This window comes from Dreissena polymorpha, chromosome 4 (assembly GCF_020536995.1).
Source record: "Dreissena polymorpha isolate Duluth1 chromosome 4, UMN_Dpol_1.0, whole genome shotgun sequence".
Classification (NCBI taxonomy): Eukaryota; Metazoa; Mollusca; class Bivalvia; order Myida; family Dreissenidae; genus Dreissena; species Dreissena polymorpha.
Window position 1 is genome coordinate 28,951,342 of NC_068358.1, and position 238,085 is coordinate 29,189,426.

General features: G+C 35.6%; 6 protein-coding genes and 1 long non-coding RNA gene across 37 annotated transcripts; 2 read left to right on the forward strand and 5 right to left on the reverse strand.

Moving 5' to 3' along the window:
- Positions 1-1,380: 1,380 nt before the first annotated feature.
- Positions 1,381-29,483, reverse strand: LOC127876976 (uncharacterized). The gene is made up of 3 exons (XR_008048177.1): positions 29,344-29,483; positions 7,533-7,716; positions 1,381-3,210 (listed from the first exon to the last, which is right to left on the reverse strand). It is a non-coding gene; the product is annotated as an uncharacterized LOC127876976 (long non-coding RNA).
- A 29-nt stretch (positions 29,484-29,512) lies between these two features.
- On the forward strand, positions 29,513-50,687 carry LOC127876975 (acylglycerol kinase, mitochondrial-like). Its single transcript, XM_052422532.1, has 13 exons — positions 29,513-29,689; positions 32,939-32,978; positions 35,222-35,301; positions 35,665-35,740; positions 40,605-40,703; positions 41,659-41,691; positions 42,216-42,310; positions 43,092-43,241; positions 44,037-44,269; positions 47,476-47,591; positions 47,958-48,025; positions 49,750-49,846; positions 50,549-50,687. Exons 1-13 carry the CDS (start codon positions 29,580-29,582, stop codon positions 50,663-50,665), a joined length of 1,314 nt encoding a protein of 437 aa, XP_052278492.1. The 5' UTR covers positions 29,513-29,579; the 3' UTR covers positions 50,666-50,687.
- Positions 50,688-53,871: 3,184 nt separating this feature from the next.
- Positions 53,872-86,247, reverse strand: LOC127880317 (myosin-1-like). 8 transcript variants are annotated; one of them, XM_052427691.1, is made up of 28 exons: positions 86,134-86,227; positions 82,145-82,215; positions 81,841-81,898; positions 80,119-80,201; positions 79,619-79,695; positions 79,266-79,366; positions 76,632-76,812; positions 75,721-75,831; positions 74,764-74,799; positions 69,085-69,248; positions 67,957-68,080; positions 67,511-67,628; positions 67,112-67,217; positions 66,549-66,783; positions 65,952-66,133; positions 65,380-65,676; positions 62,460-65,063; positions 61,653-61,826; positions 61,150-61,398; positions 60,704-60,808; positions 60,052-60,277; positions 59,586-59,750; positions 59,226-59,388; positions 58,794-58,933; positions 58,099-58,373; positions 57,588-57,812; positions 57,010-57,117; positions 53,872-54,626 (listed from the first exon to the last, which is right to left on the reverse strand). In XM_052427691.1, exons 3-28 carry the CDS (start codon positions 81,874-81,876, stop codon positions 54,573-54,575), a joined length of 6,339 nt encoding a protein of 2,112 aa, XP_052283651.1. In that variant the 5' UTR covers positions 81,877-81,898; positions 82,145-82,215; positions 86,134-86,227; the 3' UTR covers positions 53,872-54,572. The 8 variants fall into 8 exon arrangements, with proteins under 8 accessions (XP_052283651.1, XP_052283654.1, XP_052283652.1 ...); XM_052427694.1 differs by lacking the exon at positions 82,145-82,215 and having other exon boundaries at positions 75,721-75,789; positions 86,134-86,247; XM_052427692.1 differs by lacking the exon at positions 82,145-82,215 and having other exon boundaries at positions 58,794-58,930; positions 86,134-86,247.
- A 4,532-nt stretch (positions 86,248-90,779) lies between these two features.
- On the forward strand, positions 90,780-125,163 carry LOC127880320 (protein FRG1-like). 7 transcript variants are annotated; one of them, XR_008049511.1, is made up of 9 exons: positions 90,780-90,894; positions 103,761-103,849; positions 112,813-112,935; positions 113,719-113,885; positions 114,682-114,786; positions 115,872-115,963; positions 117,052-117,162; positions 119,564-122,167; positions 122,660-125,163. XR_008049511.1 is itself a non-coding variant. In XM_052427699.1 (8 exons), the coding sequence occupies exons 1-8, from the start codon at positions 90,821-90,823 to the stop codon at positions 119,598-119,600; spliced, it is 798 nt and encodes a 265-aa protein (XP_052283659.1). In that variant the 5' UTR covers positions 90,780-90,820; the 3' UTR covers positions 119,601-125,163. The 7 variants fall into 7 exon arrangements, 3 of the variants coding, with proteins under 3 accessions (XP_052283659.1, XP_052283661.1, XP_052283660.1); XR_008049512.1 differs by having other exon boundaries at positions 119,564-121,853; XR_008049513.1 differs by having other exon boundaries at positions 119,564-121,704.
- A 1,235-nt stretch (positions 125,164-126,398) lies between these two features.
- On the reverse strand, positions 126,399-151,022 carry LOC127878314 (heat shock 70 kDa protein 12A-like). The gene is made up of 9 exons (XM_052424836.1): positions 150,948-151,022; positions 150,042-150,659; positions 132,913-133,063; positions 132,244-132,268; positions 131,678-131,816; positions 129,820-129,967; positions 128,752-128,886; positions 128,451-128,659; positions 126,399-128,069 (listed from the first exon to the last, which is right to left on the reverse strand). The coding sequence occupies exons 1-9, from the start codon at positions 151,020-151,022 to the stop codon at positions 127,356-127,358; spliced, it is 2,214 nt and encodes a 737-aa protein (XP_052280796.1). The 3' UTR covers positions 126,399-127,355.
- Positions 148,380-155,427, reverse strand: LOC127880321 (heat shock 70 kDa protein 12A-like). 2 transcript variants are annotated; one of them, XM_052427703.1, is made up of 9 exons: positions 155,327-155,427; positions 153,905-154,055; positions 153,176-153,322; positions 152,833-152,912; positions 152,582-152,720; positions 152,192-152,339; positions 151,250-151,384; positions 150,948-151,138; positions 148,380-150,659 (listed from the first exon to the last, which is right to left on the reverse strand). In XM_052427703.1, exons 3-8 carry the CDS (start codon positions 153,191-153,193, stop codon positions 151,041-151,043), a joined length of 618 nt encoding a protein of 205 aa, XP_052283663.1. In that variant the 5' UTR covers positions 153,194-153,322; positions 153,905-154,055; positions 155,327-155,427; the 3' UTR covers positions 148,380-150,659; positions 150,948-151,040. The 2 variants fall into 2 exon arrangements, with proteins under 2 accessions (XP_052283663.1, XP_052283662.1); XM_052427702.1 differs by lacking the exon at positions 155,327-155,427 and adding an exon at positions 154,705-154,836.
- Positions 155,428-159,437: 4,010 nt separating this feature from the next.
- LOC127880323 (uncharacterized) lies at positions 159,438-224,088 on the reverse strand. 17 transcript variants are annotated; one of them, XM_052427717.1, is made up of 6 exons: positions 179,769-180,037; positions 176,440-176,537; positions 175,581-175,663; positions 171,762-171,938; positions 171,035-171,115; positions 170,421-170,731 (listed from the first exon to the last, which is right to left on the reverse strand). In XM_052427717.1, exons 4-6 carry the CDS (start codon positions 171,891-171,893, stop codon positions 170,453-170,455), a joined length of 492 nt encoding a protein of 163 aa, XP_052283677.1. In that variant the 5' UTR covers positions 171,894-171,938; positions 175,581-175,663; positions 176,440-176,537; positions 179,769-180,037; the 3' UTR covers positions 170,421-170,452. The 17 variants fall into 17 exon arrangements, 15 of the variants coding, with proteins under 15 accessions (XP_052283664.1, XP_052283677.1, XP_052283674.1 ...); XM_052427714.1 differs by having other exon boundaries at positions 179,764-180,037; XM_052427704.1 differs by lacking the exons at positions 170,421-170,731; positions 171,035-171,115; positions 171,762-171,938; ... (1 more) ...; positions 176,440-176,537; positions 179,769-180,037 and adding exons at positions 169,363-170,412; positions 187,540-187,859; positions 188,173-188,253; positions 192,125-192,301; positions 220,077-220,379.
- Between the last annotated feature and the right edge of the window lie 13,997 nt (positions 224,089-238,085).

A 238,085-nucleotide genomic window follows, 5' to 3' on the forward strand; every position in this document is an offset into this window, starting at 1 on the left:
GACCTTCGACCTTGAAGGATGACCTTGACCTTTCATCACTCAAAATGTGTAGCTCCATGAGATACACATGCATGCCAAACATCAAGTTGCTATCTGAAGCGACATAGAAGTTATGAGCATTTTCGAAATCTAAATACGAAACCTAAATGCAAAGTGTGACGGAAAGACAGACAGACTGACGGATGGTCCGATCACTATATGCCCTCCTTCGGGGGCATAAAAATGCCTAGCCCCCTGATGCCATGTTTTTCAACCAACCGGAACTATTTTTAAACTCATCTAAGATACCATTAGGATGAATCTTCTGATCAAGTTCATGAAGATCGGACAATAAATGTGGCCTCTAGTGTTTTATACCAAGGTTTTACTAAAGCTATATATAGCCATTTAATGAAAAATGCCCTGCCTCCTGGTGGCCATGTTTTTCAAGCAACCGAAACCATTTTCGAACATGTCCAAGATATCAATGGGACAAATCTTACAAAGTTTCATGATGATAGGACAATAAATGTGGCCTCTAGAGTGTTAACAAGGTTTTACTACAGCTATATAAGGAAAAATGCCCCGCCCCCTTTGCTGCCATGTTTTTCAACCAACCAGAACCATTTTCGTACCCATCCAAGATATCATTGGGACAAATCTTCTGACCAAGTTTCATGAACATCAGATAATAAATGTGGCATCTAGAGTGTTAACAAGGTTTTACTAAAGCCATAAATAGCAATATAAGGAAAAATGCCCCGCCCCTTGGTGGTCATGTTTTTAAAGCAACCAGAACCATTTTCGAACTCATTCAAGATATGATTGAGATCAATCTTCTGACCAAGTTTCATGATGATCGGACAATAAAATTTATTGTGGCCTCTAGAGTGTTAACAAGGTTTAAGTATAGCCATACAAGGAAAAATGGCCTGCCCTCTGGTGGCCATGTTCTTCAACCAACAAGCATCATTTTCGAACTCATCCAAGATATTATTGGGGTGAATCTTATGACCAAGTTTCATGAAGATCAGACAATAAATGTGGGGTCTAGAGTGTTAACAAGGTTTTACTATAGCCATATTGGGAAAAATGCCCGGCCCTTGGCAGCCATGTTTTTCAAGCAAATGTAACCATTTTCGAACGCATTCAAAATATAATTGAGACCAATCTTCTGACCAAATTTCATGAAGATTGGACAATAAATGTAGTCTCTACAGTGTTAACAAGGCAAATGTTGACGCTGCATGACGCACAACACACAAAAGGCGATCACAAGAGCTCACCATGAGCACACTGTGCTCAGGTGAGCTAAAAATAGGCATTTGCTTTTGTAATTTTCAAATGTGTTTGTGTTAAATTTGTAGATCCACCATTCTTCAAAATCAACGAAAATTAACGTCAAACACTAATGAGTTTATAGTAATATTATAATAATTGATGCTACAGTAATAATAATATACAAACAGAGGTTTGATTTGCCACCTTGAAGACTACTTACAACCTGAAGTGTTTTGTCCAGTGAACCATTTCTGGAGTAGCTAAATACTATGTAGTAAGACAGGTTTGCTATTAACACTCAACATAAAAAACTTTGCTATTTCAATTTTTATTTTATTAAAAGCACTTAAAAAACTTTTACAAATCATTAACATGATCCTAATACAAAACTAAAACATTCTCAATGTCAACAGATAGTCACAATATTTGCATAGGACTTGAAATAAATACTTAGTTATAAATGCAAAACAATTCGTCGACCAAACATGTTTACTGAAAACATATTCACATTTACACTGCATTTTCTGCTTCTTTACTGACATAAGTAATCTCAATACCAATACAATGTCGACACAGTACCATAAATTATTAAGAACTAAATTTCAAATATCAAACAACGATGCATCCAAATATATTTTTACAAGCATCCTGCACATCACCAAGTTGCATCATTCAATTTCATAATATTTTGATAATAATTGTATATAATAAGACATGTGCCCATAGGGCACATATGCCCCCAATCCATTTTTTGTTTAAAAACTAAACTAATGTAACAAACAAGTTGTTTAATTGCAAAAATTTACTCTCACCTGTAAGTGTGACTTTGTGGTGGGGAAATAGGTTGAAATAGGTTACTTGCAGTCTCCTGATGGTGGTCAGTTGTGGTAAGTTATTTTAACATTGCATAATAAATTACAAAGTTGAAGACTGTACAAGCTGATAATTTTGAACTTTGACATCTACCAGTGCACTTGACCTTTGAAACAGGAAGACGAGAGTTACAAGCAACACATCATCATATGTTTGTTTAGATTTGTGCTGAGTTATTTTAAAATCCATCAATAGATAGACAAGTTATGGCTGAGACAGGACTTTTACAGCAGTCTTATGGCAAAATTTTACTTTTGACCTTAGAGTATGACAATGAACTTTGAGGAAGGGAGACAAGTGCTACACGCTACATGTATGTTTGTTTGCATTTATGCTCAGTTATTTCAAATCCATAAATATACAGCCAAGTTAAGACTGAGACCACAATTTTCAAGCAGTTTCATGTCTAAATTTTATTCTTGACCTTTGATTGTCATTTTGACCTTTGAGGTAGGGAGGAGGTTGTTTACACGACATGTCCTACTATAATGCTTAACATGTGTGCCAAGTAATTTTAAAATCCATGCATAAATAGCTAAGTTATTGAATAGACAGGAATTTTCAAGCTCTTTTATTGCCAAATTTGACTGTTGACATCTACCGGTAAATGTGGCCTTCACCTTTGAGATAGGGAGACAGATGTTACATGTGACACATCATATTATGATGGTTTACATTTGTGCCAAATTATTTCACATTCATCAATATATGGCGAAGGTAAGGTGGAGACAGATATGTTTGGAGGGACATCCAGACACTGACAGATGGAAAGTGCGACAGCTATATGCCACCTTCTTCAAATAGGTGGCATGAAAACACTCTCATGAGTAAACATTTTATATCTCAGAAGTCACAAAAACTGGCAGTGAATATACTAACATGTACTATAAGACAGAATTTCATAAATCTCTGTAACACAATTTTTAAACAGGTGTTCATTGGTTTCCTTTCATATGTTTTTCCTTTAAAATTCTCTTTCTCTCTTCAAGTTCTGCAACTCTTTCAGGATCAGGGTAGTGCCCAAATGTAAAGTCGTCAAGAATACTGAACTTCCACTGTTCTGTTGCAGCAAAATATCTGAAATTGTCAAGCATTAATTTGCTTATCATGAGAATGTCCGCTCACTAGATAGCTTAAGTGAAGCATTAAAGGGAAATATTAGAATAAAGCTGGCAGATAACATATCAAGTCAATAGCTACGTTTCACATCCCCTTTTCAGAGATTATAATTGCGCAATTATTTATTGTTGAATCCAAAACAAGGCTTATGACATGAAGCTGGTGCTTTATATCGGCTTCTTAGCACTTATTGTACGTTTACTGTCCCAAAATACTTACTAATTTTACTTCTTACCAGACAAACATATCATCAAGTTCTACAAAAAGCATACTGATATTTTATAATGGTACCTCTTGATTGGTAGTTTCCTGCTTACATGAGTTAAATGTATTCTAGATATTGTTTTTTCCAAGCCAATGAGAAAGTCAATCCATAACCTAACTTTGTCTGATGAAGATAAGATCAGAATCTTGTACTAGAGGCCTGGTGACAACATGTCAAGACAATCATGCATGTAAATATTTATAAACTAGGCCCAGGCGTTCTTGAGTTATCATCCGGAAACCACCTGGCGGACGGACCGACCGACAGATCGACCGACAGACCAACATGTGCAAAGCAATATACCCCCTCTTCTTCGAAGGGGGGCATAAAAACTGCACCATGCACATGTTTGAACCTTGACTTTAATATGACCTTACCCCTTGTCCAAGGCTGACTCACCTTCTACAAAGGGTGATCATTTGTGGTTAATCATTTAAAAAATGCATGATGATGTTACAGTGTTACCAAGCTGTTTAATTGACAAGTTCAACCTCTAAGTGTGACCTCTAAGTAAGACAAGCTCCTTAATAACCAAATTTGAACTTTGACCTCTAAGCTTGACCTTGACATTTGAGCTTAGGCAGGGCTTTTTTCTTTATTTGAGGAAAGGGTCTAGCCTTCCATTTTGGGGAAAAAATTATAGACAAAATTGAAAAGGCCTTAGGGGGAAGAAATTTCCCAAAGTAAGGTTGAAATTTGGGGAAAATTGCAACATAGGGGAAGATTACTTTCACTTGAGGAAAGGGGCCTAAATAAGGCCCTTACTAAGGAAGGAAAAAAAGCCCTGTTAGGAGAAGCATATAACATACAAAACATCTGTGTGTGATGGTGAAGACGTGTTGAAATTTATTTTTAAATTGCACATTTAATTACACAGTTACAGCCTACACAAACTCAGCCATGCTAATACTCTAGACACCATAATATACACTTGGCCACTGTGACTGCTACATCAAGCTTTCCTTACACCAACTTGACAACAAACATATAAACACTTTGTAACGAAAGGCTTATAATTTGGTACTTAATATCTTTAGATAACACATTGCAATTACTAAAGCTGTAACGATTAACCCATCATTCAATTCGATTTCGATACCAAATGGTCCGATTCGATTATTTTCGATTCGATTCAAATTAAACTATTTGCTGCTTATTTTGAAAACTATTTCATGTTTGGTTTGTCCAGAGCATGAATTAATATGTTTGGTATGTGTTATTAACTTATTATGTTGTACATTTAAAGTGTTTAATTTTTTTGATAACATTTCAAAACGTAACATTGTTTTATAAGTAACAAATTTATTGAACAAAACTTCCTGTTAAGGTATTCTTAAATAACATAAAATTCACAATGTATCACATGTATTTAACAGAAAAACAAAAACAAAAAACATGTAAGTATATAAACAACTTCCAGTTGACTTTTTAACAGAATGCACACAGTTTAGTAAACAAACAATATGGGTAACTAACGTCAACAAAACACGTCTTGCAAGTTGCCTTTGCATCAGAACCTTCGCAAAACCCGAAATGTTCCCATACTTTTGATTTTAATTTTGACGGTGTGTCTTTCGGCGTGGTTGAAGAAGCCATTTACCGGCCGATGTAATGCTCAGCATGTTATTCATTCATTCATTGGATCCCATATTGGCTATTGACCAATCACAAGACGTATTACAAATGACAAGAACGTTTAGACGACGGATTTGGAAAATAAGGTTTAAAATGCGGATCAATCGGCATTGCAGTGAATCAAATCGAAATTGGCCGTATTGGTATTGAAATCGAATCAATGGCGCTGAACCGATTTTTTGATGTATCGAACCGAATCGTTACAGCTCTAGCAATTACGTAAGCCATATGGTGTTGTGCAAATGAACTCACTTAGTAATACACTAGTCAGTTTATAGACAGCCAAGACATCGACTTAAGGCAAAAAAAAAAAATAGTCTTGGTTCAGGGAACATGGCCAGAAAAATGTAGGAGGGTAGGTAGGTTTTTTCTTTTTTTTTTTTTTTTTTTTTTTTTTTACCAGTCGACTGATTTCAGGGTGAAAAAGGGTCAGTTAATGCACCCATGATTGTTTAAACACTGACCAAATGATTAATATTGCACATGTGGTATTTAGTCGTTGTATATTATTCAATATTCCTAGCTCTTTATGCACTTCTTCAGGGCTAGCGCTGGCCCAAAATTTCATTTAGCCAACCATTTTTTCTTTGTCTGTCTGTGATAGTGTGACCTTCATATTCAAAAGTGAACAAGCCATCTTTATCAGTCTCTGGTGTTTGGGGTGTGACCTTCAGAATTTTTTTCATCATGAGACCTGACCTAGTCTCCGACAGGTGCTCAAGAGTCTGAATAGTGGCTGTCTAAAGGAGGGTAACCTCAGAATAGCACAAGTCTTTCTTCTGGTACATTTTTTGATAAAATGGCAATGGGTTTGAGCGCATCGCACAGGAAGTGAGCAGTGTACATAAATTTGAATGTTGCTATTGGTTTGTACAGGCTAAGGGCGTCACAGTACATTGATTTTGATGCATTATCAAAGCGAAGCCAATTGTTGTCAAGTTTCCATGACTCTTTGAATGTTCTAGTGTTTTGTGTTTTTTTCCATGACTCTTTGAATGTTCTAGTGTTTTGTGTTTTAATTATTTTTTTTTGTTATGACTCTTTTTCGTCCAACAACGCTTTAAGGTTAAAGACGCCATGTTAGCGACCTTAGAGACAAAGTGGTTACTTCCATTTTTATAGTAGTGTAGATGAATGACTCTTCCTATGTGTTAAAAATTAGAAATGTTAATTAAAATTAAACCGCGCGTGTTTTTCACATTTTTATTTGATTAAAATACGCTGCTGTCAGTTAGCATAGTGTGCGAGTAAAACAAACAAATTAATTAATTATCATCTTTTCATTTCGATCGGAAATTGGCAGAAAGTTGTAACATCATCGACATAGAACTAATTATTTAATAATCACTTTTAAATTCAGATCAATAGACAGCTTGGAAATAATTAAAATATTGTCACGCTTCTTTTCATTTTTAATCTTTAATAATACGACATTTGCGACCGGCCGCTATTTTGTTTGCAGACGACAATATTAACTGTGTATTCAAAGTGCACAGTGTCTGCGCATGAATGACCGAATATTACTCCATAGCTCCACCCATTTTTACATTTCATTTAACAACGTCATTTCATGTGTAAGCGAGCTCAATGTTGATTGGCCAGCTAGCATGCGCACTTCAATAACAATAAGGTCAAGCGATGTCTCGTATACACGTGCAGACCGGTTATTGTTCACTGTTCAAATTGCGAACACTTTCATTGAAACAAAGAGAAAAATATAGAAAACCAATCCAGGTTTAATTGGTGGCTGTTTTCAATGAAATTTTACGAGATTTTAGCATTTTCGCCATCAGATTTTTTTCCATGGACCAAAAAAATCGTTAGGGTCGGGGGCAAAAAATAGGGTCGGTCGGGTTCCCTGAACCAAGACTATTTTTTTTTTTGGCCTAATCAAATACTATTTCTAGAAAGCACATTTATTAGTATAATTTAAAATTGATCTTGATTGATTATAAAATAAATGTAAAATTGTAAGAGGGTTTGTATTGAAGTTGTATTGATATAATATTGATAGATTGCTGGTAAGTATCAAGAGATGTTTCACTACTTAGTGTGATAATAAACACTAGGTTTTGGATGTTGTTATAAACTTTTAAGTTTAATTAAATTTTGTTACTGGCAGTAAGTACATTTCTGTGAAGTATTTTGAAAATGATATAATGACTTTAAACATGCATATGAAAGACATATAATTGATTTTTTTTCAATTACTAATTAATATGATTGACACCCTGATTACGATTACCATTTCTTTTCTTAACATAAGAAATTTACTTAGTGTTTCCACATTTCAGCAATAAAATGACCAAGTAAAAATCTAGACATCTTTAAGTAATTTCTAAAATCACTGCTTTTGTTTTCATGTTTCTTGATGACTTACATGCCAATAGCAAAGACGGATGCGGTGAATGTCATGCAGCCCGCCACTATCCGGTATTTCCAGTTCCAGAGCTTGGTGCCTCTCAGAAAGCTCTCGCCCTCCTTACGCTCCTTACCCCTCCTGGCGGTCAATGGACGTCTATCCATGGACATCTCTAACTATGAGGCTGAGGACATCGTCTCATCTGAAAGAAGATTTATAACAATAACAGATTTGAGTTGCGCTGGGAAAACGGGGCATAATGCCTGTATCTAAAGTGTTGTCCCAGTTTAGCCTGTGCAGTCTGCACAGGCTAATCTGGGATGACACTGTTGTCTTTCATGATTTTCTTTAAGAAGAGACTTTATGAAGCCCAGTTTTCCCAGAATTAGGTTGATATATTCTACAGAGGGAACTATTAAAAAGTGACATAATTCTTTCAAAATTAGTCACAGCTGAATTTCTTTTCAATTCTCAATCATCTACTGTAAAACACTATGGTTATTCAGCTGTGATAATTTGAGTGTAATCAACCCAGTAGTTTAAGTTGAGTTGAGTCAACAAAATTGTTGGGACTATTTTATACAGTTTAAAACAAAAAAAATAAAGCCGGTATTTCATGAAAAATAAAGTCTGCACATTACGGTTTTTAACCTATGAACATTTGAGCAAAATCTGCCAACAGTAAAAGAGGAGTTTTAAATACAATCTTTTGTGAACATAAATTGTATTCCATTGTGAAAAAAATGTCGAAAAACAATAATTCAGCCAAAACAGAAGAAAGCACAAATGCGTTTCTTCACAATCTTTGACACATTAAGGCGATACTGCTTGAAAGTTTGAGCAAAATATTTCTAGCAGTTACAGAGAAGTTGAGTACACACAATTTTGAAGCCTACATCTATTTTAGTGGAAAACACAAAAGGGCCATAATTGTTTCAAATAGGTCACTTTAAAAATTCCGTTCTTTACAATTATAAAGGTCATTCAGTTGTGAAAGTTGACCAAGCCATTAAAGAAGAGTTAAAACACAAGCTTTTGAATACAAGATTGGATTGGAGATCAACAGATGGGTGGACAAGTGCAATTTAAAATGCCTCACACTCTGTGAGTGAATAAAGAATGTTGCAAAGTTGATTAATAAGACAGAGCCCATCCAAGTCTAAATAGAAATTTTTATTGAAATCTTGCATTTTACATAGCACTTTCATAGAAGTAAGACTATCGTTAGTACTCTTACTGTTCCATAATCAGCAGTAATATTTAATCATAATGATGCAAATATCTTAGCATATGTATGTGTTAACATCTTAAGTTTCCCTTATACACCCCAGGAAACCCGATACCTTGCGGGTCGTGTAATACCATAGGGGACAGTGCTGTGCATTTTGGCATGAACTTACATAGGGTAAGTAAATTGGAAAAATTACATTTTTCGAAGTCCAATTTGAAACAACTGTGTATTAACATTGATAACAAAAGGTAGTGGCCTACATGTAGAAAAGATCCTGACAAATTTTCTTAAAAAATGAGCGACATGATGCTCCCTGAAGTAGAAGATCGTGCAAAATGGGCCATGTTCAGGCATTTAGGGGAGAAAAAACTGCTTTTATTTGCAAGCCACTACAATAATTAAAGAATTTATACAAACTTTCACATGTCTGCCATAACCTCTCAGCAGGGTTTCTCAAAAAAAACTATTTATTGTGGAGAAATTTGTGTTTTTAATGAACATGTTGGGAAAACATTGATACCATTTGGGGAAGACCAGGAAACCATATGTGGGCAGTGACTTTATAATTCTTTTTCGTGACAAAAAACCTAATTTTCAGCCATTTTTATTCAATATCTTTGCTTTGTAGAGGTCTATAGTAAGTGTATGTGGGCACATATGCATACAAATGTACTTTTAATGCTTTTAATACATTCAATGATATTATTTGGCTTTCATCCAACATCATTTCAGAAACTTGAATCCTTTTTCTTATATATAATGTGGTTATTTAATGTCCACTTTAGATATGTAAAGCTTGTTTGCCAGTTTGTGCTAAAATTACATTGTCTCACAATGCTAGTGTTGCCCCCCCCCCCCCCCCCCCACATTATTATACTGCCACAAAGTCTGTTTAGGGGGTGGGGGGGCTATATAGGAATCGGTTTGTCCCGACCGTCCCTGTCCCAGTATGTTACGTCCGTCCCAATTTTTTGTCCGTTTGTCCGCCCGATTTATTTTCATGAAATAAATTTTGAACAAATGAACATACAACATTCAAACTTCATATGTTAATGCGACCTTATTAGCTTTATATATATAATTAATTTTACAATTTCATATCATAAAACTTATCAAAAAACAAAACATTCAGGAATCATAAATATTACAGAGTTAGTGACATGCCTATGATAAAAACTTTGTGGTTACCATGGTAACTGTTTTAAAATTAATAAATACATGCAGTTATTCTAAGCAGTTATTGTGGAATGAAATATTAATTATTAAAAATGCATACTGTAATAAAGTGAGTATAGGTAAAATTTCTTCAACATTCAAACATATTATATCAACATGAGAGCTATTGTTACTCTAAAATCTATCATTGTCATTGCACAAAATCAAAGACTGCTTGTGATTGTAAATTTGTTACAGCAACTAGCTGTTATATGAGCTTTTATTAGTCCCATTTTGGTTGGCAATTTGAATTATAACATCTGCAAGAGGGATAGACAGGAATAGTTGCTTTTGCACAGTGTTCCATTTCATCCTCTTAATATATCACATGCATTTAGCAAACATGCTTAGTGTTTTCTGGTGGTGTGGTATTAATAACTTATCAAACTTCTTCTCAAGAAGGTCATCTATCTATCTATCTATCTATCTATCTATCTATCTATCTATCTATCTATCTATCTATCTATCTATATCTATCTATCTATCTATCTATCTATCTATCTATCTATCTATCTATCTATCTATCTATCTATCTATCTATCTATCTATCTATCTATCTATCTATCCTACTATCTATCTATCTATCTATCTATCTATCTATCTATCTATCTATCTATCTATCTATCTATCTATCTATCTATCTATCTATCTATCTATCTATCTATCTATCTATCTATCTATCTATCTATCTATCTATCTATCTATCTATCTATCTATCTATCTATCTATCTATCTATCTATCTATCTATCTATCTATCTATCTATCTATCTATCTATCTATCTATCTATCTATCTATCTATCTATCTATCTATCTATCTATCTATCTATCTATCTATCTATCTATCTATCTATCTATCTATCTATCTATCTATCTATCTATCTATCTATCTATCTATCTATCTATCTATCTATCTATCTATCTATCTATCTATCTATCTATCTATCTATCTATCTATCTATCTATCTATCTATCTATCTATCTATCTATCTATCTATCTATCTATCTATCTATCTATCTATCTATCTATCTATCTATCTATCTATCTATCTATCTATCTATCTATCTATACTGTCTAACTCCCCTTGCGGTTATTATTGACAATATGGTGGACGAACCAGTTATCGAACACATAGGTAATTACGTTAAAATTGAAACACTTAAAATAACAAAAACATTATGTTTTAACAAATGACTAAAAGTTTAATCATTTAATAACTTATCTGTAAAGTTTTCCAGCTGCAAATATCCTTCAAGAATTCATAACCATAATTAAACTTGCCTGTGAACAACGTAAGTGTTATTCTTTTAATCAAATGTACTTTTTGTGGTTTAATGTTTAAAATCGGTATCAACGTCTGTGTGTTGAAGTCTTGTTTGCGGCTATAAACAAGCAATGGCCAAATTCGTTAACAGGGGAGTAACAAGTCAGCTCATTGAAATTAAAAGGTCAAAATCAACTATTTGTTTGAAAGACAATTCTTTCCAAGGCCAGTCTGTGTCGATTTTTATGTTTCTTAAATACGCTTAACAGTAAAATCACAGAAAACTTACGGCAATGTAAACACAAATTAAGCGCAAGTTTAGCGACTTCATTTCAAATGAGTTTTTCTCATTATGACTAGGGCTGCAACAATATACCGGTATATCGGTATATATCGCAATACGCAATCCGCATATTGTATTGCGATATGATTTTCATCATACCGGTACGAAAATTTTACAAAAATTCATTCACATTTCGTCCAGAAAAGCCATCCGAAATAATGATAAAAAGGTAAACAAAACAAAGCAGTGTAAATTATTTTTTACGTAAAAAAAGCATTCTAAAAAGTGTATTATACGGAGTAGCGTTGTTACATGGGAGCATTCATTCGATGCTTTTGAACAGATTATCGTTGAATTAATTGCGCACAGCTGTAAATGTTTCGTTCGATTCTGATTTGAGCATTATTTGTAATCCGAATTTCGGAAACACGCTTCCAAATTTGAATGCTAACGCGACAATAAAAAATTATAGCGTCAAATAAAAAGTGCTTTATCCTTTGTCTCAATAAAAAGCGCGCGAAAATTATACAGACATGTAGAACGTCGCATGGAAAGTATGGGTGTATTTTGTGTTGTATAAAAACGGGAACATCATGCAGCTGAATTACGCGTGTTCAGTGGGAAAAACGCCCCGGTTGGACGTTATTTCATCACATCTTTAAATAGTAACAATTGCAAAAATGTATTTGATACTTAAGAAAATTTGCAAATGTTTGTGTTTCTTATTATTCTTGAGCACATTTATAGTAAATATTTACCAGAATTTGCTTTAAAATTGGAATTTATGGGATTATTGGGTAATTGGCAAGTTATAATTTTGGTACAAGTTAGCAATATATTGCGATATATTGCAATACGGGTTTTTGAACTGACAATATATTGCAATACGGTTTTTGGCGTATTGTTGCAGCACTAATTATGACACTTGTCAAATTAGCACCAAGAGTCTCAGAACACGCCACATAAATAGTATACATACAAACCCCATATACTCTTATTAAGACATCATTTGTATGTACCTAATCAATTAATGTATGCGACAAAGCATTCAAGTCTTTCTTTATATTTTCCAAATAGTGTTGGTAAAAAGAAATAAAACTCGAGAATGTTGAAAAGTCACTATTGATAATATATAAGGCATTAAAATTACAAGTGAATGCATATGTGCCCACATACACTCACTATATGCCTCTACAAAGCAAAGAAATTGCAACATAATGGCTGAAAAAGAATTATAAAGTCACTGCCCACATATGGTTTCCTGGTCTTCCCCAGATGGTATCAATGTTTTCCCAACATGGTCATTAAAAACGCAAATTTCTCCACAATAAATAGTTTTCTGGAGAAACCCTGCTGAGAGGTTATGGCAGACATGTGAAAGCTCACTTATAAATCCTTCAATTATTGTAGTGGCTTGCAAATTAAAGCAGTTTTTTCTCCCCTAAATACCTGAACATGGCCTGTTTTGCACGATCTTCTACTTCAGGGAGCCACATTTCGCTCATCTTTTGAAGAAAATTTGTCAGGATTTTTTTTACATGAAGGCCACAACCTTTGTTATCAATGTTAATACACAGTTGTTTCAAATTGGACTTTGAAAAATTTAATTTTTCCAATTTACTTACCCTATGTAAGTTCATGCCAAAATGCACAGCACTGTCCCCTATGGTATTACACGACCCGCAAGGTATCTGGTTTCCTGGGGTGTTATATCTTATTAATCAGTATTTTGTTTATGTTATTTATGTTGCCAGTGGCTGGGTGCAGGGATAGGACCCACAGCAACCAAAACACTATCATGGCACTCCGAGCTAACTAGCCTACCGTAGGTTTCCACGTATAGCGCGCACCCGTGTATAGCGCGCAGGCTGTTTTTTAAATGCAAAAATGGAGAAAAAAAATATTTAAAGACAATAAAACCACCTAATCGGACTGAAAATGGCCGCCATTTTACTATTGCACAATCCAATAATCAGGGGCATTGGAAAGCTTAATTAAGCATTCAAAATAGGAAGCGTCATTATGATTAGGAGAATGGGTTGCATAGCACTATACTTTTTTTTACAATTTTGTAATTTACTAGCAAAAGATTAACAGTCCACGTGCATTTCGTGAAAACGTGAGAAAATAAGAATAGTGTACATTGTGTGATTTTTCCTCGGGGAAAGCATGGGCATTACCGGTAAATTTAAATGTGGCATGGGAGACGGGGATACAGTTGTTGAGGTACACCACTGTTCAACATTCAATATTTATACACACAAAATGCATTTGCATATCTTCACGTTCTCAAGTGTCAATTAGTGTCTCAAATGTCAATTAGCGTCTTAACAAGTCGTGGCACATATTACTCAATAACATCTGCCAATTACGAAGTGAAAAATGCCCCCCTTTCACACCTACCGTACATGCAAAAAAGACCTCGTTCGCACCTACCCTTGCCTGCTCTCCGGAATGTCGACAACAATCCCCATCGGAATTCATCAATTAAGAAGTGTAAACACAAACAAAGAAATGTCCGCAAGTTTATTCAAACATATTTATTTTTTACCAAAACTTCTTCTACCGCATTCATATCTACCAGTTGTTTCGACAATGGCCCCTCAGTCTGTACGATTATAGGGTGGTAGTTTTCTGGAAAAAAACATGGCGGCTATTTTGATTATTTACGTTTACACAACATATTTTTTACCAATCTAGCAGCCAGGATGGTGTTGTATCAATGTATAGCGCGCACCAGCTTTTTAATTTGAATTTTGGAGGTAAAACACTGCGCGCTATACGTGGAAACCTACGGTAAATCATATAAAATAATCATCATAATATCACTGATAACGTTTTATGATTTGAATATTTCCAGTCCACGAGTATGATTATTTTAAGTTAATGCAAGGTTTGAATCCTTAATCTTTCAATGAAAATTTAAAACATTTGATCTGAAATTGTGACATTTAACATTCACCTAAAAGAATATGCTTTGTACAATGTACATAATGATAACGCATCCTATTCTTTAGTTAATCATAGAAATAAACATTGAAAACTATAATAAATTCTCTAGGCATTAACAACAACATAATGGAAATATGAATTATTGCATTTAATTGTGACATTGACCTTTAACTGAGGAGCAAAAAGAGTGGTCTGTTATAATGGAATTTATTGCCAGAAGAAATATAAACATCATCTGAGGTGTTAACAAGTTACAGATAATAAAAACAAATAAACTTAGTCTAATTTGACCTTCAATTGTGACGAAGGAGCATGTCAGTTGTAAGCAACACATCTTCAAGTTATATGGAATTCAAATGCCAAAAAATATATTAATATCATGCCAAAAATATAAAAGTTGGCATGTGATGAAACTTATTTGCAGAAACAAAAATTAATGACCTTTCCCTTGAAAGTCTGAATTTGTCTTGAATTGTGACCTTGACCTTTTACAAAGTTTTACTAAAAACCTCACGTTGATGTTATAATTACTGAGAAGAAATAGTAATTCATGATCTTTAACCTTGTAATAAGACCTTTGTAATTCAACAAGGAGCTTGCACTTTGAACTGGAAACATTGTCCAGTAATGATTAATAATACGGGCAAAAGCCCGCGTAGCAGGCATTGACCGTTCATACATATGGAAATTTAGACATAAAAATTTACATAGGGATGCATCTCAAAAAAATTTGCCACATGACATATATTTTCACATAGCTATTTATGACCTTGAACAAATCAAAAACACTTTGACATACGCTAAATCACATGTAAATACATACCTCAGGAAAAAGTATATAAATGACATCATAATTGTGTAGCGAATCGCAATAAATATTCTTGCATTATCTGTTTTGCTCCGCTACATATAAACTGTTCCAGAATTAAGTCATTACTCAATTATCTCCCCTGAATACTCATCTCATTTCAATAACGACACCCTACTGTTAACTGAACAGAATTTGTGACGCATTTTCCATTCTCTCTCAAAAAGCAGTTTTACGTGTGGTCGTGAGCAATATTCAGGTAAGTTGTAGTTGTTATCCATCAGAAACACATTTATTCACAAAATTTAACAAAATTCCAATTTAACTTTTTCGTCTTTTTTTAAACATATTTACACCTCGTCTGCTCGCAATTTGCCGATATCCCGAAAGATTACATATTACTATATAAAGTTTAGGCCAAAAACCAAAAAATCTAATACCGTTGGATTTTCGTACCAAAATCTTTCGTAACAAATCTTCCAGATTCAAAATAAACATAAAATAACATTTATACATTTTAAGATATTTGTTGGTTTTCCGTTTTTAAAAGCTGTTTGCCAAGGCAAGAGCTGGGCATCACACAAGCCATTCTATCAAGCAAAACTGACAGTTTTGGTTTCCAGAAATCAACAAAGGAGTGATTCCTGAACTATAAAAGTTTCCAAGCTATACACACAGTTATTTATTGATTCTGTTGGTTTACTTGGATGGAACATGTGTGAACTTTTATACAACTTTGAAAAGTCTATAATAATAAACAAGAGGGCCTGAAAGGCCCAAAGTCGCTCACCTGAGATAACAAGATATTATTGGGACAAATCTTCTGACCAAGTTGCATGAAGATTGGAAAATAAATGTGGCCTCTACAGTGTTAACAAGGTTTTACTATAGCCATATCAGGAAAAATGCCCCGCCCCCTGGCGGCCACTTTTTTCAACCAACTGGCATCATTTTCAAACTCGTCCAAGATATTATTGAGATGAATCTTCTGACCAAGTTTCATGAAGATTGGACAATAAATGTGGCCTCTAGAGTGTTAACAAGATTTTACTATAGCCATATAAGAAAAAATGCCCGCCCCTTGGCAGCCATGTTTTTCAAGCAAAGGTTACCATTTTTTAACTCATCGAAGATATCATTGGGACAAATCTTCTGAGCATATTTCATGAAGATCGGAAAATAAATGTAGCCTCTAGAGTGTTAACAAGGTTTTACAATAGCCATATAAGGAAAAATGCCCCGCTCCCTGGCGGCCATGTTTTTCAACCAACTGGCATAATTTTCGAACTCGTCCAAGATATTATTGGGATGAATCTTCTGACCAAGTTTCATGAAGATCGGATAATAAATGTGGCCTCTAAAGAGTTAACAAGATTTTACTATAGCCATATAAGGAAAAATGCCCCGCCCATTGGCAGCCATGTTTTTCAAGCAAACATTTCCATTTTCAAATTCATCCAAGATATTATTGAGACCAATCTTCTGACCAAATTTCATGAAGATTGGACAATAAATGTGGCCTCTAGAGTGTTAACAAGGTTTTACTATAGCCATATAAGAAAAAATGCCCCGCCCCCTGGTGGCCATGTTTTTCAACCAACTGGCATCATTTTCACACTCGTCCAAGATAATATTGGGATGAATCTTCTGACCAAGTTTCATGAAGATCGGAAAATAAATGTAGCCTCTAGAGTGTTAACAAGGTTTTACAATAGCATATAAGGAAAAATGCCCCGCTCCCTGGCGGCCATGTTTTTCAACAAACCGGCATAATTTGCGAACTCGTCCAAGATATTATTGGGATGAATCTTCTGACCAAGTTTCATGAAGATCGGATAATAAATGTGGCCTCTAGAGAGTTAACAAGATTTTACTATAGCCATATAAGGAAAAATGCCCCGCCCATTGGCAGCCATGTTTTTCAAGCAAACATTTCCATTTTCAAATTCATCCAAGATATTATTGAGACCAATCTACTGACCAAATTTCATGAAGATTGGACAATAAATGTGGGCTCTAGAGTGTTAACAAGGTTTTACTATAGCCATATAAGGAAAAATGCCCCGCCCCCTGGTGGCCATGTTTTTCAACCAACTGGCATCATTTTCAAACTCGTCCAAGATATTATTGGGATGAATCTTCTGACCAAGTTTCATGAAGATCGGACAATAAATGTGGCCTCTAGCGAGTTAACAAGATTTTACTATAGCCATATTAGGAAAAATGCCCCGCCCATTGGCAGCCATGTTTTTCAAGCAAATGTTACTATTTTCGAACTCATCGAAGATATCATTGTGACCAATATTCTGACCAAATTCCATAAAGATTGGACAATAAATGTGGCCTCTTGAGTGTTAACAAGGTTTTACAATAGCCATATAAGGAAAAATGCCCCGCCCCCTGGGGGCCATGTTTTTCGACCAACCGACATCATTTTCGAAGTCATCTAAGATATTTTTGGGATGAATCTTCTGACCAAGTTTCATGAAGATCGGACAATAAATGTGGCCTCTAGAGAGTTAACAAGATTTTACAATAGCCATATATAGCCATATAAGGAAAATGCCCCGAACCTTGGCAGTCATGTTTTTCAAGCAAATTTTACCATTTTCGAACTTATCCAAGATATCATTGAGACCAATCTTCTGACCAAATTTCATGAAGATTGGACAATAAATGTGGCCTCTAGAGAGTTAACAAGGCAAATGTTGACGCTGCACAACGCACGACGGACAAAAAGCGATCACAAAAGCTCACCATGAGCACATTGTGCTCAGGTGAGCTAAAAAAAACTGTCTATCTATAAACAAAAATCAGCTATGGTATTATAAGATCAGATGTGCAAACATTGTCAAAGGGTTGTTAAATTAACAATCTGAAGTCAAGTATGCTGAAGAAATATGAAGGTTCCCATGCAAATTTAGTCTGTATATTGACAAGTGTCTGCCAATAAATGTCAAACTTGTAATACAAAATTTACCACAAGTATGTAAAAGCACCTGTTTTGATCATTTTAAGTAAGATAGTGTAATTCTAAACATTAGCAAATAGCTTGTTTAGTAAATGCATAATGCTATTAATATGATTCCTTTCAATTGTGTAATTAATAAATTGGTTATTTCTTGTTGTTCCATGATTAATGTTTTATGCGCTACATGTAGTACAAAACTAGCATTGTTAATTTTGTAAAAGGTAATAAAATGTTACTTCATTTATTCCAAAGTTTTTCAAAAGATAACATCACTTTGTACTTTCATATTCTTGTAAGTTGAAGACAGCGTTTTAGTATTACTTATTGTGTAACTATTATTTTATGTGCAAATAAATGATGTGAAGTGTTTTGTATCTCCACACAATACCACAATATAGCCACATACCTTTTTATATATGTACTGAAAATATATATACTAACATCATTTACATGCTTCTGCTTGCAGCTTAGCCAACAAAAACAATGACTTACATATAAATAAGCTCATATGATTACTGATAATCTATGTTTTATTGTATGTGTTATTTGAATGTTTAAATAAAAAATAGGGATGATATTACAATATACTTTTTTAAATTCAAATTGTAACTATACAGCTACAAACTAAGTGTATGCAGTTTAGACTGTGATTTATGAATTTCTACAAAATGGCTAGTTTTTTAGCTGCGACAAAATTTTAATAACCATTCGACAATAGTTTGCGAAAGAAAATTAGAAGCCTGCAAGATACAATATCATACTTGTATTTATGAAATATTTTAATTGCAAAACAAGTATGCTGGCATTCTGTTCCACATAATTATACATTGATACCGTAATTACTCTATGTTTTCGGACACTCTAAGTTTTCGGACACCCTCTTTTTTAGCGAAAATAATTATTTTTCGTGACTCTTTATTTTCGGACACACGACTTTTCGTCTGTTATTTATGTCTCTAAGTTTTCGGACAGTATATTTTACAGGGCTATTTTACCAAATTTCGAACCTGTTTTCGATATCTTATGACACTTCGATCATGGGGTTTTACAACCAGATTAACATCATAAAACATTGCGGGTGCAGGCCTGAGGGCAATGGACCATTACATTTGCGTTATTGGGTAAATTACCTTGTAAACCGGTATTAAACAATGGTTTCGCCCGATAGCATAAGCGTTATGACAATTACCAGGGGTAGTGCCAATTAACGGTTCAATTATCTACCGCAATGGTACTACCCCTTCTCAGTTAAATAACTGTGACAAATACTAAATGTTTCAAATTGTGATGCACCCTATTACAAGTTTTACGAACAATGGAAGGTGTTACACAACAACTATCGGAAATGAACAAACAAAGAATTCATAGTTTGCTTTTTTTATTGCGTTAATTACAGGTTCATACAAGCGTGTATCGGTACATCACATGCTCAATTTTGAACTCGTTGGTCAAAGTATCACCTTGAAGTAACTTTCTGTCAAATAAATTAAGCATTTACAATTATTTAAAATGCAGTGCAAACATGTATAACTGTAATTTATACTATACGGCATGGCATTTTACAAGCGCGTGCTATTACCGGTAGTCGTTGATACAATTGACGCTATTTTCGAACACTTCCATTTTCGACTCTAAGTTTTCGGACACCTGTATTTTGTCAATATTTTTCGTATCTAAGTTTTCCGACACGAAAAAAAATTATTATTTTTTAAGTGTCCGAAAACATAGAGAAATTACGGTAATATAAAAAATCCTGTCAATCAAAATTGATATGACACATCACATTATTTTGATTATGTTAAATCAGTGTATGCTAAAATCAACTGCTTTAGCAAGCTTAAGTTGACTTTAGACATTTAATAAAACAAACTGTTTCCTGAGTAGGACCTGTACTTAGTGTGTTTAGGGTGATCTAAAGAACACTCACACTTAAAGTAACAATCACGCTCAAAAATATCGAATATTTCGTTAAATAAAGCTAACCCATAAAAAATTCAATGTTCCTTTTAGCAAAATGCAAAATTTCAACGTTAGATGTTGTCTGGTAGAATTGATTGAACGAGATACAAAATGCTGGTTTTTATTTTTTTGTGGCCACAAATAATTCCATTTATATCTCCCGTGAAATATCCGAACATTTACGGGCGAACACGAGATTGGATACGGTAAGCCTCAGAAGCATGACGTAGCTCTCATGAATAATCATTCTGTGAAATCAAAATGAATTCTGGGTAACTGGAACTTAGCGAATGCGAAAATGGCTTGTATAAATTATGCAAATGAACGCAACCCGAATGAATCCGATCCTGACTCAAAAGCAAAAGTAGATTACATCGTGGAACGATATTTAGATATTTAGATGCTTAAAACTTGCCGAATGCTTGTAATATAACATTTTAACATCAATGTTACTTGTTTATAGGGTCTTCCTATTGTAATTAACCATCGTATGGTACTACTTGTTGTCGAATGTTTTTATATAGCATAATACAGTAGCCGTATGTATTGGTGAGCGTGAAAGTGACTTTAAGGGATCAATACAAAGACCTCCCAGTGACTAAGCAGACACCATATCCACTATACCGCAGCCACCGAACCAGCTTTATATTCCTCATCCTGCGGCTAGAAAACAAATAAAATTATAAGATACTAGATCTTAAAGCTAGAAACATGTAACTCGTTTGGAGATTGATTTTTATTATGCACTACTGTATTATTGAAACAATTATACTATTTTGAACACAATAATGTCCATATATTTATTAAAATTACATGGCTATCAAAAAATCTTCTGCCCGTAAATTAGGTGGCACCTATAATCATAATATTTTTAACACAATAAATAAAACCATGTTTTTTAATAAATGTAGTAAAAGTAAGGTTACTTCCAACAGCCTTGCTGTTGGGCTAGCTCTTAAGCGACGTGGTTAAAGCAGGGCTTTTTTCCTAACTTTATGAAGCGGCCCTGGCCCCTCACTTTGTGAAAAAATGAGTCGCAAACTTGTCAAAATTGTGAAAAATTGAGTTGCAAACTTTTCAAAATTGTGAAAAATTGAGTCGCGAACTTCTTGAAATTGTGAAAAAACGAGTCGCGAACTTCTTTAAATTGTGAAATTCAAAGTTCAATGCATAAGTATAGTAAAAGCATGTTAAACCCTTGAATATTATCAAAATTTCCTTAAATAATGCAATAAAGGCATATTTTCCTTCTATGAATACTGTATTTGATACAATAACAACACATATACATATATCCGATTTGCAAAACATTCATGTACCAAATGCAACTAAAATACCTGGTCCCAACACTTCTTTACCACAGGAATAAAAAATTTTAACATAGAACATTTCAAGGGCACATAACTCAGACAGGTTCTGGACTTTACAGCTTTAGAACTCTGTTCTTTTTACTCTTCAAAATGTCAATAATTCTCTCAATATCTGAAGAGGAAAATTCCTTCTTCATGATAATTTTCATGTTCTGTGAGCCTGACCCTCGCCAGTGCAGGATGATCTCCCTGGGAAGTTGTGATTTGATCTGAAACATTAGGTATTCATTGAACAACAGTACTTTTGTAAGAAATGTAAACAAGTTATTTTATTTTTCACATAGACTACATACAAATTTTGAATCATGAATATGCGACATGAATATGCATTTAAATTTAAAATATATATATATGAAGGGACCACATTATTACTTTAACCAAGATTTACAATCATAAACAGATACGAATAAGTAGTCTCGGTCATCAATACTAGGGGACGTTTTGACTAGGGACCGTTTTGACTAGCTTCCATCAATACATAAGCCGCGGCAGATGCTTTCACTTTTATCAAATAACTTTCCTTATAATGTTATCAATGTGCATGTTTCAAAACTTACCCTTCTGTAGAAAGCTTTTGTTTCTTCACTGTCATCCTAATTTCAATAAATCGGGATAATTTTGCGTTTTTTTTTTAATTTTCTTCGTGTAGTAACGAGCGATCCGCGTCGCCATTTTTTTTTATAGTGGCGTTGCTAGGCAGAGTTTTTACTATTTACGCCGGTTTCACAACACTTTAAAATCGATTAAAACAAGCAAACATCGGTAAAGCTAGTCGACAATTACTCGCGAATTCGGAATTAAAAACGAGGTTATGAAACTTATATTTCTGTTCCGAAATGGCTGTTTTTTAACAGTTTTGAGCACGAAAAGTCCGTTTTTCACGATTTAAAACGGCCGTTTTTGTATATATTCACGGCCATGTCAGGTTTGTGAACTGGCCATGTCAAAATTGTGAAATGTCCGTTCACGGCCAATCGCAAAGAAGGAAAAAAAGCCCTGGGTTAAAGTGTCTGACTACCACTCTGGAGGTTGTGGGTTCAATCCCCGGTCTGAGCTCACATTAATGGCGACGAGGATGAGATAAAGTACTGTGAATGTGGCAGGGTTTTCCCCAGGCAATTTAAGCGCCCCTTGCTGGGGCGCTTGAATCCCGAAATCAGAGTCCCTGGGGCGCTTGAAATTTTCCTATCAGTGTATTTCTACAGTTAAAGAAAATGGAGAATGTCAAGAAAATCAAGGGTTCTTTATCGGTGTATCAATATTCCGTTTTAAAGAGCACTTGGTACCTACTTTTGCATGTAATCGCCATAAACACCACATGGGGTCATAGATAATCCCCTGATAGGAGACAGCATGGCGCGCGTATCGATTATTCTAGCCACATTACACAGTCATTTATGCTGGCACGGATGCATCACAGGAAACTCTCAGGTTACTTTCCAGTCGTCAAACTGTGATGTTCATCGTCCAATCAGTTACGCAAATGCTTATGAGGGCGGGGTTAACTATTGACAATTATTTTTGATTGATGTCGGGCACGAAGTAAGACTTTATCGCAGCTTGATTAGCAAGGAGTTGTACCATTCACGTAATATAAAACCAGTAACTAGAACAGTACATTAAAGACGGTTTCGGGCATCATCATCACACCTTTTTACTGTAAACAAGTGTTACTCATGACACATAATTAAAACGAGAAATTACTTGCAAGTGGTAAGCAATAACTTACTTGTAGCGAGTAAGTTTTGCAAATAACTCCTGGTATCAATTATGTGATAACAATTTTATTCCAGTACATGTTTATTTCATCATGTCCATTTATAGAACTGATTAACCTTGTTTTTCTGACATTTATTAGACACGTAATGCGCTTTAACAAATAATCGTTGAATTAATTACGCACAACTGTAAATGTTTTGTTCGATTTTTTCAAATGAGCATTATCAATTTGTAATCCGAAACACGCTTCTGAATTTTAATGCTAACGCGACATTAACAAATTGTAGTGTCAAATAAACAGTGTATTATCCTTTGTCCCAATAAAAAGCGCGCGAAAAATATGCAGACATGTAGAACGTTGCATGGAAAGTGTGGATGTATTTTGTGCTGTATAAAAACATGAACATCATGTCAGGCGATTTACGCGTGTTCTGGGGGAAAAAAACGCCCTGATTAGACGATATTTCATCACATCTTTAAATAGTAACACATGCCAAAATTTATTTGATACTTAAGAAAATATGGCGATTTTTTTTTTAATTCTTGAGCTATTTTATCGTAAATATTTACCAGAATTTGCTTTAAAACTGGAATATACGGGATTATCGGGTAATGAGTAGCGACTGGAAAAGAAGTAAGTATGCAGTAATAGATAGAAGGTATGGTTGATACGGATATATTAAGGAATTGACCAGTCGCCAAATTATCGATCGCTCCGCCCACATAGTCACGTGGTCTAGTGATTAGAAAACTCCGACAAGCAGATCGCAATTATAGCGCATTACGTGAGTGAAATACTATACTTGTAATGATGTATCATGCTCTTTTTATTAAAGCCACACACTAAACTAAACTGCTTTGTACAACTTTAATACAATCATAAATGCTTTAGAGAGAAATGGCGTAATCAAAATAAATGAGTTAACTATCAGAAACGTTTCTTATACGTATTATAGGAAGTTGATGAAAAATCAGTGGTAAAAATGAGCATTTATTTCATATTGATTTTGAACTTGTATTAAAACCATCTGGCAGCGAATCCGGTTGCTATTCATATATAATTTTGAAAATAGTTTTATTAAGTGCAAATGACACATCCATATCATGATGGGTTTTTTGTTTATTAAAAATGTTAAGATCTTTGTTTTATTGTGTTATTTTTAAAAAGACACCGATTTTTTAAATTTAGATTTAAATTAAATTTTGATTGTAACCATAATATAATACAGGCCTAATTTCGTGGTTTCATTAACAGATCTAATATGCATTTTATTTCATTTATGTTTAATGGGAACCTGCTACATTTCACTATCGAAAAATGAAATTTTGGTATTACGGTGCTGTTCATGAACATTCGAATTGAATACATTTAGCATATTATGCATTTGTTTATTTATAGCAAGATGGCTCTTATATGTTAATTGCAATTTTCACATTTCTACCCATATCAATATATGTTGTATTAGAAATGTTGTTGTGGTTGTTGTATTATAATTTATAAGCCTTACATTTTACACTTGAAGTCGCTTTAAGCTAGCTAAGCCGTGTTGAAATCACCTTTTTGTTGTTTTAACTTTAGTTAAAACAATATTTAAGTTAACAATTTATAATGATTTCCATTGTTTATGATCCACAGAAAATAGATATATAATTGGAAATCATATAAGTAATTAAATATTTCTTTTCTTGTGTACAGTACCTAACAATGCCTTAATGTTCATTCATTCTGAGATCCACGCAACATACTGTCATTTATTAATCATCGACAATTACGCTGAGATTAATAAGCACGTGTGGCAATTATTATGTTGCCCAAATTGCTTAATAATATTGTGCATCAAACGGTATAACACGTTTTATAGAACACACAACTGGTGTGGTTACACTATTTATTGTGTTTGTTTTCTCATTACTCGTTCATATGTTCAAGAAATAAAGATAAAATAATAACCTTTTATAAAGTATGTATAGCACCTACAATTTTGAATAATGATCGAACAGTAATGATCATGCATTTGATATAAAATATGTATAAACTCTTAAAAATTACGTCCATTCCATATGTACGATACGCTTTGTTTGTCGGACAAAATGGCGGCCAGATAAGCGTTGCTGAGGGGTGTGTGAAAAATTGATATCTGATTGGCTGATCGAAGAATGTGGGCAGAGCGATCGATACTTTGGCGACTGATTGGCTGATCAAAGAATGTGGGCAGAGCGATCGATACTTTGGCGACTGGTCAATTGATCGAGACGGGATTATGCGTATCTATGCGGGAAAGGGTAAAATATAAATAAAGGGTAAAATATACATAGTCACTTAAAATTTATTTGATACAATAGAAAAACGGCAAGGTTTGTGTTAAAGAATTAATTGAGAGCTTTTATCGTCAGTATTTACCAGAAAGTGATTGATAAAATCGGAATAAACGGGATTATCGGGTAATAAATAGAAACTTGAAAAGTAGTAAGTATACAGTAATAGAGTCGGGTTGAAACGGATGTATTGGGGACTCGTTTGAGTCGGGATTTTACTATCTATGCGGAAAAGATTTAAAACAATTAAACAATATATTATATATTTTTAAATGACTGGGGAATTTTCTTGAAGAGTAATAGCGCACCAAATGACGTCTTTTGACGCTGTTTTTATTTAAGGTTATAACGCACCACAGAACATCAATTGACACGTTAAATTTTAAACAAGAGCACCGCCTTGCGGGTGCAGACCGCTCATCTATTTTCTTTTTTAAAGGTGAAGGGACTCTCATTTTCAATCACAAAGGAGGGAGGGGTGGAGTGAAGAGCGGTGCATTGTGTGGGGGTGTGGACATTTATTACATTTTCTTCCAAAAATGCGAAGAAAAGGAAAAAAAAAATCAGGGGGGGGGGGGGGGGGGGGGGGGGGGGGGGGGTGGAGGGATTCTTGGGTGCGATGGTTGGACGGTATTTCAAACATAAAATAATAAAAATAAATATTTGTGTTTTTTAACCGTTTCATAAAAAGAAATTGGGGGGGGGGGTGAGGTGGGGGGGTATAGTGTGAGGGTGTGGTGGTAATTTGTGAGATGATCTTAAAAAAAAAAAAAAAAAAAAAAAAAATTAGGGGGGGGGGGGGGGGGATTCGGGTGGGGGGAGGGGGGGGTGGGGGGGGGGGATTCTTGGGTGCGATGGTTGGACGGTATTTCAAACATAAAATAATCAAAATAAATAGTTTTGTTTTTTAACCGTTTAAAAAAAAAATTGGGGAGGGGGTGGGGGGGGGGGTATAGTGTGAGGGTGTGGTGGTCATTTGTGAGATGATCTTAAAAAAAAAAAAAAAAAAAATAGGGGTGGGGGGGTGTGGGGGGGGGGGCACGGGCGATGGTTTGGGTGGAGTCTATTGTGGTATGTCAGGTAAGAGTAGTTTTGTCAAAGTATCAATCAAATATAATCATAAATAAAGAAGTTATGGCAATTTTAGAGAAATTTAATAATTTGACCTTGAGAGTCAAGGTCATTCAAAGGTCAAGGTAAAATTCAACTTGCCAGGTACAGTAACCTCATGATAGCATGAAAGTATTTGAAGTTTGAAAGCAATAGCCTTGATACTTAAGAAGTAAAGTGGATCGAAACACAAAATTTAACCATATATTCAAAGTTACTAAGTCAAAAAAGGGCCATAATTCCGTAAAAATGACATCCAGAGTTATGCAACTTGTCCTTTTACTGTACCCTTATGATAGTTTGCGAGTGTTCCAAGTATGAAAGCAATATCTATGATACTTTAGGGGTATAGTGGACCAAAACACAAAACTTAACCAAACTTTCAATTTTCTAAGTATAAAGGGCCCATAATTCCGTCCAAATGCCAGTCAGAGTTACATAACTTTGCCTGCACAGTCCCCTTACGGTAGTTAGTAAGTGTTGCAAGTATGAAAGCAATAGCTTTGATACTTAAGGAATAAAATGGACCTTAACACAAAACTTAACCAAAATTTTCAATTTTCTAAGTATAAAAAGGGCACATAATTCTGTCAAAATGCACGCCAGAGTTATCTAACTTTGCCTGCCCAGTCCCCTCATGATAGTAAGTAAGTGTACCAAGTTTGAATGCAATAGCATTGATACTTTCTGAAAAAAGTGGACCTAAACGCAAAACTTAACCAAAATTTTCAATTTTCTAAGTATAAAAAGGGCACATAATTCAGTCAAAATGCACGCCAGAGTTATCTAACTTTGCCTGCCCAGTCCCCTCATGATAGTAAGTAAGTGTACCAAGTTTGAATGCAATAGCATTGATACTTTCTGAGAAAAGTGGACCTAAACGCAAAACTTAACCGGACGCCGACGCCGACGCCAAGGTGATGACAATAGCTCATAATTTTTTTTTAAAAATTAGATGAGCTAAAAAATCAACGTTGGGAGGGGACACCCCTCCCGAACCACCCCTATCAACCCCGGGGCGCCTGACAAAAATCCTGTGGAAAGCACTGTGCGGGAGTCGGTCTGAGCTGTTTATTGGTTTCTGGTAGGGCCATGCGGATGCAAGACATGCTGTAGCGGGCGTGTCTGGGCCTTGAAACATTAAAAGGGGGAGGAGTGTAGTAAAAGTAAGGTCACTTCCAAAAGCCTTGCTGTTGGGCTAGCTCTTAAGCGACGTGGTTAAAGTGTCTGACTACCACTCTGGAGGTCGTGGGTTCAATCCTCGGTCTGAGCTCAGTATTTCCACAATATAAATATATGGAGATTATTGAATAATGTCCATATATTTATTTAAAATACATGGTTATCCAAAAAAAACTTTTGCCCGTAAATTAGGTACAGTCGATTGGTGTATAGCGAATTTTAAAGAGTAGCGGATAGGTTAAACTTTTTTTGAAAATACATTCATTTATGTTAAGATTTATAGTTTTCTATTAATTGAATACAAAAAGCCTATCATTGTTAAGTTGATTCATGTTTTTGTTGATGTGTGTCAATGTTTACAATGAACTGTTTCTATTTTCGAAAGCAAAACAAGGTCACGTTATGTACGCACCGTTTTTGTGACGACAGGAAAAGTGCAGACGATTGGTTTCTTGAATTTTGCAGATTTTGTTTGGTAAACATAATGTTCATTGATGTAATATTTTAGTATTATGTGTCCTTTACAAAAGTAAGAATGCTCAGAAACCAATTTGATGCGTACCATATAAAATAAGCATGAAAGCTGCAACTCGGGATTTAGTGAATAACGGACATGTGATGACCCATATTCAGGAATGTGGGGATTGTCTCAAAATAAATATAAACTCAATTGAAGTTGTCCATGTGGTAAGCGTGTGGCTATAATATTAATAAGTAAAAACATCATTTTTAATGAAAAACAATCAAATTATAACAAAAAAATTGATTTCTCTGAAAACATATTTTCCGTTATCAAATCTATATATAGATTCAACTCAAAATGACCCAAATATAGGGTGCTTTGCTTTGAACAGCGATTACTTCATCAATTGTGCAGCGATTTCCATGAATTTGGTCTTATTAAACGCAAAAATGAATTTCCTTTCTGGAAATGTACATATATATCAATTATTTTTTTACAAATGCCGTGTCAAATTTCAAGAAATAACACGATACACATGTAATCCGATAAAGACCTAAGCGATCCGGTAATGGCTGAATCAGTGTTCCATGAAATTCGCGATGTAAACAAATAATATTTTTCAGAAATTTAAAACCGCTGGCATGTTTCAATAGGAAAGACGTGTTAATTACCGAATGCATGATGTATTAATTGAAATTAGACTCCGAGTGCTTAGCTATCCGCTATACACCAATCGACTGTAGCACCTTTAATCATATTAATCTAAAGATATATTAAAATGCAACACGAGATGTAAAAGTTAAAGAGCGAACATGGGTCTGTATGCCTGAAATGAACTTATGAAGAGAAATCTGGATCTGCGGTCTACGGATGCCCACATTCATGGACAGTGCGACTACTATCAGTGATTCTTCTATGAAAAACAACATATGTTTATGCCGACATGTAATCGGCAATATTCTTTACCAGACTATTCATTTAGTTACCATTAATTAATAAATCGTTGTCAACCGTTGTTTTCTTAATTTCACTGCAGCCGACCTTCTATGAATTATTATGTTAAAATGTTTCTGATTGGCCATATGACATTTGATATACCAATCGTAGAGCCTGTCCTTTTTAACGCTTATTTAACATCCCGGTCACATTGTTGTAATAATGAGACAAGACGGGAACCAGAATACAAAATGTCAGCGCCCATAAAGAGCATATTGTAATAAACATGAAATTTATACTTAATTTTGCAAAGACAATTAGAAATAATTGGAAGAAATCAGTTGTTATTACCGGAATCTGTGTTTATGGAGTGAAATTTGCATATGAGGCATACGAGTAAGTTAATTTCTTCAGAAATTGTTAATATCAATCAGAAATTTATTTCGGATACTATTATTATTCGGATGCCGTCAACACTTTTAAAATAGTCATTGTAGTATATTCGGTTATTTTAGGGGAGTGTAACCTTGATTGTATTACCCGGATGTGTTGTGAATAAATGATATAAAATTGATGAACAATAATGCTAGTTAAAGTGTTGGTTTCAGCTCAGGGATTTATGGATGTTTATTCCAAGATATTTAGCTGAATCAACTTCCTCTAGTGTGTGACCATGGATATTATATGGTCTTGTGATTACTTTCCGTTTCTTAGTTATATGGATAACTTGGCATTTCTGGGGGTGGAATTCCATGAGCCAATCTTTTTCCTATCTTTGTAGGCCATCTAGGTCTTTTTGAAGGGCTGAGACGTCCTCTTCAGATTTGATGTACCGGTATAGTATGCAGTCATGCAGTTGTCAGCAAAAAGTCTAGCAGATGAGTTGTGAGATACATTCAGGAAGATCATTAATATAGAGCAGAGAGAGCAGAGGACCGAGTACACTCCCCTGAGGGACTCCGGAGTTCCCTGGCGATTGAGTTGATTTACTCCCGTTCAGGATCACTTGCTGTATGCGCATCTCTAGGAAGCTTCGGATCCGACTGTGGATATTGTATCGAACTCCATAATATGCTATAATTTTGTGAAGTAGACGATGGTGCGCACTTTATCAAAGGCTTTAGAGAAGTCCAGTAGTATGACATCTGTCTGGCTGTTACAGTCAATTGATTTGGCTAGGTCCTGAATAGTGATGATCAATTGGGTTTCACAGGATCTCCTTTTGCGAAAACCATGCTGTGTATCCGTGAGAATAGAGTTTTGGTCAAGATGTTTGAGAATTGAGCTACTTATTATATGTTCTAGGGTCTTACAAGTGATTGATGTTAGGGATACTGGGCGATAGTTCTCTGGTTTGCTTTGACCCCCTTTTTTGAATATAGGAACCACATTTACAGTCAAATGGTATAAGCCCTTGGTCCAGGGAGGCCTGAAATAATGTTGTGTATATGGGAGCCGGTTCAGTGGCTACTTCCTTCAACAGCCTTGCAGGTAATTGGTCAGGGGCCAGCTGCTTTGTGTGGTTCTATATTGGCCAATAGTCCTTGTACGCCTTCTTGTGTGACTGTTATTCGGTCTACCGGTGGATGGGGGCTAGGACCCATAGAGGGGATGGTTGTTGTGTCCTGGTCTTTAGTGAAGACAGAAGAGAACTAGTTGTTCATTATGTTGGCCTTAGTTGCGCTATCTGCGTGTAGGATGCCAGTCTTGTCTTTTAAGGTTGATACTCCACTGTTGTCTGTTCTTTTGCTCGTAATGAACCCCCAGAAACGTTTTGGATTTGAAGTCGAGTCTGGACTGATTATGTTCATCATATAGTCATTGTGGGTAGTTTTACCAGCGTTTTTCGAGGCTGTTTTGAGCTGTTCATATCTTCTTATGTCCTTAGGTTTATTAGATTTTCTTGCTTTTGCAAATGCTCTCTTTTTCCTGCGACTTAGTTGCTTCACCTCTCTATTGATCCATGACTGGCTAAATCTTTGACTGGTCATTTTTGAAGGAACACAGGTGTCCAGGAGGTTAATTTATTTATTTTTAATGTAATCCCACATTTCATCAACATTACTATGAACAGTAAATTTCTGCAGGAATTGTTGTTGAAAGTCCATGCAGCTAGATTTCATAGAGGTCATTATCGGCCCTTTTCCACAGGTGGATGCGGCGGCGAACTGGTTTGATTCTTTTGGCAGAAGCACTCGACACAATAAGCACTATGTCGTGGTCTCCAATTCCTGGGATAGTTGTGCAGATTGTGATCACTGTCTCTGACAGTAGAGCTCTTGTTTAGTAATATTATCAGGGCTTAACACTAAGGCACATCCGAACGACATTCACTGCCTGTACCTAGGCTAGCCAATGTCCCAAAAACATGCCCGACCGGTCTTGTGTATTTTGGGCGGGATTATGTGTTCTATATCAATAAACTGTGTTTTAAATAAGCTTTTCAAAGATGCAGAAATCTTAATACAGTATGATCAGATGACAATTAAATCCCAGAGTGAAGTTGGAGACAACAAACGGATCGTATCTCGAAAGATATTTGGAACCCCATGATTGCAATCAAAAAGAGGCAGACAATTAAGAAAATCCCCGGCGGTTTTCCTGGTAAAACACGTCAGTACCTATTTTTAAAAAGAAGTCCGCTAGATACGGTTTTTGATTGGTTTCCTCGAAGTGACGTGTTTTCTCGATAAAAATACGTTTTAAACTAAAAGCCGCGATCGCCCAGGATCGTCCGGGATCAATGAAGGTATAAAACTCGACATTAACACAAAGTTACTATAAAATTATTAGTTATTTACCAATTTTAAATAATTTTAATTTGTTTGATTGATAAGAAGTGTTTTGACAGTTTTTTTAACGCAATTCAATTAGCAAAACTAATATTAATGGTTGATTCCGGCTTTAAGTAGAGAGTTAACCCTGTACAATTGTTACGACTACCGTAACACGTTATTTTGCGACACCTAAGATTCACTTACCATTTGTCGTCAGACGGCAACCGCGGCAATCTATGTGAAACAGGTTTTAACATTCATGTGGTTGTTTAAGTTTGGCTTTACGGGTGGGGATGGGGGTTCCTCGGATAAGAAAAGAAAAGGGAAGGAGGAAAGTAATAGAAAGTATGAGGGAAAAAAAAACAACAAGGAAATTTCTCCCGAAATGGCGTGAAGATTACAAATAGATGTCTTAAGTAGATGAATATTGAATTTATTAGCATTAGTAAGGCAAGCTAATAAGAATGATTGAATCATAATTGCGCATCTCCACGCACAAGAAAATACAAGTTGAATGATAAATATAAAGGTTTTGACAATATTTGGGTCAGGACACATGAAAGATTGGTCAGGGCTAGTAGGTTCTGCATTTACTAGCCCGAAAGGGCAAGTTGAGAAAAAAGTTAGTGTTAAGCCCTGCTGCTTGAAGCCTTGCTCAAACCATCGAACACACGCACAATCTGAGCTTACTAGCAAGCTAGTTCTTACACCCACACACACACTACATGCCTTTGTTTTTCGTGCTTAAGTTGTTAATTTTGTTAAAGCATTGAATGGACATAAAGGGAAGGATACTGAGAAAAACACTAGACACAGCAGAAGACCAAAATTCCAAATATATAAATGTGTAAATGTACTTTTTTTTCAGAGAAGATCTCCTAAGAAGAGAATATTGTGCCAAAGCAAAGGTTAGTTTTTATATACATCCATTGTTTAAGTAAGAAATTATTTAAAATATATTTTGGTTATGAGTCAATAAAAAATTATTTGATATGTAGTAGTTATAGCAAGTGGTGGGTACCATGAGTGTTTAATTGTCAAACATCATAATGCAGCAATATTTTTTTGCCTCACATCAATTGGGAAAACATTAGCATCGTTAAATATTTAAATTGGGAATTGTGAGTCTTTTTAAATGGTGGTATGTAATGGCACAAAACCATCCAGATATTCATTTTCATGCCTTTTTTGGCTGAAATGTTTTGTTTCAGTGCTGCTTTTATTTGTTCACTCGAGTATCAGATAATGCTTTTTGGAACAAATTAGATGAAATTTACGCAGCTTTCCTTCCTTTTGGGATTTCAGGGCTCGACCCTTACAGTGGTCCGTTGACCCGGGGTCAGTAAAAAATAGGGAGGACCAGTAAAACTAGAAATTTGGTTGATCCGTCGGACCAGTTAAAACTCCTGGCCAGTTTATTGTGAAATACTGGTGGAATGCCGTTTTCATCAATAAAACATCTTTTTATGTTCATAATAAACCGATAATTTCATCACTATTTTATGGGCTGACTCTAGACTAGGATAAAAATAGCAACATATTGGAAATTCCAATTTTTCTAGATGCCCGGTTGACAAAAACCTGTTGTGGGATAAAAAAAATCAATTTACGTTCCGCAAATGTCTCCGGACTTCCCCGTGATTGATACACAAATTAACATAAAATTCAAAGTGTTCGAATCGAAAAATTAACAAAATTGTATTTATTATTTTGACAAAGCAGCAATACTCAGCATTTTTTCGATCTTAGTACCATCATAATATACTTTGTTTACCGTGCGAATTTACACTGGAGGGCGCCTAATAATGTTTTGATATTGCTGGAGAGTAAACGTGCGTATTTTCAAGATTACAAGATTTCGCGATGTTGAATTTCATTCCGAGGGTGGTTGAACCTCCGCATTAAAACCCTACAACTAATGAAGAGAAGCTTGAAGTACAGCGAAATAAGAAAAGGATAAGAGATAGTTTAGAAGATAGTATAGTTTTCTTTTAATAAATGTACAATAGATTGCGGATAGTCCGGAAAGTAAGCTGAAATTTAGGTAAAATAACATAGAAATTGTCAGACCACTTGAAATCTTGGAGGATCAGTAATTTCTGTAAGCTGGTGGTTCTTTGGGTCAGTAGGTAGAAAAAGTAAGTGTCAAGTCCTGGATTTATTTTTACAGCCATTGCGAATTTTGCAATTTTTGCTTGATTGCAAAAGTGTCTTTTTACAGGTTCTTCATAAAAAAGCAACAAAAATTGTCTTTAATGACAAAAAGTTGGTTGTTCATTTGAATTGTAAATACCAAAACAAAAATGTAAACCTTGTTTGTTTCTTATGAAGATTCTAACATACTTTGATTCACATCTGTGCAGTCAAAATGTCTTGAAAAAATTAAATATTTGTTAATGTATTTCGAGTTCTCTATGAGTTGTCTTAGAACACTAATTTTATTATTTGTCATTTGGGAGATCAGTGATAAACATGTCAGAATAAGGTAAAAGATCTTGCAAATCTTCCCAAAATTGCAAACTGTACTGCAATTAAAAATACTAAGATCAAACATTTACAGTTTAAGTATTGAGTGATTGAGAACAAATGTACATTATATGAGTTACATGTATGTAGGTTAATTGTAACACAGCTGTGACTGGTTGTCTGATTGTATTGCAGTGGTGACTTGTTGTCTGATTGTACAGCAGCTGTGAATAGTTGTCTGATTGTATTGCAGATGTGACTGGTTGTCTGAATTTAATGCAGATGTGACTGGTTGTCTGATTGTATTGCAGATGTGACTGGTTGTCTGAATTTAATGCAGATGTGACTGGTTTTCTGATTGTATTGCAGATGTGACTGTTTTTTTTGTATTGCAGATGTGACATGTTGTCTGATTGTTTTTCAGCTGTGACTTGTTGTCTGATTGTTTTTCAGCTGTGACTTGTTGTCTAATTGTATTGTGGCTGTGACTAGTTATCTGATTGTGACACAGCTGTGAGTTGTTGTTTGAATGTACAGCAGCTATGACTTGTTAACTGATTGTATTGCAGCTGTGACTTGTTGTATGAATTTGTATTACAGCTGTGACTAGTTATATCAGGTATGGTGGTGAACTATGTTGAAAAATTGTTATCCAGCTGTGACTGGTTGTCTGCTTGTTTTACAGGAGTATGGGGACCAGTCAGCGGTGTTTGGAGAGAAGAATAGAAGGATCACAGTGTTCTTGAACCCTGCAGCACGTGGAGGGTATGTACACAGAACATGATAGGATTGACATCTATATGACCAGGGATTTTTCCTTCTTTAGCAAGGGACCCTACTCCCTAAGAGAATTTCTTTCTTTTGATGCAATTTTCCCCAAATTTTAAGCTTATTTTGGGAAATTTCTTCGCCATTTTCAGTTTTCTCAATAATTTTTGACGCAAAATGGAAGGCCATGCCCTTTCAAGAAATCAAGAAAAAAAGCCTGATAAATGTTATAACTATGCATGTGTATGTAATAATGTCTAAGCATTTCAGAATTCTATAAGATTGTGTTGTCATATATTTGTATGAGTTTAGTTCAAGTGCATTTTAACATGTATTTGTTGTGGTGTTCTTTTTTTTAAGACGAGGTACAAAGTTGTTTGAGAAGAATGCAGCTCCACTTCTGTACCTTGCTGGGATTGAGGTCAATATAGTCAAGGTGAGTCAGACACTGTACATTGATATGAGGCAATTTGTTATATTCTTGTGTGTCTCCAGAAGCGTATTTAGGTGAGGGGCTAGGGGGCTAAAGCCCCCCCAGCTGTCTGGCTAGATACGATTTTTGAAAAAAATGAGCCCCTTACAGTTTCAATCCACTTGTGTATTTCCTGTCATATGCCCCTAATATAGCCATAAACAGCTGTCGATTTGTGCGATTAGCCCCCAGGCATGTGTACAGACAATCTAACCTTCGCCAGATAAACTGCACGCTTCATTGACTGTGATAAACTGCGCTATTTGATTGGCTGAAGGAGATACATTCAACTAATGAAATTCATCAATACATTTAGCTATAGGTAAATGTTTACAAACTGGCTGCCGCATGGGACTTGTGAAAATCAATATATCAATTTGTAGCAATTAAGGTAGTGCACCCCTAATGATTTCCCGCGATTTCTTCGAATGTTGAAGAGCCTAATATTAGGTGCCGTAGCCTAAAGGTTACGGCGATAGACTAGAAATCTTTTGGGATATTCCCGCACAGGTTCGAATCCTGCTGACGACGTTTACTTTTTTGCGACGCGTTTTATTTCTTTTCTAACGAAATTTGATTTAATATGGCATATAAACTATGTTTATTGTTAAATATGTTGCAATTTTTATGCACATTCTTCAATTTTTAAAATTAAAACAACGTTATGGCTAAATTGGGTGATTTACTGCTGAAGATACGAACCATGCATGTTGCATTTTTATTTAAAAAAGTAAACGGTAAATCTGTCTATTTCTCGGTATTTTTGCTGTATAAAGTGTATCTATAAAAACTAAGTTCAAAATATTACTTAAATGATTCTATTTTGAATTTTATGACACTTTGTTTTTAACCAACCCAATTTCTACATGCCTGAAACCACTTACATTTCATGGCGCTCTTCCATAGATAAATAAATGTCTGTAAAAGAAAACTTTTTTCATCTTGTTTAAACTTTAAACACCTTTACTGCATCTGTACACACCAACTGCATGCCTATATTTCGAAATCTGGATGAATTTTGGAACTTTCATATACCCCAGGGGTGCACATAAACTGGACAAAAGCCGAGTGTGGGGGTGGTTTTGAAAAAATCAGTATATTTTTTTTTTAAAAGCATGGAAAGACTACCTTAATAATTGCATGTAGTTCAGTGAAATGATGATGATTAAGAAAATAATAGATTATATTATATTTGGATAGGTGCCCCTTACGGGTACGCTACCTTAAAGAGTTTAGACGAACGCAAAGGATAATCATCATTAATTTTTTGGTAAGTTTCTTTGATGAATTTAATTGGTATTAGCTCTTGAGAGTGATAATCCTTTTGAGTAACAAGTTATTGCCAGTGAAATTCAACAGCGCACTTAATGAATGGCAATTCATTTGTTGTTGTTGTTAGCCGGATTTTTTTCGAAAAAATCTCGGCTTATAGATTGATGTTGTCGGGCGGGCGGGGGGGGCGGGCGGGCGGGCGGGGTGGCGGCGTGCTCGAAAATGTTAAAGTTCTTATTTCATGGTATAACTTTGGTATGCTTGGACCTAGAGTCTTCAAACTTGACATGAAGGTTGGCCAGGATTAACAGATGACCACTGGTCATTTCAAGGTCATTCATTTGAAGGTCAAGGTCACTGTGACCTTCAATATAAAAAATGTTAAAGTTGTTATAACTTTGGTATGCTTGGACCTAGAGTCTTGAAACTTGACATGAAGGTTGGCCATAACTAGTTAGTAACCACTGGTCATTTCAAGGTCATTCATTTGAAGGTCAAGGTCACTGTGACCTTGAATGTAAAAATGTTAAAGTTCTTATTTCATGGTATAACTTTGGTATGCTTGGACCTAGAGTCTTCAAACTTGACATGAAGGTTGGCCAGGATTAACAGATGACCACTGGTCATTTCAAGGTCATTCATTTGAAGGTGAAGGTCACTGTGACCTTCAATATAAAAATGTTAAAGTTGTTATAACTTTGGTATGCTTGGACCTAGAGTCTTGAAACTTGACATGAAGGTTGGCCAGAACTAGTAAGTAACCACTGGACATTTCAAGGTCATTCATTTGAAGGTCAAGGTCACTGTGACCTTGAATGTAAAAATGTTAAAGTTCTTATTTCATGTTATAACTTTGGTATGCTTGTACCTAGAGTCTTCAAACTTGAAATAAAGATTGGCCAGTACTAGAAGATGACCACTGGTCATTTCAATGTCATTCATTTGAAGGTCAAGGTCACTGTGACCTTAAATGTTAAAATGTTAAAATTGTTATAACTTTGGTATGCTTGGACATAGAGTCTTCAAACTTGACATGAAGGTTTGCAAGCACACTTAGATGACCACTGGTCATTTCAAGGTCATTCATTCTAAGGTCAAGGTCACTGTGACCTTGAATGTAAAAATGTTAAAGTTCTTATAACTTTGGTAGGTAAAAATGTTAAAGTTCTTATTCCATGTTATAACTTTGGTATGCTTGTACCTAGAGTCTTCAAACTTGACATAAAGGTTGGCCAGTACTAGAAGATCACCACTGCTCATTTCAATGTCATTCATTTGAAGGTCAAGGTCACTGTGACCTTCAATGTTAAAATGTTACAGTTGTTATAACTTTGGTATGCTTGGACCTAGAATCTCAAACTTGACGTAAAGGTTTGCAAGCACACTTAGATGACCACTGGTCATTTCAAGGTCATTCATTTCAATGTCATTCATTTGAAGGTCAAGGTCACTGTGAACTTAAATGTTAAAATGTTAAAATTGTTGTAACTTTGGTATGCTTGGACCTAGAATCTCAAACTTGACGTAAAGGTTTGCAAGCACACTTAGATGACCACTGGTCATTTCAAGGTCATTCATTTGAAGGTCGAGGTCACTGTGACCTTGGATGTAAATATGTTAAAGTTGTTAATACTTTGGTATGCTTAGACCTAGAGTCTTCAAACTTGATATGAAGGTTGGCCAGAACTAGTAGATGACCACTGGTCATTTTAAGGTCAAGGTCACCGTGACCTTGAATGTAAAAATGTTAAAATTCTTATTTCATGGTATAACTTTCTTATGCTTGGACTTACAGTCTTCAAACTGGACATGAAGGTTGGCCAGCACTAGTAGATGACAATTGGTCATTTTAAGGTCATTGAAGGTCAAGGTCACTGTGACCTTGAATGTTAAAAATTAAAAGTTGTTTTAACTTTCGTATGCTTGGACATGGACTTTGCCATGACTAACAGATGACCACTGGTCAAGAGAACAACTGGTCATTTTAAAGTCTTTCAATTGACAGTGACCTTGAAAAGTACTTACATTTCATTTTGACCTTTGAACAATATTTCAGTAATTTAAGTATTGCATTGACAAAAACACGAAAGGTACTTTCCTGTCATTTAAATCAAAAATCCGGCTTCAATGCGGTCATCTCCGACCGCGGAACTCTTGTTTTACAAATTGGGCTAACTGCTTTGATGTTCAGCCATAGTTTTTGAAATTAAAAAGGACTCAAAAATGAAGAATTACTTTGCTTGTATGAAACTTAATCATTTATATAGGAGGTCCACCCATCTAACATTGTTAACAAATTCTGGATAAAGACTTTAGTGGTTTGAGAGACATTTGATTTACCATGTGTGTCTGTCTGTGTGTCTGGCACACTTGATGTCTGAATTCAATTTCTTGTTTGTTTTACATGCACTTTTATCATGCAAAATGCTGATTAGATAGCAGGAAATTGCATCACTTCAAGATGCGATTTCAAAAAAAATTCGACGACATCAGGGGACACTCCTCCCGCACCCTCCCCGTTTGAGCCCCCCCTCAGAAACATTTCTGGATACGCCTCTGGTCTCTCCGTGTGTACATTAAAAAATTTGGTGGACTCTTCTTTAACTGCATGGCATATTTTTGTCAAAAATGCCTTTTAGTATTTACTCATTGAATAAAGAAGAATTTGTTTTCAACCAATTTGGGCACAATTATAGCTCTTTGTCATTTATCCTCTAAATTCCATATATGCAAATAAATATGTGAGGTTTAAGTTAGTAAAAGTTGTCCAAACATTAGTGATAGATGCATTATTGTCACATTGTGATACTGTTGTTTTTAATGCTATTCAACTGGGTATGCTACCAACCAAATTGGAAATATGTTAGAAAATACTTGTTTTATTTATGAATACACAATTTTACATTGGTTTTATTTCACTGTGTGTGTTGTCAAATGTTTAATGGTGCTGCTGTGTTTTGCTGGTGATTGCTAGTTTTCATAATGTGTGGTTTTAGACAGAATATGAATGTCACATGATGTGTGTTTCTAGACGGAATATGGAGGTCACATGATGTGTGTTTTTAGACAGAATATGAAGGTCACATAATGTGTGTTTTTAGATAGAATATGAAGGTCACATAATGTGTGTTTTTAGACAGAATATGAAGGTCACATAATCTGTGTTTTCAGACAAAATATGAAGGTCACATAATGTTTGTTTTTAGACAGAATATGAAGGTCACATAATGTTTGTGTTTAGACAGAATATGAAGGTCACATAATGTGTATTTCCAGACAGAATATGAAGGTCTCATAATGTTTGTTTTTAGACAGAATATGAAGGTCACATAATGTGTGTTTCCAGGCAGAATATGAAGGTCACATAATGTTTGTTTTAAGACTGATTATGAAGGTCATATAATGTGTGTGTCCAGACAGAATATGAAGGTCACATAATGTGTGTGTCCAGACAGAATATGAAGGTCACATAATGTGTGTTTCCAGACAGAATATGAAGGTCACATAATGTGTGTTTCCAGAGAGAATATGAAGGTCACATAATGTGTGTTTTCAGACAGAATATGAAGGTCAGGTGAAGGAGTTCTTCCAGTTTCTAGAGACTCAGCATGTGGATGGCATCGTTGTGGCGGGAGGGAATGGCACACTGATTGAGGTACGTGTGTAACATTATGAAGGTATGTGTTGTTACATGATTAAGTTATGTGTTGTTACAAGATGGAAGTACATGTTGTAACATGAATGAGGTAAGTTTTGTAACATGATTGAGGTATATGTTGTAATGTTGTAACATACTGATTGAGTTATGTGTTGTAAAATAATTGAGGTACATGGTGTAACAGCATTAAAGTAAGTATTGTAATATGATTGAGTTAGGTGTTGTAACATGATTGAGGTAGGTGTTGTTACATGATTGAGATATGTTTTGTAACATGCTTGAGATACATGTTGTAACATGATTGATGTACTTGTTGTAACACGCTTGAGGTATATGTTGTAGCAAGATTGTGATGTGTGTTGTAACACAATTGAGGTACATGTTGTAACATAATTGAGGTATGTTTTGTAACATTATTGAGGCATGTGTTGTGACATGAATAAGGTATGTGTTGTAGTATGCTTGAGGTATGTGCTGTAGTATGATTAAGTTACATTTTGTAACAATTGATTGAGGTACATTTTGTAACAGGATTTAGGTACATGTTGTATAATGATTGAGGTATGTGCTGTTACACATTTTCCAATGAAAAATTGACGACAAAATTGATTAGTTCAGTTTAAACATATAATTATTTTAGCTGGATTGAATCCAAAGCCTAAGGCTCATTGATATGCTTGGAAGTCATCAGCATGAGTACAACTGGTACTTGTGTCTTCGGATAAGATCATTAGAACGTTGCTGAAGTGTGTATTGAACCAGGAACCTCCCAAGTGCTACCGGTTAGCAGACACAATATGAATTATGCTGCCTTTACCCATAAATTGCTTACTGGTATTTTACAATCTGTGAAGATAATTACAATAAAACATATTTATTTTTTAATTGTAATTTTAGCCTTAAAAAGGTAAAATATCACAATTTCAAATCATGATTCATTTCTGTTTTACAGACTGTGACAGGAATGCTGAGGAAAGGGGACAAGGTTTGCTTATATATCTGATAATTGCTTGGTTAGTTTGAATTTTCAATTATTATCATTTCATATATTTTATTAAACTGGAAATAAAATAAAACATACCATGTTTTTTAGGTTTAGAAGATCAGAAAACAATCTGAATGCCTTTAATAGGCTGTTTTGAGATTGATTTCATTAAGTCATATTTTTCAGTAAGGTACAAATGCCCCAGTTTTATGTCATTTGTTAATAATTAGTAATTAGTACATATAAGCTTGTCTGGGAAAACTTGGCTTAATATATGTGCTTTTATGGAAAAAAATATGAATATATTTGTTTAAATTAAGTTTTTTCTAAACATAAATCCTGTTTAGGCGGAAAGTGTAGTCCCTGATTAGTTGTGGGGATTGTATAGGCCAATCTTTGACCACACTTTACACAGGAATTAAGCTCAGTTTTTTTTCCAGAACGAGGCTTATATGGTTAATTCTCTGCTAGTTAAGGTAAAACTGAAAATATAAGTTAATACATTTCTATATTGTGTTTGACAGACTTTTCTCCAGAAAGTGCCAGTGGGAGTGATACCTGTGGGTGAAAGCAACAAATTTGCCAGCTATTTCTACGGCAGTGACAAGACGGAAGTCAGGTCTGGAAAAGACCGTTGTTGCTTGTTTTGAATGAGCCTCGCTCTGGTAAATTAATGTGCGTTAAGTGTTGCCCAAGATATGCCTGCGCAGTTTACACAGGCTAATCAGAGACAGCACTTTCCGCCTAAACTGGATTGTTGCTAAGAAGAAACTTTTTTACAACAAAAAATACCATAAAAACGGAAAGAGTTGCCCTTGAATATCCTGTGTGGAGTGCACAGGCTTATCTGGTATGACACTCTAAGCACATGCATTAAGCCTAGTTTTCCCAGACTGGGGCTGAAATCTTAAAGTGAAAAAGTATTTATTTGGGACAAAGTGATTCATGAAGGATAGCAATAGGAAGTCTAAGTTTTACAAATGTTCTGTGCACTAAACTGCATCCTCAAATATGTGTGTGATAGTGCTGTCCTGATCATTGAGACTAAAACCAATGTAATAATGTTCACATAGGTGCAAAGTTATATTTTTAATGTGCTCAAACAGGAAAAAAAAAGGTTATTTCCATGAGCCTTGTTCTATGAACTCTTGGCTTAGTTCATATGCGTTGTCGTCCTGGATTAGCCTGTGCAGTCTTCACAGGCTAATTAGGGACAATATTTCCACCTACATCGGATTTTTGTTTAGAAGGGACTTCCTTTAAATAAAAAATTCCATGAAAGTGGAAAGTGTTGTTCCTGATTAGCATGTGCAAACTGCACAGGCTTATCTGGGATGACACTTAACACACATGCTTTAAGTCCAGTTTTCTAGAGCCATGCTCTTATTGTTGTTGCTCAGACGGATGCTGGATGCGGCGATGGCGGTGGTGGAGGGGCGGACAGAGAGGCAGGACGTGTTGAAGATAGAGGGAGATGAGGGCAAGACCATCTTTGCACTCTGTGGACTTCAGGCCGGCGCGTATCGGGACGCCAGGGAACGAACTCCAAAGTGAGATCACACCTTGCTCTTTGTAACCATGACAAATGCTATATTTTGTTGTTGTTTGCCATTTGTTTTTCTTCCAACCTTAAGTACATGATTTTATTATAATTATTCACAATTTTGTGTCCTGATGTGTAATCTAATGACAAGCCTTGCTCAGCCATATTACAAGCCAGTAAGTATATGGGTGGTAAACTTGCAACATGTACCTGTTCAACAATTTTCATATAGCTGCAAAAAACACTGACATTGTATGACACGGGCATATTCCTTGAAATGCATTCTTTATCAACCATGCCATATATGCATTGGTTTTCATCTATGAATTACAACATTAGACTGATATTGGTAATACTGGACGTAAACGCATGTGAGTAAACAGTCATCTCAGATTAGACTGTGCACAGGCTAATCAGGTGCAATGCTTTCCACTTGTTCAGAAAACTCTTCTCAACAAAAATCCAGTTTCAATGGAATGTGTTGTCCCTGATAAGCCTGTGCAAACTTCACTGGCTATTGTGGGACAACACTTTAAGGTCGCCGTGGTGTAATAGATATGGTGACCGCCTAGCGACCGGGAGGTCACAGGTTCGATCCCCGCTATGGGAGCGTTCTTTCGATCTCCCATATAGACACCAAGTACTGGTTCTAGGCCCAGGAAACGGACTCGAGAGCATTTCAAATAAGTAGGAATAACTTTCTATGCAATCGAGCTAAAATAAATAGGTTTAAACTAACACTTTACGCACATGAATTAGGCACAGTTTTCCCAGAATGAAACTGATATTGTTTAATTTCTAGGTACTGGTATTTTGGCCCTTTGAAGCATCGGTTTACGTACCTGCAATCAGCGCTCCGTGGATGGCCCCCGACCATGACTGGCGAGCTTGAGTACACGGAGGCTCGAGACTCGGACATCGCAGTTAAGAGACAGCGGCAACCTGATCCTGTACCAAACCCGGAGAGCAAGGGCCTGCTGTTGTCGGTTCTGTCACTGTTTTCAAGATTGGTCAGGTCCCGGGTGACACGACCAGGTAGGCACTGTCCGTGTTAGGGACTGCCAATGTTAGGGACTGTCAATGTTAGGGACTGTCAATGTTAGGTACTGTCAATGTTAGGGACTGCTGATGTTAGGGACTGCCGATGTTAGGGACTGCCTATGTTAGGGACTGCCTATGTTAGGAACTGCCAATGTTAGGGACTGTCAATGTTAGGGACTTCCAATGTTAGGGACTGCCAGTGTTAGGGACTGCCAATATTAGGAACAGCCAATGTTAGCGACTGCCAATATTATGGACTGCCAATGTTAGGGACTGTCAATGTTAGGGACTGTCAATGTTAGGCACTGTCAATGTTTGGGACTGCAAATGTTAGGAACTGTAAATGTAAGGGACTCTCAATGTTAGTGACTCTCAATGTTAGAGACTCTCAATGTTATGCACTGTAAATGTTAGGCACTGTCAATGTTAGGGGCTGTCATTGATAGGGACTGTCAATGTTAGGCACTGTCAATGTTAGGCACTGTCAATGTAATGAATGCCAATGTTAGGGACTGTCAAGGACTGCCAATGAAAGGGATTAATGTAAGGGACTGTCAATGTTAGGGACTGCCAATGTTAGGAAATGTAAATGTTAGTGACTGCCAATGTTAGGCACTGTCAATGTTAGGGACTTCCAATGTTAGGGACTGTCAATGTTAGGGACTGCCAATGTTAGGGACTGTCAATGTTAGGCACTGTCAATGTAAGGGACTGCCAATGTTAGGAACTGTCAATGTTAGGGACTGCCAATGTTAGGGACTGCATATGTTAGGGACTGTCAATGTTAGGCACTGTCAATGTTAGGGACTGTCAATGAAAGGGACTGCCAATGTAAGGGATGGTCAATGTTAGGGACTGCCGATGTTAGGGACTGCCAATGTTAGGGACTGCCAATGTTAGGGACTGTCAATGTTAGGGACTGTCAATGTTAGGGACTGCCAATGTAAGGGACTGCCAATGTTAGGAACTGTCAATGTTAGGGACTGCCAATGTTAGGGACTGCATATGTTAGGGACTGTCAATGTTAGGCACTGTCAATGTTAGGGACTGTCAATGATAGGGACTGCCAATGTAAGGGATGGTCAATGTTAGGGACTGCCGATGTTAGGGACTGTCAATGTTAGGGACTGCCTATGTTAGGGACTGTCAATGTTAGGAACTGCAGATGTTAGGGACTGTCAATGATAGGGACTTTCAATGTTAGGGACTGTCAATGTTAGGGACTGTCTATCTTAGGGACTGTAAATGATAGGGACTGTCAATGTTAGGGACTGTCAATGTTAGGGACTGTCAATGTTACTTTGTTAGGGACAACGAATGTTTGGGACTGCAAATGTTAGGGACTGCCAATTTTATGGACTGCCGATGTTAGGGACTGCCAATGTTAGGCACTGTCAATGTTAGGGACTGCCAATGTTAGGGACTGTCAATGTTAGGCACTGTCAATGATAGGGACTGCCAATGTTAGGGACTGTCAATGTTAGGGACTGCTGATGTTCAGGACTGCAGATGTTAGGGACTGTCAATGTTAGGGACTGTCAATGTTAGGGACTGTCAATGTTAGGGACTGCCTATGTAAGGGACTGTAAATGATAGGGACTGTCAATGTTAGGGACTGTCTATGTACTTTGTTAGGGACAACAAATGTTTGGGACTGCAAATGTAAGGGAGTGTGAATGTTAGGGACTGCCAATTTTATGGACTGCCGATGTTAGGGACTGCCAAAGTTAGGGACTGTCCATGTAAGTGACTGTCAATGTTAGGAACTGTCAATGTTAGGGACTGTCAATGTAAGGGACTGCCAATGTAAGGGACTGCAAATGTAAGGGACTGCCAATGTAATTGACTGCATACCGGTATCTTAGGGACTGCCTATGTTAGGACTGCCAATGTTAGGGAATGACAATGTAAGGGACTGTCAATGTTAGGGACTGTTCATGTAAGAGACTGCAAATGTTAGGGACTGTCAATGTAAGTGACTGTCAATGTTAGGAACTGTCAATGTTAGGGACTGTCAATGTTAGGGACTGCTAATGTAAGGGACTGCAAATGTAAGGGACTGCCAATGTAATTGACTGCATACCGGTATCTTAGGGACTGCCTATGTTAGGACTGCCAATGTTAGGGAATGACAATGTAAGGGACTGTCAATGTTAGGGACTGTTCATGTAAGAGACTGCAAATGTTAAGGACTGCCAATGTTAGGGTCTGTCAATATTAGTAACTGTCAATGTTGGGGACTGCCAATGTTTGGGACTGCCAATGTAAGGGACTGCAAATGTTAGGGATTGCAAATGTTAGGGACTGCCAATGTAAGGGACTTGCAATTTTAGGGACTGCCAATGTTAGGAACTGCCAATGTAAGGGACTGCCAATGTTTGGGACTGCCAATGTTAGGGACTGTTAATGTTAGGCACTGCCAATGTTAGGGACTGTCAATGTAAGGGACTGCCAATGTTAGGGACTGCCAATGTAAGGGACTGCCAATGTTAGGGACTATCAATGTTAGGTACTGCCAATGTTGGGGACTGTCAATGTAAGGGACTGCCAATGTTAGGGACTGCCAATGTAAGGGACTTGCAAATTTTAGGGACTGCCAATGTTAGGAACTGCCAATTTAAGGGACTGCCAATGTTAGGGACTGCCAATGAAAGGGACTGCCAATGTTAGGGACTGACAATGTTAAGGAATGTCAATTTTAGGGACTGTCATTGATAGGGACTGCCAATGTTGGGGACTGTCAATGTTAGGGACTGCAAATGTAAGGGCCTGCAAATGTAAGGGACTTCCAATGTTATGGACTTCCAATGTAAGGAACTGCAAATGTTAGGAACTGCAAAAGATATTAACTGCAAATGTTAGGGACTGCGGATGTTAGGGACTGCCAATGTTAGGGACTCCAAATGTTAGGAACTGCAAATGTAAGGGACTCCAAATGTTAGGGACTGCAAATATTAGGAACTGCAAATGTAAGGGTCTGCCAATGTTTGCCTGGCTCTCATGGTCTTTTATCAATGTGAATGATTCTAAAATTGTCTCATGCATGCATGCTTTGTTACGCTTGCAGTGTTTTAACTTCAAGTAACTTGCAGTAGGATAAATGATAAGCAGTTGATTAACAGACTTCCATGACATGACTGAAAAAACTGGTGAGAAAGGACAAATAAACAAAAATAATGGTGTCTATGTTTTGTTGCTAGGGTTACAAGAGAAGGAAGAGGAGGAGGATGTAGAGTATCTGAATACAAGGACAGTAAACACCGACCTCAACACAGTGGAGTTCACGGTCTCCTCCATGTTTGATAAGGACAAACAGGTCAGTGATGGTGTGGGTGGTTGCTCTCAAGTAGAGCTGCATATTGTTGTCAATAAATCTCAGTGAGTGAGCATTAAACTGTAAATTAGTTGTTTAAAAACTAGGCTCCTTTAATAATTTTTAGCGTTAAATACTATTCTTAAGATGTTACTTATACTATGGGCTCATCAAAAAGGTAACTGCAAACATGAACCTTTTATAGTTCCTTTACTTTCATACTTTGAAATGAGGAGTGGGGGTTCGGTCCTGTCAAATCAGAACAGATTTACTGTCGCTAGTGATTGTGTTAAGGTATCAGATAACAGATAATGGATGCATGCTTTCTGATTTGGTGGAAAATTTATCAGTGATATCTGATTGTTGTAGAGTCTTGGAGGGGTGACACTAGGCCTGGGTCCATCAGATCTCAGCAAGGCAGACTTCATCAAACAGGGGTGAGATATACCGAAATACAGTAATAATAATCAAATAATCCATTACATATTTATAGTGTTAAACAACTTAAATTACAAACATTAAAGTAACAATAATTGTAAGATAATGTCAATTACTGTCCATAAGCTTGACAGTCATTTCACCTGGCTCATTTTGTAGCATCACCCTGTACATTTTTTGAGTGTAGCTTAGTTCTCTATTTTTGTTTTTTTTAATGTTATTAAGCAACCAAGAAATTGTAGGTTATAAGCATAGGTTCTGAATTAAATCTATTAAAAGGGCCTTTTTTAATTGTTCCTTGTTCTTGAAAAACTGGTCTGAATGCATTGCGTAAAGTGTTATCCTGGATTAACTTTTGCGGTCTGCCCAGGCTATTCAGGGACAAAACTTTCCGCTTTTATGGATTTTATAATTAAAGAAAGTCTCTTCTAACCAAAAAATCCAGTTGAGGCAAAAAATGTCATCCCTGATTAGCCTAAGCAGACTGCACATGCTAATATGACATGACATTAAGGCACATCCTAATATGACATGACATTTAGGCACATGCTAATATAACATGACATTAAGGCACATGCTAATATGGCATGACATTTAGGCACTTGCTAATATGACATGACATTTAGGCACATGCTAATATGACATGACATTAAGGCACATCCTAATATGACATGACATTTAGGCACATGCTAATATGAAATGACATTAAGGCACATCCTAATATGACATGACATTTAGGCACATGCTAATACGACATGACATAAAGGCACATGCTAATATGACATGACATTAATGCGCATGCTCATATGACATGACATTAGGGCACATGCTTATATGACATGACATTTAGGCACATGCTAATATGACATGACATTAAGGCACATACTAATATTACCTGACATTTAGGCACATGCTAATATGACATGACATTTAGGCACATGCTAATATGACATTACATTAAGGCACATGCTAATATGACATGACATTAAGGCACATGCTAATATGACATTACATTAAGGCACATGCTAATATGACGTGACATTAAGGCACATGCTAATATGACGTGACATTAAGGCACTAATATGACGTGACATTTAGGCACATGCTAATATGACATGACATTAAGGCACATGCTAATATGACATGACATTAAGGCACATGCTTATATGACATGACATTAAGGCACATGCTAATATGACATGACATTAAGGCACATGCTAATATGACATGACATTAAGGCACATGCTAATATGACATGACATTTAGGCACATGCTAATATGACATGACATTAAGGCACATGCCAATATGACATGACATTTAGGCACATGCTAATATGACATGACATTAAGGCACATGCTAATATGACATGACATTAAGGCACATGCTAATATGACATGACATTTAGGCACATGCTAATATGACATGACATTAAGGCAAATGCATAAAGCCCAGTTTTCTGGGAATGAGGCTAAATTAACCCTTTGCATGCTGGGAAATTTGTCGTCTGCTAAAATGTCTTCTGCTGAATTTGTAAAATAAGCATTTTCTTCATTTTTTTTCCAAAGAATACTATCAGAATAGCAAACAGTTTGGATCCTGATGAGACGCCACATTCTGTGGCGTCTCATCTGGATCCAAACTGTTTGCAAAGGCCTTTAAAATTCGGTTCCTGCACTGAAAGGGTTAACAAAAACAATAAGTAAATGTCTGTATGATTTCCAGTTGGAGTCGTCTGGGTCTACCTACCTGGCAGGTTGACATACCCGGCAATGACCATGTGCTTTGCAGGATTGTGAAAGTGAGGCCTGTAGTTCCAGAGGTCAGTACATGAACACTTCCAAGTGCTTTATTGTAAATTTATGGGGGTTTTGTGCAACTGTATCGCTTTATTTGAGTTTTTATGCTCCCAATATTGAAATCTCACTGTTTGTCCAAAAGCCATCCATTAATGCTTCCAGCATAGGTTCAAATTTACTATGAAAAACATTTTTGTAAATAAAAAAATTGGCAATACCATTGATACCTAAGGCAGTCATTCAGTTTACATTTTACTAAACATGATTTGTTATGAAGCCAATATCACACCAAAAGAGATCCAGTCAATCTGTGAAGTTTTAGTGTTAGTCTTAGTCTGGAACATAATTATTTAGAGAAATAGTATAGAAAGGACGTTCATTTATAGGCAAACTAAGAATGGCAATGAAGTTGATGTTTCAATTACACAGCCTAATACAAGCATCATCATATTTTTTAGTTAGTACTGTGCACGTCTTTAAAGTTGAATCAGTTTAAATGCCCGACTATTTATTATGACAATTCCATAGAAGTGACCACAGTTTGACTTATGTTTTGTTGTGGAAATTCTTTTTGCATTTTGCAAATGATGTTGAATAGGGTTTCTACCTTGCTGTTTTTTTAGTGTCACAACAATGTAAGCCTTGTTCTGGGAAAACTGGGCTTAATGCATTTCCCCGAAATTATCCTGTATAGTCTGCACCTGTTTGGACTTGTCTGTTTGCAGGGCAAGCAACTCTGGTATACAATAGACGGGGAGCAGTTTGAGGCCATGCCAGTGCAGATCTCACTTCTGAAGAACAAACTGAAGGTCTTCTCACGGCCACAGTCAAATACTAGATGATAATAAACACTTACATACAGTGCCACCTTGTTGTTCTTCTGTTCCACAAATTTTCAAATGATGTTATATTTGTGATGTTAGTAGTTACGCTTAATAAATGCTACATGTAATACTAGGACATAAAATGTCAGGTACGGCACTTGAACATCCATTTTCATGTATAAGTACTGAAATTGTGTACACTATTTTCATTAATATCTTGGAAAGTTTTGTTTAAATGATGTACCAACACGTGTAGATGATTGTTATAGAAGCATAATTGAGTTTATACAAATTTTACCCCTTTGTCATTTATACTTGCCTATTTATTTACATATTCTGCAAAATAATTTTTGACTTCTCATATTTGACTCCTTTGTAAAGTTTCCTCACTGAAGTTAAATGAAGGTGATAATAAAGGCAGGTTGCTGTGACCAATTTTAGCACAATCTTGCACATTTACAAAATGTATATACATTTATTCATTTCAAAATTAAATTGGCTGAAAATTGAAAAGACATGCCATTTGTCTGTTAGTAAAATCACACAGCAGTAAAAAGAAGGAACACAAAGTTTAATGAAATATAAATTATACAGAAGAAAAAATAACATAACAAAGGGTTATGGTTCTGCCAAAATCTTGCAGCAAAAATTCTGTCCTTTACGATCATCTACACATTTAAGATAATGCAGCTGTGAACGTTTGACAAAATCCATCCAGTACAGGGGAGTAAGACAGTATAGATAGATCGATTAAGAGGAGTTATGTAAAACAAAACATTGGGATTATTCTGTCTTGGGAAAAACAACAAAGGGACATAATTAATCTAAAAGTGGTCACAAACAGAATGCATTCTTTTACAATATCTACACATTAATCATTCAGCTGTCAACAAGTGGGCAAAATTATTTTAGCAAACAGGGTTGCAAACGCATTTTTCCAGGGACTGTACATTCCACAGTGGAAAAGAATACAAATGGCCATAATTCAGTAAAAACTTGTCACACCAAAATTTACTGTCTTATAATTACAACTTCTGTCACATTCATATGAATGCTGCAATCTGATTGAATAATTTGTTCACGTGACCGGATTTTCATTTCCGATGAACCCAATTCATATGCAAATTTAAACATTAATATTCATGGCGCTACTTTCTGGTCATGCACAAGTTGCCAAAATGACGTCATGTTTTGCTCGAAACCTAATGGCGTTGTTTTTTATTGGTCAATAGCTAAATGACGTTATATTTTGCGCAAACTTCAACGATATAGAATCTACCCGTTTGACGAAGATGAAACCGAAACTGAAAATAGATTATTACGCTAGATTAAAAAGGACTTTTATGACCCTTGCCACTATAGAATTTCAGCTTTAAGATTATTTTGTGATGTAATTAAAAGAATTGAACAGCATTTTTCTGCATTTCATCTGTGTATTAACTGTCGGGGAAAATTACGTTGGCGTTTATGCATAAATTAGGTGTATTTTTCCCCCGACAGTTCATACACCGATGGAATGCAGAAAAAATGCTATTCAATTCTTAATACAATCTTGTAAGCATAAGATTATTCAGCTGTGAAAGTTTCTGTGAATTATGGCGAGTATTTAGAGGAGTCCAGTACATAAACACTTTGGGCTTGTATATCTTCTAGTAGAAAAACAGACAATGGGCCATAGTTCTGCCCAAACTGAATGTAGCTGAAACTCTCTCCTTTACATCATCTACATTTAAGTTTATTCTGCTGTGAAGTTTTAGCAAGATCCACCCAGCCTTAAATCAGTTGATAACACAAGCTTTATAGTGGCCGAAACAGACAAAGTTGGAAGTGCAAAGCTTAATGCTTCATTCCTTGTGAACAATCTGTTATTAATCCTTTGAAAAGTGGATGGGGTATTAAACAAATGACCTTCATTCATCCATCTGTCAGTCTGTAACACTTAAGTTTGTTCCATATTTCCTATATTCTTTGACAGATTTTCATGAATTTCCATAATGAAAGGGCATTTTTGAGGATGTACATGAGACAATAATCAGTCACATCAGCTTAGTGTTAAGGTAATACTTAAGGTTAAAGGTTTGAACCTCTATTTTGGTGTCCGTTCCATATCTCACATACCCTTTGGTTTTCATGTCACTTTGCTAAAATGTAATGGTCATTGAGATTATGTGCCCATTGAAGGAGTATAAGATTTGACTACAATATGTAGATCATTGAGGAGATGTGCAGACAACATTTGTCATTCTTGCTGGCTCAAGGTCCTCCATTTTGTGTCTGCTCCATGTATCAAAGCCTTTGAAGGGTTTTCCTAAACCTAGAACCTAAAACTCATTGAGATGATGTGTAGAAGACACGTCAGTCACAATGACTCAATTTCAAGGTAACACTTGCAGGTAAACAGAAAAGTACTCCTTGTTTTCTTATCTTCATATCTCATGGACCCATTGAAGGGTTTTCATGAAAATTGAAGTGCATTCAGAAGATGCCCATAATTCATTAGTCAATCACGCCGGCTTAAAATCAAGGTCACCATTTCAAGGTCAAAAGAATCTTGGCCATGGATAGAGCTGTCTTTTTGGAATGCCTTGTTTTATCATTCAGGACTACTAACAATTACCAATACTGTTTTACTAGGGTTTTTAGCTTAAATAGTATGCCCTGAAAAATTTTAACAAACGCATACCAAGATTGGATGACAATATTAGGGAGTGTCAAATTAAACCTGATGGACTGAGTTAGAGCAACAATAGTTACACATACATTTAGGACAATTACAGAGACACCAATCCAGACTTCTTGGAACCATTTGGGTGACTTGAATGGAATGTGAATAGGATAATTGCCCAATTAGCATGTTCATAAGGTCTGGTTCTCTGATGATGACTGACAAACATTTGAGCCACGCTCTGTGAAAAAAAGGGGGTTAAATGCATGTGGGTGAAGTGTTGTCCCAGATGAGCCGGCGCAGTCTGCATAGGCTAATCAGGGGAGACACTTTCCGCCTAAACTGGATTTTTGCTTAGAAGAGACTTTCTTAAAACGAGAAAAAACTCATAAAACAGGAAGGTGTCGTCCCAGATTAATCGCACATTAACACACATTTATTAAACCCCCTTTTCACCTTTGATAAGGAGTATACAAATAAAGAAAGTATAACAAGAAAAACACTTATATGAACTAACTAAAGTATATTAAAACGACGATCAAATACAACTAACCAAATATACTCTACTATCAAGTTTTATTTACAGCCATATGATGACAAATCTATTCACAACCAATGTCTGATTAAATAGCATGACAATATTATGTAAGCAAAGAGCAAGTCTTCTAAAAAATCTAATAAACAAAAATCATTCCATGAAAAATGATATATGAAAATCAGTTTCATCAATGAATGTACAATATGATTCACTGTTTTTGATGATTTCATAGCATGATTGAGATCAACATTTTGGAAACCTACACACAACAAAACGGAAATTTGACAGATTTAAATTTGCCCACAGAAGAGGTGACAAAAGAAGGAGAAAGGAAGCAAGAAATACACTGATAGTTTTACACAAATAGCACCACACAACAAAACATAAAATAAATTAAATCTGCACATGTAACAGCAGACAAAATGTCAATGCCCTTTTTAAACTTGGATACTAGATAAGCGTATAAAAAATGTGTACTGGAATTAAAAACAATCTTTACATACATACCTAAAACCTGACATAAAAATTCTCTTTATACCACTTTACTATATTATAAACACTTTTCACAATCTATCCCGGTGAGTATTAAATCAGACACCCCTATTTTCAGCAACTCAGTTGTTAACAAGTAAACACACGAGCACATTTCCATGTCACAGGTGGGGCTGACCCTTACAGAGACCCCTGTATGCTGATAGTTTTTGATCCCTACACAGGGACCCCTAAACCCCTGTCTGCTGATAGTTCCTAATCCCTAGAGGCTTCCTTGTTGCATCCTGAAACACAGAAAATACAGATGTATTAACAAAGGACAATAGCAAGTTGCTACATAAATGTGGGCTGTGCTCTGTGAACAGGGGGTTTAATGCATGTGCGTAAAGTGTCGTCCCAGATTAGCCTGTGCGGACTACATAAGCAAATCTGGGACGACTTTTGTGCACATGCATTAAACCTTTTTCACAGAACACGGCCCACATTAAAATACATAAACATATACTGCTCCTTGATCATCCATAAGCACTTGACATATTTTTATATTAAATTTGTAATTCTTAATAATTTATTTAAATACACATAATTTCTTATGTATGATATTTTGTTAAGCCATTTTAAGCAACATCATATTTTTAGTTCCTCTTAGTAACACTTCGGCAATCTTACAGTTAGAAGCAACAATTAACAATTAGTTATTTTATAACAGATAAGTTCAGCATAACCACTCCATCTAATATAATATGCAAACATAATATATGCTGTGTGCAACAGTGCTTGCAAACAAATGATCGGCTGAAAATCGTGGAGAAAAAACTTATTAATGAACAGCAAAAAGAACAAGTGCCGTGCGGTCAGATGGTGCAGCAGTGATCATGTGACAGGTGAGTGCAGTTCAGTCTGTCACGTACCGTGCTATTTATGACTGGTGCGTCTATGGAACTATAGGGAGACAATAGTAAACACACATGGGGCAGTATTAACAGACACTGATGGGCTACACAGCACTAATACTGACAGCACTATAATTAAACTGATTGATCTCAAGTTGTAAGAGAACAAGAGTACATAACATTAAATAAATATTAGACAGAATTAAAATTGATCATCATCATCAGCCTTTGTTATTGTTAACTTTCTCTTTGGAGTTTTCTTGATTTTTGAAATCAAAGATCCTAAAATCTTTCTAGGCGTATTGCCTGCTGGGGCTTTGGTACTGGGTGGAGGTCTAGATAGGATCTCATTCTCTTTGTCGTTGTATCTGAACTGGTTGGGCGTCTGACCGAGTCTGTTATCAGAGAACGAAGGCAGCAGTCGTTGTCTCTTGGGTGGTGTGGGTCCGTATTCATCTCCATTGCCTTCCAACGCCCGCACATTGGGAGTGGACACGGGCTGGCGAGGTTGCTGTCTGGGGGTGAATGATCGTCTCAGGAAGTCTGGAGAGTTATTGATGTGTCTGACATGAGAGCTGGATAAGTTGGACAGCGCATCAGACTTGTCCAACACATCCGGAGCATTTGCAAACAGCCCGACGCCAGCTGGGGTGCTGGGGACACTTGGTCTGAAGAAGTTTGGAGGGGAGATGTCTTCATAGATGTGATTGTCAATATCCTGCTGTTCTGCTATGGACTGGGCTTGATCTGTCCACTGATAGGTCAGTTTACGTTTGCTGCTGTGGGACTGGGGTGTCTTGGCCTGGTCGTCATGAGAACCTGGGTATCTGAGGTCCGCGTCAGACTGGGCTTGTCGACTTATGGTTTCATTCACCGAGTATGGCTTAAGCACTGTTGCGCTGGAAGTTTTATTGATCACATTTACTTCAGGGTTTGTCATAGAAGTCAGTTTAATTGTTGGCAATCTGAAACTAGGGGGTTTAGCATGAGATCTGTCACTGACTTTTGGGGTAGGAGGACGCATTTCTAGATTCTTAGTCTGGGCTTTGTATTTCTGTTTTGATTGTTTAATGGAAGTTGCACGCTTCAACTGATTGTTTTCACTGTCACTAAACTGAGTCTCGGACCCTTGCACCCTGGAACTACTTGAAAACGTTTTATTGAGAAAGGGTGTAGAAGTTGCAGGAGGCATTTCAAAGGTTGACTGCACCAGGTATGGCTGGTCCCCTATGTCCTCATACAGGTTGCCAAGGGAGGGCCTGGTCTCATTACTAAGGAAAGGGTTGCTAAGGAAGGGCCTGGCCTGTGTAAGGTCTGTGAGACTGGCAGATCTCTCCACGGACCCACGACTGTTGGTGACAGGGGCTGGAACATCAGCCTCATCAGGAATACTCCTCATAGAAGGGACAGGTAGAGGTGGGCGCATGTCAAAGTGTTGAGGTCGAAGGTCAGTCTCAGACATTGCCTTGCTGGTCATGTTCTTAGGTACATTATAATGATTCAAACCAGTCTCGCTGGGACACTTGGACAGCCTTGTCCTGGTCTGTGAAGGAGCATTGTGCTGGAAAGTAGCAATCATTGTCTTCACCAGGCTCCTGTTAGCACTGCCCATAGTAGACATGTCCGCTGCACTCACGCTGGTATTGGGCGTCATCTTCAACAACGATGAACCCAAGTTCTGCCTGGGTGTGGCTAAAGTACTTTGTGACTGCCTAGCTATGCCACTGCTGGTAGGGGTGATAATGGACTCAAAGCGACTGACTATACTACCCACCTTGCCGGCTGCCTGGGGCTGTTTCTGTATGAAGCCCTGCTGCCTGGTCAGACGTGAAGTGGAGCGGTTCATCGAGAGCGGACTAAAGCCAATATCGTAGGCCAGACCCTGCAAGGACATAAAGCCAACATCGTAGGCAAGACTCCTCCAACACATCAGAGGGGTAACCACTCACCAACACCCATCACAAGACAATACGACTATCAAGGATGCAATATTTGAGGAATATACTTTTCCACACCCTAATAACAGCATACAAGACTTAATAATAAATAAACTTATCCATAATATTTAGTATTATCTTTATATATTGTTCAATTTTTAAACGAAGAAATTAATTGGCTTGAATTAGGGGGAATCACACCTCTAGTATACACAGCAATCTTAGTAAACAAATGGTTGCCTGCGTGCAGCTGAATTTTTTTTAAAGCATAAAATTAAAAACAAGCAAAAAAGTCAGTACTTTATTTATTTACACTTATCTACATATTCACAAAAACAAAGATTTCCTAATTCCATGAACCAAATAAAAAGCTGAAAACCGACTTCCCAAACGAGGTTGCAATGTGCTGCAGTACCTTTTTGCCTGAACTGCCATTCTCAATATTAGAGTTGCGGTGAGGAGTTGAATTTTTGGGAGTTCGTTTGGGCGATCGTCTGCTGCGTAGCGACATCGGGGTGCGAGGAGACTTGGCAGTCTTGGAGTTACGCCTGTTGCCAGGTGAACGAGAGCCTTTAGAATTGCGGCGAGTATTACCCGGGGTTGGAGGGCCTGGCTTCTGATACACACATCCTGTCTTGGCCTTCAAAAAATAAGTATGTTTGAATTTATAGTTTATTTTGTCATATATAATCATAATGATTAAATGGCATTATGAAAAATGTTTAGTTTTCTTAAAAAAGGTCATAACACTTCAAAATTACAGTTTTGTTTGAACTTTAGAACAATTTGATTTCCAAGCCAACTTGCAATGTGTGCACATTTCCTATACATTAAGAAAAAGTTTTGGTAAAATTAATATTGTATTTTTTGAACATCTTTAAAAATAAAAACCAGAAATCTCCTACCCTCCAGTATGACTGACTCACCTGTTTATTCTTGCTATCAGAAGAGTCGCTGCCTGAGTCTGTATCAAAGACCTGCTTGCGTTTCTTCCCGCTGGCCGTAAGCTGCCCAGTCCCAATGTGGCTCTCCCGGAGAGCGTCCTCCCGGAACCGGTTGGGGTTGTAGCGCTGGGTCTCCACGGGGTAGGAGGTCTTCAGGTGGGAGGGGCACATGGTATTGCGCCGGGACAGCTCCCCAATACGACCCCATTCAAGTTCCATGGGCTCATCCTCACAGTTGTACAGGCCACCCGTACCCCCTGCAGCAGAACAGTACATATTACTATACACAATACATATGACATATCACACTTATAATACAGATATTCTATCATTTGAGCTGGGTTTTATGAAAAGTGGGCTCAATGCATGTGGGTTTAATATCGTCCCAGATCAGCCTGTTTCATCAGAAAGACACTTCCTGCCTCAACTAAATTTTTGCTAAGAAGAGATTTGTTTAAAAAAGAAAATACCATTTAAATGGAAAGTTTCGTCACTGATAAGCCGCTGCTATATTAAAAGAGTTAATGACAGAATAAATGCTGTTATTAAAAAGGTAATAACAAGCAATAATATTTAGATTCTAACAAAAAGGTTGAGGATTCAAAAAAAAAATCCCACTAATAGTGACTATAACAACAAGATTTTAACGCATACACACAGAATGAGTGTCCACATACTTGGTACGTTTGATGCATTGGAGCGGCAGGAGTCATGGCTGGATATGCTCCTGTTGAGCGTTGCCGTGGATTCCCGGGACCGCAGTCTGTATGCCAGGGATGTGGCAGACCCGATACTCACTGTGTCCACGTCATCACTACTGAAATCATACACAGAGTAAATTGAATGAAACATTATAGAATTGGAAATAATTAGAATTTAAATAATTTAATTTCCTATGATACAATTGATGTTAAAGGTTTAACAGGAATGCAAATGATTTATCTAAACTCATAATGTCCATGCATATCTTTGAACTGCAATCACCTCCAGCTAAAAGGGAATAAATGCACATCTTGCATTTATCTTAATTTGCTATTTCATCAAACATTTGTTGTAAGTTAAAATGATATTTAAAAAAAACAGTATCCTACATAAATTTGGCTTCTAACCTGGCAACAGTGGATGCACTGACAGACTTGGATATCCTCTTGTTCGCTCGGCTCAGTCTAGTGCGAGGTGTGAGGGTCTGCTCTGAAATGCTCTCCAGGGAGCTGGGGCGTTTCTTCTCTATCACGGTCGACTCACCACCAGGGAATGAGCAGGGGTGGTTCTCTGAAATAGCAGAGATATGTGCATCAGCAACACAACAAGACGGGTGGTACAGAGAAAATATGGAGAAAAATAAATAAATTAGACATTGTGCCGTGGTAATTTGGTGCCGTAAGCACATTGTCCTAAACACATTCAAATTTCTACTGCAAATACGATTGCAAACTTCCAACACTGTGCTCCAATGGTCAGCCACTCACCCATGAAGCTGGCGTCAGCAGCGTTCTCCTTGTCAGCTATCATCTCCTCAAAGTGTGAGGGGTCCCCAAAGTAGAGAGCAGATCCCTTCTCCAGCTGCTGCTTGTACTCCCTCAGCTTCCTCTCGGCCAGGTCCAGCTGGGTCTCCAGTTGACGAGTCTTCACAGCTGCAAGCAAAACGCGGGTTAATACATCTGTGTAAAGTGTCGTCCAATATTAAAATTTGCAGTCTGCACAGACCAATCAGGGACAACACTTTCGGCCAAGACTGGAGTTTTGTTTAAAGAAATTTCCTTTTAATGAAAAATTCCATAAAAACCTCAGCAAACATTAATGAAAACATGCTAATAATGAGAAATTGTGCTTCCAAACAAAAGCTATATTTTATGGAAAACTTAAATAGCACTATGAATTGTGCTATAATAAGACTTTTAGGTTTATATCCACAAAACTGTAACAATTTCTTACCCAGTTTGTTGTTCTTGGCCTTTTCAACGTTGAGTTCGTCTTGTAGAGGCACCATCTTGTTAGCCAACTGGTCGGCGTACCTCTCTTCAAGGACTCGAGCATTCTCTAGCTGTGTTTGGAGATCCACAATGGTTTTTTTCTTCTGGTTGTAGTGAATGTTGTACTGGTCGTTGATTCCCTGAAGTCTCTCTCGTTCCTTGACCTCATTGGATAGCTTCTCCTTAGCCTAGGTGTGAATATATTGGGTACAAAGATTGTTATATTTTGTGGCATACTTACATTACATGCATAAAAGCAACGCATATTGACTATAAGCCATAGCAAGTGGCTACAAAATATTGCAATACACTTGTTTTCTAATGCCTTGAGATGATAGCTTGCAAAAAAAGATACTTTAGCAGATTTTACATTAATTTGAGCCTTGCTTTGAAATAACAGGGTTTAATGCATATGCAGTCTGTACAGGCTAATTAGGGATGGCAATTTCAGCTTAAACTAGATTGTTGCTTTGAAGAGACTTCCCCTAAAAGACAAATACCCAAAAAGAGGAATGTTTCATTTTGATAAGCCTGTTTAAATGGATTAAGCCCAGTTTTCCCCGATTGCTGCTCAGTTTGTCACAAGATGCATATGAATCTTGACCAATTCTGACCTGTTCCAGCTCGAGACTCATGATCTCACAGGCAGTCCTCTCCTGTCTCACTTCCTGCTCATACTTCTGACTGATCATGCTTAACTCTTTCTGCATCGCCTCCAGCTACAAAAAACAACAACTATCATATAAACTGCTGATACGGTAGGTATTACAACAACAATCATATTCACTGCAGATATCGTTTATATCATTTAGGTACACGCATTAGCTCATGCTTGGTATAGAGAGAATCCAAGTAATATTAATGCAAGTAAGTTATCAAGTTTCATTTTTCTATATAAACCTGCAGATTAACTTTTGGAAAGGAAAGTGTGCGTTTTTCAGGATAAATAACTTTATGATCATAAATCACTGGGCCATTGATAACACCCAGCTGCACTTAATCTAAAATCACAATGCTATTCAAAGAGACGCAGTGAAATGTCCCCTTCCTAGTGCCATACCTGTGAAGCCCCTCGGGAGTTCACCTCAGTCAGCCTCCTGCACTCATCGCTAGTCAACACAAGCTGCCCATTGAGTTTGTTCATCTGTTCCCTCGTGACTGACCCGTCATCTGCCAGCTGCCTTGAGGCCTCCTGGGCCGCGTGCAGTTTGCGTTCAAGCTCCTGGCATCTCGTCTCCAGACGAGCCTTCTCTCCAGTCAGTGACTCCACAGCACCCTCTAGCTCTGTCTCAGACTTCTGCACAGCATCCTGTTAACAGCACAATAAAGTAACACCAGCACAGACAATACAACAAATTTACTAAAAAACATGAATGGATTCATACAAGAGTTACAGGACTTTAAAATGAGGATCTATTGATTGGGAAATCATCAGAATCAGGGTTTCTTGAGAGGAGGGCAATAAAATTAATAATATCTGATCCTACAATAGAGTTTGTTACTGTTATTTCTATAAATCAACTCATAAAAAGATGACAAATTACATGACGTTTCTGTACTCACATAACATTTCTGAGTTGCCTGCAGCTGTCTCTCCAGCTCCATTTTCTCCACATTCCACATGCGTGCCTCGGTCTCAGACTGCTCTCTCAGCTGACTGGCCCGCGCAGTCAACTCACTGGACAGCTCTCCAAGCTGCAACTCTAGCTGACGCTTCTCCTCCTCAACCGCAGCCAACTGTAACAAAAATTTGAATACAATGTACAAAATACACTTGAGCGTAAAGTATCATCCCAGATTAACCAGTGCAGTCCGCACAAACTTAATAGGGACAACACTTTCTGCTTTAATTTTATATTTTGTTTTAAGGAAGTATCTTCTTAGTGAAAATCCGTTTAGGTGGAAAGTGTTTTCCCTGTGTGGTACAGGCTAATCTGGGGCGACACTTTACACACATAAATTAAGCCCTGTTTTCGCACGGCCAACTTACTTAAAACTTTTCTATAAAAGATGTTTGCAGCCATATTAAAACATTTTTCCCCAATTAAACATGTTTAATGGAATGGTCAGGGTCTACAAATGAGATTCAGACAAATTCATATTGCAATGTCTACTTAGTGAAAATCCAGTTTAGGTGGAAAGTGTCTTCCTTGATTTTTTGCCTGTGTGGTACAGGTAAATCTGGGGCGACACTTTACACACATTAATTAAGCCCTGTTTTCGCACAGCGAGTCTTACTTAAAAAATTTCTTGCAAAGATGTTTGCAGCCATATTAAAGCATTTTTCCCTACTAAACATGTTTAAAGGAATGGTTTGGGTCTACAAATGAGATTCAGACAAATTCATATTGCAATGTAAACAGTTCTTACCTGTTGCTGATTACTGGACAGTTCGGCAGTGAGTATGTCATTTCTCTCCCTGGTGTACTCCACTTGACGCTCCAGTTCTGACCTGTCAGCCCTCACCTGACCCACATCATCCCTTGCTGCACACACTGCCTTCTCCAGCTCAGATATCCGCTCCTCCCTCTCCACTTGCAGACAGTTGGACTCTGAGATCATACCCTCCAGTTCTGACACCTTGATCCTCATGGCAGCCAGCTCTCCTTTCAACACATTCACATTCTCTCTCTCACCATTCAGTTCTTGTTCTATAGCCATTCTGACACTCTCCAGTTCCCTTATTTTGTCTTCCAGATCATGAACTTTCTTTCTGGTCTCTTTCTCGTTGGTTTCTATCATTGTCTCATACTGGCACTTTAACTGGGAGATCCTGGACTTAAGGTCCCTGTTTTCCCCACTGAGTTTTTCTTCCATCTCACACATCATCTGCCGGTAATTCACATTCTGATCATCGAGTTTCACCTGAAGGTTAGCAATACCAGTGTTTTTGTCTCCCAACATCTTTTCCAACTCTTGCACCTTTGCATTTAGCACCTCGTCCTTGTTTGCCATAGCAATATCTTTTTCATTGGAGAGTTTTAACAGTTTGTCTTCGTATTTGGACTCCAGGTCTTCCAACTGACTCTGCAGTTCTGATTTCTGATCCTGAGTGCCTTTAGTGTATTCTTCTTCAAGTTCCTCACACTGAGACCTCCAGTAACTCTCTGTTTCAACCAGTTTGTCTTTCAGTTCAGCTAACTGAGACTCTTTTTCAGTGACAGATGCCTGTAAAACCTCTAGATTGGATTTAAAATTATTCTCACTTGTTCCTTTTTCTTCAGTAACCTTAGTAATATGTTGTTGTAAAACATTCACTTCAGATTCTTTTTTACTGAGCTGTGCACTTAGAGTTTTAATTTGTACTTCGTAATCCGTCTTTTCTGAAATCTGTGTTGACAAGTTACTATTTAAAATTTCCTTCAATCTGTTTATTTCTGACTCATATTCAGACCTACAAGCCACATGTGCTTGACATTCAGCTTTCAATAGTTCAATCTGAGACACAAGATTATTCTTTTCACACAATCTTTCAGCACTAGTTGTTTCAAGGCTTTTTTTCAACAATTCTATTTCTGCTTTATTTTCCTCGATGACTTTCTCTAGATTTTCCTTCACTATGCTAGACTCCATTTTAACTGACTCAAACTCTTGTTTCAGTGCTTCCATTTTACGACTGTATCCGTCAGCCTCCCTAGCCCTGACTTCCTGATTCTCTTCCATTTGCAGTTTGATTTTCGTTAATTCCACTTCCTTGTCTGAGATGATCTTATGAAGATCTCCCTTTACCTGGTTCCCTTCTGACAGCAGATTCTTGATGGCCATGTTGTCTGCTTCTAGACAGGTCAGGGTAGACTTCAGTGTCTTCTCTACACCTTTCAAGTACTCAAGCTGAGTGGCCATGGTAGTGGCCATTGCTTCTTTCTCTATCAATGCAAATTCTAGTTCTGTAATCTGTCCTTTTTGCTTTTCTACTTGGGTCTTATAATCACTTTCCTTAGATTCAAATGACTTCAAACTTTCATCAGAAAGATTTTTTACTTTCATTAACTCACTTTTCAGCTGCTCTATCAATTTTGTCTGAATCTTCACTTCTTGTGCATGAGTGTCTCTGATAGATGCTAGACTTTCTTTGAATGACTCTTCATTGTTGGCCATTTTCTCTGTCAATACTGCAATTTCCTTAACATTTTCAAAGATTTCTGCATCAAGACTGTCTTTCTCTTTACTGAACTGCTTCATCATGTTTTCTATCTGAGATTCAAGATTACTTCTAATAGCTGCATCACTATTAAAACGTTCATTGTATAGCTTCACCTGATTTTCAAACTCCATGATATTTCTAGAGGATTCCTCAATCTGACACATCAGCTCACCATTCCTGCTATTCAAGTCTTTCATGTGTTCATGTGATTGCTGCAACTCAGTTTTTTTCTTTTCAAACGACACATTTACCGTTTGCAGCTCTTTCTTCAATGTCTGACACTCCTCAGTGATGTGCTTATTCTTCTGCTTCAGTTCACACACCTCCTCTTGGTGACATTTCTCCAGTTCTGACAGTCTACTCTCCACACTGTCCACTTTTGTCTTTCCACTAGCCCTTACATTCTCCAACTCCAGACCCAGTCTATGTACCTCCCTCTCAGCCGCCTTCTTTTCCTTCGTCATGGACGCCAGAGTACACTTCAGATCCTCCACTGCAGCATCACTTGTTTTTTTATACTCCTCCAACTCATCTTTAGCTTCCTGAAACTTATTCAGTCTCTCTTCAGACTTTTCCTTCACATCTTTCAAGTGAGCCTCGTACTCTGCAACATTCTCGGCATGTTTCTTCTTCGCCTTCTCAGCACTAGCTGCCTGTTTGTCGAGCTCTGACTCAAGGCCCCTGACCCGCTCCGTGAGCTGTGAGCTATCACTGTCCCACTTGAGCCTCAGCGTGGTCAGCTCCTCTCTCAGACATTCCTCCACCTCCTGCGTATCACTCTTGAGAGCCTTCAGGCGGTTCTCACTCACTTCCTTCTCTACTTCAAGCTCCTGCAAAAATAAAAATATATTTTTTTGGGGTAAAATACTATGAATATTGAAGTAATCAGAAATAAAAATACTGTGACAGCATTATTTTTTGTGGGACATTAATTTTTTGGCTTGACCAATCCACGAAATTAAGATCCTAACAAATAATAACATGCAATGTTCTATTTTCTTTAGAATGAATTACACTAGGCATACAGGACATTAATATCCAACATAATCCGCACACACACACAAGTTTGTGTTACAGTGCAGATGTAGCCAATTACTAAACAAATGGGAGTACATTATACTATGATTTTGTAAAAGAGAGACTCACCTTTGCAATCATGTGCAGCTGTGTATTGGCTTGGCTGATCTGTGCCTCCAACTGCTCCACTTTCGACTGCAGTCCCTTGTTAGCCTGCACTAGACTGGCCTCCAACTCCTCCAATCTGGTGCGCTGCTCTGTGAGACTGGTTACCTGACTTGCCAAACTGTGACCCTCCTCCTGACTGGTGGCCAGTCTACTCTCCAGGTTGGCTACAGAGCTCTGTGTGCTGATGAGAGTGGACTGTAGCCTCTCAAGCTGATCAGACAGTGACATCTCTCTCTTCTTTGCCTCCACATACTTCTCCTAAAGAACAAAGAAGAAGCATTTGTGTCTTTGTAAACCCTCAATAAATTAACAAACGTTACCATCAGTTATAAAATTTAAATCTTCATTTCACGTTTTAAGGCAAAACATTTTCGATATGACAAACAGCACAAGCTACACTGGGACAAAACTTTACGTACATTAATAAAGCCCAGTTTTCCAAGACCCTGGCTCAAAAATATCTCCTTGTTATAATGAATAATAGCTTAAAAAGTGTTTACTGTTTACTGATCATGATCTGTTTGCTTTTGTACCTCAAATGTCTGCTTGGTTTGTTGTTCCTGAGCCAGCTGTTTACGGACAATGTCATGCATGTGAGGGTCGACCCACGATGAACGCATCTCCTCATACTGTGCCTGTACCTCCGCCAAGCGTTTCTCTGTCACAATGTTCATAGACTCTCCGTTGAACACCGGAACTAAGCCACTCATGCCTGCTGTAAAAGGAAAGAATAGATTTGAATGTTAACATGTGATACGCAGAGCAGTCTGAACAAACATATACTGAAAAAATATCAAATCCAATGCCTGCTGTCAATGAAAGGAAGATTTGATGTAAATTGTTTGACAAGAACAGCATTCGGAAAAAACATGTACGGAAAACAGATCAAAACCTGTTTGTTTTATGTATTTAATAGTCTGATAGCAGCTTTCAAATCCTAAAATAAGCCATGTTCTGAGAAAATTGGGCTTAATGCTTGTGCATAAAGTGTCCTCACAAATAATCATGTGCAGTCTGTACAGGCTAATAAAGGACAAAACTTTTCACTTTTGTGGTATTTTTTTCCCACTTAAGCCACATGCACTAAACCCAGTTTTCCCATAACACCAATACAACAGAAAGCCCCTCACCATTGTTAGCTGAGAGCAGTTCCTCCAGCTCTTCTTTCTCCCTCTTCAGCTGGTTACAGTTGTTGATGGCCACCTGGCGACTGTTCTCGGTCTCGCTGAGTGTAGCCCGCACTCGCTGGGCCTCCCCCTCCCAATGCTGCACGCGCGCCTCCAGGTCCAGGAGTTGAACCTGCTGCTTGTGACACTGGGCCCGGTACTCCTCACTTGCCTTCTTCAGCATCTCTTGAAAACTCAGCTGCAATTGTAATGTATGTGCATTTCAACATCTACGCATTACAATATCTTAATAGCACTGATATGATTCGCTAAAACTAAGCAACAAAAGGTACTTAGTCCCACTACACGCAATTAATTAAAAATAGTTTAAAATTATACCTTTTATTGCATTTTTTGTTTAAAGGAGATCTCTTCTAAACAAAAATCCAATGTAGATGGAAAGTGTCATCCCTGATAAACCAGCACAGGCTAATCTGAGACAGCGCTTTACACACATGCCTTAAGCCCAGTTTTCTCAGAACCAGGCTCAAATACAAACCAAAGTAATAAATTCTATGTGATCCTACCTCCTCCCTTGCCTTGGCCAGATCTCCAAGAGCCTCCTTGTTCTCTCTCTCGAGCATGGCGTTCTGTTCCCTCACATCTTTCTGTTCACTCAGACGCATCTTCAAACTGAAACAGAGTCAAAGAGGTGGAAACACTCTTATATATGACACTTTTCCCCTTTATCCAGTCTAGGTGAAAAGTGTTGTATATGATAAGCCAGTGCTCACTGCACAGGCTAATCAGGGGCCACGCTTTAAGCTTAGCTTTGAAAAAAACATCAGGGGAGAACCCACACCCTTCCTGGGTTGAAACAGTCTTCACTATTTAACAGATTGATTAAAGTGGAGCAATGTTGAACCTCAAAAAGAGAGAATCATCAGCAAAGGGATATGATTGACTGGTTGTTAATGAGTACTCACTCTCGTAGGTCCCTGGTGAGCTGGTTGTTCTCCTGTCTCAGGGTGTCTAACTCATCCAGCTGGTCTCTCATCTTCCTTGCCTCGCCCAGCTGGCGCTCAAGGTCACGCAGACGCACATCTAAACATACAAGAAATAACTGTTTTACAATGGTGCTTTCACTCTGTCAAAGAATGCTTAATGGAATATAACCAATGTTTACAAAAGGAAATTATAATTCATCTGAGAACCAGTATTTTATGAAAGACTTATTTATGGCCAAATTTGAGCCCATTAAGCTTTATGTGGGAAAACAATGTGGGAAATGCATTTCTGTACATATTCCAAGATAATTTCATCAACCCAAATTTGAATTAATACAATTAAGCATCTCTAGCAAAGTACTTGATTATTCTTTGATAACATAGTAGAATATAGATTAGTACTCCTGCTTATCTAGAGCCCATACCCCTGTCCTGTATCTGTGCTGTGCGGTCTTGCAGGTCGAGTTCGAGCTCGCTCCGGAGATGTCTCTCATTCTCCAGGGCTGCCTCTAGACGCTTCTGCTCCTTGTTCTTTTGCCTTAGAAGAGCCTGAAACACACAAGGATCAAGTGAAATCGTAGCTTATTGCCATGCACAGAGTTGAACAATTGCAGCATGAACTGTTAATGAGAAAAATTGTTAGTTATATAGATTTGAGGACCTCTATATATCTGTATTTTTAATAGAACATTCTCACTCAGAGGTTTTTCTCTCAAAGGAGATGCCTGATGGTTGCTCATAACAATCCTGTGTAAAAATAAAGCATACATCGCTAGTAAGAAAGGATGAAATGCAACGATAAACCCTTGGTATGCATGGTAATGGATTCTGCAAATAATCTGATATAATAGACATACATAGCAACTAGGCATCGCATCCCTGCAATATTACATACACAAGTGTTCAAGCTTAGCACATAAAATGTTGTGGGTACAAACAAGCATCATCCCGTCTGCAATACATACAAGTTTGTTAGCAACCTGAAACCTTACAAATATTCGTGTTAATAAAGCATTAAAAAACCTGTGTAACAGTAAAATGCCTGGAAAAGTACTACTTAATGTGTTCATGGGAAAAACACTGCCACCCAAAAATTGGTTCATAGAAATTAAAGTTTATTGTGCCAGTATTGTTTATTAACTCAGGCATGTTTACTACTATCAGTTGTTAGACAAGGAAAAAAACTCTGCTCCAACCTGAACCTCTTTGTTTTTCTCTACTTCACGTTCCAAAACCTGCAAATTCACAAGTAGCTGTCAGTATGAGCATATGCAACAACATTTGTATAACAATCGAGAAGTTATCTATACAAAACAAAAACAAGTCTGAATTATTGTTTGATTTTAATTTTGATATTTAAAAAGATAACACACTTGCATAATTTCTTAAAATATTGTATTACACTTGAAATATATGAATTAATAAATTATATATTTTAAATATTAAATCAGATGTTTATCAAATAAATTATCAGCTTCCCAAAATATCAGTCCTATTAATAAACAAAAAAAAGAAAGTTGGTATAAGACTAATGTATTTATTAACAAGCTAACCTTCTGAGCCAGCTGTGGAGACTGCATCAAAGCACCGAGAGGCGTCACTGGGGAGGATAGGGACATCACTCTCATGGGACTGGAGATGTCACGGATACCAATCCCACTGGAGTTAGCACCCCCTGGTGAGTTTGTATACATTGAATAGGGCAGACGATGACCCTCTGAAAATCAAAGTTACATTCTGAGTTATTATTTCCTGTTTCTTTCTTTCAGCGTTGTGAGAACAAATTGCAGATTTTTAAATTTTAGCTCTTGTTCTTTATAAAATAATTAATACACATTATGCACATTGGTAGAAAAGCAATAAATTTGTTTATAATAATATATTGTATAACTCATTTAAATAAAATGAATGCAATAAGGATGCTATTTGAATGTTGATAATTTGACTACAATATTATAAGTAAAGCACTTACATCAAACATAATATTCCAAATACACACACTAATCTTCACACTAGCTAATTTGGTACAACCAATGGAATTAATAACACACATGAACATTTGACACACAAAATCCTTAGAATTATTTTTTTTAATCACAGCCTTTCCTGATATTACTCAGAGATGACTCTCTAAAGCACTATGCCATGCTTTAAGTATGAACACTCAGCTTTTCAAGTATGGTCTGTGGCAACAATGACAACAGTGAGAATGAGACAACATGCTTAACACCTGGTGTTTAAACCTGCCCTGGATAGTTTACCACTCATATAACAGTGCCAATGTGATAATGGCCTGGCAAACAACCCCCTGGGGAAACCACTGATTATCAACAGGAAATCATAACAGCTGATTTCAAAGTAGAGTTACAGCCTAATTAGAATAATAAATATAATTAACAGGTGATTAAGTTAATTTACTCCCAAAGTAAATATTTTATCTTTACAATGGTGTTGTTACAAATCAAAATTCAAACAATTTTTCAGTGATTATTAATTGCTTAAAAATGTTACTTTAATGTGCTGGAATTCTAAATTTTATATTAAAATATTTTATTACATAAATTGTATCTAACAATTAACTGTTTACAATGTAAACTTGTCATATCTATATTTGTATGTATGCAGATTATACATTTATAAATACATTTTATAATAATATTTTCACACAGCTATTAGATTAAAACTTTGTTAACTAGGTTTATGAATTTTACTTTAATACATATGTTATATATGTAACAAGATACTTATGTAAGTATTTACATATATTTTTTATAATACTTTATAAAATATACTATAATACATTTGTCATATAAATTAATATGTAACACTTAGGCCACAACAAATTGATGATTTGTTCTACGGATTTTTGCTTCCCAAAAATGGAGCGAGTGAGCGAAATAAAAATAAATTAATTTTTATTCTATTTTTTGTTAAATCACAGGCGAGCGAAAAGCGAAAAATAAAAAACACATTATGTATTGTCAATATAAATTGATATATTTTGCCAAACAAATGCATGATATCTGATAATACCAGTACAAGATCATTAAGAAGTAATAATTGAGTTTAAGCCCTTATCAAATGTTTGTAAAAATATATAAAAACAGTCTCTAATAGCTGTTCTGCTCACACACACCAGGTAGTTATTACTTAAATTTAACATTGTACAAGTAGGTTACATTATCAAAGTTATATAAGAAGCTCAGTTTTCTGTCAATGATGGTTTAATAACATGACACAATAAATAATACAATAAATATCAAGCACAAGCAGTGATTTTTCTTCGCGTCATATTTTACAGCATGTGCCTTTTTGATTGGGGATAACCTGCAATAAACCATGAAATTGGGAATATTGAATCATTATTATTATAGATAACAGTATACCAATTGTTAATAAGTGCATGTTTAACTGCTTTCTAAAATGTATATTATAAAGTGCTAGGGCATTAAACTGCTGTATGATAAACTCAATAAACCAATTGAGTTTATTTAAAAAAAGGACATATTTTTTGGAAGTTTTGGCGAGACTTTTAAAAGAAAAAGTTACTTTTTTAGAATCAGCTTTATTACAATTTTCAATTTGGACACAGCCTATACGAGTCTGTAATTTGGAGCAAAAACACTGATATGAAATATCTCGAATTTGTATTAGTTCAAAATATCATAGGTTATGGTATTATGCAATACTAAATGCATTACTTTCGTTATTTTAGCACTGTTCAAATTAGAAATGAGAAGTTTAAGTTTTGTAAAGTAAAAAAAAACATAGCTTCCTAATGAAAGAAAAATAAGAAATGGGTAGTTAAAGTTTTGTATTTTAATATAAAAAAGTCAATCAAATGCCAGTAAAGTTGTTTAGGTCCAGAAAGTTTCTTCACTTTCTTACTTATGCTAAATTCATGTTTTAGGGGCATAATGTACACCTTGCACTTAGCCATCAACAGTTTGAACTAGTAGATAGGTGGCTCATACAATTTTTATTATACTCGTTTTTCGTCCAGTTCAACACTCCTTTGCATGTTAATTTTTAAGATTTTAACTCAATCAATACCAACAAGTTTATTTGCAGATTTTTACCAATCAAACGCATACCGGCGACATTTCACATCCTGATGTAGATCCGATTGAAATTATAAAATAACTCAAATCATCTTTAATGCAATGACTAATTGCCCCGGGGGGAAATTAACATTTCCATTTGTGTCTTTTGCCGACATGACAAGACAGACGAACGCTGCCATTTGTTTTAACCATAAACCAATCTAATAACGCAAAGTGTTATAACACTCTAGGCCTATGTCGTAAAATACGTAGGCTTAATAAAACTAAATCATTTAATAAATAGGTGCAAAAGCAAATTTTTTGCTGCGGGCGCAAAATAAAAATAAAAATATTTTTATTCAGTTTTAAGATTTTTAGGTGCGGCGAATCCATCGAACATTTAATCAATTTGTTGTGGCCTTATAAGCATTTTGGTAATTTTTTTATGCTAGACCATTCAATGAAATGCTGTGATAAGTCTCCATAGAAATATACATTGAAGGTTCTACATGTATTTTCATGCGCGTTTCACTAAAGGATAAATTCTTATATAATACACTGTAACTCCAATATAGTGCGGTCCGTTAAAACGCTGTGTCCAATATAACGCGGGGGTCCTTGGAACCCGTTTTTTCTCCAACCTTCCATTTCTATTTCAAATCCATGTTATGCAACTTCATGTATTTTCAGAAAATTCAAAGAAGCCGGCGATCACAGCTTGATTGCTTTATCCGTCCGTTTAACTGATTTTAATTGATAAGAGGTTAAATGACACTCAACAGCTACTAGTAATTGGTGTTAATCTGTTGTGTAATGTCAATAAAGGTGTGAAAACTCATGAGTCCGTGTTTATTACATGTATTCCCTATCAGAGCGGTTCGGTGCGCTAATTTCAATAAGGCAAGTGCAAGCGGAATAATTATCAAATTAAAGTTATTTAAAACGATTACCTGTTTATGTTTTGTATTTATCGTGTATTGTATTTCATTGTATAAACTATGGCTGTGTAAGTATGTTATCGTTTATTATAATATGCTGTACATGCTTGATAAATAAAAAGATCTTTTTGTATGTTTAATGTTTCAGTACGTACACAAAAAATAAAATAAACAACATGTCCCCATATATTTGACCTTTGACCTTGAAGGATGACCTTGATCTTTCACCACTCAAAATGTGCAGCTCCATGAGATAAACATGCATGCCAAATATCAAGTTGCTATCTTCAATATTGCAAAAGTGTACATTAAATGAGCGATTTTGACACATATATTTGACCTTTGACCTTGAAGGATGGCCTTTACCTTGACCTTTCACCACTCAAAATGTGCAGCTCCATGAGATACACATGCATGCCAAATATGAAGTTGCTATCTTCAATTTTCCAAAAGTTATGGCAAATGTTAAAGTTTGATGCAAACAAACACACAAAGCAACAAACAAACAGACAGGGCAAAAACAATATGTCCACCACTATTGTGGTGCATTCAATCTAAATTTAAATTCGCTCGTCCAGTAGAAGCTGTGTCCCATAATGCACTGTACTATTTTTTCTGAAAAATGGCATAGGCATATGAATTTGTTTATGAAATTCGTAAACATATTTTTTGTCATAAATGTTTAACATTATTTTTTCGTAAGTGATTCTTAAATATATTGGATTATCGGATAAATGTGCACATTAGAAAAGCGGTATGTATACTGTTATCGTTCGATTCGGTTTATATGCATGTATTTGGGGATGACAACACAGCATGACAATACACAAGACCTATATTATAGGCTATACTATACCTTTCTTTATAGCCCCCTTAAATAAATAAGCTCAAAACTCAGGGTTTTTTTGGCCCGATTTTATAGCCGAAATTCGGCTATGTTCCCAATCCCAAAAAGTATATTTTTTTCCCAAAATGTGGCAAAAAATTCCCAATTCCCCCCCCACCCCCAAATTATTGTTTTTTTGTTAGTTTTTTTTAGAAAGAAGTGTCTTATGCGTATTTTATCTCATTTTAAATTCAATTACATCTAACAAAGTATTTTATGATTTTGTTCTTTTAATTTTAATGATTATAAAGTGTTATATCAAATTTAGTATTTCCCTTATTAGTGGACTTTTCGTGTGGAAAAAAAAGGCTAATGAACTAATTTTCCCAGTTTCATGAAAATGCTGATAAAATTCCCAATTCCAAAGCCATGGGCTATCTTCCCAAAAAGTGGAAAAAAAACCTTAAACTTATAATGCTGTCCATTTGCAACGCTGTTGTGCGGCTTGGACCCCGTCATCCGTGTTATATTGGAGTTACAGTGTATTCTGATCAAAAACTGACCATCAACCGAACATTGTAAACAGTTAACACAAACATGCACATCTCAGTGATCTTGATTAGCACAAGCCCAAAAGCCTTGCTTGCTTAAATACGGGTCATGTTCTGGGAAAACTGGGCTTAATTCAGTTGAGCCATGCTCTGTGAAAAAGGGGTTTAATGCATTTGCCTAAAGTGTTGTCCCAGATTAGCCTGTGCAGTCCACACAGGCTAATCAGGGACGACACTTTCGGCCTTAACTAGATTTTTGCTAAGAAGATTCTTTAAACACAAAATATCATACAAGCGGAAAGTGTTGATTAGCCTGTGCGGATGCTAATCTGAGATGACACTTTACCCATATGCATTAAATCCTCTTTTCACAGAGCACAGTCCATTTGCATAGTGTCATTCCAGATTGGCTCTGTGCAGTCTGCACAGTCCATTTGCAGTGTCATTCCAGATTGGCTCTGTGCAGTCTGCACAGTCCATTTGCATAGTGTCATTCCAGATTGGTTCTGTGCAGTCTGCAAAGGCTAATAATCAGGGACGACAATTTCCACCTTGATAGAAATTTTGCTAAAAGAGACTTTCTTTAAATGAAATATACAATAAAGTGGGAAGTGTTGTCCCTGATAAGCCTGTGCAGACTGCACAGGCTAATCTAGGACCCCATTTTAGGCACATGTATTCAGCCTAGTTTTCCCAGAACATGGCCCACATTATTGGTGTAAAATAGACAGGCTTGTAACATTGGTGATGTCTTTAGTTACATTTATAAACATAATACGAGAATTTGGGCTTGCTTTAACCAATTGCTTATTTTGATGACTGAAATCTTACAAAACAGGACAAACTTTAATTGCTTTTAAAAAACAAACATTACTGTTACGCAATATGCGAGTCCTCTTGTTAATTCCCACTATAAAATATAACTTATGTAATAAGACAATGCTGCAAGTTAAGTTATGATTATCGAATAAATTAGTGAGAGATGGATGAACAAGTGTATCATGGATAAAGGGAAAGTGTTGGATGGACAAAGAGTGGTGCGTGAATGTGCGAATAAGTGCAGTCTTTGAAATTCTTATGTGCCAGCACCAGTAATAAATAACATATGGCAAACTTCTTTGATAATTGTCCGTTGCGAATAAAATATGGTAAAAATTCAAGGATCTAGATAATCTAAAACATGTATTCAGTCATAAATATCCATTATCGAGTTAATGTAGAAAACATCAAAAACTTCTAAAAGCATACATTTACAACAATGTTTTTGATTGGATTATATAAAAAAAAACATGGTCAAGCATCTAGATGTGATATCCAACCGAATCATCAGATCTTATTAATTTCCTATTTACTGTTGACTAACAGACTTTCAATTTTCTTGTCAGAAAAAACAAATCATTCAGTAAAGTGGAAATGCCTCAGTTGGTATGAATTGTTTTTTATTTGCAAAATGATGCCGAGCCCAAATTGCTAGTAAATTTTAATAAGTATTTTGTTAAGCTTTTTTACATTAATGAAGTAAACAATTAAAATATGCTAAATCATGATTTGTTTTTCAATAGTTTGGGCTAAGAAAAATTGTTTTAATGCTAAAACAAATTGTAAGGTAATAAGCCGGACCATCTCATACTTTCAAAATTGAAATTTCAAAGACTGTGAGAGATGAATGAACAAGTGAGCTAGTGACTTCTGTTCTCTATGACAGCCGATCAAAGAAGTGAGGTATTTACAAGAGAATGCAGAATGAACGAGTGAACGATATATGAATGAGCAAGTGATTAGTGAACACTTTGATGGATGAATGAGCGATTGAGTGACTAGTGTACTCTACCCTGGCAGCTCTTGTTGGAGGGTGTGCTGGCTTGGTCGGGCGATACAAACATGTGGTCCCCAGAAGCAACTAGTTTGAAGAAAGGAACAGCGTCGCAGTGAGAGCCACACACTAACAGGCCGAATAGACAGGGCAAACATGTGTCAGTAGCAGTTGCCATGGCAACCCCTACATGTTCTCAGCTCAGTCATGCACATACATACATATGTGCCTCTAGGAAAACAGGGCTACATGCATGTGTTCATAAGGGTCGTCCCAGATTAGCCTGTGGTGTACACACAGGCCAATCAGGGACAACACTTTCTTCCTAAACAGGATTTTTATTTAAAAGAGACCTTTAAACAAAAAAATCCATACATGCTGAAAGTGTCGTACTTGATTAGCCTGTGTGGACTGCACAGGCTTAAACTGGACAACATTTTATGCACATGAATTATTTTAGGCCCTGTTTTCCTACAGAAAGGCTCATATGCTGCAAACAATTGTAATAAACCGACGAAAGAAGTAAAGTGTATGTATAAATCATTGTCAGCATTTATTTGCATTTAGTTAATGCACATTCTACAGAAATAACACGATAAAAGTTATTAAATATTTGCCCAAATCTTGATATGCTATTATATTGTGTTCATTGTTATAATGAACCATGCCGAAAACAACAACTGCTATTCTAATGACTTTAAATACACCTGTAGGTATCTTATGTGCAATGTCAAGTGTAATAACCATGCAATACATTCTAAATTAAACCATAAATCTAATCACAACACATATGTCTGTTTACATTTACTTTTTTCAGATGGGATTTTTTTAATTTGTGGTGGGGGAAGGGGGATAGTTACTTTCTGCAGAAGTCTATTCTGTGCAAGTCCTAAAAGCAAACTAAGTAAAGCTGTTAAACACTCCCTCACTTGCAGGCTGTTTGAGGACCTGTCCCAACTCTGCCGTGAGGTAATCAGAGGTGCTGAACACGATACACTCCACCATCTCTTTCACGTGCAGTTGGTGTACCGGTTCCATGCTCATGGCCGGGTTGATGAATCTGGTACGACACTTCTCCTGTACCAGGCACCCCAGCAGCGCTAGCAACAACTGTACACATAGAGATAACATATTAGCTGCAATCTGGGAATACAGGGTTCAATGCATGTGTGTTAAGTGTCATCCCAGATTAGCCTGTGCAGTCTGTACAGGGTTTTCAGGCACAACATTTTCCTTTAAATGGAAATTGTTTTGTGTCCTCCTTGAATGGACTGTGCAGATTGTTGTTCCCAGAATGAGGCTCAAACAAGATCCAAATCATATGGGTAGTTGTGTTTTATTGTTTTGACTGGCAGGAAAAAATATTAAAAATTTTAATTATAGATTCTTAATATTGCCAATTTTCCACATTTCTATCCGACTTTCACAATTATTTAATTGCGTCTTTGACACCGTTCAAAACTTAAGTTTTTTCGTTTACGGCATTTTGTTAGTTTGAAAACATGTTTTTGCTTTCTGTAGATGTTGTAGGAGTTGGATAACTATAATTTTTGAGCACTGCACATTCCAAAATGAGAAATCAGGTATCCCAGGGATTGAAGAATTTTTCCAGAGCCACTCGCCCTTCAGGACGAGTTGGCCTGACAATCCATCGCCCTTCACTTTAATCTACTCGCCCTGCATTAAAAAAATAGATATCTATATTTATAGTTATGATCAACCAGAACCTTTTAAACCTCTTTAACATAGTGACACTAAACTTCAAACAAATTTACTACATTATCTGATGGATTATATTTGCTTTCCTTAAGTTTTCTGCACCTCTTTCCTTTTCTCAATTCTTTCCGCTTCTCGTTTTGACGACCTTTCTCATTCTTTTTGTTCCCTGTCGCCACCGCCTTGCAGATATTTTAAAAAAAAACATTTTTCCATTTTATTATTTCAGACGAACATTTACTGAAAGACACGCCTGATTAACAAACGGTTACAATATGGTAAATTTTGCCTAAGGCTTCTGATCACGAAATTCGGAATTATTCTGTTTATTAATTTTTTTTTCTGTTTAAACTTAATTAAATATAAGAAGTATTATAATTAACCATGATGTATTATTGTTTTATTGATATTTACATTAAAATTCACGGAATGACCAATATATTTAACAGTTTTATTCACTTTTAATCGATTGGCTAAGAGCACTGACAACGACAAAAAGAGCGCAGCCGATTTTGATAATTATTTTTACTGTGCCTGTGACGTCATTTTTCATTGTCAAAATGAAAGAGCAGTTTCTTTGTGTACTAAACGTATTTTTTGTTCATTCGAAAAATTGTTAGCAATTAAATTATTTGTATCGATGTGGAAGGAGTTCTGGAACTGAATATATATTTCTCAACTTGAAAAACAGCACTCGCCCGGTCGGTCGAGTATTTAACAAATTTTACTCGCCTGACCGTCAACTTCACTCGCATATGCGAGCGGTCGAGTGGATTCTTCAACCCCTGGATAACCTTCCAAAACAGTTTCAAGTTGAAACCTCTTTTTTTTGTTGAGATATTTACAGAAAAAAACTTGAGAAAATAACACAATAAATTGTGCACTGAAATCTTCTCAATGTGTTCTAGCTACTTACTACGTTTTACATTGATAAATCTTTTCGCTTTCAAGATCAAATCTGGACAAAATTTAAGTAAAATGCCATATTTTGAGAAATTTAAGGGCCATAACTCCAAATTGCCTGCTGAGCTTTGGCTGAATATTAAGCTGAGCCACCATTTCATTCGTATAAACATAATCATTTTCAAAAGTCTGGCGACATTAAAATGAAATATTTAGTTAGAGAGCAGAAACAAACAAAGCAGACTGACTGAATGATTTACAGAATTTACATGCATCACTTCAGGGGCATACAAAAATACCCTAAACATCTACACCATGTCTGTACTTCAGTTCATTTTGTTTAATATAAAGACAAAGTTAGTGAAAAAATTTATCAATCAATTTCATGAACATGATTCAATTTTACTTTTTGTTGACAACTACTTTGACCAGTATCTGAAGCATCCACAATATATATTTCAAAACTGTTAAATGGACTGTCAACCACGAAGGACAAAAAAAGAAAAGTTCTAAAATAACGTATTTTTTTTACATTTATTAGTTTATATTGATTAAAATATCACGACTGGTATTTTACATTACTTGAAAAAAGTTCATAATTTCAGTATATTCGGTAATTAAATTTTGCGTTGTGAAATCGAAAGTACATTGCAAAAATAGGTGACATAACGATATACACACTATAAATAACGCAAGTTGATTTATCATTTTATATATAAAATGTATTCAATTCACTACGCATGCACAATTTGCATTCCTGGGTTTACCACGTCACGATGATGATTAATCTACTGACGTTATTTATAGTTAACTGGTAGTTACATACCCAGTAAAATTTATTACCGAATATACTGAAAATATGAAAACAACTTTTTTCAAGTAATGTAATATACCAGTTGTGATATTTTAATCAATATAAACTAATGATGATGTAAATAACCAACCTTTCCCATCTCAAAATCATAAACGTCCCCATGAAGCGTTCCACATGTGAAGCCATCAAAGTTAATGAGCTGATTGTCATCAAAGCTTTGACGATAAAATCCTGAGGAAACAAAAAGCATACATGTACTTACAACATGAAGTTAATAGAAATACTATACAGTTTGCTGAAAATGAAAACTAAGGTTTAAATCCCTAGTTTTAAAGCTTGTTTTTTTGAAAACATATAGTCTTGAAATTGATCATTTAACATTCACTTATTTCCCAAACTGCAGAAACAGGCTTGTATTTTCTAACTCTTCCTGACATTCTGTGGTGATGTTGAAATGGTCTAACTGTAGATGTTTTCACCCACCTTCTAAGTAATTCTTCAATGCCGTGATTCGCTGTTGTTGTGTATCCAGTTCAACATCAGACGGCAAAATATCCCCACTGAAAAAATCACACAATAATTAATCCTTGCTCTGCGACAAAAGGGGCTTCATGCATATGCAAAATGTGTTGTTCAATAATAAGCCTGGCACACATTCTGCTTTGTCAACAATATAACAATGACTGTTGTATTTTGACCAATATTTTAATATATTTGCCAGTTGAGAACAAGAGTAACAGTGAAATATGCAAAAAGGAAAGAACTTGGTCATGTACTTCATATATTTATCAGACTGTCGACAGGGTTATCACAAAGACTGTTGACAGGATTATTACATCATCGCTGTTTGACATTTCTCATAAATTTCAATTGGAAATTTCGATGTTATGGGAAAATTGTAGTCAGTTTTTAAAAAAATGTGACTTTTGGCCATTGGAAACTGCCGAATTTGGGTGGTAATTTTTAGCAAAATATTACTGTACCATGACAGCAGGAGCTTAACAATGTGGACCCCATCTCGGAGATCATCCAGGGATCTGATGGGAGACTCACTCACCAAATTGAACTGGAAAACACAATTATGCAACACAACTCCTGTATAACAATGTAGAAGCAATCTTCACAATACATCATTGTTTGTATCATGTGAAATCTTAAAAGGATTTAATTTGTCCATTATATGATTATGTACTCAAAGTATATAAGATATCTACAACAGGTAAATATTGGTCTGGCTTGGTGCACACATATTATAACTATGGTTGACTGGAGTATACAAATGTTAAAGGGGGCACCCCCTGCTATAATGCTTTGGCTAAATCTAAGGTAATTGACATGACGCCTTATCTATGATCGCTTCGCCCACTAGAATTGATCCACCAATCAGCCATCGATTAATCGGGCGCACTCGTTAGCAACGACCTGTCCGCCATTTTCTAGACAATCTACATGTTTAGGTTCACTTTTATTCCAACGAGTTTCTTTTGTTTTCCTCTTTAAAAAAAACGATTTAAAAGGGTTAAACAGTGTCAATGGGGATTACGTAACTCGGACAATCGATATCCTGACAGATTAGTTGGTGACATTGAATTTATTTCGTTTCCAAAGCCGAAAAAAGACCATTTCCAACGCGGCAATGCGGTCTTGACAAGAGCGAGTGGAAGCTTCAAGAATTACCGAGATCCCCTTTATAGAACATTAATTTATTTCACAAACCTGAAATGTCATATAAGCAATAACTAAGCATTATTAAGTATGTATTATGTTACGTGTGCATGTAAAATTATTGAGAATTTTGGTACCCAATTCGTGTAACTTTAAGAAATCCCCGTTAAAAATCGCGTTTGTGTGTCAGAAACAAGTGAAAACCATTTTGTTATTATTTTAATAAAGACGTATCGATAAATGCTATTGTAAAAGAGTTATTATTACTGATATAAGTTAACCAATAAATGCGGTAACTTCGGGGAAGTCGGTACCTGCGCGAGCATCTGATATTGGTAGCCTTATTAATTTATAATAGCCTGACCGTATTCCATTTTCGTACAACACTAATTTTATATCAGACAATGTCCAAACTTACTGTGTTGTTTTTGCGCTTTAAATTATAGTGATTGATAAACGTCCCATAAGCAATGTTTAATATGATTAATATCACTTTTATATGCAATAACATGTGGGATTGAGGTACCCACCCGGCGTCAGAAAGCGTGTAAAACTTCACCGAATTCCCAGTTATAAAGCACTATTTCCTGTCAAATACACGGGTAGGGGGTAATGTTTCAGTAATAATTTTGTTAATAACACAGGTAAATACCGGGGAAGTGATAATTTATTTCAAATACCACCTTTACACGTAATAACGGGTTCGATTTCGGTAAGAGCGCAAGCGTTTGAGAGCGTGTTTAATGTACCGATTTACCCGTTATAAATAGCTGATGTTTTCTTTAATCGTATATTTTTTGCATTTGCAGAATAACTAAATGGCATCAACCCCTTTACAAGTGTTATATGGTGTTAAACAAGTCCATAAAATCATCCGGAATATCGTGTAAATCTATATGCAGTCTATAGGCAAAGAAGCCATTTTGGTGTTAGCTTGTCTAGGTTTTCTTCCCGCTGAGCCACGTGATTAAGTGGGCGGAGCGATCACTGATAAGGCGTCATGTCAATTAATGTTATTTGTTTACGATACCATGTCTTACCCAATGTACAAGTGTTGTCTTCTTGTCTGGATCCATTTCAAATGCTGTGTTATAAAAACTGAAAAATAACAGAAAGAAATAATGTCTGGTCTTGCACTTACAATCCTGCTTTAAAGCGAGCATTCAATCTCCGACAAATTATCTGCCTTGCATCATTTTGATGCAAATATTACAAGAATGTATGATTATCTTCCAAAATATATGTTATTATGCAGCATTTGCAGGGCATAAAACCAGTATGCACAAACAAAATAACTTTGCACCTTATCATTTTGACATTTGAAAATCTCATTTTACCCCTTACATGTTCAAGCTCCAGCAATTTAGGTCATCTATCTATCTTTCAATACTGCCGAACTCCCCTCGTGGGTATTACTGGAATATATGGACACTGTTGAGTCTGTTTCCTGGGAAGAACCAGTACTTGGTGTCTATGGAGGAGATAATGAGAACGCACGAACTCCATCGCTAGGCGGACAACTCATCCACTACACCACCGCAACCTCCAGGGATGGAAACTAACTTTTTACTTTTTACATTTTTTGTATTTCGGTTGCCCAGTTAAAGAGTTAAGAACCCGGTACCATTTTTATGTAGTGTCATGTGAAGGTTATTTATTTAAAGAAAATAAAAGATAATTAAACAACAACATTGCTAGCATGATGCGTTCAGCATTTAAAAAAATAATATTTTAACTAAACAAGATTAGTACCATGTATGGCGTGTATTATTATTTAACGTCAGATACAAATGTGTGACCGTAAAAAAATTAATAGCTATTCAATAATTTTATCATTTTATATCATTAACACCTTGATCTCAGCAATGAAACCAAGTTATTTTACTATTATATTCTGTAGCCAGTAGGTTCTGTAAAAAACAGAGGAGGTCCTGTATTTTTTCCCATTTTACAGGACCTACTGTCCAGTTAATATTTGCCTAGTTTGGATTTGACTGCCACTGTACCAACCTGCAAGAGTCCAAAAAATCATTATAGTGCTTACTTATTGTAGAAATCAGTCAGACAGACAAAAAACTATCAACAGTATCCTCTTTGTTGACTTCGGTTGAAAAAGCATCACTTAGGCCAGGGATTTCGGTAATTCTACATTCGCCCGAGCACCGAAATCCCCCATATTCACGCCTTACATGGTCAATATGTCATCGGTATGATTGTTTCTTGGCATCGCATAACTGTTAATGTACAAATAATGATATTTATATTAATTTTTAAGCACTCTTGACACCATACACTGCCTCTTAGCTGAGGTTTCAGTAATTCTACACAAGAGCATAGACGCGCGCCGGTACTGAAATCCCAACTGTACCAACCTGCAAGAGTCCAAAAATCATTATAGTGCTTACTTATTGTAGAAATCAGTCAGACAGACAAAAAACTATCAACAATATCCCCTTTGAAGACTTCTGTTGAAAAATCATCACTTATGCTAGGGAATTTCGGTAATTCTACATTCGCCCGCCGAGTACCGAAATCCCCCATATTTGCGCCTGATAGGGTCAATATGTCATTGGTATGATTGTTTCTTGGCATCGCATAACTGTTAATGTACAATTTAACAAATAATGATATAAGTATTATTTTTAAGCACTCTTAACACCATACGCAGCCTCTTAGCGGGGATTTTTTTACTCTTGCAGGTTTGTACAGCGGGGATTTCGGTACCCGCGCGCGTCTATGCTCTTGTGTAGGATTACCGAAATCCCGCCTAGAGGCAGCGTATGGTGTCAAGACTCAAGAGTGCTTAAAAATTAATATTAATATCATAATTTGCACATTAACAGTTATGCAATGCCAAGAAACAATCATACCGATGACATATTGGCCCTATAAGGCGCAAATATGAGGGATTTCGGTACTCGGCGGGCGAATGTAAAATAACCAAAATCCCTGTTAAGAGGCAACTTATGCTGTTAAGTGTGCTTAATAATTAACATTAATATTATTTTTTGCATGTTAACATTCAAGCAAAGCCAACAACCAAACATACAAATGATATTTTTGACACTTTCAGATGTAAATATTGGGGATTTCGGTACTCTGTGGGCGAATGTAGAATTACCGAAATCCCCGCTACAAGTCAATATTTTTCAAAAGATGTGGGATATTGTTGCTTTGTTTTTGTCTGTACAGTCGATTGGTGTATAGCGGATAGCTAAGCACTCCAAGTCTAATTTCAATTAATACATCATGCATTCGGTAATTAAACCATTAAATCTCGAAAGACACATGTCTTTCCTATTGAAACATGCCAGCGGTTTTAAATTTCCGAAAGATATTACTTGTTTACAGCGCGAATTTCATGGTACACTGATTCAGCCATTACCGGATCGCTTAGGTCTTTATCGGATTACATGTGCATCGTGTTATTTCTTGAAATTTGACACAGCATTTGTAAAAAATAATTGAAATATATGTACATTTCCAGAAAGGAAATTCATTTTTGCGTTAAATAAGACCAAATTCATGGAAATCGCTGCACAATTGATGAAGTAATTGCTGTTCAAAGCGATGCACCCTATATTCGGGTCATTTTGAGTTGAATCTAAATATAGATTTGATAGCGGAAAATATGTTTTCAGAGAAATCGATTTTTCGTTATAATTTGATTGTTTTTCATTAAAAATGATGTTTTTACTTATTAATATTATAGCCACACGCTTACCACATGAACTTCAATTGAGTTTATATTTATTTTGAGACAATCTCCACATTCCTGAATATGGGTCATCACATGTCTGTTATTCACTAAATCCCGAGTTGCAGCTTTCATGCTTATTTTATATGGTACGCATCAATTTGGTTTCTGAGCATTCTTACTTTTGTAAAGGACACATAATACTAAAATATTACATCAATGAACATTATGTTTACCAAACAAATCTGCAAAATTCAAGAAACCATTCGTCTGCACTTTTCCTGTCGTCACAAAAACGGTGCGCACATAACGTGACCTTGTTTTGCTTTCGAAAATAGAAACAGTTGTAAACATTGACACACATCAACAAAAACATGAATCAACTTAACAATGATAGGCTTTTTGTATTCAATTAATAGAAAACTATAAATCTTAACATAAATGAATGCATTTTGCAAAAAAAGTTTAACCTATCCGCTACTCACTAAAATCCGCTATACACCAATCGACTGTACCTCTTCAATCTAATATCAAAAAGCCACCCAGATGATTTTTTGACACTTGAAGGTCTTTACAGCGGGGATTTCGGCACCTGATCATGCTTGTGCAAATATGCACTATGAATTCATACTCGGGAGTCCCAATAATATTTATATTTAAGTTTTTCACTACCAGACTGGGATAAAAACAATGATTTATCTGTGAATTCATGGTATTTTGCAAAATTCTATATTAATATCCGCAGTATTTTGATAAATAATGAATATTATTGGGGATTTTTGGGTATCGGGTCCGTTCGCCCTAGTTACACGTTCGCCCTGGGTTCGTTCGCCATATATTATCATTTGCATATCGGGGTATGAACAGTTGATTGTTCACACATATAAGCAAGTTTGAACCTTAAGTTTTCATTAATTAATATAGTAAGCAATTAGTGAAAATTACTGGCCTTTGTAACAAACATTGTATTATACTATATTCTGTATTGTTGTTCTTTCACTGTATTTGTTTCCTGTACATATGTATTGATTAATGTAAAGGTGTAACAAAGTTTTCATTAATTAATATAATAAACAATAAGAGAAAATGACTGGCCTTTGACGGCTTTGTTACAAACACGCTTACACGTTAAAGAGCGCCTTGTTGATTTTTCACACATGTAGGCAAGTTTGTAGCTTAAGTTGTCATTTATATATTAAAATGTTAAAAAGATAACAAATTTCGTTATATTTATTGCTTCCCTGCTTTGATAATAAAATTTAGGGCGAACGGACCCAAGCGAACAGGTTTTAGGGCGAACAGAAATTAGGGCGAACGGACCCAGATTCGGATTTTTGGGGATTTCGGTATTTCTACACACCGTATAAAAGCTGTTTTGGACCGGTCTTTGTTAACTGTCAACTTTTCGGGAATTTATGGTTGACTTACCTAATGGGGTTGGTCCATAACTTAAATGACGCGCCAGTCAAAAATCATTAAAAGCGGCATTTAAAGTTATGGTAGCCAGAAACTATGAAAATATAAACAAATTCCGTGAAAATAGAGAATCTAGCGCGAGAATACAGATGTGGATTATTCTTTAAATTTGAATGATGACCCACACGGAAAGAAGAAAATATTTTGCTTAAAAACTTACCAAATAAAAACAACAAAAAGTTGTCAGCAAATTCATTTGCATCTTGTTAGACAGTTCAGATATTTTGAATTTCGTTGTCGGCCTCGATTCAAAAACAACTTCCGGAAAATAAACTTGTGGGTGGATACAGCCATAAGTCATATCGGTCACGGTGTAGCTTACATCAAACCCCAAAACTCCTCGTAACCTTTAAATTCCCTATCGTGAGAAAAAAACTTTAAGAATAATTTTTAGTTCGATATTGTTTCCATTTTTATACAAATCGGTGCAATTTTCTTTAAAATTTTACTTTGTATACATCGGTTACAGTCTTTATTACAAAATATACATAATTTCATAAAATCCCAATTACATAATACTATTGTTTAACATGTGAATTCTATTTTCTATTAAATCAAATGGCGTACGACATAAAACATGTATGATTTTTTTAAATTTTCTTTATTACAAAAAATACATAGAAAATACATAGAATATACAGTGAACATAGACATAGACATAGACATGTTTATTAAGTAATATAGGCCACCGGCCCAAAATACAGCATTTACAAAATATATCAGGCAGAGTGATACATAATCATATAATCATACATTTTAGATCGTTTAAGCAAAAAAGAAAAAAGTTTCTGAAATGATACACATGATTAAAATGTTAGATAGAGCATTACAAAAATATATTCAAGTATGTATGTTTAAAATTTCTTTTCTTCTCACAAGCGACTTATGCAAAAACTTAGCAATCCTTATTATATTATGTTCAACTTTTAAGTATAAGATAGCATGAAACATTTGATGAGATCGGTTTCTTAACCAGTCAGGATGAAGAATGTTTGCCTAAATGTTTCGTATTCATTACATTCAAAAAAGAAATGATATTCATCTTCAACTACGCTTATATTTTTTTTGCACATAATGGACAAAATCTTAAATGTCTATCTATTGATAAATGTCGACCTTTCTCAATCATGCGCTGAGCAACGAAAACTTGACAAAGTTTTCCTTAAAACAAAAGACATATTTATATTCAGATATGGTTAACAGTACAAATCAGTTTAAAAAAATCTATAATACAATGCTTTAGGAGAATTGTCAACTTTTGATTTCCATACTTGAAGATAACAATCTTGTAATCGTGTTTTGTACAGATGTATAAAATTGTCTTCATGCCCAACACCTTGAGCAAACCAAACTAAATAGTAATTCTCTGATATGACTAGCCCATGTCTTTCTACCTGCATCATCTAAATCTTTTAACATTTTATAACACTGGTTTGGGTATCTATGATTTACCATACGGGTGATTTTAAACCAGAACTTGATGCAATTTGACATATATGTTATACATAAAGGAAGTCTACCACATTCTCCTAAAGCTGAGATATCAGGTGTGTTTTGCGGTAAATTACAATATTGTTTACAAAATTGTATTTGTACTTTTTCAATTTTATCTACATATGAATAGCCCCATATCTCGGACCCGTAACAAAGTATAGGTTTAATCATGGCATCAAAAACTTAAAAAATATCAACAGAACTTAAATGACCAAATTTACGTTGATATCTAAATATACAAGCAATTGATTTTATACTTTGCAATTGTAACATTTCTTGAGTTTTTGACCAAAGAAGTTTTGGCGTTAAATAAACACCAAGATATTTATAAGATGATACAATATAATTATTTTCTCCACAATATGTCCATTTTTCAATTTGTTTAACAACGCCACCATTTCTAAATACGATGATTTTTGTTTTATCAAGATTGATTTTCATATCAACAGATTTACAGAATTTTTCAATTAAATTAATTTGCCTTTGCAGACGTATGATGGTATCAGAGAAACTGGAAACATCGTCAGCAAACATTAAAGCAATTAACTCATTTATATCTTCAGAGACATATATACCATACGTGACAAAATACAACAGAATTTAAACAATATACATGTGCATTACTCCTGCACAATACCGTACACTTGACCGACCTTGGCCGGGAATTCGGAGGTGGTGCATTGTTTCGCCTCATACTTGTCACATAAATTAGAGATCGTACGCGGTCGTTATAATAAGATACTACGCGAAAATAGAAAATGTAAGTTTTGCAACGGACACGCTATAGAAAACGAGTGTCACTTGTACTTGTTTGTCCTCTATATAGAGAAATTAGAAAGAAATATTTAAAACTATATTTTCAAAGGTGGCCTACGCTAAATCAATTTGACATTATAATGCAGTCGGCTAATAAAAAGAGACACTATAAACTTTGCTTAATATATTTTAATGCTAATGAAATGCGTAATAATTTAGACAATGTGTTATAATTTTTAATAATATCACATAGAATAAAGCATTTTTATTTCTTTCGGTTGAAGTCTTCCGAATTTAATGTAGCTAGTTTTATATCGTTAAAAGTTAAAAAACTATTTTAAAATGCGCAAGTATTTATCAATAGGTGCCAATAAGTGTCATTTTACACCATATGCGGGCGTTCTACTAATCTGTTATCAAAACAGATGCCGCAAACTGTGAATGACCCTTGACACTTGGATACCCGGTTTGATTAGCGAGTTTTTTTGTACGTGCAAACTCTTTCAACTTCTTATATTTTAAAACTTGCCAAAATAGTTTAAGAGGAAAATAATATATATAATTATATATTATGTACTAAATTATATATGTTAAATATATTAAATATTTGTCTTTTAGCAGTCACTAATTCATATGCGTATATTTATTTTATTTGTTTTATTGTTTAACATAGTAATCAAGAATAACGTTGTACACTATATATTGGTTTACTAACGACTCGCCACCTTAACGACTCGCCCCATAACGACTCACCTCACGATTCCATGGTGGTGTTTGTCGAATCCGGTATCGAGTTGACTATCTCGTCCATCAGATCACCATTCTCATCGGTGTTGTTGTGCCGATAGCGCATATACACAAATTGTAGATCCCGATTTTCGGCAACAGCGGCGTCGTATTGCTCATTTCTGATCCCTGAAATTATATACTTAAATATTTATAAACTGTATAACGTATTTGTTTCAAAGTTTGTTCATATATATATATATATATATATATATATATATATATATATATATATATATATATATATATATATATATATATATATATATATATATATATATATATATAGGTAAACAATGCTGCGCTGCAAATACAGAGTACAAAGTTTATTCAATCTCTGATATACATAGACTATAATATAAGCATAGATAACAAGAGAAAAACAGTTTTATACACTTTTATATATATTAGTAAACAATGCTGCGCTGCAAATACTGAGTGCAAAGTTGACACACGAAAATACTACAACGCAAAAAAATAATTTTTCTTCGATTGTACGTTTTAGAAGTACTTACCAGTGTTACCACATTTTATGTGATGCCACAGTGAACAGTTGTCACATGTCACCGCTCTGGAGTTTTGGTACACCCGTCGTAGACAAAACAAACAAGGACGCGCAGGCATGGTGTTAGTCGAATTATCAATTTAAAATAATGGTATACTATAATCAATTAAAGTTATAACCATTAAAGTAATTAAACAAATCGTGGAATTAATTGATTTATCACAAATGGTTTCTTGTTTATTTGAAACCATTGCAAATTTTCCGCGATAATTGTTCACACCTACAAATTAAAAGAACCGCCATTTAATTAGTATTTAATGTTTATCTGAAACCATTGAAATCTTTCCGCGCAAATTGTTCACACCAAAATTTAAAAGAAACGCCATTTGATTAGCATTTTAAAGTAAAGTTTGTGTGAAAACACTAAAGGACTGATACGCATTTTTATAATATGAAAAAAGATTTTTTAAAACGTGTGTTGTGTATTCAGATCAATAGGTAATAAATAGGTAGATTTAAGATTATAATGGTATTTTTAAAATTATAAATAACAAATTATCTTACAGATGAATTGTGTCCGTAAAATTTCTGCAAAAAAATAAATTTCGGCAAAGACCTTTTTTCATTTTTCTTACCTTTCAATACCCGTATATATGAAAATATCTTTACCACGAAGCAAGGTATTCACGCTTTCGCGATTATGACACGTGTATTGTTGATTGTCATCACCCGCCCGCGGTAATGTACCTGTTAATTATGTTGTTAATTCATCGGTCTCCTTTATAACGAGAATCCCTAAATTCTTGAGTAATTTAACCTGGGAATCTTTAATTGTCGATATGATCTTAGCCTTTGCTTCTTTCTATAAATATAGGAAAGTATGACATGAGACAAATGTGCCGATATCCAATAGTCTTGCTTTATGATAATATTGTCACTGAACAAAGATGTAGAAAAACATCATAAAATAAAAATTATTACTTTTCAGAATATGCCTGCAATAGGCGTATATAAGGTCAGGCATAAGGCAAAAACCGCTGAACGATGGTTATCAAACAATGCCGAACCTTAAATTCATATTATGAATTGATTTCATTTATATTACCATATATAATATAACATTTTATTTTGATAGGGCGAGTCGTTATATATGTGGGCCGAGTCGTTATACATGTGGGGCGAGTCGCTATAAATAGTGGGGCGAGTCGTTATGGGGCGAGTCGTTAAGGGGGCGAGTCGTTACATTACCTATATACTGTGTATGCTACTTTTTTGAAGACATTGCCTATGTAATACGATTATAACAATGCTCATACCACAACACTCACACAATATCAACACAATTTTCTCAAACGGATTATTCCTACGTGCTTATTGGCGGTAAGTATGCCGACTTTGATAACAAAATGAACGGCTTTTAATTAAAAAACTGAAACATCTATTACTCAACGAAAAATATTGTAACTAACAAACACTTCATACTGTATGCGATAATTCGCGATCTTTTTGCCGACTTTGATTATAAAATTAACGGTTTTAAGTAGACTAATAAACAATATCTGACTATTTAATAGATGTGATAATTATATTCAGCATAACTATTCAATGATAATACAAAATATTGTAAGGCCTTTCTGGTATACCATGAGGCCTTTTTGGTTCACTTATGCGGCCTTTTTAGTGCGGCCTTTTTGGGAAGGCCTTTTTGGTAAACGGCCTTTCTGGTACTATACCAATTTAATCATGAGAATATTGCAATAAATAACATCACTTTTTCGTTATAACCAACGTATTTATCAACTGGTAATAATCATACACAAGAATAAAAACAAATATATATCAATAATTAGATCTTCTCATAGGATAATGGTTCTACCAAGGAAACCGAAGTAATTTTGAAGAGAACAAAACTAGTTTTTGGAATACTCTCAAATACACTTTTAAAAGCAGTTTTTTTCGGTAATTAAGAAATACCGGTACTCAAAACCAATAACGTAGCAAACGTATGTCCTTTCCCTTCAGCCATACTATATAACATTTTAACGCTACCATCATATGCAATATACAAGTATTACACATCCGGTACCTCTGTCTGAGCATTAATTGTAAAATTTATATTGTTAACATAAGGTAAATGACCATCTAATTATCCAGCGGTCTTACTGTCGTTTTTTTATACGAAGTGACAGTTCTGGGATGGGCTTTTTTTAATTCTAACTTTTGACCGTTTCGTTTGTGCGTCAGTTTTCAATAATGACTAAATATATTGTTTGTAATAATCGCAACATAATTTTAGAAAAAAAATACCAACAACGATTTAAAGACATTTTGTTCATTGTATCTAACAATCGGCTTAGTTATGGCAGATTCATATTCATATGTAAAGGGTGGAAAATTGAAACTGAAAGGCAGCAAACACAAGAAGTAAGGTCTTTTGCATATTTTCCTACAATGGACATGCAATATAAATTCGGATATAAGAATAAGTTATCGGATATCGGGTGCTGGAGGTTTCGGTAAATGACAAGTTCGGTAAATAGGATTTATATAGCAAATGCCGTGGAGGTTTCGGTAAATTGGTTTTTATAGAACTGGTATACCTTCAATGAGTAGTCCAACTTGTTGACGCTCTCAAATATTAAGCTACTTTTTATATAGGTAATATTTGGAGCGTCCAACGGCTGAACCTTTCGATTTGTGTTGGAATTTTTTCCTTCTTTGTCTATTTTGTTGCGCAACGATTTTGTGCGCAATGTTTAAGCCCCGATATAAGACACTTAATATCAACGGATTGCAATAATATTTACATACCTGTGTAGATAATTTATTTCTCGATAATGTTCCGTAAAAATTATGTAATGACACTTTGAATTTTGCACGCCTGAGCAATTTAAATCCAACCACTATTCAATTTTTCAATATCTCTCGTTTCGCTCGCTGTGTAGATATAAATCGATAACACGACCTCGATGTAAAGCATCTGGTTTAAAGTGGAAGAATAAACAGGGTAAAATACAGTTTGCGTTCATCTGTTGTGGTGCAGCGCGTTACATAGTAAACCGATGTTATACTTTTTCTGGATTAATTTAGCATTGTTTTTTTCTGAATTGACAATTAAAAAGGTTCTGAAATAAATTACATCTTTTATTTTTATACTGTACTTAAATAAGATTGATACAGATCGTACAGTATACCGCCCTATGTAACGTAGAATGTAAGTACATAAAACAACACAGAGGTGCGAAAAAGACATGCATAAACACTCACTGAAACTTAGAACAGTGAATAGAAACTGCACCATATCTGTTTTGAACATATGCTTATTAAATCGACAAAGATTAGCATACTAGATCTAGTTAGGTAAAAGTCGGTGTTAAAAGCTCATGTTAAATATAATTACGCGTACACGTTACACTGTAATGCCTTCTTCTGATTGGTTCATATTTAAATCAGTTTCATGACATGGCTACAGGTCAGTGATTGTTTTGCAGATTTAAGCAGAAGTTTAACTGAAGAATTTATGCCTTTCTAACTTCGAATCGACGATATTTGATGTAAAAATGGACTTCTGAAGTAAAACTGAATGAGTTGGTAATGATAGTGTCTGACAAATTTCTTATTTTTCAGGTAGCCCACTGGGCTACCAATAAAAATATTTGGTAGCCCATAAAATTTTCCTACAAAATGATAAGAGGAAGGTTTTCATCTTTATTTTATTTCTTCATTTACATATACATAATATGTATACATACATATACATAATACAGCAAGTAGTCTGATGTACACAGTCCATATCGTAAATTAATGTTACAGTACAGGCACCGTGTACTTAAATGTAAATGTACAAAAGAAAATCATATACTACATGTAGATATTACATGTATGTGCACATGTATGTGTACTTAAATTCGGACAGAACGTTAAGTCGGAAACGTAAATAAAGAGTTTACAAAGAGTTTCGTATGGTGTTAGTCAATGCAATTGCCCTTTTTAACAACAAATACCGAGTTTCAAGATATCAAGAGTATTAAATCATTTATTTACTTGTGTCCGACTTTAAGTACTGTCCGAATTTACGTATTACATTCGTATGTTACGACACTTGTGTGCAGTCAGTATACAATACAATAATTGTTTCAATAATGAAGGAACTGATACAGCGTAACGGTAACGATTCAGCGTGTTTACATTATATTTTATTAAGAGGAAATGTCAATGCCAAATAATTCGCGAGATACCCCGGTACTTAAGTTGAAATTCACAACGAAACTTTGAATGGAAATTAAATGATCTCAATGTTGTACCCGCTACGAAATTTTTATTTACAAATAAATACACCCACGCCAATTTTCGCGCGCTTTTTATCTGGACAAAGAAATTCATTTATTAAATGTAGAATTTTGTAACCTTAAATAGCTGTACACAACGCGTGCAAACCGTGGCAGGTGATTTACACATGTTGCAATACAACGGTCCTGATTGGGAGCTTATTTCATCATATCTATAAATAGAACCATATGCCGAAATTTATTTGACACTTTAGAAAATTTCAAATGTTTGTGTTTATGACTCTTATTGTCTATATTACCCACCCATAATTTGGTTTTAAAAATATTTATCGGGCATATATGGGATTATTGATAAACAGTCGATTAATCCAATTATTAATTGACTATGCAAACCAATTAGCAGGTGTTAACCGCGTTCACACCGTTGTTCTTAATATTCATTTTCGGTTTCGTTACAGTTTTGAAGAATCCGCTATTGTTTTGATTTATTTAATGTTCTGTGTCCTTTGATATTTAACGACATCAAAAACGCTGTCGCCATTACTCATTGTTGCGGTTAACAAAGAATTCAAAACTGCGAAATGATGTTGCATCATGTGCGCCAACTATCCAACCGGCTCTCATTATATTATTAGCAGACGACAAATGTTGATTCTGATTGGATGATTAAAATACACTGTTACTGTTTACGACATTACCGCAAGTGATCGGGGACTGATTAGATAATTGATTGCACTTTGTTATTGGATTATAAGCAATACACAGTGTACAAACACATGGTCAGCGTGTTTATTCTACGTATGTCTGTCAATAAACCGGGCTACCACTCTTATAGATTTATAGTAGCCCGGCGGGCGTCAGCTGGAAAATTTCAGTAGCCCGATGAAAAATTTCGGTAGCCCCCGGGCTCCGGGCAATGGATTTGTCGGACACTGTTGGTAATGATATTTTGCAATTTTACGCAAATTGATGAAAATTTAAACTTTCTGGTTTCCACCACAAAAAAGGTCCTTCAACGATGAGACGTTCCAAAGAATTTAGCCCATATAAAAAGTATCTCTAAATTCTTTGCGCGTCTTATAAATGAGACTACTACAATGAGGTGTTAATGACACCTATTATTAGCTGACAATAACATCAGGGGCATATATTTGCAAACGATGGATTAATTTTGAGTTGAGTAATTAATGCTATGCCTACGGCAAAGAATTAAGGGACATGCAGGGACTACACTTCGGGCCACTAGAGCGATAATTTCGCTCTAACGCCCGTGATATCGCCCTACGTGCCCAGAAAAGCGAAGATCAAGTCGCCCGATTTTGTTAGTAAACAAGACCAGAAAAGCGAAAATCAAGCTCTCGATTATTATTGCCAATGCGTGCTTCCGCCAGCAGGCAATTAGCAAGTTTATTGTTTGTTGTTTATCTAACGGTTACACAATTTACCCCCTGCACGGATCGTTAATTGACTGTGACAAAGCAGTCCCTTAATATTGGTTGCTATCAGCGTTTTTTTTCCTTCTTTAACTAGTACCGGGGAACGGTACCTTTCCCAAAGCCTACCGGAGGCTTCCCAATTTTAGCACCGGACCTTTCCCAATCTCGATATCTACCGTTCCGAACGATTTTAGGTGCCGTTCCCAATAGCCAGTGCCTTTTATTTTCGCTGGAAATATCTTTTGATATTGTCGAGCCTTTCATTTTCGGCCATTTATTTTCGCCGGACATTGTTGCGTAGAAAGTAAACAAAACTTTTCAAATGGGGCGCAACTCTAACCGCTGTGTAAAATGTGAATGGATTACATAACCGCGACGAGTGATCGATATTTCCCGTGAAAGAATTCCATCGCTAAGACCAGTCTTCCTTACATCAATAAACTTTCTCAACACTAATTTTTCGTTGACATTAAAAAAACGTAACCGTATTGAGTTAAATGCGCATATTACTTCTATGTATAGTTTTTTAAGTGTCAAATCCGGACAGTAACTATTCGGATACGGATATAAACAAATAAAAGTTTAACATAAAATTAAAAATAATGAGACATGGGTGTAAAATCCTATAGTTATTTACAACATATACATAAGCATTAAATGGCACATGCTCTTAATATCTTATTCGATGATTTGAAAAAAAATCCAAACAAAATATAAGACTTACCTTTAAAAATTATTGTTAAAGCATTCCACTCTAAAAACTCATTTTGGTTACGTGTGACTATTCTCACTGTCTATTGTTAAAAGATGTCAAACCAGTACAAGATCCATTGTTGTTGTTTTTGTTTAGTTTTTAAGTTTTTAATTTAACTCACATGAAACATTGCAGGGCTTGTAAGACTTTTAAGGGCTAAAAAAAATTATTAATATTATTTTTTATGCAACCTCAGTGCTTATGCCTATCACTGGAAGATATTTTTTCCAATTGACGGGCACATTCTAACTGAAGTGGCAATAACACAATTTTCACATGACATGATACGATAGTCGAAATATCATAACCGTACTGTAGTTTTTCTGTCAAAACCTAGAGTTTAAAATGCTTTGTGATGCAGAATATAGCCCCTAATGATAGATTACATGCATTTTAAAGGTTCCCATTTCATCAATTTTGCGACTCGAATTTTTCCCAATTCATTGATTTCGCGACTCGTTTTTTTTCCCAATTTGAAGATTTCACGACTCGAAAAATTCCCAATTGTAGGGGTACAGGTACCTTTCCCCTTTGGGGAAAAAAAACGCTGGCTATAACAACACACTCGTGCCTCTTCGCGCGTGCCGCAAGTTGTCTAATAATAACGTGATAATTGTTTGACCATCCGATAATTGCAGTTTTTTCGCAGATGGCATGGTTAAAGAAAGTCGGCAAAAATAATTAAAGAAAAACAAAATTGATCGAAGGTCTTTTAATTACGTAGATCCACTATTAAGTCCAGCGAGTTTTGTCAGTTTGTTTATCCACCGATAATAACGAGTATTAAACACCCGTCTGATATAAACTGGAATCACATTCATTTTTTATATTAACAAGTCGTAAAACTACACATAAACATTGAGAATTTTTTTTTTCAATTAGATATGAATTATCCGAGTATGAATTAAATTGCTACGTTATTACCTTCGACATTGCAAATGGCGGACATATTGTAACATTCAACCTGCGTTCAATTCATAGCTGGCGATTCAAATTACAAGTTATGGTGATTAAATAATGGATGAAGCATTAACTGGATTTAACAAACATTTGATAAGGTTTGTTAAACCAGATAACAACAAGGAAAAAATGGATCATTAAAGTTAAACAGGCAAGGCATTCTTAAGTGTGCATATTTCGGACGTGTATAGTATTCAGATAAACAGTCATAGATATACTAGATGTTCTATGCATTACGATTGTGTTTTGTTACAAAATCAGTCATAGGGATTATGGTAATATAATGACGATAAATGTGATGAAAAGGTGCTACCGGTACATATCTTAAATTACTTAAATGTGTTAAATGACTAAAATGTGTCATGATAAAGTAGATTTCAATGAGAATTTTTTGTTTTTTTACAAATAAGCATAGTATAATGATAGAAATAATAAAAGTTGTGAAATGAACATGTTTTGTTTTTGATATTGTTCGCACAAACGTCTCCCTGATTTCCCAAACTTCTCCCTGTTTCGGAAAAAAGGAGAAGTCACTTTTCCCTATTTTTAAGGCCTAGGGTAGTCCCTGGACATGACTGAGCTACCTGTAAATTTATTAAAACGAATTGCCAACTTAATTAATATGTTGCCCAGCGCTTACAACGTGGAGACCACCTCTTGAAAATGTTGAATTTCATAATAAATACTAGTATTACAATACACCATCAGCGGCCAAGCGCAGAATACGCTACAAAAATTGTGGATTGCTTCAAATATAATGATACGCGTTATGTTTTATTATTTTGTTCAGTGCGTGTGTCATTGAAAGTTGAGTTAAGCGAAGAGATGCAAACTAAATTAAACATAATTAAAAACTGATACAAATATCATATAACATAATGCCAGCAGACCCGAAAGAATACACTATGTATTAGCTACCTGCTGTGGTGATCCCTCTCTTATAAGCTTAATACACATGCACCCGTCTACTGTATTGGAACAATGGGATTTACGGCCAAAATAACTGATTTCATTTTTTGTCTGAACAAATCCGTTGAATAAAAAAATACTAAATGATTAACTTTGTATTCCGTTTTATTTACTATATATTATAAATAAGACTCATGTAAAACATGGATACAATATACATAGGACCTATTTGATTCTTTCATTTCATTAAAAAAAATATTTATTTACCGGTCTGCACGACTACCTTATGTGCTGACCTGCTTGTCGGAAATAGAAGCGAAAATTGTATTCATATAAGAAACAAATATAGCTATTTGATAAAATTATGATTATGTTTATCTGATACACTTTAATTAAGGTTTTCCCAACTAATTGTGTAAAAACATATATTTAAAAAAAATCATGACCTAAAGATAAACTTTTTAGATGGTCGCTTAGCCACCGTCTAAGGTGGTTAGTAAAAAATTCAGGTCGATACGGCTTAGCTACTAGAAGCCCAATATCTGATTACTACACGTATCGGCGCGAGAAAGAGTTGTATAATTTATGCAAAAGGTTTGAGTTCTCCAATTATATTCATTCACAAATGGAAACATGATATTAATATCGTGTTAAATGCAATAGTTTCAAACGGTGTTTTTATAGAAAAGAATCAATAAACAATGATCGTATTGTACGTGTCGCAGAGGAGATTGTTTATGAATGAATAAAATAGTCCACTTTCTGCAGTGTCTTCATGACGTAGTATTTTTGCTCAGTCCATTCGTAATATGAGGCTATTGATAGATGCGCCTGTCGATAAACAAAGGAAAGTCCACGGGGCGGGGCGATAACAACGCACTAGGTTACGCTCTCACATACACCTCAATGACGTAGTACAGGTCGTAAATTGAGGCTGTTAATAGATTCGGGAAAAAGTTAACGCTTATTCATATTCGCAATTTATAAAACGTTGAACATAAGTTCAACAATAACTTCAGCGATACGATAGACAAAAACAAAAAAAATGTTTCATAATCGCTAAACCCGAATATAACAAACAATTTATAATAATAATACGAATGACCTGTTTCGTAACCTAGTTCATGCTACTACAGCGGGTATTTCTGGAAAACGTTCTTTGGTTCTCAACAGATAGCGGCGATCTTTTGTATTTACAGGTGCTAGCAACACAATAGTAGAAGGTTACTAGAAGGTTTAGCTTGTTTATATTCACAGTTCTCAATACATAGACAGTTGGATATGAGTTCATCAATTACTACAGGCATACTATAGGCGACCTCGAAAATGCTTTATAATCGCTAAAACCGAAAACAACTAAAATGTAGTCGGCGTATGCGCTGACTTTGAAGTATATGGTGTCAAAAATCAAAAGTTTTGTACATGGAACTTTCATTATGAAGTTATATTCTTGGTGAGATATTATTTGATAATGACTGCAAATTTTCTTTATATTAAGTTCCCATTACCATTTTCATCATACTTTCTATGCTTTCAGAACGTCCAAAAAGCATGTTGTTTTTATTTTGTCTAACTTATTTCTATGAAATAATAAGGATGATAAAAAGTGCACACAAAACTCTACCTGTGCGCTATGACACACACTTTATAAAGTTGAATGGCGTGTGTTCATTTCAAACCCGGATTGATTTTGAAAAATGAATTGCGTGTTAAATTATGCAATAGCGAACATCTTCAGTGCCTTCAGCGCTTTGATAATATATACATTACCACCCTGTAGTTGTGGGAAAGTGTGTAAGAATAAGGTGGGACTGAAGATTCATCGCACAAAGATGGGATGCGCACCAATCCTAAATCTGTTGCAACGCGCAAGGCAACTTGGTGAGACGGAGGAGGAGCTTGATCAGGATGAACACCACAGTGTCCAGAGCCTCCACGCATCAGAAGAGGGTGAGGTAACCATCGATAACGCAGAGAGGACTGAAGATCAAGCTGCGGTAGAATCTACAGAGCGGCGGAAGAAAGTGATGTGGCTCGCAAGTACAGAGAGAGCGAAGTGGAAGGCGTTTGAAGAGGAGCTGGAACTGGTGATGGAGAACGTTCTGAAAGGCAAAGTACAGAGCAAGCTGCATGTCACGTCTGAGCTGATCTACACATTTGGAAAAGAGCGATTCGGAACAGCTAAAGAGAAAGTTGGAGAACCCAAGGTTGGCGGGAATAGAAGGCTGCAGAAGATTTCCAACCTAAGGGGAGAACTCAGACGCTTGAAAAGCAGATACAGACAAGCAGAGGATGAGGAGAAACAAGGTCTGGCAGAACTGAGAGATGATGTACAGAAGGAGATCCAGTGTTAAAGGAGATCAGAGAATCTGCGCAGGAAGAGACATGAGAGAAGGCGAAAGAGAGCTCAGTTTACTAGCAATCCATTTCAGTTTGTGGAGCGTTTGCTCGGAGAAAAGAAGACAGGCGAACTTCAATGCACAAAAGAGGAGGCAAACAAGTACGTCAAAGATATGTACAGTGACAGTGACCGTCACAAGGAACTGGGCGAGTGCGACAAGTTTCTCACACCAGATGAGCCTGAACATGACTTTGATTGCGCAGAACCTAGGTTGCAAAAAGTCAAGGACTTTGTAAGGAAGGCCAGAGCGTCTTCAGCACCAGGACCCAATGGAGTAACGTACAGAGTACACAAGAACTGCCCCAAGATCTTGCTACTGTTGTGGAAGCTTATAAAGATTGTTTGGAGGAAAGGAGAGATTGCAGAGAATGGCTGAAGGCAGAGGGATGTTTTATTCCTAAAGAAGAGGATTCATCAACCCTTGTTCAATTCAGGACTATCTCTTTGCTGAACGTGGAAGAGAAGATACTCCTCGCTGTCCTTTCAAAAAAGAATGACCTCTTATTTGCTTCAGAACAAGTACATAGATACAGCTGTGCAGAAAGAAGGAGTACCCAGTGTATCTGGGTGCATCGAGCATACCAGTGTCATCACCCAAATCATCAAGGAAGCACGCGAGAACAAAGGAGACATCGCAGTGATCTGGCTTGACCTAGCAAATGCATATGGTTCTGTTCTGCATCAGATGATACAAAAGGCTCTACAATTATATCATGTACCCGTTCGATTTCGGCAGATGTTGTGGCACTATTTCTACGGCTTCATCATGAGATTTTCAACAAGGGCAATAACCACTGACTGGCAGAGACTGGAAGTAGGCATCGTTACCGGGTGCACAATTTCAGTGGTGCTGTTCGCTGCAGCCATGAATCTGACAGTGAACTCAGCGGAGAAGCCATCCAAAGGACCCAAAATGACTTTGGGGTGTATCCAACCACCAACGAGGGCATTTATGGACGATATGACTATTACAGCAAAGTCGTACGTCGAGGGAAGGTGGATGCTGCAAGACATTGGCGAACTTATCAAGTGGGCCAGAATGAAGTTCAAACCCCAGAAATCAAGGAGCATGGTTCTGAGGAAAGGAAAGTTTCAAGAGAGTGCAAGATATAGAATCAAAGATCAGTTCATCCCGACTGTTAAGGAGCAACCAGTGAAGTGCCTCAGGAAGTGGTTTCGAGACTCACTCAATGATCAACAGAGTATCAAAGACACAGTAGTGCAAATGGAGAACTGGTTGAAAGATGTGGACAAGTGTGGTCTGCCAGGAAAATTCAAGGCCTGGATTTACCAACATGGCATCCTACCACGCCTATTGTGGCCGCTGCTGGTGTACAGTGTACGGTCATCAACAGTGGAAGCAATGGAGAGGACAATAAATTCAATCTTCAGGAGGTGGATGTGGGTGCCAAAGAGTTTTACCAGCCTTGGTTTGTACTGCACAGGCAGCAAGCTGCAGATACCTCTCAGATCACTGACGGAGGAATACAAGGTCACAAAGGCTCGGAAAGTCATTATGCTACGAGACAGTAGTGATAAGAAAGTTAGAGAAGCAGGAGTGCAGGTCAACACCGGGAGAAAGTGGAGGGCTGACAAGGCAGTTGAAGAGGCTGAGGCTAGTCATCAGCACAGCGACATTGTCGGTAATGTCGCACACGGGTGACTAGGTTTCAGATGCGTCACCCGTTCGCAGTGGAGCAAAGCCAGTGCAAAAGACTGACGCATCCAAGTGCAGGAAGAGGTTTGCCGAATGGAGGAAGAATCCAGGCTCACCAGAGCTGTTACCCTACGGAAACAGGAAAAATGGCTGAACTGGGAGGGAGTACCCCAGAAAAAGCTTACATGGAATGCGATCTGGACCATGGAAAGCGACAGACTAAGTTTCTTGCTCAAGTCTGTCTACGACGTGCTGCCAAGTCCAACAAACCTAGTGACTTGGGGTCTTGCCAAAAAGCCAGATTGCAAGCTCTGTGGAAGACCAGCGAATCTGGAACATGTCCTGAGCTCATGCAGGACAGCCCTGTCTGATGGCAGATACAGATGGCGTCACGACAGGGTTCTTGCTTCAATCGCTGATCATCTAGATCAAGCACGAAAAGCGCAGAAGACGACCAACAAAGGCCCCTCATTTATTTTCTTTGTCAGAGCCGGAGAAGAAGGGGCAAAGGCCAAACGCGCATGTGGGATTCTTGGAACGGCAACAGATTGGAGAATGGAAGAAGACTTGAAGAAACAGCTCAAGTTTCCACAGGAGATCACCGTGACAAACCAGAGACCCGACATAGTACTGTGGTCAGCTGCATCAAAACAGGTTGTGATGGTGGAGCTCACAGTATCATGGGAGGAGCGGATTGAAGAGAGCTTCGAACGGAAGCGCGAAAAGTACCAGGCCCTTACAGATACCTGCACAGAGAAAGGCTGGAAGGCATGGTGTTTTCCAGTGGAGGTGGGCTGCATTCCCAGCGCAATCACTGTGGCGCACTTTCAGCAGACTGGGGGTTACAGGACAGGTCCAGAAACGGGCCATATCGGTTGTTGCACGTGAAACGGAGTCTGCATTCTTGTTTTACCGAAACCTCCATAACTCTCGGATATCTCATAATTGAAAACTAGCAGGATCACAGGTACTGCTTTTTAAAAATCGGAATGTACATATCCGGTTAATTTTATTATAGACGCAACCTATTTTATGGGCAAAAACTTATATAATCCGTTTATCAGGTGTATGGGTAATTAACCCTTTCCCACTCGGAAGCAAAGTGAAAATGGCGAATGTTACACCTTACGTACCAGTCGGTTTATGTACCAGCACTTTATGTACCACTATCTGACACTTTATGTACCATATATATAATATATAGAAATAAATGATATATGGTTTAATATGAATGTGTTATTAATTAAATGTATTTTGTGTATTCTAATTCAGATTTTTTTTTACAGTTTTTATTTTTTAGATTCAAATTCAGATTCAAATTTTTGGTTCTTTACAATAAAAAATAGATATAAAATATATTCAGCAATATTTTATTTAGTGAGAACTGAGATACTCAGTTACTCAGTTTTATATCGGATACATTTTTTTTTAAATATTTACGCGAACACATTAATTTAATCAAATTTTATTTAACTTTAAATTACTAAAACTTTTCTGATAGCAAAAAAAAAAATTCATTCAGTACAATGAATTGCAATGTAATAGTGGCAAAAATATTTGATTAACTCAAATTTGACTCCATCAACAATTGAGTCAAATTAATCAAAGTTGTTTGCACAGATAATTATTGCCCATCCATACTTGCTATGAATACATGGACAATAACACCTATATAATACATAGGTGGTACGTTAAGTTTCAAAGTGGTACATTTTGTTTCTTTTACTTTTTAAATTGCGAAGAGTGTTACCAGTTAAGTATAAGGTTAACATTGTGTGTGATTTTAAGACTGATTTTTTTACATTCAGTTATAAATGAAATCCTTTATATATTGAAACAGACATAAGAAAAGCAGCAAAAGAAAGCATGAAGATGATGAGGGAAAAGCTGGAGCTAGCAGTATTGACAGAACAGATGTGGATCTACATGGTCTGTAGTTTCAGTCATTTTATTGGAGATTTTCTCAAGTATCACTCAAACGTGATCTTACTAATGATTACTAATTATTAGTAATTTTTTTGTTTTAACTTGCTCAACTTCTGTAACATAACAAAAATGTTTTACAGGAATACGAATCTTCCTCTATTTAGCTGAATTCCTTGGTTTTCACTGAAAATTTTCATCAGAAAAGCTGTTGATCTTGGTGGGTTCTGTGTTAAAATGCAAACATTTGAATTGATTTTAAAATTTTGCATTCTCATGTCTTGTTTGAGTTTGAATACACTTCCTGATAATTAATGTGTCTGAAACAGATATCGTTAATCATCAGTTAGTATTAATTTATGGATAGGGTAACTCGCCCTTGAGTCAGATGGGTTAACGGTATAAATCTATACTATAAAGCTTTGTGATCAAAGCCAGGTCTCAGCTTGTGTAGGCTTTAACTATAATATCATAGAGGTCTATTTTACAAATAATTATTTGATGCCCAGCTTATTTTCATTGAAAAATAGTTGAATAACAATACCCACTGAATTCGCCCATGAGTTGGACACATTCGCCCTTAACACGGACACAGATTTGTATCAAGCATTTATTTGGTTATACATTCCCTATAATTATTAAAATGTAAATTGCACAGTAACAGACCTGAGTTGATTTTTAGCTCATCTATTTTTGAAAAAAAATTATGAGCTATTGTCATCACCTTGGCGTCGGCGTCTGCATCAGCGTCGGCGTCCGGTTAAGTTTTGCGATTAGGTCCACTTTTCTCAGAAAGAATCAATGCTATTGCATTCAAACTTGGTACACTTACTTACTATCATTAAGGGACTGGGCAGGCAAAGTTGGCTAACTCTGGCGTGCATTTTGACAGAATTATGTGCCCTGTTTATACTTAGAAAATTGAAAATTTTGGTTAAGTTTTGTGTTTAGGTCCATTTTATTCCTTAAGTATCAAAGCTATTGCTTTCATACTTGCAACACTTACTAACTATCATAAGGGGACTGTGCAGGCAAAGTTATGTAACTCTGACTGGCATTTTGACAGAATTATGTGCCCTTTTTATACTAAGAAAATTGAAAATTTGGTTAAGTTTTGTGTTTAGGTCCACTTTATTCCAACAGTATCAAAGCTATTGCTTTCATACTTGCAACACTTACCGGTATTAACTATCATAAGGGGACTGTGCAGGCAAAGTGATGTAACTCTGACTGGCATTTGGACAGAATTATGGGCCCTTTATACTTAGAAAATTGAAAATTTTGTTAAGTTTTGTGTTTTGGTCCACTGAACCCCTAAAGTATCATAGATATTGCTTTCATACTTAGAACACTCACAAACTATCATAAGGGGACAGTAAAAGGACAAGTTGCATGACTCTGGTTGTCATTTTTACAGAATTATGGCCTTTTTTTGACTTTGTAACTTTGAATATATGGTTAGATTTTGTGTTTCGATCCACATTACTTACAAAGTATCAAGGCTATTGCTTTCAAACTTAAAATACTTTCATGCTATCATGAGGTTACTGTACCTGGCAAGTTGAATTTTACCTTGACCTTTGAATGACCTTGACTCTCAAGGTCAAATTATTAAATTTTGCTAAAACTGCCATAACTTCTTTATTTATGATAAGATTTGATTAATACTTTGACAAAACAACTCTTACCTGACATACCACAATAGACTCCAGCCAAACCATCCCCCACGCCCCCCCCCCCCCCTCCCCAATTTTTTTAAGATCATCTCACAAATGACCACCACACCCTCACACTAATATTACCCCCACCCCCCACCCCATCCCCCCCCAAATTATTTTTTTTGGAAACGGTTAAAAAACACAAATATTTATTTTTATTATTTTATTTTTGAAATACCGTCCAACCATCGCACCCAAGAATCCCCACCCCCCCCCCCACCCCCCCACCCCCGAATCTTTTTTTTTTTTGCATTTTTTTTTTCCGCATTTTTGGAAGATAATGTAATAAATGACCACACCCCCACACTATACACCCCTCTTCACTCTACCCCTCCCTCCTTTGTGATTGAAATTGAGAGTCCCTTCACCTTTAAAAAGAAAATAGATGTGCGGTCTGCACCCTTAAGGCGGTGCTCTTGTTTAAGTTTATTCTTTTGTCAACATGTTGACAAAAATAAGTTATAACAAGACTATTGCCAAGCAATAAAAGTCCCCTACCGGCTCCGCCATTGTCAGAAATTCCACAATTGTCAGTATATTTTTTTTATTTGTTGCCATAGCAACCAGAATAATTGACGTAGGAACAAATTAAAATGACGTGCATAATGTCCATATTGCCATCTATCCATGTTCCAAGTTTCATGAAAAAAAAAGAACTTTTTAAGTTATCGCATGATCCAGAAAACCACCATTTTCAGCATTATTTGTAGTCGATTTGTTGCCATAGCAACTAGTGCTGCAACAATACCCCAAAAACCGTATTGCAATATATTGTCAGTTCAAAAACCCGTATTGCAATATATCGCAATATATTGCTAACTTGTACCAGAATTATAACTCGCCAATTACCCGATAATCCCGTATATTCCAGTTTTAAAGCAAATTCTGGTAAATATTTAATATAAATGTGCTCAAGAATAACAAGAAACACAAACATTCGCAAATTTTCCTAAGTATCAAAAACATTATGGCATTTGTTACTATTTAAAGATGTGATGAAATAACGTCCAACCGGGACGTTTTTGTTTTCACTGAACACGCTTAATTCGCCTGACGTGCTGTTCCCGTTTTTATACAACACATACTTTCCATGCGACGTTCTACATGTCTGCATAATTTTCGCGCGCTTTTATAAAGACAAAGGATAAAGCACTTTTTATTTGACGCTATTTTTTTATTGTCGCGTAAGCATTAAAATTTGGAAGCGTGTTTCCGAAATTCGGATTACAAATTAAAAATGCTCAATTCAGAATCGAACGAAACATTTACAGTTGTGCGCAATTAATTTAACTATAATCTGTTCAAAAGCATCGAACGAATGCTCCCATGTAACACCGCTACTCCGTTTTATACACTTTTTAGAATGCTATTTTTACGTAAAAATTTATTTACACCGCTTTGCTTTGTTGACCTTGATATTTTTATTTCGGATGGCTTGTCTGGACGAAATGTGAATGCATTTTAGTAAAATTTTCGTACCGGTATGATGAAAATCGTATCGCAATACAATATGCGGATTGCGTATTGCGATATATACCAATATACCGGTATATTGTTGCAGCACTAATAGCAACCACAATTTTTGATGTAGGAACAAAATTAAATGGCATGCATAATGTCCATATTGCCATCTATCCATGTTTCAAGTTTCATGAAAAAATACTCAGAACTTTTAAAGTTATTGCAGGATCCAGAAAAAACACCATTTTCAGCAGTATTTCTAGTCTATTTGTTGCCATAGCAACCACAATTTTTGACGTAGGAACAAAATGAAATAAAGTGCATAATGTCCATATTGCCATCTATCCATATTCCAAGTTTCATGAAAAAATATTAAGAACTTTTAGAGTTATTGCAGGATCCAGAAAAAAACACCATTTTCAGCAGTATTTCTAGTCTATTTGGTGCCATAGCAACCACAATTTTTGACCTAGGAACAAAATGAAATGACATGCTTAATGTCCATATTGCCATCTATCCATATTCCAAGTTTCATGAAAAAATACTCAGAACTTTTAAAGTTATTGTAGGATCCAGAAAAAACACCATTTTCAGCAGTATTTCTAGTCTATTTGTTGCCATAGCAACCACAATTTTTGACGTAGGAACAAAATGAAATAAAGTGCATAATGTCCATATTGCCATCTATCCATATTCCAAGTTTCATGAAAAAATATTAAGAACTTTTAGAGTTATTGCAGGATCCAGAAAAAAACACCATTTTCAGCAGTATTTCTGGTCTATTTGGTGCCATAGCAACCACAATTTTTGACGTAGGAACAAAATGAAATGACATGCATAATGTCCATATTGCCATCTATCCATATTCCAAGTTTCATGAAAAAATATTTAGAACTTTTAGAGTTATTGCAGGATCCAGAAAAGTGTGACGGACTGACGGATACTAAACCATAAGTCCCCTCGGGTGAAACCGGTTGGGGACTAACAAGAGATGTGTTTGTCAGAAACACAATGCCCCCTATTGCGCCGCTTTGATAAAAAATAATAAAAAATTTGACCTTTGACCCTGAAGGATGACCTTGACCGTGAACTTCCACCAATCAAAATGTGCACCTTCATGAAAACACCGCTTTGAAAAAAAAAAAAAAGGTTGTTTTTTTTACCTTTAACCTTGAAGGATGACCTTGACCTTAAACTTCTACCACTCAAAATGTGCAGCTTCATGAGAATGCCGCTTTGAAAAAAAAATCTTTTTTTACCTTTGACCTTGAAGGATGACCTTCACCTTGAACTTCCACCACTCAAAATGTGCAGCTTCATGAGAATGCAGCTTTGAATTTTTAGCTCATCTATTTTTTGAAAAAAAATTATGAGCTATTGTCATCACCTTGGCGTCGGCGTCGGCGTTGGCGTTGGCGTCGGCGTCCGGTTAAGTTTTGCGTTTAGGTCCACTTTTCTCAGAAAGTATCAATGCTATTGCATTCAAACTTGGTACACTTACTTACTATCATGAGGGGACTGGGCAGGCAAAGTAAGATAACTCTGGCGTGCATTTTGACAGAATTATGTGCCCTTTTTATACTTAAAAAATTGAAAATTTTGGTTAAGTATTGCGTTTAGTTCCACTTTTCTCAGTAAGTATCAATGCTATTGCATTCAAACTTGGTACACTTACTTACTATCATGAGGGGACTGGGCAGGCAAAGTTAGATAACTCTGGCATGCATTTTGACAGAATTATGTGCCCTTTTTATACTTAGAAAATTGACAATTTTGGTTAAGTTTTGTGTTTAGGTCCATTTTATTCCTTAAGCATCAAAGCTATTGCTTTCATACTTGCAACACTTACTAACTATCATAAGGGGACTGTGCAGGCAAAGTAATGTAACTCTGACTGGCATTTTGACAGAATTATGTGCCCTTTTTATACTTAGAAAATTGAAAATTTGATTAAGTTTTGTGTTTAGGTCCACTTTATTCCTACAGTATCAAAGCTATTGCTTTCATACTTGCAAGATTTATGAACTATCATAAGGGGACGGTGCAGGCAAAGTTATGTAACTCTGACTGGCATTTGGACGGAATTATGGGCCCTTTATACTTAGAAAATTGAAAATTTGGTTAAGATTTATGTTTTGGTCCACTTTACCCCTAAAGTATCATAGATATTGCTTTCATACTTGGAACACTCACAAACTATCATAAGGGTACAGTAAAAGGACAAGTTGCATAACTCTGGTTGTCATTGTTACGGAATTATGGCCCTTTTTTGACTTAGTAACTTTTAATATATGGTTAAATTTTGTGTTTCGATCCACTCGAAGTATCAAGGCTATTGCTTTCAAACTTCAAATACTTACATGCTATCATGAGGTTACTGTACCTGGCAACTTGAATTTTACTTTGACCTTTGAATGACCTTGACTCTCAAGGTCAAATTATTAAATTTTGCTAAAATTGCCATAACTTCTTTATTTATGATTAGATTTGATTGATACTTTGATGAAACTACTCTTACCTGACATACCTGACATACCAGAATAGACTTCACCCAAACCATCCCCCGTGCCCTCCCCCCCCCTCCCCCCCTCCCCCCTTTTTTTTTTAAGATCATCTCACAAATGACCACCACACCCTCACACTATACCCCCACCCCACACCCCCCCCCCCCCCCCCACCCCCCCCCCAATTTTTTTTTTTTTTTTTTTTTTTTTTTTTTTTTTTAAGATCATCTCACAAATTATCACCACACACCCTCACACTATACCCCCCCCCCCATTTTTTTTTTTGAAACGGTTATGTTTGAAATACCGTCCAACCATCGCACCCAAACCCCCCCCCCTCCGATTTTTTTTTTTTTTTTTTTTTTTTTCGCTTTTTTGAAAGATAATGTAATAAATGTCCACAACCCCACACTATACACCCCCTCTTCACTCCACTCCTCCCTCCTTTGTGATTGAAAATGAGAGTCCCTTCACCTTTAAAAAGAAAATAGATGAGCGGTCTGCACCCGCAAGGCGGTGCTCTTGTTTATTTTATTTTTTACCTTTGACCTTGAAGGATGACCTTGACCTTGAACTTCCACCACTCAAAATGTGCAGCTTCATGAGATACACATGCATGCCAAATATCAAGTTGCTATCTTCAATATTAAAAAAGTTATGGCCAATGTTAAAGTTTTCGGACGGAGAGAAGCCATATATTTGACCTTGAAGGATGACCTTGACCTTCACCTTTCACCACTCAAAATGTTCAGCTCCATGAGATACACATGCATTCCAAATATCAAGTTGCTATCTTCAATAGTGAAAAAGTTATTGCCAATGTTAAAGTTTTTGGACGGACGGACATACGCCATATATTAGACATTTGACCTTGAAGGATGACCTTCACCTTTCACCACTCAAAATGTGCAGCTCCGTGAGATGCACATGCATGCCAAATATGAAGTTGCTATCTTCAATATTGATAAAGTTATGGCCAATGTTAAAGTTTTCGGACGGACAGACGCCATATATTTGACATTTGACCTTAAAGATTGACCTTGACCTTCACCTTTCACCACTCAAAATGTTCAGCTCCATGAGATACACATGCATGCCAAATATCATGTTGCTATCTTCAATAGTGAAAAAGTTATGGCCAATGTTAAAGTTTTTTTGGGACGGACGGACAGACTGACTGACATACTGACGGACAGTTCAACTGCTATATGCCACCCACCCAGGAGCATAAAAAGAGGAAAAAATAACACGGTCACTTGTTGTGTCTATCCGACCTTTACAACAACGGAACCATTTGTAGCACTGGGGGTTACAAAGAAAAGTACCAAAATACAAAGATAAAACATTATTCGATTCTTGTTATTTGTGAGCTATGGGATACTTTATAGATTGAGTCATGTTAATTTGAATGAATTTGTTGTTAATTTCTCATCCATATGCCTCTGCCAGTATATAAACGCATGTTCGCCATAAGGGCGAATTGCGTTCGCCTCAAGGGCTAATTGAGTTGTTATTCATTTTCACTATAAAACCTATACAACTGAGCAATCCACTGAATATTGCCTTTAATTTTTATAGAATAAGGTTATGTTTTCAATATAAAGTCATTTGTGAATGATGTGAAGCGTATCTTACCAAAATGCTGAAGGTATAAAGATAACCGATAATTGAAAATTTTGAATTTTTCGTCACCAGAAGTTATTAATACTGTAACGAATCCAAATTCGTGAGATACTATTTGATAACATTTTATTTAAAAATTTTATTAATTTTGAGTATGAAGGGTAAAGTATTTGTTATAACGTCATGAATCAGGCTAAACAAAACTGATCTTTGAAAATAACATATATAAAAATGTCCGACTCAAGGGCGAAATCGACTCCAGGGCGAGTTACCCTAAAAGCTTGCTATCTACACCTTTTTATGCCCCCACTAGGGTGAGTATTATAAATTATGGATAATAACTTTCTATCTACACCTTTTAATGCCCCGGTAGGGTGGCATATAGCAGTTGAACTGTCCGTCAGTCTGTCCGTCTGTCTGTCTGTCCGTCCATCCAAAAACTTTAACATTGGTCATAACTTTTGCAATATTGAAGATAGCAACTTGATATTTGGCATGCGTGTGTATCTCATGGAGCTGCACATTTTGAGTGGTGAAAGTTCAAGGTCTTCTGTCAAGGTCAAAGGTAAAAAAAAAACAAATCCAAGGGAACTAACAAACTTTAAAGGGAGATAATTTCTATTTATCATTTGGCAGGTATGGTTCATTTTTACAAGGGAAGCAATATTTTTTGTTATATCCCTTTAAAAAATATTACTTCCCCTGTAAAAATCTGTACCTGCCAAATGATAAAAAAAACATTAAATAAATCAAAGCGGCACAGTAGGGGGCATAGTGTTTCTGACAAACACATCTCTTGTTTTTAATGTTACTGGCTTTGACTTAAAAAGTATTTTTGTTATTATCACTGCTGATAAAAAGAAGAAAGACCATTTTTAAAGGGGCCTTTTCACGTTTTGGTAAATTGACAAAATTTAAAAAAGTTGTTTCAGATTCCAAAATTTTCGATTAAGTTATGATATTTGTGAGGAAACACTAATACTGAACATTTGCCATGCTCTAATATAGCCATTATATGCATCTTTTGACAATTTTAAAACCTGAAAATTATAATGCGTTGCAACGCGAAACAATTGAATAATTTGGAGAGTTCTGTTGTTGTCGTTATTTTGTGAAACTACGAGGATTGCTTATATATAGTATAAAATACATCTTCTATTGTATACTGAAGGATGGTCCAGGGGTCTAAGTGGTAGACATTTTACTCCAGGACTCCAGGGGTCAGTGGTTTGAGCCTTGTTGAGGGTTACTTTTTTTCTCTTTTAAATTTTATTCTTGATTTTTTACTGGAGCTTTTTAGAGCAAATGTTTACATCTATCAATAAAAAGCATTTAAATACAAACTTCAAAACATGCCTCAATCTGTGAAAAGGCCCCTTTAAGTCAAAGTGGTCAAAATTAAAATAATTGCTGAATACTACATGTAGAAACCATAATTTACAACATAAAATAGAATGGTGTACATGGGAAGCTATTTTCATACTTTATAATAACAACAACTCTTTAATTTGCAAACAAAAATCATAGCATTGTTTATTATGAATGGCAATCATCGTAGAGAATGCTAGTCAACTGACAAATCCAGTATAATTGGTTTATTAAAAAAACACTGCTGCCAATTAAATATTCTAATAATTTTTATTCCTCATATATTTTGTGTCAGGTGGCTGGTGGACGGTCTCCAAGTTTGGTCAGGTGACTGGAAATGTGTGTATTGAGCTGGCAGACAGACGCTACATGTTTGCCAAGGACAATGGACGTTTTGTGCTCGGTCCCCAGAGAGAAGGTAACGTGCAAACTGTGGTAGAAAAATTGGGGAATCTTGACATGTGAAAACTGTGCAGAGTTTCATTGATGATTCCAGATTCTTCTCGTAAAGTAGCATAATAATTAATTAGTTTAGTTAACCTTTTACCACTTAGATATGTATTTTGATGCATTTGTAGCCCCTTAGAAAGTTACATTTAATAAAATACTGTTCTTACTTAATTCAAGTTTGAAAGGCTTCATTTCCAACCCTTAGTTACTGATGAGCAGCAAACAGCATAAAACCTGAATAGATTGCGAGTTACTTGCAGGCTGTTCTGGTTTTATGCTGTTTGCACAAAGCCATTTTCACTTTGCTTCTGAGTGGGAAAGGGTTAAGAAATATCTACATGTTAGGCATCAGGTTATCAGGATACAATACTTAAACATGTACACTGAAGCCAAAATATTTCAGAAATTAGCGAAGATATCTTGTGAATACAAGCCCTTGATGTTGAACTACAAAGTGATATTTTTCAAAATCAAAAACATAGAGTGTTAAGTGAATCCGTTAGTGTTGAAGTATATATTAAGTAGAAAATCAAAAGTTAGGGATAAGTTAGCAGTAAACAGCATTTCATGTCAGCAGCGAATGTAACAGTCAATGACAGACAATTTTAATACTCAGTATATATTATTAATTTTCTTGCAAATGACCTGAATAAGAGTTGACGTTATTGTTCAGGAGCAGATGGCATGGATAAGAGTAAACATTACTGTGTGGAGGCAATTGGCCTGAATTAGAGTTGATATTACTGTTCAGCTGGCCCAGAACCAGAGGAGATCCTGACAGCGGTGAAGATTGACGAAACCAAAGTGGCGTTCAAGTCCGGTTATGACCAGTACATAAGCGTTGACTCTGGCAACACAGTTGTTGGGCGATCCGTGGCCATCGGGACCAAGGAGCAGTGGGAACCTGTTTTCCAGGAAGTAAGGCTAAACTAATGAGCCACGCTCTGAGAAAATAGGGCTTAATGCATGTACATAAAGTGTCCTCCCATATTAGCCTGTGAAATACCACAGGCTATTTAGGGACAGCACTTTCCACTTTTATGGAATTTTTTGTTTAAAGGGAGTCTCTTCTTTAAGAAAATCCAGCTTAACCCTTTGCATGCTGGGAAATTTGTCGTCTGCTAAAATGTCGTCTGCAGAATTTCTAAAATTAGCATTTTCTTCGATTTTTTTCAAAGAATACTATCAGAATAGCAAACAGTTTGGATCCTGATGAGACGCCACGTTCTGTGGCGTCTCATCTGGATCCAAACTGTTTGCAAAGGCCTTTAAAATTCAGCTCCAGCGCTTTAAGGGTTAAGAACAAAGCTTTGTCCCTGATTAGCCTGTGTGCTTAATGCACATGCATTAAGTCCCGTTTTCCCATGAGCAAGGCTCAATTGTATGACAAAAGGTATTTTGTAATTTGGGCATCTTTCTCGATAAGGTCAGAATCTATTTATTTTATGTAGAAAGTTTTATTTTAAAAAATCAATAAAGGCTTGTATTTGGTACAAAGACTTTCGTGTTATTGCAATTACTATTGAAAAATTGCCCAAAGAATAAGTGTATTATGGACCTTGCTGCATCAAATATTTAATTTTCAAGTGTCTTGCTCCTTTTCCAACATTTACATTAAATCTAGGGAGATCATACTAATTGTTTTTTAAACAGCTCATATTACAGCTCATATAACAGTGTATGTACTGCTTCCAACCTGTATATATTCACGCAGGGTGAGATGGCACTCAATGGCTGTAATGGGTGTTTCCTCTCTGCAGATGAAGATGATGACATTGTGTGCATCAATAAAACTGTGGGCGACAGGGAAAAGATACATGTAAGAGTGCAATAAGACCCTGAATATTTTAATATTTGCTGCATATTTTAATATTTGTTGTTCTTGTTGATTGACAGTTTGAACTTACGGTATATATTTGATTTGTTGTTTTTGTGATTTGTCTGCTAGAAAAATATTTTGTCACAGTTGTATTGTTCTAAGCATTTAAAGCTATGATTTTTTTTCTTATATTTGTTTTAACATGTATCTTTAAAAAACGGCGACCAATAGCAGCAATGTTTCTGCTATGATTAGCAGTGGTGGAGTTTACAGAGATGATCAAGTGTGGCAATATCTTATTTGATACAATCGGGGAAAAACACCATACACTAGATTTTGCTGTACACTTGATTTTACCATACACTAGAGATTGCCATACACTATATTTGTCCATACACATGATTTTGCCATAAACTTGATCTTGTCAAACACTTAATTATGCCATACACTTGATCTTGTCATAAACTTGATTTTACCACACAAATGTTATATTTACTAGTTTCTTGTGAACACACATAACATAAATTCAAGGTAAATTACATTCACAATTGTCAGTCATACGTAGATATCTTATGTTGAGGACTTAAACAATTTATTCTTAAGAGAACATGTACTTTATGTGCAATATTCTGAAGATTAGGTGGTCATGTTTAGGATATAAGATAAAAAAGAAATTAATCCTTAACACCAGCTTGGGAGGAATGAACACCAGTTTGGCAACTCCTAGACGCACTGTTTTGTTTTGCTTGGCTTGGGAGGAATGAACACCAGTTTGGCAACTCCTAGACGCACTGTATTGTTCTGCTTGTTATTTGTATTCCTACATAAGAGCTTAGATATGGGTAAAACAAGCTTAATGCATGTGTGTAAAATGTCATCCAAGATTAGACTGTGCAGTCTGTACAGGCTAATCAGGGACATCATTTTACACACTTATGGAATTTTTTGTTGGATTAAGTCCCTTCTGAACTAAAATCCAGTCTAGGTGGAAAGTGTCGTCCCGGATTAGCCTTATCTGCTTCAATACCTTATACACATGCGTTAAGCTTTGCTTTCCTAAAGCGCAGCTCATTTGTATCATGCAGATCCGATGTAACCTGTCCCTAGAGGTGGATCCAAAGGCAGCTATCCCAGTAGAGGAAAGGGGGTCTTTGAAGGAAGCAGAAATCAACTATGTGTAAGCAATTGGAATTTCATATGTTTAAATGTTCCCATGCACTAAATTAATAAACGTGGGTATGGATTTTTATGCCCCCAAAGGGTGGCATATAGTTTTTTAACTGTCCGTCAGTCCGTCCGTTCGTCCGCCTGTCCGAAAACTTTAATGTTGGTCATAACTTTTGCAATATTGAAGATATCAACTTGATATTTGGCATGCTTGTGTATCTTATGGAGCTGCACATTTTGAGTGGTGAAAGATCAAAGTTATCCTTCAAGGTCAAAGGTCAAATATATGGCTTCAAAGCATCGCAGGCATTGTGTTTCTGACAAACACATCTCTTGCTATTGTTATATTTAATTATTGTAACGTTTTTTATTTTTGTTGATTTGCATCTGAATTTTAATTAAAAGAACACTGAACAAACAAAAATATAATCAAATACTGCCTCCTTCAGCCACGCAATCCTTGGGCCTACATAGTTTCTTAAACCAACTAAGGGTAGCTAATTTGTAAGCATACACTGAAGGCAGTGTCAGCTCTGGTACTGCATCAAAATAAAACCCAACTAGGAAACCTTAACAATGGAATATGTAATAAATTATTGCAACCTCTAAAACGCTAAGATCATTCCGTGTGAGAATTGAGATTTTTCTATCTTTAATGTTAAAACTGTTTTTCAATAGACCTTAGTTACTGCATCAGGTTTTCCATAAGTCCTTAAAATTAATAGTGTTTTTTTTTTCTTGAAACAGGCATATATTTTTGCTGCCATCTCAATGTCTTCACCTCCTTGAATCATGAATTTTCCCTGCCCAAGAGCCTAACATTTTTCTCTATATCCCATCCATGGGAGAGTCTTTGTACTAAATACAAATTTAACCTAAGTCTATTTGCTTGGGACCATACTCACTTGACTTGCCAATTTCTTCCCATTAAGGAAACAATATTAATTTTAAATTCCATGTATGTCAGCCATTGCCCCCAACCGCCTCTACTGGTGAAGGTGATGACATTGAAAGTGTATTTTTCATTTGCTCTTACTCTTGTTTTCTATGACTCCTTATCCAATTAAGTTTTCAATGACTCATACTCGTCTTTTGCAGGAAGAAGTTTCAGAGTTTCCAGGACCGTCACCTGAAGATATCCAGCGAGGACCGGACACAACTGAAAAAGGCACGTGTGGAGGGAACACTGCATGAGACATTGTTAGACAGGTCAGCAAAACTTTTCTGGACCAGATAGCATCTGGTCTGGTTAATAGATAACATTTTAGCCTGAACTGTTTTGGTCAGTTTAGATCCAGCACCATGTATCATCATTTGTTTTTTAGCTCATTTCCATTCTTGAACAATGTTTATGACTCAGTTTTGATGAAGCTTGTTCAGAATGTTGATAGCAACAATCTCTATTCCAAGTTCGAATCTGGTTCACATTTGACCAATAAATTAACTTGGCCACAAGGTCAAATATTAGAAAAGCAAAACCACTTTGTAAGCAAAATCATGACATACTCTTGATGAAATATAATTGTAATGTATATCTTGAAAATATCTAGGTCAGTTTTATAGGCCGAATTTATTTTGAGTGTGTCAAAAAATTATTCTATCTGGTTAAATCTTATGAAAAGCATGTTGCCACATTAAAACACAATTATCACTCATACTGTGAAAATTGGTCAGAATGTTGACAATATTTAGACCAAGATTGAATATTTGTCATGTGTGTCATAAAACTAGATCACCAGGAAAAAAATTTAAAAAAAACTTTTTACCAGTCCAAAAGCTTTATTTTAACCAAATCTTGAGTAAACTTGGTCAGAACGTTTATCTTGACAAACTCTAGGCCAAGTTTAAATCTGTGTCAAGTGCATCAAAAAAGGTCACCATTTCATACAATAGAAGAAACATATTAACTCTCTAGAAGCCACTTTATGACTCAATCTTGATTATACAAGGTCAGGATATATATATTGACAATACTAGACCAAGTTCAAATCTGGGTCAAGTGCATAAAAAAATTTGGTTGACAGGTCAAACCTTAGAAAAACCTTGACATATTCTAAACTCATAATGTATAACTTAATCTTTATGAAACATTATCAGAATGTTTATCTTAACAGTTTCAAGGCCATGTCTGAATCTAGGTCAATAGGTGTGAAAAAACTAGATCTCAAGTCTTCAACAATTGGTGAACCTTCATCATGTCCCTCTTCACTATATGTCACTAAAGTACATTCAGCATGGTCTTATAAGGGACAACACTTTCACCTACACTGGATTTAATTAAAAAGACACCTCCTTTAAACACAAATTCCCTTAAAAGCAGGAAGTGTTGTCCCTGATTAGCCTGTACCCACAACTTTTTATGCACGTTCATTTAGGCCAGTTTTTCCAGAACTGGTCAAAATTGGCCCTTTACTTGGGTACCATCGCCAATGTAACTTATATAGATCTGAAGATTAAAGTTCTCTAAAATTGCGAAGACTTTACCATCATACCTAGGTGGATCAATATTCTTTATGCACAAAGAAATTTTATGCGTGTTCTTTATACCCCCACAAACGAAGTTTAGGGGGGTATATAGGAGTGAGCTTGTCTGTTGGTGGGTCAGTCCGTCGGTCCGTATTAAGTGTCCGCTCTGTAATTCAAGTTGTTTTCATCCGATCTTTACCAAACTTGGTCAGACGTTGTATCTTGATGATGTCTAGGTCAAGTTTGAATATGGGTCATGCCATGTCAAAAACTAGGTCACGGGGTCACTTAGTGCGTTTTAAACATTGAGCATGGTGTCCGCTCTCTAATTCAAGTAGTTTTCATCCGAGCTTCACCAAACTTGGTCAGAAGTTGTATCTAGATGATCTCTAGGACAAGTTTGAACATGGGCCATTTTTGGACCAAGAACTATTTCACGGGGTAACTTAGTGCGTTTTACACATTCATCATGGTGCCTGCTCTCTAATTCAATTAGTTTTTATTCGATCTTCACCACACTTGGTCAGAAGTTGTGTCTAGGCCAAGTTCCAACATGGGTCATGGCAGGTCAAAAACTAGGTCATGGGGTCACTAAGGTGGGTTTTAAACATTGAGCATGGTGTCCGCTCTCTAATTCAAGTAGTTTTCATCCGATTTTCACCACACTTGGTCAGAAGTTGTATCTTGATGATGTGTAGGTCAAAAACTAGGTCACTGGGTCACTTAGTGCGTTTTCAACATTGACTGAGCATGGTGTCCGCTGTTTTTGTGAAGACAACATGCAAAATATTCTGTGTCAATGCGGCATGTGGGGGTATTCGTCATGTCTGTGACAAAGCTCTAATTATTCATTATTTTTCTTACAAAGGAAACAGTTTACATTGACCTAAAATGTAGTTTTCTTTCATTAGAATTGATGTCTAATGAATTATTTATTTATTTTTTGCTTTTACTATTAATTTTTGGAATCAAGGCAGGTGATTACATTTGTATTCCATGTGGTAATGCATAAAAAACCTCTTATAAAGGCAAAAGCGCAAGAATCTAAAAAATGTGTGCAACACTTATGCAATAAATAAGTTTAGGCAGTAAAGTTGGATGTTTAAATTTTTTATCAAAATCAATTTGGCATTTTTATTTTCAGGCGTTCTAAAATGAAAGCTGACAGGTACTGTAAATAGTATTGAATAATTCCAAGATGTCAAAACTGTGGTACTACACTTCATGTCTTGCCTTTGCAACCAGACAGCACGTATTTCACAGACCGCCGGTAGAATTAAAGAATGCTGTTTGAGCGACCCTTGTGGGGAGAGATTCCTGTGAACATGTTGATCACATGTGATATATAATTTGACAGAAGCTGACATAATTCTTAGGTTCTATATCGTGGAATTATTGACTATCAGGTTGATTGAAATTGTATCGATAATTCGATTTTTTAACACATAAAAGAAATTATGAATGAATTTCTACTCTATCCGCTAATGTTCCGTATTGCTTTTCTACCGTGAATATAACAGCCAAATTGCACTGTTATAAGGTCAATACATAGAAAAGCCACATAACATTCTGATAAGGTCAGTGATTATAACAGCCAAATTGCACTCTTATAAGGTCTCTGAATAGAACAGCCACATAACATTTTTATAAGGTCAGTGAATAGAACAGCCACATGCCATTCTCATAAGGTCAGTGAATAGAACAGACACATTGCAACCTCATAAGGTCAGTGCATAGAACAGCCGCATAACACTCTCATAAGGTCAGTGAATAGAACGGCCACATAACATTCTCATAAGGTCAGTGAATAGAACAACCACATGACATTCTTATAAGGTCTTTGAAATGTGCTTTTTATGTTTGATTTTCGTTTTGTATATGTATCTGTGGATAAGGACAAACAAACATGTCTTGACAAAATGGAACAGTTTCCAATGCATACTCCTGATTCATGTATGTCCAGTTTTGTATTTACTGACTCTACTTAAAAGAAAATATCTTTGTTTAAAATTGATAGATGTGTGTGTTTATTAACAACTGTATTGACAGAGTATTTATACAGAAAATAACATGAACATAATGTTTTCAAAGCGGTATTTTTTTATCTTCAGCATCTCCGTCACCGACTGTGAAAATAAGATATTTTATGTATAAATACCATAAACTTTAATGTCATACATCATTGGCATTGTCTTTCCTGTCTTCGCTGTACATTAAAAGTGTGTCATTTATGTTATATAGTTAGCAAAAATTGTCTGCTTAGAGAATTATCCACGTTTTGAAGATAAATTGAGCACTGAACATTCACAGTCACTTGAGTTTAGATAAAGTCATGTGGGTTTTAACAATGCTTTATGTGTTTGTCCGAGCTTGTCCGGTCTTCAACTCCATAATTAATCATTCTATCTATTTTACAATAACTAACCACAAATGTTTACTATGAATGTAGGGCTTGTTGCGTGTAACAACTGTATGAACATTAATACTGCTGGTCTATTCACACTGGATTTTTTTTAGATACAATTTGGGGCTGACATTTAGGTCACGTATCCAATCTTAAAAGGTATTCAATTTTCCAAAACGACTTGCTATAAGCCGCAATTGCAAGGTGTATTTTAATCCAAAATATCTGCTTATCTTCATATTGAGTTCTTTGAGTTGATAATTTTATTGAAAGTGACCAAAAATTGCTTTTACTCTGTACGATTTCAAACACAACCATAAACATAAACATGACGTAATATCGGTCACTTGAACGGTCAATGCAAACATTTTGGGGGTTTAACCGGTTCAAAGGTAAAGTCTTTCCAAATATGAGCAAGCGTGTTTATTACTCTGAATATTAGGTTTGATGGTTAACATGAAACTGTTTTGTTAAGTGCCATGATGTAAATAATCATTTTATTGCTAGCACATTTTCGCACTGATTTAGTGTATGACAACCTTTACAATCACAAACAATTTAGTATGGATGAAGCATATCTTTGGCGAACTGTGTACCTTTCACGCAATACAAGTTACACTTAACATGCTTTGTTAAACCATTTAAATCTCTTCAATGACATGATGCTTTTTAGCTCACCTGTCTAGAAGTGACATGGTGAGCTTATGTGACCGTGTGATGTCCGGCGTCCGTATGTGTGTGCGTGTGTCCGTCAAAAATTTGTTTGTGTAGACAGTAGAGGTCACAGTTTTCATCCAATCTTTATGAAATTTGGTCAGAATGTTTATCTTGATTAAATCTGGGTTGGGATTGTATTTGGGTCATCTGGGGTCAAAAACTAGGTCACATAATAGGTCAAATAATAGAAAAACCTTGTGTAGACAATAGAGGTCGCAGTTTTCATCCAATCTTTATGGAATTTGGTCAGAATGTTTATCTTAATGAAATCTGGGTTGGGAATGTATTTGGGTCATCTGGGGTCAAAAACTAGGTCACTAGGTCAAAAACTAGGTCAAATAATAGAAAAACCTTGTGTAGACAGTAGAGGTCACAGTTTTCATCAAATCTTTATGAAATTTGGTCAGAATGTTTATCTTGATGAAATCTGGATTGGGATTGAATTTGGGTCATCTGGGGTCAAAAACTAGGTCACTAGGTCAAAAATTAGGTCAAATAGTAGACAAACCTTGTGTAGACAGTAGAGGTCACAGTTTTCATCCAATCCTTATGAAATTTGGTCAGAATGTTTATTCTGATAAAATCTGGGTTGGGATTGTATTTGGGTCATCTGGGGTCAAAAACTAGGTCACTAGGTCAAACACTAGGTCAAATAATAGAAAAACCTTGTGTAGACAATAGAGGTCGCAGTTTTCATCCAATCTTTATGAAATTTGGTCAGAATGTTTATCTTGATGAAATCTGGGTTGGGATTGTATTTGGGTCATCTGAGGTCAAAAACTAGGTCACTTGGTCAAATAATAGAAAAACCGTCAACAATTTGTTTGTGTATACAGTAAAGGTCACAGTTTTCATCCAATCTTTATGAAATTTGGTCAGAATGTTCATCTTAATGAAATCTGGGTTGGGATTGTATATATTTTGGTCATCTGGGGTCAAAAACTAGGTCACTGGGTCAAAAACTAGGTCACTAGGTCAAATAATAGAAAAATCTTGTATAGACAATGGAGGTCACATTTTTCATCCAATCTTTTTGAAATTTGGTCAGAATGTTTATCTTGATGAAATCTGGGTTGGGATTGTATTTGGGTCACCTGGGGTCAAAAACTAGGTCACTAGGTCAAATAATAGAAAAATCTTGTGTAGACAATAGAGGTCACAGTTTTCATCCAATCTTTATAAAATTTTATCAGAATGTTTATCTTGATGAAATCTGGGTTGGGATTGTATTTGGGTCACCTGGGGTCAGAAACAAGGTCACTAGGTCACATAATAGAAAAACCTTGTGTAGACAATAGAGGTCACAGTTTTCATCTAATCTTTATGAAATTTTGTCAGAATGTTTATCTTGATGAAATCTGGATTGGGATTGTATTTGGTTAGTCAGGTGAGCGATTCAGGGCCATCATGGCCCTCTTGTTTTATTTTGTCTGTCATTTCTAACGGAATGTTATTTAGATGAAAATTTCAAGGCTGTTTAACAGGCACTTTATTGTACTAGTATTACCCTTTATTGCTGTAAAGACATTATAACATGAAAGACCTGTTGGTAAGAGGATAGAAGAATTATAAAAAACATTCCATATGAAAGAGATGTTTAATGACGTGGACAGAGGAAACAGGACAGCAGTTGACACATTTTATTTCAGCAGTTATTTCTTGTTTGTCTTTTTCCAATAACAAATTAACATCAAAAATGAAAACATATTCAAATTCCAATAGTTACACACGTTGTAATAATTGTTCTATAACTGGAAAAAATATGATATTGTGGTGAGAACTCACTTTGCTGGAAAGGTAACCAAATCAAAACAATATCTCATATGCAATATTACATATATGCAATTTTACCTACTTAGCATTAAAGTAACATTACTATTCAAAATCAACGAAAATTTCGTACAAGTGTTCGTAAAATAAATTTAACCAATTAAAAATCAGTGTTCCTTATGGCAATTGCCGAAATTTCAACGTCAGATGTTGTCTGGTAAAATAGATGTTTGTAGATACAAAATGCTCGTTTTTAACCAGGTTTTCCGAAGGAAAAAACTGGTTATTAGATTGGCGAATGCGGGCGGGCTGGCTGGCGGGCGGGCGGAACAAGCTTGTCCGGGCCATAACTTTGTCGTTCATTGTGAGATTTTAAAATCATTTGGCACATTTGTTCACCATCATGGGACGGTGTGTCGCACGAAAGAATCACGTCAATATCTCTAATGTCAAGGTCGCCACGACTAAAAATAGATTTTTTAAAAAACAAACTTACAAAGGGGGTTAATTTTGTTTGTACATTTCAAAAGTTCAGTTTGAGTTGTCTCCCTTTATCAGATTTTTTTTCACAATGAAAACCTGGTTTTGTGACAATTTTGTCCCTTGTTATTATTGTTTTGCATATCTATTCATACGACACCTGAGCACTTAAATGGTGTTCCTGTGTCGTATGAATAGATATATTCGCGGGAATTAATTGTGGCCACAAATAAATAAAAACGAGCATTTTGTATCTACAAAAATCTATGTAATCATACCACATCTAGCGTTGAAATTTTGGCTATTGCTCTACGGAACACTGATTGTTAAGGCGTTAACTTTATTTTACGAAATACTTATCGAAATGTTCGTTGATTTTGAGCGTTATAGAGACTTTAATTATAACAGCTAAATACTAACAAACGCTGCATTTTTCATATATATATAAGTTAGAGGACAATAATTTTGTATTGATAATATTGTAGGTATGCACAATGTAAATTAACTGTATATTTTATTTGCCAAAAACTAATTATTCTCAAAACAACCTTTAATAGCATAAACAAGTATTTATAAAAGGGTTACATTATCAGTAATGATGAAATATTTTCAATTATCAATTTTTATTTAGCTTTGAAGAAATGTATGTGTCAATCCACAGAAATTGCTTTACATAAGCCTAAAATTGTCAAATTGGAAATTTGTCATTTAATATTTTGAAGTATAGTAAAATGTTATTTTTACTAAACAAACAGTAATACAGTTATGTAAAATGTCTTACCTGAAGAGGAATAAGAACAGTGTCTGTCACAATTTATGAAAACAGATATTTCTTTTGCTGCTTTGTGATTTTGCATGTCCTGATAAACTAAGTTTCCTGTCAGGTGTAAAAATGACAATAAGACATGAGAAGTCTAACAGAGTGCAGGATCACAGATAAAAGGTCCACATAACATTGTCATAAGGTCTGTGAATAGAACAACCACGAGACATTCTCATAAAGTCTTTGAAAAGCGCTTTTTTATGTTTGATTTTCGCGTTGTATAATTATGTATTTGTGGATAAAGTAATATCATTAGTTCAGTTAATAAAAAAAGGACTTGCAAACGTGCTTTGACAAATAGAAACAGTGTCCAATGTCCTGACTCATGTATGTCAAGTTTTGTATTTATGGATTCTATTTAAAAGATGGATCTTTGTTTAAAATCGAAAGATGTGTGTGTTTACAACTGTACATTTTTATTGACAGAGTATTTATACAGAAAATAACATGAACATAATGTTTTCAAATCGTTTTTTTTATCTTCAGCATATCTGTTCGAGACTGTAAAAATAAGATATTTTATGTATAAATACAATAACCTTTCATGTCATACTTCATTGGTATTGTCTTTTCTGTCTTCAATGTACATTAAAAGTGTGTCGTTGATGTTGTGTGTTTGCAAAAATCGTCTGCTTATAGAATACTCCACGTTTTCAATATTAATTGAGCATGGAACATTTACAGTCACGTGAGTGTAGATACGGTCACCTGGGTTCTAAAAATGCTTTGTGTCGAGCCGACTTGCAAAAAGCTCAATGTAACTCTCAGAATGGTCGACTTTAAGTGTCAGTCACAGTCTGTTCGGTCTTCATAATTCATCATCCTATTTTACAATAACTAACCACAAATGTTTACTATGAATTTAGTGTTTGTTGCGTACAGATGTATGAACATTAATACTGCTGGTCTACTCACACTGGAATTTTTGGGGGATACAATTTGGGGCTGACATTTAGGTCATGTATCAGATCTTAAAAAGTACTCAATTTTCCAAAATTACTTCCTATAAATCGCAATTTCAAGGCTTATTTGAATCGAAAATGTCTGCTCATCTTCATATTGAGCTCTTTAAGTTAATCATTTTATTGCATTGCAAGTGGCCAATTGCGTTTACTCTATATGATTTCAAATATAAGGTTTGATGGTTTATATGAACATGTTTAAACTCATTTTATTGCACGCACATTTTCGCACTGGTCTAGTGGATGACAACCTTTACAATCACAAACAATTCAGTACGGATGGCGCATATCTTAGGCGAAGTGTGCACCTTGCAGGCAATACACGCTCCGTTAAACCATTTACATCTCCTCAATGACATGATACTATTTATATTTTGTCTAAACTTGAACTTGAAATACCTGTTGATAAGAGTATTGAAGAATTATAAAAAACATTGCATATGAAAGAGAGATTTTATGATGTGGACACAGGAAACAGGACAGCAGTTGTCACAATTTATTCCAGCAGCTATTTCTTGTTTGTCTTTTTCCAATAACAAGCACACCTGAATCATCACAAATAAGAACATATTCAAATTCCAATAGTTACACATTTTGTAATAATTATTCTGTAACTGGAGAAAATAAGATATTGTGGTGAGAACTTGCAATGCTGTGAAAGGTAACCAAATTAAAACAATATCTCATATGCCATATTACCTACATACAATATTACCTACCGGTACTTAGCATTAATTATTACAGTATATTAAATCTTCGTTTTAAACACGTCGTTTACTTTCGTCAAGGTCGGTCAATCCGTTATATTAAAACAGATCGACACTAAAGACACGCTAAAGAATTATTCCTGCATGGAAGTGTTTTCAACAATATCGCACTTTTCAAAAAAATCGAAAACACAAACAAGTTTGTAAACTATATAAATATTATATACATACATGCACAGTAAGTCTCGTTCTCAGCAAGAGCAAAACATATAAATTAATTTATCTGGGATAATCTAACATAAAAGTAAAGCAAATATAACATAATTTAACAGAAAACCCAAATCCGAAGACGTTACTTTTCAAAAATATACAATGTTAATAGTCCATACATATGCAGGCCAACTGTATACGTTTTTAGAAATTATTTCTAATAATATTTAATGCTAAAATCATCATTTAAATTCATAAAGTTATTATGTATTGGATTACAAATTAAACTGAATGTTTATTAGACAAGACCATATTTTGTAACTTTAAGTGATATTATGGGCATTTTTCACTGTTGAATTGAGCTGAAAAGAATTAACAGGTCAAAAGAGTTAGTTAAAATGTGGTTACTGACCAATTATCTGCAACTCATCTTGCTACCAGTTGTTTATAAAAAAATATATTTTAATTCGATATTTTACGTGACCCACCCAGTCCTGTAAGCTTAAATGATCCGTAAAACAAAATTGTGTCTTTGTGTCGTGTTAACGAATCTGCACTAAAACTAAATTTAGGTTCACATTGTACAGGCGTGATCAGTTGTCAAGCGAAAGTACGGTTGATATTCAAATGCATTATATTTCTCTTTCCGGGATATTGTTTTAGTATGTTGATGCTGAATTAACAAATATACGTGTATATGAAGTGAAAACACCAAAAATAAACAACGGTTGCGATAGACACCTATAAACTGTTAGATGCCCATAATATCACTTTAAATATAACATTTCACCAGTTGTCAAAGTTTGGACACCATTGCTTTTGACATGACGTGTCAATGTTTCTTATACTTTTAATACTCATATTTACGTCAGAAAATCTATATTCAACCGTCTGATTCTGTTGGTAGCTTCTTCTACACATTCAACAATTATTTCCGTGCCGCCAAAAAGCATTCGAACTGTAACCAAACGGTCTGTACCTCTTCCTGCCAGTGGTACCTCAAGAGTTCCAACCGGTTTACAGCCAAGATCTGTTATGAATTTAACATTCCTATCTCTTGAACTAAATATTGAAACAACCACTGACTTCTTGCACTCACTTGGAACGGTGAATGATTTTTCCTTATGCGCCCCACCTACGACAAGTTTATCTCCTTCTCTAACAATGATCGCAAAAATATTGACACATTGGATGGAGCCATCCTCGGAAACTGAGCGCTTCGACATAGGGTGTATTTTTTCGTTGAAGTCTACCCTTGACGCTACACCATAGGTATACTTTGAAATGCGTTCAGTGATCGCAGTTGGACAATGACCGTAAATGACCGCCCCCTTGAGGACAGCTAGTCCAGCTTCTGGAGGAACTATGATTTTCAGCTGCGTAAACGTCATTTTGAAGATTTCCTGGAGAAGCTTAGACTCAGAGAAACCACCCACCATCATTATGGCTTCAACTCCAATGCAGTCTGGCTTTTCAAGAAGATCAGATGTATGCGTTATAATCTGTGTCAATGTTGCGCTAAAGAAGGACCGCATGACATCCGCATCCAAACGAACTTTGTTTCCGGTCAGGCTTACCTTTATATAGGAACATTCATGTATTATAACACCAACATCAAAGTAGTAAAATCAATTAATTAAATAATGCTTTTTGCTTACTCTATAGGTTCCACAAATAAGCAATCGGACAAAATATGCACCATAATAAGAGAAAACTTATTTCAAGAACACTGAGTGGTATTTATAGAATATGGCCAATACGACGAATTACAAACAAATCAATCAAACACAGCAAGAAAACACAAACAGTAAAATCTGCCATTTAAGTAAATTGTCATGCTTGCCGTTAATATCAACTGTAATCAAGAAGTATACTTTATATTCACTCAAGTTAGCATTCTTTTAAAAATTCAAATCAACTTTGATGTACAACACGCATAATCAAAACAGTCAAACAACCTGTTTTCCATAACTGGATGATGCTAGTTTGTCTCGTATTGACAGTTGTGTCATTTCCTGTACGAGGTCAAACAGAGAAGATGGAACTTTAATTGTTACTTTAGTTTTCGATGCAACATCTATATCTCTCTTCTTGATTTCAAAATCACGAAGTAGTTCAAGGTAATCTTCCATAGTCTCATCTTTAAATCGCTGCATTGCAGTGTTACCTGAAAAAAATATATTTTACCACTTATTTAAAAGAACTACATATATTCTTACAATAATAACGCCTAAAGTAATTGAGCAATTACGGATATACCTGCAATATGTTCAAGAAAATTAATGAATGCGCCGTCGATCTTTGTCCCGCCCCAATCACCACCACTTGCCCTATGGATCTCTTTTAGGTTTCCACCGGCACAAACTTCGTGTACTGTTATGTCAATTGTCCCACCTGAAATGCATGTTTCTGTGGTTGTTATATTAGTGAATAATTAAGGCTAATGGAACTTAAAATGGCTGTTTTTAAAAGGTGTCAAAACTCAACATTTAAAAAACATAATTGTTGTAACTATGAAACGATACGGACAGAAAATAGAACAAAGATGATTAATGTAAAACTCCAAATCGTAATAGATGAATAAGTGTAAGAGATTTATGATAATACAAATAAAAATGGTGCTTTAATTTAAGAAGATATGAGTATACACATAAAGGTTTTTCTTAAGAGTAAAAAAGTATTAAATTATTTAAAAAGAAAGTGTATTTAAGTTTTGAAGATCTTTAATTCCATTTAGCTTACAGTTTGAGCAGTAAACTTGAGCAATTTTAATGTTTTTGTTGGGAAACAACAAACACAAAAAGTAAGCACAATTCTATGAACAAAACATAGTCATTTCTTTATTGATATAAACTTTGTTTAAACTGTTTGAATTTCGTTCAGTGCTGGAAAAAATTAAATTTCGCGAACGCTTTCATATTATTACATAACCATACACTCATGTTTTGTGTCAAAATGACAATATGCTTGTGAGAAATCCTGCTGACAAGATATGAACAAAGATTTGACCTCTAACGTCTAATGTGTGTGCTAACGTCAAATGTGTGTGTTGACTCGGGAAATATAAAACGTTATATTGAGATCACACAAAGATTCAAACAACTCGAAAGTTAACGCAGTTGTATGATAAATATTCACACAGTATTCTATTTGTAGCCGTAGTTACTTTTACAAAAGGGCGAAAGTATCGAAGCCGGTTGGAAAACGTACCGTCTCGGGGACACGTATTTGAAATGTTATAAAATAAACTCCTTCTCAACAAATACTTAACGCGACTCGAATCATGTTCGCTACAATAACAATAGCAATATTGTTGGAAGACAATACCTCCTGCGTCTAGAACTAAGTATTTTTTTCCTGTTTGAAATGTGAAAATGCCTGATGGCCCGTCACACAGAACAGGGGGATGTCTGCAGTATAGGGAGGCTGCTTCGGGTTCGAGGGCAACGGAAAGCTTGTCGGAGGAGATTCCGGCCTAAAATTTACAACAGTTTCAACATCGTTCATTAAATATGCCAAATTGTGATTAACTATGGAATACAACATATTATTCTATATCCAATAAATTCATCCAATCGGCATTCTTCATATGTACCACGTGACCGTCCAATATATTCCGGTATTGGATCCAAAAAGTCTGTCAATCGTGATACATCGGCTATCTCGGATTCCTCCGTAAGATTGATTTATGAAATAAATCGTCTGCTGATCCAGACAAATTTAAAAATTCTACTTTAAAGTAATCATGATAATTTAGATCATTTTCAGAATATTTAATGATGATAATGATACAATTATATATTCCCTAAATGATAAAAATAAAACATGTAATGTTAATTTATGAAAAAAAAGTTTTAATTTTATCAATATCATGGTAATTACAACTAGATACAGGCAATTAGATCAGAAACGTGCATTAATTATATTAACCCATTCATATCTAGCGTCCTGAAAAAAAGGGACATTGCAAACAGCGTAGACCCAGATGAGACGCCGCATGATGCGGCGTCTCATCTGGGTCTGCGCTGTTTGCTTAAAGAAATTTCTGTAAGAAATATTCTAAATATTGAAATAAATATACCAGACACCCCTACTTTTGGAAATAAATTGATCCAATTTAGAAGGATGGTAGAGTCCACTGGGCATAAATGGGTTAATGAACAACCCAGACATTTGTAGTGATTTATGGTCATTATTTGATAAACGTTCTATACATGACCTGTCATAAAAGGTATTTTTTAGCCAGTACTACAATCGGCAATAATAGTCTGTATTGCATACATATTCCAACGTCTATTATCGATTCGCTTCCTCAAACTGAACAAATATTTAATGTTTACATCGCGAAACGTAATGCATCCAGTTTCACTTTCGGTTTGGTTGGTTTTGTAAACACCGTAATTTCATCTTAAAAATTGGATGATAGGGTGATTAAATAATAATGGAAAAGTAAATCACTTGGATAATAGGTCAAAATGCAACACAAATGAACGTTAATAGTGCTCTTAATATCAAAGTTTCGGTAAAAAGTTTGGCGCTAGTTCAACGCGCATGTATACAGCCTCATAACAATAGACTGACAACCTTTTGGGTAGTAAAGTAGTAATACAAGGCAATATGGCGACCGTTAGCCACGAGGCCTATCTTACGGAGGAATCCGAGATAGCCGATGTATCACGATTGCTGATCCAGAGTGAAAGTCTGTATTTTTTTGGACAGTTGAGTACTAGTGCACTAAGCAATTGTTTTATAACGATAAAAGCCGTTACCGAGAAAAAGTATCCGAATGTACTATAATCGACTCACACGGGCGCTTTTCTTGAAAATAGCATAGATGCAATTAAAGCATTTTAAAATCAAAATTAAAATAAAAACAAAGAGCTGAAGAATGGGATATAGAATTAAAAGCTTATTAGACGTTTAAACTGTACAATACGGCTCGTCCAATATGACGTCAAACTGTGTGCTCGTCCAAATATATCTCCGTATTGTACAGTGAAACGTCGAATAACCTATAAATATTTGGTATTTTTAATTTGAGTGTGTATGGAAATAAGATTATAAATCAATATTTATTTAAAAAAAACAATGTTTGATGTTCATGTATACTAAATAAACGGCAAGTGATTGAAATATAAATCTCTATCAAATTTCAGTTGCCGAATGTTAAACAGAAAACATTTACTTGTTCTGCAGCCAATCTCATGAACTGTTTTGCCGAATTATTCCAAATAGCAGGCACGGTCAGAACCCAGTGAATGTCGTCTGGTTGCAAACCTGCCACTCGATTCTCGGATATTTTCTCCAAATCTTCTTTCATGTATCTGACATAATTAAAGTATGGGAAATCAAACAACCATACATAACAAGTATTTATTTCATAAATACTACAATAAAAAAACATTACTAAAATACTTGCCTGATTGATAGTGAAAAAACAGTCAAAGCTGGAAGCTTTCGACCACATTCGTCGTCTATCATGAGTTCCTTGTGTATGGGCTAGATATAGATAAAACGCATTTTCAGTTAATATCACGACTATCAAATACTTGCTTTCATATTGAACACGATATTTGCAAGTGAAAAAAAAACAAAAGACAACCAAACTTCGTTTCTTAAAACACATCTCGTTTCTATTCAATAACATGAACAGGCAGCTAGTTGGTGTAATCTTAATGATATCTGCATTTCATAATGATTCTGCTTGATTTATGCTTTTACCGAAACGAATTTTAAACTTTACTTCTATACCTTGTTCCACAACGACATTTTGAACCTGCGGAAGAAGTACCATGTCGTATGTTTGCCACTCTGACTCAATTCACTGTACTGATTTTCCGCGTCGTACGCAAACGCTTCAAGTGTCTTTCCGTCTGGTCTTATTAGTATACACGTAGGACCTGTGCGACGACACATAACATGTATCCGAGTGCACGTGAAACCAATACAATGAAAATATTAAATTTTATAAAAGTCAAGTTAATAGCAATGATATTACTACGAACATCATTAATTCATATACTTATTCAGTTGACACCAGTTTATTATTGATTTACAGTTTGAATAGCTTTCAAATAATTGTGTATTTGTTTAGTAACGATTTGCTAGTTATTACAATACAAAGTGATATATTTTCACGGCAACGTTTATTGCTTTGAACTCTAATCAATACAATCAAACTACCATAACTACAGATACATATACACATATAAAATAAAAGGTAAGATATTCTTCTTTGGTCCATCTAAGATCACACCTTGGATATTCTCAACGTCTTATATTAATTTATTCCATAGTATCGTTGATTTATTTGTAGCACCCTACAATAAATATCCGTTACATATTTTAAAGCAACAAATTTACCTAGAAGCATAACATAAACAAACTTTGCAAAAACCGAAACTTTGATAAGCAAATTACCTTTTGACGATAACAGCTGACTCCCAGTCCATACTTTCGCGGATACTTTTGTAGGATCTTTATCAAACTCGGATTTAAAAGAAAATGCCCAACCAGAATATGTAGTCCCGATGTCTATGGCGGCCACCAAAAGCGACCCACCTCTCACTGCCTGAATAAATGTTTAAGTACAAAATGATAATATGGTATAGCTTAAGGTCTTTCGAAAACGTAGGTACATCTTTTAATTAATTGACATTCAAGGTACGAATTTTTACAGTTTGTTGTTTACCATAATAATAAGATCTTTCTCCGTAATCTTCGCAACAATACGAATGCACGAAACACAATTTAATTTAACATAAAAAGGAATGATCTAGGTAAAACAGGGGCATAACAGCAATATTGCAGGATAAATTGAATATTTTTGAAAATTTCATGACTTTTAGTAGATTTCTCAATGGTCAGAAAAGGTTAAAAACATATGACGATAAAACGAAATAGGGGCTGTGGCTGTAAGAAATCTGGGGTTGCCTTAACTCTTACTAAAATACGATCTAATTACCCCAATTTTTCTTTATCCTGCAAATAAAAACTCATTATATATTGAAATATTTACAATTTAATGGTTGTCCAATGAATATCATTTCGCAAACTTTCTTTCATTGTTTTCTTGTACGGTCTTGTCGCAATATTGATCAAAACAAGGGACAAAATTGTCACAAAACCAGGTTTTCAATTTGAAAAAAAGTCTGAAAAAGGGAGACAATTCAAAATGTGCATTAATACTGATTGTTCCTAGTTACCCCCCCCCCCCCTTGTTTCAAATTCAATTTATTTTTAGTCGTGGCGATCTGATATTCACATTCATTACGCTGATCACGTTTGTCAAGTTATTTTCAAAAATGTATTTATGCAGGACAAAGTTAGGCTTCGGATAGAATTACAACTGGTCTAAATTTAACCTTATGACATTAAATTGTGACTTAACCCTCGACTTTCAGACCTGCTTCGCGCATGCGAAACCACGCCCTTCCATGCAGAGCAGTATCTAAATTAATTCAAAAACATTTATTGGACCATTGACCTTCATTGTGACTATGGCCATTGTTGTAAAAGAAATTCCGTTTGATAATGCGGACCACTACGGCCAAAATATTTGAAAATAATCTATATTGCAAATAGGTATGCTTCGGACAAATGTCAAGTACACATTTCCTAGACTAGACCTTTGATCTTAAAATGCGATCTTGACCATGCACATAGAGACATGGTTCTTGCAATCGACACTCTTTCTCATTATGATGATAACTTGGCAAGATAAATGAAAATCCATCCATTTTTTTTCTGAATAGCTATATAAGAAATTGAGCTTGAATTGTAATACTGGGCCTGGTTCTTGTGTGTGACATTATGTCTGCAAAGTTATTTTAAAATATGTCCATGCTGGGCAAATTAATGCTCAGAACAAAGTGTCAAGTATACAATTCTCCAGCCACCCACCTCGCACCCGCTATAGTGTTTCCTAATTCGGCTGTTTTTTTATCTCCGCCGAATTTTTTTTCGGAGGGGATATGGTAATAGTCTCCGTTCGTCTGTCTGTGCGTCCGTCTGTGCGTCCTTCCGTCCCGTCCGAAACTTTGTCCAGAGCATAACTCCAAATCTATTCAATGGATTTATTAAAACTTAGAATATAAACAGATGGCATAAAGGAGAAGTGCAGTTACCAAGAACCATAACGCTATATACCTTAGTTTTCGAATTATCTCCATTTATATAATTTCAAAGTAAATTTTTGTCCGTAGCATAACTCAAAATCTACTGAAGGGATTTACTTAAAACTTGAAATAAAAACAGATGGCAAGTAGGATAAGTGCAGTGACTAAGAACCATAACTCTATCTACCTTAGTTTTTTAATTATCTTCTTTTATTTAATTTCAAAGTAAATTTTTGTCCGGAGCATAACTCTAAATCTACTGAATGATTTACTTGAAACTTGAAATATACACAGATGGCAAATAGGAGAAGTGCAGTGATTCATAACCATAACTTTATCTACCTTAGTTTTTGAATTATCTCCCTTTATATAATTTCAAAGTAAATTTTTGTCCGCAGCATAACTCTAAATCTACTGAAGGGATTTACTTGAAACTTGAAATATAAACAGATGGCAAGTAGGAAAAGTGCAGTGACCAAGAACCATAACTCTATCTACCTTAGTTTTTGAATTATCTCCTTTTATTTAATTTCAAAGTAAATTTTTGTCCGGAGCATAACTCCAAATCTACTGAATGATTGACTTGAAACTTGAAATATAAACAGATGGCAAGTAGGAGAAGTGCAGTGATTTATAACCATAACTTTAGCTACCTTAGTTTTTGAATTATCTCCCTTTATATAATTTCAAAGTTAATTTTTGTCCGTAGCATAACTCTAAATCTACTGAAAGGATTTAATTGAAACTTGAAATATAAACAGATGGCAAGAAGGAAAAGTGCAGTGACTAATAACTATAACTCTTTCTACCTTAGTTTTTGAATTATCTCCCTTTATTTAATTCCAAGTAAATTTTTGTCCGGAGCATAACTCTAAATCTAGTGAAGTGATTTACTTGAAACTAGAAATATAAACAGATGGCAGCTAGTAGAAGTGCAGTGAACATGAACCATAACTCTTTCGGTCGTAGTTTTTGAATAATCGCTCTTTATTTTTTATTATATTTTTATTCATATTTTTTATTTATAATTTTAAATTATATTTAATTAATTTCATAGTAAATTTTTTAGCTTTTCAATTTATAATATCACCCTTTATCTTATTTTACAATAATATTTTAATTTGAACACTGAAGTATTCACTGTAAAATGAATAGATGAGTTTAAGGAAACATACAGCGATCGAGAACAGTAACTGTTTATAGTCATCTTTTTAATTACCTCCCTTTCTTTCATTTCCACATATTTTATTCTCTAAAGCATAACTCTACTATATTACTTATTGATCCTTGAAATATAAATAGATGACACAGGTGCCATGTTTTACAAAAATTATTCTACTCTCTAAAACAAATGTTGTCATACAAGCAAACACATTTCGGCGGGGATTGGCACTACTGTGACAAGCTCTTGTTTAAATTGTTTATTGCCCCCAGCTTATTGAACTTGAAATGCATTTTCATTTTGATTTCTTGTTTCATAAAAGGTGGCGAGAAAACCAAATAACCATATAATGTGATATAAGTGTTTGTTTTGCCAAACTGACATAAATACATTCTAATTACACAACTCGAATTTTACTTTTCATAATGCATTATGAGCAACTTTCGATATCAAACCGTTTAAAACAAAACATAACAAGTGTTTTTTTTATAAAAATATAAATATTGTGTTACATAAGCAAATTAATTTAAAAAAAGAAGAAGAAATAAACAAAAGAAGAAAACACCTTACCATTATCAGAACAACCTCTGACTGCGTAGCATACGGACAACTGAAGGCGGAAGTTTAATTATTCCCAGAACGAACAATTCCACTAATACTTAAATGTAAACCTTTTTTCCCCAAACTTGAAACATTTCGATCGTCTTTACGTGTGTTTGTTTGACCTTCTCAAGGTCAGTTTTAGTTTCGAGTGTCATGTATTTTGGAATAATAACCCAGATTTCTAGGTTGCGATCGTCTTTCGTGCTATGTTTGTTTGACATTCTCAATGTCAGTCTCAGTTCCGACTATAATGTACTTTGGGAATTATAATAATAATGTGGCATATCGCCCTTGTTAGTCTCTTACAGTATTATTTCCTAAATACTATTATGCTTTAAAAATCCATTATTAAATGATTGCTTTATACGTATAACTCGTTTTTATAAACGCTCCATAAAATAATAATTTTGATAAGTGTAAAAAGTTGACCTGGGGAACATCTTACGAACGTGGGAAAAACGGTTAAATTGCAATTAGTGCACATAAAGAACCGCTATACGCAACGCACTATAGATAAGGAAAATGTAGGGAAGTATAAATCCCATTGAAGTAGGGAATGTTTGAAGGCGTGCGTTCAAATCCCACAGGAGGCAAGAACCGCGAAAATAGCGTTTAGCGTTGTATTTGTTGTCTTAACGGTTTCTTCACTGGAACATTATAGTTATTACATTTCTGTCTTAAATGGGAACATGTTTAAAAACATGTCGTAATTTAAAAGTGAAACCCGTCGATAAGCGCCTATAATGAGAACATGATAATAAATTGCTGTCGATCGGCCACATAACTCAATTAAAAATGTAACTGATGAAATATTTCAAAAAGGAACAGTTCAACTAATACTAAAATCTTTTCCTGGTCTTGAAACAATAGGTGATCGTATTTGATCCCTCCACGTTCCGTTAGAAGGTTGGAGCTTTTTTAATGTGAACTTAATATAGAAAATGAATCTTCAATTATATGATGGTCTGGTGAGTTGGGATTGTAAACCATTGATCGGAACGACAAAACGTTGCTATTATAAGGAAAATACATGCAAAGATAATAAGCAAGATATAAGTAGTAGGGAGTTTTTGAACTATTTTAAATCAATTAATGACCCTAACTCTAGATTTTATCAAGCTAATGAAGATTGTTTGTTTTATCAGGACCGGTACTTAAATGGAGAATTAAATATAATGTTTAGTGAGTTAAACGTTGCATTTACTGATAAAAAAAATTATAAGTACTTGTAGGCAAATTCATAATGGTAAATTAGGTGGCCCTGATTATCTGCTTAATGAGTTTTTTTTTTAATTTGGAATTAGTAGTGAATGTTTCTTAAAAGTTGTTTGTAGTTTGTTTAATAAATTCTTTGAATATGGACATTTTCCTGAAGTGTGGTGTGGGGGGTTTATTGTTCCATTACAAAAAAATGTGATAAACAGGATGTAAATAATTACAGAGGGATAACATTATTAAGTACTTTTGGGAAATTATTTACTAAAGTCATTTACAATAGACTTAACAATTGGGCTGAACACTATCATGTTTACATAGAGGCACAGACAGGAATAAGGCAAAATATGGGAACTGTTGATAACATTTTTGTGTTACACGGTGTAATTAATAATTTATTAAATGAACAAAAAAGATTGTACGCCGTATTTGTTGATTACATCAAAGCGTTCGATTATTTGGTGATAGATATCATTTGGTATAAACTGTTGAAGCTAGGCGTTAGAGGAAAAATGCTTGATATCATAAAATCTATGTATACAAATGAAAAATCAAGAATACAATTAGGTAATACAATAAGTAATGAAGATTTTTCCTGTTTTTTAGAAGTTAGAAAGGAGAATCATTTTCACCTTTCCTATTTTCTATTTATTTGAACGACCTAGAAGAACATAATATGTTAAATGGTTTTAAAGGAGTAGATATTGGTATGCTAAAATTAGTTTTGTTGTTATATGCAGATGACATTGTAATTATCGCAGAAACTGAGGAAGAAATATTTAAAGGTTTGTCTTTGTTAGAGGAATATTGTCAGGTGGAAATTATGTGTTAACACAAATAAAACAAAGGTTATGGTTTTTAAAAAAGGGGGACAACTTAGGAGGGATATTAATTTTTTTTACAAAGACCAAGCATTATAAATTGTTAAATCATTTACATACTTAGGAGTTGTATTCACTACAGGAGGATCTTTTGCAAATACCTTTGAAACGCTTGCAGGTCAAGCCTCAAAGGCTGCATTTAAGCTTAACTAATATTTAATAAATTATCCAACAATTTCAATACTTACCAAATTGGAGTTGTTTGATCAGCTTGTTTTACCAATATTAAATAATGGGTCAGAAATATGGTGCTTAACCGAATCAATGGCACTTGAAAGAGTTCACCTAAAATTTTGCAAAAAAAACTACTTTGCGTGAATATTCAAACACAAAATAATTTTGTATATGGGGAACTTGGAAGAACATCCTTGATAACTAAAAGAGCCATAAATGTAATACGGTATTGGTTGAAAATTATACAGTTAGAAAATCATAAGTATGTAAAGTGTATTTATAGCCACATGTGTGAGAATTTAATAAATAAACCAAATAAACATTCTTGGGCAAAATCTGTATGAAATCTGTTACAGACCTTAGGCTTTCAATATGCATGGCTGAACCAAGGTGTAGGTGATGAAAAGTGTTTTTTATCCTTGGTAAAGTCTAGATTGAATGATACATTTATCCAAAATTGGATGTCAGTACTTAATGAGATCAATAAGTTACAGGCAGTTTTGTAAATTTGAATTGCAACCTTACTTAGAAAATGTTAGCATAACTAAGTTTAGATCTGATCTTTGTAGATTAAGGGTTTCATCCCATAGATTAGAAGTAGAATCAGGCAGATGGCACAAACCTGAAGCCATACCATTTCAAGATAGAAAATGTCAACATTGCAATGTTCTTGAGGATGAATATCATTTTTTTAGAATGTTCTTTATATGATGATATTAGGAAATTGTATAAAAATAAATATTACTGGAAAAGACCAAACATGATCAAAGTTATTGAAATAATGCAACCGGATAATAAAAGTACCAACAGAAACTTAGCTATGTATGTACATAAAGCATTTACTCAAAGAAACCTGTATTAATATTATTATGATTAATTGTATATAAAGCATTACTAAAACTTGACTTCTTGCTCTCTAGTAGATTCGTCTTTGTTGTTTTTGATGTTATCGTTTATAGCATTGATTGTTTAAAAGATTCTAGATGTTGTCATCTAAAAATAATGTGTCATAGACCTTTTCATGTATTGATACTTTATTTAACAACTTATGGAATTCAATACTGATCACATGTCATGCCTTTATATATGTTACTATGTTTTGATCATGTATACTCATGGACTGTTTGTCTATTGTATATATTGAATAAACCATTATACTATTTGGCGGATCCACGACGATAGTGTTAAACTTATTTCGGTTATAACATGTTGCAAATGATAGTTTTGCATGATAGTCTAATACGGTGCGCTTAAGATTGTGACAAATACATCGGGCCATTTTTAACATATGTGTATGGTATTTTTCTTAAGACAAATACGCGAGTATCGTGTTACAACTTATGCTTAATACAACCTTTTATTATAAAGTTAATTACACACTCGAGAAGGCACTTAAATACGCGAGTTTATGCTAGATATATGGAGCGTTTCTTCAGGATTACTAGAGGCGCATAGCCTGTTGGAAAATTGGCTCCAAGTGCTTTGATTTGATGAAAACGTCGCATGATAATTACTCTTACCGTGCCTTGTTTCATAGCATATTTACGAAGAGATCCGATCGACCTGTTATATGGTATTATGTGTTCTTTAAACAGAGCTCTGTATAATACGGCTATATATTTAGAAGAGGCCTCGTTTGTATGCCATATATTAATGGAACAACATTTATTTTCCAATACTAACAACACTTTATAGGAAGTATGCACGATTTCCATATCAACAAATTATTCTTGCAATCTTAAACCAACATATGATTTTGGCCTAGGAATGCTAAATAACATAAATTAACCATCTAGAGATGGTACTAGAAATCAAATATTGTTTACTTCAGTTAATTTTTAACTGGCTGGTTAAAGCCGATGCCGACACTTTTACTTGTATTTGTTAGGAAACAAAATTGTGTTTTTGTGTCGTATGAACGAACCTGCACTCAAACTAAATTTAGATTCACATCATACATGCATGCTATACATGCTGGCAAATTCGACCGTACAGACATTTTCGAATTCAGAATTAAATATCTGGCTTATTTCGCATTTTTCGACATATGTTCTTCTTAACTTTTATTTTAATTTATATTGAAATAAATGTTTAATAAGTTTTTTTAACATTTTATATAAATTCATAAATATTTGACAAAATCGTGCATACTCCCTTTAAATTAAGTTAAAATAAATCATTCTGGTGCACAGTTAATGTGTTTTCGTGTATCATTTATTGCGTATAATCAAAGGCTAGAATGATACAGTTCCGTAATAAAGGTTAGTTTTTGGACATTAAACAAATTAATATTAACAAAAAACTGTTAAATCCCTTAAATTATACGTCTTGCATCGACTTTTGAATATTCGTCTGTACTACGACACTTTTCAAAATAATTCCGATTTCTAGTAAATACCGCGTCGTCAAGTATAAAATACTTCAAATATATTTGCAATTAACTGTAAACCAGTTAATGGTGTGATGAAGTTCTACAAAAAGATTAGCATCTAATATTTTGTACAGTTAACTACAGCTAGCAGTATAGTTATAAGTTGCAGATGTTACCGATATGGTACAAAATGAAAACTGTGAGTATGAAATTAGGCTTGAGGCCGAAACATTATCTGTATTTCAATGTTCATGAGTCCCTTCAGCGCATGAGACTCCATCGAGTATCTACCGCATATCAGGTGCATTTTAACGGTGCATTGACGTTCTGAAATCATCTGCTAGGTTTTATGACCGCCATCCGGTTGCAAACAAAACTTTTATGCAATGTGTTAACGCATCTAAGCGAGTATGAAGAATTTTGATGTAACCGACCAAAAATTTTGACAGACGTTGTCCGAAAAGTTGGCGAATAAAAACTTAGAGTCATGAGAGCAGTAGCGGTATATTTTTTCAAGTAAAAAGAAACACACCGGAAAACTTCGTAAAACCAAAATTCTGCAAACTTACATGTAAGAACCTTTGTATTTAAAAGTATAGTAAAATCAAAGTTTTTTAATGGGGGAAAATATCCCATGAGATTTATTTCTTATTTTGAGTGATGTATTCATTAGATTCTGCAAATTAGAAATTTAAACGTTGTTTATAATTGTATTAAATACACGTAAATATTATGACGTGCTGTGATTCTACTAAATGAAGTAAAAAGCATAAACTTACAAATTATAATAAAATCGAAAAAGTCATTGGGATTTTTTCCCATACAATTGGGAAAACATGGGAAACTAAAAATCCCACGTTGAAACAAAAATCCACCTGGGAAAATGTATTACTTTTCAAAGTGAAAAAAAACCCTCATTTTTAAGCCAAAATAATCCATTATTGTTAAAAAAAACACTAACTTTTAATGGATACTTTCGGCTGCTGTAAAAAGGTAAATATTCTTTTTATGATACTACTATTAAATTAAAAACAAAACCAGAAGCATATCATTTTTAAAATAAGAAGAAGATCTTTCTTGGTGTGAACAATATTTGACGTCCAAGAAAGGTTACTAACTCTTATCACAAATTACTTTTTCTCTTGTTTACAGTGTTATGGGTTTGTCTCTTTGTGCACATACAACAGTTGGCCATGCTCTTTTTCGATATTTCAGTGTAAGAACACTAATCTGAGCACACACACACACACACACACACACACACACACACACACACACACACACACACACACACACACACACACACACACACACACACACACACACACACACACACACACACACACACACACACGTAATTTTATCAATCATGCGCATATTAAATGGTTTTATTTTTAAAATACATTAGCGTTTTCAAATATGTTCATTTAAAAGAGGCACATGGACGTCATGACCACAATATATAAAGACGTATTAAAACATTGTATATTCCCATACTCATATCCAGTAATCATTGCTCAAGCTAGGCTTAAATGGATGGGCGGAACACTCTGCCACCCTCAGGTCCAACACTGCCCCGAAACATCGGACAGTTACATCAGAATTTTACAGTACTACCGTCCCATTATTGATAGTGCGAATGTTAGTAAAATAAACATTTTACTGAGCGTTCAGAAAAAATGGAGAATTATGTGTTATGCAACGTTTTAATAAATACTTTATAAAACAATATATTTTTTTACAATCATTTTAGCCGTTTTTACGATTGCGTTTTCAAAACATACAACGTTGCTGCATAAACAACTTGAATAGAAGAAGTCGTTTAAAAAATCATCAAATATAGAATTTGCTGCATTTGAAAATATTTTTTGTTCGTTTATTCATAAGCTCCTTTATGTTCAAAGGCACTTACAATATTGGAAACCACGCATTAGTCTGTGCATATATATTAGTACTTCACACAAACAAGTTTTGGCTGTGTAACAAATAAGAAACACATACTGTATCGTTATAAAATCCATCTTAGTTAATTGAATTTGATTAATGCTTTATAAACAGACAGTTTATTGTATATATTTATATTCCTCGCTTATATTCCTAAGTTGTTTAAGGACGGCGGAAATAACATGTTGCCTTTAAAATCGTGTACACTCAATTTGATATTTTCCTATTATACTTGCAAATATTAATTTTGAATAAACCACTTTATAATGGTATTATAAAATAGCCGAGTTTCGATATTGCATATTTTTGAGGTACATACTAGTTTCGATTTTTTGTGTGAATTTGGGTCAGTTTCTGTCTTTAATAATCTAAAACTGATTAAAATCGAATAATGACAATATTTGACTAAATGACAACGTTCAAATGATCATATATTGATGACATATATATTTCAAAGGTAGAGTTATGAACGCATGGATGCTTCAAAGACACAAGTTACATTTAAACAGGGTAAAACAAAAACTTCACCTACCATTCCGAAAACCTGCCACAACCTCAATGACAAACTGACTTTTGGTTTCGGTGGGAAAAAAATGTGACTGATTCCTTGAAACCCGTAACCTGCCTCTAAAATTTCTGGTACCACTCGTCGTTCTCATTAGCAATATACAGACGTGGAACTAATGTATGTAATATAATATCTTTACCACGAAACGATATATTTTAGTGCAACTTTATTTTTATATTTTGAACGGAACCTTGCCACGTATGATATCTATTGCAAAAAAACAGCTATAGTCTAAATACCAATCCATTATTAAACGACAATTACTAGCGACTAGGGTTCAAACGGGTCATCAACTGTCTTAGGATTGGGACGCGGGTCAATATTAAAATACCTGTGGAATTTCGGGTCGGTCCAGGTTAGGATTTAAATAAGTAAACACCAAATCTAAAACTGCATTCACTAACGCGTCCCCGTTATCAAAATAATAGACAGTACATCTATCACAAGGTTTAGTATAATCAATAAAATATTGACTAAAATACTGAATCATGCAACTATTTGTTAAGTGTGCACCATAATGTGTTGAGGATAAATGTCAGTATTCTTTGGCACTTAGGTCATTCTCTTAACATTATTTACTTGCTACATGGATACAAACACAGAAAAAACAGAAACACTACACATTTTCAAACTATATAAAGTATCTCTTACTTTGACGTGAAGGCAAAAATATAACTTATTAATGTTCGCTTAAAGTACCGTTTCAAGTTTGAAGTCAATAAACATGTAAAATACCTGTTTTGTTTCAGAAATTCGACATGCATTTGTCCGAAGTATTTTTATTATTTCCAGAATACAATACATTTACTTACTTGCATTTGGTGTGTGTATTATCTTAATTGTAAATCAAACAACGCATACAGTAATTTAGAAGAAAGTTTTAATCCATTTCTTTCACCCATCGAGAAAAATCCTTCATATTCAATTCATGAATAACCCACAAGACCCGCTATCGTTGGCAAAAGGTTAGTCCCGAATTTTTCTACCCGCAAATCCGATTCGTTTTTGAACCCATCTAATGTGTCAGTCGTAAATAATCCGGTCGCCGGCCAATGTGTCTGATCACCAGGTATCGGGAAGAGTGGACATGTCGGAGCCGTCGGCCGTCCGATGAGTGACACAGTTTAATACCTCAGTCACAAATAGAGACCGATCACCGTCCGATCAACGTGTATTATGAAGATCTCCTTCCGGCGTCCGTCAGTCATTGTGCGGACACCCTCCGTCAATCAGACGGTCGCCGGTCGATGTATATGTCCCTGGGAACTACCTAGATTTTTACCGGTACATGTACAATGAACCCTATGTCAGGCGACCGCCGGGCGATAACCGTGCGTTGATCGTCTGATCTTTTTTCGAGTTCAACTCGATTCCATCCCAGACCCGACGTCGGGTAAAATTGTAATCGAGACTTAAAATTATCCAGACGCCGCCCGAGGCTACATAATGACCCGGTGTACGTGCGATTATCGGTCGGGCGCCATCCCGATAAGCGAAAAAATACGTCGTCCGCTGATCGGACGGTGATCGATCTCTATTTGTGACTGGTGTATAAGCCCTACAAGCGACTTTATATATAAAAAAACATCGCGGTTCTAATACAATAACGAATCGTATCTATAACCGTCGTTTTACTTTATTGCATTTCGTGAACACACCTTTTATTGGCGTCGCCCTGGAGGGCGGCGACTAGTATGTAATGCATTTTTTTTTCGCTTATGGGAGGAGAAGTTATTTTACTGATCAATGTATATATTTTTGTTTTAAGAATATCTTGCATAGTGGTTATTTTTTGTGTAAATTATTGTAAATAAGTACTGCATTTGTGCCTATTACATTTATTACAACATTTATTGCCAATAATGCAAAGCTAATTGTTTTAATTAATAACTGATCCACAACTGATCACAGGGGAAAGATCACAGGGACTGGGCAAATACGCGAAACTTTCTGGTTTTGTATAAAAACAAATGATGTTTTGTATAACAACAAAACATAATCAAAATATATTAATTGTGTGTTTTTTCTAATTTGCTTATTTCGTGGAGAATCAATGTAGTACGATATTTGACGACCTATCGCGCAAGCAAGTTTATTGGAAGGCGTATTGGTACGAAAACGTACAATGTATTAGTTTATTAATAGACATATAATAACGATCGCTATACACAACTTCACCAAATAGCAGTACATAAGTGAATGGCAGCCGGAATACCTCAGTTGGGAGAGCGTCAGACTGAAGTTGTTTACGCAACAGTCATCTAAAGGCCCACGGTTCAATCCCGGGTTCCGGCAGGCTGACACTTTTTTCGGTCTGGTTAATACATATAATAAAGCTTTATTTTATGTAGACATTTAAAAATCCATTTTACTACAATTGGACATTTTTATTAAAATTAATAAATGCAACGTGGTGACAACGTTAATTAAAATTTCTTAAATCACTTAAATATCTTATAAAAAATACACGTGTTTTTATATTAACAAATAAATGCAAACAACACATCTATTATTCATGTATTATTATGGTTGTCTATCATAGGTCTGTCCCTACCACATATAGAGTGCGAAGCGCGACACGTATTATTGATTGTAACAATGAGTTGCGATAAAGGAAGCAGTCGCTAATCAATGAGGAGCTGTGTCCCAGCAAGCCGTTTCCCTAGAGTCAAGCACTCCTCGCAGTTATTTTTAAGAACCACATACAGAGCGCGAAGCGCGTCACGTATTACTATCCAGGTGGTATGGGCCCTTTAGCATTATCCGACCATTACGTCCATAGTTATCTTCCTTAGAATTTGAGAAATTTTGAAATCCTTGTTCAAAGTCCAAAATTTTCATCCGATTGTTCCCAAACTTTCACATGTTTTTTTATCAATGAGGACCCAACCCAAACTCTAAATGAGCAATATCGGACCATAAGTACAGAATTATGTCTCTTTGAATTTAAAAATAAAAGTGAAAAACTGCTTGGTTAGGTGATTATGTCAACATTTTTTATCAGATTCTTTCCAAACTTACAGTGTCTTCATATCAATGAGCATTTTAACCTCATTTAAAATGAGAAACATCGGGATAATAAGTCCAGATTTTTTTCTATTCAATTTTACAAAATAAACAATTTCCACTTGTTTAAAAGATTTCACAACTTTCGTCTGAATCTTTCCAAACTTGTTAAGTGTTTTTATATCAGTATTACTCGAAACCTATTGAAAATGATGAATATCGTAGCAATAAATCTATTATGATCTTTTACTAAATTTCAAAGTATTGTGAAATGCAGCTTCTTTATACAATTTACAGTTTTCATTCATTTTTTTTTCAAACTTTTACAGTGTTTTCATAACAATGAGTACTCAACACCTATAGTAGAAAAAAAATCGTTCCATGTAACTTCATTGAGTGCCTTTTACACTGAAATTCCTGACGCCCTTTGATGCTTTGCATCAATACTTATCTTGTTCTGATTTTGAAATTACTTGGCACACACGTATCATCATATCAACTCTACACGTGTCATACAACACCCTTGTCTCTAAAAGGTCTACGCTTTAACAGACAGTTGGTATTCATGTATTGTTATGCCATTGCAGTGGAAAGGATGTTCGTGGTACAGTTCCATATATTAAGTACTTGTGTTGAACACTATGATGCAGTTAAGCGCACAATAACAATCTTAGGTCATGTTATATGAACACAATTTAGATATATACCATTGCCCTGATATATATGTGAGCATGAATCATATTACATACATGTATTATGATTCGTATGCAGGTCAATGTGTACAAGAACCTATTCTTCTTATAACCACCCTATATTTATCCATTGAACATGGTTATAGTTAAACTGATTAATTAATACCTATTTATTTTAGTCTCAGGCTTCTTGAAACGCTCTCGAGTTCGAGACCTGGTTATAACCCTTTCTTGGTGCCTTTGTCTGAGATGGAGATGGAGTGGAGATCACACCGTAACGTTCCGATCACCATATCCACTAGGCTACGGAGACCATGGGGTCTTGTTATGCTTATAGTAACGATACTTGGTAGAGGAGAGCATTGGTCGCTTGTTCACTGGCGACTTTTAATGGTAACAGTAGCGATACTTTGTATAAGACAACTTGGATGTTTGGGCGATTTTTTTTTCAAATATTCGAACCATGGTTATATTTCGCAAGTAACGAGATGAAAAAATTTAAGTCCGACATTTCTTTAACAGTAAAACATTTATGTTCTTTTTACAGATACCCTTTATAAAATGAAGATCGCATTGTATTGCTTTTTACGTCAGTTGTGCCATAAAGGGACACAATAACTACTTTCGCGAGGGCTTCTTTTCTCAAACAAATTTGCTTTTTGGTTAATGCAGATGAGGAGTCTTTTTATATATGGCATTTGCGAAGGCGTATTATGTATATTTGCTCACTGGTTCGTAGATATCCGGTTAAAAAAATCAACATACGTGGGCCAAATTAACTTAACATAATCAATGTCGGTCACCCCTGGTCTGTTTTGGCTGCTATACCCTTACACAACTCACAACGACGATGTTCTTGACCCAGATAAGTCAAAAGACATGCGCTTATATGAAAACTTTGATAAATTGCTTTCGTCTTCAGTGCACAGTATACACTTCTATTCCGAAATACCAACGTTATACGATCAAAATATAATCGACCAGACACGCTTTGTCGTGAATTTATTTATTTTACTCATGGGATACATATCAATATAAACTGAAAATAACATTATATTATTTATATACATTACATACATTTTACATAATCATACAAGTGCCCTATATGCGCACGCAATTGTGTACCTACATGTTCGTTTTTTTGCCATGAATAATTACGATTTAACCCATGAACATGTACTTGTAATTGTACGAAAGGGACAGGAAAGTAAACATCATACACTTAAATGTCAACAAATCTCAAAAACGACTTTTTAGTGCATGGACATAGTAGAAGTGCTTTTTTTAAATACGATATGATGAATGTGTTTAGACATTAAAACAAATATATTTCGTTGAAATTTTATTTGTGTTTCTTAATTCAAAATCAACATCGGTGGTGAGAAAGTCCCAGTTAGGATATTAATTCGTTATCAAATGTTCCTTCGTTTATTGTTAATATTACAAAATCATGACTCACATTTTGTAGAAAAATCACCATTGGGTCTAAACTGACAGAGTGATCGGCAATTTATGATTTATTGAGAGTAATTATATCGAAAAATCATTTAAAATACATTTCTTCACGTAATCTATAAGTCCCAGAGCTGTATTTTAACATGATAAATGTTATATTAGTATTGTAGTAAATTTGAGCAAAGCATCCCCAATGGGGGGAAAATTTGCCGAACCCTGCTAGCAACTTGTTACTCTTATATGTATACAGTGAACACAGTAGCAAACATCTTCTCTCTAACTTAAATGCGTAGTGCCTAGAGTTTTGATATTTTGAATCATCTAGAGGTTATGTACAAAGCTTGTTCAAATTATGCCCCGGGATTAAAACTGGTCACGCGCCTTAGATCACACGGACTATACTACAGCATTTAATAGGTTAATAACGAAAACCCAAGGTATACAACATAACTCATAGTTATTTAGAAACGCTGTTTAACTGCTGTTCCATTGAGCAAAGTACATTGCTTAGTTCAACAGAATTTCAAATTTAGATGATATACACTCGCATATAACATGGAAAGTATACGAGTTATATTAAGTAGGTCCCTTAAGGTTATTTCAAACCCAAAACCCAAAATATAAACAAATACAATAATTTTTACACACTTTCATAGTGTTTCAAAATGGTTGTATAATCAAGTGAAAAAGCATTGAATACAATAAACCTGTATCAAACCATTTTCAAAATAAAAGGATGAAGATAATCGACAATAGTACAGTGAATAAAATACATTCATAAATAAAACAAAAAATGGCACAACTGTTATAAAGCAGGTGTCGATGCCATTTTTAAATGATATGTTTGCAAAGAATCCTGAATCGTGTCTGAACGTTATTAATGTAACACAAGCTGTCAGCGATCAGCTCTTATGTGTTATTTGATACTTTGAAAACAGAAGAGACCTATTAATGTCAGAACACAAACAATAAGTTTGATATGTATTTGATGCTAAAGTTTGTTACTACTTCACACTTAAAGTTTCAAGTAAACACATTTAAGGTTAACTATTCCTGGAATTTATTCTTAAAACAAGTTATGGGTGATTTTAATTGATGGGCGGTGTAGCTGTTGAAGTTACTTAGTCAGTTTCAGACGAGGACGTCGAACCTTGAACGAAATGAAAACTGACCTGCATTTCTTGTAGCCACTACAGCAAATACAAAAACACTGTGTACATGGGCATGTTCGAATGTAGATATTCCGTCCTTTTACGAAAAGTTCTTTAAATCAGAAAGTTAATTGGCAACAGTGTGATGTTTCCCGTAGCTTCTTCCTGGCACTCTACTGTAATTTCAGTACCACCAAAAATCATGCGAACCTTAACTGACCGCTTGGTCCCACTTCCGGCAAGTGGTACATCAATGCCGCCAATTTTCTGGCATCCGACATCGGTTGTAAATTTTGGATTTTTGTCACTAGTAGCAAATATCTCCACACTCATAGATTTCTGATCATCGAAAACTGGTGTATATGATGCTTCATTCTGTGCTTGGCCGACAACAAGCGTATCTCCAACTTCAACAAGTTTAGAGAAAATATCTTCACACCGAATGGAACCATCTTTGTATATTATACGTTTAGACAAAGGATGCTCCCCGTCGATGAATATTTTTGCTATATCTGTACCGTATGTATACTTTGAAACGCGCTCGGTAATGGCCATGGGGAAATGACCATATATGACCGCACCCTTCATAACAGCAAGCCCTGCATCGGGTGGAACGATGATTTTCAGATGCGAAAACCGCTGTTTGATGGATTCTTGGAGAAGCATGCACTCGGAGTATCCCCCAACCATCAATATGGCCTCCACGCCCCTGCATTCTACTTTTCGTAGCAAATCAGAGACATGTTCGATGATTTGCGTCAAAGATGTGCTAAAGAACGAACGCATTATATCTGGATCCAAGCGAATTTTATCCCCGGCCAGCGTAACCTATGATCAAAACCATACCATAATTTATCGACACTACTTACTTGAAACAAGATGGATAAAAAGAAATTGAATATATAAATACATGATCTTTGTTGAATGTCGTTCTTTTTTGCGAAATACGTATCCACTAAAAACCTTGCATTATTTTATATAGGTGTAGGCAATGTCTCACCGTTCTTGAACGGACATCATAAACATAACTACTAGAAAATAAGTTTTGAAAAAGCAATGTTGAAGTGAATTTCGTAAACTTGATCTGTTGTGTGATTTTTCATTCATGTCACCTACCTTTTTTCCGTAACCCGATGATTGCAGTTTGTCTTTCAATGTCATTCCTGTTACATCTTTCACATGATCAATCATGGTTATTTTACTAGGTTTTTAAGTGTCTATAGCTCTCTTCTTTATCTCAAAATCACGAAGAAGTTCAATGTAGTCTTCCATGTTATAATCTTTGAATTTCTGCATCGCCTTTTTATCTATAAAAACATAAAGTTATATAAATATAAGAACAAAACATGCACCGCATAATCATAAACAAAATATTACACAGTCAAGAGAAAACTCAAAACAAATATGGTATTTTGTACCTGTGATCTTTCCAAGAAATTCCATAAATGCTGCATCAACTTTCGTTCCTCCCCAGTCACCTCCGCTCGCTTTGTGGACTTCTTTAAGGTTATTTCCTGTGCATACTTCATGGACCGTAATATCAATTGTTCCACCTTAAATAGGCGAGTTGTATGGTGGTATGATTGGTGTTCAAACGATTGAGAAATGCTATTGTTAAAACAAAGGTACTTTATGCCAAAATATTTGAACTCGATATGTTTTGATTTACTATTGTCTTCAAACCTGTCATTTAATATAAACTGTAATGTTAATTGAGAATGTGCTATGAACTTGTCAAGTATGTTCCTTATATTAAAAAGACCGATCATTGAAACGTACACAACAGTAATCCAGGTGCAACATAATTGATTTTGAAGTAGTAAATGTCGACCACAATACTTGAATCTGAGTTTTCTAAGTTTACATAAAAAGCGGGGCTAAATTGCTGTGTTATTCCACTGGCTGCCGAGTGAAGTATGTGATGACCTTATAAGGTATATAAGAGTGATTGGACGTATTTTACAATTACATGATTCGGAAGGCGAATCCATAATTGCGTTTTCTACGCGGGAACATAAACCTTATGTATCGATGTTGTTGTTGCAACTGTTAATATATCCTATTTATTTTTTGCATAACGTTCATATGTGTACGTTGTTTTTATGGCATGTATTAGTTCTATTAAACATGTAGTTGTGTAATAATACTGCTCAGAGCATATGATGTGTTGTTCAAAACTGGACAGCAGGGCTTTAATAAATAATACATAAATATCAACGACATAAAAACGAATACGATGTGAAAGCGCTAATGATTATCATTATTATTATTATCATTATTATTATTATTATTATTATTATTATTACTATTATTAAGGATAATATATATATTATTATAATGCAAATATTTGAGAACTGCACCTCCTGCATCTAGAACTAAATATTTCTTTCCAGCCCTCATTGTGGAAAGACTTGATTCCCCATCTTTCTGGACAGGAAGATGTCTGCAGTACAGTGAGGCTGCTTCTGGTTCAAGTGCAAGGGTAAGCTTGTCTGATGAAATCCCGGCCTAAATCGATAAAGAAAACTTAACATGAAACAATAATAATTATTAGTTTGGTAATGTACGAAAAGTAAATGAATTTCTAATTCCACAGAGGAATGTATATATGAATAGTCATGAAACGAATGGAATGCATTAATGGGCGCATCGCATACAACAATTCGTTAATCATCATTTATGCATAAATGAAACTAAACATCCTGAACATTTCTGCTACTTATTGTACTATCAGCTATGTAAATGCATACCTGCTCCGCAGCCAATCTCATAAACTGTTTCGCTGAATCATTCCAAATAGCAGGCACGGTAAGGACCCAGTGAATGTCGTCTGCTTTCAATCCTGCCACTTGACTTTCCGATATCTTGCACAGGTCATCCTTCATGAATCTAATGTTAATAAAGATACATAAGTAATTCCTAAGAGTGTTTTCTATATTGGATAGTACGCGTTAACCTCCACACTTTATCCAGAGTCTTCAATTAAACATTCTTGACGTACCTGATTGAAAGGGAAAACACTGTCAATGCTAGAAGCTCTCGGCCACATTCGTCTTCTAAGACTGTGTCTTTATGTATGGACTAGAAATACAAAGAACGCAAATTGCTTTATCAATGTCGCATTGGTTTATTAATGACGTTTCTTTTTATTAATCTATTTTGAAGTCTTATATTAGACCAGATTGTTTTAACTTAGCATTGTATAGTAAAACCAAATGTTTTTCCACTATCGTTTTAAGACCAATATATTAATTTACTTTTGAGGGGACATGCACTATCGTTTAAAATTAAACTGTACACATCTTATACTTCATTATTTACACGTGCTATTTCTATAGTGTTACCTTCTTCCACAATTCCATTTTGAACCTTCGAAAGTAGAACCATTGTTTGTGTTCATTGTTTTCGCTCAGTTCACTGTAGCGAGTTTCTGCATCATATGCAAATGCCTCAAGTGTCTTTCCGTCTGGTTTTATTTATACACGTAGGACCTGGAACAAACAGGATTCATTTCAAAAGTTCATATTTTAATATATGGAAGTCGATAATCAACGTAATGATTTTATTTGGTTATAATTTTATTTACATGTATTTACATTTAAATTGATTAACTAAACGTTTGGTATAAACACACAGGTTAATATTACGGTAATCGATATTCAAGTGTAATATTTGAGTATAAAGTAGATTTGTGCTCGCATATAAATTTAGACAACCATCAAAAATATGTATATCGAAAGGCCAGACATATGGGTAGTGGAGACTGTCGTCAAGATTAAAAAGGTGTTTGGTAAGCGAATGATTCACAATACAAAGCATGACAAAACATTCAAGAGCACAGCATACAAAAACAAATAAAACTGGAGTCAAACCAATTTTGTATACACATATAAGAACGACCACTGACAATGTTTGATACAATATGTAGATGCAGTGAATATATAATTATTAAATTGAAATCTGACCATATAAATATAACAATTAATAGTATTATATCAAATTTACATCTACAATAACACATAATTTATAGTAGATTTTTGTTAAGAATTATTATAATGGGAAGCTTATTTAACCTTTTAAGGAAGTAAGCTGGCCACCACTCCATGTTTTTGCTGACACTTTTGTCGGATCACGATCGTAATCGTGTTTAAATGAAAACGCCCAGCCCGAGTAGGTCGTCCCAAAATCGATCGCGGCAACCACTAAAGCTTTTCCTTTTGCAGCCTATTAACAACAGAACATTCATATAAACGCATTTGATACATTTGCACCCGGAGTCAAGTGAACGACAGGTTTAAGGCCCGATCCAAATAGTATTATTAGAATATATATTAATCGTATGTGACGTCGGAAGGTGCATTAAGGGCTAACTCATGTTTAACGTTTATAAAGAACCCAAATAGGAGCCAAATGGAACTCTCGCTTTTCAATGGTTTACTGTTATTGCTTGTCGAAAGCAATTTAGAATTAAATTTTGAAGAAATATTTTATATGCATGCTCGAAAATACTCCTGTTGAATGTATCTAATTGATCCAATTATGAGCAGTGGTTAGTTTGCGTTCTATAGATCTTCGCAATTTTAAATAAATAAAAAAAAATAACTAATTAATTCAAATGATCATATTACGATACTTTATGCTTTGTTATTCACTTTTAGTTTCGATTTCATCGTACGAAATGTATTTATGGTCTTTAGAAATTAATACAGCTTAAAAAAACTATCTGCATAACAAAATGATACCATGTTCGAGTTGTAAATAATGTTCAAATTATATATATATATATATATATATATATATATATATATATATATATATATATATATATATATATATATATATATATATATATAAAACAAAAACAGTACCATACCATGTTGAAAGTATAACTAATCCTTAAGACTATGGACAAGGAGATCTCTGTAGGCGGAAGTAAATTAACCAAAATCATTCTTTGTAAGATTTCGCGTGTTTATTGATTGAATAAACCCAAATAATTCCTTGTAAGATTTCGAATGTGTATTGCACTTTTTTTTTTATATATTTATGTTATAAAAGTGTTGTAACTGTCGCCAATGTTTATAAAAATATATCTAACATATAAACAATTTGCTCATTTTAGTTCGAAACTTGAAGTTCATTACCTGAGCCGTTGATTTTAATTGAAATAAACGAAAAGATATATGTATTTAATGATTTTAGTTTTAACAATATCACATTTTAAAATGTTAAGGTTTGTAACGCATGCTCGCAAACATAAATTTAGAAAAAACGATTTATTCCATATAAAGGTCAAATTTTATCAAGATTTGGGGTTTTTATTTCAGAAATTTTAATATCCGTTCAGTTTCGATATCCAATATTTTCAAACGGATTGCAGACATGTTTTAAATACTAGCGTGAATTTGTTGTTAGGATAGTTCTAAACAAAATGTTTAGTACGAATGTTGAATACAGTGAGACAACAAATCAACAATATAAAACATTATACCTACCATTCCATAAACTAGACTTCAATGTTGTCCAAGTATTGCTCTAGGCGGAAGTATATTGTCTACTTTTCCGTGAATGCTATAACCTAAATTGAACTTGTTCTGGTTCCACTCGTCGCAATGATTTTTAAATGCAACAGCGGAACCAGTGTTTAAGAAAGCTGATCTTTAGAATATTAGCGAAAAAATAGTTTGCGACTTTATGTTGTTTCAATTACACTAGCGGGTCCGTATTCAATTTTAAAGATTACCGAGCAAGGCTAGAGCATTATTATAGTGAGCGATTCAATGTGAATTAACCATATAAATATATGTGTAAAAATATATCGACAAAAAGTAAAGTTTTAGGGAATTTATTGGAACAAAGTGTCATCTATATTGTCAAAGTAAAGTCTGAAAAATCGTTTGGTAGCCCTATTTTTAAGGTTGCACTATACTACTAAAATCAAAGAAGAAATCACAACTTTGAACAGTTCATTCTAAACATACACATTTCATAATGGTAAACTTTCAAATATCCAATCAATTAATAGTATACAATTCAACAAAATACAACAATTGTTCTTATGTCGACCTTTCAACGTGCGATATTTCTACTGTATCTTTATTTAAACAACACATAAAAATAACCATCGACTTAAACGCATCACTGATTATTTGAACAGAACAGAACATAATTTTATTACACATACACTTGACAGTTTCTAGTGTTTAACAAAAATAATTATACAAAATACATGAATATAGTAAGTTGATTTAGCAGAAATGTTATAAAATAGTAATAGATGAACTTTTCGGATAATTGAATCGTTTTAAATCGCATGTTAACAGTGTTTATATTGCTACGTATGGATACTTTTTAATACATTTATAATCATTAAGGTAAAACATTAATTGTAATTTGAAGGAGCATACAATAAAACAGTGCGAATCCAAACCACATATAATTTAAGTAGCAATGGTACAATTACGAATTATAGTTGTACTTTGTGTATATGTAGCATATAGTCTATAATCAGTAAAATATAATAATATTTTCAAAATATAACAATAGTTATAATTTCGAAGGAGCACACACTATACATTCGAATCACAATCACATAATCAGATATCGGCACAGTACCGAATTATACATATACTTAATATGAATGCAATATCTATATCAGCATATACTAAAAACAATACATGTTCAAATATAGCATATCACATGATGTCATAATGTATTTGATATAAATTGTAAACTATAAATTAAATACATTAAATAAATTATACATTATTATTGGTATAGCGATTATGAATTTTTGAGTGCTTCTGAAATGAACTTTCCTAACTTAAGCATTTCATTTTTATTTTCTGTAGTGAATAATTATGTGAGTTTGAGCATACTAGGTCTGACTCTATAATAGGTTTTAATGTGGTTTTCTCTAATTTGGGCAAATTTAGAACATTTCAACAAAAAGTGGTATTCATCTTCTATTTTATTGCTGTCACATATTTGGAAGAGTCGCAAGTTTCGTTCCAATCTATCTTATTTCGTAATAGATGTTCTTAAATTTCTTGAAACATTCGTCTCAAAATATGATTCAAATGAAAATGTTGTTTTTATTGCTTTGTATACAATTAGTACCCTATTATCTCGATTCCACTCTTGTAAGTATTCGTCGATAACTCTTTGTCTAAACAAAGACAAAAATTAACCTCATTGATGTGTGAGTGATTAGACCAAACATAATAAAATCCGTATTTAGATAAGAAGTCCTTCATCCTCCCAAACCAATTCAGTTTATTATCATTTACGGCAATTAGACCATCTTCCAATATGTATCGTAATATAATAGTTTAGCTTTTAGTTATTTTAAACCAATATTTTACAATACGTACATATCTGTTAATATGCAACGGTTATCTACCAAGTTCACCGTAAACGGCTACACTTGAATTTGATTTTCTGACACCAAGAACAGCTTTGCAGAATTTAAGGTGCAATTTTTCCAACTCGCTACACTTTAAAAAACACACCATATTTCACACGAGTATGCGATAATTGAAGACACAAAAGCATCAAATAACTGTAAGACTATCTTTGGTTTACAACTGTAAGTTTTCAGGTTGGATAACAATACGTTGAGTGCTTTAAAGCACTTACCACGCAAAGTGTTAGTATTAAGAGTGAATTTCCCTGTATGATTAAGTGTTACACCCAGATATATTAAGTCGTTCTCAATGTCTATGTTTTCGTTACCATATACCCACCGCTCATTACGTTTTGTAGCTCCTTGTTTGCGGAAAACTATAATTTTGGTTTTTGGTATGTTAACTTGCAAACTCCAGGTATTAAAATATTCATATAAACGGTCGATAGAAAATTGTAGGTCTTCCGGCGTTTGACCTATAACAACCATATCGTCTGCAAACAGAAGTAGAATTAAGCATATGTCATGTATATTTATTCCAGCATTATGTCTATTTTGTAAAAACATTTCAAGATCGTCCAAGAAAAGAGAACAAAGTATAGGCGATGTTATCTCCCCCTGTCTTAGTCAAATTGCTATATTAAAATACTCCGAGTATGTGTTACAATGCTTTGACCGACTTGTACATACTGCGTATTATGCGCAACATTTTGCCGTCCAAATTGGACTTAATGTATAACTTTAATAACAGTGCATTTAAATATATTGAATCAAAGCAACGTTTCATATCTACGAAACAACAATACAATCGTTTATTCATATTTACATATTGATAGTATGAAAACTGCATCTATCTTTGATCTGCCTTTTCTAAACCCACACTGCGCGTCAGATATAACATCGTTTATTTCACACCATGTTGTTATTCGCTGGTTGAGTACACATGTAAACAACTTTGCGAAGTTACTTAATAAGGCGATGCCTCTATAATAACTAGGATCAGATTTTTCACCCTTCTTATGTATAGGGATTATACTCCCTTCAGTCCAAGAAAACGGGAATTTGCCTGAATATAAAATCATGTTAAAATCGTTGTAATGTAGCCCGCCAAAATATCGCAGGCTTCTATAAAGCATTCGTTAAGCAATTTATCAACGCAAGGCGATTGATATTTCTTTAAGACGGCAATAGCTTTAATGACTTCATTATATGTCATTTGGTTATCAAGGTCCACATATACGTTGTCAAAGTGGTCGAAGTTATGGTTTGAATTAAAATCGTCTGCGTTAGCTTATCAGTAAAATTTTCATTTGAAACCATTTGCTGGAAATGATTCTTAAAATCATTACGTGACGTGTTGCTTGTGAAACCTGATGTATTATGGGATCTAAAGTACCTCCAAAAGTCCTTGGGTTTGTTCCGTTTAAGATCTTCGAATTGTTTATAGCGTTTAAGATTGTACGCCTTACGCCTATTTTTGTGATTAATTTAAAAGTACTTTTTAATTGACACACTTTTACTCTATCTCTATCACTATGTGAGTTGTTATGTATGCATCTTTATACGATCGTTTCGCTTCTTTACATTCTGGATCAAACCATTGATCGCTATCCGATAAAGTGTGTCGTTCAAATTGAGGATATTTTTTAACGGGCTTAACAAATAATTGGTCAGCCACATCTCTTACAATATTGGTTAAATTTTTTACAATGGTGTCAATATTTGCGTCGCTTTGTTCGATATGGCTTTGGAGTAGATGATTAAAATCCGGGGCCCTGTTTATTAAACCATTTCGGAAATGCTGTTTTCATCATTGAATGATGACCTTGACCGTGACCTTTCACCACTCAAAAATTGCAGCTTCATGAGATACACATGTATGCAAAATATAAAGTTGCTATCTTCAATGTTGCAAAAGTTATGGCCAATGTTAAAGTTTCGGACGCACAGACTGACAGACGGACAGACGGACAGTTCAACAGCTATATGCCACCCTACCGGGGGCATAAACATATGCACTTGTATGTGTCCACAAGTAACTGTGCGCCGAAAGAGGAAACGAAAATCTAGTATACAGTGTAACATAACAATGAAATTTGGGGTATGTCCTGGAAAGTGTCATTTGGTAGTGGTCAATCCAAAAACAGGTTGTTAACGAATATGTCCTTGCAACGTTTGTGTTGTTATAGAGGACAGTGTTACCTCGAGGTCATCCTGTGACGGCGAGTGTTTGTGGGTATGGCGGTGTACCCAAGCGTCCTCTGTACACATGTCGTACACGAACTGAATAAACAACACACCATAAATATTAGAGCCCTGCTCTGTTTAAACGGGTCTTTAATGCTTGTGTGTAAAGTGTCGAGCAGGCAAATCATGGACGAAATTGTCCACCTTTACTGGATGTTTGCTAAGAAAAGACTTTGTTTAAACGAAAAATATCATACAAATGAAGAGTGTCGTTCCTGAATAGCCTGTGCGAAATGCTCAGTCTAATCTGGGGGAAAACTTTCCTTTATTGCATTAAACACCCTTTTCACACTGCGAGGCTCATTTGGATTAGGGTTTATGTTATACAGAGATGTAAAATAACGAACAATATTAGTGCAATATATTATTAATTACCCATTATGAATGATGAATTTTTGTGATGGAAATAATACTAAATATCTTATCAAAAATGTACAAGTACGGGGTGATAATGCTAACATGACAGGCATGGAAGAGAATTTAGATACTACATCATCACAATTGTCAGAGCGCATAAAAATATATAATTTGATCCCCCTTTTCTGTGGTGATAGTAATCGTTAAGCCAACGCAATATATGAGCGGATCCGAGATCTGAGATCTTGAGGTAAAAGACTTGTGCCAGAACTCAGGGTTGACAGGTTCGAATCGCCACTCAAGCATTAAAATAAATTCAGCCCCCCCCCCCCCGTACAATCCTCATGAGCAAGTAGACTATTTCCTCCTCATGCTTTGAAGAGCTCAGAGCTGCGCGCGCATCCTGCCATTCGTGCTTGTGGATGTTGGCGAACGCGTCCGCTATGTGTTGCTCGTTGTCCATCGATCCGGAGCTTGGCTGGGACTTCAGTTGGAACTATCTTTCTAGCTGCAACGATAAGAATGAAGATGAGGACACTAACTACTCTCAAATAGCGAAATTAGATCTTAAAATCTAGCTTTTTTAAGCAATGGTTTATTAAAGCCACACACCTTGAAATGAAATACATGACATAGTAAATTTTAGTATAAATAAGAAACATATTTTATCTATGACAATTAGAATATATCTTGTGGTAACAATGTAGAAATCCTTCCCTTTTGCGCTTTAAAACTTAAAAATAATCGCGTTTGTCGAAATGGACGTATACGTCTAGAAATCCTACTTTCGGTTTTAAAAGAGGTACCGTTTTGAAAATAATAAATATCTTGCTCAGTAGGCTATAGATTTAATTTTATCTATCTCAATTAGAATATATATGGTGGTTACAAGGTAGAAATCCGTCTGTGTGTGCTTTAAAACTTAAAATTAATCGCGTTTGTCGAAATGGACATATAAGTATAGAAATCCTACTTTCGGTTTTAAAATGTAAAAAAAAAATAAAAAAATTACTTGCTAACTAGGCAATAGATTAAATGACAATTTTGCACACCTTAAAATTGCATCTATTAGTATTGATTAACATGTACTTCATTTCAAGGTGGATGGCTTTAACAGTTGCATGCTCATTTGATACATTCACGCGTTTATGGCAGAAGCGTATTAACATATTTACTTCACACAGTTTATAGAAGGTTGGAAAGAAAACAAGCCATAAATTGTCAGTAATGGCACAAATCAAACCTTCGTGTCATGCGATACAAGCTCTTTATGTCGCATTAAGGTTGGAGTTAACAATATTTTCAAAACAATTCACTATGACGTCTAAATTACATAAGAACAACTAGAGCTTTGTCACTGACGTGACTTATACACCCACATGCTGCATTGACACATAATAGTTTGCATGCTGTCTTCACAAAACAAGAGAAGCTAATTTATGGCGATTTTTAAGAATTATTATGCTATTATCATGTGTGGCCATTTGACCTTTGAACTCTTATATTCTCTCGCATGACACGCCTTCCAATGACTGTGAACAAAAAAAATGTACAGAGTCATTTTAAATGCTCACAATGAATGACATAGTTATGGCCTGGACAAGCTTATTTATGGCAATTTTGACTTCTGAACTCCAAGTGTGACCTTGACCTTGGAGATATCGACGTTATTCTTTCGCATGACACACCGTCCTATGATTGTGAACACATGTACCGAGTAATTTTAAAATCTCACAATGAATGACATAGTTATGGCCCGGACAAGATCATTTATGGCCATTTTTTACTTTTGAACTCTATTGTGACCTTGACTTTACAGATATCGACGTAATTGTTTCGCATGACACACCGTCCAATGAGTGTGAACAATTGTGCCAAATAGTTTTAAAATCTCACAATGAACGACATAGTTATTGCCCGGACTAGCTCATTGATGGCGATTGTTGACCTTTGAACTCAAAGTGTGACCTTGACGTTGCAGATATCGACGTAATTCTTTTGCATTACACACCGTTTAATGATTGCGAACAAGCGTAAAGAGTTATTTTAAAATCTCACAATGAACGACATAGTTTTGGTCCGGACAAGCTCATTTATGGACAGTTTTTTAACTTGTAACTCCAAGTGTGACCTTGACCTTGGAGATATCGACGTAATTATTTCGCATGACACACCGTCCAATGATTATCAACAAATGTACAGAGTAATTTTAAAATCTCACAATGAATGACATAGTTATGGCCCGGACAAGATCATTTATGGCCATTTTTTACATTTGAACTCTTAAGTGTTACCTTGACGTTGCAGATATCGACGAAATTTTTTCGCATGACATACCGTCCAATGATTGCGAACAAAGGTACAGAGTAATTTTAAAATCCCACAATGAACGACATAGTTATGGCCCGGACAAGCTCATTTATGGACAGTTGTGACCTTTGAACTCAAAGTGTGACATTGACCTTGGAGATATCGACGTAATTATTTCGCATGACACACCGTCCAACGATGGTGAACAAATGTTCAGAGTAATTTTAGAATCTCACAATGAATGACATAGTTATGGTCCGGACAAGATCATTTATGGCCATTTTTGACCTTTGAACTCTAAGTGAGACCTTGATCTTGGAGTTGTCGACGTAATTTGTTCGCATGACACACCGTCCAATGACTTTAAACAAATATACAGAGTAATTTTAAATTCTCAAAATGAAAGACATAGATATGGCCCGGACAAGATCATTTATGGCCAGTTTTCACCTTTGAACTCAAAGTGTGACCTTGACGTTGCAGATATCGACGTTATTCTTTCGCATGACACACCGTCCAATGAGTGTGAAATTGTGTCAAACGATATTTAAATCTCACAATCAACGACATAGTTATGGCCCGGACAAGCTCATTGATGACGATTTTTGACCTTTGAACTCAAAGTGTGACCTTGACATTGCAGATAGCGACGTAATTCTTTCGCATGACGCACCGTCCAATGATTGCGAACAAATGTGCAAAGTAATTTTAAAATCTCACAATGAACGACATAGTTATGGCCCGGACAAGATCATTTATGGACATTTTTTACCTTTTAACTCAAAGGACAATATTGACCTTGGAGATATCACCATTATTCTTTCGCATGATGCACCGTCCAATGATTGTCAACAAATGTACAGAGTAATGTTAAAATCTCACAATGAATGACATAGTTATGGCCCGGACAAGATCATTTATGGCCATTTTTTACTTTGAACTCTAAGTGTTACCTTGACGTTGCAGATATCGACGAAATTCTTTCGCATGACATACCGTCAAATTATTACGAACAAATGTACAAAGTAATTTTAAAATCTCAAAATGAACGACATAGTTATGACCCGGACAAGCTCATTTATGGACATTTTTGACATTTTAACTCAAATGTGACATTGACCTTGGAGATATCGACGTTATTATTTCGCATGATACACCGTCCAATGATGGTGAACAAATGTACAGAGTAATTTTAAAATCTCAGAATGAATGACATAGTTATGGCCCGGACAAGCTCATTTATGGACATTTTTGACCATTTAACTCAAAGTGTGACATTGACCTTGGAGATATCGACGTAATTATTTCGCATGACACACCGTCCAACGATTGCAAACAAATGTACCGAGTAATTTAAAAATCTCACAATTAATGACATAGCTATGGCCCGGACAAGATCATTTATGGCCATTTTTGACCTTTGAACTCTAAGTTTGACATTGACCTTGGAGATATCGACGTAATTCTTTCGCATGACACACCGTCCAATAATTTAGAAAAATGAAGAGAGTACTTTTTAAATCTCAAAATAAATTATATAGTTATGGTCCGGACAAGATCATTTTTGGCCATTTTGACCTTTGAACTCAAAGTGTGACCTTGACGTATCAGATATCGACGTAATTCTTTCGCATTACACATCGTCCAATGAGTGTGAACATATAGACAGAGTAATTTTAAAATCTCACAATAAACGACATAGTTATGACCCGGACAAGCTCATTGATGGCAATTTTTTACCTTTGAACTCAAAGTGTGACATTGACGTTGCAGATATCGACGTAATTGTTTCGCATGACACACTGTCCAATGATGGTGAACAAATGTGCCAAATGATTTTAAAATCTCAAAATGAACGACATAGTTATGCCCTGGACAAGCTCATGTATGGCCATTTTTTACCTTCGAACTCAAAGTGTGACAATGGCCTTGGAGATATCGACAAAATTCTTTCGCATGACACACCGTCCAATGATGGTGAACAAATGTGGCAAATGATTTTAAAGTCTAACAATAAATGACAAAGTTATGGCCCGGACAAGCTCATTTATTGGCAACTCCAAGTTTGACCTTGACCTTGGAGATATCGACGTACTTCTTTCGCATGACACACCGCCCCATGATGGTGAACAAATGTACCAAGCCTGTATCAGCGAAGAGACTCTCTGCTGTTAGTTATTTATTCGCGAAGAAAAAGTATTTTAATAACGAAAATCCAGTAACGCCGGAAAAAATCGCCCCTGGTCAGACTTTGCGGACTGTACAGGATAAGCTAGGTCGGCAAATGCATTAAGTCCGATGTTCCCAGAGCACGGCTTATTTATAGAATCAATATGTCATTAAATTTATTGGGCACACTTATTAACACTTATCAATAAGTATGAAGGAACAACACAAATGATATTTTAAAGGGATCTTTTCACGCTTTGGTAAATTGACAAAATTGAAAAAAGTTGTTTCAGATTCGCAAATTTTCGTTTTAGCTATGATATTTGTGAGGAAACAGTAATACTGAACATTTACCATGGTCTAATATAGCCATTATATGCATCTTTTGACGATTTTAAAACCTAAAAATTATAAAGCGTTGCAACGCGAAACGATTGAATAATTTGGAGAGTTCTGTTTTTGTCGTTAAATTTTGTGAAACTACGAAGATTGCTTATATAAGCTATAAAATACTTCAAGTATATGTACTCGGCGGAATAGCTCAGTAGGCTAAAGCGTTTTTACTTCAGGACTCTGGCAGGACTCCAGGGGTCACTGGTTCGAAACCTGGTCCGGGCAATGTTCTTTTCCTTTTTTTAATTTTATTCTTGATTTTTTACTGGAGCTTTTACGATCCAATGTTTACATTTATCGAAATAAAGCATTTAATGAATAAGTTAAAAAATGCCAAAATCTGTGAAAAGGCCCCTTTAAGGTACCTTGTACGTAACTTGCACTTCCTTCAGTCGTCCATTAGTCAGTTCAAATGCAAAATAGTCCAGGCGGTTTAAAACTCATTCAAATGTCTTTAGTTTCCCTGCAACTTTAATATTTCATCGACAATAATGGGATACGAAGGAAATGCACGATGGCAAGATTCGTCCTTAAAGCAATATCTGTCAGAGACAACCACGCTACTGTTTGCCGATCAGAATGAGCGATGAAACCCATTACAATAAGTAATGTCACTTCCCCGACATTCAATGAAACCAACTAGATGTCACTTCCCCCGACATTATACAATACTTCTCGGAAGCTTTAAATACTCTGCGAAATAATAGGAAACGTCAATAAAGAATTATAAATATGAACATATTAATCAGCACTGTCTAGCAGCCTAGACTCCCAGCACAACTGTATTCCAAACTTATAGATTACAATAACACTTTGAAAACTGCAGATCAACTTAGTAGCATCACTTGTTTAAATACTTGTTTCGGGTAAAAATCCGTCAAAAGAGGATTCTTCATCGTGTTTTGTTGGTTTTGGTTTCTATGACAGCAGCCAAGATAAACCATCCAATTCTGTACTTATTATCGACTTGTATTCATCGAATTAATGTTTTTATGGTTGAAACTATATAAATTATTCCCATAATATCGACAGGTCGAAAGCGTTTTAAGGCGGTGGTAACACTCCGAACTCATTTATTAATAATAAATACCACAAGCGTAATGCTACAAATGTTTCTTGTACATTTAATATTAGTTAATGCAATATTTGAAAATCGCTATTGATACCAGGGTGCAGGATCACGTGACTTAGTGGATTTCACAATTGAACGTTTATGGATGTAAACACACTGGTTTCTTTATATAAGTTTTTTTTTATCAATGAATTCTAAAGAATTTCAACTACATGTAGTGCATTAAAGACATTTCTATGCTTCTTATGAAAATGTGATATACATCAGAATTGATTTATTAAAAAATCCCGTGATCTTGGCCAAAAATGCGATTTGTAACAAATTAATTTGTGTCTACAAACATATTGTGGATTAGATATCGTTCTATAGCGTGAGTGCCGGAAATAAAGCCGCAATGCTTCCACATTGGATATGTATGAACATTTCAACTGCAGGCAATAACTCCTTCGCGAAATTGTAATTAGAAGCCAGCTAATAATGCGTGTGTTTATTTGCACAAATTATAAGATTTAACATGTGAAGCAAATGATTTTCGTAAATGTTTTGCAAAACCTAACTTGATTTAAAGGGGCCTTTTCACAGATTTTGGCATTTTTTAACTTATTCATTAAATGCTTTATATTGATAAATGTAAACATTGGATCGTAAAAGCTCCAGTAAAAAATCAAGAATAAAATTAAAAAAAGAAAAAGAACATTGCCCGGAGCAGGTTTCGAACCAGTGACCCCTGTAGTCCTGCCAGAATCCTGAAGTAAAAACACTTTAGCCTACTGAGCTATTCCGCAGAGTACACGTACTTAACGTATTTTATACCTGATATATGCAATCTTCGTAGTTGCACACAATTTAACGACAAAAACAGAACTCTCCAAATTATTCAATCGTTTCGCGTTGCAACGCTTTATAATTTTTAGGTTTTAAAATCGTCAAAAGATGCATATAATGGCTATATTAGAGCATGGTAAATGTTCAGTATTACTGTTTTCTCACTTATATCATAACTAAAACGAAAATTTGCGAATCTGAAACAACTTTTTTCAATTTTGTCAATTTACCAAAGCGTGAAAAGATCCCTTTAATGGCATTTTAGACATTAACGGTCAATGTATTTGCATTTTGTTGACAATTATTCATTTTGACCTGGTTTTTTAAATCAATTATTGCACTGAAACCTTTTTACAACGTATGCTCAATATAGTGGTGGTGGTTTTGGTGGTGGTGGTGTTGGTGGTAAACGGTTGCCCTCGGCGGTTAGGTATGTCAGTCGGTCGCTCCGTAGACCACTAATTGTATGCATGATATAATCAAGCAAATTGGCGTGCTGGTTACTTAAGAAGAATGCAAAGTCCGATTTATTTTGAGATCAACATGTACAAGTGCAATGCCATCATGACTTAAAACATGAATGATTACTAAACACCATATGAACATTTGACACTCTTTTCCATAATAATTGGATTTCCAGAATGTTTATGCGTACAAGCATCTATTCACTGATTTAACAAATCTATATATTCTCAGTGACGTGAAGTTTTGATAAGCTTACCTTAAAATGTGGATTTGAAATTTCGTGTAAATTCAGCATAGGGATCTGCAACTTTTACAATGCGTTTGCTGTTACTAAATATTTTATTTTAAAATGGAAACTATCACCTTACTCAAGACAAACTGAAACAAATCAAAGTTAAGTTGCTTATATTCAAACGATTCTCTGAAGAATTGACATCTTCACAATCGGTTTTGACAAATAATATGATGTTGTGTAAAACTTTCCATACATCATATTGTGAGAAGTAAATCAGTCACAATACAATAACATATTCATCTCCCAAGAGATTCAGTACACAGAGTTTTATGAAATGTGGGAATTTGAGGCTGATATGTATATTCTTTCTATATTTAGACACATGTTTGTAAAAGGCAAACAAATATTGACTGCATGATTAAGTGCTTTGTATAATCAGGAATCTGTTCCAATTCGGCATTATAAAGTCTCTATTGGATAAGCGTCGTTCTTGGAACACGGGGCTTATTTCATTAGCGTAACAGGTCACCCCCATATTTAATGGAATTTTCCTTTAAGGGAGGACTTTTCTTAAAGAAAATCCAATGTGGGCGGAAGATTTCGTGACTGAACAGCCTGTGCTGACTGCACAGGCTGAACGGAGATGAAACTTTAAGCACATGCAGTAAGCCATGCTTCCGACAACGCGACCAATAACCGGTTTAAGTCAGCAACAAACGTATTATATCCAACCAACAGACAGTGGCGTTTTGCATGTAAGCCATATAAGCAAGGGCTTTCAACACAAGTAACCTGAAGGTAAAGACATCTGCCAGGACCTTTGTTATAAATATGTTTGGGTGTTATACTGATTACAACAATTTATTGTATGCTTACTGGTGGTTTATAGAGAAATATCAGTGAATTAAAACTGATTATTTCACTGTTTCAAACATTGAAAATTATCAGTGAAAATTATCGATAATTTTCACTGTTTACTGTGAAATGACGTCATTTTTTGACGAAATGACGTCATTATCTCAGCAAAATTCTTTAGTTAAACTCTTAAACAATGTATATAAACTGTGAAAAATGCATTTAATAAAAAGAAAATTTGTTGGATTCAGTGGATTGTCCATTTTAATTCACTCGTGATCACAGAAAATATATATTTTCACTCGTGGCTGCGCTACTCGTGAAAATATTATTTTCTATGATCACTCGTGAATTAAAATCGATAATCAACCGGATCCAACAAATATCCTCTATTAGTCCAAGGAATATAATGCTTCAACGTAGATTGCGCCCGAATAGTTTAACAAATGCACCTGTTTATAGTCGATATATTGTACAGGAATAATACTAAACAATTAAAAGAGTGAGAGCCTCGGTCAGAGAAAACTGGGCTCAATGCATGTGCGTAAATGTTCATCCCAGATCAGCCTGTGCAGTCCGCAGTATCTTCTAAACGAAAATCAACTCTAGGCGGAAAGTGTCGCCAAATTGTAGCCATTGTGCACTGACATGCTGATCTGTGATGAAACTTTAAACACATCCATTAAGCTCAATTTATCCAGAATTGGACTCATTATGGGCATTATGAAGGGACTTTCAACGCAAACACCTAGCTACGGCAACTGACTGATCGTTCAGTTTTAACGTTGAGAGTGCCACAAAACCGCATTACACAATCTGAGCTGTACAACAATAGTTAAATTACACACTAAAAAAAACAAACTTTTGATTTCGCTGCAAAAGACATTATGTCCGCTGGTGCCGCTTCTAAACCAACATGTGTGATTTTGCACTTTGCAAGATGGGTAGGAACTAATGTTAAGAGCGTTGTTTTGTAAAGTAAGTTGTCAATGAATATAAATTATATATATACAATTATTCATAAAATTGCATAAGTGTAAGATCGAGACAGAAGATACGCTTATTTATAGAAATATAATTTAGAAATTCCACGAAAAAAATATTGGTATTTTTTTCACTCGACTTCATGTGAATATGCATATTTCGCAAAATATAGCGCAAGTAATGAAATGCTAGTTTAAAGATCAGACGAACGCAGTGATTTGACACCTTTATGAACAGAAGGCTGTCATAAAGAGTGTTTAAAGTAATTCGACGCCAAAGAAATAATACATCCATAATATGCACGTATACATATGCATTGATATTGGTTACCAACATAATAACAATATCTATCACTGTGTGGTTGTTACCATAGAGTTACCGAGTGTGATACCAAGTTTTAGACAAATTAAATATATAAATATAAATATTCAATAACGGTCGTTATATGCATCGAAAACATAAATTGACATTTCCAAGTCAATATCTTAGAAGAAGTTTAAACGGCTTTCCTGCATTATACAGCACACACAATATATCACGTCAGAAATTTAAACATAATAAACAATAAACTGTGCAAATAAAAAGGAAATGGTCACAGTTATAGAACTTCTTGAAAAATATTTTCTAATGATTTAACTTTGCATGTTTTAAAAGCTTCAGAAGTTAAGAAGTTAATAAGATTTATAGACCCTAGACCTACGGATCAACAGACAATTCCCTTGATAACTACATAACTCATGTGTATATTTTACCTGACTTCTTATATTATATCATATGTGTGAGCCAAGTTTTACCATCGATTTAAACGAAATAAACAGAAGCACATGCTTCCGTCCGATAGAATTTCAAAATAAAAAATGTTGTCCATTTGAACATATAATTCGGCATAACATGAATGCTGTTTAAAGGGTAGGAATACTTTTGATCCATTGCATAATTCCGAATTTTTGTATATTCTTTTTTGCCTGGAATCTGTGACAAAAAAAGAGTAAATTCGTCTAAGTGATGAACAAGTACCAGTTAAAATTAATCCGCATACTACTACGTATACATGGGTGCAATAAACAGCGTTTTGTGTCCTTAACATCAGTGCACATAAAATAATGTATAAGGGTAGAAAAACGTAAACCATGTAACCAATATGTACGTTAAATCGGTCACTGTGTGCAATTTTGTGTATAACACATGTCTACAGCCCCTAATCACTCAGCTGGAATGTTTTCATCCATCAAGAACTCCTGTAAATAAACCGAATGCTGGCCAACTAGCTAGCGGAAGTCAGTGTTGAGCACCGGAGATTCGCGTTATATAGGGATAATTACACCCTTCCTAAGCAGCGTCCCATCGCTTTTCACCACCGCCGGCCACACTGTCCAATCGCATAAATGTCCGGTTGCTTTCCCCTCGAGCTCGAACTTCTCGTGCTCTATAGGGTCGCCCTTGGGTAGCCAGTAGATGGTCAGCGGCTGTTTGGTGGCGGTCATCTCGTGCACACGCTTGATGCAGGCCTTGATGAACGAGCGGACGGGCTTCGTGACCTGATCCTTGTGCAGGGTGCGCGGAAGTCGCTTCTCCAGGAACTCCTGTGGAAACATGGATAGGACTTTATGATATCTATTTTCATTAGCTAAAATCAGTATGCTTCATAAAAATGACTACAGCTTAAGCCTTTTCAAACAATTATGTCGTTTTCGGAAATAAACGATATGTATTTTGTACTTTATAGTTAAAAAATGTACACTTTTAAAATTTAGTATACAGTGTCACATAATTATGAAATCTGGCGTATGTCCTGGAAAGTGTCATTTGGTAGAGGTCAATCCTAAAACACGTTGTTAACGAATATGCCCTTTCAAAGTTTGTGATGTTATAGAGGACAGTGTTACCTCGAGGTCATCCTGTGGCGGCGAGTGTTTGTTGGTATGGCGGTGTACCCAAGCGTCCTCTGTACACATGTCGTACACGAACTGAACAAAAAACGCACCATAAATATTACAGCTTCGCTTTGTTAAAACGGGTCTTTAATGCTTTTCTGTAAAGTGTCGTGCAGTCGGCACAGGCAAATCAAGGACGAAATTGTCCATCTTAACCGAATATTTGCGAAGAAGATGCTTTCTTTAAACGAACAATATCATAAAAAATGGAGAGTGTCGTCCCTGAATAGCCTCTGCGAACTGCACAGGCTTATCTGGGAAGAAACTTTACTTAATTGCATTAAACCCCTTTTTCACAGAGCGAGGCTCATTTGGATTAGGGTTTATTTTATGCAGTGATGTAAAATAAAGATCAATATCAGTGCAATACATTATTAATCACCCATTTTGAAAGATGAATATTTGTAATGTAACAAATACTAAATATCATATCAAAAATGTACGAGTACGGGATGATTATTCTAACATGACAGGTATGGAAGAGAATTTATATACTACATCATCACAAATGTCAGAGCGCTTAAATATATCAATATATTCACCTTTTCTGTGGTGATAATAATCGTTAAGCCAAAGCAATATATGAGCGGATCCGAGATCTAGAGTTAAAAGACTGGTGCCAGAACTCAGGGGTCTATGGTTCGAATCGTCTCAATCGTTAAAATAAATTCAGTCTTACCCGTACAATCCTCATTAGCAAGTAGACTATTTCCTCCTCATGCTTTGAAGAGCTCAGAGCTGCGCGCGCATCCTGCCATTCGTGCTTGTGGATGTTGGCGAACGCGTCCGCTATGTGTTGCTCGTGGTCCATCGATCCGAAGCCTGGCTGGGACTTTGGCGGGAACTATTTAACTAGCTGCAACGATACGAATGAAGATAAGGACATTAACTACTCTAACTAGCCAAATAAGATGTTAAAATCTAGGTTTTATTCATTAAAGGGGCCTTTTCACAGATTTGGGCAGTATTAAAGTTTGTCTTAAAATGCTTTATATTGATAAATGTAAACATCGAATCTATAAAGCTTCAGTAAAAAAACAAAAATACAAAAAGCAAGAAAAAACAAGAGATGTGTTTGTCAGAAACATAATGCCCGTTGTTGTTGTTATTGTTTTTATCGAGTGCACCGGGATTGTCTCCCATATGGCCGTCGCCCCCAGAAAGACGTGTTAGTTGGTTACGGGGGATAGTGCAGGATAGAGGAGACACCCCGTTCCAGAGGTGACCCTGGGTCTTTTAGTGCCCGGTGTATAGCACCTCGGTTTAACGTCTCTTGCGAAAGACGAGTTAGTAGGTTAGGTGCAGCGGGGGATCGAACCAGCGATCTCTAGATTGTGAAGCCAGTGTGTTACCACTAGACCACGGATCCGCTAATAAACACAATGCCCTTTTTTTTTAATCAGAGTTTATTTACAGGTCCTACCGGCCTCTTCACGAGGTCTTTGAGGTCCGACCTGAAACACAATGCCCTCTATTGCGCCGCTTTTAAATATAATTTAAATATATCATTTGGCAGGTTAAGAAATTATCTCCCTTTTAAAGCTTATGACTTCCCTTGGATTGAATTTTTTGACTTTTGACCTCGAAGGATGACCTTGACCTTTCACCACTCAAAATGTGCAGCTTCATGAGATACACATGCGTGCCAAATATCAAGTTGCTATCTTCAATGTTCAAAAGTTATGACCAAACTTTCACCAAGGTTAAAGTTTTGGGACACACACAATGCATGAATGACAGACAGACAGGTCAAAAACAATATGCGCCCGATCTTTCGATCCGGCGGCATAAAAAGTAACCCTCAACTAGGCTCGAACCACCGTTTCCTGGAGTAAAAGACTATCGCTTAGACCACTTGGTATACCGTGCTTATTTAATGAGTGATTTATTTTATACTTTATATAAGTAACAACCACAGGTACTTGAAAAAAAATTGTTAGGTCCTTATATATATATATAGGACCAAAAAAATTCATTACTGTTTCCTCACATATATCATAACTACAACGAAAATTTGCGATTCTGAAACAATTTTTATAAATTTATCAATTTACCAAAACGTGAAAAGGCCCCTTTAACAGTTGAATGCTCATTTGATACATTTACGCGTTTATGGCAGAAGCTAATTAACATATTTACTTGACACAGTTTATAGAAGGTTGGAAAGAAAACAAGCCATGAATTGTCAGAAATGGCATAAGTCAAACATTCGTGTACGATACAAGCTCTTTTATGTCGAATTAAGGTTGGAATTAACAATATTTTAAGACAATTTACTATGACGTCTAACTTACAAACGAACAATAATGGATAAGAAAAGATGAAGACAAAATAACTTAAATGGCATTTGTTATCTCCGCCATTGGCTCAACAACAGCAATATTACTATATGGAACATGATTGTGTTTGTTGAAAGTGATTCGTTCACAAGGGGACCACTTTGAATTTCCAAACCTTTTCACATATTACATGTGCAAACATGGATTACATATGGGAGCAAATATCATTATGAAAAAAAAACATACTTAAACTACGGTCTTGTAACAACCAAAAGAAAACACACAACTAAAACTGTCATTGTCAAAGCTAAAATAACACTCGTAATGTCACAGGAGATAGACAGTTCAATTACAAGAACTAGTTTCCCAACAATGCAATTAATTCAGTTTCGCCTAGATACTTCCCCAAAAATGCAATTAATTTAGATTCGCCTAGATACTTCATGATGAAGTCGAGATATGCACTGGATACAATTTTGGCATGGAAATAACATGCATAATGACGGTGAAACTCTGATAGCAGTGGTATAGGCTCTTGCGATTATTAACTATCCCTACCAATGAAGTTGATAAGTTTTATAGTTTGCACGATATAACTATTCAAAATCTAAATATAAAAAGAGGGCCATGATGGCCCCGAATCGCTCACCTGACTAACCTTGCCACATCACCTTAAATTCTATCAGACCCATATAAATCCCAAGCCAGATTTCATTAATTAATACATTCTGACCAAATTTCATTATGTGATGAAAACTGTGACCTCTTCCATCTACACAAGGTTTTACTAGAATTGGCCCGGTGACCTGATTTTTGACCCCCGATTACCCATATACGATCGAAATATAGATATTATAAAGATAAACATTCTGACCATATTTCAGTAAGATCAGATGAAAACTATGACCTCTATTGTCTACACAAGGTTTTTCTATGATTTGAGCTAGTGACCTAGTTTTTGACCCCAGATGACCCAAATACAATCCCAACCCAAATTTAATCAAGATAAACATTTTGACCAAATTTCATAGAGATTGGATGAAAACTGTGACCTCTATTGTCTACACAAGGTTTTTCTATTATTTGACCTTGTTTTTGACCCCAGATGACCCAAATACAATCCCAACCCAGATTTAATCAAGATAAACATTTTGACCAAATTTCATAAAGATTTGATGAAAACTGTGACCTCTATTGTCTACGCAAGTTTTTTTTTTCTATTCTTTAAACTAATGACCTAGTTTATGACCCCAGGTGACTCAAATACAATCCCAATCCAGATTTTATCAAGATAAACATTCTGACCAAATTTCATAAAGATTGGATGAAAACTGTGACCTCTATTGTCTACACAACGTTTTTCTATTTTTTTTTACCTAGTGACCTAGTTGTTTACCCCAGACGACTCACATACAATCCCAACCCAAATTTTATCAAGATAAACATTCAGACCAAATTTCATTAAGATTGGATGAAAATTGTGACCTCTATTGTCTACACAAGGTTTTTCTATTATTAGACCTTATGATCTAGTTTTTCACCCCAGATGATCCAAATACAATCCCAACCCAGATTTCATCAAGATAAACATTCTGACCAAATTTCAAAAAGATTGGATGAAAACTGTGACCTCTATTGTCTACACAACGTTTTTCTATTTTTTGACCTAGTGACCTAGTTATTGACCCCAGATGACTCAAATACAACCCCAACCCAGATTTCATCAAGATAAACATTCTGAACAAAGTTCATGAAGATTGGATGAAAACTGTGACCTCTACTGCCTACACAAACAAACTGTTGACCGACGCACGCACGCACAACGGACGCCGGACACTAAACGGTCACATAAGCTCACCATGTCACTTCGTGGCAGGTGAGATAAAATATAGAGAGAAATAAAACTTATATAAAAGCAGGTGTCACGGTTCTTGTGCATTGAATATTCCGTCAATAAGAAGTACCTATCTGATAAGATTCCATGGAGTTTTTAAAATATACCTCGGACAAAATGTAAGTATACACATTAACAAATGGAAATAACTGCGTAAATAAGGGAGCAAGAGGTATGGTTCTTGTGCATGACTCAGTCCTGTGTAAGATGTACCTACATACGTAGTTTCAAGTTTATACCAACATCGTTTTACGAGATATGCTCCGGACAAAATTTAATTAAAATCATAACAAAGGCCAATAACTAAAAGACTTTTTAGATGTACCTGCCTATGAAGTTTCAAGATGATAACACTTTTAAGATATGTACAGGAGACATCGACGACAACCGACGCCTGGTGGACAACCTCTAACAAGAAATTTTGATGATTATAGCAATCAGACCTCCGACAAGCGCCTAAATTACACTTCCAACACATGTCAACTTAATATGGCGCGCTGAAGGTCGCAATATGCAATTTCCATCGCAAAACTTACACAGCAGAACATTATTTAAAAATTGGATGAATAGACACAAATCAGCATTTAACAGTGCAATACATTTACGTACTCATTAAAAACTTTAAAGAGAAAGGTTTTGATCGAGATCCTGTGTACCAGTACAGAACAATCTTGGCGCAACAGCGTCGGGAAGCATGGATATAGCAAGGCATTTACGGCAGATCGATTAGTTATTAACATCTATACCAGAATGTGCCTCACAAATATCATTGTAAACGATAGTTGAAGCGAGTCCCTAAAGAATCGCTACAGCTGTTACATACAGTGAGCGGTGTAATATATATTAAGCCGCGTTCCGGGAAATCCGGGCTTAATCGTTTGCGCAAAGAAACGTCCTACATATGCATGCATCAGCGACGAAACCTTCCGCTGTTAGTGCTTTGTTCGCGAAGAAGAAGCCTTTTAAAAACGAAAATCCAGAAACGCCGGAAATTATCGCCCCTGGTCAGCCTTTGCGGACTGTACATGATAGGCTAGGACGACACTTTACGCACATGCATTAAGTCCGATGTTCCCAGAGCACGGCTTATTTATAGAATCAATATGTCATTTAATTTATTGGGCACACTTATTAACACTTAACAAAAAGTATGAAGGAACAACACAAATGATATTTTAAGGTACCTTGTATGTAACTTGCACTTCCTTCAGTCGCCCATTAGTCCGTCCAAATTAAGAATAGTCCAGCCTGTTTTTAACTCATTCAAACGATTTTAGTTTCCCTGCAAATTTAATAATGTACCTATAATTATGTTATACGCAGGAAATGCACAATTGCAAGATTCGTTCTTAAAACAATATCTGTCAGAGACAACCACGCTACTGTTTGCCGATCAGAATGAGCGATGAAAACCATTACAGAATGTCACTTCCCCCGAGATTAAATGATACCATCTAGATGTCACTTCCCCCGACATTCAATACGAGTTCTACAACACTTCTCGGAAGCTGCAAATACTCTGCGGAATAACGTCAATGAAGCATTATAAATGTGCACATATTAAGAGCACTGTCTAGCAGCCTAGACACCCAGCTTAACTGTATTACCAACTTACTGTATTCAATAAACTTTTAAATTTGCAGATCAACTTAGTAGCATCAATTGTTTAAAAACTATACTTGTGTCGGGTACAAATCCGTCAAATCAGGAATCTTCATCGTGTTTTGTTATCCCCACGCTTTTCACGCTTTTTTGTGGTTATCTCCGCCGTCCGATCTGGCCACTATCTCCTCCTACACTATAAGCACTAGATCTTTCAAACTTACACACATGGTAGCTATGGGCATATGTGCGACCCTGCACTATTTGGAATTTTAATCTGACATCTGGGTCAAAAGTAATGGGGGTTGGGGTGGGGCCGGGTTAGAGATTTTCACTCATTTTCTCATTTTTATGTTATTTTACATTAACTTCTTCATTTCTACACCGATTTACTTCAAATTGATACTGAACATCTCTAATAACAATACAGTCAATCTAAACTATACATGGCCCCATTACCAACCCTTAGGCGCCCCCGCCCACATAGACCACGCCCACCCAAAATTGAAACTTACTATAACTTCTTCATTTCTACACCAATTTACTTCAAATTGATACTGAACATCTCTTATGACAATACGGTCAATCTCGACTATACATGGCCCCATTACCAACCCTGGGGCGCCCTTGCCCACATAGACCACGCCCACCCCAAATTGCCTTTTACTATAACTTCTTCATTTCTACATCGACTTACTTCAAATTGATACTGAACATCTCTTATAACAATACGGTCAATCTCAACTATGCATGGCCCCATTACCAACCCTGGGGCGCCCCCGCCCACATAGACAACGCCAATCCAAAATTGCCTTGTACTATAACTTCTTCATGTCTACACCGATTTACTTCAAGTTGATACTGAACATCTCTTATGACAATACGGTCAATCTCAACTATGTATGGCCCCATTACCAACCCTGGGGTGCCCCCTGGGTCAAACATGCGGCGTGGGGATACGCGTCGGCCTCTGCCGCGCCATTTCTAGTTGGTTTTGGTTTCTATGACAGCAGTCAAGATAAACGTTCCAAAACTTTATTTCTCATCGACTTGTATTCATCGAATTAATGTGTATATGGCTGAAACTATATAAATTATTCCCACAATATCGACAGGTTGAAAGCGTTTTACGGCGGTGGAAACACTCCGAGCTCATGTTTTAGTACCACAACTTTAAAGCTACAAATGTTTCTTGTACATTTAATATTACTGAATGCAATATTTGAACAGCGCTAGTGATAACAGGGTTCAGGATCATGTGACTTTGTCGGGTTCAAAATTGAACATTTATGGATGTAAGCACACTAGTATATGGTGCTTTTCTTCAAATAACTTTTTAAAACAATGAATTCTGAAGAATTTCAACTACATGCAGTGCATAAAAGACATTTTTATGCTTCTAATGAAAATGTGAAATACATCAGAATTATTTTATTTAAAAAGCCTTTGTTCTAGGACAAAAATGCGATTTCTAACAAATTAATGTTCACGGTTATTATGCACGCAACGAGAAATTTTGGCATCGATTTCAGACGCATTCAATATAAATCTATCTTAAGATGTCGACACAAAAAGCAAGAAAAACTGTCTTTTATGCACTAAACATTTTTTTGCAATTCTATTTCAATAACTTTAGATATTTGCAAAGCTAATGTTCTTAACGGTGGGTTTACATTCTGTCCAGTCCGTGTGTAAACCCCGTTGATCCTGCACCCTGGATACTGCAATATCACAAACCGTTATCAGCAAGACTGATACAATTTAAAAAACGATGAATCACACTATTTTTTGTTTGTGACGAAAGTTTGGAAAGATTTGCGTTAAAGTTGTGCTTAATTCGTGTCCCATTACACGCGAAGACGATCACGACTTAATGTACATGGAACAGAGACATGTACATTGAACACAGTGCCATGTTCATGAAACACATAATCATGTACATAAAACACAGAGTTAAGTGCAAAACATAACCCTCAAAGATGATTACGATATCGCGTAAATGGAAAACCGAGTCATGTACATGGACCAACGAGTCATGTACTGGAACACATAGTCATGCACATGGAACACCGACTCACGTACATGGAACACAGAGTCATGTACATAGAACAAAGAATCATGCACATGTAACACAGAGTCATATACATCAATCACAGAGTTAAGTGCAAAACATAACGCTCGAAGATGATTACGATATCGCGTAAATGGAACACCAAATGATTACGATCTGGAACACAGAGTCACGTATATTGGAACCCAGAGTCACGTACATGAAACAAAGAGTCACGTTCATTGAACACAGTCATGTACATGGAACAATGAGTCATGTTCATGGAACACAGTGTAACGTACATGGAACACAGAGTCACGTTCATTGAACACAGAGCCATGTGCATGGAACACAGAGTAACGTTCATTGAACACATAGTCACGTACATGAAACACATTCATGGCAGAAAAGATGGTTCAGTTAGAGGTGAGGGTGAGGCGTGGTTGTTGGTACCGCACAGGGACAACACTTTCCGCCTAAACTGGATGTTTGCTAAGAATATACTTTCTTTAAACAGAAAATGTCATAAAAGTTGAATGTGTCGTCCCCGATTAGCCTGTGCTTATCCGATATAAACACGAATTAAGGTATATAGGGGTACCTAATATATAATATATATTTATACGTCATTTTATTTAACGTCTTATACAAGGAAATATATAGAAAAATTAATTGCGAGGTATATAAAATTTCAATTTCAGACGTGATTGTGGTTTTCGATTTTAGATCTTATTGTGACATTTGATTGCATTACCACCCCTACACCTCCTAATAGTCATTAAAGTTGCCTAGAACGCGGGTATGTTTACAGACCCCGTTTTTCGGCGTTGCTGTATACGCCAGCTTTTCACCTTACCTGACCTTTGTAACTGTCCAATAAAATTGCCCACGGTAGGTCAGAACGAATACACTTCATTTATCCCATAGGCTGATTTGAGCATACCGACAGAACATTGGAAACATGTCCGCGTCTTTGTAACCTGTTTAACTACGTGTTCAGCATGAAACAATTTTATCTCTAATGAAAAGGCTTAATAGATAGAACAGTTTTACACTCAATCTCGACATCAATACACAGTACTGATAATCGCCCACTCTTCACAATCAGTATCAACTGAAAACAATTCGTTTATATACAGTTAATCTTGTGGATGCGACCACTTGTATTAAGCGACCTTTGTCTTATGCGACCATTTTGAAATCCCACGGAGCTTTTTCGTATTAACTTTGTTATTTTGTATTAAGCGACTTTTGTCATACGCGACCAGCGACTGCTGATTTTTGTGTATTTTGATGTCCGAATCTTGAATTAAGCGACCACTAGAAGGTAAATGTGGTTAATCTATTGCTCTTTCAGAGACAAATCCGTGTTTATCTAAGCCGAAAAGATGTACTGTTACACCTCTGCTTTGTTTTCACACCAACCATTATGATTATGCTTTTTTTCGTTGACCGGTTCTGACCGGTATTGTTGTAGACTGCGTATACATTCATTGGGTTGAATAATAGAGGAACGTATTGCGCACAATCTACAGCTTAAATAGTTTACTATGTGAAACGTTAAGAGACAACGCAGATTTTTCTCGAGTATAGATAACAGGTGCAGAAACAATGCACTGTACGCGACAAACATTTCCTGAGAAGTGCGGAAAATAAACTTTTACTCGGCAATATCTGTCGAAATCCGTACATTACCATTTGGAATTATGCTAATTAGTAGATAGTTGTTAGCCAATCACATTGCTATTTACTTAATAAATTTTCCAATCAGGTCTGTTTGTTTGTTTTCAATTGACGTGTTTTTTTCAGCTCATTATGTATTATAATCGAGTTAGATTTCCTTAAGCGTACATGCAGAAATTAAAATGTCAAAACGAAAAGTGTTAACGTTGAACGAGAAAATTCGGGTTTTGGACGTAAAATCGCACATGAGTTTGGAGTCGGTAAAACTCAAATTCAGAACATTCTTAAGCGTAAAGCCTAGGTGCTTGAAGACGTGGATAATAATGTGTCAGGTGAAAAAAAATGCGAAAAATATTTCCTTGTCTATGTTGTTTTTTCGGCGTAAGCTGTATTAAGCCAGCTTTTCACCCTGACTTGACCTTTGTAAGTGTCCAATAATACTCAAATAAAATTTCCCGCGGCTAGGTTCGAATGAATACACTTCATTTATTCCATTGGCTGATTTGAGTATAACACTTGAACATTGGAAACATATCCGCGTCTTTGTAACACTGTTTTTCTGCATGAAACAATTTTATCTCTAATGAAAAGGCTCAATAGATAGAACAGTTTTTCAATCAATTTTCGGCATAAATACAGTTTGTGCGTTCACCTTTTATTTTCAGAGAATTACCAGCGCAAAAGCGTTTATACTAAAGGCTATGTTGTCATATTTAGTACTTACTTGCATTGCATTTCAACCCGCGAGGTTTCGGGTCAAGTCGCGGCCATTTGTGAAAGTCAGAGTTTATATACAGTTCATCACCGGAGTTCGCAGAAGGGGTTGCGATCATTGTGTTACACCGGTCTTACTGACAATAACGTAGTGACTGTAATGCATTGCATTCCAATCCGCAAGGTATCATGGTCAGTTTGCGGTCAGTTGCAGAAATCTTTATATAAACGCCGTCTCGTAAACTTTGTGCACTTGAAGTCTGTTTTGATCAGAGAGATACTAAATAAAGATATTCGGCGATATTATTGTGGTATGTCAATCATCGATTTTTAATATGGTTTCAACCATGATAAGGACCAATTTTGATAAAATTAACTAGAAATATTTATCCATTTAGACCAGTTTATTAAGCAAGAGCACAATAATTCACTATACTATAATTATGCAATTAAATAAGATTCGAGTATTGCCGGCTGACCTATATGCACTCGTTTATTTTCATGTTTCTTGTGTTTTTCTATTATGTAAATATAGATATCTGAGTAATAATATCACATAAAGCAAAATAAGCCACGAAATCTGGCGCAACACCCCGTAATTGATTTGCTTATGATGTAGCTAAGAACTGCGCAGAAAAAAGGCATCCGCTACTTTTTATCTCATAGAGATAACTTTTGATCGTTCATAAACATCGACCACAATCAACGCCGTATATCTTTTTTAAAGATATTTCTTGTTTCAAATAAATATGTACACACAATTCATTTATAATAAATGATATTTATAAAAAAATGAAAAAAATAAAACACATTATAAGTAAAATATTGTTTATGTATTGTGTTTATATTCATTTTATTATAAAAGTTAAAATCATTGTTGACAAAAGAGATTATCCTTCATATAGATTAAAATTGAGGGTAAGCATTCTTCCAGAATGGCCTTTTTTATTTAAAGACCATTTTATTAAGAGACCACTTTTGATTACTCCCTTGAGTGGTCTCTTAATACAAGATTAACTGTATCTAGTTCATAAACATATGATGGGTCATGCATAGCGGCTTTCCGCAATGATATATTGTTGAGACGAGTTTACTTCGTCAACCGCGCGACTACCGTGTGAATCTATGAACTTCGAACTGTTCAAGCATGTAAGCCATGCTAACGCTGGGCGTCTTACCCAGTATTCACGCATGCCGCACGCGTCATTCGCATCAGTGCATGGTTTTGAAAACAAGAGGGCCATGATGGCCCTGTGTCGCTCCACTGTTTTTTTATGCGAAAAAAAACGTGCAATGCGCATAGGTTGAAATGTACTCAAGCATGCGACTTTCTCTTTCTATCCCTCGTCCCACTAGGCGCTTTAAGTTGGAAAGGTGAGCATTTTTATATATGGAAAAAGTTACTACCGTGTTAACTAAACAGACTAAAAAGCCTGGGAATTGTTGCACAGGTCCTTTGCTTATAACGTGGGTACATTTATCTCTCCAAAAGATATTGTCGTTCTTTCTATTTCATATATTTTTAGATGCTGAAGATCAAATCTACGCATTTGATTTGAAACAGATTCACAAGACCCATATAAATCAAAATGCCTTAACCCTTTACTAAACGACACATTTTGGACATTCCCAATTTGAAAGAGATTGCAGACGACAATTAAAATTGTAATGAAATCTGAAGGAAATGATCAGGTAGGGAAGAAATAATTGTGATAACAGGAGAAATTGCTCATCTTCAGCAATTTCTCGGTTTCACAATTATATATAAAGTCGTCAGCTATATGGGCTGTCAGTTGTAGTGGAAGCCATTGTGTGAATACGTTATTTGGCACTGTGACCTTGACCTTTGACCAAGTGACCTAAAATCAATAGGGGTCATCTGCGAGTCATGATCAATGTATCTATGAAGTTTCATGATCCTTGGCGTTTAGCTTTTTTGAGTTATAATCCGGAAACCATTTACTGTGTAAAGTGACCGTGACCTTTGACCTAGTGACCTGAGCGTCAATAGGGGTCATCTGCGATTCATGATCAATGTACCTTTTTAGTTTCATGATCCTAGGTGTAAGCCTTCTTGAGTTATCATCCGGAAACCATTTTTCTAAGGTGAGTCACCGTGACCTTGACCTTTGACCTAGTGACCTGAAAATCATTAGGGGTATTCTGCGAGTCATAATCAATGTACCTATGACGTTTCATGATCCTAGGCATAAGCATTCTTGAGTTATCATCCAGAAACCATTTTACTATTTCGGGTCACCGTGACCTTGATCTTTGACCTAAAAATCAATAGGGGTCATCTGCAAGTCATGATCAATGTACCTATGAAGTTTCATGATCCTAGGCATAAGCGTTCTTGAGTTAACATCCGGAAACCGTTTTACAATTTGGGTCACCGTGACCTTGACCTTTGACCTAGTGACCTGAAAATCAAGAGGGGTCATCTGCGAGTCATGATCAATGTACCTATGAAGTTTCATGATCAAGCGTTCTTGAGTTATCATCCGGAAACCATTTTACTATTTCGGGTCACCGTGACCTTAACCTTTGACCTAGTGACCTGAAAATAAATAGGGGGTCATCTGCGGGTCATGAACAAAATTGGTAGAGGACTATTAGATATCACTACATACCAAATTTAGTTGCCCTAGGCTCTTTAATTATGAACAAGAAGATTTTTAAAGTTTGCACAAAATAGGCCTCTGGCCAGTGGAGCTAAAAAAATCGAAGGTGCATCAAATGTAGGCTGACCTCGCGTCGTTTGCCTTGCGAGCTAAACATTGGGTGTCTAAGTCTGCGGTCTGCGTCTGACGCAATGGGATGTTAAAACGGATATCGATGTGATATTACATATCAAGAGCTGTGTTTGTGAAACACACTGCCTCCTATTGCGCTTTGAAGCCGCATAGCAGCTATTTTAGAAAAAAGACCAAAAACGTAGCCAAAAATCAAAGGACCGGAACGAAACTCACACTTCATTCGTAAGTCAGGTAGACTGAAATGCCACAAATCAGTTCAATATCAAAAAGCGTTGCGTAAAAATACGCAGGGAAAAAATATTATAGATAAAAAAAATAATGAAAAGGCCAAAAATCAATGGACCAAAATTGTGTTTGACAATTATTCAGTTTGACCTGGGTTTTTTATCAATTATTGCACTGAAACCTTTTTACAACGTATGCTCAATATGGTATTGGTGGTTGTGGCTGTGGTGGTGGTGGTAGACGGTTGCCCTCGGCGGATAGGTATGACAGTCGGTCCTCCGTAGACCATTCATTGTACGCACGATATAATCATGCAAATTGGCGGGCTGGTAACTTGAGAAGAAAGCAAAGTCCGATTTATTTTGAGATCAATATGTACAAACTCAATGACACCATGACTTATAACATTAATGATTATTCAACATCATCTGACCATTTTACTTTTTTCCAATAATTGAATTTCCAGAATGTTTATGCGTACAAGCATCATATACGATTCTACAAATCTACATATTCTCAGTAACGTGAAATTTTGATAAGCTGCCCGTTAAATGTGGACTTGAAATTTCGTGAAAATTCAGAGAGGGATCTGCAAGTTTTACAATGGATTTGCTGTTATTAAATATTTTATTTGTAAATGGAAACTTTCCCCTCACTCCAGAAAGACAAACTGAACAAGCAAATTCGTTGAATTGATATCCCCCGCAAATATGCTTCTGGACACAAAAGTGTGATATTTGACACTCAAAAAAGCTTATTTTTAAGACACAAAGGGTCATAACTCCTTTATTATCCAATGGTGTACAATTCCATTAGGCGTGCATCATCCTCTTATCCATGTATATATACTCATACCAAGTTTCAATGAAATCCGCAAAAGCACTTCCAAGATATGGCTCCGGACACAAAAAAAGCATTTTTCCAAGATACAAAGGGCCATAACTCTGTCATTAACAGATGGTGTACAATGCCATTAGGCGTGCATCATCCTCTTATCCGTATATATACTCATACCAAGTTTCATTGAAATCCGCCAAAGCACTTCCAAGATATGGCTCCGGACACAAAAGTGACACTCAAAAAAGCATTTTTCAAGATACAAAGGGCCATAACTCCTTTATTATCCAATGGTGTACAATGCCATTTGGCGTGCATCATCCTCTTATCCATATATACTCATACCAAGTTTCAATGAAATCCGCCAAAGCACTTCCAAGATATGGCTCCGGACACAAAAAAACATTTTTCCAAGATACAAAGGGCCATAACTCTACCATTAACAGATGGTGTGCAATGCCATTTGGCGTGCATTATCCTCTTATCCATATATATATATATACTCATACCAAGTTTCTTTGAAATCCGCCAAAGCACTTCCAAGATATGACTCCGGACAAAAAAAGTGCCGGACGGACGGGCGGACGGAAAGACTGACGGAAAGACGGACGGACGGACAACGCAAAAACAATATCCCTCCGCCTATGGCGGGGGATAAAAAAATCAAAGTTAGGTTCCTTATATTCAAGCGATTCTCTGAAGAATTGTCACCTTAATAAGTAGTTTTGACATATCAAATAATATGATGTGTAAAACTTTCCATACATCATATTGTGAGAAGTAAATCAGTCACAATACAATAACATATTCATCTCACAAGAGATTCATGACACGGAGTTTTATTAAATGTGGGCATTTGAGGCTAGCTGATATGCATATAAATTCTATATTTAAACACATGTTGGCAACTGACAAATCGTTCAGTTTGAACGTTTAGAGTGCCACAAAACCGCATTACAAAATCTGAGCTATACAACAATAGTGAAATCACACACTAAAAAACAAACTTTTGATTTCGCTGCAAAAGACATTGTGTCCACTAGTGCCGCTTCTAAACCAATCTGTGTGATTTTGCATCATGCAAGATGGGTAGGTAGGAACTACTGTTAAGATGGAGCGTGGTTTTCTTTAAGTAAGTTGTCAAGAAATATAAATTATATATAGAATGATTTATAGAGTTGCATAAGTATACGATCGAGACAGAAGATACGCTTATTTATAGAAATATAATTTAGAAATTCCACGAAAAAATATTGCTATTTTCTCAGTCGACTTCATGAAAGAGTATGCACATTTCGCAAAATATAGCGCGAGTAATGAAATGCTAGTTTAAAGATCAGACGAACGCAGTGATGTGACACCTTTATGAACAGAACGCTCTCATAAAGGGTGTTTAAAGTTATTCGACGCCAAAGAAATAATACATCCATAAAATGCACGTATAAATATGCATTGACATTGGTTACCAACATTATAACAATCTCTGTTACTATGAGGCTGTTACCATAAAGTTATTGAGTGTGATACCAAGTTTCAGACAAATTAAATATATAAATATAAATATTCAATAACGGTCGCTATTTACATCGAAAACATCAATTGACATTTCCAAGTCAATATCTTAGAAGTTAAAACGGATTTCCTGCATTATACAGCACACACAAAATATCACGTCAGAAATTTAAACATAATAAACAATAAACTGTGCAAATTAAAAGCACATGGTCACAGTTATAGAGCTTCTTAAAAAAAGTATTGAATGATTTAACTTTGCATGTTCTAAAAGTTAAGAAGTTAACAAGTCTATACAAAGTTACTACGACCTGTGTTCGAACCCTAGACCTAACGGATCAACAAATTCTCGCCTTGATAACTACATCGTTCATGTGTATATTTTACCTGACTTTTAATATTATATCATATGTGTGATACAAGTTTTGCCATCGATTTAAACGAAATGAAGAGAAGCACACGCTTCCGTCCGATAGAATTTCAAAATTTAAATTTATGTCCATGTGAACATAAAATTCAGCATAACATGAATGCTATTTACAGCGTACTTTGTAATCCATTGTATTATTCTGAGTTTGTGCATATTCTTTGCTTTGAATCTGTGACCAAAAAAGTTTTAAAAAGTTAATTCGTCAAGTGATGAACAAGTACCAGTTAAAATTAATCCGCATACTACATGTACTACATATATATGGGTGCAATAAAAAGTGTTTTGTGTCCTCAACATCAGTGCACTCAAATAATGTATAAGGGTAAAAACGTTAAAGCATGTAACCAATGTGTACGTTAAATCGGTCACTGTGTGCAATTTTGTGTATAACACACGTCTACAGCTCCTCATCACTCAGCTGGAATGTTTTCATCCATCAAGAACTCCTGTAAATAAACCGAATACCGGCCACCTAGCTAGCGGAAGTCGGTCTTTGAGCGCCGGAAGTTCACGTTATATAGGGATAATTACACCCTTCCTGAGCAGCGTCCCGTCGCTTTTCACCACCGCCGGCCACACTGTCCAATCGCATAAATGTCCGGTGGCTTTCCCATCGAGCTCGAACTTCTCATGCTCTATAGGGTCGCCCTTTGGGAGCCAGTAGATGGTCACCGGCTGTTTGATGGCGGTCATCTCGCTCACACGCTTGATGCAGGCTTCGATGAACGAGCGGACGGGCTTCGTGACTTGATCCTTGTGCAGGGTTCGCGGAAGTCGCTTCTCCAGGAACTCCTATGGAAACATTGATAGGATTTTATTATATTTTATTGTATTAATATGTTAAATTGCATTAGCTCAAATCAGAATGCTTCGCAAAAAATGAACACAGCTTAAACCATTTAAAACAATTATGTCGTTTCCGGAAACAAACGATATGCATTTTGTATTTTTGATTAAACAAATATACAAGTGTATATGTACACAAGGAACACGAAACGAAAATCTAGTATACAGTGTCACATAATTATGTAGAGGTAAATCCACAATAAGAATGTTAACGAATATGTCATTTCAAAGTTTCTGATGTTATAGAGTACAGTGTTACCTCGAGGTCATCCTGTGACGGCGAGTGTTTGTGGGTATGACGGTGTACCCAAGCGTCCTCTGTACACATGTCGTACACGAACTGAACAAAAAACTCAACATAAATATAAGTACCTCGCTCTGTTATAAAGGGTTTTTAATGCTTGTGTGTAAAGTGTCGTGCAGTCCGCACAGGCAAATCAGGGACAACATTTTCCACTTTAACTGGATGTTTGCTAAGAAGATAATTCATTTAAAGGGATCTTTTCACGGTTTGGTAAATTGACAAAATTGAAAAAAAGTTGTTTCATATTAGCACATTTTCGGTTTAGTTATGATATTTGTGAGGAAACAGTATTACTGAACATTTGCCATGGTCTAATATAGCCATTATATGCATCTTTTGACGATTTAAAAACCTAAACATTATTAAGCGTTGTAACGCGAAACAATTGAATAATTTGGAGAGTTCTGTTGTTGTCGTTTAAATTTGTGAAACTACGAAGATTGCTTATATAAGGTATAAAATACGCATCTTATGTATACTTGGCAGGATAGCTTAGTTGGCTAATGCGTTTTTACTTCAGGATTCCGGGGGTCACTGGTTCGAGCCCTGCAGCGGGCTACTTTTTTTTTCCTTTTTTAAATTTTATTTTTGATTTTTTACTGGAACTTTTAAATTTTTATTGTTAACATTTATCAATATAAAGCATTTAATGACAAACTTCAAAACATGCCAAAATCTGTGAAAAGGCCCCTTTTAACGAAAAAAACATAAAAGTGTAAAGTGTCGTCCCAGAATAACCTGTGCGAACTGCACAGGCTTATCTGGGAAGACAATACTTACTTGCATCAAACCCTTTTTTCACAGAGCGAGGCTCATTTTAACTAGGGTTTATTTTATACAAAGATGTAAAATGAAGAACAATGTCAGTGCACTAAAATATTACTTTTTGTAATGTAAAAAATACTAAATATCTTATCAACAAGAGCTGTCAGAGGACAGCGCGCTCGACTATTCTAGTGATTAACAGTATAATGTAAGCCATCATGGGGAAATTGTTCATATTCAATAATTTATTAGACGATCATTCAAAAATAAACAAGATGTTTTTGTGAAACACAATGTCCCCCTATATATGACCTTGACCTTGTGAAGGATGACCTTGACCTTGTGAAAGATGACCTTGACCTTTCACCACTCAAAATGTGCAGCTCCATGAGATACACATGCATGCCAAATATCAAGTTGCTATCTTCAATATTGCAAAAGAATTCATAAAATAAGCGATTTGGGCCACATATATTTGACCTCTGACCTTGAAGGATGACCTTGACCTTGACCATTCACCACTCAAAATGTGCAGCTCCATGAAATACACATGCATGCCAAAAATCAAGTTGCTATCTTCAATATTGCAAAAGTATTTATAAAATAAGCGATTTGGGCCACATATATTTGACCTCTGACCTTGAAGGATGACATTGACCTTTCACCACTCAAAATGTGCAGCTTCATAAGATACACATGCATGCCAAATATCAAGTTGCTATCTTCAATATTGCAAAAGTATTCATAAAATGAGCGATTTATGCCACATATATTTGACCTCTGATCTTGAAGGATGACCTTGACCTTGACCTTTCACCACTCAAAATGTGCAGCTTCATGAGATACACATGCATGCCAAATATGAAGTTGCTATCTTCAATATAGCAAAAGTTATTGCAAAATGTTAAAGTTGGCGCAAACAGACGAACAGACCAAAGGACCAACAGACCAACAGACAGACAGGGCAAAAACAATATGTCCCCCACTACTATAGTTATCTTCAATATAGCAAAAGTTATTGCAAAATGTTAAAGTTGGCGCAAACAGACGAACAGACCAACGGACCAACAGACAGACAGGGCAAAAACAATATGTCCCCCACTACTATAGTTGGGGACATAAAAAGGAAAAAAGGGGGGGGGGGTAGGGGGGTAGGGGGGTAGGTGAGAGTGGGGTATAATGTGGTGTGTGGTAATTTATTAGATGATGTTTTAAAAAAAAATTGGGGGGGGGTTGGGGGGAAGGGATTCTGGGTAGGGGCGTGGGGTATTGTTTTGGTGGAATCCATTGTGGTATTCAGGTAAGTGCTGTTTTGTCAAAGTAATAATAAAATGTGATCATAAATAAAGAAGTTATGGCAATTTAAGCAAAATGTTCAATTATCCAAGTGTAAAAGGGGCCATAATTATGTCAAAATGCTTGATACAGTTGTCTGCTTTTGTTTATAGGTTGGGGTCATGTTGGTAAACAAGTATGCAACATATAAAAGCAATATGTTAAAGGATATAGGAAATATTTGGGCTAAAACGCAAACTTTTACATAGATTTATCAATAATATGCATGTTCTAAGTATCAAAGGGGCAATAATTATGACAAAATGCTTGATAGAGTTGTCTACTCTTGTTTATAGGTTGGGGTGATGTTGGTAAACAAGTATGCAAAATATGAAAGCAATATGTCAAGGGACCATGAAAACAAGGGCTGTTTGTAAAACATGCATGCCCCCCTATATGGGCTATAAGTTGTAGTAGCAGCCATTGTGAGAATACGTTTTTTGTCACTGTGAACGGTGGTGGTGGTGGTGGTGGTGGTGGTGGTGGTGGTGGTGGTGGTGGTGGTGGTGGTGGTGGTGGTGGTGGTGTATATAAGTTGTAGTAGCAGCCATTGTGTGAATACGTTTTTTTGTCACTGTGAACGGTGGTGGGGGTGGTGGTGGTGGTGGTGGTGGTGGTGGTGGTGGTGGTGGTGGTGCAGTAGTAGTAGTAGTAGTAGTAGTAGTAGTAGTAGTAGTAGTAGTAGTAGTAGTAGTAGTAGTTAGTAGTAGTAGTAGTAGTAGTAGTAGTAGAAGTAGTAGTAGTAGCAGTAGCAGTAGCAGTAGCAGCAGTAGCAGTAGCAGTAGCATATCAGCAGCATTACAATTCCAATACTTAAGAATGATCAAATGGGAAAAGGTAACCTAGCACTGGCAGTAAATATGGGGCTCATTTACAGGTCAGATTTGGAATCTCTGCTGTAAAATGAGATTTTAATGAATTAAAGGGAGGCAAATGCTGTAATAAAAAGAACATGCATAAACGGTAGTTGTTTCCCTTGTTTGAACCATGCTAAATCCTAAAAATGCCTATTTCCAGTAACTGTGACCTTCACCTGTGACCTTGACCTTTGACCTAGTGACCTTAAAATCAATAGGGGTCATCTGCGAGTCATGATCAATGTACCTATGAAGTTTCATGATCCTAGCCCCAAGCGTTCTTGAGTTATCATCCGGAAACCACCTGGTGGACGGACCGACCGACCGACCTACCGACCGACCGACCGACCGACCGACCGACATGAGCAAAGCAATATACCCCCTCTTCTTCGAAGGGGGGCATAATAAATGGGGTAGTACGAAAACTTTAATATTTGCTGCATATTCTAAGTGGAAAAGGGGTCATAATTATGACAAAATGCTTGATAGAGTTGTCTGCTCTTGTTTATAGGTTGGGGTCATGTTGGTAAACAAGTATGCAAAATATGAAAGCAATATGTCAAGGGACAATGAAATTAATTGGGGTAGTACGAAAACTTTAACATTTGCACGCTAACGCTAACGCAGACGCTAACGCAGACGCCGACGCCGGGGTGAGTAGGATAGCTCCACTATGTATATTTTATATATAATAGTTGAGCTAAAAAATGTACGAGTTCGGGGTGATAATGATAACTTGACAGGCAATGGAAGAGAATTTAGATACTACATCATCGCAATTGACAGAGCGCATAAATATATAAATATATTCCCCTTTTCTGTGGTGATATTAATCGTTAAACCAAAGCAATATATGAGCGGATCGGAGATCTAGAGGTAAAACACTGGTACCAGAACTCAGGGGTCTAAGGTTCGAATCGTCTCAATCATTAAAATAAATTCAGCCTTACCCGTACAATCCTCATGAGCACGTAGACTATTTCCTCCTCATGCTTTGAAGAGCTCAGAGCTGCGCGCGCAACCTGCCATTCGTGCTTGTGGATGTTGGCGAACGCATCCGCTATGTGTTGCTCGTGGTCCATCGATCCGGAGCGTGGCTGGGACTTCAGTGGGAACTATCTAACTAGCTGCAACGATAAGAATGAAGATGAGGACACTTACTACTCTCACTAGCAAAATTAGATGTTCAAATCTAGCTTTTTTAATCTACATTTTTTCATTAACAGGTGCATGTCCTTTTGTTGCGCGTTTATGGCAAAAGCTAATTAACATATTTACTTGACACTGTTTATAGAATGTTGGAAATAAAACAAGCCATGGATTGTCAGTAATGGCCTAAATCAAACATTCGTGTCATAAGATACAATATCTTTTATGTCGAATTGAGGTTGGAATTAATAATATTTGTAAGACAATTTTCTATAAAGTCAAACTTACATAAGGACATTAATGGATAAGAAAAGAGACAGACAAAATTACTGACATACTAGTAGTATTTGTTATCGCCGCAATTGGCTCAACAACAGAAATATTACTATACGGAGCATGTGTTGATGAAAGGGATTCGTTCACAAGGGCCCACAATGCAATTTCCAAACCGTTTCACATATTACATGTGCAAACATAGATTACATAATGAGGGTAATATCATGATGAAACAAATACATTCTACAACTACGGTCTTGTTACAATGTAAAGACCAACAGAATACACCTAACTAGAAAGTCATTGTCAAATCTAAAATACCACGCGTATTGTCACAGGAGATAGACAGTTCAATTACAAGAACTGGTTTCCCAACAATGCAATTAATTCAGTTTCGCCTAGATACTTCCCCAAAAATGCAATTAATTTAGTTTCGACTAGATACTTCATGATGAAGTCGAGATATGCACTGGATACAATTTTGGCATGGAAATAACATGCATAATGACGGTGAAACTCTGATAGCAGTGGTATAGGCTCTTGCGATTATTGAGAACTATCCCTATCAATGAAGTTGATACCTTTTATAGTTTGCACGATATAACTATTCAAAATATAACTTTAAAATAAAGATACAAATCAATCTGTATATAAAAGCAAGAGTCATGGTTCTTGTGTATTGAAGATCACGTCAATAAGAAGTACCTACCTGATACGTTTCCACGGAGTTTTTAAAATATACCCCGGACAAAATGTAAGTGCACACATTAACAAATGGAAATAACTATGGAAATAGGGGGCAAGAGGTTTGGTTTTTGTGCATGACTCACCCCTGTGTAAGATGTACCTACATATGAAGTGTTTAGTTTATACCACCATCATTTTTCGACATATTTTCCAAGGCCTTTTTCTGTTTATTTTGGGAAAAGGTACCTAGCAAAATTGGGATTTACCGAGTCGCGAAATCTTCAAAATTGGTAAGAATTTTCATTGACAAAAGCATTATTCGGAAAATTATTGTTCAGATTTTTTTATGCCCCCGGTAGAAGGGCATATAGTGATCGGACTGTCCGTCCGTCTGTCTGTCCGTCTTTCCGTCACACTTTGCGTTTAGGTTTCAAAAAATGCTCATAACTTCTATGTCGCTTGAGATGTAACCTTCATATTTGGTATGCATATGTATATGGACAAGGCCTTTCCATACGCACACAAATTTTGACCCCTGTGACCTTGACATTGAACTTAGGGTCCACGTTTAGGTTTTTGAAATCTGTGTTTAGGTTTCGAAAAATGCTCATAACTTCTATGTCCATTGAGATATAACATTCATATTTGGTAAGCATGTGTATATGGACAAGGCCTTTCCATACGCACAAACATTTTGACATTTGTGACCTTGACGTTGAACTTAGGGTCCGCGTTTAGGTTTCGAAATCTGCCTTTAGGTTTCGAAAAATGCTTATCACTTCTATGTCCCTTGAGATATAACCTTCATATTTGGTATGCATGTGTATATGGACAAAGCCTTTCCATACGCACACAAATTTTGACCCCTGTGACCTTGACCTTGAACTTAGGGTCCGTGTTTAGGTTTCGAAATCTGCGTCTAGAATTCGAAAAAAGCTCATAACTTCTATCAAGCGTTTATAGGGGGCATAAGAGATCCTATGGTGACAGCTCTTGTTTCTTATTAAATCCAATGTTTTCATACATAGCTTTTGCCCAAAAGTGCTAGGATTAAAGTATTAAACTGTTTTTTACCATGCAACAGTCATTGTCAACTGCTAACGTAAGTATGTGTATGATAAAAAAACAGTCTTGGTTATGCTTGAAGTTCAAATAAATTACATAGCTTAATATGTCATTAAGGATACCTACCGGGAAACGCATGTTTCGGCTTTGATAATTTCGGTGGGAAATTTAGATTCTTTTTTAGAATAAGGAAAAAACTATCCATATTTGGCATTGGGAATGGGGCCCAATATCGGACCCGTGAGAAAGGCAGAACAAGAGGGCCATGGTGGCCCTGTATCGCTCCACTGTTTTTTATGCAAAAAAGCGTGCAATGCGCATGGGTTGAAATGTACTCAAGCATGCGACTTTCTCTTTCTATCCCTGGTCCCACTGGGCGCTTAAAGTTGGAAGGGTGAGCATTTTTTATATATGGAAAACGTTACTACGGTGTTAACTAAACACACTAAAAAGTCCGGGAATGGTCGCACAGGTCCTTTGCTTATAACGTAGGTATATTAATCTCTCCAAAAGATATTGTCGTTCTTTCTATTTCACATATTTTTAGATGCTGAAGATCAAATCTACGTATGTTCTACAAGATTAATGAAAGTTCCTTCATTCAATCATGAATCTTTTTCCAAAATTCCAAAAAGTGTTTGTAGGTTTCAAAGTTTCTGTTACTTATATAGTTTATGACATATGCAAAATACCTAATGACGTAGATTACATGAAATTTACTTCATTCTTGAGGCATTAGTGAGTGTAGCAGGATTGTTAACGTGGTGAAGAAATTGTTTATTGTACAAACAAGATATTTGCCTGAGGAAACATAAAGTTACGAGTTTTTCAGGTTCATGAGGTGCCGAATGGCAGTAGGAATGATAACTTTGTAGAGGTTGTTTGTGAAACAAAGTAAATGTTAATGAGAAAAAAAATTGAATTATAATTCATCAAGATGTTGCGATCATGGCAACACTACTTGCATATGGCGTAAGGCTTAAAGAGATATCATGAAAAACAATTAGCTTGACCAAACTTTCCTTTATTTTTTCCATCTGACATTGGTTACCTGTCATGTTTGTTTTTGAAAAATACTAGGATTGCCATATATTGAAATAAGGTATCTGACCTATTCTCTGATAGGTTGCTAGTAATAGACTTAGCGGCAGTCATGTTATAAACAAGGGGATTGTTCACGTCATTGGTAGAATATACTTTTAATAGATACATCTTTTTAAGTTGGATTCTCCTTACGTTTTTGCTACTGAATATTAAAATCACTTAATTTCAATGTAACAATTTGTTGTTAAGTTTATCTTGAACAAATATTTTTTTGCAATCTGTTTATAAATCATAAAATGATGTCATTCAATTTTTTTATTTGGATAAATACGGCCTATAATAAAACAAGAATTTTGAGAATGTTAACATAAAAGTATAATACTAACAATTTGGTGAAAACAAACAAAACAATACAAATTTTTTATAAAATGTTATATACAAACAAGGTTAATGGACTAAATATAAACAAACACACTTGAGTGTTTTTCTTGTGTTAATGATGTATTAAACTGAGTTAAATTAATATAATATATAATTTGTTTACCTTTCAATATCTTGCATTTCACATCTTTAGTTCAATGTTATTTCAATTAACTGAACAGCGTGACAAACATAATAAAGCAGAATATGCATATGAATCTGATTATAAACAGATCCACTTTCGTATAAATCAAATCATGTTTGTCTATTTCCATGTTCGAAAGATCCTCTTCTAAATTGTTTTTCTTCGCGAGTAGACTGAACTCCCAATTTGCAAACAGAAACACTGGTTTCCGTGACACAAATTTACTGTGCACATTTCTAAACAAAATATGTGTTTTTTGTTTCTAAAACGTAGTCTTTATCGTTGACAAACACATTTCATTATTCCTTTCAAACTATATGATGTAAGTCGATTGATATTTGTCATTTCAATAATCTTAATTTTCGCTTCACAACGGCGCCATTTGCATACGAAATACCAAACACATTTTATGAAACCGATTTTAATTGGAAGATTGGGAAACGACAGCCAATTATATCGCTAGTTTTAACAAGGGACTAAATTGTCACAAAACCAGGTTTTCATTGTGAAAAAAAATCTGATTAAGGGAGACAACTCAAACTGAACTTTTGAAATGAACAAACAAAATTAACCCCCTTTGTAAGTTTGTTTCAAAATAAATCTATTTTAAGTTGTGGTGACCTTGACATTGGAGATATTGACGTGATTCTTTCGTGCGACACACCGTCCCATGATGGTGAACAAATGTGCCAAATAATTGTAAAATCTCACAATGAATGACATAGCTATGGCCCAGACAAGCTCATTTATTGCCAATTTTGACCTTTGAACTCAGAGTGTGACCTTGACCTTGGAGATATCGACGTAATTATTTCGCGCGACACACCGTCCAATGATGGTGACCAAAGGTGCCAAATGATTTTAAAATATGACAATGAACGACATAGTTATGGCCCGGACAAGCTTGTTCCGCCCGCCCGCCAGCCCGCCAGCCAGCCAGCCAGCCCGCCCGCATTCGCCAATCTAATAACCAGTTTTTTCCTTCGGAAAACCTGGTTAAAAATGCTTAGGCAGAATCTACCAGTGTAAAATGCGGAGAGATTTCGCGGGTCGCGGATATATTAAGCATATGTTCATTTTTGTGACCCCGAGGCAAGGTAAAATTTGACCCCAGGTGCATAATTTGAACAAACTAAGTAGAGAACTATTAGATGTAACTACATACCGAATTTGGTAGCCCTAGGCCCTACAGTTATGGACAAGAAGATTTTTAAAGTTTGCACAAAATAGGCTTTATATAAGCATATGTTCAATTTTGTGATCCCCGGGGCAGGGTCAAATTTGACCCCAGGGGCATAATTTGAAGAAACTTGGTAGAAGACTTTTAGATGTCTCTACATACCCAATTTGATAACCATAGGCCCAATGGTTATGGACGAAAAAAAGAAGAAAGTTTTCACAAAATAGGCCTTATATAAGCAAATTTTCAATTTTGTGACCCCCAGGGCGTGATCAAATTTGACCCCAGTGGCATAATTTGAACAAATTGAAAGAGCTTCACCCAAGGAACATTCCTGAGAAATTTCATCAGAATTGGACCAGTACTTTAGGAGAAGATGTTTAAAGAAAAAGTTAACGCACGGACGCACGCACGCACGCACGACGGACACAGGACCATGACATAAGCCCCGCTGACCTCTGGCCAGTGGAGCTAAAAAGTCCTGTCTCCGGACAAAATTTAAGTAAAAACTTAACAAAGGCCAATAACTCTAAAAGAATGGAAGCAGGAGTTGTGGTTCTTTTAAGATGTACCTGCCTATGAACTGTCAAGTTGATAACATGTTTCGTTTCCGAGGTATGTTCCGGGCAAAAACAGGAGACAACGACGCCAGGCGGACAACCTTTAAAAAGTTCCCCCCCCCCCCCTTACAACTGCGTTTAGCGGAGGGGGGAAAATTAAAGAGTTTTTGATGATTATATCAATCAGACCGCCGACAAGCGCCTAAATTACACTTCCAACACATATCAACTTTATATGTCGCGCTGAAGGTCGCAATATGCAATTTCCATCGGAAAACTAACAATTGCATGAGTAGACGTAAATCTTCAAATAACAGTGCAATAAATTTAAGTACTCATTCAAAACTGTAAAGAGGAAGGTATTTATTGAGATCATGTCTACCAGTACAGAATCATCTTTGCACAACGGCGTCGGGAAGAATAGATAGCAAGGCAATTACGGCAGATCGATTAGTTATTAACATCTATACCAGAATGTGCATCACAAATATAATTGTCAACGATAGTTGAAGCGAGTCCCTAAAGAATCGCTACAGCTGTTTCATACAGTGAGCGGTGTAATATATATTAAGCCGCGCTCCGGGAAAACCGGGCTTAATCATTTGCGCAAAGAAACGTTCTACAAAAGCCTGTATCAGCGACTAGACTTTCCGCTGTTAATTATATGTTCCATAAGAAGTCTTTTCAAAAACGAAATTCCAGTAACGCCGGAAAATATTGCCCCTTGTCAGCTTGTGCGGACTGTACAGGATAAGCTAGGACGACACATGCATTAAGTCCGATTTTCCCAGAGCACGGGTTATTTATAGAATCAATATAAAATGGACGGTCATTTAATATATTGAACTTATAAACACTTAACGAAATGTATAACGGATCAGTACACATAATATTTTAAGTTACCTTGAATGTAACTTTCTTCAGTCGTCCATTAGTCGGCCAAAATGCAGAAAAGTCCAGACTTGTTACAACTCATTAAAATGTATTCAAATTCCCTGCAAATTTAATAATGTATCTGTAATTATGTTATAGGTGTGAATGCACGATTGCAAGATTCGTCCATAAAACAATATCCGTCAGAGACAACCACGCTACTGTGTGTCGATCAGAACGAGCGATGAAAACCACTATAGAAGGTCACTTCTCCAGACATTCAATGAAACCAACTAGATGTCACTTCTCCTAACATTCAATACGAGTTCAACAACACCTTTCGGAAGCTGCAAATACTCTGCGGAATAACGTCAATGAAGCATTATAAATGTGCACATATTAAGCAGCACTGTCTAGCAGCCTAGACACCCAGCTTAACTGTATTACTACAAAACCTTGATAAAGCATGATAAATGTGCACATATTAATCAGCACTGTCTAGCAGCAAAACTGTATTCCCAACTTACAGTATACTTTTAAAATTGCAGATCAACTTAGTAGCATCAATTGTTTAACGACTATACTTGCTACGGATTTAAGTCCGTCAAAGCAGGATTCTTCATCGTGTTTTGTTGGTTTTGGTTTCTATGACAGCAGTCAAGATAAACCTTCCAATACTTTATTTCTCATCGACTTGTATCCATCGAATTAATGTTTATATGGTTGAAACTAAATAAATTATTCTCACAGTATCGACAGGTTAAACGCGTTTAACGTTGGTGGTAACAATCCGAGTTCATTTATTATTTAATGCTAAAATGTTTCTTGTACATTTAATATTAGTATATGCAATATTTGAACAGCGCTATTGATACCAGAATGCAGGATCACGTGACTGTGTGGGTTTCCGATTGAACGTTAATGGATGTAAACACACTGGTATGTGGTGCTTTTCTTCAAATAACTTTTTAGAACAATTAATTATTATGAATTTCAACAGTTTTTTATGCTTCTTATGAAAATGTGAAATACATCAGAATTATTTTATTAAATAAGCCTGTGTTTTTGGCCAAAAATTCGACGTGTAACGCATTAAGGTTCACAGTTATGCTGCACTCAACGTGAACATAATGCACCGATTTCAGACATATTTAATGATTTATTCTTACATCTCAAGATATCGGCACAAAATGCACGAAACAAAACACTGTCTTTTGTGCACTAAAGATTTTTGCAATAATAAATTGTATTTCAATAACTTGAGATATTTGCAAAGCTAATGTTCTTAACGGTGTGTTTACATTCTGTCCAGCCCTTGTTTAAACCCCGTTGATCCTGGACCCTGGATACTGCAATATCATACCACGTTATCAGCAAGACTGATACAATTTAAAATAAGCTGAACAATTCGTGGCTTTTTTCCGTTCAAACAAACGCCCAAGTCACTTTTTTCGTGAGGTGGCATTTTAGAAAATCAAAATGGTTATAAACACACTTAGAAAACACGCATTAAATTAAACAAAATAAACATGATGGATCATGCATAGTGGCTTTTCCGCAAGGATATATTATTGAGACGAGTTTACTTCGTCAACCGCGCGACTACCGTGTAAATCTATGAACGTCGCAAAGTTCAAGCAGGATTCAAGCACGCCGCACGTATCACTCGCATTAGTTGCATGGTTTTGAAAAAAAAACAAGAGCGTCTCCATAGGATGACATATGCCCCCAATAAACGCTTTGATAGAAGTTATTGAAATGCACTAAGTCACCCCGTGACCTAGTTTTTGACCCGGCATGACCCATATTCGAACTTGACCTAGATATTGGCTAGATACAACTTCTGACCAAGTTTGGTAAAGATCGGATGAAAACTATTTGAATTAGAGAGCGGACACGAAAAGTGTGACAGACTGACAGGCGGACAGTGCGAAAACTATATACCCCCTTTTCTTCGAAAGGGGGCATAAAAACACGAAGGTGCGTCAAATGTAGGGTGACCTCGCGTCGTTTGTCTTGCAAGCTAAACAGAGTGTGTCTGGTCTGCACTCTGCGTCTGACGCAATGGGATGTTACAACGGATATCGATGTGTTATTACATATCAAATCTGTGTTTGTGAAACGCACTGCTTCCTACTGCGCTTTGAAGCCGCAAAGCAGCTATTTTAGAAAAAAAGGCCCACAATTTAGCCAAAAATCAATGGACCGGAACGCAACTCCACAATTCATTTGTAAGTCATGTTGGTAGACTGACCTGCCACAAATTAGTTCAATATATAAAAGCGTTGCGTAAAAATACTCAGGGAAAAAATATTGAAGAAAAATAAATAATGACAAGGCCAAAAATCAATGGACCAGAAATAATTTATATTAGCTAAATATCTGAAAGTGTTGCGAAACAAACTTCGGAAAACGATTAGTATAGTGAACATGTCTCAGTCCGAGCCCGAGGACCATCACTTCGCCAAAATCAATGGACCAGAACGACGTTCACACTTACTTTGTAAGTCATGTAGGTAGACACACATACTAACAAGGGCTGTTTGTAAAACATGCATGCCCCCCATATGGGCTGTGCGTTGTACTGGCAGCCATTGTGTGAATACGTTTTTGTCACTGTAACCTTGACCTTTGACCTAGTGACCTGAAAATCAGTAGGGGTCATCTGCGAGTCACGATCAATGTACCTATGAAGTGTCATGATCCTAGGCAAAAGCGTTCTTGAGTTATCATCCGAAAATCATTTTACTATTTCGGGTCATCGTAACCTTGACCTTTGACCTTGTGACCTCAAAATCAATAGAGGTCATCTGCGAGTCATGATCAATCTACCTATGAAGTTTCATGATCCTAGGCATATGCGTTCTTGAGTTATCATCCGAAAATCATTTTACTATTTCGGGTCACAGTGACCTTGACCTTTGACCTAGTGACCTGAAAATCAACAGGGGTCTTCTGCGAGTCATGATCAATCTACCTATGAAGTTTCATGATCCTAGACATATGCGTTCTTGAATTATCATCCGAAAATCATTTTACTATTTCGGGTCACCGTGACCTTGACCTTTGACCTAGTGACCTCAAAATCAATAAGGGTCATCTGCGAGTCATGATCAATCTACCCATGAAGTTTCATGATCCTAGGCGTATGCGTTCTTAAGCTATCATCCGGAAACCATTTTACTATTTCGGATCACCGTGACCTTGACCTTTGACCTAGTGACCTCAAAATCAATAGGGGTCATCTGCGAGTCATGATCAATCTACCCATGAAGTTTCATGATCCTAGGCGTATGCGTTCTTGAGTTATCATCCGGAAACCATTTTATTATTTCGGGTCACCGTGACCTTGACCTTTGACCTAGTGACCTCAAAATAAATAGGGGTCATCTGCAAGTCATGATCAATGTACCTATGAAGTTTCATGATCCTAGGACCAAGCGTTCTTGAGTTATCGTCTGACAACCACCTGGTGGACGGACGGACCGACCGACCGACCGACCGACCGACCGACCGACCGACCTACTGACCGACCGACCGACCGACAGACAGACCGACATGAGCAAAGCAAAATACCCCCTCTTCTTCGAAGGGGGGCATAAATATTAGCTCAATATATGAAAGCGTTGCGTAAAATATCCTCCAGAAAACGGATATATTATAATAGAGAATATTTCTAGGCCTATAGGCCATAATTTCACCAAAAACCTATGGATCGAAACGAATTTCACACTTCATCTGTACGTAATAAAGGTAGACTCACACAACAAAAATCAGCATAATATAAACAAGAGTGCAAAACTGTCACAAGATTCGCCCGCTTGAATGTTTTGGACATCATCTAGACACAACTTCTGACCAAATTTGGTGAAGATCAGAGGAAAACTACTTCAATAAATGACTAATGGGGTTATTTACCCTCGGGACTTCGGTTAAAAACAATTGCCCAAGCACACTGCTTAACATATATACTGCGCGTTAAAAAGGCCGAAAACGGCCATATAGTCAGCCCGATTGTACTGGGCTGAACCATAAACATAATAGGGTACTGTGCAGTGTTGATGCCGTGCTCTTATAAAAATATAATAATTTAACAAGGCTATTGTCAAGCAATATGGTCCCCTACCGGCTCCATCATTGTCAGAAATTCCGCCATTTCCAGATTATTATTTTTTTGGTTGCCATAGCAACCACAATTGTTGATGTAGGAACAGAATGAAATGACGTGCATAATGTCCATATTGTCATCTTTCTATGTTGCAAGTTTCATGAAAAAATATTCAGAACTTTTAAAGATATCGCAGGATCCAGAAAACCACCATTTTCAGCAGTATTTCTAGTCTATTTGTTGCCATAGAAACCAGAATTTTTGACGTAGGAACAAAATGAATTACGTGCATAATGTCCATATTGCCATCTATCCATGTTTTAAGTTTCATGAAAAAATATTAAGAACTTTTAAAGTTATCGCAGGATCCAGAAAAGTGTGACAGACAGACTCACAGACAGACAGACGGACACACAGAGCGCAAACCATAAGGACCCTCCGTTGAAGCCGGTAGGGGACAAAAAAAGCTTTACTTCTAACAACTTAAAACGTTGAATATAAACGAGATACTTAAGAATCTTAGCAAATAAGACTACGCTAAAAGAGACGATTTCCTATTGGTTGACTGCTTTTTAAGAACTTGGCGCTGATTGGTCTGATTTCCTTAGCTTGCAAAAGCAAGTAGGTCAATCCGTTTTGAGATGAAATTTTTTCACAATACTTCAATTAGAGAGTTAGCACCATGCTAAATGCTTGAAATGCACTAAGTGACCTCATGACCTAGTTTTTGACCCTGCATGACCAATATTTGACCTTGACTTAAATACCATGTATACACAACTTCTGACCAAATTTGGTGAAGATCGGATAAAAATTAGAGAGCGGACACAATGCTAAATGCTTGAAATGCACTTAGTGACCTCGTGGACTAGACTTTGACCCTGCAGGACCCATATTTGAACTTGAACTAGATATCATTTAGACACAACTTCTAACCAAATTAGGCGAAGATCGGATGAAAACTACTTCAATTTTAGAGCGGACACCTTACTAAATCCTTGAAAAGCACTTGGTGACCCCGTGACCTAGTTTTTGACCCGGCATAACCCATATTTGAACTTGACGTAGATATTGTCTAGATACAACTTCTGACCAAATTTGGTGAAGATCGGATGAAAACTAATTCAATTAGAGAGCGGACACCATGCTAAATCCTTGAAATGCAGTTAGTTACCCCGTGACCTAGTTTTTGACCCGGCATGACCCATATTCGACCTTGACCTAGATATTGTCTAGATACATCCTCTGATCAAATTTGGTGAAGATCGGATGAAAACTTCTTCAGTTAGAGAGCGGAAACCATGCTTAATCCTTGAAATGCACTAGGAAACCCCGTGACCTAGTTTTTGACCCGGCATTACCCATATTCGAAATTGACCTAGATATTGTCTAGAAACAACTTCTGACCAAGTTTGGTGAAGATCGGAAGAAAACTTTTTGAAATAGAGAGCGGAAACTGCTGTGGACGCCGACCGACCGCCCGCCCGCACGCCCACCCGCCCGTCCGCCAGCCTGCCCGCCGCCTGCCAAGGGTGAAACCATAAAACGTCCCGTTTTGAAAAAGGGGCGTATATAAAGTGTTGCGTAAATAAAATCAGGAAAACAGTTACTATCAAGAAAATGTGTAAGTCCAAGGCCCATTACTTCGCCAAAAATCAATGGATCGAAACGAATTTAACACTTTATCTGTTGGTCATGTAGGTAGTCTTGCTTCCAAAAATTAATTCAATTTCTGAAAGCGTTGCGTAAAAAACGGGATTCATAGAGAAAATGTTTAAGTCCATAGCCCATAACTTCGCCAAAAAATCAATTGACCGGAACAAATTACACACGTCATCTGTAGGCCATGTATGTAGTCTCACATACCAAAAATCAGATCAATATCAGAGACCGTTTCGTAAAAAACCTCCGTAAAACGGTTATTATAAAAAAAATGTATATCCACTTTTGTCAGAAATCCCCATGACTTTAACTTTCTATTAATAGCAGATTATTCCATGGATTATATCCCTTTAATTAACAATAATAACTTCCCTTGTCAAAAAAAATATCTGCATTTAAAGCTTACTACTACCCAGGGCAAAACATAAGATCAGTCAAAAGCCCGTATCTTCGTCAAAAGTAAATGTAATTGAACAAATTTGACACTTCATCTGTAGGTCATGCAGGTACAACCCAAACAAGAAGGCCAAGATGGCCCTAGTTCGCTCACCTTTTTTACAAGGCCTTGTTCATTGCTTAGTTAAAAATTCAGTGAGCATATTAGATTGGTTCTATTCTGTTTACTTTTGCAGTGTGAGCATATGATTAATTCTGATTTGAGTACTGTCTATTGCAATTTTTTTTTGCAATGTCAACATTTTCAAGTAACGCTATTTCTACATGTGTTTACAAGGATTTTGTAAGATTTGGACCTTGTGACCAAGATTTTGACCCATCAAGACCCAATGTCAAACTTTGCCTAGATATCATCAAGAAAAACATCCTGTTCAAGTATAATCATTATTGGACCAAAACTATGACCTCTAGTGTGTTTGCAAGGTTTTTGTAATAATAGACCCAATGACCTTGAGGGTTTTCCCACATTACCAAACTTCAAACTTGACCTAGATATTGTCCAGACAAACATCCTGGTCAAGTTTCATCATTATTGAATCAAAACTCTGGCGTATGGAGTGTTTACAAGGTTTTTGTAAGATTTGACCTGGTTACCTATATTTTGAACCCAATGACAAAACATCAAACTTTGCTTACAAAATTAACTATTATGACCAAGATTCATAACATCTTAAACAAAATTGTGACCTCTAGAGTGTTTACCATGATTTTGTATAATATAATAACAATTTTGACAATCTAATCTAATTTTGCTCATTATCAAACTTGACTGAGATCATGTGGCCTTATAGCTTCTCAGCAACTTCGATAAAGAATGCTTGAAAAATGTGGACAGATGGACGGGCGACGGACAAAGACTGATCCTAAAACCTCACCTAAGCAATCAGGTGAGCTAAGAAGTGTGTTTTTTCACCGATCTGAGCCATTTTCGAACTTGTCCGAGATATCAATAAAACAAATGTCTTGACAAGTTTCACGATGATAAGGCATAAATTGTGACTTCAAGAGTCTTCGCAAGCTTTCTATACAATGTAGTCATATAAAGAAAACTGTCCCACTCACCCTGGCGGCCATGTTTTTTGACAGATCGGGACATTTTCGAACTCATCTGAGATATAAATCAAAGCAATGTTTTCACCAAGTTTCATGATGATTGGGCAAAAAATGTGACTTCTAGAGTGTTCGCAAGCATTTTTTTACTATCTAAATATAAGGAAAATGCGCCCCTCCCCCGGCTATGGAAGGGAAAGACCGCCAATAGTATTCATCACCAGAAATGTTGCACGTGTTATTGTACTAATGTGGATTATGTTCGGCAGCTGGGATATTTCGATAGTTTAACTCTTGTAAAAATCGGCACTGAACGTTCGGTCAGACGAGAGCCGACCTAGCATTTCTACGAGTTCGAGAAGCGTTTTCTTGTAGCTTATGTTGGTAAGTAGCCGTTCGTGGTCATTTTTCGTCACGAGGCAACCTTTCCCTACAAAATGTTGCACGTGTTATTGTACTAATGTGGATTATGTTTGGTAGCTGGGATATTTCGATAGTTAAACTCTTGTAAAAATCGGCACTGAACGTTCGGTCAGACGAGAGCCGACCTAGCATTTCTACGAGTTCGAGAAGTGTTTTCTTGTAGCTTATGTTGGTAAGTAGCCGTTCGTGGTCATTTTTCGTCACGAGGCAACCTTTCCCAACACAATTATATCAAATTGTTTTTTTTGTCAAAATGATGAAAAATGTTGTTTTATGACATATTGATAGTGTTTAAGTGACTTGGCCACGCGCCCAACACCTGTGGTTACTACAAATGACATTTTGTACCCTAACACCGGTTGACTTAAAAATGCGTTGTAAAATGTTGAATTGTGAGTTGTCAACTTGTGTTCTGTACGATTGTATAGTGTACACTTGTTAGATGCTGACTTGTAGCAGATTACTAAAACCGATCGTACAACTTTGAAAATATTCAACATGCTAACACGCCGGGAATGCGGATACATTGATAACAGATGGCACTTTAATACCAGACAACACCAAAAGCCACTCGCGAAAGTTGAGTTCTTCAGCTTTTTTGCGTTTATGTTCTGTTCATTTGGTTTTCAGACACGTAACATTGTTTGGTCAATTAATGGTATAGTACTTCGTATTGCGGAGCAAGAAAGTCGTGACAAAAAACAGTGGATTATAAGAAAAGAGATAAAATTTCATCGATAATCGTCATGAATTCGATGCTCCGTACGTATTTCAACAAAATAAAAATACTTGGAAACAAGGGCTGTTTGTTAAACATGCATGCCCCTCATATGGGCTGTCAGTTGTAGTGGCAGCCATAGTGTGAATACGTTTTTTGGCACTGTGACCTTGACCTTTGACCTAGTGACCTCAAAATCAATAGGGGTCATCTGCGAGTCATGATCAATGTACCTATGAAGTTTCATAATCATAGGCGTAAGCTTTCTTGAGTTATCATCCGGAAACCATTTTTCTAAGTTGAGTCACCGTGACCTTGCCTTTTGACCTATTGACCTGAAAATCAATAGTGGTCATCTGCGAGTCATAATCAATGTACCTATGAAGTTTCATGATCCTATGCATAAGCGTTCTTGAGTTATCATCCGGAAACAATTTTACTATTTCGGGTCACCGTGACCTTGACCTTTGACCTAGTGACCTGAAAATCAATAGGGCTCATCTACGAGTCATGATCCATGTCCCTGTGAAGTTTCATGATCCTAGGCATAAGCGTTCTTGAGTTTTCATCCGGAAACCATTTTCCTATTTCAGGTCACCGTGACCTTGACCTTTGGCCTAGTAACCTGAAAATCAATAGAGGTCATCTGCATGTCATGATCAATGTACATATGAAGTTTCATGATCCTAGGCATTAGCGTTCTTAAGTTATCATCCGGAAACCACTTTACTATTTCGGGTCACCGTGACCTTGATCTTTGACCTAGTGACCTCAAAATCAATAGGGGTCATATGCGAGTCCTGATCAATGTACCTATGAAGTTTCATGATCGTAGGCCTAAGCGTTCTTGAGTTATCATCCGGAAATCATCTGGTGGACGGACGGACGGACATACGGACCGACATGAGCACAACAATATACCTCCTCTTCTTCGAAGGGGGGGGGGGCATAATATATCAAGAACGTGCCAACTGATCGAAATAAAAGATCAATATGTCCATTTTTGTTACAACATGTTAAACTTTAGTTTAATAACGTATTTGAGGAAATTCAAAAGTTTTAATAGTCGGATGCCAAATTCAGGGACACTTCTTTTACCGATCATCTCAAAAACAATAGCACTTCATTTCCAGATAACTCGACACTTTTTTCCAGATTTAACACACTCTATTTATTGAATCAGAAATGGAGAATTCTCTGTAGAATACTGCTATAGCAAGCAGGCAATAAACAAGAGCTGTCAGAGGACAGCACGCTCGACTATCCAATGGCTGACAGTATAACGTAAGCCATGATGGGGAAATTGTTCATATTCAATAATTTATTAGACGATCTTTCAAAAATAAAAAAAAGGAAAAAAAAAAATGTTTGGGAGGGGGGATAGGGGGGGGGGTTGAGAGGGGGGTATAATGTGGGGTGTGGTCATTTATGAGACGATCTTTCAAAAATAAAAAAAGGAAAACAAAATTATTTTTTTTTTGGGGGGGGGGGGGGGGGGGGCAGGCCTTTTTCTGTCTATTTTGGGAAAAAGTACCTAGCAAGATTAGGATTTTTCGAGTCGCGAAATCTTCCAAATTGGGAAGAATTTTCATCGACAAAAGCCTCATTTTCCAGTCATTTTGGATAACAATCATATAAATTATGGTTATATATTTTGTAGGTTGTTAAAAAAAAATTGAGATAAAGAGTCTTATAATCAAATGTCATAAGACACTTTTTTTTTTAAAGGGATTTTTTTGTGAAGAATGGGAAAAAATATGCATATTTGGCATTTGGAATGGGTCCGACTATCGGACCCGTGAGATAGGCAGAAAAAGGCCTGCGGGGTGGGTGGGGGTTGAGAGGGGGTTGAGAGGTGGGTATAATGTGGGGTGTGGTCACTTATTAGATGATATTCCGAAAATAAAAAAGGAAAAAAATTATAATAATAATAAATTTTGGGGGGGAGAGGTGGGGGGGGGGTAGGGATTCTGGGTTGGGGCGTGGGGTATTGTTTGGGTGAAATCCATTCAGGTAAGTGTTGTTTTGTCAAAGTATTAATAATCTGGTCATAAATAAAGAAATGGCAATTTAAGCAAAATGTTCAATTATCTAAGTATAAAAGGGGGCCATAATTCTGTCAAAATACTTGATACAGTTTTCTGCTCTTGTTTATAGGTTGGGGTCATGTTGGTGAACAAGTATGGAAAATATGAAAGCAATATGTCAAGGGACATAGGAAGGAAATAATTGGGGTAGAACGCAAACTTTAACGTAGATTTATCAATAAAATGCATATTCTAAGTATAAAAGGGGCAATAATTATGTCAAAATGCGTGATACAGTGGTCTGCTCTTGTTTATAGGTTGGGGTCATGTTGGTAAACAAGTATGCAAAATATAAAAGCAATATGTCGAAGGACATAGGAAATATTTGGGGTAGTATGCAAACTTTAACATAGATTTATCAATAATATGCATATTTTAAGTATAAAAGGGGCAATAATTCTGTCAAAATGCTTGATACAGTTGTCTGCTCTTGTTTATAGGTTGTGGTCATGATGGTAAACAAGTATGCAAAATATGAAGGCAATATGTCAAGGGACATTGAAAATATTTGGGGTAGTACGAAAACTTTAACATTTATTCGCAAACGCCAACGGGAATGGATACGGGAGCGGCAACACCGACGCCGGGGTGCGTAGGATAGCTCCACTATATATATTTCATATATATTAGTCGAGCTAATAAAAATGTATGTTCTGACGTAAATTAAAAACGAATTACCGAAATATGTTCTTATCCCTTTGGAATATGATAATAAAAGGGAAAGGGAGGTGTAAAGGGAAGTGCTTTCTATAAGTAGAGATCAATATAAAGAGGGTTTTCCAAAATCTTTTAAATGTTGTGGCAACGCATTAGTATCGTCTCTATGATGCGATTCTAATGAGCTCCAATGACAAAGGTTTTATGAGGTGTATTGGCCGCTTAAAGACCCCTTGCTCCCCTTATCTAGAGTCCTGCTATAAGTTCAATTGAACACTGTCGTGTTTATCCACATGATCTGTTGTATTTTCAATTCTCTTAATCTCAATTTACCACTTAAAAACAAGTTTATTATTTATTTTCGGTCGTCACTTGAAATATATTACTTCAGAAATAAGCATGTGCATCTTATTTAAAATTTGCACTTATAATATTAATTATATATATATAGGATCTGGCACGAGTTGTCATATCATACCATATTTTATTAAACGAGTTCAGGAATTATGTTAGTAAGCGAGTCTTTGGCGAGCTTACTAACGAATTTCCTGGACGAGTTTAATGAAATATGGTATGATATGACAACGAGTGTCCGATCTTTTTATCACATGCTTTTAAATGAGCAAATTAAATAAATATTTACGCAAACATAATGATAAATCTCGCATATTGTTTACATTTCCTGGCGTCATTTGGAATGCCTCGGCTTATACTAAGCTAAATAACAAAATGCGATTGGTCAAAAAACGAAAACTAAGCCAATGAAAACGCTTAAAAATGTTGTATTACACATGTGTAATAAAAAAAATATGTAATGGTTGTATTACATTGGAAACAGCGTATAGCATGTGATAAAAAAAAATAGTTATAAGATTTTTAAAAACGAAAAATGCCATTGGTTATATTTTACATGTGTATTTAATTACGTTATGCATAGATTCCCAATGTTTCGGGCTTGACAGTGCAAATTTATTCGTACTTCAAAATGTTTGGTAAGAATAGTCATAATATACATAAATGCATTTCAGGTAGAAGATAAAACTCGGTTATCAGAGTGCACAATTTGTTGAAAGTCTCTGTTATCCGAAGTGCCCTATATCGGGAATCAAAATATCCGCAACTTCATGAATACCACCTTTTTAAACATGCTCTATCTTCGTTTATATTTCAGTGAATACTATCAAAATGTACGTATTTGAATCACAATGATTACTCTACATTACAAAAAAATCTTGCAATATTTCTAAGTAGTTTTATTTTGTTGAAATGTTTACTGTTCATCCAGTTTATGCTATTTTCCGACCGAATTTTCTTTCTTTTTTTTTTGGAAAAATCTACCATTCTTCCGTGATGTTTTTTCTTTGCAATAGAAAAGGATACACCATTAATAAACTCGACCATGCGCCTTGTTCTAAAAAACTAATCTTTATGATATAACTTTAAAACAAGAGATGTGTTTGTCAGAAACACAATGCCCCCTAATGCGCCGTTTTTTGTATTTGTTTACCTTTGACCTTGAAGGATGACCTTGACCTTTCACCACTCAAAATGTGCAGCTCCATGAGATACACATGCATGCCATATATGAAGTTGCTATGTTCAATATTTCAAAAGTTATTGCAAAACTTTACTGTAATATTAAAGTTTTTGTGTGTTTTTTACCTTTGACCTTGAAGGATGACTTTGACCTTGACTTTTCACCACTCAAAATGTGCAGCTCCATGAGATACACATGCATGCCAAATATGAAGTTGCTATGTTAAATATTTCAAAGTAATTGCAAAACTTTACTGTCATATTAAAGTTTTGGGACAGAATGACAGAATGACAGACAGACAGGCCAAAAACAATATACCCCCGATCTATCGATCCGGGGGCATAAAAACACTGATGAACTTAACTCTCGCGCGTGGCTTTTGTTGTTATCTGGTATCGAAGTGCCATCTGTTATCAAAGTATCCGCATACCCAGCGTGTGCTAATCTAGTTTGTCATCAACTTACTTTCAGATGGATCTTTTTATCTTTTATTTATTATTATGAAACTACAATATTAGGTATATGAAGATGTATATTTTATATACTGGTATGCATTATCTTCATTTTCAGATCTGTAGTTTAAAAAGTTTAAGAAGTTACATATTTGATTTTACACATTTAAACCTTTTGTAGAATCGGAACATACAACATTTTACTCTTTACAATTGTACAAAACAGACATTTAAATGTTGCATTTAAACAATTCTCTGTTAAACAAATGAGCTGAATATTGAACACGTGCAACATTTCTGGTGATGAATAATATTGGCGGTCTTTCCCTTCCATGCCTGGCAGCCATGTTTTTCAATGGACCGAACCATTTTCGAACTCAACTCTTGTATCGAGCCAAATTTCATGACAAGAGGGCCTGAAAGGCCCAAAGTCGCTCACCTGAGATAAAAAGAAATAACCTGTTCTTTGCGGCCCAAGATATCAATGGGACAATGTTCTAACCAAGTTTCATAAAGAATGAACAACAAATGGCCGCCTGGTGGCCATGTTTTTCAACAGACCTGAATCATTTTTGAACTCGTCAAAGATATCATTGTGACAAATCTTCTGACAACGTTTCATGAAGATCCGACAATAAATGTGGCGTCTACAATGTTTCCATATATGGAAAAATGCCCCGCCCCTTGTTTTTGACGGCCATGTCTTTAAAGCAACCGGAACCATTTCAAACTTGTCCAAGATAATACTGGGACAAATCTTCTGACCAAGTTTCATGATAATCGGAAAATGTGGCCTCTAGAGTGTTAACTAGGTTTTAATATAGCCATATAAGGAAAAAAATACCCCGCCAACTGGCGGCCATGTTTTTTCAACCAACTGGCATCATTTTCAAACTCGTCCAAGATATTATTGGGATGAATCTTTTGACCAAGTTCCATGGGGATCGGACAATAAATGTGGCCTCTAGAGTGTTAAAAAGGGTTTACTATAGCCCTATATTGCCATATAAGGAAAGATGCCACGCCTCTTGGCAGCCATGTTTTTCAAGCAAACATAACCTTTTTGAACTCATCCAATATACCATTGAGACCAATCTTCTGACCAAATTTAATGAAGATTAGACAATAAATGTGGCCTCTAGAGTGTTAACAAGGTTTTACTATAGCCATATAAGGAAAAATGCCCGCCTCCTGGAGGCCATGTTTTTCAACCAACTGGCATCATTTTAGAACTCATCCCAGATATTATTGGGAAGAATGTTCTGACCAAGTTTCATGAAGATCGGACAATAAATGTGGCCTCTAGAGTGCTAACAAGGTTTTACTAAAGCCATATATAGCCATATAAGGAAAAATGCCCCGCCCCTTGGCAGCCATGTTTTTCAAGCAAACGTAACCATTTTCGAACTCATCCAAGATATCATTGAGACCAATTTTCTGACCAAATTTCATGAAGATTGTACAATAAATGTGGTCTCTATAGTGTTAACAATATTTTACTAAAGCCATATAAGGAAAAATGCCCCGCCTCCTGGTGGCCATGTTTTTTAACAAACTGGCATCATTTTAAAACTCATTCAAGGTACTATTGGGAATAATATTCTTACCAAGTTTCATGAAGATCGGACAATAAATGTGGCCTCTATAGTGTTAACAAGGTTTAACTACAGCCATTTATATCCATATAAGGAAAAATGCCCCGCCCCTTGGCAGCCATGTTTTTCAAGCAAACGTAACTATTTTCGAACTCATCCAAAATATCATTGAGACCAAACTTCTGACAAAATTTCATGAAGATTAGACAATCAGTATGGCCTCTATAGTGTTAACAAGGTTTAACTATAGCCATGTAATGAAAAATGCCCCGCCCCCTGGCGGCCATGTTTTTCAACCAACTGGCATCATTTTAGAACTCATCCAAAATATCATTGGGAATCTTCTGACCAAGTTTCATGAAGATCGGACAAAAAATGTCGCCTCTAGAGTGTTAACAAGGTTTTACTATAGCCATATATAGCCATATAAGAAAACATGCCCCGCCCCCTTGGCAGCAATGATTTTCAAGCAAACGTAACAATTTTTGAACTCATCCAAGATATCATTGAGACCAATCTTTTGACCAAATTTCATGAAGATTGGACAATAAATGAGGCCCACAGACTGTCAACAAGTCAGATGTTGACGCCGCACGGACGACGCACGATGGACGACTGACAAAAGGCGATCACAAAAGCTCACCATGAGCACATTGTGCTCAGGCGAGCTAAAAATTGGGCCAAAAATGTGACATCTAGAGTGTTCACATGTTTTCACTATAACATCTTGAGAAAACTGCCCCGCCCACTGGCGGCCATGTTTTTTCACCGATCTTGACCATTTTCAAACTCGTCCGAGATATCAATAAAGCAATGTATTGACCAAGTTTCATGATGATTGGGCAAGTTCACAAGCCTTTTTTTACTAAATACATATATGGAAAACTAGCCCGTCCCCCAGGCAACCATGTTTTTCAACGGACTTGAACCATTTTCGACTTAAACTCACGTTTCTAGGAAACAAATGTTCTGACCAAATTTCATGAAGATTGGACCAAAAAATGTGACTTCTAGAGTGTTCACATGTTTTCACTATATATATAGAGAGAGACAACTGCCCCGACACCTGGTGGCCATATTTTTTTCACAGATCCGGACCATTTTCGAACTCGTCCGTGAAATCAATAAAACCAATGCTTTGACCAAGTTTCATGATGAAAAATTGTGACTTCTAGAGAGTTCACGAGGTTTATCTATAGCCAAATAAGGAAAACTGCCCCGCCCACTGGCGGCCATGTTTTTCAACGGATCGGAACCGCTTTTAAACTCAACCAACATATCATTAAGACAAACATTTTGACAAAGTTACATGCAGATTAGGCATGTGACTTCTACATGGTTTACATTTTTTTTCTTTTTTTAAACTAGTGACCTAGTTTTTGACCCAGCATGACCCAGTTTCCCACTAATCGAGGTATCACTGGGGCAAATCTTCTCGCCAAGTTTCATGAAGATCGGATAAGAAATGTTGCCTCTACAGTGTTTACAAGGTTTGTCTATAGCCAAATAAGGAAAACTGCCCCACCCACTGGCGGCCATGTTTTTCAACGGACCGAAACCACTTTTGAACTCAACGAACATGTCATAAGACAAACATTTTGACAAAGTTACATTAAGATTGTGCATGAAATGTGACTTCTACAGTGTTTACAAGGTTTTTATTTTTTGACATAGTGACCTAGTTTTTGACCCATCATGACCCAGTTTCGAACTCGATCAAGGTATCATTGGGTCAAATCTCCTGACCAAGTTTCATGAAGATCGGACAAGACATGTGGCCTCTAGACTAAGAGTGTTTACAAACCAAATGTGGACGGACGGACGGACAGACGACGTACAAAGACTGATCCCAAAAGCTCACCTGAGCAATCCGGGCGAACGGACTAACGGATGGACAATGCGCCTTTTTATGCCACCCTACCGGGGGATATATTATACCAATGTATATGATACTCTTAACGTATTCGCCTTGCGAATTATTGTACTAGAAAGTTGAAGTAATTCCAGCGCCTAGCAGAATCGCCGACCGAATGCTCCTATAACATACAGCGAGGGGTGATATAGAAACAGCGGAAATATCGGCAATATATTATATCAATAACTTGTTTTAATTAAATTCTTTGGGAACATTTTTGACATAATGAATTATGATATTGCGTTTATTTTAAACGAGGTTTGCATCACTGGACAAGGCTTGAATTAGGATATTGGGCTATACAAAACAACACAAAGAACAGTTTTCATACATCTGGAGTTAGATATTTAAAAATCCCAATAAGAGAGTTTATTTAAATGTTATAAACTGGTAATTGTATTGAAAGCCAACTGAATTTTGGAAAGATTCTGTGGTGTAATGAACTGATAATAAGAGTCTATATAAAACCTTATATGGTGTTTACATGTATATTGTTGGAGATGTTTCTATATCCTTTCCATAGCCACTAAATCAAAGATCTTGGGTCTACTTTTCTCATTAGACATCATTGGTAGACTCATTAGTTCATGCCATTTATTGGCCCTATATATATATTAGCATTGGTAGCATGCCAAAAAATACAGTTGAACATTCCAAACGCTGCATACTGTGTTAACATAATACAGTAACGCAGCAAGCGTTCACCTACATCTAGAAAAAAAAGATAATTATGATGATGTGAAAATAACAACAAAAAGCTGACGCAGAAAGGAGAATTACGGAAGCGTATGGTACGACCCAATAATATGGTCATGTCGGATTAATTTATATCTACTTACTGTGAAATTACATGGTAAGTCGACATAGTTGTGAAGCTTCTTCCCCGCTTAATTTTACTCGCCATAACGACATCAAGTTAAAGTCTCGACGTAAATCTTTCCGGCTTTTCCCGAAAAAAATATTTGGTCGACATGATCGACAAATCAACATAATGTTTGGCGTCATGCTCTTGTGAAAATGACTTTCCATCATAGTTTTAGTCGACACGATGAGTTATTTTTTACGTCATGACACCTTTTTCATATCATGCCGTCATAGAATGTTGACATCATCACAGCATCAGGGTGTACCATATACGCTTCCATAGGGAATAGTTGATTTGCCGATAAGAAAGATGCTGTGGAAAATACACATTAACTTAACACTGTGTCCTCTTATTGAATTAAACAATACTACAGATAAACACAGTGTCACATAGTGGCACACACAAAATTCAATAGTCAAGGGCCGTGATACCTAAAGGCAGGGTTTTTCAAAAACAGGATTAATTTTCGACTTGATTCGAGATATCATACGACAAAATTATTAAGCGAGTATTAAAAAAAGATTTAGAAAAAAAATGTGATTTCCATTCACGTATTCAAAACGTGTTTCTAGAGCTGTATAAGAAAATTTAACAACATCACCCACACCCCCTCAAAAACATAGTAATATTTTAATAAATTATAAATACAAATAATTGTAAAATTAATATATTTTTATTACAATTATAATAATACAAATAATTGAATAACTAGCCAACACAATCCCTTTTTTCACTCAAATATACGTAACAATTCCATCGCGACGTCTATTCCGAGACAGGTATTTGTCACCGTTTTATACCCGGCATTACTTTTTTTAATTTGTAAGTGCCGCTCTCTTTCCAGTCATTAAAGTAATAAAGAGATAAGAGTTTATTTCGCATTAATATATATTTATATCTCGACTTTGCTCGCTACAAACTATTAGCAGGATCACAAAATAAAAAATACCAGCTAAGAAAACTCGTTCAGAGTAAAGTCGAGATATAAACATTAATTGCGCCGCGGTATTTGCTGTATTGGCGTGGGCAAAAAATAGTTTTTTTTAACTAAATCAATTCATGTGAAAATAATGATGTTATTTATATATTTATCATAATTATATAAATTTAAACAAAGTATAAAAACGTGTACTCTGGATCGAGTTGGTAGCTAAAGAAACATGTTTTCCTCCTATAAAAAAGAGATTGTATGCTTCAGAGGTTTAACAACGTTCTAGAAATTAAGCTAATAGTGTATCGTGGTGGTTCGTTTTGAAAAATATTGGTGAGAAATCACTCGGTCGAGATACAATTGGGATGAATGTTCCGAAAGTTTCATGAAAATTAATGTTGCATCTAGAGTGTTCACACGTTGTTGTCTTTTTTTACTTGAAAGTGTTACCTTGTTTGACCCCAAGTGACCAAGTTTCAAATTCGGCTGGTTCGTTTGGAAAAATAATCGGTGCGTAATTACTCGGCCGATATATCATTGGGACAAATGTTCTTGAAATGTTTAATGAAGACTAAGCGTTAAATGGGCCCCTTTATAGTGTTAACGAGCTTTTTCTTTCATTTGACCTAAATGACATAGTTTCAACCCCACGTGACCCCACTTCCGAACTCAGCCAAGATTTCAATGCGATAAATGGTATACTGAAGTTTCATGACTTCATGACGATTTGGCAATTAATCTGGCCGCTAGTTTTCACAAGGGAAATGTTGACGACGCACGGCGGACGACGAACGACGGACAAAAGACGATAAAAAAGCCCACCATAAGCCCGTTGTGCTTCGTTTGGGCTATACAGATTTTTATGTAACTTTTAATTTACACCATTGCAATAACAGGGTAGACTTGTTGACTTCAAAGTCAACAGTCGAAACCCGTATTGTATGCATAACAATGTTTTACCTATACAATTAAAGTAAGTTTGCAAGAAATTTTGTAATTTGTAATCTGTATTTTTTTTATAATTCCGTTTAAAACCTCACGATAGGATAAATGACCCTCGTTCTGTAAAAACCGTGCTTAATGCATGGTCATTAATCGTCGTCCAGAATTAGCATTTGCAGCCCTTTGAGGAGTGGTTTTCTTAAAATGAAAAATTCTATAAAAGCGGAAAGTGCCGTAGCTGATCAGCCTGTGGGGACCCTGGGGCGTCACGTTGTGCGCACGCATTCAGCCCAGTTTTTCTTACCGCTGCTTGAGTATTGTGATTATTTTGCTATGAAAGTATATCCCATTTCATTCAATAATATAAATGTGTTTACTCAATGATTGACTGGTTAAGAGCGTTCACGAAGAATTGCAGTTTAACAAATTATAAAAATTGATTTATTCGATTTTGCTCAGAGAACGCTTCAAACAGTTATTCCGAACATCCATCAACATAATATACATCAAATCAGTTAAAACGGTATGCGCCGTAATAAAGTTTGACAGGTTAACATTTTGTTGGCAAGACAATTTATTTTTCAAGTTTGTAGTGCTCATTTTCATACCGAGTAAATTTTCATAGTTTAAAAGTATAAATGCAAGTTTTCCTCCACACTAACAACCGCTATGCAGTTTATATTACGACGCTAATACAACTATTTGATCATCCTAAGTGTTATGAGAAATACTGTACATTTTTTCATTTCCGCTGGTGCATCCTTGGTTACGACGAGCCTTGTTTCAAAATAGAGCGGCCAATGCCTTATGTATCTATCCACATTATAATTATCATGTGTTTAGTGCTCAATAAATATGTAATCAAAATATTAAATTAAGTAACAGTTGAGCTATTACGTACAACAATGTTGTAGTAATGGCATCAATAAAGGAACGTTGAATCAATGACGCGACAAAAAAATATTCGAAAAAGTATGACCATCGAATTCAGAGACGGCATACAGTTACATACGCCTGACGACTACAGATAGTTCAAGTGGAGTTCCGAGCTGCAATATCCGCGAGGATGACATACAACGATAACATCTGATACAGCTGAGGAGTGTATTAAACTTGTGGGTGAAATGGTACACCGGATACGTTACTTTCATCATCTTCTTTTTATTCTCATACTATTTTTTTATTATAAAGCGGCTCATCCATATGTATACGTACAAATTAACCACCCCAAAACTGAGGTGTGATTCAAAACGTGTAAATCGCTGATTAAGTTTTCAATAAAGCCAGCCGCACCATAAAACCTACGTCCTGTTTATATGATACAGATAAAGATGATAAAGATCTTCCATTCCACTGTTATTTACAGTGTGTGCACATTAACGGTCTACTGAGTGCATAACTACATTTTAGGAATGTAAAACTCATAACTGTATGAAGGCTGTGTACGTGTATTCCATGTTATGTATAAATATGTCTATGTGAGTATCATATCTCATGTATAATGAATTAATTAGCATCCGATGTGCAGTCCGTCTATTGCCAAGTGTGCGTCCGATCAATGTGATGTAATAAACGAATACATATATTGATGAATTGTATACATTTGTCATCACTTCAACAATTTGCAAAAGAATGTAAATAACTGCAAATGCTGCCCTTACCTTTTGACTCTCACAAAACAAACTTCATATATTATTGCAGTCGAAGCGAAATGCTCTACAAACTTGGCGAGTTTGAGATTACATATATTTTCATTTGCATTCATTTTTTTTGTCTGCATTTTACACGAAAAAGTTATCTTATAATTTAACATATAAACGAATATGTGCATTTTAGACTATTGTATGGGTTGTCCGAATGTTCTGACATGTATACATTTGGGCGCCTACAATAAACTCGAACCTCGAGACGGTGTTTGATTCAGTAGATACCCCACCTCTCCCGGCTAACTCTACTCTTAATATATCAACAATAACAACACATATACAGCTATATATAAAAATGCTCAATACAACATTGAATTACTAACTCACTCAACATATGAAGCTAATTTCGTTTTGTTAACACCGACATAACAAAGCTATACTACTGAAAGTTAAACTTACCTTGCTATACAACATTCCAATATTTGTATTGTCGACTTTAACCTTAATATCCAATTTAAACAACAGAGTTTACGAACACAGATCTATAAAGTAACTTTAACCTGTATGCTGTTTAACTCGCGAAATTACGCTAAGACCGTCTTGGTGTGTAAATACAGCGGCATGTAGAATGGCATAGGCCTTCTCGATTTTACCCGGTTATTTTTAGCATACATGTATACAAACAGATTTACAATTAATCTGCTATAGAGGGCCGTGCTAATTGCTAAATGGCACTAGCTGAACGACAGTAAATAGACTGTATGAGTATTGATAATTGCTAAAACTGTGCGATCTAGTAATCAGCAGGTATTTTACTTAAAGCATCCACAAACTAACAAAACGAAAATGTTGGTTACCGGCATTCCCATTTACCATTTATGCATAGTTGTAAATCATCCGCATCTTTGTAGAATCCACACCATCTAAACATTACGTAAATGCGCGAACAACGCTGACCCATTTATGCACCAATGGTAATTTGTTGAAATAATATTTCAACTGTTAAAGCGAGTATATACGATTTTGTCAAATATTTATGAATTTATATAAACTGTGTAAAAAACTTATTATATATATATTTCAATATAAATTAAAATAAAAGTTAAGAAGAACATACGTCGAAAAATGCGAAATAAGCCAGATATTTAATTCTGAAATTGAAAACGGCTGTACAGCCGAATTCGCCAGCATTTATACCATACATGTACGATGTGCATCTAAACTTAGTTTAACGGTTTAATTGAATTCCTGCAACGATATCTATTCATACGACACACGAACACTATCTCCGATCCTAATACAAAGACGAATGCTTCGGTTATTGTAGGAAAATATGTACGTCACTATCGGCCCGGGGCGCTAATTTGTCTTTGCTGCATTTTATGAAATTCGGCTTTAATGTATAATTTTTCTTGCCTATTTTGTGTTAATGTAACATATTTTATCAATATATTACAATTAAACACATATAAAAAATCGTATATATCCGCTTTAAGGAATATATCCTTCATCTTGAAGAAATAGATTGCACCATTAAGTAAACCGCTTAAAGGGGCCTTTTCACAGATTTTGGCATTTTTTTAACTTATTCATTAAATGCTTTATATTGATAAATGTAAACATTGGATCATAAAAGCTCCAGTAAAAAATCAAGAAAAAAATTAAAAAAAGGAAAAGAACATTGCCCGGAGCAGGTTTCGAACCAGTGACCCCTGGAGTCCTGCCAGAGTCCTGAAGTAAAAACGCTGTAGCCTACTGAGCTATTCCGCCGAGTACGCATTGTTTCAGATTCGCAAATTTTCGTTTTAGTTATGATATTTGTGAGGAAACAGTAATACTGAACATTTACCATGGTCTAATATAGCCATTATATGCATCTTTTGACGATTTTAAAACCTAAAAATTATAAAGCGTTGCAACGCGAAACGATTGAATAATTTGGAGAGTTCTGTTTTTGTCGTTAAATTTTGTGAAACTACGAAGATTGCTTATATAAGGTATAAAATACTTCAAGCATATGTACTTGGCGGAATAGCTCAGTAGGCTAAAGCGTTTTACTTCAGGACTCTGGCAGGACTCCAGGGGTCACTGGTTCGAAACCTGGTCCGGGCAATGTTCTTTTCCTTTTTTTAATTTTATTCTTGATTTTTTACTGGAGCTTTTACGATCCAATGTTTACATTTATCGATATAAAGCATTTAATGAATAAGTTAAAAAATGCCAAAATCTGTGAAAAGGCCCCTTTAAAGGGACCTTTTGACGTTTTGGTAAATTGACCAAAAAAATCAAGATTCGCACATTTGCATGATTTTCGTTGTAGTTATGATATTCGTGAGTAAACAGTGATACTGAACATTTACCCAATCTCCACGCAGAGTTGTCGTTCCTTGCTCTCACATACAACTCTGCGAAATGCTCAGCTTGCCATTTTGCCTATAAAATAGGTAAAACCGAACAAACGCATTCTATGTATATTTGATTGGATATTTAAGATCGCATGCATTAAATTTTATTAAGAAATATAACTTTTAAATGTACGATAAATCGTGCAAAAACTTGCGAGTTTTAATGCAACTCTTTGGAACTATTTTATTGCCCATTTACGCAGATGGAATCATTGCACGCACTTTACAAATGTAAACAATTGAACATAATTTTTATTGAGTGACATTAGGAATTGATTCGACGTGTGTATGTATGTTGGTTTCTTAACATCCAAAAAACATATCAATTTTATAATAATGAATTAAGACTGATATAAGATATCATGGTATGAGATTTTTTTCTTTAATGCAGTGAATGCAATATAACCGTCGTGCAAGAGATTGTTTAGTATACTGTAACCTCAATGATGAACGCTTAGAATGATCATGACATGAATGAGACGCTTTCATAATAATAGTCCGTTCTGAGCCCAACACAGAGGTGAATGTAATGTAACCGTCGTGCAAGAGATTGAACATTTACCATGCTCTTCAATATCCATTATATACGGAATCCGGATAATGCCATCTATAATCTCGCCCTTCTTTCATCAAGGGCGACACACGACACACGAAGCGATACACGATATTTTTCGCGACACACGAAGCGACACACGATATTTTGCGCGATACACGAAGCGACGCGCGATAATGTGCAACGAAATAACGCCCATGTGTAGGTAGCCCAAAAGGCGATATGTCGTGGTAAATATTACGTGTCGAATCGTGTATCGCGCAAAATATCGTGTATCGCTTCGTGTATCGCGCAAAATATCGTGTGTCGCTTAGAGTATCGCGCAAAATAATACACGATATTTTGCGCGACACACGAAGCGATACAAGATATTTCATTATTCAAATATCGCCCATATTATCCGAATCTCGTGTATCGCAGTCTAATTTCAGACCGCGAAACAAGAAGCGATACACGATATTTTGCGCGATAATCGAAGCGACACGCGATGTTTGTACTGTTCAAATATCGCTGTAATAATATCGCCTGTCGACTTTCGCGTTGTTATGCTTCCCATATATATATATGGGGAGCATATAGTTGCCAGTTTGTCCTTCCGCATTTCCGTACGAACTAAATTCTTGTCCGGAGCATAACTCTAAAACTACTGAAGGGATTTACTTGAAACTTGAAATATAAACAGATGGCAACTAGGAGAAGTACAGTGACCAAGAACCATAACTATATCTACCTTAGTTTTTGAATCTCCCCTTTTTAAATTTTTTCAAAGTAAATTTTTGTCCAGAGCACAACTCTAAATCTACTACAGGGATTTACTTGAAACTTGAAATATAAACGGATGGCAAGTAGGAGAAGTGCAGTGACTAAGAACCAAAACTCTAACCACCTTAGTTTTTGAATTATCTACCTTTATTTAATTTCAAGGTAAATTTTTGTCCAGAGCATAACTCTCACTACCAGTTAACTATAAATAACGCAAGTAGATTGATCATCATTGTCACGTAGTAAACCCAGGGATACAATTGTGCATGCGTAGTGAATTGTATAATTCTATATTTTATATATAAAATGATCTACTTGCGTTATTTATAGTGTGTATATCGCTATGTCACCTATTTTCGCGATGTACTTTCGATTTCACATCGCGAAATTTTATTACCGAATATACTGAAAATATGAACTTTTTTCAAGTAATGTAGTATACCAGTCGTGATATTTTAATCAATATAAACTAATAATTGTAAAAATACGGTATTTTATAACTTTTTTTTTCGTCATTCGTGGTTGACGGTCCCTTTAAAAAGTTCATTTATTATTAAGAGCATTGACCTTATGCATGCTATTTTAGCTTTCGATTGATTGTTTCAATCAGTGACTTCTCAGAACTGTCTAAACATTCCTTATTTGGATATCTGTTATACGAATATATTTATATGTACAAATCCGACCAATGAAAATAAAGATTTTGAAAGGATTGTGAAACTTACGACTTTTGTGTGTCCTTATTTGGCTTGTTTCCCCACAATCTATTCTATTGTGTTTGAACTTTTACATGGCATGTGATTTTGAATTAATTTTAACTGGGTCGGCTTGGGGATAACACTCAGATAAGCGTCAAACTCTCCAAAATCTACTTCATTACGTAGTATTTTAAATATGTCGGCTAATAGCATTTTGAAACGAATATTTAGCAAGAAGTATCTGACATTGAAAAGTTAAAATAATTTCCCTCTTTAAAATGAGCAATAAGCATCTGATAATAATCTTACGCTTAAGTTAAAATCAGAAGCAAGTGAGTGTTGCGAGTGTCATTCACACATGAAATACGATAATAATTTAACATGTATGCCTGAACTGACTGCCGGTGTACATTGAATAAGATTTTGTGACTTTGTTTTAAAATTTTGATTTTGTGACTTTGTTTTAAAATTTTGGTCAAGTTAAAACTATTATTAACAGACCAAACTTCATACAATATCCAACTACAGATTTATGAAATGATCTGGGACTGTCAACCACGAATTACGAAAAAAGAAAAGTTATAATATACCGCGCTTTTTTTACAATTATTAGTTTATATTGATTAAAATATCACGATTTATATATTACATTACTTGAAAAAAGTTCATATTTTCAGTATATTCGGTATTAAAATTTCACGATGTTAAATCGAAAGTACATCGCGAAAATAGGTGACATAACGATATACACACTATTAGTAACGCAAGAAGATTGATCATTTTATATATAAATATATACAATTCACTTCGCATGCACAATTAGCATTCATGGGTTTACCACGTGACGATGATGATCAATCTACTGGCGTTATTTATAGTTAACTGGTAGTTACCTGGTAGACATACCCAGTAAAATGTATTGCCGAATATATTGAAAATATGAAAACTTAACAACTTTTTTCAAGTAATGTAATAAACCAGTCGTGATATTTTAATCAATATAAACTAATAATTGTAAAAAAATACGGTATTTTACAACTTTTCTTTTCATCGTCGTCGTGGTTGACAGTCCCTATATATAGCTACCATAATTCATGTATTAGTCTAGTTTAAATAATTTACATACTCAAATTAAATAAAACTAAAACAATGTGCTGTTCATTATATAATACTCAAATTCTTTAAGCAAAACAACAATATAAAGAAGTGAAACTCCAGCTGCTGGAGCAGTACAACAAACCTTTTTAAATTCTTCTTAATTAAAACCGACCAAACCAATACACGGCATGAAGTAAGCTAAAGTATAATAAAAAGAATGTTATATATGTTTGTGATTGCAAGATTCATTAAACAATATAAAACACGAAAACAACATTACTTGCAGAACAATTGTTAACATGCATCATTTCCATGCGTTAAAACTATATCTACAAAGGTTCTCAAGTACAACAAAGTAGCATAATAAAAATCGTGATTGTTCTTGACCTAAAAACACAAACAAAATTGCATACGGTAGTTATTTCGTTTTATTATATACCTGTTTAATGCTTTTAACAAAATACAGGTTGTATCAATCGTTGAAATAAAAAATCCCGTATTACGCTACTCGCTGTTTCCAATTCCGTATTACCATACTAGCCGGACTACTTCGACCCATTTAATGACGTCACATTACACGCACCGAAAATAGAAATATTTTATATTACGAAATACATTACGTAGTACATCGTGTGACGTCATTTCTGTGACAAAACACAATAGTTTTATCTTAACTCTGTAAGGACATGTCGGACGTGGGTTTTTTTAGCAGTAAACTATGTGTTAAAAACGTATTTTGGAGTGTGTGTTTATCATGCATAAATGTATATTTCGATAGGAATACAATAACATAGTGTGGTTTAAACTAAGTTTCGATAAAGACATGGGATATAGAAGTGGAAATGCATACCGTTTAAACGTTTTTGTTATAAACATCGGATTAAAGTTGTCAACTTAATTGTTATAAAAATTGGATTAACGATGGCATTAAGGTAAGCGTGTCGGAAACCTGTGTTTTCCCGGTTCGAATGTTTACATGTTGATTAACATAAACTGTATTCATACGCGTCTTAAATAAACTATGGCGTACCGTTTTAGTCATTGTTTTGTCAGTTTTGTTAAAGTAAAAAATACATTTGTTAACTCTTTTCGTTAGTTGTTGTATATAATAAAAGGAATATAACGCTAGTCAATTGTTCCAAGAGTTTGTATCACTCTCGTGGCTTGTGCTATTTCGCATCACACAAGCCACTCGAGTGATACAAACTCTTGGAACAATTGACTAGCGTAATATTCCGTATTTATTAAGGCTTCTAGACAGTACGGTATAATGTGAGCCTCCATCCCGTCCGGTTGGATCAAGATTTGCGAAATGACTGCAAGCAGCGTCCGTTCTAAAATATTACCATTAACAAAATATAAATAAACGTAAAGAAGACTCTTAGCAGGTATATGTGGATGCCTCTGTATGCGATACTTCGTAGTTGTTGTGTTTAAACGATATGATTTACTGTAGAATAACATACGATTTGATAAAAAGACGTATACAATTCAATGTAATGAACTATATTTTAAGATAATCATATTTGCTAACACGAACAGTCTTACGATTAAACACAAAGCATCACATAGTGTGTTTTATAAAAGTTCAAAAGTTACCTGTTACGAAGCGAGTCTGTAAGGCCATCTGAATCTGAAACAGCATTTGGAAATATGAAATGTATGTTGCCTTTTGTAAATAACGGATTGGCAAATATTATTGTATGATCATCAGTGAAATTAATATTCGATATTTCGCCTAAACATATTTTGTGTTAATTTATACTGAAGAACTATCGATAACATAAACTTATTGAGACCATCCTTAATGGTCATGTATAAAATATGCCCAAAATAGCATGGTTACTTATCAAAAATATTCCTTTTGCAAAAGCGAGTGTCATATGTTGGGGGATCTTATTGCTAAATGATGATACATTAATCACTAATCTGCTTCCTTAAGATTGAGCTTCTATTCAGCTATTGTTAACGGATTGATTTTCATTCATTGAAAACCACATACGTCACAACGTGCTCGTTTCAAAATCATCGAAAACTCAGATTGTTTGTAATTGATATACACGTGAAGCCAATAACGTATCATTGGCGTTTAATGTAACTTATTTGTTTGTATTAACAAAGTTCTTCATTTTACTCAAAACATACGCGCATTTATGAAGATAAAACGCATACTGTCTACGAACAGAAAGAAGCCAAGAAAATATCAAAATGAAACCCGTATTATGCTACTCGCTGTTTTTCCGATTCCGTATTACCATACTTGCCGGACTACTTTCTTCGACCCATTTAATGACGTCACATTACGCGCACCGAAAATAGGAAACCCCTATTTTACATAACGAAATGTATAAAGTAGTACATCGTGTGACGTCATTTCTGTGAGGAAACACAATAGTATTATTTAAACTCTCTGGAATTTAAGAACATGTCGGACGTGGTGTTTTTTTAAACAGTAAACTATTTGTTTAGAACATCGAACGAATGCAAAACGTACTTCGGTTTGTGTGTTTATCATGCATAAATGTAAATTTCGAAGGAAAACTGAGGAATACAATCAAATAGTGTTGTTTAAACTACCGGTAAGCGTCGATAAAGACGTGTAAGAATAGAAGTGGTCCAAGTGCATATCGTTTAACGTTTTTGTTATACACATTGGATTAAAGTTGTCAACTTAATTGTTATAAACATTGGGTTAAATGTCATTAAGGTAAGCGTGTCGAAAACCTGTGTTTTCCCGGTTCACGTAAATTTACATAAGCTGTATTCATACGCGTCTTAAAGGGTCCTTTTCACGGTTTGATTAATTGACATATTTCAAAAAAGTTTCAGATTCGCAAATTTTCGTTTTAGTTATGATATTTGTGAGAAAATGGTAATACTGAAAATTTACCATGCTCTGAAATATCCGTTATATGTATCTTTTGACGATTTGAAAACCTGAAATTATAAAGCGTTGCAACGCGAAACGATTGAATAATCTGGAAAATTCTGTAGTTGTCGTCATATTATATGAAACTAAGTAGATTGCTTATATCAAGTAAAAAATGCATGCCCTCATATCATGAGCACGGATGGCCGAGTGGTCTTAGCGGAAGACTTTTTACTCCAGGACTCCATGGGTCAGTGGTTCGAGCCAAATTGAGGATTCCTTTTTTTCTTTTCTTTTTTAAATTGTATTTTTTTACTGAAAGATGTTTAGGCCCAGTGTTTATAATAATCGATATAAAGCATTTAATGACAAACTTCAATACATGCCAAAATCTGTACCGTTTTAGTCATTGTTTTGTCAGTTTTGTTAAAGCAAAAACATACAATTGTTAACTGTTTTCGTTAGTTGTTGTATATAATAAAAGGAATATAACGCTAGTTTATTGTTCAAAGAGTTTGTATCAGTCTCGTGGCTTGTGCTATTTCGCATCACACTCGAGGCTCCCCCTCTCGTGTGATACGTCATTACACAAGCCACTCGACTTATTCAAATTCAAGCGTTATATTCCGTATATATGCTGCACTGTTGGAGTGACCTCTTACCATGAAAAATATTTATATCGGCTAAAAGCTTAAAACCACCATGCACTTGCGCTGTTCTGATGGTGTTGCTGCATTTGGATGTATAAGAAATAACTTCCGTGCTGAGTTTACTCGGTATTTGGGAAATTGTATTCATGTCCACGGTGTGTGTTGGCACGGTGTTGTCTTGGGGCTCCAATGTATTAATTTGGATGGCATTGCTGAGTTCAGTTGGTGACGTAGAAGCAACATTTTCGTACTGTACTTGTGGGCCATTTTGGTAGTCTTCTAATGCTGCTATTGTATTAATTCGGTTGTTGTCCGTTGTGCTCTGATAATTAGGCAACGTAGAACCGTCAAACGTCAAATCACCCGGTGTGTCCTCTATTTCATAATAATGAACATGTGCGGTCTCGTCTGTGGTTGGTTCTATATCACTTAGTATAATCGTCGAGGTTTGCAGTCCTGCTATCGTATTATCGTATATGTTAGTAACATTATAGTTCGCTTCTACTAAGAACACAAATGGGAAATTATCATTTGATAAACATAGTTTTGATAAAATTTAGTATATCTTTGTATCATGTACACAATGATCTTATATGAAATAGGTTTGCGAGATACTCGTATCAATAATTTTTTCCCAGTACGTACCTATTGAACGGGTTTTAACTTTCCAATAAGTGCATATTGACGCATTGGTTCCAATTACAATTGCTCCACCCACAACTGCCATTATGATAATTAATTGTTTGTTGGACAATCCTGTAAAGAATATGACGTACACATTAGTTCATTATAATGGTACTTATATTTTAGGTGTCATTGTCCGGAAGTTAAGGTACACAATACTCACTATATATTAAATAATAAAAAGTCAATTTCTTGTGTTACATACGTTTTTAAGATAAAAATGTGTAAACAAATAGCCAACAAAACTAAACTTAACTGTTTAAAATGAACTCAGAAGATTGTTTTCTAGCTTCTTTGTACTCAGTCACTTAATTAACTTTCAAATTATAGTTGCTAGCATTGTAGCTATGATAACAATTATAATTCAAAATTATTTTTTTCTGTTAAGAAAGGTTCAACGCAATTGGGCAAATGTTAAACAAAATAGTTTTGCTGTTTGATTACTTGTGAGGATGCTCCTTAAAACACGAATACTAGTTTGATGTTCATGTAAGCTGAAAAAACACACGACCTTCTCAAACTTAACTCAATGGCTATTTAAAATCGGTTGCTAGAAGCGAATCTTTGTTTCTGTGTTTTCGGGACTTTCACAACACGTTGGCATATATTATAATTAATTCATAAATTACAAGATTCGACATTTTTCTATCGCCGTGTTTCGTTGCAGCGGAATGAGTTTCTATAACAAGTATTGTTATATTACGATTGCGGTTTAACGTCTGCACAAACAATTAAACGCTTGGTTTCATCTGATAACTAGATATACAAGTAGTACGCATTTACCAAAAATAGCTAAACTTCTTGATAGCATGTATGCATATAAACATGTTTGAAGAAATAAATTATGTTTATTTTTTACTGTACATCTCTTAAACTGTTACACTAATATTTATAGTAAAGTAATAAATTACCTGATTCGTCATATTACGATGCATTAGTATCGCTTATATTCGTGATCGTGAAAAAGTGTCCCATTCCAGTTGTGGTATAATTTGCTGTAAAAATGGTAATGGTCCTAATGTTATTTGCATCAAACAAGAACAATACACACGAGTACATACGAATGCTATTTGTAGATGATGTATCTTTAAGATATTCCGGACCTCCAATAAGTTTTTCAAGTGACAATTATAAACAGAATATAAAAAAGCGCATTTATACATAACTACTTAAACTGAGCATTTAACAAAAAAAATGAAAATGAAAAAATATACTATCGAAAAAGCACGTTATCAAACAAGAATAAAAGCAAAGAATTAAATACAATTTTGTTCGCGAAATCAATTTTAAAACATACAAATTTGTATTGCAGATACGATGTTATAAATGCTGAAAATCATTTGAATTTTGAACAAGGTTTAAAGTGTAGAAATATGCTTATGCCTAACCATCCATCGTCAGTACTGTTCCTGTGTCGTTGGTCAAACGTGAATTATGTGTAGTTTCATCATCACGGAATGTCTCTGTAACCGATGTGGTATAGTCACCGGTGTCTTTCAAAATAATTAATAGTGTATGAAAAGTGTTTAACAACCACACCGTTTTACAGTGTATTTTGAATACATCAACCATCAATAAACATAATGTTACTTTTCACGTAATAGAACATTACGATATGATAAACGTGGTAGTGGCGTTATTTCTGATTAGGTAAACCAATTTTAAAATACAATTACATTTATTTTGTATTTTGCAATACAAATCAAGGTATGTATAATACTTATAAGATGCATCTCTCACTTTTTTCCATTGAAAACATTCATTGAAGCGTGTGTATTGGTTGAAGTATTGTATGACATGAATAGTTCAACAAATGTCGGAGAATTTGGTGTAACATCAAAATAATTATATTAACTTATTTTCAAATCCTTGTGAAATAACATTTTTAAACTCGAATATTGAAATTTATCTTCAGGTACAAAATAAATCTTGCATTATCTGGTTGATATATATACCAAGAGATATGCAGACGTCTCAATGTTTTACTCGAGAAAATCTATAACATAGCAATACGTAACAGTGGACGTTTCCTACCAACTGAGGCATTCGAGTTATTAAGATCTTATTGGTTACATGAACATGATAATTTTACAAAGCATTGTGAGCCCGAAAACGAACATGTCAACTCAAGGGAAGGCCGAGGTTAACACAAACCATTTGTTGGATGCCAATAGGTGTAATAACCCGTCTATGGCGTCTGATATTTATTTTAAGTAATAAACAGGGACCTATATTTTGAGCCCCTACAATGTTCAAATGATTTTAACTACAAGAGGAACCATATCTAAATCTGCAACAATGACGGATTATGTTAATAATGTGTAATACTTTGTTTGATGGAGTCCTCCCCTATTCACTACTACTGAGTATTAACACGGTTTAATTAGTCTATCATTGTTTTCAAAAATGACATGTAATCAAAAAATTCGAAGTGTGTAAACTATTTATATAAACTGTTTTGGACAGCAATTTTAAGTATCAGATACATGATAAAAAAGGAATAGGTCTGCTTAACCTCAGTTAAACATGAGTTCTATAGTTTGACGGCGTTTTAATTGTACAATGCACATATCGACATTATTATATATTTTTGTATTTACTACCAAGTAATATCACCAAATAAGCGCATGCGTCAATTATACTAATAGTTTACACGATCATTTCTGATCATTTCCGAGTCACCTGCAAAAGTAATCTTCACGTCATTTTGTAGATATGTTTACATTTTCTAAACAATAAAAATTATCATATAATACGAAAAATTTATTTGTTAAATATTAAGTAAAGTCGTCTTGCTAAAGAAACATAATGTTTTAAGAAAACTGTATACAACGTCATTAAATAAGGTGAACGCTCGTGCTATTTCATGCACTTTTCATTCACTAATCATAATAACTGAAATAGGTATTTACAAACAAAGATTGTTAAAGGTTTATCAAAAATTAAAGTTAAACAAAATTAACAAAATATTTATTTATTTATTTATTTATTAATCATACCGCTATATTGATATATGTCTGATGTATTATTGCCTGATATAATTTTTGTACTGTATATCATTCAACAAGAAGTTGTTGTATCAGTCGATGTTTGGAAGTAGGTCATATTATTCGCAATTAACTATAAAGTTATCATTTTAGTAAAATAAAATCAGATTTAATATAACAAACAAGTTAATACCCAGATGGAATATATGTTTGATACAAAAAGCAAAACAAACAGCAAAATACATATTTACAAATATAAGGTACAAGTGCTCATGACGTCATTATTGACAGGTCAAACGTCAAAAATCATATTGATTCTCGCTAAAAATGCAGTGTCGTAGCGATTTTTGTTCAGTATTTCTTTAAACATGGGGAAGTAGAGGTATGATATACAGAAAAAAATATAACCGCCTGATCTTGTTGTAATATATCAGGAAATTAGGCTGTGCACGCCTCGCCGTTAACAAATTCTAAGCCTTGCCTGATATATTACAAAAAGATCAGGCAGTAACCTGGAATTCTCTCTCTCTTTAATAATATGAATTTATATTATTATGGTTTGTATTTATTTATTAATTCAATAATATTAATACTCCAGACTCTCGCTCTCTGTAATACTATTTATACATATTATTTATGATTTATATGTATTTATGAAATTAATATTATTACCGTTTAAGAACACGGAACAACTGTTGATTCATTTAAACAGCAAAAGGTCAAAGAAAATAGTATATTGTTACGTGGCTTATGATTGTAAATGCTTACCTTGCCCTGGGCTTGGTAATGTAAAGATCTGGATGTAAGAAAGAGTTTGTGAACTTCGAACATAAACATCGGTCGCCTTTGTTAGCAATCCCATCGACAGATATGTTGCAGATGACACCAGTGTGATATATACATGCGCACTGCGTCGATTTAATAGTTTTCCGATGGATAACAATGCAATCAGTTTCATTGTATACTATTTTAAACATGCTTTTCATATCTTGCTTGGTATAAAGCCTGTAAAAAAAACATAAAGTTGTTCCGTAACTGTCAATATTATTACTGCAGGACAATTCCAAATTCGAGAAACGCAAAACTCTAACGCCAAGCCATGGCTCTGAAGAGACTGATATATACAATTAAGTCAATATGCAATACACTATACATGTACATGACAACTTCACAGCGCAGAATAGCAAAACATGACTGAATGTCATATCGACTATATTAATTACATATTATGTATAAATACTGACATACAAACGTTAATGCAATTGTGAAAAGTACAATGATACAAATGGATGATACAAATTTATGTTACACAACGGAGAAGTATATATACACTCGATATTTTACGTACTGGAAATGCTTTCAGTTATCGGGCATTAAACGTTTTCCACCATCAATTTTAGCAAAAATAATTATTGATTCGGACATCCTTATTTTTCCTTATACCAATGAATGCAATTTTTTTTTACAATTTAATTGTATCAGAGTTCTACACGTGTGTGTTCATCCGGTGATACATAACACATGCGCGTTTTTTTACTACCTGATGACGTATGCAAAAAGTCATTGGTCCATAACATTTGCTTCAATTTGATGCATATATACCGAATATGGACAATGGTTTCACCCGATAGCTCGAAGATAATGCATTGGAAACGATCGTAGTAGGTAAATAATAAGCTCAAAATCAGTTTCAGTAAGATGACAGGCGGAGAAAATTATTATAATTCGATTTTTTTGTCATTAGCCGGATTTTTTTCGAAAAAATCTCGGCTTATAGATTGATGTTGTCGGGCGGGCGGGGGGGGCGGGCGGGCGGGGGGGGCGGGCGGGCGGGCGGGGTGGCGGCGTGCTCGAAAATGTTAAAGTTCTTACTTCATGGTATAACTTTGGTATGCTTGGACCTAGAGTCTTCAAACTTGACATGAAGGTTGGCCAGGATTAACAGATGACCACTGGTCATTTCAAGGTCATTCATTTGAAGGTCAAGGTCACTGTGACCTTCAATATAAAAAATGTTAAAGTTGTTATAACTTTGGTATGCTTGGACCTAGAGTCTTGAAACTTGACATGAAGGTTGGCCATAACTAGTTAGTAACCACTGGTCATTTCAAGGTCATTCATTTGAAGGTCAAGGTCACTGTGACCTTGAATGTAAAAATGTTAAAGTTCTTATTTCATGGTATAACTTTGGTATGCTTGGACCTAGAGTCTTCAAACTTGACATGAAGGTTGGCCAGGATTAACAGATGACCACTGGTCATTTCAAGGTCATTCATTTGAAGGTGAAGGTCACTGTGACCTTCAATATAAAAATGTTAAAGTTGTTATAACTTTGGTATGCTTGGACCTAGAGTCTTGAAACTTGACATGAAGGTTGGCCAGAACTAGTAAGTAACCACTGGACATTTCAAGGTCATTCATTTGAAGGTCAAGGTCACTGTGACCTTGAATGTAAAAATGTTAAAGTTGTTATAACTTTGGTATGCTTGGACCTAGAGTCTTGAAACTTGACATGAAGGTTGGCCAGAACTAGTAAGTAACCACTGGACATTTCAAGGTCATTCATTTGAAGGTCAAGGTCACTGTGACCTTGAATGTAAAAATGTTAAAGTTCTTATTTCATGTTATAACTTTGGTATGCTTGTACCTAGAGTCTTCAAACTTGAAATAAAGATTGGCCAGTACTAGAAGATGACCACTGGTCATTTCAATGTCATTCATTTGAAGGTCAAGGTCACTGTGACCTTAAATGTTAAAATGTTAAAATTGTTATAACTTTGGTATGCTTGGACATAGAGTCTTCAAACTTGACATGAAGGTTTGCAAGCACACTTAGATGACCACTGGTCATTTCAAGGTCATTCATTCTAAGGTCAAGGTCACTGTGACCTTGAATGTAAAAATGTTAAAGTTCTTATAACTTTGGTAGGTAAAAATGTTAAAGTTCTTATTCCATGTTATAACTTTGGTATGCTTGTACCTAGAGTCTTCAAACTTGACATAAAGGTTGGCCAGTAATAGAAGATCACCACATGTTATTGTTGTTCATGTATATGCATGCATTCAAAACATAACACAAGGTTTGCTCATGCCTTGAAAAGTACTTACATTTCATTTTGACCTTTGAACAATATTTCAGTAATTTAAGTATTGCATTGACAAAAACACGAAAGGTACTTTCCTGTCATTTAAATCAAAAATCCGGCTTCAATGCGGTCATCTCCGACCGCGGAACTCTTGTTTTATTAATGGTTTGCTATGTAAGGCTAATTTGCAGTTAAGTTATCAATGCAACATGCAATATTAAAACACGTAAGTTACAAATGGGCTGATAATTTAGTGAGCCATTATTGATGATGAGACATACAACGATTCAAATACAATCAACAAATTCATAATTTCCACAGTTTATTTTAGTTCAATAAAAAAGCCGTAACTACGAGTGTATTTATTTCTAACCACCAAAGAGGCGATGTTAAACACAATAATATCCGAATGTCAATTCAATCGTCATTTTTTATTTTTGTCTCTAAATGATCTGACATTATATTTTTGGCATATTTTTGCGTTTTTAATTGGTGTACACAAAATAAACTAATCATTATCAAGGGGTTGGAAACTTAAGTGTGATTGTCGTTTTTCCACAAGTTTTCGCAGACAAAAGTCAACTGTGTGCACATTCGAAACGGTGATCTATAAATACCATTTACAATAATGTAAAACGTCCTCTACATATATCTCTAAATATAAGAGCAATGCACACTTGAACAATATTTGATACAAAATATAGCATCGCAGTTGTAAAGAAGCTTTGTTTGTATGTGCACAGATAATGAATAATGACCGGTATCATGACGAAATCAAATTATATGTAGCAAACATAACTATGTAATCTTATGTAATAGCGTATTGCATTGTTATTAACGCAACGCTTTTCCAAGTTGAATATCTCAGTTTGAAGTTAAGATTTAAATTTACAATTGTGCGTGTGGTTATTTGAGTACATTCTATGCACGCTCACGGTACGATCATTCAACCGTGACGATTTGACGCTTTAACATGTTTATCAGAAAACCTGCAACATGCCGGTTGCGCGGTGCGCTCATGAATTCATAAGCGCAACATTATTTTTGGAATTAAATATTTGTTTTCCGGGTGTAAGAACCCCTCTACTATGATGAAATTTTATTTTACAATTTTTTAGCAATATCGCATTTCACTATTTTCACGCGCAAAAAGATGAAGCCCTTCTTACCCGAGGTGTTAAGCGTCCTAATGTCACTTTAAAAGATTTTATCGTGAGCTTGTGCAGAATGTACTCAACGGATGGATGATTTTAAATCAAAAGCTATTTTTGAGATACACACGTTTGAAAATTGCTGCTTTAAAATAGTCCTCAAGATGTCAAATTTCACCATGAAACTGCATTTGTCGAAAAGCGACACGATTTAGTATAGAATATATGTACAAGGGGAAATTGATATAAAAACATACATTACTTTGTATTTGCTCTTAAAACAAAGACGAGCGTAAAGCAACGTACGCAACTGCATGTCAATAAGGCAATAATTAGTTATAACTAGTATGAAGCTAATATTAATTCTTACCGGCGCAATATAAAATCTGAGCATATATTGAACACATCAATATGCTTATTATTCCTTTCATATTGAGAATGGCGCGGCTTATAGAATTATTGAGCTTGCAGATTATACGAACTTGTTCACCGCCGATATTATTATGCTTTAAACGAGTTTAATGAAAAGTGATAGAAAACTTTCCTTATTGTTTACCGAAACAGGAAATATGTGGCGAGTTACGCGACTTTACCCCCCCCCCCCCCCCCCCCCCCCCCTCCCCCATGAACCTACTGTCATTTTAGAGAAAAACGTGGCCTTACGACATACGGGCTATTGTTTCCTTATTTCACTTACATTGACATCTCAGACAATTAAACAATTGATTATTGTTTGTAAAAATCGACACATTTTTTTCAACGTACATTTTACTTCAAAAATATTGAATGAAATGTCATTTGTGTTCTCAAACAAATTAAAAATAATCAATACTCCAAGCTGATATGTTTAACACTAATAATTGTATTGGTATATATTTACATCGAGCGTGCAACATATTCTGTTTTTGCTTCGTTGAGTCTGTTTCTCTTTGTCCACTATTTCCAATGACTGAAATTTTCGTTCTTCTTGTCCATACTGTGTGCCTGTCAAATACACACAATAATTTCTCTTCTAAATAACATGTATAAAACCATACAATACCGAATTTATCAAACCGAGAATAATTTCATGCAATACCTTTTCTTCATCATTTTAGACCTAATGTGTTCTTTGTTATTTTCTGTCTGTTTTAAATAAATTAATAACTTGTGTCTGGTTTGCACTAATTTTACGGTCTAGAACACACTTTGGGGCCAAAACGATACTTTAAGGCAGTAATCGTTTACATAAGAAACACTTGTTTATTACTCAACAGGTGAATTTGAACTGAATTGAACTAGCAATACTCCAACTCCCAGCTATTTACCCTCCGCGTCGCTGTACGTATGTACTCATAAAAGCTCAGAGCATTTAAGAAGAACCAATCGGCATTTTTCAAGTGGAAACTGGGTTCAGCATAAAAAAAACGATTGTGACTGATGTACATTCTATATACATGCAAATTAAATTAGTCATGTACTATTATTGTATTAGTTAAGTACGAAATTAGCTTTCAATTATTAATACTTTCCTCGTATATTGCTT

Coding starts and splice junctions, on each gene's coding strand:
- LOC127880320 (XM_052427699.1), top strand. CDS start 90,821: ATGCTCATACCACAACACTCACACAATATCAACACAATTTTCTCAAAC. Junction 113,886..114,681: donor GGGAACCTGTTTTCCAGGAA/GTAAGGCTAAAC, acceptor ATATTCACGCAG/GGTGAGATGGCACTCAATGG. Junction 115,964..117,051: donor GAAGCAGAAATCAACTATGT/GTAAGCAATTGG, acceptor CGTCTTTTGCAG/GAAGAAGTTTCAGAGTTTCC.
- LOC127880323 (XM_052427704.1), bottom strand. CDS start 192,256: ATGGACCACGAGCAACACATAGCGGATGCGTTCGCCAACATCCACAAG. Junction 188,254..192,124: donor TGCTCATGAGGATTGTACGG/GTAAGGCTGAAT, acceptor TTTTTTGTTCAG/TTCGTGTACGACATGTGTAC. Junction 187,860..188,172: donor CGTCACAGGATGACCTCGAG/GTAACACTGTAC, acceptor ATGTTTCCATAG/GAGTTCCTGGAGAAGCGACT.
- LOC127876975 (XM_052422532.1), top strand. CDS start 29,580: ATGAAATTTATACTTAATTTTGCAAAGACAATTAGAAATAATTGGAAG. Junction 44,270..47,475: donor GTCCCGGGTGACACGACCAG/GTAGGCACTGTC, acceptor TTTTGTTGCTAG/GGTTACAAGAGAAGGAAGAG. Junction 47,592..47,957: donor TGTTTGATAAGGACAAACAG/GTCAGTGATGGT, acceptor TGATTGTTGTAG/AGTCTTGGAGGGGTGACACT.
- LOC127878314 (XM_052424836.1), bottom strand. CDS start 151,022: ATGATTGATCATGTGAAAGATGTAACAGGAATGACATTGAAAGACAAA. Junction 131,817..132,243: donor AAATGTCGTTGTGGAACAAG/GTATAGAAGTAA, acceptor TAATTATGTCAG/ATACATGAAAGAAGATTTGG. Junction 128,070..128,450: donor CATCCAGTTATGGAAAACAG/GTTGTTTGACTG, acceptor TCCTATATAAAG/GTAAGCCTGACCGGAAACAA.
- LOC127880321 (XM_052427703.1), bottom strand. Junction 152,340..152,581: donor TGAGATTGGCTGCGGAGCAG/GTATGCATTTAC, acceptor TTATCGATTTAG/GCCGGGATTTCATCAGACAA. Junction 151,139..151,249: donor ATTTCTTGGAAAGATCACAG/GTACAAAATACC, acceptor ATGTTTTTATAG/ATAAAAAGGCGATGCAGAAA.
- LOC127880317 (XM_052427690.1), bottom strand. CDS start 81,876: ATGGATCCAGACAAGAAGACAACACTTGTACATTGG. Junction 59,389..59,585: donor TGCTGACGCCAGCTTCATGG/GTGAGTGGCTGA, acceptor CTGCTATTTCAG/AGAACCACCCCTGCTCATTC. Junction 57,813..58,098: donor CTGATAGCAAGAATAAACAG/GTGAGTCAGTCA, acceptor TATTTTTTGAAG/GCCAAGACAGGATGTGTGTA.